Source organism: Heterocephalus glaber, unplaced genomic scaffold (genome assembly GCF_053883595.1).
Source record: "Heterocephalus glaber isolate CG9 unplaced genomic scaffold, H.glaber_assembly_v1.0 deba00001461, whole genome shotgun sequence".
NCBI classification, from domain to species: Eukaryota; Metazoa; Chordata; class Mammalia; order Rodentia; family Bathyergidae; genus Heterocephalus; species Heterocephalus glaber.
Genome location: NW_028258308.1, coordinates 8,025,660 through 8,314,017, shown reverse-complemented (window position 1 = coordinate 8,314,017; position 288,358 = coordinate 8,025,660). Strand labels below are relative to the sequence as shown.

General features: G+C 35.9%; 1 pseudogene; it reads left to right on the top strand.

Moving 5' to 3' along the window:
* Positions 1 to 3,677, top strand: part of LOC101712991 (JNK1/MAPK8-associated membrane protein-like) — a 7,671-nt pseudogene extending 3,994 nt beyond the window's left edge.
* Positions 3,678 to 288,358: the final 284,681 nt, after the last annotated feature.

Sequence of the window (288,358 nt, the reverse complement as noted above, 5' to 3'; positions counted from 1 at the left end):
AGATACATATGAATTGCCAAAGTTAAATGAAGAAGATATAGAAATTCTAAACACCCCAATTACAATGAGTGAAATTGAAAATGTAATTAAAAATTTACCAACAAAGAAAAGCCCAGGTCCTGATGGCTTCACTGTTGAATTCTGCAAGACATTTAAAAAAGAACTATTGCCATTACTCTTTAAACTCATCAAGGAAACTGAAAGGGAAGCAATACTTCCAGATTCATTCCTGGAAGCAAGTGTTACTTTGATTCCAAAACCAAGGAAAGACCCAACCAAAAGAGAGAACTATAGGCCAATCTCGCTAATGAACATAGATGCAAAAATCCTCACTGAGATGCTGGCAAACAGAATACAGAGGAGAGTCATCAAGAAGATCATACACCCTGACCAAGTCAGATTTATCCCAGGGATGCAAGGATTGTTCAACATATGTAAATCAATAAATGTAATACACTGTATTAACAGAGTCAAGGACAAAAAACACATGATCATCTCAAGAGATGCAGAAAAACCATTTGACAAAATCCAATCCCCATTCATGATAGAAACCCTATAGAAAATTGGAGTGGAAGGTCTTTATCTCAACCTAATTAAGGCTATCTATGAAAAACCAACAGCCAACATCATACTAAATGGTCAAAAACTGAAAACTTTCACACTAAAATCAGGAACAAGAAAAAGATGACCACTATCACCACTCCTGTTCAATATAGTTCTGCAAACATTAGCCACAGCAATTAGAAAAGAGAAAAAAATAAAAGGAATAAAGCTAGGAAAAGAAGAAGTTAAACTCTCATTATTTGCTGATGATATGATACTTTACATAGAAGACCCCAAAAAACTCCTCCAAAAGACATCTAGACTTAATTGACAGATTCAGTAGAGTAGCTGGATGCAAGGTCAACACTCAAAAAACAATAGCCTTTTTGTACACAAATAACAGACTCACTGAGAGAGAAATTAGGAAAACAATTCCTTTACAAGAGCATCCAAAAAAATGAAATATCTAGGGATCAACATAACAAAGGAAGCAAAAGACTTCTACACAGAAAACTACAGGACTCTGAAAAAAGAGATCAAAGAGGATATAAGAAAATGGAAAGACATCCCTTGCTCCTGGGTAGGAAGAACCAATGTAGTGAAAATGGCCATACTTCCAAAACTGCCATATAGATTTAATGCAATGCTGATTGAAATTCCAGCAATGCATTTCACCTAACTAGAGAAAGCAATCCAAAAATTCATTTGGAACAAGAAGAGACCTAGAATAGTAAAAGCAATTCTAGGCAACAGACACATGGCAGGGGGTATCATAATCCCCAATTTGAAACTATACTACAAAGCCACTGTGATAAAAACAGCATGGTACTGGTGATGAAACAGACCTGAGTATCAGTGGAATAGGTTAGAAAATGCAGAAACAATGCCAGACGTACTCAGCCACCTCTTCTTTGACAAAGGAGCCAACCACCCTCACTGGAGGAAAGATAGACTATTTAATAAATGGTGTTGGAAAAACTGGATTTCAACCTGCCAAAGATTAAAACTAGACCCACATCTATCACCATGCACTGAACTAAGATCAACGTGGATTAAAGATCTAAATATTAAAACAGAAACCCTAAACTTGCTGGAAGATAAATTAGGTAGAACTCCTGAAGACATTGGCATAAGAAAAGACTTTATGAACAAAACCCCAGTAGCACAGGAACTAGCACAAAGAATCAACAACTGGGATCTCATCTTATTAAAAAGCTTCTGTACTGCAACCACCAACAGAGCGAAGAGACAACCTACAATGTGGGAAAAAAATTTTAGCAGCTATGCCTCAGACAAAAGTCTACTATCTAGAATATATAAAGAACTGAAAAAAATCAAAGCCCCCAAATTTAAAGACCCAATCTGAAATGAACAGACATTTTTCAGACAAAGAATTAAAAGCAGCAAATAAATATATGAAAAAATATTCAACATCACTGGTCATTCAAGAGATGCAGATGAAAACAACAGTGAGATTCTACCTTATCCCAGAAAGAATGGCTGCTATCAAGAACTCCACCAATAACAAATGCTGGCCAGGGTGTGGAGAGAAAGAAACCCTTCTCCATTGTTGGTGGGAGTGCAGACTGGTGCAACCACTGTGGAAATCAGTTCTTGAGATACCTCAAAAAACTAGGACTAGAGGTCCCTTCTGACTCAGCTATTCCCTTGCTGCGTATCTTCCCAAAAGATTTAAAAGAATCATACCACAGCGATATATGTGCACCCATGTTCATAGTGGCACATTTTTTAATAGCTAAAGCTTGGAAACAGCCCAAGTGCCCATCAACTGCAAACTGGATAAAGAAGATGTGGGTTTTTTAATAAAATGGAGTACTACTCAGCCATAAAGAATGAGAAACTAGAGACATTTGTAGCTAAATGGATGCATATTGAGGCTATACTCTTAAGTGAAATAAATAGGACACACATGTGTAAATACCAAATAGTTTGTCTGGTGTGAGAAACTGACAGTGCAAATACAGATTAAAATGATTAAAATGAATAATTGATAATTTGAAATAGGAAGAAAAGGTCCAAAGTGGTAGGGGAAGTGGGAGGGGGAAGGGGAAAGGAAAGAAGGGAAAGGAAAAATGATGAGAAAGGAAAAATGGAAACAAAGTGTTTGTAAATAGGGGAAGGGTGGAGGGGGTAAAGGGAGGACAGGGAATGGGAAAAAAATAAGAAACAAGATACATCATTTACAAGTATAAGCACCCAATGATAAATGTAAACGTATACCTAAAATGTACCAATAAAAAAATTTACACAAAAAACAGAAAATAGAAAAAATAAAAATGGTTCAACTGAAATATATGGAAAATGTAGAGTTTGCCTAAAAAGGCATAGAACAAAAGTACTGTCAGCCTTGCACTGTCTCCAGAACTTTATGATCGACTCTACCTTGGATTCATGGCTACGCTGCCTCTTGTTTTACATTTTTTCCTCAAATGGTACTTGAGAAAGAGTCCCAGTGTTCTATTCCTGCACATCACTGCCTTGTTTGCATGCAGTATGTCAGCTGTCATCACCATGCTCATGAGCAACCCCATAGGTTTGTTTCTCTACATTGGTTGGCACTCTCAGACTGGCACACAATACTTTACAGCCCAAGTCCAGTTTACATCACCACGGTGCACTGTACTCATGAAACTGTGTACCTGCTCTACACCATCATGTTTATTTATGCTGCTTTCTGCTTGGTGTCGATGATGCTGTTCCGTCTCCTTCTTATGAGAAGATCGTGTGTGGGTTGGGGAAGTCTGACCAATTTAAAAATATTTATCTGTGCTTTATTTCTTCCCGATATTAACTGCTCTTCAGACAGTTGGTGGAGGCCTTTTATATTATGCCCTCCCGTATATTCTATTAGTGTTATCTTTGGTTACTCTGGCTATGTACATGTCATTTTCTGAAACAGAACTGCTATGATCTTCTCTGGTCAGGAAGAAAAGACTCATAGTTCTCCACTGGTTACTTCATGGCTATGGAATAATCTCCATTTCCAGAGTGAATAAACTTGAGCAGGATCTGCCCCTTTTGGCTTTGGTACCTACTCCTGCCCTTTTTATTTATTTACTGCAATATTTACCAAACCTTCGCAGATAGTCTCTGAAGGAGGCAATGGACATTGAACATGAAATTCCAAAAAACCTAAGAAGTAGTCTTAAAAAAAAGTAAAGAATTTTTTTAACGTATTGACTCTTCTGTCATATACAGCAACAAGATTGTCAGTATATCTTAATGTTTGTGCTCTGGTTTGTGACTTAATAGGCCTTATGGTTAGGCTTGGAAAATAGAAAATATCATGATACTCTGTTACTATAATATTTTCTATCGCACTCTAAGTCTATGAAGAAGTGTTGGCTGTTCTTAGAGTCCAGCCATGTTTCTACGTATCTAGCAATGGTATCTTGTTTCATTAAGAAAAACTTCAACATCTACAATCTGAAGTCCCTAATGGTGGTGTTGTGGTGCAATTTGGTTTTTTGAGTGTAATTAATTACAGACATACATGTGGAGTCCTATAGTGAATATGAAAATAAAGTATATTGTTTTTTATTTTCTATTTATTTTCACCAATACAGAATATTTATAATATTGCAAAAATAGAGCATAATTTATAGGATAAGTTTTCTGTTTATAGTTTGGTGGAAGACATAGTCAGATTATTTTTCCTGTAAACAAAACAATTTTTTTAAATCATAACTGCAAAAACTCAAATGCTCTGACTTTTAATTGGTTTTTATCATATTAAATATGGAAGTAATTTAAAATGTTAGATTCTAAAATTGGTCTCTTTTCTCAAATGAATAAATACATATACTCATATGTTCTCTTTCTCTTACATCTCATTTTTGGAGAAAAATATATGCTATATTTCACTAATCTCGTGTCATTTTTTCACACTGTGACATTTCTGAACTAGGATGCATCTTATGACTGATGGCTTCTTAGAGTTAATGAAACTGAATATACCGTTTTCCTGTGATAATTTTTTGATAAATATGATGTGATGTTTATGCTCCAAAGACTTCAAGAGACTCCTAATCACAGCCATAGAGCACTTACCCTATTTTGATGATGTTTATCCATTGTATTATTTAGAATGTTATTCACTTTTTTTGCTACAAGATAGGTTTGAGTGAATTGGTTAAATCTCACATGTTGAAGACTTTTACTAACAATTCAAAATATGAAAATAGTGCACTCATGTTTCCTGAGTTTTGTGTATAACTTTTGAATTCACAGTAGTTGTATCTTTGAATTATTTCCTTATTCATTATGAATGCATTTTCCTTTGTAAGAAATGGACTCTTTTTGGTGTGCTTGTTTTTCTTCTTTCCTGTAGGAATAAAAAAATTTTTAAAAAATAAAAGGAATACAATGCAGACACTGCTACCATTAAAGAAATTCTTATAAGGGCCTTTACTAATAAAATAATTTGTGAGGTTTTTTATTAATGCAGGTGTTTTCTTTGCACAGAATTGCCATGAATTAATAAGATTTCTCAATAACTAAACACACACAGAGATTTCTACAAATTGTCTACATGTGAAATTTGTTCATTTACAATGGAGTGTTGGGAAAATGCAACATAACCCTTTGTGTTGTTCAAATTGAAACCAATCTGAACCATCATGAATGTTAACTTTGACAAAAATAAACTAATCTGACAAAGCCAAAGTTAATTCTGCTCCATTTCCTTTGCTTTCATGCAATCAGAGCAAAATTCTTTATTCTTTAGCCTGTTCAATATAAATCAGAGATAACTGTAACAATTTTTAAAACTGTAATTGACAGTTTGATTTTCAATGATTTTCAATGACTCTGAATTAACATTTTTATTTTAAACCAAAGCCATTTTAGGTATTTGCACAGGGAAAAATTATGATCCTGTATTTTGGCCTAAGTAAATAAAAATATCCACGTGGCAGCTTTTTAGCTAAATGGAGACATAAAGTTGTTTCAACTCATGCATGCAAGGAGCCTTCTAACTCTTCAGTATTACCCAGTATGTTCCCATTCAGGTATGTGGTCCTTGTCAATTATTTTCCAACAAATGACTCATGCAGAAAATACTAATATATGTATGGCACACTGAGATGAAGATCAGGCTACCTCAATGAAGGCTACCAGTCCAAGCGTGACATTGGTGGCAGAGATTTTTATGTTTTACCTCATCCATTTTGAAGCCCTGATATAGATCCTTGTAAATTAGAACATGTACAATATCCATAGGGATGACAGATGTTCAATGGCTTCACCAGATCAAGTACTTCCGCCCAGAACTTCTCTCTGTAAATCTAGACATCAGTTTCATTCCCAGCTCTGCTACTCACTTATAAGTCAGCTGAACTCTCAACAGTCATCCAACATTTATTATATGTTAACTGTGTGTCAGGCATCATGTTACATTCGTAAGACCTATGGAAATAAAATATATTCTTATAAAAGTACAAAATTCTGTTATTCAGAGGAGGATTTTATGAGTAGTGAAGAAGATACAAATAAAATCAAACTGACAATACAATATGAAAACTGTCATAGTAAGTGCCTGTGTAATAAGCTTTGATAATGCATAAAGAACCAGGGTATGCTTAGGCAAAGCAAGACGCAGGTGAGTTTTGAGCTGTCAAAAGTAATTTACTCGGCTGATAAAAAACATCTGAGGAGTGGGAGCAAGAGGAGTTTTTAAGAATCATGAAAAAAGAAAGCTATCATGGAAAGTGGGTGCCGTAGTTTGGACTGTGAGTGTCCCCAAAAAGCCTATATGTCAAAGGCTTGGTCCTGAGCCTATGGCTCTGTAGGGAGCTGGTGGAAACATTAGGAAGTGAGACCCAAGGGAAAGAAGTTAGGTCACTAGAAGCATGCCCTGGATGGGAAAGAGGAAGCTTTTGCTTGCACCTGCCCTGAAGTGAGCAGCTTTCTCAACTATGTGTTCCCTGTGTGATATTCTGCCTTGCCACAGGGGCAGAAACCACAAATCAAAATAAACAGCCTCCTTGCAAGTTGATTATCTCAGGTATTTTGTCACAGGAATAGAAAGCTGAATGACATGGCCATATTGTTAAATTTCTAATTTATTTTATATGATTTCTATATTAACATAGGAAGTAAGAAAATGGGAATGAAAAGGAGAAAAAAAGTTATGCTGTATCAAGCTGTAAAGCATTCCATCAAAAGTGCATGACCTAAATTCTTTTGGTTTCATTTATTGGGTGTATGTTTGTGATATATAATAACATTCATCTTGGAGAATTGGTACATATACATATCACATGTGTATGACCTGAATTCTTAAATCTCTTCCATGGCTTCTCAAATGTCTGCAGGAAATAAAGACAGATTCTTTACCCAGAATCTCTCTGTCTGCTGCCTGCCTACAAGTCTGATTTCATATCATGTCTCTCTCCTCTGCTGGGCTTGACTCCAGGGGCACTGACTGCTCATTGTCCCTCAAACTGGACACAGTGGCTCCTGCTGTAAGATCTTTACAAGGGCAGCTCCTCCTGTCTCAGGTCCCTCCCTCTAAACCTCAGGTGACTGTTCCCTAATTGGCATTCTGGTTCAGTTTAAAATTCACTTCCTCAAGACACCTTAATTAGCCATCACAATCTAGTGGAAACCCTGTTTCTAGACCACCCTGCAATTCCTGCAAAACACCTTCTGCTCTCTAACAAAATCATTCTTAAAAACAGTGTGAACCAGACACCTTCCAGATTCCAATATGCATGCCTGCCATCTCCAATAATTCTGGTGAAAGAGAGATAGTAATCATATTACTCTGAGCCTCAGACTCTGATAAGAGAAAGACTCCAAACTTCATGGTAGGTTTTCCGACAGAAATAAGAATCAGTTCCTTGTCCTGTAAATGCCACACTGTGAGGATCTCTGCCGTATCTGTAAGAACACTGAGACAAGAACTTGGAGGAAGCAACTGGATTAATGAACAGTTTGAGCATGGAATCAAGCTCCAGTTCTTGGAGTAAGATCACAAAAGAATTACCTCCAAATTAATGAGACAAATATAGATCCGCAGTTCCACAGAATGAGTGTACACAATCTTGAGTTTAAATGGATATTACAAAAATAGGGACATTGACTCAGGCTAAAATGTTACTAACTTCCAAACTCAGCCACTTACCAACTTTCTCAGGAGTATAGGGCATTTCTTGACTAAGTTATGTCAAGGCACCCAATTATATTCTGTTTGGACACATTTCACATTTGATTGGCACAGACAAATAGCTTAGTACACCCATGTATGTGTGACCACCACCATCTTTCCAAAGGTTTACTACAGTCTAACTATACTTTTAACTGCAATTTGCCACCAAACCTACTTTCTTTGTGAGTAATGTGGGGCCAGAGTTCAGAATGTCCTTTATGATTACCTTGAATGTGTTTTGCTATAAGCAATCCTTAGGATATTCTCATAAATGTCTAAGTTTTGGAAGAAGTCTCCTTTCTTGCAATTGACCATGGGAAAAATTTAACTGGAAGGGAAGAGTGTACCAAAATTTAATTTAGTAAAACTTTCTTTAGTATCTTTTTTGTTCAAAGATATAAATTCCCATTTTTTCCTGAGTTCAAAGAAGTGAGAAAGTAAACTTCATAAATGCCTTCCTTATTTAAAAAAAATGTACTCATAAGGCACCAAATCCCACACTTTAGTGTGTATAAAAAATAGCTGGAAAGATAGTATTAAATGCAGAATTCACAAACCCATGTCTAGAGATTGTGATATTGTAAAATTTTTCTAGGGTCTAGAAATGTTAATTATTAGTAATTATCACAAATCCCCCAATATAGGTCTTGGACACATTAGAGTCTAGTGACCAGACTGTCATATTCCTCTTTGTCATCCTGCCATGACTGTTGGGCAACTGGACAAAGCAGCCATATGGAAATTGTTACATAGTTTGTTCCAGAAGAAAAATGAATGATTCATTTTCCCTCTGCCCTACAGAAAACTATCTTCTCAATATGTACTATGATCTCTTCACTGAAAATAAAATGGGTGACTTTTATATAATGTTCACATTATATTTTAAGTGAAACGCCATAAAGTGGAAATGACCTAAAAGCTTCAGGAGCGTGATTGTGAAGAAGCAAATTACAAATCATCTCCACTGGCATTTTAACACTTCTGCTTCTGGTTTCCCACCATATCTCAGAGGTGAACTTTGGTGACTAGATCCCCTGAACTTCAAAGGAAGTCCCAGTTAAAGATTCAGCCTTCTTAGGGTCATCACTAATGACTGCTGTTATCATTGCTGACATGAACTTATGAACTACTAAATAAGCTTGACATTATTAATATTAATCAAGATGTCAGATAGGAGCACTTGCCCTATCTCCTAACTGGCTTATAGGCCTTGATTTTCTTTGCTTATAAAAGATGCCATGGTGTCAGTTAAAAATTGGACTGTGACTTAAAGTCAAGTGGTTAAATCCATTAAAGCTATTTTTAGATGTTTACAATACAATGATCAGCTTATCACCTAAAAACTAGTGTGAAATAGGAGAAAGGATATCACTATGGGGGAAGGGAACATTAGAGACAAACAGAAGGGGGCAGAAAAAAGAGTGAAAGATAAGGGGAAGATAATATAAGGTAGTAGAAGAACAGTAGTCACAGCTAAAATTACTGACAGGAAGATATTGCTTGGCTTTTATTTTTTCACCACCGGGGCTTGAAACCAAGGCCTTTGTACTGAACTGCATCCCCAGCCCTTTTAAATATTATTTTAAATTTTGAGACTGGGTCTCTCTAAGTCCCTAAATTGACTAGGCTGAGCTTGAACTTAAAATCATCCCGCCTCTGCCCCCCAGACTGCACAACAGATTACAGATGTGCACCACTGGCCAGTCTGCCTTTTAATAGTTATTCAATATTATTTTGTGGGATTTACACATTCAAGGAACTTTCCTGAAATTTTCTTAAGTGGACATTCTTAAGAAAATGGGTGGTTGACTTTATCAATAGAAATTTTTAAAAGACTGTGAACTGAAAAAAGATCTAGTAGACCTAAATGTAGACCTGTATAAATTAGCTATCCCCAAAGAAATTTAACATATGTTATTCTCTATTTTCTTTACTGTACTTTGGTTTCCAATAAGCCTACATATTTGTAACTGATAGAGGCTGTATTTCTCATAGCCTGATAAAATGGGGTGATTGAACAGTAAGCAAGAGAGTGGCACTGAAACAAGGGTGAATTTTAGATACAGCAAAAACATTTTTGATTAGTCTTATTTCTAAAAACATTTTTAAGTGCTGGCACAGCAGAAGCCAATTTATCATGAGTCTAATGAAGCTTAAGTTTCAGGACCCCCTAATTATATAGTTTCTATCTCTTGTTCTTAGGGACCTCAAAGTTGTATAAGCTCTAAGTTACACAAATTTTTATGTGTACCTATAATGTATAACTAATGATGGAAACAGAAAAATTGAATAAACTAGACTTGAACAGTCATAGTACAAGTGAGGCAATTGCTAATGTTTCTGAAATACAGTGAAAATAAGTTTGTAACTACTAAAGGAAAACTCCCTGCTGTGAAGCTTTTAACCTATGTTAATTATGTTCCTGACTTCATAAGTTTATTTTGAAAAGACTGTTTTAAGTTCTTTCAAATGCCTTTTCTGTGCTTTTCAAACGTTTTTAGAGAGTGGTGCAAATGCAAATGCATTAATACTTATCAAAGAAAAATAACTTCAAATTATCTTTCTGTTTTGTTTCTGAGATAATGATAAAAATAATTGAATAACCATCATTTAGATCTTACTATGTGCCAATCACTACGCTATTTCACATTCATGACCTTACTAAATCTAATCTAAGGAGAGTTACACTTGATCTTAAGAAGGCAAATGCTGTAATATTGTCCAAAAAATAGCTGCCTATTTTCACTAATTTCCATTTCATTACTCAGCTTTCCTTCACTAAAGCCCAATACTTTTAAAGAGTTTATTAGTTTTAAAGAGTTAAAGAATTAAAGGTTTATTTTGGCTTATGGTTTTAGAGGTTCCAGCCCATGATTGGGTGGATGCCTTGCTTTTAGGCCTCTGGTTGGAGGGGAGGCACATCATCGCACGTGGTAGAAGAAAATCACTCATTTCATTGCCAGGAAGCAAAAGGGAGTGCAAAAGCGAGCAGGCTCTCCCATTCCCCTCCAAAAGCATGATTCCAATGACTTAAAAACCTCCTCGCAAGCACAACCTCTTAAGCTGCACAAGCTCTCAATAGAATCACCCTGGGGTCAATTCTTCAATACATGGCCATTTGAGGGGTAGGCGTCTCTTGAGATCCAGACTATAGCATCAGCCAATACATTAGCAGAACATGAACAATTTGAAGGCAGTGCAACATCTTGTTTATTTTTGTAGTATTTTGGTAGCAGTAAGAAATAAGAATGTAAATAATTGAATCACTGAATTAATTAATGTAATTTGACTACATATCTTTCGGCCAGAGCAAAAGTGGATATTAAATACAAAGGATTATAAAATTTGCTCTAATATCAATTAGATTGTGTGTATGTAAAAGATCTGACAAAAATAAATAGCACAATAACAATAAAAAGCAGTGCAGTGCAAAACAAAACTACTTCATTTTAATTTTCTAAAATCAATATTTTGTTCAAAATGTATAATATTGGCAGGAAAAAGACTGTGTTAAACCGACTACATATTTTATGATTTTTGGTTCTTCTCTTTTCCCATCATGTGACTGCTACTAAATCTTTCACTTTATAAAAAAATTCCTTTGAATTATGAGACTCTCTGAAATTTTCCTGTAGTGACATATTCCTCTTTGCTGTGTTTCCAAGTTGAGTTTGCTTTGGTTTCTCCACTGTGATCATTAACCTCAATAGTTACTATTACTTTCAGGTCTCCTTAAGGTGTGCTTTGACTTTTTCCCCACTTTAGACCAGATTGAGTTATCTAATCTTAACTGTTATTTTTTTCAACCACAAATATCTTCCTTCTTTTCATTCCCATTTCAGTGGTAAAAAACATCAGCATGACCTGCCCAATGATCTAAATAGTCTTCTCACTCCAATCTATTAATAATATGCTGGCATATTAAATCTCCTAACAAGGGCTGCTTTCATTAAAAAGAAAACCTCTAAACTCTTACTCTTTATTCAGTGATCATTTTTATTTTTGAATATTCTCTAATCTGATAACAATATAACTTTTAACACAACCAAACTATTAGGCAAAAATGAATGAAATAATTACTGAAGATAAAATTTTGTTGGAAATAACATGAACAAGGTATTCATTGGAATATATTAGCACAAATCAAATAATTGGAATTACATGTACAGCTGTGATTAATTACAAAATGGTCTATGGAGAGGAATACTTTGAACTGCATTAACTTCATATTACAAGTCTAACATATTTTTCTTAATATTGTCGAGGTTTAACATAACAGTGGAAAAAAGGAAGAAAACATAGTATGATCAAAAATGCTCAAAATAGTTAAAAATGTGGCCAAAAGGGTAAAAAAAATCTTAGACACTGGGGTTAAATAGTACCAGCACCCTATCTCAACACAAAAGCCATTCAAAGTCTCACAAGTTTCAGTCTCTTCACCAAACCTACTTTTAATTATTTCCTTTATATTAGCAAATAACAAACCCAAAGTAACTCATTAGAAATAGAGACCCTCCACGATTCTCTTAAATCCTTCTTGCAAATCACTCTATCAAGTCACGTTGTGTACTTCTCCCCCAGATCCTTTCATATATTAATCATAGTTATTTTACAGCCCTTACCTGCTAAGTTTTCAGAGTAGAGGTCTTTTATTTCTTTCATTGGATTGATTCTTAGGTATTTTTTTTTTTTGGATGCTATTGTGAAAGGAGTTGTTTCTCCAGATCCCCTCTCGGTGAGTCTGTTGTTTGTGTACAGGAAGGCTGTTTATTGACTTTTGCATGTTGACCTTATAACCAGCTACTCTACTAAATTGGGTTATTAAGTATAAGAGGCTTTTGGTGGAGTTCTTGGGGTCTTCCATTTAGAGTATCATGTAATCTGCAAATAATTACAATTTAACTTCTTCATTTCCCATCTTTATTCCTTGTATTTCTTTCTCTTGTCTAATTGCTGTGGCTAATGTTTCCAAAACTATATTGAACAGGAGTAATGATAGCAGACATCCATCTCTTGTTCCTGATTTTAGCATGAAGGATTTCAGTTTTTGACCATTTAGTATGATGTTTCCTATTGATTTTTTATACATGGCTTTTATCAGGTTGAGATAAAGACCATCTATTCCAATTTTCTGTAGGGTTTTTATCATGAATAGGTGTTGAATTTTGTCAAACACTTTTTCTGTGTCTATTGAGATGATCATATGGTGTTTGTCTTTGGCTCTGTTAATATACTGTACTACATTTATCAATTTGCTTATGTTGAATCGTGCCTGCATCCCTGGGATGAATCCCACTTGGCCAGGGTGTATGCTTTTCTTGATGATCTGCATTCTATTTCCCAGTATCATATTGAGGATTTTTGCATCTATGTTCATTAGGGAGATTGGCCTATAGTTCTCTTTATTGGTTAGGTCTTTTTCTGCTTTTCAGATCAAGGTGATGCTTGCTTCCAGGAATGAATTTGGGAGTATTGCTTCCCTTTCAATTTCACTGAAGAGATTAAACAGTAGTGGCAGCAGTTCCTCTCTAAATGTCTTATACAATTCAGCAGTGAAGCCATCAGGACCTGGGCTTTTCTTTATTGGTAAGTTTTTAAATATGTTTTCCATTTCATTGATTGATATTGGTTTGTTTAGAATATTTAGGTCTTTTTTGTTCATCTTTGGTAATTCATATATATCTTGAAATCTGTCCATTTCTTCTGTGTTTTCCATCTTATTGGCGTATAGATTCTCAAAGTAGGTATTGATGACCCTCTGGATTTCTGCTGGATCTGTTGTAATACCACCCTTTTCATTTCTAATTGCATGGATTTGGATCTTTTCTTTCCTTTTTTTCTGATAAGGTTGGCTAAGGGTTTGTCAATTTTCTTTATTCTTTCAAAGAACCAACTCTTTGCTTCATTGATTTTTTTGTACCATTCCTTTAGTCTCCATTGCATTGATTTCTGCTCTGATCTTTATAATTTCCTCCCTTGTAAGAGCTTTGGATTTGTCCTGCTCTTCTCTTTCTGGAAGCATGAAGTTCAGCATTAGGTTGTTTATTTGAGCTCACTCTGTTTTCCTAATATGATTATTCACTGCTATGAATTTCCCTCATAGGATGGTTTTCATTGTGTCCCATAAATTCTGATATTTTGTAATAGGATTGTTATTTAATTTTATAAACTGTCTGGTTTCTTCTTTAATTTCCTCTGTGACCCATTGGTTGTTCTGTTGTTCTATTTCCATGTGTTTATTATATATTTGTGGTGTCTTTTGCTATTGATCTCTAATTTCATTGCACTATGATCTAATAATATACACGGGATAATTTCAATTCCTTTGCATGTATTTAAACATGTCCTATGAGCAATTATGTGGTCTATTTTTGACAACAACCCATGTGCAGCTGAAAAGAATGTGTATTCTGATTTTATGGGTTGGAACAGTCTGTAAACATCTGTTAAGTCCTTTCATTCAAGAGTGTGATTGAGTTCTAGTATTTCATTGTTTGTTTTTGTCTAGTTGATCTGTTTGTGTCAGTGGGGTGTTGAGGTCCCCCACTACTATTCTATCAGTGCTTATTTGATTTTTCATGTCTGTCAATATTTGTTTTATATAGTTGGGTGTACTAGTATTTGGTGCACAAATATTTGTCATCTCTTCCTCTTGGTTTGTTCCCTTCACAAGGATGTAGTGGCCTGCTTTGCCTCTCTTAATTAGAGCTGGTTTTAAATCCATTTTATCTGCAAATAGGATAGCTACCACTGCTTTTTTTGGGTTCCTCTCACATGGAGTATTGTTTTCCACCCTTTAACTTTCAGTCTATGAGTTTCTTTTTGAATTAAGTGTGTTTCTTGTAGCAGCATATTGTTGGATCTTGCTTTTTGACCCATTCTACCAAACTATTTCTTTTCATTGGTGAATTGAGATCACTGACATTGATGGTTATAATTAATATGCATTGACTTATCCTCATAATGACCTTTTCCTGCTTTTGGATTCTCCCCCTTTGAATTTAATTTCTTGTCCTGCCTGATGGATTCATTCTACTGGGCTTCCTGGGGTGTTGTGATCTTCATTGTCTTTTACTAGGATATTGTCTAAAATTTTCTGGATTGCTGATTTGGTATTCATGAAGTTCCTCAGGTGTTCTTTGTCATGAAAGTGTCTTATTTCTCCATCAATTTTGAAAGATATTTTTGCAGGGTACATCATTCTTGTTTGGACGTTGTTTTCTTTTAGGGCTTGAAATACTCCACTTCAGACTCTTCTTGACTTGAGGGTTTGTGTTGAGAAATCTGCTGTGATTCTGATGGGCTTTACTTTGTATATGATTTGTTTCTTTTCTTTAACTGCTTGTGGGATTTTGTTCTTCTGTTGGTTTCTGAAATCTTGACTATTATATGCTTAGGTGTAGATTTTTTTTTTTTTTTTTAATCAAGGCTAGTCAAAGTCCTATATGCCTCACTTATCTCTATGTCAAGTTCTTTTCCCCTTCTTGGGAAGTTTTCTGCCATTACTTCTGTGAGCAGTTTTGGGTTTTTTTTTTTATGTCATCTGCACTCTCTCCTGTTTCTTCATTGACTCCAATCAGTCTTATGTTATTCTTCTTTGCATCATCTAGCAGCTGCTGAATTGATTTCTCATGGTCCCTTACTATTTTTAAGATATCTTTCTTTTCCTCATCACTAACTGCAATCCTGTCTTCTATATCTGATATTATGTCCTCACATTGGCTCATTCTGCCTCATAAACTTTCAATGGAGTTTTAATCTCCTGGATATCTGTCTGCATTTGTTTTATGGATTCCATTTGTTTCTGATACTGGGATTTCATCATGTTCCTCAGCTCCTCTATTTTTTTTATCTGTGTCTGCTCTAGAATTATTAAGCATGTCTTTCACTATGTACACAATCTCTGTTGTTATCTGCAAAAGTATTTCTAATATTATGTTTTCCAGATCCTCTTTTGTTGCCAGTTCAGGAAATCAAGTTCATTGAGTATCAGATATTTCCATTTTGTTGCCCCTTGGGGTTTCCTTTGGTGATCTGGAAGTCTGGTTTTGAGTCTTGTTTAAAAGTCTTCTCATTTCAACCAATGCAGTCTGCTGCACATTTATTGAGATGACTCTTTGCTCTCCTAGTGGGGCTTTAATTCTCAAGAAGCCTCAGAGAGGCCTTCTCTTTGCTCCTCACCACTAGGTTAATTCCTGGGTTCATATTCTAAATATTTCCTCTAACCCTCTCCTTTCATCTACATCCTCTTGGACTCCTTCCATTTGCAAGAGATCTATCAACTTGTCTCTTTTTATCAAATATTTGTTGCATTTTTTCTACCTTGCCTTACTCAAATCAGAGATGCTATATGGTATTTAAGATTGTGTGTCTGATTTATTTCACTCAACATCCATTTTCCTACAAATGTCTCAAATTTTTCTTCTTTATAGCCAAATGGTATTCCGTTATGTGTAGATATCATATTTCCTATATCCAATCATCTGTTGATGGATAAAAACGCTGCTTCTAGGATTTAGTTATAATGAATTGTGCTGCTATAAACATTAATATGCATGTGTCACTATAATATGCCTTTAGATCTTCAGAGAAGGTACTAAGAAGGGGGATAGTTGGATCATATAGAATTTTTAGTTTTGGGGGGGTTTTTTGGTACTGGGGATTAAACTCGGGTCCTTAGCTTGCAAGGCAGGTGGTGGAACCACTGAGCTAAATCCCCGGACCCCATATGAAATTTTTAAATTTTAGTTCTTTGAGGAATTTCCATAATGGTTGTACTAGCTTATATTCCCACCAACAGTGTAGGAGGGTTCCTTTTGCACCATAGCCATGCCAAAATGCATTATTTTTTTATTTCTTGATGATTGACATTCTTTCTGGTGTAAGAAAAAATCTTAGCATTGTTTTAATTTGCATTTCTGTAATAGCCAAGAATGTTGAAACTTTTTTCTTACATTTGTTGGCCATTTGTATTTTTTCCTCTGAGAAGTGTCTATTCAGTTCATTTTCATATTTCCTCATTGGGTCCTTTTGTGGGGATGGTCTAATTTCTTGGAGCTTTTTACATATATACACTGGATAATAGGCCTCTGTCTGAGAAATAGCTGGCAAAAATTTTTACCACTTTATAGGTTTTCTCTTCATTCTGACAATTGATTCCTTTGTTGTGCAGGAGCTTTTTAATTTGATTTATTCCCACTTGTTAATTCTTGCTGTTATTTCTTGTGCAACTGGAGTTTTATTTAGGAAATCCTTTTTTACACCTATTATTTCAAGTCTTTCATCTATTTTATGTTCCAGCAGGTTCAATGTCACAGTTTTAATGTTTAGTTTCTGATTTATTTTGATTGTAGTTTAGTACATGGAGAGAGATATGGGTCATTTCAGTCTTCTGTAAACAGATATCCAGTTTTCCCAACATCACTTGCTGAATAGGCTATCTTTTTTTCCAAAAGTATACTCGTCCCTTTGTCAAAGATCAAATAGCTGAGTGTGTCTGGGAATGTTTCTGTATCCTATAGTGTATTCCATTGATCCACATATCTGTTTTTCTTCCAGTACCATGTCATTTTTTATTACTGTTGCTTTGTAGTATAACTTAAAGTCAGGTAATGTTATGCCTCCTGCTTTGGTCTTGTTGTCCAAAATTGCTTTTGCTATTCTGGGTCTCTTCAGGTTTCAGGAATTTTAGGACTATTTACTATAGGTCTATAAAATATGCTATTGGTATTTTGATTGGGACTGGCTTGAATCTAGATACCAGTTTTGTGATTATGACTATTTTGGCGATATTGGTTTTGCCTATCGAGGAGCAGAGGACATCTTTCCATTTTCTGAGGTCCTCTTCAATCTCCTTCTTCACAGTACTGTAGTTTTGCTTGTAGAAGTCTTTCACTTCCTTGATTAGGTAAATTCATAGTTATTTTATTCTTCTTAATGCTACCATGAATGTTATTGTTTTCATAATTTTCTGCTCATTGAGTTCATTACTGGTGCACACATGTACTATTGATTTTCATGCACTGATCTGTATCCTACTACATTGCTTAAGTCATTTATTAATTCTGAGTTTGTTGTGGAATTTTTTGAGTCTTCTATATAGAGTATCATGTCCTCTGCAAATAATGATAATTAGAGTTTTTCTTTGCCTATATGTATTCCTTATATTTCTTTGTCTTGCCTGATTGTTCTGGCTAATGTTTCAAGTACTATGTTGAATCAAAGTGGCAATCATGAACATCTTTGTCTTGTTCCTGATTTTGGAGGAAATTCTTTTAGTTTTTCCTCATTTAATAGATATTGGTCACTGGTTTGTCATAAATAGCTTTTGTCAAATTTAGCTAAGGTCCCATACCAATTTTTTGCAGAGTACACCTGAAGGGGGGTTGGATTTTGTGAAAAGTCTTTTCTGCATCTATTGATATGATCAAGTGGATTTTGACCATGCTTCTGTTTATGTGATGTATTATACTTATTGACTTACATATACTGAATCATCCTTGCATCTCTGGAATGAAACATACTTGGTCTTGATGTTTGATCTTTTTGATTATGTGTTGCATTTTACTCACTAATATTGTTATGGATGAGTGAGTTAGAACAATGGAGATATACCACACAATGTGCCAGATTGGAGCCCATTTATTAAAGCCAGTGCTTGAGAGGGGCTACTGTCCAGAAAGTTATCTCGGCAATGGGAATTGGTTTGATTTCACCTTTTAAATCATGCTTTCAGTTGGGGAGGGCTCAGGGGACAGCAAGCAAAATCTTACAGAAGCAAAACATGCCAGGTTAGTGGGAGACACAAGGAAGTTTCACACACTAAGTGAGCTACAAAACATCCTGCAACTGCACCAAGTTTACTTCCAAGCAGGATGTGGGGGTTTGGGGTGCTTGGTCCAACCACAAGCACTTTGTCCAGGCACAGGTACAAAATGGCATTGAGGCACAAGATGGAGTCAGGTCAGCTATCACATTCCCAACTCCTCTAAGCATGATGTCAAAGTACTGATTCAATAACAGCCTCTTGATTGGGCAGGAGGTTATACAAGAGATTGTAGTAGGATCTCACTTACATCAGTTTTACAGAGGCTACCCACTGTTTTACAAAGTTGATTGTCCAATTAAGAAGATACAAGGGCCAGGCCCTCCGTTCCACAGGTGAGTGCATGCAGGTCCCAGGGAGCAGCTGTGTGGCAAGACCTACATGGGTGCAGGCAGATCCCAGCTGGGGGTCCTCCCAAACACCAGAGGCTCTGGAATACACCCCCCCGTGCCAGGATCCTTCCCAGAGAAGAGCTACATGGGCATTTGGGCTTCCACCAGAGGTCTGCCATTCCATCCCTAAGTACAGGCAGATCCCAGGGAGCCCCTGTGTGGCCTGGACCAGCATGGCTGTGGGGAGATCCCAATCAGGCCTCCAACATGACCCCAGAGGCTTGGGCACACCCAACCAAGCCAAAAGCCCACCCAGAAAGGGGCTACACAGACACACAGGATTCAAACCAGAGGCTTGCCATACCATCAGCCACAGCCAGAGACACACCTGGAGAAAAGCAATACCCAGAGGCTTGCCCCAATACCATTGATACATGTGAGGAGATCCTAGACAAAACCTGTGCAGACAACAGAAACTGGGGTGCACAGCCCCCAACCAAAAGCCCTCCCAGACAATAGCTACATAGGGGCCCCAGTGAGACGCACACCTAGATACAATCCCAAGTGTGCACAGGCCCCAGCCAGAAGCCTACCCAGATAACAGGACAGCTCAGGGATCTAGAAGACCACCACTCTGAACCCAGGAACTGGTATACTAGAGAGCAGCAGAGTGAAAGGCTCCTTGGTGGCTTGCTGAGAATTCAAGACCACTGGGTGAGCAAAAAGTCACCTCAACAAAGACAATGCAGGCTGCATCTGGTGAAATGAAAAGACACATAAATGAGTCCCAAAACCAAACTTCCAGATCACCTAAGGGAAGCCCAAAGGGAAATGAGATGGGACAATCTGATAATCAATCACCTAGTCTCCCTGAACTGGCAACAAAAGAGGATCTGGAAAAAATGAAATCAGAAATAATTTCTCACATAACAGCAGAGATTATACCCATAGTACAAGACATGATTAATAAATCTAGAGTGGACACAGATAAAAAATAGATGAGCTGAGGAATATGATGAAATCCCAACATAGGAAACAAATGGAATCCATTAAACAGATGCAAACAGATTTCCAGATTAAAAACTCCATTGAAAGTTTATGCAACAGAATGAGCCAATGTGAGGATAGAATTTAAGATACAGAAGTTAGGATTGCAATTTGTGACCAGGAAAAGAAAAATTGTTTTAAAATTGTAATGGACCATGACAAAGCAATCCAGCAGCTGCTAAATTATGCAAAGAAGAATAACATAAGACTGATTGGAGTTAATGAAGAAACAGGAGAGAGTGCAGATGACATAAAAAAAACTGTTCACAGAAGTGATGGGAGAAAACTTACTAAATAGGGGGAAAGAACTTGATATAGAGATAAGTGATGCACATAGGACTCCAACTAGCCTTGATGAAAAAAAATCTGCACACACATATATAATAGTTAAAATTCCAGAAACCCAACAGAAGAACAAAATTCTACAAGCAGTTAGAGAAAAGAAACAAATCACATACAAAGGAAAGCCCATCAGAATCACAGGAGACTTCTCAACACAAACTCACAAGGTCAGAAGAGCATGGAGCAATGCATTTCAAACCCTAAAGGAAAACAACCTGCAACCCAGACTAATGTACCCTACAAAACTATTTTTCAAAATTGATGGAGAAATAAGATACTTTCATGACAAAGAGCACCTTAGGAACTTCATGAATACCAAACAAGCACTCCAAAAAATTTTAAACAAAATCCTAGGGAAAAGAAAATGGGGATCACAACCTCAGGAAGCCCAGCAGAATGAATCCATCAGGAACTACAAAAAATTAAACAACAAGGGAGAGAATCCAACAAAAAGAAAAAGTCATTGCAAGAATAAGTCAATACATATCAGTTATAACCAACCATGTTAATGGTCTCAATTCACCAATCAAAAGAAATAGACTGGCAGAATGGGTCAAGTAGCAAGATCCAACAATATGGTGCATACAAGAAACACACTAATTTCATAGACTGAAAGTTAAAGGGTGGAAAACAATACTCCATGTGACAGGAACCAAAAAAAAAAAAAAAAGCAGGAGTAGATATCCTCTTTGCAGATAAAGTGGATTTCAAACTAACACTGACTAAGAGAGACAAAGAAGGGCACTACATCCTTGTAAAGGGAACAATGCAAGAGGAAGAGATGAGAATCATTAATATATATGCACCAAACACTAGTGTCCCCAACTATATAAAACAAATATGAATGGACATGAAAAATCATATAAGCACTAATACAATTGTAGTGGGGGACCTTAATACCTGACTACCAGAAATAGATAGAACAACTAGACAAAAATAAGCAGCAAAATACTAGAAGTCAATCAAACTCATGAACAAATGAACTTAACAGATGTTTACAGTGTGCTCCACTCCATGAAGTCAGAATACACATTCTTTTCAGCTGCACATGGGTCATTCTCTAAAATAGATCACATACCTACTCATAGAACATGTTTAAGTAAGTGCAAAGGAATTGAAGTTATCCCCTGTTTATTGTCAGGACATAGTGCAATAAAATTGGAGGTCAATACCAAAGAAACCACAAGAGTTTCATAAACACATGGAAATAGAACAACACATTTCTGAATAACCAATGGGTCACAGAGGAAATTAAAGAAGTAGTCACCCCAAATTCAAAAACCCAATTCAAACATGTGAATCTGAAATGAACAGACATTTCTCAAACAATGAAGTAGAAATGGCAAATAAACATATGAAAAAAATGTTCAACATCAGTGGTCACTTGAGAGATCCAGATGATAACAACACTGAGATTTCCCCTCACCCCAGAAAGAATGGCTGCTATCAAGAAATCAACTAATAACAAATGCTAGCAGGGCTGTGGGGAGAAAGGAACTCTTCTCCATTTGTGGGAGGGCAGACTGGTGCAACCACTGTGGAAATCAGTATGGAGATACCTCAAAGAACTAGGACTACAGGTCCCATTTGACTCAGATATTCCCCTGCTGAGTATCCTCCCAAAAGAATTAAAAATATCATACCACAGTGATATATGTGCACTCATGTTTATAGCAGCACAGTTTGTAATAGCTAAAGCTTGGAAACAGCCCAAGTGCCCATCAACTGCAAACTGGATAAAGAAGATGTGGGTTTTTTTATAAAATGGAGTACTACTCAGCCATAAAGAATGAGAAACTAAAGACATTTATAGCTAAATGGATGCATATTGAGGCCATACACTTAAGTGAAATAAATAGGGCACACATGTGTAAATAATGAATAGTTTCTCTAGTGTGAGAAGCTGCAAGTGTATATAAGGATTAAAATGAATAATTGATAATTTTAAATAGGAAGAAAAGGTCCAAAGGGGTAGGGGAAGTGGAAGGGGAAGGGGAAAGGAAAGAAGGGAAAGGAAAAATTATGAAAAAAGGAAAAAATGGAAACAAAGACTTTATAAATATGGAAGGGTGGAGGGGGTGAAGGGACCACAGGGAATGGGGCAAAAATAAGAAACAAGATACATCATGAACAGGTACAGGCATGCAATGATAAATGTAAATATATCGTATACCTAAAATGTCCCAAAAAATGAATTTAAGCAAAAGAAGAAAAAAAAAAGAAAGAAATCAGACAGTTCCTACAACTAAATGTCAACATAAAACAACATATCAGAATCTATGGGACACACTGAAAGTGGTCTTATGAGGGAAATTCATAGCAGTGAATACTCACATTAGGAAAACAGAGCAAGCTCAATTACACAACCTGATGCTGAACCTCAAGCTTCTAGAAAAAGAAGAACAGGACAAACACAAAGCCCATAGAATGGAGGAAATTATAAAGATCAGGGCAGAAATCAATGCACTGGAGAATAAGAGAATGATACAAAAAAATCAATGAAGCAAAGAATTGGTTCTTTGAAAGAATAAAGAAAATTGACAAACCCTTAGCCAACCTTATCAGAAAAAGGAAAGAAAAGGCCCAAGTTCATGCAATTAGGAATGAAAAGAATGAAATTACAACACACCCAGAAGAAATTGAGGGGATCATAAATACCTATGTCAAGAATTTATATGCCAATAAGATGGACAACACAGAAGAAATGGACAGATTCCTAGATATATGTGAATTACCAAAGTTGAATGAAGATGACCTAAAAATTCTAAACTACCCAATATCAATCAATGAAATTGAAAACATAATTAAAATCTTACCAACTAAGAAAAGCTCAGGTCCTGATGGCTTCACTGGTGAATTTTACCAGACATTTAGAGAGGAACTACTGCCACCACAGTTTAAAATGTTCAATGAAATTGAAAGGGAAGTAATACTCCTGAATTCATTCCTGGAAACAAGCATCACCTTGATCGCCAAACAGAGAAAGACCCACCTGAAAAGGAAAACTACAGGCCAATCTCACTAATGAACATAGATGCAAAAATTCTTAATAAAATACTGGCAAATAGAATGCAGAAGATCATCAAGAAGATAATACACCCTGACCAAGTGGGATTCATCCCAGGAATGCAGGGATGGTTCAACATAAGCAAATCAATAAATGTAATACACTGTATTAATAGAACCAAGGACAAAATATATATCATCATTTCAATAGATGCAAAAAAAGTATTTGACAAAATCCAACCCGCATTTATGATAAAAACTCTAAAAAAATTTGGAATAGACGGTCTCTACCTCAATCTGATAAAAGCCATGTATGAAAAACCAACAGCCAATATCATATTAAATGTTCAAAAACTGAAATCCTTCACACTAAAATCAGGAACAAGACAAGGATGTCCACTATCATGACTTCTGTTTAGCATAGTTTTGGAAACATTATGCACAGCAATTAGACAAGAGAAAGAAATAAAAAGAATAAAGATAGGAAAGGAAGAAGTCAAATTGTCATTATTTGTAGATGGCATGATATTCTATATAGAAGACCCTAAGAACTCCACCAAAAGTCTTCTAGACTTAATAACCAAATTCAGTAAAGTAGTTGGATACAAGGCCAACACACAAAAATCAATACCTTTCCTCTACATGAACACCAGAGCCACTGAATGAGAAATGGGCAATGAATTCCTTTCACATTAATGGCCATACTTCCAAAACTGCTATATAGATTCAATGCAGTCCCAATTGAAATCCCAGCAGCATACTTCACAGATTGGGAGAAAACAATTGAAAAATTCATTTGGAACAAGAAGAGACCTAGAATAGCAAAAGCAATACTAGACAATAAAAGACAAGGTAGGGGGTATCACACATCGCAATTTGAAACTATACTATAAAGCTACTGTGATAAAAAAAAAAAAACAGCATGGTACTGGCAAAGAAACAGACCTGAGGACCAGTGGAACAGATTAGAAGATGCAGAAACAATTCCAGAGACACTCAGCCACCTCATCTTTGACAAAGGGGCCAAACACTCTCACTGGAGGAAAGGTAGCCTCTTTAATAAATGGTACTGGAAAAATTGGGTTTCAACTTGCCAAAGATTAAAACTAGATCTATATCTCTCATCATGCACTAAACTAAAATCAAAATGGAGTAAAGATCTAATTATTAAAACAGAAACACTAAACTGGCTGGAAAATAGGTTAGGTAGAACTCTTGAAGACATTGGTGTAGGAAAAGATTTTATGAACAAAACCTCAGTTGTCCATGAACTAGCACAAATAATCAACAAGTGGGATCTCTTCTTACTAAAAAGCTTCTGCATAGCAAGAGAAACCACCAGCAGTGTGAAGAGACAACCCACAATGTGGGAAAACATTTTCACCAGCTGTCCCTCAGACAAAGATCTACTATTTAGAATATGTAAAGAACTTTATTTTATATATATATATTAATTGGTACATTTTAGGTATACAATACATTTACATTTATCATTGGGTGTTTGTACCTGAACATGATGTGTCTTAGTTCTTATTTTTTCTCCCATTACTTGTGCACTCTTCACCCCCTCCACCCTTCCTTATTTACACAGATTTTGATTCCATTTTATTTTCTTTCTCATACTTTTTCCTTTCCCTTCTTCCCTTTGCCCTTCCCCTCCCATCACCCCCAAACCCTTGGAACTTGTCCTGTTTCACATTATCAAGTATTCATTTTAATCATTTTCATCCTTATTTACACTTTCAGTTTCTCACACTAGAGAAACTATTTGGTATTTACACGTGTGTCCTATTTATTTCACTTAAGAGTATGGCCTCAATATGCATCCATTTGGCTATAAATGTCTTTAGTTTCTCATTCTTTATGACTGAGTAGTACTCCATTTTATAAAAAAACCACATCACCTTTATCCAGTTTGCAGTTGATGGGCACTTGGGCTGTTTCCAAGCTTTAGCTATTACAAATTGTGCTGCTATAAACATGGGTGCACATATAGCACTGTGATATGATTCTTTTAATTCTTTGAGGAAGATTCCCAGTAGGGGAATAGCTGGGTCAAAGAGGACTTCCAGTCCTAGTTCTTTGAGGTATCTCCATGCTGATTTCCACAGTGGTTGCACCAGTTTACATTCCCACGAACAATGGAGAAGGGTTCCTTTCTCTCCACACCCCCACCAGCATTTGTAATTGGTTGATTTCTTGATAGCAGCCATTCTTTTTGGGGTGAGGTGGAATCTCAGTGTTGTTTTCATCTGCATCCCTCAGATGACCAGTGATGTTGAACATTTTTTCATATGATTATTTGCTGCTTTTACTTCTTTGTCTGAGAAATGTCTGTTCATTTCAGATGCCCATTTTTGAATTGGGCCTTTGAATTTAGGAGGTCTGATTTTTTTAAAGTTCTTTACATATTCTTTATAAACAGATATCACAATCCCCAACCTGCAACTGTACTACAAAGCTACTGTGACAAAAACAGCTTCGTACTGGCAAAGAAACAGACCTGAGGACCAGTGGAACACATTAGAAGATCCAGAAACCACTCCAGACACACTCAGCCATCTTATCCTTGATAAAGGAGCCAAACACCCTTACTGGAGGAAAGATAGCCTCTTTAATAAATGGTGCTAGAAAAATTGTGTTTCAACTTGCCAAAGATTTAAACTAGACCTATATCTCTCATCAGGCACTAAAATAAAATCAAAATGGATTAAAGATCTAAATATTGAAATAGAAACACTGAACCAATTGCAACAGCGTTTAGGTAGAACTCTTGAAGACATCAGTGTAGGAAAAGATTTTATGAACAAAACCTCAGTTGCCCGTGAACTAGCACAAACAATCAACAAGTGGGACCTCTTCTTATTAAAAAGCTTCTGCACAGCAAGAGAAACCACCAGCAGTGTGAAGAGACAACCCACAATGTGGGAAAAAATCTTCACCTGCTCTTCCTCAGACAAAGGCCTGCTATCTCAAATCTATAAAGAACTTAAAAAGATCAGACCTTCCAAATTTAAAGACCCAATCCAAAAATGGGCATCTGAAATGAACAGACATTTCTCAGACAAAGAAGTAGAAATAGCAAATGAATACATGAAAAAATGTTCAACATCACTGGTCACTTGAGAGATGCAAATGAAAACAATGCTGAGATTCCACCTCACTCCAGAAAGAATGGCTGCTATCATGAAATTAACCAATAACAAATGCTGGTGGGGCTGTGGGGAGAGAGGAACCTTGCTCCACTGCTGGTGGGAGTGTCGAGTGGTGCAACCACTGTGGAAATCAGTATGGAGATACCTCAAAGAACTAGGACTGGAAGTCCCATTTGACCCTGCTATTCCACTGCTGGGGATCCTCCCCAAAGAATTAAAAGAATCATACCACAGTGATATATGTGCACCCATGTTCATAGCAGCACAGTTTGTGATAGCTAAAACTTGGAAACAGCCCAAATGCCCATCAACTGGATACTGGATCAAGAAAATGTGTTTTTTTATAAAGTGGAGTACTACTCAGCCATAAAAAATGAGAAATTAGAGACATTTATAGCTAAATGGATGAACATTGAGGTGATTCTCTTAAGTGAAATAAATAGGACACACATGTATAAATACCAAATAGTTTCTCTGGTGTGAGAAACTGAAAGTTTAATTAAGGACTAAAATGTATAATAGGTAATGTGAAATAGGAAGAAAAGTGGCAAAGGGGAAGGAAATGGGAGGGCTAGGGGAAAGGATAGAAGGGAATGGGATTAATATGAGAAAGTGGAAAAATAGGAACAAAATCCTTGTAAATAGGGAAGAATGGAGAGGTTGAAGGGAGGGCTGGGTTAGGGTGAAAAATAAGAACCAAGAGAGATTATGTAAAGGTGCAAATTTCCAATGATGAATGTCATTATATTGTATACCTAAAATGTACCAATGATTAGAATGAATAATCGATAATGCAAAATAGGAAGAAAATGTCTAAAGGGGTAGGGTGAGTGGGAGGGGCAGGGGAAAGGAAAGAAAGGAAAGGAAAAATGATGAGAAATGGAAATAAAGTGTTTGTAAATAGGGAAGGGTGGAGGGGGTGAATGGAGGGCAAGGAATGGGGAAAAAATAAGAACCAAGATGCATCATGTAAAGGTACAAGGTCTCGATGAGAAATGTAATTGTGTTGTATCCCTAAAATGTACCAATAAAAGAATTTAAGAAAAAAAAAAGAATGAGAACCTAGAGACATTTACAGCTAAATGGATGCACATTGAGGTGATATTCTTAAGTGAAATAAATAGGACACACATGTGTAAATACCCAATAGTTTCTCTAGTGTGAGAAACTGATAGTGTAAATAAAGACCGAAAGGTATAATAGATAATGTGAAATAGGAGGAAAAGGTTCAAAGAGGAAGTGGAAATGGGAGAGGTAGGGGAAAGAAGGAAGGTAATGGAATTAATATAAGAAAAAGAAAAAATAGAAACAAAGTCTTTGTAGTTAGGTAGGGGTGGAGGGGTTGAAGGGAGGGCAGGGGAATGGGGTAAAAATAAGAACCAAGATGGATTATGTGAAGGTGTAAATTTCCAATAATAAATGTCATTATATTGTATACCTCAAATATACCAATATAATTAATAAAATAATTTTTAAAATTAAAAAACGAATACAAGGGCTATGGTCAGGGATTTAGCTCAGTGGTTCTGCCACCTGCCCCTCAAGCACAAGGTCCTGTGTTCAATTCCCTTTACCAAAAAAAAAAAAAAAATACAAGGGTCAATCAAGAGCCCAAGAAAAAGCAGTATGAGTGGACCAGCCAGCCCAGTGATGAGGGTAGTTACCCCAGGACTCCAATTGAACAGGTTATGATACCAAGAGTTTTTACTTTCCTTCTCCTTCTGATGTCTGTCTAGATTTTTCTTTGACTTTTTGAGGGGTATTATGGATTACACCTGACTTGTTGGCATAGAAACAACATGCCTCCCCTAGAGCAGCACATAATCTTGCTTGTGACAAGAGCACTAGATCAAGCCCCCTTCAATTCTGGAGGACTGTCTCAGCTAGTTACTCTACTTGGGAGTGAAGAATCTCAAGGGCATATTGCAGACTTCATAGTTCACTGTCTACCTGTTCTGCTAAAGCTGAGAGTCCAAGTCCTCCTCTAGCCAATATGGCAGTTCCAAGTGCTGCTGAGCCAGCTACCCCTAATCTCAACAAAATTGGAATGACTATAGGGGTTTCTTGCTTCTGTCTGTATGGTAGTCCTGGGGGTGCTATGAAATCCCTTCCCTGTGGTCCTCCATACACATGATCTTGAGGGAGAACTCAGACCAGGATGCATAAGACTTCAGGTCTAGTATCTTCCTCAGGAGTTTTGACAACCTAGTGAGCCCTGAGGTACAAGCTAGCCAAGTGCTGATAGGGGCAAAATAAGCCTTCAAGGTCTCCAGCATCACGGTTTGGCTACACACAGCATGGAAAGGGGAGTTACTCATATCATAAGAAGAAATTGCCAGACAGGTTGCATTTCCATAAACCTCACCAATTGTCAAGGGGGACTTTGTTAAAAGTTCACTCTAAGGCAATACTTAAGGCTTTGATTGGGCCCAAGGCTCCTATACCCACATAATAAGGAGACTTTTCTTTTAGACAGAGCCAACAGTCCTGAGCCAGGTCTGGTTGAGTCAGGTTTAACATAGTGTGGATGATTCCCAGCATGTAGTATAGGGAGGGAGGCAGTAAGGGGATGGGGGGGGGGGTCTGCTCTATTAGTAGCTAGGAGCAGACGCTTTGAGGGAGAGATAACAGGGTAAGGCTCAAATAAGAGGTTCTTTACCTTCATTAAAGGTCCTATTGGCTCTCGCGGTGCTCAGCTAACAACTTTTGGGAAGTCTGTTGAATAAACCCCCAGGCCTTATTTCCTCTGGGTTTTCTTCCCCACAAGGGGAGATACTCCTAAGACAGGGTGGTGGTCAAACACAGTTGGTATGAAGGGAGTGATATCTGAGCCTCAGTCGAAGGAAAGGAAATGGTGGCCTTTAGCTTATGAAGGAGGTCTCACCCCAGCAAGGGGAATGGGAAGTCTGGTATTACCAAAAAGAGCGAGTAACTTGTTTTGATCTCAGGCTCACCAGTCACTCACTCATGAGTGGGCAATTTTGGACTGCTACTGTGGCCCCCTGGATGGGAATGGTTTGTGATGCAAGGTTTCCCAGAGGAGATTTTAACACTGATCTCTCAGTGCCAGTGCCCACAGGAAATGAACCTGTTGGCCCCCTACTTCAACATTTACCATGGGCTCTCAGGGACCAAGAAAGAAGGAGCCCTGGCCCTCTCAGTCTGAATCTTCCTTTCCCCTTGGTGTGGGCAGGGATAGTACCTTGGCAGAGGGCCTATGGAGGCATTCATTTTTCCAGTGCCCTTTTTCCTTGCAATAGGCACAGTGATTTCTGCCCAATGATGGGCATCCTCCTGGCTCTCTAGGCACCTGCCCTTTGGGCTTCCTGAAATTGGGTCCCATGGGATCGCCTCTGATGGCAGCTGCCAAGACCATTGCTTGTTTCTTTGCTGACTGCTCAGCTGTGGCTGTGGCCAATTTTTGTTTTTCTGAATCTCTATTCTCAAACACCTTTTGAGCTACTTCAAACAGCTGAGACATGTTCATTCCTGGGAATCCCTTTGGTTTTTGTAATTTTCTCCTAATATCAGGTCCAGACTGAGTAACATAAGGCAAATTTATAGCTCTATTGTTCTCTGGAGCAGAGGGGTTGAATGGGGTATAAACCAGGAAGGCCTCTCTGAGTCTCTCCAGGAATGCATCAGGGGACTCTTCTGGTCCCTGCGTTACTTCAGTGGTTTTTGACAGATTTATGGGTTTCCAAGCTGCTGCTCAAATCCTGTTCAACAAGTCCTGGTGAACAGTGATCAAAGCCTGCCTCCCCCACTGAAGAATTTGGATCCCACTCAGTCTTCTCTGAGGGGAACCCTTGCTTCAGCAATTCATGGGCCTCCTCCTCTGAATGCCCCCCAATAAAATCTTTCTGGCCTCAAACCTAATCCCATCCTGCTCCTCAGTAGTGAATAAGGTCAATAGCAACTGCTGACAGTCATCCCAAGTCAAGTTCTAAAGATCGACTCTATCAGGGAAATCAGAACCTGAGGCTTCTCAGAGAATGGTGGATTCTGGGTTTTCCAGTTGTAGAGGTCAGAAGTGGAAAAAGGAACATATATCAGGAACAGATGGGTTCCTGGTCCTGCCCCATTGGGAGGAGGGGCCTCCCTCAAAGGCAAGAGATTATCTGGACTGTGTCACCCCAAGGTGGTGACCTCCCGACAGGATCGGAGATGCTCTTCTATGGGGTAAGACGTAGCAGAGGAAGTAGAGGAAGCAGACAGGTCAGGATGGACAGGAGAGGGGTGAACTAGGGTTATATAGAGGTGGACAGGGAGGACTTCCTCAGCATCTAACTGCTCCAGAATTAGTTTCTGTCTCTCCAGAGTTCACCTACAAAGGGGAGAACAGCTTTTGGAAATAAACAGCTTTGAATAGGTCTTTACACCACAGGACTTTAGCCATAGAGGAGGGTGTTGCACTAGAGTAAACCAGGAGTTGATATAAGGAAACTGATTAGGGTGTCCTGGTGACCCAGTAACAGTCTTCCAAACTGCTTGAACCAAGGCAGGGTCTAGGGAAGCCTCAGAGGGCCAGCACACACCAAAAGATGGCCACTTGAGCTTGTAAAAAGTGTGGAGGTTGTCCTTTGACATTTTCACTCCATAATCTTAAGAAAACCCTGAGGAAAAATTTCTATGCATGCAGACCAGGGGTGTAATAGGTTGTGAAGATGATGACCCCCCCCCATGGTAGAGAAACTTAGGGCAGGCAGGAGATACCCAAGAATAGAAGCTGCAAGAACAAATAAAAGAGAAGATGCCTACCCTTGAACAATGTCATGATGGACAAAGGAAGGGGGCATTCCTCTGTGGGAGTAACCACTCAGTTGGTTGACTGGCTGTGGGCCTCTCGGCCACTTTAAGGACTGTCTGGGCTTTAAGGTGTATTTATCTCCTTGCAAGAGCACCCACTTGGCCTTTCTTAGACTCATCCACAGAACCACAGTACAACCTCATTCAGACCCTGTAACTCCGAAGGGGGAATGCCCTTCTTTGTCATGGGACATGGATGAAACAGTCTATTGTTTACACTGCCCATTACCAGTCATTCATTCATTCATTCATTCATATAATAATCATTCAGAGGTTAAAGACATTCCAAACCTATCCCCAGGATTTTCCAGATTGGCTGACTTGCAGCTAGACCACACCAGACCAGACCAGAGGACCACCTCAGTCAGCATCCTGACCTTAGGAGGGGTTTGGGGAATGCCTTCATCAAGGACTATTGTTCCACACCAGAACCAGAAGGCTCCTTACTTGCTGACCAGACTCCAGAAAATTTGAAGGTTGTCTCAGGCATCTCTGAGTCCCCTCAGTGTCAGCAGTGAGAATATGAGGCCCTAGAACATCTCAGGGGGTACCTCCCTTATAATTTGATGCTGCAGATAGGAGGGATCACAGCAAGGCCAGTCCACCCACTGTGGACATCTTGCTGGGACTTCCAGTCATTGTGGATAAGCAAGTTAGAACAATAGAGATGCATCACACTGTGTGCCAGATTTGAGCACATTTATTAATGCCAGTAGCCAAGGGGGACTACTGCCCAGAAAGATCTCTCAGCAGCAGGAAACAGTTTGATTTTTCCTTTTAAAATCATGCTTTCAGTTGGGTAGGGCTCAAGGGAGAGTAAATGGAATCTTACAGAAGCAGAACTATGCCAGGGTAGTGGGGGGCACAAGGAAGTTTCACACATTAGGTGAGCTGCAAAACATCCTGCAACTGCAACAAGTTTACTGGTAAACAGGATGCAGGGTTTTCGGATGCTTTGCCCAAGCGCAAGGACTTTGTCCAAGCACAATCACAAAATGGCGTTGAAACACAAGATGAAGCTAGGTTGGCTATCACACTATCTTGCTGATGATTTTTGCCTCTCTGTTCATTAAGAAGATTGGCCTGTAGTTTTCTTTTCTAGCTGAGTATTTCTCTGGTTTTAGAATCAGAGTGATGCTGGCTTCCATAAAAGATTCTGGGAACACTTTTATAATTACCTAAGTAGCCTTTGTGGACTAATATGTGATCTGTTTTGGAAAAAGTACCATGTACTACTGAAAAGAATGTATAGTCTGCTGTAGTGGAGTGGGATACTCTGTATATATCTATTAAGTCCATATGTTCAAAGGTGTGGTTCAGCGCCAATATTTCTTTATTGATTTTTTGTTTAGTTGAAAGTAGAGTGTTAAGATACGCTATGATTATCTATGTATTTGATCTTTTATGTTCAGCAGTATTTGTTTTATGAAGATAGATATTCCAGTATTTGGCATGTAGATATTTATAAGTATTATCTCTTCTTGTTGGATTGCTCTTTTAAAGAGTATGTAGTGACTTTCTTTGTATCCTCTAGTTAGTTTTAGCTTGAAGTTTATCATGTCTGAAATTTAAATAGATACCTCTGATTATTTTCAGGGTCCTAGTGCATGAAATATTAGTCTAGATTTGTTATGGCTGTGTCTAGCTGTCCCCAAAGACTCATGTGGTCATAGGTGGGGCTTTTCAGAAGTGCTTGATCTAGAGTATGTGATGCTGGGATTAAGTGTATGATGCTGGGATCAAGGGTATGTGATTACTAAATTAGTCCACTGACTAGATAGGTATAGTTCAAGGTATGGATAATAAGAAGATCCATCCTTGGTGTGAGTGCTACTGCCCTAAGGGTGGATAGAATATAAGGCGCAGAAAGAGAGCTGCTGTGGTGGCTGCTGCTTCCTTGCTACTTCATTGCTTTTCTGCCTTCCTGCCTTCTGCCATCATGAGCTGTTTCTGCTCTGTGAGGCCTCTCTGTTGTGCCACCCTGCCTTGGAGCCAACTGTGAACTGAAGCCTTTACAAACTGTGAGCCAAAATAAACCTGTCCTCCTTTAACCTTGAGTGTCAGGCATTTTGTCTCAGCAACAAGAAAAGTAACTAAGACAACATTCTTTCATTTTTACTCTATGAATATCTGTTTGGATTAGATGAGTTTCTTGAATGCAACAGACTATTAGAAGCCATTAACACTGAGAGACATACTACTGAGATGTGTTATTTACTATCATTTCATCTTTTCTCTGTGAGTGACTCCTTTGTTTTTCTTTTCCTGCCATTTTTTGTTGCTGTTTATCCATTGACCTTTCTTGGTGTTTTCATTTCATTTAGGTTTTCAGCTTTATTGGTTTCATCTGGGATATTATTTAGTATTTTATGAAGTGCTGGCTTCATAGTCATATATCTATTGAACCATCTTTTTTATGATGTCCTTATTTCTCTTCTATTTTGAAGGAAAGCTTTCTTGAGTATGTAATCTGGGTTGGAATTTATTATCTCCTAGGGCTTGAAATACTTCACTCCAAGCTCTTTTGGCTTTTAAGGTTTCTGCTGAGAAGTCTTCTGTAATTCTAATGTGTTTAACTTTATATATGATTTTTTTGTTTTTCTCTTACTGTTTTAAAATTCTGCTTTTTATTAAATATCTGGCAATTTAATAAGTATGTCTTGGCAAGCTTCTTTCTTCTTCATAGTTGTTTAGTGTTCTGAAAGTCATGCTTACATGTATGTTAAACTCTTTTTTTTTCTCATATGTGGGAAATTTTCTGCTATGATTTCTGTAAACATATTAATAATTAAATTTATATTATCTTCTAGCTTTTCCTATGATTCCAGTCAGCCTTAGGTTGGTCTTTTTTATTGTCATTTAGTAGCTGCTGGAGTCACCTAGTAGTTGTTCCTTGCTCTCTCATTTTTTTGTGGCTTTTCTGAGTACTTCTTCATAATTTGTCATTTTGTACTCAATTTCAGACATTCTCTGTTGACATTATTTCTGCAATTAATGAATTCTGTACAATTTTTTAAATTTCAGGAATTTCTGTCTGATTTTTTTTTGAGAATTCTATATCTTTAGTGAATTTGCCATTCATGTTTTGAACCAATTTGGGCAATTACTTACTGTCCCCATATCCACTTTGGACATTTAGAGTATCATTTCCATGAACTCTTGGTTCATTTCCTCTTTGAACTCATCTAGTTTCTTCACCTCTTCTATAACTTTTTCATAGCATTCCACTATCTGGTAGTACTTGCTTTCCTCTCCATTTCTTTCCTCTTGATCTGCCTTAGGAGAGTTGGGAGACCTTGGTGGTCTTCTATTACCTTACCTTCCCATGTTCCTGTGTGTATGTATATCTGATTTTTATTATTTATTGCCCCCAGGAAATCCAGTTATTGGCATAGAGAGAAAAACCAAACTACTATGTTATCATGACTACAGTAGTAAATTCAGTGGCATCAGTGACATCAAGTGTAGCTGGATCTTGACAAACCCTTGGAATTTCTCATGAACATCCCTTAGTCAATACAAAAAGGACTATGATTTTAATAAAGACAATTAGGCCACCCATATATTAGCCTATAGTGCTCAGACCATTGATTTCTGCTGGATGTAGGCAGCAGTGCCAGAGCTCAAAGATACCACTGCACTAACTGCCTACCCCCTCAAAACTGGCCCCTCTGATGACTCCATCCTCTGAATCTGGCCTCCCACAATGGAATACAGGCCCTGTGAATTTCTTGGTCTGATCCTGAGCCTCCCAGGAGATCCCTATTTAGCTCTCCCCCTCTCCAACCCTCTCCTAAAACTGTATCTCACCTGGTTGCTATAGTAGAGTAGCACTTCGGTCTTGAAATAACGCTCTCTTCCTGGCTGTTGGTCTCTTCATCTATCAGGTTGATCTATTGATTGTCACCTCTGTTGCCCTATGCTGTCAGTCCTAGAGTCCTTTCTGGCTTAGCATATGAGGCTGGAGAAGGCAGCAGTAATGGCTGGAGGCAGGGCAGGGCTTGGGCTTATTTATTGTCATAGAAGATAGCCAGTCCTATTTCCTGTTAATCAAGATTTCTGTTGTATCTATTTTACTATAAAAAACAAAACTGTTGTTCTTTGCTTACTGTACTCTTGCACAGCACTTCTGGTATCCAGATGTATGGAGAGGCTTTTCATAGAGATTCAACTCAGTTGTTCAGCAGTCACCAACACGGTGTCCTAAAATTCAGACACTACTTCCTTGGACTTAATGTCCAATCCCATGGATTAATGTTCAGTCCTACAATATAGTTGCTATTTCACATGTGAACTGCCAATCGAGGGTCTCTCCTGTGTTTATCACTGACCAGCTGTAAGTCAGAGGTTCCCAGTTTTCTCTTTGGATTTGATCACTTGCTTGAATGGCTCAGAGAACTCAGAAAAATAATTCATTTATCGGTTTGTTACAAAAGGAGCACCCTGATGGAGGAAAATCATGGGACAGGACATGTAGGAAGGGCATGGGCTTGCATGCCCTCCTTATGTACCCCTCCCAGAAAGCTGGAAAAATCTCCAAATCTCATCCTTTGGGATTTTATGGAGTCCTCATTAAGTAGATATGACTGATTAAATCTTTGGCCAGTAATGATTAACTCAACCACAAACCCTTCTCCCTTCCCCAGTGGGCAAAGGGTAAGACTAAAAATTCCAACCCTCTGATCACATGGTTTGATCCCTGGCAATCAGCCCTCTTCCTGTGGTTATACAGATGCTTTCAAAAATCACTTCATTTACATACCTTCACTTCCTGGCTTACTGGTTGCTGGTTACTGCCATTATAGGTGCAGTTAAAAGAGGCTTGTTATAGCCCAGCATGGTGGTACAAGCCAGTAATCTCAGAAGTTAGGAGGCTGAGGCAAGGATTGCCATGACTTTGAGACCAGCCTGGGCCACATGGTGAGTTCAAGGCCAGCCTAAACTACATAGTGCATAACCCAACCTGGGGGGGGGGGGGCAAACAGACAGAGACTATATAAATAACAAAAGATAATCCTTTCACCTTTGCTGCTCTGGACCTTTTGTGCAAGTAAGTACAGACTAAATATTAACAAAATATGCTTTCATCACACATACCACTTAGGAAATTATAACAGTTTTAAGAGCTTTGTGCTAGGAATGGAAATTAAGACCAAATATATATCCCTTATTATAAATCACAATATCACACAAGTCTTTGTATTAACACAGAAGAATGACTATGTCCAGAAAGTTGGTTCTGTCTCTGGAGGGGAGGCTTCAGCACGTATGAGTTCTCTGGGCATGATCAGCTTAATGTATCTTGATAGCAAGTATGTATATGGGGGAGAAAGAGAATTACTCTCCTTACCCTCTGGAGATTCAATAATTTGAATCTATGGAACAAACTGACAATAGATTAATAGGAGGAAAAGCATACAAATTGATTACATGCATGCAGACAGGAGCCACATAAAATATGAGACTAATAGAAGATCCAGGTGGTTTAAGCTTAAATAGCATTTTGGAGAAAAAGAAATGGGGTCTTCTGGTGGCAAGAAAAGAGAGGATAAAGGGAGTAGGTGGACAAAGGTCATCTTAGTATGTAAATAAAGTCCCTCAAGTAGCAGTTTGCAGAATAGGCAATACGGACCTTTATTCACCTTTTGTAGGACTTACTCTTCTATTTGATGAGATTTTAGGGGTGAAAGTCATGAGAATTGCATTTCTTCTAGAAAACCTTTGTCAGTCTATAAAGGAACTTCAGAGACAACACTTCCCTGTGCTTCAGGAGAGGAGGAAGAGACAGGGGGGCTAGAGAAGGTCAGAGATCTTGATTCTCCTTTACTTCACAGCACTCAGCATGCCAAAGTGCCATATTTTGAGGCATCATTATCTGAGCCCCAACAGGCACACACATTACAATAACACAAGGAACTTCACAATCCATTTGCAAGGTACACATTTTCAGTTCTTGTAGCTGTCAGTTATAAATTTGTTGAAAGTATCACATTTACTTCAGGTTGATCGGGTAGAATGGAGACTAAATTAATATGATAATACTTCAGATCTTTTAGAAACAACTTAAAGGACACAAAGATAGGTCTAAAATAATCAAGATGACAACTGAAATAGGTGAGTGCATAAAATCTTCATATAGCTATCACATCAGTGAAAAAAAGGAATCCATAATAGAGGTATCGATTCCTTCAAACATTCTTAGGAAAGATCCATTTTTTAAAATCATACAATCTGTAAAAAGTAAATTCAGAAATATGCAGCTAATGTTTGATGTTTAGGCCTATGCAAGGGTTGAGAAAACAAGTGGCTTTCATTATTTGCAACAGATTCTATGCAAACAAAAATTATTCTAATTTATTTAGGTTCACCTACAAACATAAATGGTTATTCATCCCATATGTGCTGTTCAGTTTTCTAGTTTTGCATTTAATGGTGGGAACTTGCATAGAGTTCCTTACAGATTTGTACCAATTTTTTTCTGAAAGAATTTTAGGTATGTTCAAAAATTCTTACTATTTCACCAAAAAAGCCAGCCACGTAGTCATTAAAATTCTCTGTAGCATTTAAACTTAATATGACTAAGACTCAGTTATAAAATAAAATAACACTCCATACCGGGAAACCTTTTAAAAAGCTGAATGAACCTTTTTATTCTACATACATCAGACTCTTAATGGCTTTTCAACAGTTTAGGTCATTTTGTGAAATTACAACAGCTGCTTCACATTAGCAGAGAGGTTTTGTTATAAAGGATAGAGTACAAGCTGCTAAGTCAAACTCCATAGCCCCAAAGTTGATTTTGTTATTTATTCCTTGTGGGTCTTATGGTTTGTTTTGTTTTCCACTTAATGAAGACTTTCCAGGAATTTTCTAAAGCAAAAACAAAAAGAAATCTATATTATGCTCTCCTTGATGAAAGTACCCAAACAATTCAAATCAATTATTTATTGAGTGTCTAATCATAGCTGGCATTAGGCCTATTAAAATATCAAAATAGATCCACAGAACCTCTGAAATCCTAGCTTTTCATTTCTCTCAAGTTGTAGAAACAAGGAAAGCAACATAACTACATTGTCATGTAAAAGGAAAAAATTAATATCAAATATATTTTTTTCTTTTCCATTTTATCCTCAGAATTAAAAAAACTTTAACAAAACTACTTTTATTATTTAGTATTCAGAATATACCTTTGAAGTGGGTATATGGTAACTATAAGCGGGACCACTTAACAAGTAGACTTAAGAAAGCCTTGCCACTTTTTTGTAGACCACATAGTATTTTATATTCAAAGCCAAGGAAAACATTTACAATGGTTTAATACAGGCTTAATAAGGCCTACAAGGTCTTGTTATTTCTTCATGTAGAAAGAAATCTCCCTACTTAGCCTAGATTATTTTGTTTTAAATTAAAATTATTTCAGTTATTGGAAAAATTAATAAATCTTTTCAGTAATGTTACTAAATCCTAACTGAAATCTGTTCTTAAATAATTAAATAAGTTTGTGGCTTTTAGATGTTAATAGAAGTCTGAGTGATTCCTGAGGAAAGTTAGAAATTTGTTAGGATCCATGTGCCATGGTCTATGTGATGCAAAATGTCAAGCTGGTCATTGTACACTAGCCAGAATGATTTCTATCACTCCTACAGCATTTAGGTCATTGACCCACAGTGATAATAGTATCTAAATTTAAAGATCTAGTCTCTTTTTAACATTGTATTTTTATTCTTATAAATAAAGGACTACAGACTAAAATATTCTGGCTATTGTTAAAGGGCCAACCATTTGAGATTACATATTTGCACATGCATCTCAAAGACTCTCACTAGGGGTCACTGATTATTCTAATGGCTGCTGGAATAAGAAAATAAGGTAAGTACTCAGGTATACTTGAGTAATGTTTGTAAGCTTAGTCCTAATTTATACATAAGAAAATGATTTTGTTCCCATCAATAGATGAAGGTCAATTTGGAAATAATTAAATAAGAGTTTGAGATTATCTAAACCTGAAATTTAAATCTAATGAAAGGCTAGATGCTGCAAGAGCTACAAAATGTGATGGAAAAGGGAAGACTGGGAGAAGACAAAGAAATCAAAGAAAAGAAAACAGAGGAAAGAAGAGAAGCAGAATGCTAGGGAAGAAGGGAGAAGAGAGGTAAAAAGAAAGGAGGGGGCAGAAAAGAAGGAAAGAAAAGAGAAGGAAAGAAACAAGGAAATTGATTCTCCAGTGCTCAGTTTATAGACTCCCCCTGGACATTTCCACAGAAAGAAAAAGAAGCTTATTGTTTTCTATATTTATATATAGAATTGGTTACAGTTCCACATATTTGACTTCTATCATTCATTAAAAATATACTCTATACAAGCTATTAGACATCATTATACACACATACATCCAACACTCCTTTTCTTTTAACATTTATATATGTAGGTCAAAAAAGGTAATATGTAACTAAAATACAAAATCCCTCAAAGTGGAACTTCAAAAGATTTTTTGTTTTTGACATCTGCTATTTTAAATTATAACAGCATGATCCTACCCAAAAAAGAAGTCCAATAAGTCAATTAGAAATTTCCTTCTTCCCTCCTATAGATTTAAGTACTCTCTGAAGTTTTGCTACTTAATTATTTTACTAGAAAATATTTTTACTACTAGAAATTCTAATATTTGACACATTTAAACAGGAACATATATATTTGAGCTCTCCAGAGAAACAGAACAATAGGATATATTTAGATACAAAGAAAGGGGGGCTGACTCATCAGATTATAGAGGATGAGAAGATCCAGGAAAGTGGATTTGTTCCAGTCCAGACCCAAGAAGCAAGAGCAGTAATGTTGATGTCAGAGTGCAGGAAAAGATGATGGCCCAGGTAAGGCAGATAGCAGAAGTGCCTTTCATCTACCTTTCTGTTCTGTTTGGGTCCTCAAGAAACTGGATGACATCCTCCCATTACTTTACTCAAAGTGCCAGTCTAAAGGCCACATTGCTTCTGCAAACACTCTTGCAGGCACACACAGAAGTAGTGTTTGCCAGCTACCTGGGAATTTGTTAGCCCAGTCAAATTGACACATTAAAATTAACCACCACTCTATATATTCTGAATCTACATATGTGATATCACAGTATGTATATTAGTCATCTTGCCCATCCCTGGGACAAAATATTTGACACCCACAGCTTAAAGGAGAAAGGTTTATTTGGCTCACAGCTTCCAATGGGTTCAATACAAAGTCCCCTGGCCCCAAGGCAGAAATGGTAAGGAAGAAGGGCCTGGTAGAGGACAGCTGCCCATACCTTAACCACTGCTAGGAAGCAGAGCGAGAAGGGAGGACCCAGGGACAAGAATACACCCTTCCAGGTCGTCCTCCCAGTGATCCGCCTCCAAGTAGCCCCACTTCCTAATAGCACATTCAGACCTGAACTCATGAATGTATTCATGCACTAATCAACACAGTGGCTCCATGATCCAATCTCCTTCTAAAAAGCCTGTGTCTGAATACAGGAGACTTTTAGGGGACATTTTAGGTCTAAATTATAATAGTATAAATAGAAAAGTTTTCTACAAAGAGATTATCATGAAATTCCATGTCAAGGATCTTATACTTTTTAAATTTACCAAAGCTAAGTAGAAATTTTATGTATGTGGGGTTTGAGTTTTCCTTTTTCCTTTTTACAGATATATAATGATATTTTAAATCAAGTAAAAAGAAAACTAGAAAGAAACTAAATGCCCCACTACTATGCTGGCTGTCAAGATGAACAGGTTCCTGCCACATTTCAGTCAAAATTAACATAGTAATACTATTACAGGTGAGTCATTGAGAATGAGAATACTTAATGATAATTAAAATCTAATCAGTCATAGAAATTTTGACTTTATAAACCATTAAAGGCTATTTTAATCCTCCACAGATTACTGTACTTGTATTTGTAGTTATTTTCAAGCCTACTGTTGTTTTTAATAAATGTAATATTTAGTAAACAGTTCTTGTGATAAACCAAAACAGTGTATTCTTTCCAGATGTTATTAAATATGTAGAACTAGCACATTTCATTATTTATGAGTTTATTTTTGCATTGATCAAATACTTTTATATTCACTTTCCATTTCTTCAAATATTGAATATTGAGGTTAGATGATCATTTTTTTATTTGTAAAGAAAATTCAGAAGTGGAAAAAGAACTCATTTATAGTATTAACAGGTTTGCTTTGTCAAATTGTCCTCCAGTGTAAAAAGAAATAAATATAAAGAGTAAAATGAGAAAAGAGTAGAATTAAGTATTCACTGTGTATCAGAGATAAATGTTCTGTTTGCAAAACAGTGGATCAAATAAAATTTGACTTTTTTATCCACTCATACTTTTATTTTTCTAAGATCTAAAAATATAGCCTTTATAAATAAATGTAGTGTTTATCTGTAAGAAGAAACATTTAAATTGTTTGAAATATTTTGTTACAATATATAAAGTATACAAATAAGTGTACAACCCAATTATTTCCATATATTAAAATGTTTACATATATGTCAGATATAAATGATTATATTTTTACCACTACTCAAATAAAATCAGGAACCATTTCCGACATCTGAGAAAGTTCCTCATGCCTCTCAAGGTCAGGTACCTGGAGGGAACTATTATATTTATTTCTATCATCACTAGTTTGGCTTAACATTGTATTTCATATAAATAAAATTATATAGTAAAGTCTTTTGGCTTTCATTTCTCTTTAAAATTTTAATATATAATCACAATTTAGTAGTTTTAATAGATTCACAAATTTGTGTAATTATAATTGCATCTAATTCCAGAACTTTTCTAGTCACCCCCAAGAGAGGTCTATCCCTCATAGCACTCATTCCCAACTCTTGCTTTCTCCCAGCCCTAGCAACCCTTAGTCTATCTTCTACCTCTTTAGACTTTCATGTACAGGATGCCCTAAAATATGTAGCCTTTCATGTCTGGCTTCTTTAATTTTGCATATTTTCAGAGTCCATCCATATTGTAGCATATATTTGTGTTCCCTTTTCTTTTATGTCTGAATAGTATTCCATTGTATGGGTGCACCACATTTTGAATCTACTCAACTGTAAATGAATATTGAAGTTGTTTATACTTTGGGCTGTAATGTGGCTATGACTATTTGTGTACATGTTTTCATGAGAACATATATTTTCAATTCTCTCTTTAGTACAATACCTAGGAGTAAAGTTGTCAGATCAGATGGTAAGTCTATGTTTGCTTTTTCAGGAACTGCCAAACCATTTTCCAAAATAGAGGCTCCATTTCATATGACCACTGGCAATGAACTAGGGTGCCAATTTCTCTCCATTCACATCAACATCTGTTATTGCCTTTTTTACTATAGCCATCTAGTGAGTAGGAAGTTGTATCTAATTGTGACTTTGATTTTTCATCTCCCTGATAACTAATGACATTTGAGCACTCTTTGGTATGCTTACTAGTTGTTTGTGTATCTTCTTTAGGGCTATATCTATTTAAACTTTTTCCCATTTTTATTTCCCTTTCCAACAGTCACCAAAAGTTACTCCTATGTTGTTCTTCTGAAAGAATACAGTTTTACCTCTTACATTTTGGTCTATGACTTCTTTGAGTAAGTTCTTGCATGTGGTGCAAGTCAGAGATCCAACTTCATTCCTTTGTGCTGTATATGTAGATACAGTTGGCCTGTAACCATTTGCAGATTACTCAATTTATTCCCCTTTTAGTTGTCCTCCCTTGATGAAAGTCATTTGGCCATAAACAAAAGTAAATTTCTTATCTCTCAACTATATTTTATTGATATATGTCTATTCTGTATTAGTAGCCTACTATTTTGCCCAATATAATTTTGTAGTCAATTTTGAAATCACTTAGCGTAAATATCTAAATTTGGTTTTCTTTTCCACATTGTTTTTTTTTTTCAATTTTAGGTCCCTTGACATATGAAGTCATGTCAACTTTTACAGAAAGAAAGGAAAGGAGAGAAGAAAAGGAAAGAGGGAAGAGAAGAGACAGGAAGAGAAGAGGAAGGAAGAGAAAGGAAGACAGGGAGACTGGCAGGGAGGGAAGGAAGGAGATTATTATTTTTTAAAATTGTATTGGTATATATTCTTGACTTAATGATGGTTCAATTTATGATTTTTTTTACTTTACAATGATTGAAAGCAATAAACATTCAATGGAACTATACTTCGAATTTTATCTTTTCCTGTACTAGCAAAATCCAGTAAAATATTCTTTCTCAATGCTTCACACACAATCATAGAATAAACAACTGACACTCTATAGAGTATTATCTTGCTATGTTCAACGGGTCTTTTAAGTGCATTTTTGATCTATGGAGTTTTCAATTCATGATGGGTTTGTGGGAATGTAACTCCATTGTAAGCCAAGAAGCACATGTATTTTGCTCTTCATTAATTTCTTTCAATTATGTTTCATGTTTTAGCACACAAGATTTTCATGTATTTTATTGAATTTATTCCTAAAGTATGTATTCCTTTTTTATGCTCATAAATTGAATTGTTCTTTAATTTTATTTTTGGATTATTTATTGCTGGTATATAGAAATACACGATTTTATATGTTGGTCTTATGTCTTATGACTTTGCTAAATTGTTTCATCAGTTCAAATAAGGTTTTTAGTCAAATCTTTGGAATCTTTTGTATAAAAGATCATGTCATCTATAAATAGAGACCATTTTATATTTTCTTTCCATCTAAATGCCTTTCTTTTTTTCTGGCCTAACTTTTTGACTAAAACATCCAGTACAATATTGAATAGAAGTGATGAAATCAGACATTCTTGTTTGGGTCCTGATTTGGGGAGAAATGATTTAATTTTTAACAACTAAATATACTATTAGATGTAGGATTTTCATAGATGGTTTTACCAATTTTTATTGCTAGTTTATTGGATGCTTCTTATCATGAAATGATAATGGATTTGGCCAAATGATTCTTCTGCATATTAAGATTATTATGTGGTTTTGGTTTTTATTCTTTTAGTATATTACATTGATTGATTTTCATATTTTGGGCCAACTTCTCACTCTTGAGACAAATCCCATGGTACATATTTCATTCTATATGTTCCTAGATTAGGTTGCTATTTTCTGTATTATTTTCCTGCTCTCTGTTTCTACTCCAATCTTTAGTTTTCCTCTGCTTATTTTGAGTTTAGCTCTTTATTCTTTTTCTACTTTCTTAAGGTAAAGTTTAGGTTATTGATTTATATTCTTTTTTCTATATAGAAATGTACAGCTTAAATTTCTCTTTGAGTACTACTTTAGCTGCATATCATAAAGTTTGGTATAATGTGGATTTTGCTTTCATTTATCTCAAAGTATTTTCTAACTTCTCTTGTTACTTTTTCTTCAATATTTACTCTTGTTGCTAATTTTTTTTATTCTTCACTATGTCTGGAGAGCCATCCATTATTTTTTAATCGATATTTTATTTTCTGACTAATGAATATATCATTATTATCCATTATTCTATTGTTGGACAATGAGAGATTTTTAAATTTTTTATTTATTTTGAATGGATATGACATATCTTTTGGTGGACATAGAAAGTCATTTGTCTTGGGTATATTGTTAGGACAGAAATTGCTGGATTAGGGTAAGTTTAGTCTTAATGAGTGCCTTGTGAGTCCTTGGTCCCTACTGAAGAACTCAAAATCTTGAATTCTAATCAGGTTAAAAAGTCATATGAGTTGCAGTAGTTTACCTGAATCTTTAATATTACTGGCTAAATATTTTGGGAACATGACATAATTAAGATTTTATATGTGTGAGTAATTGGTTTGCTCTAGTGATACAGAATACTTAGGAGTGAGTATTAATTTGAGGACTTTTATTCATTGTCAAACTTTTTAATATAATCAAGTTAACTTTATAAATATAAAAGTATTAACTTTGTGTTTTTAAGTTTGATACTAAATTCAAAGAAAACTGAAAAAGGAGTATATATTACTATGTACATGGTGATTTATTTTTAATCATTATACTTCTGACATAATAAAATATTAATAGAATTAGGAGATGAATATCTAGAGTAGTTTAAAATTATTTAAAGAAGAATGCAAGATCAGTAATATAACAACATGATATATGATATAATTGGATCTTATATTTAAATAAAAGCAACAATGATCAAAAATGCATCTTTGAGCATGCTCATAAAACATATATATGTAAAAATATGAATTTAACATTTCCTTTGTCTTGAAAAACCAAGGTGTATTTTAAATATAATGAGTTGAAAGTAGGACATACAAAATTATAATTCTCTATATTTCCTTTTTGAAAATAATATAAGTGCACATTTCTAGCTTCAGTGTATCTGAAAGTTCATTTACTTCTACTGTGACTTAAGCAGATCTCTAGAAATGAGGACTGGTGGATAAAATCATATAGTGAAGACTAACCACAAGTTATCATAATGATTGAGACTTTTAAGACTTCAAGAAATGTTTATATAATCACAAAATCCAAGTAGTTTCTTCTAATGTGCTTCTTTGTGATGAAGAGAGTGTGGGAAAAAAATCTATTGTTCCTAAGAAATAGATCATTAAGAATAGACAAAAACTCTGCTCATCCTATCTTCATAGTCTTACATTTTCTTTCTTCCTTTATGATTTCAAAGATATATGTCTCACATATTCATTAAGAAGTAACATAACTAACATTTTTCTTTGCACTGTTAATTTTAGTGTTTCCCTCCAGAGGACTTTTGAAATTCACACTAGATTGTAGTTCATTATTTCATAATTAAAGCAACTAAGTAAATCATATTCTTGTCTTTTATTTCATTTTATTGTCAACTTTAAATGTTTTTCCTGAAAAATTATAGAATAGACAAAAAAGAAGTCAATATGGAAATGGCAAAAACTTTTAAATTTACCTAAAGGCCCATCAGCAAGTGTAGCTTTCTGAAACCTGCTTCACCATTCAAGGAAAAGTTTTTGTTACAATATGATATGAAAATGTGATGCATAATAAAGAAGTCTTAACAGTAGATCTGCTCCTGAGTAAATAGATGGACTTTAAGATGCACACACACAAATTATTTTTATTGCTTATTACATAGATAACGCATTTTATTAAAAATTATTCTTAAATCCAATTACATCACCTATCAAATATAAGACCCATATCATCATTGTTGCCATATATTTTGTTATATCCTTCATTGAAATTATCAAAAACCATATGTTTTTGTCATTAGATAATGTCAGAGAATATTAAAATAATAAAAATATTCTTCTTTTATTTTTAGTAACTATATGTTTCTATATAACAAAGTTAACTTCTTACTGTCCTTTCTGTAAATCCAACATTGTGGAATTATTTTAATAGGCTTATTTTGAAAAGTATAATTTTTCCAAACTTAGATTTTTTTTCCCCACCAAAAGCCTTAATTTGAAGCATCCTAAGTATTTTCTGGATATCATTACAAAAGAAAAACATTTATACCAATTAATTAAGAATTTGCTGAAGTCATGTGTTTTGAAAATGCCCAAGACAAATTGAACTTGGAGCAGAAGAAATTTTGAGTGATAATTTTGTCAAATAATACCATCCAGAAAGTTAGTTTTTATTATTGTGTACAAATAATATTTTTTTACTTCTAAACATCTTGTTCTAAGAAAATTGCAGAAACTCATAGCTGAAAAGTGCCAGAAAATACATAGAGTTCCATTATCATTTTTTATTACATAAGCAATTATCCAATCTTGGCTTCCACACTGTCAATAATGAGCTATTGGTTATAGCTTAACTTTTTAGAAACTCAATCTAATATTTTAAAATTTATTTTTGGTTTATGCATTGATTAAGGCCAATCTCCTTGTAATTTTCACACTTTGATATTGCTTCTGACACTTGTTAATATTAACAACAACCACAGGGACAACTACTGCCCTTCATTGAGGCCCTGTTATGTACCAAGCAGGGCAACTGGGACTCTGCCTGAGAAATAGCTAGTTTTTATTATCTTCATATTTCTAGATGATAACAAAGGGCTTGATAGAATATTGCTAAATAGCAAAACTGTGTTTGAAACAGATTTGTAAACATTAAGATTTTTATCATAGTGCTATATCAAACAATATATATCAGTCTACTATATATTTAAAAATTATGCTTATAGCTAAATGTACCCTCTTCCTTCTAGCCTATCTCCTATCCTAATGTTTCTATGGTTATACTATCCTATTCACTCTGCATTGGATGTTTTGCTTGTCAGTATCTCGGTAAACTAAACTATCCAGAATGGAGCACAATATCCCAAATCTGATCTAGGTAGAACATAAATGCAGAGTAAAACAACTTCTTCTCCAGATATTAATATCTCTACTAATGCAAATTGAAATAGTATCATTTTGAAAGCCTCAGTACACTAAACAAAAATTCCAAAACACTTTATACATTTGATTGTTTAGTCATATTGCTCCACTTTGTCATTTATACAATTGGCCTTTTGGCAAAATGATATGTTTTCATTTTTATGTAGAATTCTATTAAATTTTAAATTTTTCCCAATTAATCTATTAAGTCCACTTTTTAAGCAATGAAAATAACAACTACTATATTCACTAACCCTCATAGCTTGTATTTGTTCAAAACTTTGGCAATGGGGTACGTCTTTACTACAAGACATGCTTAAAAACAAACAAGGAAACTATAAAATAAAGAGAACACATTTATATCTACATAACACATGCAAATATACATACATGTACACACTTACGTGCCACATACACAAAGTCATTTAAAGAGCATTAATAGAGTGAGTCAATATCTTAGTTAGTTTTTTTTCTATCACTCACAACTTAAAGGAGGAAAGGATTATTTTGGCTCACAGTTTTATTCCATGGTCAGCTGGGTCCAAAGCAATACTGGCAGGACATCCTGGCATGATTGAGGAAAGATGTTCAACCCATGGCAGCCAGGAAGAAGACAGGAAAAGCAGACATCCAGGTATAAGAATACACTCTTCCAGACCAAGACTCCAGTGGCCACCTCCAACCAGGCCACACCTCATACCAGCACAGTCAGCTATTGAACTCATCAGTGGCTATATCCATTGACAAATATAATGTCTGTAAGATCCAATCACCCTCCAAACTCAAGACTATGGGGGAGGACATTTTAGATTTAAACCATAACAGTCACTAATACATTTGAATAATTGACTAGATCCTAAATAATCAATTGAAGGATGGATAGATAGATGGGTTGTTGGACAGCTAATAGGATTCTGAGGGGTGATATTTTGTTAGAGGAGGTCAAGAGATGCCAAAGACGAAGTTCATTTTGGCCTAAATGTGACACCTGGAGAAAACACTACATAAGGTTCAACTTCTGTTGACAAATGCTTGTGGAGAAAGAAATTGCTGGATAAAAGATAAAAAATAATGAATAATGAAAGTCACTTTGCTATAGATTGGTCCAAATTTCTAAATGATGAAAGATGTAACACTTCATACATTAAATAAACTTTTTATTTTGAACTAGGTCCTCCCCTTCCAAAAGAATATTCGGTAGTAATTCACCATCAAAATTCCTATTAAAATATTCCTTACATGATTGTGCAAGTGAGAAAGAAAAACTATATTCTAAGGACAGAATGAGAGGAAGATCTCTAGGTATTTAGAAAGAGGTGACAAGCAAGCCAAAAATTATGAAGAAGCCAAAAAGCAAGACACAGAAAAGTTCAACGTGGTCTGCAATGACAATTACAGCTCTCTGTGTGGAAGGATATCCATTTCTACAAGTAAAAGGTAAGGGTTGGCAGCCTCAATGATAACCAAGGGAACCACAGCCATAACCAGAGGAGAAACCCACAATTATTGAAAATTCCAAATTCAGTGTGAGGATTTAGTCTGAAAGTAACTTCTGCATTGCAAGCTGCATCAAAGAAGCTCTCAAAGAAGGTTGATCATATTAATTCCATTCCCTTAATATGAGAAAATGAAAAAATGGAAACAAAGTCTTTGTAAATAGGGATGGATGGAGGAGTTGAAGAGAGGGCAGGGAAATGGGGAAAAAATAAGAATCAAGAAAGATTATGTAAAGGTGCAAATTTCCAATGATGAATGCCATATTTTATACCTAAAATGTACCAATAAAATTAATTTTTAAAAATGAAGGTTGCTCACTAAGAAAGTTCTTGCACAGAAGTAGAAAAGATATTCATTCCAACAGATGCAGAAATCTCAACATAGAAACACAAGAATTATGATAAAACAAAGCAACATAGCCCCTCCAAATGTTCGTAACTCTTCAGTAATAGAATCCAAAGATATAAAAATAGATGAAATGCTGGACAAAGAATTCAAAAGATTGATTTTTAAAATAATCAACAGTTTCAGAGAGGATATAAACACACAGCTGAATGAATTAAGACAATGGAGAATATGAAAAAACAATTCAACAAAGAAATAAATACTCCAAAAAACAACCAAACAAAAACCTTTAAAAAACTAAATAAACCAAGTCAAAAACTCAGTGGAAAGCTTCACCAATAGACTGGATCAAACAGAAGAAAAATTTCAAGGCATGAAGACAAGATTGATGAATTATCATACCCAGATGATAAAGAAAAATTTAAAATTATAATTAAAATATCTAAGAGCTTGGAAATGTGATTAAATGTTCAAAATTATGAATTTTTTGTTGTAGACAACATTAAGGTACAGACTGAAGGCAGAGAAAATCTGTTCAATGAAATAACAGAAGAAAACTGTCCAACTTTTTAGAAAAATGTGGACTTCCAGGAACAAGAGGCATTTAAAATCCCAAATTGGCATGACCAGAAAAGAACATCCACACTTTAAATTATTCTTAAAATGCCAAGAATATAGAACAAGGAAAGAATATTAAAACCAGGAAAGAAGAAATGCCAAGTCACTTATAAAAGCAATCCCACCACAATAATGGTTTTTCTCTGCAGAAACTGTAAAGGTACTGCAGGGAGGACATGGAATGATGTATTTCAAGCACTGAAAGAAAATAACTGCCAATGTAGATTAGTATATCCAACAAAGCTACAGTTCAGAATTGAAAAAGAAGATACTTTTTAAAATAAGCATAAACCAAAGAAATCCATGACAACTAAGCCAGCAAATGTAGAAGATACTATAAGACTCCTAGATACAGAACAAGAGTAGATAAGCACATAAAAATTAAGAACCAAATGTTAGAAATACAACAAAGTGATAGGAATTACTATTGTGTTTCAATAGTAACTTTGAATGTAAATGGTTTTAATTTTAGAATTAAAAGATGCAGACTGGCTGATTGATTTAAAAAACAAGACCTAACCTTTTGCTGCTTGCAGGAAATAAACCTCACCAGCAAAGCCACATACAGACTGAGAGTGAAAAGAGGAAAAATTATATTCCATAAAAATGGAAGTCAGAAGTAAGCAAGAGCAGCTATACTCATCTGACAAGGCAGATTTTAAGAAAAAATTTAAAAAGACAAAGAAAGTGCACTATAAACTGGTAAAGAGAACAACACTTGTGGAAGATATAACAGTTGTAAACAGACACACATTGAATATTGGTTTCATAAAATAAACACACTCAACATAAAAGATCAAGCAGGACTCAGTAAAATAATAGCGGATAACTTCGATATTCTACTCCCACCAATAGAGATGTCACCCAGACCCCCCAAAAAATCAATAAACATCAGAGTTAAATTACCTTAGAGATCAAATGGACTTAACAGACATCTACAGCGTATTCTATCAAACAACCACAGAGTACACACTCGTTTCTACATTCTTTCTCATAGAACTTTCTTCAAAGTAGATCATATTTTATGTCCTAAAGCAAGCCTTAACAAATACAAAAAACTGAAATAATTTATTGTATCTTATCAGGTTATAATGGAATGAAACTATAAATCAACTGCAAGAGAAACTACAGAAACTGCAAATATGTGGATATTGAGCAATTCACTTTTAAACAATCAGTAGTAATTGAAGAAATCAAAGAATAAATCAACAAATTCCTAGAATCAAATGAAAATGGAAACACAACATACTAGAATCTGTGGGATACAACAAAATTATTTTTATGAGGGAAGTTTATAGCTGAGTCCCTACATCAAGAAAAAAGATTTCAAACAAATAACTTAATCATGCATCTCAAAGTCTTAGAAGCAAAACAAAGAACAAAACAAAGCAAATCCAATTGAAGGAAATAAATAATAAAAACAAGCAGAAATAAATGAAATAGAGACTAAAAGAAAAATATGTACAAAGAAATAACAAAACAAAAAGTTGGTTCTTTGAATACATAAATAAAATTAACAAGTCTTTAACCAAACTAACCAAAAGAAAAAGACAGAAGACACAAATTACTATAAGTAGAGATAAAAATGGGGATGTTACATGAAACACCACTAAAATCCAGAAGATCATTAGGGACTATTTTGAAAATCTATATTCATAAATTGGAGAATCTGGAAAAAAACTGATAAATTTCTAGACACCTATGTATGATCTACAAATTGGGGCAAGAGGATATAAAGAGCCTAAACAGATCAATACCAAGCATTTAGTGAAACAGTTATATGCCTCAGAACAAAGAAAGACCCAGGACCGGACAGATTCATTGCTTAATTTTGCCAGACATTTAAAGAACTAACACCAGTACTCCTCAAAATACTCCATGAGATTTACAGGGAAGGAATGCTTCCAAACTCATTTTACAAGGTTAACATCACCACAATATCAAAAGTGGATAAGAAAAGAAAATTAGAGACCCAGTTCCTTGACAAGCATGAGAGCAAAAATCCTTAACAAAATATTTGCAAACTGATCTCAACAGAACATCAAAAAGAAGCCCACTGCAGACAGGCAGGTCTGCGCACACCCTACTGAGGTCATGAGTCATGCAGAACATGCTGAATCAGCCCACACCCCGGCAACAGTCCACAGCACACACACCACCTGCCCCGCTCCACTGTACAGCCACCTGGTTCCACACAACAAAGACGCAGAGGACACGGGACCACCAGACCATGGTAATGAGTCCTGCCACTCTCAGCCCAGAGGTAGGGGCTTCTGAGCCACCATCCCACTGCTCCTGGTCTAGAGGAAGGGGCTTCCTGGCCACCATCCCTCCCACTGCTCCCAGCCCAGAGGAAACGGCTTTTGGGCCACCATCCCTACCATTGCTCCCACCCCTGTCCCACCTCTCCCAGCTCAGAGGAGGTAATCCATGCAGGAGCCAACAGCCCCACCCCCAGTTGAAATGAGAAAACATGTAAATAAGTTTCTTATTTACATTTCCAAAGGGAAATGAGATGGAAAGGTCTGATACTCAAAAACCTGGACCCACTGAGCTGGCAACAAAAGGGGATCTGGAAAAAATGAAATCAGAAATAATTTCTCAGATAACAGGAGAAATTGTGCCCCTAGTGCAAGACATGATTAATAAATCTAGACAGGAGCTAAGGAATGTGATGGAATCTCCACATAGGAAACAAATGGAATCCATAAGACAGATGCAAATAGATTTCTAGGAGATGAAAAACTCCATTGAAAGTCTACACAACAGAATGAACCAATGTGAGGACAGAATTTCAGATATAGAAGATAAGATTGCAATTAATGACCAGGAAAAGAAAAATTGCTTCAAAATTATAAGGGAACATGAGAAATCAATCCAGCAGCTGCTAGACAATGCAAAGAAGAATAATATAAAACTGATTGGAGTCAATGAAGAAGCAGGAGAGAGATGACATAAAAAAATTCTTCACAGAAATAATGGCAGAAAACTTCCCAAGCAGGGGAAAAGAACTTGACACACAGATAAGTGAGGCATATAGGAATGCAAATAGCCTTGATCAAAAACAATCTACACATAGGCATATAATTGTTAAGATTCCAGAAACTCAACAGAAGAACAAAGTTCTACAAGCAGTGAAAGAAAAGAAACAAATCACATACAAAGGAAAGCCCATCAGAATCACAGCAGACTTCTCAACACAAACCATCAAGGCAAGAAGAGCTTGGAGTGACATATTCCAAGCCCTAAAAGAAAACAGCCTCCAACCCACATTGATGTACCTTGCAAAACTATCTTTCAAAATTGATGGAGAAATAAGATACTTTCATGACAAAGAGCACCTTGGGAAATTTGTGAATATCAAACCAGCACTCCAAAGAATTTTACACAATATCTTGGAACAGATATTGAGAATCACAACCCCAGGAAGCAAAGCAGAATGAACCCATCTGGCATGACAAGAAATTAAATGTTAAGGAGGAGAACCCAACAAAAAGAAAAAGTCATGACAATGACAAGTCAATAGGTTTCAGTTATAACCATCAATGTTAATGGTCTCAATTCACCAATCAAAAGAAATAGACTGGCAGAATGGGTCAAGAAGCAAAATCCAACAATATGCTGCATACAAGAAACACACTTCATTCAAGAGGAAACTCATAGACTGAAAGTCAAAGGGTGGAAAACAATACTCCATGCAATGGGAACCTGAAAAAAAGAAGGAGTAGCTATCATCTGCAGATCAACTAGATTTCAAACCAACACTGATTAAGAGAGACAAAGAAGGACACTACAACCTGGTAAAGGGAAGAATCCAAGAGGAAGAGATGACAATCATAAATATCTATGCACCAAATACTAGTGTGCCCAACTATATAAAAAAAATTAACGGACATGAAAAGTCATATAGGCACTAATACAATTGTAGTGGGGGACCTCGACACCCCACTGTCACAAATAGATAGGTCAACTAGACAAAAAATAAGTAATGGAATACCAGAACTCAATCGAACTCTTGAACAAATAAACTTAACAGATGTTTACAGAGTCTTCCACCCCACAAAATCAGAATACACATTCTTCTCAGCTGCACATGGGTCATTCTCCAAAATAGACCACATACTCACACATAGAACATGTTTAAGTATGTGCAAAGGAATTGAAGTTATCCCCTGTATATTAACAGACCATAGTGCAAAGAAATTGGAGATCCATAGCAAAAGAAACTTGAAAAATTTCATAAATATGTGGAAATTGAACAACACACTACTGAATAACCACTGGGTCACAGAGAAAATTAAAGAAGAAATCAGACAGTTCCTTCAATTAAATGACAATGACAATACAACATATCAGAATCTATGAGATACAATGAAAACAGTCTTATGAGGGAAATTCATAACAGTGAACATGCATATTAGGAAAACAGAACGAGCCCAATTAAAAAACCTGATGCTGAACCTCAAGCTTCTAGAAAAAGAAGAGCAGGACAACCCTAGAGCTCATACAAGGAAGGAAATTATAAAGATCAGAGGAAAAATCAATGCAATGGAGACTAAGAGAATGATACAAAAAAATCAATGAAGCCAGGAGTTGGTTCTTCGAAAGAATTGACAAAATTGACAAACCCTTAGCCAACTTTATCAGAAAAAGGAAAGAAAAGGCCCAAATCCATGCACTTAGGAATGAAAAGGGTGAAATTACAACAGACCCAACAGAAAGCAGAGGATCATCAATACCTACTTCCAGAACCTATACACCAATAAGATGGGAAACACAGAAGAAATGGACAGATTCCTAGATACATATGAATTACCAAAGTTGAACCAAGAAGACCTAAAAATTCTGAACAACCCAATATCAACCAATGAAATTGAAAATGTGACAAAAAACTTATCAACTAAGAAAAGCTTGGGCCCTGACGACTTCAGTGCTGAATTCTACGAGACATTTAGAGAGGAACTGCTGCCACTAATGTTTAAAGTTTTCAGTGAAATTGAAAGGGAAGCAATACTCCCAAATTCATTCCTGGAAGCAAGCAGCACCTTGATCCCAAAAGCAGAGAATGACCCAATCGAAAAGGAGAACTATAGGCCAATCTCACTAATGAACATAGATACAAAAATCCTTAATAAGATAATGGCAAACAGAATGCAGAAGATCATCAAGAAGATCATACACCCTGATCAAGTGGGATTCATCCCAGGGATGCAGGGATGGTTCAATATACTCAAATCAATCAATGTAATACACTATATTAATAGAGCCAAGGACAAAAACCACATGATTATCTCCATAGATGCAGAAAAAGCATTTGAAAAAAATCCAACATGCATTTATGATAAAAACCCTACAAAAATTGGAATAGATGGTCTCTACCTCAAACTGATAGAAGTCATCTATGAAAAACCAACAGCCAATATCATACTAAATGGTCAAAAACTGAAATCCTTCACACTAAAATCAGGAACAAGACAAGGATGTCCACTATCACCACTCTTGTTCAATAGAGTTCTGGAAACATTAGCCACAGCAATTAGACAAGAGAAAGAAATAAAAGGAATAAAGATAGGAAATGAAGAAGTCAAATTGTCATTATTTGCCCATGACATGATACTGTTTATAGAAGATCCCAAGAACTCCACCAAAAGTCTTCTAGACTTAATAACCAAATTCAGTCAAGTAGCTGGTTACAAGGTCAACACACAAAAAAACAATAGCTTTCCTCTACACCAATGACAGACTCACTGAGAGAGAAATAGGGCAAATAATTCCTTTCACAATAGCATCCAAAAAACTGAAATACCTAGGAATCAACCTAACAAAAGAAATCAAAGACCTCTTCTCTGAAAACTATGGCACTCTGAAAAGAGAGATTGAAGATGATATCAGAAAATGGACAGACATCCCCTGCTCCTGGGTAGGAAGGATTAATAGAGTGAAAATAGCCATACTTCCAAAACTGCTATATAGATTTAATGCAATTCCAATTGAGATCCCAGCAGCATAAATCATGGACCTTGAGAAAAACAATCCAAAAATTCATTTGGAACAAGAAGAGACCCAGAATACCAAAAGGAATTCTAGGTAACAGAGACATGGCAGGGGGTATCACAATCCCCAACCTGCAACTCTACTACAAAGCTACTGTGATAAAAACAGCATGGTACTGGCAAAGAAACAGACCTGAGGACCAGTGGAACAGATTAGAAGATGCAGAAACAATGCCAGACACAACCATCTCATCTTTGATAAAGGAGCCAAACACCCTCACTGGAGGAAAGATAGCCTCTTTAATAAATGGTGCTGGAAAAATTGGGCTTCAACTTGCCAAAGATTAAAATTAGACCTATATTTCTAACCATGCACTAAACTAAAATCAAAATGGATTAAAGATCTAAATATTAAAATAGAAACTCTGAACCAGTTGGAACAGAAGTTAGGTAGAACTCTTGAAGACATCAGTGTAGGAAAAGATTTTATGCACAAAACATCAGTTGCACATGAACTAGCACAAACAATCAACAAGTGGAATGTCTTCTTATTAAAAGGCTTCTGCACAGCAAGATAAACCACCAGCAGTGTGAAGAGACAACCCACAATGTGGAAAAAATCTTCACCTGCTCTTCCTCAGATGAAGGTCTACTATCTCAAATCTATAAAGAACTTAAAAAGATCAGACCTCCCAAATTTAAAGACCCAATCCAAAGATGGGCATCTGAAATGAACAGACATTTCTCAGACAAAGAAGTAGAAATAGCAAATAAATACATGAAAAAATGTTCAACATCACTGGTCATTCAAGAGATGCAAATGAAAACAAGGCTGAGATTCCACCTCACTCCAGAAAGAATGGCTGCTACCATGAAATCAACCAATAACAAATGCTGACAGGGCTGTGGGGAGAGAGGAACCTTGCTCCACTGCTGGTGGGAGTGTAGACTGGTGCAACTACTGTGGAAATCAGTATGGAAATACCTCAAAGAACTAGGACTGGAAGTCCCATTTGACCCCACTATTCTCCTACTGGGAATCTTCCCCAAAGAATTAAAAACATCATGCCACAGTGATATATGTGCACCCATGTTCATAGTAGCACAGTTTGTGATAGCTAAAACTTGGAAACAGCCCAAATGCCCATCAACTTGAGATTGGATCAAGAAAATGTGGTTTTTTTAAATAAAATGGAGTACTACTCAGCCATAAAAAATGAGAAATTGGAGACATTTATAGCTAAGTGGATGCACATTGAGGCGATACTCTTAAGTGAAATAAATAGGACACACATGAATAAATACCAAATAGTTTCTCTGGTGTGAGAAACTGAAAGTGTAAATAAGGACTAAAATGTATAATAGGTAATGTGAAATAGGAAGAAAAGGGGCAAAGAGGAAGGAAGTGCAAGGGTAGGGGAAAGAAAAGAAGGGAATGGAATTAATATGAGAAAATGGAAAAATAAGAACAAAATCTTTGTAAATAGGGAGGAATGGAGGGGTTGAAGGGAGGGCTGGGCAAGGGTGAAAAATAAGAACCAAGAGAGACTATGTAAAGGTGCAAATTTCCAATGATGAATGTCATTATATTGTATACCTAAAATGTACCAATGATTAGAATGAATAATCGATAATGCAAAATAGGAAGAAAAGGTCCAAAGGGGTAGGGGTAGTGGGAAGGGCAGGGGAAAGGAAAGAAAGGAAAGGAAAAATGATGAGAAATGGAAAAAATGGAAATAAAGTCTTTGTAAATAGGGAAGGGTGGAGGGGGTGAAGGGAGGGCTAGGAATGGGGAAAAAATAAGAACCAAGATGCATTATGTAAAGGTACAATTCCCAATGAGAAATGTAATTGTGTTGTATACCTACAACGTACCAATAAAAGAATTTAATAAAATAAATAAATAAATAAAAATTAAAAAATAATAATAAAAATAAAAAAGAAAACAAACTTTATTTAAATTATTCCTGATTTTCTAGTTAAACTAACCCAGTGAACTTTATCTATGTTAAAAACTATGAATCATTTTTTCTGCATGGTTTTGTTTTGTTTTGTTTTGTTTTTTGGTACCAGGGATCAAACTCAGGTCCTTGTGCTTGCAAGGCAGGTAGCAGAACCACTGAGCTAAATCCCCAGCAAGAATCACTTTCTAAAAACAAAAGATTTGTGACAAACTTTTACCACAAAGCTAAACCACTCCATAGAATGACAGAAAGTTGGCTATTTTCTTAGTGGATATTTATTTTCTGAAAGCAGCAGAAAAATTATAATCATAATACAGTATTCATCTTAAACTTCAGATTATTATTGGTTTTTTTAAAAAAAATTATTTCCTAAGTATCAATTTAGAATTTCTTATACTGATATATACATACCCCTAGAGTATTTACATGTGTGTGTGTGTGTGTGTGTGTGTGTGTGTGCATAAAATAAAATTAGGAGGAAAATATATAGGCCTGGTCTTTACCTTGAGCTGCAGAAAAGTCTGACTTTGAGGAAAATATTAGCACCAGGTTAATGGACTCTTGTCAGAAATCATGTATAGGCTATATTCCACATTGTGAGAGATATAATAAAAAGATGAGACAGAAAAAAATTTGTCCCATATTAAGGTCCCAAAAAGTTAAGGGACTGAATTAGAAACAGATGAGATTACCCAAGGCCTGCTCTGCTGGGACTGGTAAAGTGGCCCCTGAAACACGATAGAAGGCCAGGAGCAAAGGCTAGAGTTTGAGGTCTGCCACAGCAAGGCAAGCCAGGAGCTTGGTGAAAGGGTCTCATCTCCAGAAAGGAGCTCTGCAGTCTGACTGTCTTGAGCCTATCTTAGTAGTTAGTTTCAGAAGTTCTATCCATTACTCCACATGTCCAGTGAGATTTCATTAAAATCTTCAAGACTGTAGCGGGCTCTGTATCTCCTGCTTGTGGTGGTATATGCAGGCAAGGAACAGCAACTGTTGGAATCGCAAGAGTAGCTCATGGGAATTGCAGAGAAGACTAATCCCAACAAAACTGTACAGTGGTACCTTGATTCATGAACTTAATTCATTCCACTATTCTGGTCATGAACTGAATTGGTCATGAACCAAAACAAATTTTCTCATAATGTTCAATGTAAATAAGGTTAGTTTTGAATGTATGCATTTTAACCACAAAAGCAGGAAACAAAGTACATTATAGTACAACATGAAGAGAGAGAACACTAACCTTGCTTGAGGTGACTTCTTCCATGGAGGAAGGTGAGATGGGTGGGGAGAGGTTACTGTTTGGAGGGAGAGTCCCTCCCCATAAGAACATGGGGAAGATCTCCTTCAGGGGTTTCCTCTCTTCTTTGTCTCTTAGCTGCAGGAGCAATTTTGATGAAAAACCTATCTAATGTCACTTTTTTTCCTATGCTTGATAATCCTTCAGAAATTAGAGCCCACATTATCATTCATCAGACTCAACACTCTGTTCATTACAGTTATGTCAGGGTGGTGCTTTTCAAAGAAATCCTGGCAGTCATTCCATTTTTCCATAATGGATTTTATCACATCACTGCTAACCTCCTTCCCATCTTCCTCTTCATTGGTGGAATGCTTCTCAAGTGACTTCTGCTGCTCATTCTGGAGTTCAGCAAGTTCTTCCATCATCAGCTCCTCCTACGGTCCTCAACGTGCTCCTCTATGTCTGCACCATCGATGTCAAGACCCATACTCTTGCCCATGGACACAATCTTCTCCACTACCTGTGCATCATACCCTTCAAAATCACATTCAGTGACACATTCTGGCCAGTTTCCCCCAGGCTGAGTTTAAAGTCTGGTACGTGACATCTTCCCAGGCTTTGTCAATGAAGTTAATGCAGTGCTGGACATTGAAATGTTTCTTCCAGAGCTCTTTCAGAGTCAAGGATGTCTCTTCAGTGACATTAAAACACCTAGTGAACAGTGCCTTTGGGTACAGCTGCTTGAAGTTGCAAATCACTTGCTGCTCTACGGGCTGCAGAAGAAGTGTTGTGTTGTGTGGGGGGTTGACTTTTATGAAGTCATACTCAGCATTCATATCATCCACCAAGGCTGGAAGGAGTGCCAGGGCATTGTACATCAATAGAAGGCATCTTTCAGGCAGCTGGTTGCCAAAAAGATATTTCTTAATGGTGGGTGCCTATACCTTACCCAACCATTCCATGAAAAATTACCTTATGACCCAAGCTTTCACATTGGCCCTCCACATGACAGCAGTCTGGCCTTGTTCACATTCTGTTCCTTGAATGCAGGAGGGATCTGGGAATGGTGCACCAGTAGAGGCTTAAGCTTCAGATTGGCACTTGCATTCCCACATAGCAAAAGAGTCAATCTGTCCTTCATGGGCTTGTGCCACAGCAGTGCCTTCTTCTGTTCAGCATCTTCTCCCAGAAGAGCCCTATTTCATCGCAGTTGAATACTTGTTGAGCAACGTATCCTGCCTTCATGAATTCTATGAGTTCTTTCCTATAGGTTTCTGCAGTAGCTTTGTCAGTACTAGCAGCCTCACCATGTCTTATCACACTGAGGGTGCCACTTCTCTTGTGGAGTTTATCAAACCCCCCCCTTACTGGCTTTAAATTTATCAACTTGTTTCTCTTGTAGCGAGGTTTTCTTGCAGTAAATCACTGTATAATTCCCTGATTTTTTTCACAGCTCATAGTTTCACTAATGCTTCATCTGCCAGCTATCTCCCATTCAACCACAATAACAAAAGTTTTTCCACCTCTTCCAACACTTATGTCCTCTACTTGGTGAACACCATTACTCCTTTTGTCACATCCGCTCCTATGATGGCATCTTTATTCTTCAAAATAGTAGAGTTTGCCAGCTTCACCATCTTGTACTCGAAGGCCAGATCAGTCACATGAATATCACGCTCATGCTTTTCTACAATTTTCTTCTTCAATGCACTGGCTATTTTCTTCAAAACTTTCTTTTTACTATGCTTGCTCTGCACTTTCTTGTTACTTTCATTATTGCTCTGCACATTCTTGTCATCTTCTTTACCACTCTGCACTTTCTTTTTACTGCCATACTTGCTCTGCACTTTCTATGGAGTCATGCTGGATTGAATAATATTGAACAGTACTGTATTCATTAAAAACACACAAAAAGGCTTCACAGCAAGTGTGCTCAGGTCTGTGACCACAATCTCTACTAAAGGAAGCCACAATCATGTTTCAGAGTGAGGAAGATGGCTGAAGTTGTGTTTGTCACCTGATGTCGAGTTTGTGAATGGAAGCAAAATTTTGCCAAAAGCTTCTGTTCAGGAATTGAATTGTTCACAAACATAGGCATTTGTGAACCAAGTAATTACTATACTTGGAGTGAGGTTGTGGACCCGTGATAAAAGACCAAGTAGAAATATAACTCAAACTATTGTAATCTGTACATAAAAGAGAAATTAAACCTCAACCTAGTACCTTCAATTCCACTTACCTTACATTGTTTTCTAGTAGTTAATATAACAACCTTTGAGAAGATGTTTAAGTGTTGTTTTATAAAGAGGAAACTGAAGTTTTGGAAAGCTGAGTTCCTGACCTACATACAATGTAGTTTCTGAAGGTCTCTTCTAAGGTTTAGATTGAGTTATACCACTGAAAATTTCTGTTTTGTCTCTGAAGAATCATGGTTTCCTAAACATGAAATTTGTTCTATTGAAAAGTAATTAAGATCCCTGTTTAAAAAAAATGATTGAGCATATTGAAGATTAGTGTGCTTGAGGATGTTCTAAAGACTGTGTGTCTATATGGTGATTGAGACCATATGGTTCCAAAGTGTTGTGACTCTGTTTGGCTCTGTGTTGATCATAGGCCACACATCTAATTTTTTTTTAAGATTAAAAAGTAACTATCATGATACATTATTCTTTGATACTTTTCTATTCCCAAGCATAATAAACCCAAACAAGAAGCCCTGATAATTATTTCAGAGGAGAAGGGGAACACTCAATCTTCTGTGGCATTTTTAAACAAAAACAACGCCCCGCCTGAATGAAGCTACATGGCTTCCAACATGATCACAACAATTAGCAACAGGGTCAAATGTGATAGTTTTAATGCCCTCTGTGGAGAACTGGCATGGAGATACATGAAGTCTCAAAGGTGAGCACAGAACACTGAGGGAAAATCTCACTTTCTACCTTTCTACCATGGTAATGAAAATGTTGAAGGTTTGCCAGAATTAATTAATAACACAGTGAGGAGACCTTCTTTGTCCATAGTCACCTGGAGTTGAACCAGGACAGCTTAAGTGAATCTGGTTGCCTGCCATACTGGTCATCTCATAAGCTGCAACTACTCCATGAACAAAGTCAACAACATTTTTCTTTCAACCTATTTGTTCTAAAAGCCTCCCTTTGCTTCCTCTAAATATGTGTTTCAAATACAGAAAGTTTAGTCCTCAAATGTCCCACATTTGGACCCTAAACTGAACTCTACTCTGTCTACATTCTTTCTGTACTGACTTTATTTTAATCTATATATCTTTATGTTATTTCACTTAACACCTCTGAAGGCTTATATACAATATTTCCATAAGAATTATTCCTTAACATCCAGAGGATATGCATAAATATTCATAACTTTTAAATGAAACATTGTTCCTAAAGTCATTTACAATTGCTCCCCTCTGCTGCTTGCTCCTACTGTAAATAACCAAATATCCAAAGCCATGTAAAAATCTTCTAAAACAATCCCTCAAAAGCTAGTATTTTCATATGAAATAGGACAGCATTTTATGGAAAGGATAATTTCTGAAAACATAAAAATATTTAAAAGTTTTGGATTTTATTTTTCAGAGATTTACAAGTTAGATTCTGCACTCTATTCTTCAGATTTTTTCCAGAACTGTGTGATCTTCCCAACTTCCCAAAATTTTCACTACTGTCCTCCAACAAAGATTTTTTCAAATGAGCAGAAACTCATTTTATTGGTCGATAAGTACTGTTAGTTTCCCGCAATAGCTGGGCAAATAAATACGAAAAATGGACAACATTTCAATTGTCATCTGGCTAAAATGACTTGAAAACTATTTGAAGAGAATTTTAAAAATTGACAAATAATTTTCAACCCATGAAGAAAAAAATGAAAAAATTACTTATTTAAATTACATCTATTAGAAAAAAATTTCTAACCCTTGTGCCATGATTTTTACTTTTTTTTCAGGTTGCCTAAAAACTAGTTCTCTAAAATGAACAAGGCCAGGAGTGGGGTTAGATTGAGTAAGGCACTTGCCTTAGGCACAAAAATTCAACAAAATATCAAAAGACTCAGGAAATAAAATGAATAGTTTGATACAATAATTTTTAAAAATTAAAATAAATCCAAAACTTCTTTGATTAAAAAAAAAGCATCAAAAGTTGAAACAAAGACAGGATCAGTTAACTGGTATGGACTAAAAAGCAAAAGTCAAAAGAGAATGAAATTATCTGACAATTTGTAGTATCCAACAAAACCTTAATTAGAGAAAAAGTGGGCAATGGGTAGAAGAAATAGAAAGCATAACTGACATCAGATGACTCTGAGGGAAGAAAATTGTCCTTGGTTAAAAAAAACCATAGAGAACTTTTCTGGCTGTAGGATGAGAGTCCTCGGACTATGGACCAAAAAATAGAAAATCAGACACCTGCTCTGTACAGATAGAATAATTTTCAAGCCTCTGGCCAGCATGAAGGAGAAAAGAAAGAACAAGGAGACAAGAAAGCTGATATTACTTCCTTAGGAAGGACAGGCAATTCCTTAGAGGCTAAAGAATCTGGAGGAGCAGGGCTAACTCCGGTTCCAATGTAAATGATTGTCTCTTCAGCCCTTGAATGTAACTATCACCTTCAATGGCTTGAGGCTTCAGATAGTCTGTTATACATGCTTTCTTGAGTCAGAAAGGCAGGAAAATATCTAGGCTCTGGTATTTGAGACAGCATAGTAAGTAAGAAGTAACACTTGACAGGTAGATTGCTTGGTCTCAATCATGTTTCTCAGTTTATTAAATAGTTTATTAACTTCTTATTAAAAAGTTTATTAAAAGATGATCACTTATTAAGTTTTATAATTATTAACATTACAAAGTAAAAGAGGCAGATTAATAGAATAACTTTTATAATTATTAACATTACAAAGTAAAAGAGCCAGATTAATGGAGCGTATGTATGTGTGTGTGTGTATATATATATATATATAAAAAATATGCATTGAGTGAGATATCTTAAATTGACATATAATTAAAAGAAAATCAATTAAAATGATAATATAACAGGAAATATCAAATTAATTTAGATAATTTTAATAATGTATATTTAGAATATTTAAAAAATTTATTTTTTTAGTTCATTGCTTCTACTTCAAATAACAGAAACAAAACAAGGCAACTCTTTATGGAAGGATTATTTTTACAATATATAATGCATACATATAGAAACATACTCTATTGCAGAAAACTTCAAGTTTATCCTAATGAAAGCTCCTCAGTGATAGAAATTTTTATCTCTTTTTATTTATCAATGAATTCCTAGGTCCTAGAAGAGTAGTAGGGCCCCTATAGGAGCATAACAAGTATTTATGGAAGGAATAAACCAAATATTACATTTTTAATTTGTAACAGATTTCTTTCATACATGTAATTGCTTTTCACTAAATACTAAGTGTAGTAAGTAATATGCATTAATTGTAAAACATATAAAACAATATGAAAAAATACTATTTCTCATAATCTCATTACTCAAAGATATAAAGGAAAGGTAAATGGATAGACAGATTCTCTCTCTCCCCCCACCCCCATACATTTAGGACACTATTATACTTGAAGGCCCTGCTTGTTTATTCCAACAGTATCATGTGTATTTTTGCATGCCATTATATATTCCTGAGACCTTGAATTTCACTGATGTGACAATGTGACAAAAGGACCATAACAAAACTTTTAAATCTATTCTTAAATATTCTGCTTCCTTCTAGTTATTACTTGTACAAACAACACTATGAAGAAAAACATGTACATAAATCTTTGCATGAGAATCATTTATGATTCCTCCCACAAGGGAAAAACATAAGAAACTATGAGACTATAACACAGTACCCTACAAGGTCATAGGATTTATTTTATTATTCCTTTGACATTAAAATGAAGTGTTTCAAGATTCCATCTTAGTTTTTGCAAATTATATGGATAGGCTTTTATCCTTGTTATCAAAAGTCATAGGAAAGAAACCCTATGTGGTCATGATACTGGAAAAGGCCTTGTCCAAAGTCTGATTCACACTGGAAGACCTTGAGGAATACAATGTTAGCAGTCACAATGTAATAGCAGTCATTTTGGAAAAGGTTATCATGCAGGGAGGGTTCTCTAATACTGCCATAGGCTGAATTGCAATGCTGCTTATCCTTTCAATCTTGCAATTCCTCTATCCTTAGGTCTTTCTGTTCCTATGTCAAGGACAATGTGTGGAAATCAGAAGAGGAAGAAATGTGGAACATGTCTTCATTACTTGAAGGAAATTATAAGTGAGATAAGATAGACTCCATGCCTGAGGAGTTTCCAAATTTGTTTACCAATTGATTCATCCTAGAAGTTGAGTTATAAAACATCAGTACAAGGAAGATCTTAGTTCCCAAATCTGTTCCTCAACCAAAGCAGCCTTACACTTCCCAAACTTTATAGGCCTCCTCTACGTGACTCAAGTGATGGGAATTTCACCACCTCTCATGGGAGATTATTTTATGGCCTCTTAAATCTCACCCATTATGAAAATCTTCCTGATGAAACAATTTTTTTTCTTTCTTCAGTTCATTCATTACCCTTAGATAATCCCCTAAAGACCACCTTCACAATCCCTCTCCTTCTTTGGGGATTATATGTTCAATTATCTGCAAATGGCTATCAGGCCCACACCCCCCACACGAGCACATGCACTCCTTAGCTCTCTGGCCAACCAACACACATGTAATTCTTTTAATCTTTCCTCATACATCAAAACCTCCAGCTGCTTAATCATTTTAGCTCCTCTAATAAGCAGTGAATTTGAAGGGGGATTATGGTTTCCTTCTCAAGCTTTTCTCCTGTCAGCTGGATCCCTTCTTCTCAACCACATGCCAGATTTCTGTATGCCAATAGCCATTCATCAACAGATATGAGGTTTTCCTGGAATGCTGTATTCTAGAGATTTTTCTTTAAATCCTCTTATCCATAATTCATTTAAAAAGTGAATCAATTTTTATACAAACTATAATAATGAGAAAAATCTGAAAGAAATATGGAACTACCCTAAATTTTCAACCCACGGAGAAACTTTTTAACTCTAAGCTAAAAATTTTTTAAATAATATGTTCCCCTTAAATTAAATAATATATTCCTTTCCTGTGAACTAATAAAGGAGAGTCAATCACCTTTTGATAAAGGAAGGACTGAAGGAAATTGAAAGAGGAAACACTCTTCTGGTTCTTTACTCTCTGAATAATTGGTGGTTTCCATGGTACCTCAGAAGACTCACACACACCATAATCTTTGACTCTCATGGGAATTTCCAGGTGAGCTTCACCATCACTGTCATTCCACCTCAGACCCTCTTCTCTCCCTGATTTTTTCCCAACTTCATGGAGGGCTGACCATCCTGTTATTGCCCCGTTAGCATCACAGAAATCTTCAGATTGCAAGACCCCATCTACAATTCCTCTCCCTCAAAGAAACTTCTTCTTTACCTGTCTTCTCCTTATCTTCCCCCCAAACTTCACTCACCCATCAAGATGTAGCTTCAGTTCCACTTCTTCTAGAGAACTTGTATTTTCCTCAAAATCTCATAATATTTAAGGCTTATACCATTAAAATGAGCACTTTCATGTTACTCACTTGTTTCATATTCTGTAACACCCCTTTTGTCATCTTTCCTCAATGACTCCCAAAAGAATCAGGACATTGTTCTTCACAAAACGTGCTGAGTAATTATCTCTTCATTCCAACTGCAGTGAGAATCTCAGGAGAAAGCTTCTAAGAACTTAAAAGTTTTTAAGCATTCATACAGTATTATTTTTTAATAAAAATAGCTCCACATTTAAAGTTCAGAACCTGATCTTTTAGACCAAAGACTTTATTATTGAAGAATAATATCTCTGTTAACTTTACTGTCTTTATTAAAGTTAACAGAGATGCATATTCCATCTTCAATATCCAATTTTTTTTCATGTGTCCTGGAATTAGGTCAATATCTTTTATTCCCTGTAGAAATTTGCCTTTTTCCCTTTCTACTGTTACTTTTTACCTTTTCCAGGAGCTTCTCTGTGTTCTTCTAATCTCTCTCCCTTGATAATTAAAAATTTGAGGAAAGCTATCCAAATTGTTGTAAAAGCTAGTAATCAGAGATCAACATCATTAGTCACTGTACAACATATAAAAGGGTCATGACAAATCATTCTCATCTGCAACATCATCATTTGCGTAAAGCCCTGCATGTGTTGTCCTTCACTTTTCATCTTTAACTATTAAACAATTCACCTGTTGTTAAAGTAGCCATCTGTAAATGTCCAGCAGATTGATAAATTATTGTACAAATTCTCTAATAAAAAATAATTCTCCTTTCATGTCTATTTTTCTTTTCTTATTCACTCAATTATTAAAAGCTTATGTTTATTGCAGCAGCTCTTGACTAAGGATGGCCTTGGTCATCCTGAATTACATCTCAAACTCTAAGGATACCTCCAAGTCAAGCTGAGCTCTGAACACTCTTGAATATGCAAATAAATGACCTGGCCCCTAATGTACTCAAGTATATATCACAAGGAGCAATTCTGTGTCCCCAGACATTCTTAGGAATATCACTGGCTTCCTACTTAATTGAAAATATAAGCCTTATTTAAGAAGATAAAATATGTTTACTTCTGCAATGTTTTCAGAATCACTGTAAATAAAGGTACAATAGATAACAACTGATTTCTAAATCCATGTGGCAAGTTTATAGGCACTTAGGCTTAGGCAGTACAGGTCAGTTTTGCCTACCCTGTTCTCATTTTTATTCAATTCTCACTTCTGATGATATAGTCCTCTTCTTGGATCTATCTACCTTGATAATTTAAGTGTGGTATAGCACAAGCTAGAATTTGGAGTTAGATTATTCACTTAAACTTGTTAATCCATTTACCCTATTTGGACAAGTTATATGACTTTTGAATGCCTTTTTCCTCCCTTGTATAATGAAGATTCTACTCACCTTAATTATTCAGTGGCTAGCAGTAAAAGTTCTAGGATCATACACTCTAGATTTGTCTCTCACCATTGGCAATTTTTAGCTGAGTACCTTTGGGCAAACCATAAACTTAGTTACACTTAGTTTCTTTGTTTGTAAAATATATAATTAATAGTAAACCTCACATGAGAATTAAATAAGTACATTCAGCCACTTAGAAGTGTATCTGATACACAGAATATATACTGTGTACAATTTTGATAAACATTTCATTTCATTTCATTCTCACATACAAAGCATGGGAGGAGATTAATAGCAGAAAGTAATTAATTTTAAGATCACTGTAATTCCAAATGCATAATTTTCATGTGACATTCCATAAATGCACTGCATCATAGTGTTTTAATCATCATTATAACAAATATACATAAAAGTATTGTCTTAGGAAAATCATTATGAAAAATCACTTCATGAATAACATATTTTTCTGTTGCTAAAATACCATTAAGAATGTCCAGGAACTATCCTACACAATAGTCTATTAGTTCTTCTTAGGAAATTTTTACTTTTTTCTAGACTCCAAGGCACATTTCAAAAGGAAATATAAAGTAAGTAATTTTCTCATGGTGCTTTTGAGTAGTCAATCTAGATTATTATTTAAAAATAAATTTGAATGTAATAGCCACCAAGTACCACCTACATTACAACTATAATACCAAAGAGAATTGCTACTGAAGGCTCATAAAATCATTTCACTCTTAAAGTTACCATAAAAGCATAAATATAATGACTCCTGATTTTCTTTACTATCATAAAATTCTATATTTAAGATGAAACTTTAACCACATTTCACTTTTGCCAAATCTTCATTTTTCCCTTTTGGCCCTAAAAAAAGCAGAGACTGACAGTCACCAGAAAAGTGTATTGAAAGAGAATATGTACCACAGGAAAATGTGGTTAGATTCTTATACAGGAAGAGCAACAATTAGAACAATGATGTCAATTTGTAACTACGTTTTAAACACAGTTAAAACTCAAAACGATAGATGTGTGTTTAATTTTAAAAGTAAAAAAAAAAAGTACCCATCACTCAAAGGAGCAACAAAATACTTCCTTTCAAAAATATCTGACTTAAACCCTTCTCCATTGTTGGTAGGAGTGCAGACTGGTGCAACCACTGTGGAAATCAGTATGGAGATACCTCAAAGAACTAGGACTACAGGTTCCATTTGACCCAGCTATTCCCCTACTGGGTATCTTCCCCAAAAATTAAAAGAATCATACCACAGCGATATATGTGCACCTATGCTTATAGCGAAATAGTTTGTAATAGCTAAACCTTAGAAACAGCCCAAGTGCCCATCACCCGGAAACTGGATAAAGAAGATTTGGGGTTTTTTTATAAAATGGAGTACTACTCAGCCATAAAGAACGAGAAACTAGGAACATTTATAGCTGAATGAATGCGTATAGAGGCCATACTCTTAAGTGAAACAAATAGGACACGCATGTGTAAATACCAAATAGTTTCTCTAGTGTGAGAAACTGAAAGTGTAAATAAGGATAAAAATGATTAAAATGAATAATTGACAATCTGAAATAGGAAAAGGTCCAAAGGTTTAGGGGTGGTGGGAGGGGAAGGGGAAAAGGGAAGAAGGGAATGGAAAAATTATGAGAAAAGAAAAAAAATGGAAACAAAATCTATGTAAATAGGGAAGAGTGGAGGGGGTGAAGGGCACACAGGTAATGGGGAAAAAAACAAGAACTAAGATACATCATGTTCAGGCACAAACACCCAATGATAAATGTAAATGTATTGTGTACTTAAAATGTACCAATAAATAGATTTTTTAAAAATTGACTTAGATACTCGCCTTAACAAATCTTTATATAGCAGAATGCTTCTATTTATATGTTTATATATATGTGTGTGTGTGTGTCATCTTGAGTATCAATTCTATGTCACTGAAAAGTACACCTCCGTTTTTAACAGCATATAATAACTGTACATATGTATGAAGTATAGTGTGATATTTCAACATATATACACAATGTGTAAGAATCAGATCAGAGTAACTGGCATAGCAGTCACCTCATACCTTTATCATCTCTTTGTATTAAGTTGACAACCCTCTCTGATAGCTATTTTGAAATACACAACCTTATTTTATTAACCCTTTTTCAAGAAATTGTCTTCAATTCAAAGGTTATTGGGATACTTGGGATCCATACATTTCCACCATTACAATGCACCACACTGTTCTACAGTTTAGAACTCAACAAGCTTAACTCTACTCAGAATTTAATCCTTTTACTTCTTGGAGTCTTTGACTCACCTCCTTAGTGTAAGTTGTTATTCCACAAACTTTCAGTGAAAGTGGATTTCAAAAATAAACACAGAAGAAATACACACAATAAACATAAAGATTCTTTAAAATAAACTAGTTTTCTCATCTGACTCAATGTGAACACTCAAAAAATGTTTGACCCCAGACTTGAGCACCCTAGGACATGAGAAATTATTTAATTACAAAATATGTAAGACATTTTAAGCACACTGAATACACATTAATTTATATTTATAATGTTTTCTTTGGAAATTCTTTTTAAGCAGAGTCAGGATAAACCCTAAAGAAAAAGCAAGAAAGAAAAAAAGAAGAAAGAAGAAAGAAAGAAAGAAAGAAAGAAAGAAAGAAAGAAAGAAAGAAAGAAAGAAAGAAAGAAAGAATTTTGATGCAGAATTGTGGTTTTTTTCTTTAAAATATCTTTTGTATTTGCATACTAAGATTAAATTAAGAATAATTGTGTAATCAATATTTAAGCCTACATATAAGAATACTCATCATTAGTTTCATAACAGTAGAATAAATTATTATTTTATTTTAGCTACTCCCTAAATTAAGCTCTGTAAAAAAGTTTATTCAGCTGGCCATTTTGCTAGTCAGTCAAAATGGCAAAATCAGTAGAATGATAGCTACAGTATTACTATAGAAATTCTCTTTATAGAAAAGTTTTGTTTTACACAGTAGGTAAAGAATGAAATTATGCCAACAATAGTTAAATTTCACCCCTCCTGATAAAAGGCCAAAGCTGTGAAATAGTGCTGTCCAACAGCTACGCAGTGATAGAAATGTTCTGTGTGATCCAAGCAACAAGTTAAAATGGGTCCAGGGGAAGAAAGAAACTAAATTTTTATTTTATTACATTGCAGTGCCTTGTGAGGAAACAGAAGATAAAGCTTATAATGAGAGCAGGAAGTTCTCCATATTTAATGACACAATTGTTTTCAAAAAGACTATTTCATAGGCTAAAATTATCATTATTAATTGTAAAATACAGAGATAATTTACTTGTCATAGAGTTGCAGGATTCTTTTTAAACAGATATCCACACTGAAAGAAGTAAAAAAAAAAAGTCTTTACTCATTATTACTATAAGTCAAATCAATTTCTAGTCACCTCATATCTTTTCCTCCTTTTCCAACTTCACCACACTTCAAAGATTAAAGGTATACTAAGTTCTTCTGAGAAAAGATAAAATCTAGGCAGCTGGGAGGAACCCTGCTTGCTTGTGACTGTCTTTTGAACCAAACCTCATGGTTTATTTGACCTTAACGTAATTTCCCATTATTGACCAACACTGAATGTCTTGTTGTTGAATTAACATAATTTGTGCATTAGTAGGTTTTCCTTCTCTCCATAATTTCTATAATTTCATGCGTCATTGGAGCATCCTGGGTGACAGTAAAACAAAAAATCTGTATGAATCCTGATTAGGGCTCTTCAAATATTGTGTGTTTTCTTATTGTTGAGGCAGGTCATAAGGTGGGAACTTCATAGGTTTCATAGTTTCCACAAAATAAGAATAAAACCTTAATATGGAAATTAAACTGATGAAGTAAAACCTTCTTCAGTTTCTTCAGCCTCAAATGAAGGTGTCTATTATGTAATGGCCTTCAAAAGGGCGAAAAGTACTCATCAACAGATCGTGTCTGTGTGGAGCAGAACCAGTATTATTGTGTAAATCCGGGGCTGGGGGATGTAGCAAAGAATATTCACTTTAAGTTTCATATACTTCGCATTTCTAAAATTGGAAGAAGGCAGAAAGAATGGCTGCTATTAAGAAATCAACCAATAATAAATGCTGGGGGGGGGGTCTGGGGAGAAAGGAACCCTTCTCCATCGTTGGTGGTAGTGCAGCCTGGTGCAACCACTGTGGAAATCAATATTGAAGTACCTCAAAGAGCTAGGACTACAGGTCCCATTTGACCCAGCTATTACCCTGCTGGGTATCTTCCCAAAAGAAAAGAATCATACCACAGTGATATATGTGCACCCATGTTTATAGCAGCACAGTTTTTAATAGCTAAAGCTTGGAAACAGCCCAAGTGCCCATCAACTGGAAACTGGATAAAGAAGATGTGGCTTTTTTTTATAAAATGGAGTACTACTCAACCATAAAGAATGAGAAACTAGAGACATTTATAGCTAAATGGATGCATATAGAGGACATACTCTTAAGTGAAATAAATAGGACACACGTGTAAATACTGAATAGTTTCTCTGGTGTGAGAAACTGAAAGTGTAAACAAGTATTAAAATGTATAATTGATAATTTGAAACATGAAGAAAAGGTCCAAAGCGATGGGGAAGTGGGAGGGGAAGGGGAGAGGAAAGAAGGGAAAGGAAAAATGAAGATAAAAGGAAAAAATGGAAATAAAGTGTTTGTAAATAGGGGAAGGGTGGAGGGGGTGAAGGGAGGTCAGGGAATGGGAAAAAAATAAGAACCAAGATACATCATGTACAGGTACAAGCACCCAAAGATAAATGTAAACGTATTGTGTACCTATAATGTACCAATAAAAGAATTTCAGCAAAAAAAAAAAATTGGGAGAAGGGTTCCACAGGGGCAAAGAGTGAAATTTTAATGGTGAGCAAAAAGAGAGACAGAGAGCTTTTGTTGGGGGGGGGGGTGCCATACATACTTGTTACATGGTTTTAGAAACACTGATAATATATAGATGGTGTTAATTATAGTCCAAAAATTTACAATTGGCAAGCGGTATAATATTCTAAAGGTTTATCATTCAATAACTCTGTACAACTAATATTATTCTTCCCCACTCTGTAGCATAAAACAAATCTCAGTCAATGGAAGTAAGCACCCATCATTTTCAGGGTTAAAGTCTAGGCGACTACTTAGTTCCAAGGCCAGGAGACTGAGCGAGTTCCACAGAGTCCATTGTCCCAGCTAGTTCCTAGTCATCAGTCTATGCAGGTACTGAAGTGGACCTTACTCTGGTTCACATGCCTCTTCGGCCCTGGGGTTGCTTCACCACATCCTAGCATGCTAGTCAGATTGTACCTCAAGAATCTGCAAGGCTATGTGTAGCTCTCTGTGCCTCTACTCACTTCCCTCTGGGGTCCTGCCACCTACAATGGCTCCCTTGTACATTCAAAATCCACAAAACTGTCAGATGTTTTTCCAAATTCCTATGGATCTAATTAGATCTGGGCCGTGGGCTCCTCTGCCTAGGATCTATTGAAATGTCTTCTCTAGACACTTTCCTTCTTTCTTGCCTGCCACTCTTCAGCCTAGAGAAATGCTTTTTGGTTTGGGAAGAAAATCCCAATTCAAATCATTAAGCTTTCAGACTATTCCTCAAATCTCTAATCTTTTGTGGCTTAGGCTTTTGGAAACTAAAGTTAAAAATGATTTTTGCTCTGTAACATCCCCCAAACAATGAGAAGTAAATCACCGAGCTCTTTAAATTTGAGTTTGAAGTGCTACCAGATAGAAAAGAGAAAGATGGGGAGTATCTTCTGAAGTACCAAAAGAAAGGGAAAAAATGGTTACTAGTTTTAAAAAATTGCAGGTATTTCCATCTACAAAGGTGGAGGAGGAGGAGGAGGAGGGTGGGGAGGGTGACAACTGATAGTATTGTACTTAGATGCCTACAAAAGATGAGGCCAAATTCAGAGGATTGCAGTGGTCACAGTAGCTTTCCATTATGGATGCTTAGCATCATCTAATGTACCCATTTTCAAGATTGTGAGATGATAAAACAAGGCCTTACACTGGAACATTCCTGTACAGTGACAAATAATTTTTCATCAGATTCAGGTCAGAGATACTGGAAATCCCTAAATGAAAACTACGTCTCTTCCAAGGCAGATTGAACATAAGGGGTCTTGCTTTCCATAGCATAAAAGGACACCAGTAAAGAACCTTGGATGTTTTCAAAACAATGACCAATAGGTCATAACTGACTAAGTTCGGTTATTAAAAATAGTTTTTGTCTCACTTCCCTTAGGTAAAGCTTGGGAGGACAGGTTGCATACAAATTGCCCCCTCATTCATATGCTCCTTCTCAGCTCTCCTTGGGGCTTTTCCTTTGAAATGATTTTGGGGGAAAAAAACCTGCACATGGGCAGAGTGATTGTTTAGCATGTGTGAAGCTCTGGGTTTGATCCCCAGGATTCCCTCCAAAATAGCAACGTTCCAATTAATTTATTAATGTTGTCTTCCATGGCAGTTTAATTATTTAAAAAATATTTTAAAAGCAAAAGCTAAACTTTCCATTATAGTTATTCACTGCAATTTTACTGAGTATTTGCACTTCATGCTTGTGCATGTTACATAATATTTACTTTCAGATCTTAATCTCAAATTTTTTTCATGAACAGTGCAGGTAGTTTTACAAGAACATTAGTTGTTGTAAATGGGATACACACACAAATTGACTATACATTCATAGTATTAATTCAAATATTGAAAAATATACATAAATGTTTATTGTTTAATATTTTAATTAAGTAGGTCATAAGACTGTTCTACACACATTATGACAAAATTCCAGCCAGAAAATATACCATGCTTCATCTAGCAACTAAGCTCATTTCTGTACCATGAGAGATAAGGACAGTAGGCAAAACTTAAATGTATCCACAAACAACCAGGAACTTTAATTTATCATCCCTGCTTCAGAAATATACCTATATCCCTCAAAGATTTCCAGCAGAGTACTGACATTTTGCTCTAAATCTTCCACTGTGGCTTGAAGTTTTTCCTCAGCTGATTGCTGGGAAAATGCACATGCTGTGCTTTATTCGCTTTGGAAATTATTCCAGAGTGAAGAGTGACCTCCAAAATAAGGCCTGTTCTAGCTGCACATAATATTTTCCCCAGAAGTGCCTATAAAGTCTACTAAAATAAAATACTCATTATTTTTGATAAACAGTGAAGACTGGAAATTCATATTTCATTTTAATACCAGAAGTGTGGAGCTGAGATACAGTAGCATGCTTTTTCTGCACAGCATAATGGCCTATTATTTTACGAATTATTATTTACTTTGTGTCCCTAGCTTAACCCTGAGTAAATTCTACCTTTCTTCTTTTGCTGACTAAGTGAGAGGAAAAAAATTACCTCAAGCCCTAGCAAGTGTCAAAGCTGCCTTAAAATATTGGAATTTAAAGGAGCTATAATACCAATAAGTCTGAAGCGATTAAGAGTTCTGAATGAGGATATACAGGACTGTGTTATGTAGTTTGTGACAGAAATCTTAAATTAATACAGCAATATGAATGGTGTAACTTTCCTGCAGACTATAAGAAAAAAGTGTTGTCAAACCTTTAACTTGTGGTGATGGCACTTAGTAAGTATTGGTCTAATAAAGGGGCAAAGAGTATACGAGTTTCTCCAGTTCTGAATTTTTTTTTTTTTCTGGTAAGAACTTTGAAGTTTTTAAAGCTTTGTTCTCTTCCTCTCTGCCAGGCCAATAAAAAGAATTATTATTACTACCACATTTGTGTCTCTTGGATTTTATTTTTGGCTAATGCAAGCACTTTTACAACATGATTTTGGTTGAAGGAGCAATTAGAATTAAGGAGCCTTATCCAACAATTACAGCACTTATTGCAATTATAATAGTAACTGAGTAAGTTGATGACTTACTGAGTTACTCAAGCTACATTTTTATTTTGCTTTTAAAGTTATCAAAAGCCTGATGCTGGAGGTTCATAATGACTTTGTGGTAGCCAGATTTGAAGTTTGAAGCCTTGTCTGCCACTCTGTTAGCCATCAAAGGAGGCCTGTCCCACCAAACTCTCTATTTTCACAACAGGATATCTGGTTTCTTTTATGAGGATACAGCTATGTTAATTTGGTTTAGTGGTTTGTTGGAGGTAAGCAGGCTCTTCACAGCACAAACACCAAAATCCCCTTAAAGCAGTTCCTTGTTAATAGCTTGGGTCTGATTGGCAGATTTGCATTGTAAAGTGTTATTTGGTTGGATAAATATGTTTAGTCTAGTAAGCACTTTAGTGATTGAGTGTCTGTTAATGGATAAAGGTGGATTATGGTGAAACCTCTACAGACTGTCATTGGGCACTTAGCATTGTGAGATGTCAAGGGCAATGGAAAACAAACTGACACTACAGAACAGCTGAGGAGCTATAAAATGTTCGAAATAGTTAGTGCTAATTTTGGAATTTAAGTTTCAAATATTAATTTCAATAAAGGAGAAAGACCGGCAAATTGGATGGCAGGGCTTTTACACTCCACCAGTGACAAAATGAGGATGTCCTGAGCAGACTCTGAAAAGCTGGGCATATTTCACTGGATTCAAAAGTCAAAGAGAACAGCCATAGAGGAAGTTCAGGGAAGTTAACTGATATCCAAGAATGACTCCAACCCGCAAGCAGGGCAGGAATCAAAGATGGGGTGGGGACATTATAGAGTTATTGCTAAAGAATGATGACATGTCTGTTCATACATACACATGTATGCACTTAGTATTTTACACTTTTTTGAAAAAATATGCTGTTGAACGAATTAAGGATACTAATTTCCTCCCTCCCTCCCATCACCAAGCATCTGGAAATGAAAACTTTTCCATTTCTTCTTTTTGAAAAAGGGTACTGGGATTCTTCATGAAAGCCTGCAGAAAATGTCACTTTTTTCTTCTTCTCAGGTGAACATGCAGAGGTATTTTTATGAGGTGAAAATATCAGTTTACCTCCAGGATCTAAATGATATTTTAACATCCCATGCTCTAGGAGGAGGATGCTGGATCATCTGTGCCTAGCTCGTCACGAAACACTTAAGACTTCAGAAACGATTATATTTTTGCAGATTGATTTTCCAACTAAAGTTAAACATATTACAACCATCTCTCCTCAAGACACTTCCAGATTCTGCTTAAGGTTCACCTTTTTTTTTTACCATTTTTTTTTTTTATTAGCATCAATGTCTTAGCTTATCTGAGCACTACCACCCAAGGGCTTGGGATTCCAACTGGTCACCCATTACTCTTGAACCTCTGGTTTTTACTAAATGAGGTGGCATCAGGAGAAGTAGGAGACAGGAACAAGATTCTGTGAAACCGAGTTAAAATTAGCCAAGTATGGTGATGCACACCTGTATTCCCAGCACTTGGGAGGCTGAGGCAAGAGGTGCACCATGAGTTCAAGGCCAGCCCGAACTACGTAGCAAGATCCTGTCTCAATCATTCAATCAATTAATCAATCTGAGTTTTCTTAACAACTAGAAAAAGGGATTTCCTAAATTCTGTTGTCATTTAATACATCAAAAGTCAGTTTTTTGGTACCTTTGATCATACCATTTTTGCACAAAAGAAGGTAAAACCTGGCAGATAATGGAAGGGGAAAGTCCACACATACTCATCCCAGTAGAAAACTGAAAGACTGTATGAGCATTTATCTGAGATACCCAGGTAGAAACAGACCTACCTACAACAATGTGTTCAGTTTTTGCATCTCATTAAATATATCAGTCTATACTAAAATCTCATGTTTTCTCTTCCAGCATTTGCAAAACCAATTCCTTCTTTGGAACTCCAAATTTATTCTTCATCTACATAAAGTTATGGGTATCTTCATTTATTCACTCAACAAATATCTATGGAGCATCTATCATGCAGAGGGTCTGGGGACTACAGCAGTGAATACGTACAGAAAAGACTTTTGCCCTCATGGAACTAACTTACTTTCTAGTTGCAGAGAAACAAAATCATTAAATAAATATCATTTCTTAAGATTTATGAAAAAAACAAATAAGCTGCCACTTCCTGGTCTTTGTGCATGCTCTACTCTAGCAAGACAGTGTTCTCTGTCTTCACACACTCTCTAATTCATCTTCTCGGCCATTAGACTGGGTTCCTAACAGCTACCCAGTCCAGTCACTTCCTAAGGCCTACAGGGACTCACACTGCCTGAGGCGCCCTTGCTGTTCTCCAGCTTTCAGCTTAACCTGTTCCTGGACCTAAAGCACCCCCCCCACCACCATGTCAACCCTTCTAAAGTGCCACTTACATGCACTTCTCTGTCCACTCATGCAAGAATACACACTCCTCCTCCTTCTTTTTCCTTTTTTTTTTTTTAAATCCAACCCTTTTAAGGCCCAACCAATTTTCTATATGGCTTATTCCATTAAACCCTCAACCTACATGGATATCCTCCTACCCTGATATTTCACAGCACAATAAAAAGATAGAAAATAAATGAATCTGAGCCGTCATCTTTCTGGTATTAGAGGTAAATATTATTCCAACACAAGCTAAACAAAGATGAGGTAAAAGAGTAGAGTCTGGTGAGGCTCTAGCCAGCAATTTATTACACAGATTTGGACAGATCATAATCTCTATGGGTGCTGATGATGATTAATATGATAAAGTCAATACAAATGCACTGCTATTAATAAAACTGGACAGTTACATGCATGTATGTCCCAAGCCTAGGTTTTCAAGTGGCATAATTTTCTTTACTGTTATACTCTAAAATATTTCTGTTCTGAATACCTCTCCCACTGAATACAGAAAAATACACAGATATATAACCCTAAAATATAATTATTTTAAGGTCTCTCCCTGACAAACAATTGTGTCTAAGCCTCAGGGGCTTCCAGAACACCAGGGGGTTTATTGTGTGGGGGGAAGAAAGCACAGTGTCCAGTGCTTGTACCTCATCTGCTCATGTTGCTATCTTTTGAGACATTTCACTCTCCTTAGTTTCTAGTTCCTTATTCACACAGATCCCTCCCACAATAACAGCCAAGATCTACCTCAGGGATATCTGTGCTTCTCTTGAGCTCAGCATAAGGAAGCATGCATGTGACTCTGACTCCTTTATCTAGTACACCTTGATGATGACAGGCCTGTTTTATTGCTCTTGGGCCATACTGGCCACAGAACTTGTCTTGCTGCCACCAGCAAGGCAAACAGAGGCCCTTCTGCCCTAAGAGTCCACACTAGATTTTGCCCCATAATTCCACACAATCGAGTCTTGTTAGGGAAATTCATGACCTCAGCTTTCTTGCTTACATTTCGATTCTCTATTCTTTCTCTCTGATAGAATTTTTATTTGGTCAGAAGGAGGTATAGTTATGTCTGATGAATCATATTTTATAAAGGAACACAGAGTAATGCAATTAACTTTGGTTAATATACCAGTGTTGTTTAGTGACAAATCAATGTTGCTGCTTCTATCAGCTAGAATTTGCACATGATCTACCAAAATTTCAATTTAAGCATAAGATTTCAAGATTTGATATTAACATCATACAGTTGACACCAAGTATGAGGGTGTCCACAGGTTCTCCAGCTCTGCTCTTCCTCACTATATCAGCCTGGACTAGCCAAGTGCCAATTCCTGCTCTTATTTCTGTAGGCTTCTACCAGGAACACAAAGTTGAATAAATAAGCTTTGAATAGTATTTTGCCTACCTTTGATCTTACATTCACAGGCCAAGCAGAAGTTTAGAACAAGGATTGTGCAGAGAATGAGTGTGCAATAGAGTAAACAGAGCACACATGAAAAAGACTAATGGTTCTAGAGTTGGACAGATGCTAGTGATAATCTTAGCTTTGCAAATTAGCTGTGTTCATTTTCTATCACTGTATAACAAATTAAACAAATTTAGCAACCTAAAATACTCACTTATTATACACAGTGGTCTGTGTATGCCCAGATCAGTGGTCTGGGCATGGTATGACTGGGTTCTGTGCTGAGTCTCACAAAATTGGAATCAAGATGTCAGCCACAGGGCCAGGGATTTAGCTCAGTCGCACCACGCCTGCTTCACAAGCGCAAGGTCTTGAGTTTGATCCCCAGTACCAAAAAAAAAAGATGTCAGCCACAATTAGGTTCCCATATGGAGGCCAAGGTCTTCTTCCAGATTCACTCAAGTTGCTGGCAGTATTTGGTTCCTCGTGGCTTGTTTGAAGGCCTTGTTTCATTGTTGTTTGTTTGCTTGCTTGCTTGCTTGCTTGCTTTTTTGCTAGCTATTGGTTGGGAATGCTCTCAGCTGGAGGCCACCTTCAGATTCTTGGATTTGGATACCTCCATTGGCCCTTTCACCCTCTCTCACTTCCAACCCCTTTCTTCTGCAGGGCCTATTTCTTTCTCAGGGCTCATACAACCAGAAGAGATCATTTCTTTTGTGATTTATTTGAAATCAACTGATTAGAGATCTTAACATTCTGCAAAGTCCCTTTTACCATACAATTTACTACCACTGAGTAAATTGCTCATCAGACACACAACTCCTGCTCACAGTAAAGAGGAGAGCATTGTACGCAATGTATAAACCACAACAACCATGTGAATTTGGACATTTTTTACCTTTGCCTGTCTCCACATCTACAAAATAGGAATAATAATGGCACCTACACTAAAGATTATTGAAAGTATTCAATATATATTCCCCAGTCCGGTGTTTTGAATCAAATAAGCACTATAAACATTTGTGATTACTGTTGTTAATCATGATAAAAGTTAATTAAATCTGCAAAGAAAAACTTTCTTATGTTAATAACATAAATACTAATGGACCACAATTATAGAGTCCCTGAGATGACCTCTAGACTAAATGAAAACAACTGAATTTTCATCACTTTATTGTGGAGAAGAGGTAGAATACTTATAAGCCTGATGCCTTTATCTGACCACACGAAAAGTTTGATTTCTCTTATATACTGATAATCTGGGCCCAAACCAAATTTCCTGTCTAAAGTAGTTGGAAGTTTGGGAAATCTTTCTCTTTTTTAATCCATGGTAAACATTTTCTTTATTGTAACATTTCCATACATGCATATGATGGGCTTTGACCACATGTGGAGACTCTCTTCTAAGAGATTGTGCTCACCATGATTTTCTGAACTTTATAAACACCTGGCTTAATTACTAGGGTCCTTCTCCCCCTACCTTGACTTGAACTATTAACACATTTGAACAGAAAGATAATATAGTATAAAATCAGAAACAACCAAAGGTATTTATTTGAGATTAGATTTTATTAACTATTGTTATAAATTCTAATCACATAAGACAGCCAGACAGTTTTAAAATACTTCCATTCAGTATTACTTAACATGTGAAATTTGAAAATGTGGCTATTCTTTTAAATTTTAACATTTTAATTTATGTTACATAAATTCATATCAAAAAATAATATGTCAAAAAAACTAATGCTATCTATGCCCTGCAGGGTGACCTGGACTAGTTTACATTAAATCTCCAAGTGCCATTTTATAAATTTATAAAATGAGAACACTAAGAATTATACATGGCCTATGTCTCATTATGTGAAAACATGTACTCTGAGATCTTTGCTTACAAGGCCAGAATAAAATTCAGTTTTTACTCAAATTAGTATCAAAAAATCATTGTAACATCTATACAATATTTGACTAGTCTGAGATGTAAACACAAAAGACTTGTCCTTTAAAATCCTTAAAAATGACAAGACATTCTGAGACTATATCTTGTCTGAAAATCTAGCAAATGAAGCATAGTTGATGATGTAGCTGGAAAAAGTATACTTTGGGTACAAATTAACATTTTCACTGTTATATGTCAACATTCAATACCATTTCTCAGAAGTTATAAAAATCAATAAAGGGAATATATATAAGGAAGGAAGGAGTCAAATTATTATTATTTGCAGAAAACACGATCTTCTACAGAGAAGACCAAAAAAAATTCTACCAAGACTCCGAGAATTAGTAACCAAATTCAATGATGTAGCAGGATACAAAACCAACATATGAAAATCAATAGTGTTCTTATATACCAATGATGAACTCACTGACCAAGAAATAAGGAAGATAGTACCATTCACAATAGCAGGAAGAAAAATTAAATACTTAGGAAATAAACAAGAAAGTGAAAGACCTCTACAATGAAATCTACAGTACTCTGAAAAAAACACTCAATGTGGACATCAGAAAGTGGAAAGATATCTCCTGGTCCCGGATAAGTAGAACCAATATAATCAAAATGGCCATATATCCAAAACTGATATACAGATTTAATGCAATCCCAATCAAAATACCAACAGCTTTCCTCACAGAACTAGAGAAAACAATCTTAAAATTTATATGGAAAGAGAAGAGATCCAAAATAGCAAAAAATTGGGTAAAAAGAGCAAAGTAGGAGGCATCACAATCTTGGGTTTGAAGTTATACTACAAAGCCACAGTGTTGAAAACATCACAGTACTGACACAAAATCAGACATGTGGACCAATATAACAGAAAAAGGATGCAGAAACAACCCCAGGAATATACAGCTATTTGTTCTTTGACAAAGATACCAAAAACACACACTGGAGGAAAGATAACCTCTTTAACAAATAGTTCTGAGAAAATTACTATCCACATGCAAAAGATTGAATTTCAATCCATATCTCTCACCATGTACTAAACTAAAATCAAAATGGATCAAAGATTTAAGTGTTCAAACAGAAACACTTAATCTGCTGGAAGATGAAACAGGTAAAACTCTTAAAGACATCTGGCCATTAGAGAAATTCAAATTAAAACATCACTGAGATTCCATCTCAACTCCAGAAGAATGGCTATCACCAAAAATTAAATAATGACAAGTTCTGGCAAGACTGAAGGGAAAAAAGAAATCTTATACCTTCTTGAAGAAAATGAAAACTAGTCCAATCACTCTGGAAATCAATATGGAGATTCCTCAAAAAAAACCACTAAAACTAGAAATTGCATTCCATCCAGGTACTCCCCTTCCTGGTATCTCCCTAAAAGAGTTAAAGACATCATGTTACATTGATATATGTATACTCATGTTTATAGCTGTAGAATTCAGTTCATAATAGCTAAATCTTGGCAATGGCCTATATGTCCATCAACAGACGAATGGATAAAGAAAGTGTGGTACTTACACACAATGGAGCACTACTCTGCTGTAAATAAGGATAAACTTGAGTCACATGTAGGAAAATGGGGCACCTTGAGACCATATTAAGTGAAATAAATCAAACACACAAGCTTAAATATCATGTGGTTTCTCTTATATGAGAAACCCAAAATATAAATATAGAGCAAAATAAAAGACAGATAGTATGAAGTAGGGAGATAGAGTTTTTTTCAAATGGGAAAGGGATCAAGAGTGGAAGAAGGGGCCGGGGATGTAGCTCAGTGGTTCCATGCCTACCTAGCAAGCGCAAAGTCCTGAGCTCGATCTCTGGCACCAAAAAAAAAAAAAGAGAGAGAGATGGAGGAAGGAAAGGGGATACAAATAATTGAGATATGTTATGTGTATGTACCAACTCCCAAAGAAATATGATCATTATGTAATGGAAATATCTATTAATAAAAGATTAAAAACTGAAAAAATTGAGCAATCCTATTATGTAACAAATAATGTTTTACCGTGTAAAATTTAAAAATTAAATAAATTACATACAACTTGAGTGTTAATCAAAGATGGCCCCAAAAGGTGTTACAACACCATAGTGCATTAAAAAAGAGCAAATGAGACTTATCTAGAAACAATTTTGACATGTGCAGCTCAAATACAAATGAGAAAGCGTTAAATTACCTTAACATCATGATGAAAACTAAGGGTGATATTTTTTCCTTAATGCACTCCCAACTATCTGACTCAAATTTTTTCTTATTTTAAATTCAGTCAGTATTTCTCCATGAAACACATAGAGGTTTCCAGTAGAAACTATAATGGAAACTGTAATCATAGCTAGTTATGACTGTTCTCCTCTCTCTCTATTGTACATTTATCCCTAAATCATAAGAAAGTATTTGGAACTTGAAACATAGTGATTAATGATTCTATAAATAAAACTTCAAATATTATAGAATAGTACATATGACATGATTTTTATAAACTTCTAGGTCATACATGTATAATAGACACATTTTACATGTTTAATTTCTTAAGCCTAGAGAATTACATTTAAGAAATGTTCTTCTGACTCAACTGTAAAAATCCTATTTCGTTCCTTCAACTATTCCTTGAAAAAGAAAAACCGCGTTAATACTACTGCTGTAAACATTTTACATTCAAGAGAATTTGGCAAATGGAAAAAGATGTGGTTTTAGTCACATCTGTAGAAAAAAACACATTGGAATTTTATTTTTGTGAAGGAAACAAATAGGTTGAAGTAAGATAGGTAGGTGCTTTGTTCATGGCCCAAGTCCTGACTAAAGGGAGCTTTAAACACAAAGCCCTGCCTACGTATCTAGAGGAAGCAGCTGCAGGCGTGACACAGGGCCTATTCTTACAAACAAAGAGCAACAACAAATCTGCCCGAGCATGAATATTAGATTTGCTAAGTTCAGCTGACATCACCATGGCAGATAAACACATTAGGGGGAGCGGGCAGCTTGCTCTTGGAGTGGTTGCCAGAAGAGATAAGTGAGCAGCAAGAAGCAAGCGAACACCATGTCTATCTTGACAATCTTGTATGTGCCTGGAGGCCACAGCTTAGCGACGTGTCAGCTTGAACATTACTAGTCTAGAACAAGTGGATCAGCGTGAACTCTGAACCTTTGTTTCTTTAACAGCAAAGGACTAACGGCTGCCTGCATCTGGAAGATGTGAAAATTCTAAACAGCTGTATCATAGTAAATAAACTAAAAAAAAAAAAAAAAATCCCCATAATCTACTGTTCCCTTTACATTCTTGCCCCTTCTCTGGCCTCATTAAATTGTATCCTCACATGTAATTATATTTCATCAGTTTATTATTTCTTCAACTTGAGAGTTAAATTTAAAACACATTGAAATGAAAAATCTCTAACAGTTGTTCTGCTCTCTTGTTTCGTATTAGTAAGTACATGGTTACAGGACCGAGCTGTAAGAGGCAGACTGCTTGTATGGTGTGCAAAAGGCAGTAAATGGAGGTGGGGAGAGGAGAGACCGACCGTGAGGCTGTAGAATATGATTTACCAGCTCTGGAGCTCTGGGGTCTACATTTTCATAAATATAAGTGACAAATTATCAATAAATCACTCTTTGGTTCACCATAATGCATAATGTTTATTGAAACCTAGTTCTAATAAATATGAGACACCCTTTTCAGCCAAAGCGTAAGAAACAAAGATGACAAGAATTACAAACAGAAATGAAAAATGGGGAATAAGTCCCTGGCCAGCAAAGAACCTTTTTTTCCCAATCCAACCTGAGACCACTGAATTATGGAAGAAAGTATTATATGTGTACACTTGTTTCAAAATATCATTTAACTTTCCTTTTGCACCTGAAGAGTTTACCTAGCAAGGCAGTATGCTTGATGCTTGATCATTGAAAGTATCTACTGTTTTTTGTCCTTCTATAATATATAATCTATCAGAGAGATTCTGGTGAATTACAGTAATATGAATTAAAACTGTCACAATGTTTCTTGGTGTTGAAATGTAACAATGTCATTATTTTCCAAGAAAATAAGCTATAGTTTTCTTTTAAAGCATTCAATGTTTATACTAAATATATGCAAATTTGCTTACTAAAAATGACAGAAAGGTTTAAAATAAGATTAACATTGAACGTAATTGGCATTTTACCATTCAAAGTTCACACACACACATTTCTTGATCATCTTCCCTTTTTTTGTGCATGTTTGCAGGACATAATGTTGACATTTCTTGAGTGGAGTTGGTACTCACACATAACACATCCCAATTGCTTTTTTCATCCCATATCCCTTCTCTCTTCCCCTTCCCTCCATCTCCTGATCTCCTGCCCCTTTGAGAAAGATCTATCTCCTTACTTCCTATTATTTATCTTTTCTTTTTATTTTTACTCTGGGTTTCTTATATAAGAAAAACCGTGTGATAGTTAAACTTGTGTGTCTGATTCATTTCACTCAGCACTATGGTCTCAAGGTGAAGGAAAGAGGATGAATAAAAGGGATGCAGATTGTGCTGTGTATGGGCACCAACTCCCCATGAGGAACATAAACGTTATGTACTGCACACATGTACTAATAAAATAAATTTAAAATCAATCAATCAGTAAATAAAACAAAAAGTTTGCATACATAGTTCAGTCTTTAAACATATTTCTGCAAGGGGAGAAAGAATTATTCACTTATTATTTATTATCATTATTCTTTATTGTTTATTATTATTTTCATACAATTTGCTGCTTTTTGTAATTTATTTTCTATGTTCTAACAGCAAAATTAAGAACTGTTGCAGGCCATGTTGTTATAATGCCCTATAATTTTACAAACTCATTCAGCAGCTGGAAGCAATTGACACAGGGTACCATTTGGCTTGAACAACACTTTAAAAAGTCAACTTGAATCTTAATTGAAATACTCTATCTTTCACATTGGATATATGATCCAGTTCTAATCTTTTGTCTCCTCTTGGAAACCACAGGTAGTGTACTATTATGCTGTTTGTGGGGTTGTTTACTATTATCAAGTGGTAATATTTATCCTAACAAAGGTGTTTTTAAATTAACTCTCTGAAACATACTTCTGTGTTATCTATGCAATAAATTACTAATATATAACTGATGATTATAACTAGATATTTTTATGGAAAAACTATTAAAAACCTGACCACATGTAAAAATAATGTTTTATCTTTTGTGTAACTCTTCAGCCTTTCTCCTATAGCTACTTACTTACATAACTGCTTCAACCATTTTTTATGCTTAAGAGTTTTATGTACTTGTTTATATGTGATATTACATGTCTTATCTAAACTGTCTAAAAACTATTACATTGAAATAATTTAAAATGAGATTAAAAAGATAATTAGCATGGGTTCATTACTTATTGGAAGCACTAACACTCAATTAAAGTGTCAGGCTGCCATCCTAGCTGTTTCAACCCTCTATATGCAGTAACCATATGAGGCAATTACTGCTATTATCTACATTTATCAGATGAGGGAAATGAAATAGAGATTAAGTGACTTGATCAAGGCATCACACTAGTAAACAATAGTGTCAAACTAAGAGAAAGAGCTGTATCAATTTCTCTCTTTATGCATTCTATGCTCCTGAAGGTACATATGTTCAATCAAATATTTAATAATGAATTATACATTAAATGTAAATCATGTATATAGACAACTGACTCATTTTATGGCCATATGACCCTAAGTTTATATGTTTATAAATTTAAATTTTTAATTTTATCATGTTGAGTAATTTGGTAATTTTGTAGTGTCTAGTGACAGAAACACAACTCAAACTCCTTTAAGCAAAATAGAAAAGTATTACTAACTTCTGTAGCATCAAAGCATGACTTCAAGCATGACCAGATCTGGAAGTTCCAAAAATGCAATTTGCCAGCAGTCTCTTGCTGTTCCTTGAAACTCTGATTTCTTCTCTGCTGGCTTCATTTTCAAGCCAGCTTTTTGTCTATTAGCAAGTGCAAGTTTAAACTGCCTGCATAGTATTCATACATAACAAAAACAATTTTTTTTTCTGGGTAGCTCAAGTAAAATGCCCAAAAGATAAGCTTCATTAGCCTTGTTGGGTCATATGCCAAATCCTTTCTCATCACTCTGGCCAGAAAGAGAAAGTCCTTTGTGGTCCAGGCCTGAATGCAACTTCAGCTCTATTTAGACCAAGTCTGGGGTTGAGTTGATTCCCTAAAGGAAAATCGGGACATTGCTACCAAAAGAAGAGAGGAAAATACCTGAGCAGGAAAAAAAATTCACAGAACTCCCAGATGCAAGATCTCTTCAAATGATTTTTAGCTCATTAGAGAAATCTCCTTGGCATAAACACACATGTGGTACTGAGTCAGGTAAAGTTCAGTTGCGGGGAAGAAAATCTGCTGGAGCTGCTTTAAGCAGAAAAGGATTTATTACAGGGTTTTAAGACATACATATTTTTCAAGGCAAACAAAGAGACAGAGTTTCTTCTAAGGTCATAGGAAATATGGTAAGAGAAGGTTAATCTTTTCAGTGTAAAAGGGTTGGTTTTTGTGTAAATATTCCACACTGAGTTTGGAATTCTGCATTTCCTCTTTCTCCCCCCTTCTAGTGTGACCAACTGATCTGGGTTTTCCTGGGACTTTCAAGTGTTAAAACTTTCAGTCCTGAGCACATAAGAATGATTGGTCACCTGCCTCAGCCTGTGCCTTCTAGCAATGACATGGAACAGAAGCTATTGACTTGAACCAAAAGCTGAAGCTGAGCAAAAGCCATAGGATCCAGGAGGGGTTAGTACAGGAACAAAACGGTTGACAGAGCCTAAAGCTGTATCATGAAAATGAAAATGAGAGAAAGAGGGCCCTAAGTGATTTGTAGTGTCTTTAGAAGCTCCACCTCAGCTGAGGAGTAGGAATCCAGTGAAGCAAGCCTAAGCCTAAACACCCATGACCCATGGGATTTGTATGGGTTAGAAGATTCAGGTAGAACCAAACAATTGGATGTATTTTAATTCCAGATTTCAAATATGTGATTGCCAGACTGATAGAAGTATGTAGGGCTTTGATCACCTTCCTTTCCAGTATTAAAGGAAAAGCAATCAAAATATGTGCCTATGTTTCCACAGTTAGAATCATTTCTGATATTGACTACTAAACCTTCCCACCTCCAGAATGTAATTGAAATATGTATTAAACACTTTGTCCTCTCCCAGCCTCCAGTCCTCTCCTGTGGGCAACTTACACAGGGGAACTCTGACGCCCTCTACCTACCAATGGAATTAAGGAGATTTCATCTTGGGAGCCCAGAAGAGACCATGGGTACCCCTTGCCTACATCTAATTTTACTGAATTCTTAAAATCCTTTTGCCCTGGGAACAGGCTGATGTACTTCTTCAGAGTAATTCAGCAAGAAATAACTGAAGACACCTTTCATTCTATCTACTAGAAGCATAAGATAAATATCAAGTTTATATCCCCCAGTGTTTGGCTCCCTGCTCTCTCCTCCAATCTGCTGCCTCCGAATGCTCCCATTTATTAATGGTTAACAACCATGCTCTACTACAGCTTGCACACAGGTGACCATGGGCCATGTCTCAGCCACATCTCTCACTCTTAAATCAACTTCAGCTCCTCAGTTTATTGAACCCCGGAACCTGTACAAATTCTACTTCCAGGCTCATGTAAACTATATGTGGTCCTTTCTGTCCTCAAAAATCCCTATATAGACAGTGATGAGACAGGAAAAGAGGCACTATAGCTTCATATTTTACCAAAACGGGATCTAAAACCCAGCATGTTGAAGTTGACTTGTCCAAGGTCATAATTCTTGTCAGTGGAAGAGCCAATCCTAGATGAGGGTATTCTTCACTCTCATTTATCACTCTGCTTCTCTAGTCTGAGAGAGGTCTGGATCTTACAACACCTAAAGAATCTTTTTAAAAGAAATTCAATGTTATTATTTCCAGTTGCATATGATGGACAAAGTTACTTTTCTCAAGTATCTGCATATGAAATGGATAATGTTAATTTATAAATAAAAGCAACTTGATTGCACATAATTTATATTTTAAAGCCACACTAACTTTATCCTGTAATATCATCCACTCTATTAATTCCCTAAGTGTATACTAAAATTGGGCCACAAAGAGAATAAAAAAGTGAGTATTTCTGAGAATTGGCCAAAATTAAGGGCTGAGCTCACTCATCTCATGCCAGAATGTTCTCCTAGGCATTTAGGGTCAACCCCAAGCTGCTTCTCCATCCAGCCACATGTAGCCTTGTTTTTCTCAATCATCCTTGAATGTACCAGTGCTTGGTGTAGGATACAATCATTTTTCTTCTCTGTTTCCATTTTCTTTCCAAAGACACATAGAAATTACAGGACATTCTTAAATTAAAGAATGACACTTCCTCCACCTTCTGAATTTGGGTTAGCAAACTGGTCCACCACTAACTATATTTCAAATCAAATCTTAGTGCAATTCATATTCTGTACTAGACAATTTTAATCCCATTAGAAATGAACCAATTACTTTCTAAACAGTATCTCCTCATATAAGCATAAGCTAATACAAGCTTCTTGCGAAAAGAGCCAAATGTGAATTCTTAAATCATCTGAAGGAATATCAAAACACTTTATGTTATTTTAAAAATATTTCATTTTCCCCCTTTAGGGATTTTTTTCAACAATATTATGCCACTCTTCCTCAAAAATTAGTATTACATGTGGCAAAGATACATCTATTTTCATATCCCTACATATCTGTTAAGAAACCGTGTGGAGGAAACGCTTCTCTGCAGACATGACATAGGAATGAATTAGTTGACACTAGTCACTGCAATAGAGTACACCTGATGTGAACATGACCCAACTCCTGCACTTTCTAGATTGCTGAGGTGATTGTCACCTCTTTTAATGAAAGTTAACCACCATTTCAATCACTTTCTAATCTTTGAATACAGTTATCTCCTTTTACCTTGATTTTATAGGAACCAGCTTGAGAAAAATCTAGGGAGTTTTGTCTCTGGGCCCTTACCTCTCCTTGTCCTCTCTTTTAAAATCATTTATTTCTTTTTGTAGCCACTCATACAGGACCAAGAATTTAAATGTATATTGGCTCTGACTAATACTCTAAAGCAGAGTAGGAAAAATGAAGATTAGCAGGTCAATTCCAGTGCATGCTCATGATGCATTTGGCCTGTACGGGATTGTTTTTAAAAAATTAAATGTGTTGCCAACATTCCAAATTCAAGAAATTTCATATGAAATTCCAGGCTTCCAACATCTTCTAATGTTGGAAATACAGGTCAGCACTTCCTCCTGACCACTGTCTGAAGAAGAACAGCAGTTCTATCTTTGCATGTCTCCAGTTGACCACAAAATTCACCATGTTTACTTCTCTGTATGTTGAGATATCAACTCCTCTAGCTTTTGAATTTGCTATTCGTGAACTTAATATTTTGCCAGCACATACCAGTATGACAAAAGTAGTTGCTAAAAGTAGACAATACATCAGTGGTAATAGCCATTATCCCAGGCCATCTGGATGTCATTCTGGTTGCCCACACTGTCATCCAGGACCCTTCAAGACACCTTCAAAATCCAGCCAGTGACAAATAAATACTTAACATAGCCAGGAGTCCCCAGTACTATATAGTCCAGCTATGCCAAGCCTTGCTTATGATGATGAGGCTCAAGTCATAGCGGATATCAAACGTTTTGAATCTCACCTTGACAATCCCTGTACGAAAGTATTTCCTTACTGAATCTGAAAGAGCTAGGCTCATCTTCTCCAAAGAGCCATTTAGAATCATCACATGTTAGCCCCTAGCACTGTAGAGCCTATCTTGAAACTTTGATCAATGAAGCAGAAAGTTTTTAGAAAAGAGTTCATCCAAGGGATTCTCATCCAGTGACATCCAAGTGACATAACTTGCTGCTGTTGCATTCATTTGTATATTAAACAACCTGTATCCAAACAAAGCAAAATATTTTATCCAGGCAGTCCTCTCTGAATTTTCCAATTTTCTCACATTGGATTGTAAGCTTAGGAAAAAAGAAAAATCACTTTTCTTTTAGAACATGAGAATGTTCAAAATGCCTGTATACATGTACCCTCATTACTTTATTCATTTCAAGACAGGATTTTCATTTGATTCTCATGATTTCAGGATTTTCATTTGATGCATAGTAACTCATGGTATCAGACAGAAGAGTTACCATGCCCATTTCAGATGCAAGTAAATTAAGATTTCAGAAGATGAACCGTTTACTCAAAGTCTCATAATCATCAGTAGAACTACGACATCAAATTCTCCTGTTCCCAGTTCCAGGACAGCCTGAGGTTATTAAGCATGCATTACAATGTTTTTTCATGTAGGGCAATGATTTGGTCAGTGACAAAGCTCAGGACACTTTTTTTTTTAGGCTATATATTGTTAATAGTCATGATGAAAAGATACAGGTGTAAGTTTTCTGTCTCACAGTCTCTACACATTTGCTCTTAAACGTTTATTTCCTATTATGGAAAAGATTATACTGAACTGCATTTTTCCCCTTTGAGAGAAGCAAAGTAAACTTTTTCAATGCCTGTAACACTCACCTTTAACTCTGTGAATTTTTGTACACTTCATATGCTCATTTTCAAATAGCTTATGTTAACCTCTAGGTTACATATTTTTAAGTTATTTGCTGTTTTTTGTTTAATTTTTGGTCTAATTTTATCCTGAGTATACCATATTTAGATCAGAACATTTAACTGTTTATATTAATGGTATGTCATTATCTTGCTGACATTTTCCTACAATGGGTATTTAAAGAAGACCTCTCATAAAAAGTTGTTAGGTTATTACTAAATATATTTTCTGTTTTCCTTAAAGTCTCCTTAGCTGAAATTTTTAGCTAGCTATGTTTTGACACTAGCAGCATTTTAAAATAGTAATCAAAGCAATATAAAATTTACCAAAGTCTTAAAATCATATCACTAACTATTTCCCTAAGTAGTCTTGAAGACTTTTGACAGGTATTTGAAAAAGTTTCCAACTTTAATATCTGGTGTTGATTTAGGTTACTTAAAAATACATGAGGTTATTGGCCTGAAAGATTATACTAAACAAAATCAGAATTCAAATATGATTTTAAGTCCCACTCTTAATATTTTTATTTAATTAAAGTACTAACCTCATTAATAAATGTCAGTGAAAAACACTTGATACTAGTTTATAAAATATTCCATGTTGAACACCATATTAAAACAATCCTTAAAATAATAGTAAACATTGATTCAGTTAATGCTGGATTTCTGCCTCATTTTAAGAACATTACTATAAAAAATAATGAAATAGATGTAGAGAAAGCTGTAACTAGTAAAGTTAGTCATACCACTAGATAATAAATATCAAATGAATGATTTTATATATACAACATTACTCCTTAGTATAACAAAGCTTCCAATCTGACAGTGTGAGAATCACTAAAAATCCCCATTCCACTTATTTTGAGGGGCATTAAACAGGCCAAAGGCATGTAAGTACAGAGTAAAGCCAGTGACTATTATAGATATAAGCCCATTGCTACACATCATTTGCCATAAAGTGAGTTCCTCAATCACAAAGAATGTTGTATAGGAGACTTAATGGTAAGATAAAAAAAAACTCTAGGGATGGCAGTGTTTACATAAGAATATGGAAGGCAAAATCACCTAAAAACTAAGAGTCTGTTCTAGTGATGTAAATAACTGTCCTTTCCATGATGAGAAGGTTCAAAGTTATCAACTTCCCATGAGTAGTTGGTTAATGAAGGAAAAAGTAGCTATACTGAGGGTTTTGTCTCCTCAGATTTCCATCATCTGTCAAAAGATAACTTTAATAGGATGACCACATTGACCACATTGAAGACCTCAGATTGGCACTAATCAAATCACTCTTAGTGAAGAGAAGTCCATATTATTGAAATCACAAAACTTCCATTGCTACCATTTTGTTCATGCACCCAAAAATCAGATGAATGCCACTGAGTCATCCTGTCTTCCTGATTTTTTTTTTTTTGGTACCAGGAATTGAACTCAGGACATTGTGCTTGCAAGGCAGCACATTGCCACTGAGCCAAATCCCAGGCCCTGATTATTGAGATCTTATTCTCTAATGGAGGAACTTCACATATTTTACTATTCTAAGGAGACTATTTATAAATCTTTTCCCAGACCTAAATTCCATCCATTCTATTACTTTTCTCCTGAACATCTAGCTAAGCTATTGGACACTACTCATTAATTTCTGTAGATCCCAAGCAAAGTACCCACAGAGTACCCAATCAGATATACTGTTTACTAGTTTTCCTGTTGGAAAGACTTTCCTTCCACAATATTCTTCTGGGTCATCTTTGAGGGGATGGAAATGATCCAGCAGTCCAATTCTAGCTATTTCTAGCATGTTACATTAAACTACCTATGAACAAAACACTCAAATTGTTGCCTTATTATTCAACCTATTAAAGGGAACTTCTCATGAGATCAGGTCTGGACTGAAGGTAAAAGATTAGAGTAGCAGAAATAAAAGTCAAGATAATCAATCCCATTTGTTGATAACTTACTGTGCCTTCAGCAACTTCCTAAGCATTTTATCTTTGTACACTACCACCACTTGATTATGGATACTTCTGAGCAGAACAAATTTTATGATGTTTTGGTCAAATAGACAATTTAGGTCAAATATTCACTTGATTCATCTTAACCAGATATTCATTGCCTAACAGGAACTAGTAGCAAGTTGAGGGCAGAAGTCAATTCTCAGTAGGAAAGGAATTTGTTTCCAAAACACTGAAGATCCTCTACTAGAGACTATCGGGAGCTGCATACAGTATTCTATTAGCTATAGACATTTTAGGTATCATTAGAAACATAGAGTCCAACTAACAGGGTACACTGCATTTCAGCTTGAACCAGCTGCAGAGCCTTCTCTTTTGGATCTCATTCAAAACCAATGGCATCGTGGTAAATCAGTACATAGTCTGTATTAGTCAGCTTTCCATCATATAACAAATAACAAAGATAATCAACTTATAAGGAGAACAGGTTTATTTCTAGCTCGTAGTTTTGGAGGCTTCGATCCAGAACCAAGGACCTCATTGTTTTGGGTCAGTGGCAAAGCAGCACATCATGGTGAGAGCACATGGTAGAGCAAAAGTGCTCACTCTATGGCCAGGAAGCCCAAATATGTGAAGAGGAGGCTAAGATCCTACAATTCCATTCAAGGGCACACCCTCCGTAACCCAAAGACCTCATGCTAGGCCCTGACTCTTAAAGATTCTGTTATCTCCCTGTAGTGCCACTCCAGGGAACAAGTATATATTTAATTCTTGAGACTTTGGGGACATTTAAGATCCAAACTGCAGCATATGTCAACTCAACACAATCAAATGTGTTTATGTTGCCACCTGAAGCCTCCTTTTCAGTGAAGAAGGAATGTCACTCCAGACTTAGGAATTAATCAGCCTCACTGGTAAATATACATATATGTATATAAATGATATTTCCTAATCAAGTGACCACAAAGCAATTTCATGTGGTGCTTGATAATCTCTTCTAGCTGAGTCAATAAAATATATTTTGATACGGTTAAAGGCAAAATTCCAGGATAAGCCAAAATCTATTTTAAACTCTTACTACATCAGCAATAGGTTACTGAACATTTTGACCATTTTCATTTATCATTTCTTCTATTATTATCATTAGTTATTGTTTGAAGAATGTGCCATTACATGAAACTAGCAAATGATTAATAAGACTTAAGTTTGGGCAAATTAAAGAAATAAGTCAGTATGAAAGTTATTATTGCCTCATATGGTCTCAATCATGCATGCCTAACCTATGATATATATGCATCATTTTATCTGATTCACATTCCTCATCCCTGAAAAAAGAGATGAAAAAATAAAAGGTATTCAGAAATATTACGTGTATTATAAAATAGCCTCTATTGCTCATTTATATTAGATTGATTTATCTGTCCTTTTAAATGAAACCATTAGCTCTTTGCTAATGAAAAGGAAATAATTAGCTAGTTTTTATTTAAACCTAAAAGATCTAATAATATTACGCAACATTAAAGATGACCAAAAGTGGGAAAAGTTCCAAAGTCCCACCATCCTGCTACAACTAATAATTTTTACATATTAATACCCTAATCTCTACCCACATAAATATATATGTTCTTCAATATTGATTCAATAATTCAACAAATACTTATTGAGAGCCTGCTATTGTATATCCTGACATTACTATAAACAAAGAACATGTGCAATTTTTATTTGCTTCTTAAACTAAACATGACAATATACTTTTTTATCATATTACTACCAATCAATACCAAATTTAGTAAAATATAAATGTCATGTTAACTATACACATCATAAAATAGAGATGTCGGATTTTCAGCTTTTACCTTCATCAACAACTTCTCTTTACAAAGCAGTATAAAAGAGTGACTAAGGTTTAGGCTTAGACTTAAACTGCCTGGAGTCTAAATTCTGGCTGTTTAATCTTCCACCTTGTAGAATGGTGATAAGAGTAACACTTTCTGCGATTGTTTAGAAGGTTAAATGATATCATATGTAAATGCTTAAGAGAGTGACTAACACAAAGCAAATATCACTTGTTTTATTTATGTTTATCTCTATTATATCACCCAGCTATATTCTTACATGTTCTCTTCTTTATGAAGCAGACAGTGCCTAATACAAAGGAAATACCACTTCTTTTATTTTCATTTATCTCTATTACAACACTCAACTACATTCTCAACGTTTCTCTCCTTTGTGAAGCTTTTCCTGATTGTTCTTATTTGATATTCTTTTTCTTTCCATTGACCTCTGAAAGTACTGTGTTTTCATTGTTCTATGACATTTGACACTTTATCCTTGGTTTTCAAAATCTATGCACCTTGCCAGATTACAAACTCCTGGACAACATCTTCCCAGTCTTCATCTCTGCTGAAGTGCTCAGCACAGACTTTTACATTAAATACATGCTCCATAAATATTTTATATGCTAAAAATTTTTTTCAGTTATAAATACATTCTAGAACCGAGCATGGCGGCACACACATGTAATCCTGGCACTCAGGCCTCTGAGGCAGGAGAATTGCTATGAGTTTGAGGCCAGCCTAGACTACGTGGTGAGTTGATGGTCAGCCTGACCTGTATAGTGAGAACTTGACTCAAAAATACATACAAACATAAATACACACATACATTCTGCAGGTAGAAAAATAATGCTATAGATACTGAAAGTCTCCTCAATCAAAATTATTCAAGTTATTGATCAATTTCAATTTTCAATTAAAAATCACCTATTTCCTTTGAATATTAGTCTTATACCTGAATTAGAAACTATTTTCATACACTAAAACCCATTGAATGCTTAGATGATTTTACTTCTTTCCTTGTTTAATTCTTCTGACCATTTATAGCATTTTATTCAAGTTTCTGATTCTCTTGGAAAACTACAACATGTCACCTGGCCCAGTGAAAACTATTTTGGTTTCTCAAGTAAACAAATGCTTCCATTTGTTTGGTTCCTCCAAACAAGTACTGTAACTGTTTCCAAAAACATCTTATTTTGTTATTTTGACTTACCAGTTATCATTTATGTGTTCAACAACTTTAGGTAGGCTACGTTTCTTTCATCAGTCTTCAGAATTGTTTTGTTCTTATGGTATATTATGCTCCTCTATTCAGATTGACCACATCAATTTACATTTTTAGAACAATTTCCTACAAGTAGTGTTGTTGTATTAAAGATTAAGCATATATGCAGTTTTATTTAATAATACTAAATTCATTTCCATTGGGAGGAATAATCTTTGGCATAATTATTTTACCAAAATTTCTACAATGAAATACTGTTTTTAGACTTTGGGATCTTAGCCAATCAGGTAAATGAGAAAAGGTATCTCAGTAGTTTTGGTTTGGTTTTGGTTTTGGTTTTGGTTTTGGTTTTGGTTTTGGGGTTTTTTTGGTGGAAGGAGATTGAATCTCACTGTGTAGGAGTTCAGGTTGACTTTGAACTCACTACGTAGCCCAGGCTGGCCTTGAACTTGGGATCCTCCTACCTCAGCCTCAAGAATTGGGATTACAGGCAAGTGCCACCAAGCTAGGCTAGTAGTTTTAATTTGCATTTCTCACATTTTGATCCATGTTCAACATCTTTTTGATAACTGTCATTTTTGCTTCTTTTTCTGTGAATGATCTGTATCTTTTGCCCATTTTTTCTATAGAGTTTTTTATCTTTTCTTCTCAATTTTTGGAATTTTATGTGTTTGGGATATTAATGTTTCAAATATATCATTCTTTTCCTTAGTTTTTCTGAAAAATTTTGTGTATTTATATCTCTGATCTATTTCATTATCTTATCTACTATCTGGTATGATGAATGGATGTCATTTTATCTTTTTTCCCTATGGTTATCTAGGTGTCCCAAAGGCATTTTTTGAGAAGGCCACATTTTCCTTCTATTTTGAGATACATCTTTAACATAGTTAACTGTAGTTAACATAACTAGACTTTCCATCTATTTCCATTGGCTTTTATATCTACTCATCTGCCAATGTAGTGCACTTTTAGTTACAGAAGCTTTGTGATTTGTGTTATGAGAAACACATTATTCTTTGGGAATTTCCTCATTTTATCACTTTTTATTCTTCTATATGAACTTGAAAATCAACTTGAACAGCTCCAGAAAATGAAAAGTTCCTATTTTTATTGGGGTTGAATTAAACTAATAACTAGGAAATATTGACATCTTTATGATATTGAATTTTTTGTCCATAACTATTCTATATCTTTTTATTTGTCTATTTTGTCTTAAAGTATGTTTATAGTTTTCTTCATAAAGATTTTGCAGATTTTTATTAGTTTTATGCCTAAGAACATTATTTTGTTTCATTTTACCTTATTTTCCTTCTTGTTATATATGCAGTCTACTTCTCCACTGTATCTTCTAATCACTTGTATATACAAACAAGAAGGCTACAGATTTCCAATGAAGGTTACTAATCATGTGTCTTGCCACTTTACTAACATCTCATTTGTAATAGTTTTCCATTACTTTTGAGGAAGGGTTTCATGATATATAATTATAATATCTCTAATGCAGATATTTTTCTCTTAATTCTCAAATATTATTTCTCTAATTTCTCTTACCTAATGACATTAACTGTTAAGTAATAGTTGAGAGTTAAACAATAGTTGAGACACTTTAGTTTCTCTTCTTGGTCTGGACTTTGGTAAGAATACATCCAATCTTGTTTCTTCTTTAGTTAATATACTCACTTTCATCAGATAGCTACATATACTACATAGTAAAATATTTGCTGATACATAATTTATTATTTTAACACTAAGTGTTGAGTTTTTAAAATCTCATTTCAGTGTCTATGTCAATGATCATACAAGTTTGCTCCTGAATGCTGATACTATGATTGGTTATAATAATAGATTTCCAAATAAGGAGCCATCGTTAAAGAGAGAACATTGGGATGACTACATATTTAGCATGGTAGAAACATCTAGTTATGATCAAGAGTGGCAAGAAAGAAAATTGGAAGTTTGTCATGGTCATATTTTCAAAATGATTTCATATTATTATTATTTGTGTAAAAAATTTAGACTGTCATAAAAGTAATGAGAAACCATTCATGAAGTTTCTTACTAAGCATCTTCAATTTTAGAAATATCTTTCTAGTAGCAAAGAAAGTCAAATTATAAGCAGTAAGAGATATCATAATGAGCTGGATGAGAAATGATGGTCCCTGAATGAAATAGGGCAGAATTCACAGGAATTGAGAAAATATAATCATCATGGCTGATTAGGTTGAGGGGATAAAGACAAAGAGGATTATAAGATAACTTCCAGGTCTCTTGTTTAGGCAACTAGATAGATAATAAGGCATTAATTAAGATAAGGAATACAGAAAGATAAGTAGTGTGGGCAGGAAGGATGATAAGTTTATTTTGAGATTTAGGTGCCGATAGAACTTTCAAACATACAGATTTCTTTTCCTAGAGGTTGGTAAAGATGCAAAGGACATAGGTACACAAATTGAAATTATTGGCATAGAAATAGATGGTAATTTAATCCATAGGAATGGGTGAAATCTCAGGAAGAACACACATAGTGGAAGAAGAGGACTGAATACTCAAAGCCGCCCTGCCTACCATAGGGAGATGTAGGGAAGGTTAAATGATATAATATGCATAAAAATGCTCCATATATTGCTTACTATTTTCTTGCTAACATCTTTTTATTGTTTACATGCCTTAAATAAACATGTCCTAACAGAACACAGTTTATTACCCATATTCATCTAAGTGCATGTAAACATCAAATAAAGATTGTAAAATTTTCAATCCAACCTCAATTTGAAAATGCCATTGAAATTTTGACACTTTCTGAATTGAAGTTTCTGCCTGTAAATACAAATAATATTCTTTTTAAAATCAGAAGTATTTAAACCCCATACAGAAAAATGCCAATTATATTTGGTAAATAAATACATTATATTTTAATAAAAATTGAAATATAAAAAAATAATGTCACTTAGTTCCTCATATCCTATTCATATTACAATTATGACCTTAATGGTAGAATCATAGAACCTAATGAGTAGCAACTTCAAAAACATACAGATGTAATTTTGATCTTATTTGTCAAATATTCTTTTAGTGTCCATAAATATTTTAAAGCATATTGCCTCTACTTTCAGTGTTTTTTCACCAATTAAAATGAAAGCATATAGTCTTAAAAACATTCATTTTATTTACAGAACAAATTTACATCTTGTGACCATGATCGCACTTTGAATGCTTAACCCTTGAAATTTGTAAAATGTAAAGTATATTGGGTGCTTCACAGAGATACCTGGAGAAGCAAATGAATTAGATACTGAGAACTTTAGTAGAAGAGTTGCAAGACAACAACAGGTGGTGCTGCTGGGATAGAATACAGAATACGGATATTTGATTCAACAAATGTCATGGAAAGTCTTGCAGGACAAAATTACTATCCTTAGTAAATTAAAAGTTGATTTGAGAACAGTATTAAATTCTCATTAGGATGAGACTCAGAGAGGGAAAAAAAGGTTCAAGCAGCTTCTCATACTGAGAAGAAATGTATTCCCACCTGTGGAAGCTAATTTTTGTAAAGCAGATTTAAATTTTAAGGAGCCAAATTCCATATTAACTTTTAATATCAGACTCATCTTAAGTCTTCTATTTTCACACCTGTTAGAATAAAGCTTTAGCTGCCAGGTTTCAAAAAGATACTCATAAGAGCTCTTTCATATGACTATTGTGATTTCTCTCTTTCTCAGCCTGACATTCAAGTAGAAGAAGATATAAAATCTGAATTTTCCCTTTGCCTGAACAGATCTAATATGCTAAAAACTTAACCTTGAACAGTGTCCATCTGATGGGACACATGATGGGATCTGTTGAAGTTTTGTGAAGGGTCTATATGTCTGCCCTTTGTGATGGCTGGTTGACTTCATGTATTCCAACATATTGATGACAAATGAGATTTTAATGGAAACCAATGGATGTATATATCCAATTTTTCCGAAAGCCAATTTAACCTTGCCATCAAACAAGTAGACTTTTCTTCTTGTTTCATGTAGAAAAATAAATTGTAGTTAAAAATGCAATATCCACATCTTTCTTTGTGGTAAAATAGCAGCTGAGTTTAGGTACTAACCACAGTTGCGATGTGATACACTGTGCATTCTCAGCCCTGCAGTTGTCAGTTTCTAGAGTACAGGTGTAAATAATTGTTTAATGCTCCATCTTTGCTTGAATGTATCATTCACTTTCATAACCATAATCCTTTTCATAGTCCTGGGATGCATCAGATACTCAGTAATTATCTGTTAACTTATCGCATGGATCCTGAGTTCTTATGCATGGGTTTAATGACACACTTTTCAAAGCCCCTACTTAATTTCTGATTTTGACTAGTATTTATTTCAGAGCCAGTTGGTACAAAATGACAGTGAGTTTGTGTTCCCTATATTATTTTTAAATGGCTTAAATTTTTTCTCAGGAGATTATTAGAGACAGTAAAGTCTGAACCTATGATTTGTGCTTTTATAGAAAAAGAAACTGAAGAGAAGAGATTGAGAACCTGCCAGTTCTGGGAACTATGGGAATAATGGAAATTATCTGTCTAGGCTATGGAAATAGGCCAGTTTTAATTAGAGCACAGAGACATTCCCATTATAGGTGGATTATTTTAAATTAGTAAGTAATCAACTAGGAAATTCTAACCTGTACTTTGAAAGCTTTTTTCATATATACGTAGCATCTCATATTTGGAATAATGTAAAACATATTAGTTTTCTCTACTCACCCAAAAATATTATAATGTTTGGGCACTTCTCTCTGTGAGTTTCAGGAGAATGTCATATGTGGCATAGATATATTTTATGACCATGAAATATATTAAAGAAGTCCCTTATAAAGACAAGTTCTCTGTTCTCTCTCTCTGTCTTTCTCTCTCTCTCTGTCTCTTTTTTTAAACGAATCTGTTTATGTGGAATAATTGGGATAGATTAGTCAAAAATGCTTTCATCTTTGTTTCTTGCCTACATTGCATTTTAAAATAATTAAAACTCCAGATTGTTTCTGTTTTTCACCTAAGTTTACTGGCACCCAGCAAAGAAGCCTACACTTTGATTTTAATCATGGCCAGACAATACAAGGCCCCTGTTTCAAAAGCAGCAAGAACAGCCAGTAGAAACCCTGCTGGGTAATTTCAAAGCAATGTACTTCCTGCTGCTTGCCCTACAGTATGATTTCTGTTCTGCCAAGGGCACCAATAGAAGGCAACTTCCAATTTGCACTTCACACATAAATTCACATTATGCCAATAGGTTTCGAAGGAAACCACAAGCTACCCAGCTCAGCAGTCAAAAGTCTGTTAACAGACCTTTAACTATGATCTATTGTGCAGCAGGATCTGAAAGACGCACATGGAGTCCAACTTTACAGAGCCTGCACTTGCCTGACACTCTTTCGCCTTGAGATAATTATGTGTTTATTTTGGCTTTTAACAACTTTAATCACATTATTTAGCATGATGCTGTTTTGTCATCAAGTTAAATGAATACAGAGTTGTTCAAGGAATTTCCTAGAAACTTACAAATAGAATGGCTTCATTGATCAGAGACCCTAAAATATGAGTTAGAGGTGGTTAATTAGATCAAACTTTGTGGACGAAAAGATGTTTTTCTCAACAAACAAGTAAACAAATTATTCCATGCCACAGAGAATTCTTAAATAAATGAGGTGTGATCTTCCTAATTAAAGTAGCATGGTTGTCTTTTTGCTTTGAGATTCTGCTTTCAGTGGTTTAATGGTGAAAGGGGTTCACATTGAATCCAGCATAGTGGCGGAAAAGGAGTCCTGGATGACAAACGTTGCTGAGATTATCATATGGAATGAGGAACAGCACTCCTCTAAGTTATCTGGAATTAGGTTTAAAAATAACCTTAGCAGATCACAAAGGATTCTACAATCACTGCTAACTTTGAGCAACTGTTGAAACCTCATGCTGTGCCAAATTGCATTTGATGGCCCAGTAATAGCAGAACTATAATATACCCAAATGAATTCTAAAAATATCTCTCGCCAGTGGAAACTGGTTTTTCAGAACTAGAGAGAGAGAGAGAGAGAGAGAGAGAGAGAGTTCATCTTACTCCTAAATCAGTCCATTCAATATTCAATATGAGTCAACTACAGAGACTATATCAAAATGTTTCAATGAGCTATAGATGTAAGAAAACCTATATGCCATTTTTATATCTTGAATATTTTTATCTGAGGTCCACATTCTATTAATTATACTAAAGTATCAAAAGGAAATCTCCCTTCCTATAGTTATGTATTTCTATCATTTAAAGCAGTGATTGACTTTCATAAGAAACCAATGAATATTATGTTTTGTTTACTTTTTGCTTTTTCTGTGCAATGCTCATAAATGAACCTGTGAGGTTTTCTAATGTGATAACAAATGAAACAAGATGACAAATGAGGGAAATGGTTTTGAAATGACCACGTCATTCAAAAGGCATGATGCCTTTAAGTCATCATGTTTCTCTTGCATGAAAATTTGCAAAGCAATTTGTAGTATGACCATCAGATTCATTATTTATTTGACAAATTCAGTAACTAATTCATGAATAAAGGTCCTCATTGAGTGCACTCTCAAACTTAACTTTAATAAACTCATATCCAAAAAGTAACAGATAACTGCCAATCATATTAGTAGCACACAAATACAGAAAATAAAAATGAAAAATGAGTTAGTAGTGTAAATTAATGCTTCAAATATCCTTAGAAATGAAAAGTTTCAAGAGTTTACATACATGCTCACACATATATGATATAATATTTTAATTGTTGAAAGATCTAAGCCTAATAGATTCATAGTCAGAACAAGTAAATGCTAAAGGACCTAAACATTTTGAGGTGGCTTTGTCCTTGGAGATCTTGCAAAAAACAAGTTTCTTTATCATTTGAACAAAAAATTGGGTTTTTCCTTGTTCCTGCAAATGCTTGCCAAAAAAAGAAACCAAAACAGCTTATAGTCACAAGAAATGAATTCTGGTCTCAATTTTGCTGTTGACAAAGTAGTATATTCCTTAATCATTTATTCAGTAGTACAATGTTCTTAATCTTAACTTTAGTTTTATTTCATTAGGTTGTACTGATGGAATAAAGAGATGAAATATATTAATTTTCTCCTTTCACTGTACCTAGCAGGAACATATTACAATACAAACTAATGAGAACTAATCAATCAATGTCTTCAAAGTTATTTTGTACCTGGAATTCTATACCCAGGTAAATTATCACTCAAGTAAATAGGCAACATTAACTTTCACTCATAGAATGACTAGGAAAGTTGACATTCTGAGCTGGTTTCTTCTGAGGCTTGATAGTTTGGAAATGGTCATCTTCCTTCCGTATCTTCATATGGTTTTTCCTCTGTACATGTCTACATCTAAAATTCCTTTTCTTATAAGAACACTGGTCATATTGGACTGGAGTCCATCCTAATAAACTCACTTTAACCTGATTACATCTCTAGAGCCCCTACTTCCAAATGCAATCATATTCTGAGGTATTTGGGGATAGGACTTCAACATATAAATTTAGAAGAGACAAAATTCAATCCTTAACACTGACATTTTTCTCAAAATGACCAAATTTTCAAAGTAGTTGTCATTAAAACTTTCTATAGCGGGGATGTTGAATGTCACTCAAAGTCCATGTGTTAAAGACTTGGTCCCAGAGTGATGCTATTTGGGAAGTGCTTTGGACCTTTGAAGTGAGAATCATATGTGAGGTCCTTGGTTCCGTGGAGGTAGTTCTTGAAAGAGGATTGTAGATCCCCTATCTCTTCCTCTGGCTTTTTGCTTCCTGTTTTGTGGGGTAAATTATTTGCTCTGTCATATATTCCTGCCATGACTTGCTGCCTCACAAGAGACTCAAAGTGATTCAGACAATCTTGGACTGAAACCTCCAGAACCACGAGCCAAAATAAGCCTTTTTTCTTTATAAGTTAATTGTCTCAGATACTTTCTTATAGTGATGCAAAACTGATTCATACAAAACCCCAATAGAAATTTTCATGAAAATTGACAAGATACTATAAAATTTACAGAATAAATTTTATCATTTTATTTATTTACAAATTATGTAAGACAATTGTGAAATAGAAGAGCTCTGAGGGTCAATTTCCTGTACCAAATTTCCAGGCCTTCTATAAATATAGAAAAAGTCATCATGATGTAGAGCTCATGAAACATTCATATTACATAATATTAAAAAGAATTAAGGTAGTGGGGAACCTCAGTAACCCACTATCACAAATAGACAGATCATCTAGAGAAAAAATTAACAACCAAATTCTAGAAATGATCAAAGGTATTGAACAAATGGACTTAATAGATGTTTACAGAGTGTTCCACCACATAAAATCAGAATACACATTCTTTTCAGCTGCACACGAGTCATTCTCCATAATAGGCCACATGCTAGCTCACAGAACATGTTTAAGTAAATGTAAAAGAATTGAAGTTACCCCATGTATATTATCAGACCACAGTGCAATAAAATTGGAGATCAATAACATAAGAAACAGCAAAACCCCCACAAACACATGGAAACTGAATAACACCCTCCTAAACAGCCAATGGGTCACAGAGGAAATTAAAGAGGAAATTAAACAGTTTATACAAGTAAATGATAATGCCAGTACAACATACAGGAATCTATGGGACACAATGAAAGCAGTTCTACATGGGAAATTCATAGCAGTGAATGCCCATATTAGGAAAACAGAGAGGACTCAAATAAATAACCTAATGCAGAACCTCAAGGTCCTAGAAAAAGAAAAGCATAACAAATCCAAAACTTGTACAGAAGAGGAAATTGTAAAGATCAGAAATGAAATCAATGCAATAGAGACTAAGAGAACGATACAAAAAATCAATGAATTAAAGAGTTGGTTTTTCAAAAGAATAAATAAAATTGATAAACCATTAGCCAACCTTATCAATAAAAGGAAAGAAAAAGCTCAAATAAATGCAATTAAGAATGAAAAAGGTGAAGTCACAACAGATCCAACAGAAATTCAGAGGATCCCCACTGCTCCTGGCCCAGAGGTAGGGGCTTCTGAGCCACCATCTCACTGCTCCTGGACCAGAGGAAGGGGCTTCTGGGACACCATCCCTCCAGCCACTCCCAGCCCAGAGGAAAGGGCTTTTGGGCTGCCTTCTGTCCCACTGCTTCTGGCCCAGAGGAAGGAGCTTCCAGGCCACCATCCCTCCTGCCACTCCTGGTCCAGAGGAAGGGGCTTCTGAGCCACTGTCCCACTGCTGCTGGTCCAGAGGAAGGAGCTTCCAGGCCACAATTCCTACCACTGCTCTGGCCGGTGTCCCACCTCTCCCAGCTCAGAGGAGGTGAGCTGCTCGGGTGCCAACAGCACACACTCACTTGCCCAGAAATGAGAAAAAACGTAAATCAGTCTCAAAAACAGACTTCCAGATCACCTACAGCAACCCCAAAGGGAAATGAGATGGAACACTCTGATACTCAATCACCTGGGCCCACTGAACTGGCAACAAAAGGGGATCTGGAAAAAATGAAATCAGAAATAATTTCTCACATAACAGCAGAGATTGTGCTCATAGTGCAAGATATGTTTAATAAATCTAGAGAGGAGCTGAGGAACATGATGGAATTCCAACATAGGAAACAAATGGAATCCATAAGACAGATGCAAATAGATTTCCAGAAGATGAAAAACTCCATTGAAAGTCTACACAGAAGAATGAGCCAATGTGAGGACAGAATTTCAGATATAGAAGATAAGTTTTCAAATAATGACCAGGAAAAGAAAAATTGCTTCAAAATTATAAGGGAACATGAGAAATCAATCTAGCAGCTGCTAGATGATGCAAAGAAGAATAACATAAGACTGATTGAAGTCAAAAAAGGAACATGAGAGAGTGCAGATGACATAAAAAAAACTCTTCACAGAAGTAATGGCAGAAAATTTCCCAAGTAGGGGAAAAGAGCTTGACATACAGATAAGTGAGGCATATAGGACTCCAAATAGCCTTGATCAAAAAAAAAATCTACACATAGGCATATAATTGTTAAGATTCCAGAAACTCAACAGAAGAACAAAGTTCTACAAGCAGTCAGAGAAAGGAAACAAATCACATAAAAGGAAAGCCCATCAGAATCACAACAGACTTCTCAACACAAACCATCAAGGCAAGAACAGCTTGGAGTAACATATTCCAAGCCCTAAAAGAAAACAGCCTCCAACCCAGATTGATGTACCCTGCAAAACTATCTTTCAAAATGGATGGAGAAATAAGATGCTTTCATGACAAAGAGCACCTTAGGAACTTCGTGAATACCAAACCAGCACGCCAAAGAATTTTACACAATAGCCTAGGAATAGACACTGAGGATCACAACCCCAGAAAGCAAAGCAGAATGAATCCATATGGCATGACAAGAAATTAAATGTAAAGGGGGAAAACCCAACAAAAAGAAAAAATCATGACAATGACAAGTCAATACATTTCAGTTATAACCATCAATGTTAATGGTCTCAATTCACCAATAAAAAGAAATAGACTGACAGAATGGATCAAGAAGCAAAATCCAACAATATACTACATACAAGAAACACACTTAATTCAAAAGGAAACTCATAGACTGAAAGGAAAAGGGTGGAAAACAATACTCCATGCAATGGGAACCCGAAAAAAAGAAAGAGTGGCTATCCCCTTTGCAGATCAAGTAGATTTCAAACCAACATTGATTAAGAGAGATGAAGGAGGACACTACACCCTGGTAAAGGGAACAATCCAAGAGGAAGAGATGACAATCATAAATATCTATGCACCAAACACTAGTGCACCCAACTATATAAAACAAATACAATTGGACATGGAAACTCATATATGCACTAATATAATTATAGTGGGGGACCTCAACACCCCACTGTCACAAATAGATAGATCAACTAGACAAAAAATAAGTAATGAAATACTAGAACTCAATCAAATTCTTGAACAAATGAACTTAACAGATATTTACAGGGTCTTCCACCCCACAAAATCAGAATACACATTCTTCTCAGCTGCACATGGGTCATTCTCAAAAATAGACCACATACTCACACATAGAACATGTTTAAGTAAGTGCAAAGGAATTGAAGTTATCCCCTGTATATTATCAGACCATAGTGCAATGAAATTGGAGATCCATAGCAAAAGAAACTGGAAAAATTTCATAAACACATGGAAACTGAACAACACACTTCTGAATAACCAATGGGTCACAGAGGAAATTAAAGAAGAAATCAGACAGTTCCTTCAATTAAATGACAATGACACTGCAACATATCAGAATCTATGGGACACATTAAAAGCCATCTTACGAGGGAAACTCACAGCAGTGAATACACATATTAGGAAAACAGTACAAGCCCAATTAAACAACCTCATGCTGCACCTCAAGCTTCTAGAAAAAGAAGAGCAGGACAACCCTAAAGCTCATACAAGGGAGGAAATTATAAAGATCAGAGGAGAAATCAATGCAATGGAGACTAAGAGAATGATACAAAAAAATCAATGAGGCCAAGAGCTGGTTCTTGGAAAGAATCAACAAAATTAACAATCCCTAAGCCAACCTTATCAGAAAAAGGAAAGAAAAGGCCCAAATCCATGCAATTAGGAATGAAAAGGGTGAAATTACAACAGATGCAGCAGAAATCCAGTGGATCATCAGTACCTACTTCCAGAACCTATACGCCAATAAGATGGAAAACACAGAAGAAATGGACAGATTCCTAGATACATATGAATTACCAAAGTTGAACCAAGAAGACCTAAAAATTCAGAACAACCCAATATCAACCAATGAAATTGAAAATATAATTAAAAACTTAGCAACTAAGAAAAGCCCGGGCCCTGATGCTTCACTGCTGAATTCTACAAGACATTTAGAGAGCAACTGCTGCCACTACTGTTTAAACTCTTCAAGGAAATTGAAAGGGAAGCAATACTCCCAAATTCATTCCTGGAAGCAAGCATCACCTTGATCCCCAAAGCAGAGAAAGACCTAACGAATAAAGAGAACTATAGGCCAATCTTCCTAATGAATATAGATCGAAAAATCCTCCTACTGGCAAATAGAAGGCAGAAGATCATCAAGAAGATCATACACCCTGATCAAGTGGGATTCATCCCAGGGATGCAGGGATGGTTCAACATATGCAAATCAATCAATGTAATACACTATATCAATAGAGCCAAGGACAAAAACCATATGATTATCTCCATAGATGCAGAAAAAGCATTTGACAAAATCCAACATGCATTTATGATAAAAACCTTGCAAAAGATTGGAATAGATGGTCTCTACCTCAAACTGATAGAAGCCATCTATGAAAAACCAACAGCCAATATCATACTAAATGGTCAAAAACTGAAATCCTTCACACTAAAATCAGGAACAAGACAAGGATGTCCACTATCACCACTCTTGTTCAATACAGTTTTGGAAACATTAGCCATGGCAATTAGACAAGAGAAAGAAATAAAAGGAATAAAGATAGGAAACAAAGAAATCAAATTGTCATTATTTGCAGATGACATGATACTCTATATAGAAGACCCCAAGAACACCACCAAAAGTCTTCTAGACTTAATAACCAAATTCAGTCAAGTAGCTGGTTACAAGGTCAACACACAAAAAAACAATAGCTTTCCTCTACACAAATGAGAGACTCACTGAGAGAGAAATAGGGCAAATAATTCCTTTCACAATAGCATCCAAAAAACTGAAATACCTAGGAATCAACCTAATTAAAGAAATCAAAGACCTCTTCTCTGAAAACTATAGCACTCTGAAAAGAGAGATTGAAGATGATATCAGAAAATGGACAGACATCCATTGCTCCTGGATAGGAAAGATTAATATAGTGAAAATGGTCATACTTCCAAAACTGCTATATGTATTCAATGCAATTCCAATTGAGATCCCAGCAGCATACTTCATGGACCTTGAGAAAAACAACCCAAAAATTCATTTGGAACAAGAAGAGACCTAGAATACCAAAAGCAATTCTAGGTAACAGAGACATGGCAGGGGGTATCACAATCCCCAACCTGAAAGTATAGTACAAAGCTACTGTGATAAAAACAGCATGGCACTGGCAAAGAAACAGACCTGAGGACCAGTGAAACACATTAGAAGATGCAGAAACAACACCAGACACACTCAGCCTTCTCATCTTTGATAAAGGAGACAAACACCCTCACTGGAGGAAAGATAGCCTCTTTAATACATGGTGCTGGAAAAATTGGGTTTCAGCTTGCCAAAGATTAAAACTAGACCTATATCTTTCACCATACACTAAACTAAAATTGAAATGGATTAAAGATCTAAATATTAAAATAGAAACAATGAAGCAGTTTGAACAGGGGTTAGGTAGAACTCTTGAAGACATCTGTGTAGGAAAAGATTTTATGAACAAAATTTCAGTTTCCTGTGAACTAGCACAAACCATCAACAAGTGGGATATCTTCTTATTAAAAGGCTTCTGCACAGCAAGAGAAACCACCAGCAGTGTGAAGAGACAACCCACAATGTGGGAAAAAATCTTCACCTGCTTTTCCTCAGACAAAGGTCTACTATCTCAAATCTATAAAGAACTTAAAAGGATCAAACCTCCCAAATTTAAAGACCCAATCTGAAAATGGGCATCTGAAATGAACAGACATTTCTCAAAGAAGTACAAATAGCAAATAAATACATGAAAAAATGTTCAACATTACTGATCATTTGAGAGATGCAAATGAAACAATGCTGAGATTTCACCTCCCTCCAGAAGGAATGGCTGCTATCATGAAATCAACCAATAACAAATGCTGACAGGGCTGTGGGGAGAGAGGAACCTTGCTCCACTGCTGGTGGGAGTGTAGACTGGTACAACCACTGTGGAAATCAGTATGGAGATACCTCAAAGAACTAGGACTGAAAGTCCCATTTGACCCCACTATTCCACTGCTGGGGATCTTCCCCAAAGAATTAAAAGTATCATACCACAGTGATATATGTGCACCCATGTTCATAGCAGCACAGTTTGTGATAGCTAAAACTTGGAAACAGCCCAAATACCCATCAACTGGAGACTGGATCAAGAAAATGTGGGGTTTTTTGATAAAATGGAGTACTATTCAGCCATAAAAAATGAGAAATTAGAGACATTTATAGCTAAGTGGATGCATATTGAGGCCATACTCTTAAGTGAAATAAATAGGACACACATGTGTAAATACTGAATAGTTTCTCTGGTGTGAGAAACTGAAAGTATAAATAAGGACTAAAATGTATAATAGGTAATGTGAAATAGGAAGAAAAGGGGCAAAGGGGAAGGAAGTGGGAGGACTAGGGGAAAGGAAAGAAGGGAATGGAATTAATATGAGAAAATGGAAAAATAGGAACAAAATCTTTGTAAATAGGGAGGAATGGAGGGGTTGAAGGGAGGGCTGGGCAAGGGTGAAAAATAAGAACCAAGAGAGATTGTGTAAAGGTGCAAATTTCCAATGCTGAATGTCATTATATTGTATACCTAAAATGTACCAATGATTAGAATGAATAATGGATAATGCAAAATAGGAAGAAAATGTCCAAAGAGGTAGGGGTAGTGGGAGGGGCAGGGGAAAGGAAAGAAGGGAAAGGAAATATTATTGGAAATAGAAAACATAGAAATAAAGTCTTTGTAAATAGGGAAGGGTGGAGGGCTTGAAGGGAGAGCTAGGAATAGGAAAAAATAAGAACCAAGGTGCATCAAGGAAAGGTACAAGTTCCCAATGAGAAATGTAATTGTATTGTATATCTAAAATGTACCAATAAAAAAATTTAAGAAAGAAAGAAAGAAGGAAAGAAAGAGAAGGAAGAAAGGAAGAAAGAAATCCAGAGGATCATCAACACATACTTTGAGAAACTATACGCTAATAAAATGGAAATCACAGAAGAAATGGACAGATTCCTAGATACATACAAATTGCCAAAGTTAAATGAAGAAGATATAGAAATTCTAAACACCTCTATTACAATGAGGAAAATTGAATGTAATAAAAATTTTACCAACAAAGAAAACCCCCGGTTCTGATGGCTTCAGTGCTGAATTCTACAAAATATTTAAAGAAGAACTATCACCATTACTCTTTAAACTCATCAAGGAAATAGAAAGGGAAGCAAGACTTCCAAATTTATTCCTGGAAGTAAGTGTGACTTTCATTCCAAAATCAGGGAAATACCGAACCCAAAAAGAGAACTACAGGCCAATCTTCCTAATGAACATAGATGCAAAAAGCCTCTACAAGATACTGGCAAACAGAATACAGAGGGTCATCAAGAAGATGATACAACCTGACCAAGCCGGACTTATCCCAGGGCTGCAAGGATGATTCAACATTCATAAGTCAATAAATGTAATACACTATATTAACAGAGTCAAGGACAAAACCCACATGATCATCTCAATAGATGCAGAAAAGGCATTTGACAAAATCCAACACCCATTCATGATAAAAACCCTACAGAAAATTGGAACAGAAGGTCTTTATCTCAACCTGATTAAGGCTATCTATGAAAAACCAGCAGCCAACATCATACTAAATGGTCAAAAACTGAAAACTTTCATGCTAAAATCAGGAACAAGATATGGATGCCCACTATCACCACTCTTGTTTAATATAGTTCTGGAATTAGAAAAAAGAAAGAAAGAAAAGGAATAAAGATAGAAAAGGAAGAAGTTAAACTGCAATTATTTGCTGACAATATGATACTTTACATAGAAGACACAAAAAACTCCGCCAAAAGACTTCTAGATCTAATTGACAGATTCAGTAGACTAGCTGGAAAGAAGGTCAACATTCAAATATCAATAGCTTTCTTGTACACAAATAACAGACGCACTGAGAGAGAAATTAGGGAAACAATTCCTTTCACAATAGCATCCATAAAAATCAAATATCTGGGAATTAATCTAACAAAGGAAGCAAAAGACCTCTACACTGAAAACTACAGCACTCTGAAAAAAGAGATTGAAGAAGATATAAGAAAAAGGAATGACATCCCTTGCTCCTGGGTAGGAAGAATCAATATAGTAAAAACAGCCATACTTCCAAAACTATTATATAGATTTAATGCAATGCCAACTGAAATTCCAACAATATACTTCACAGAACTAGAGAAAACAATCCAAAAATTCATTTGGAACCAGAAGAGACCTAGAATATCAAAAGCAATTCTAGGCAACAGAAACATGGCAGGGGGTATCACAGTCCCCAACTTGAAACTATACTACAAAGCTACTGTGATAAAAACAGCAAAGTACTGGCAAAGAAACAGACCTGAGGACCAGTAGAACAAGATTAGAAGATGCCAGAACAATGCCAGACACACTCAGCTATCTCATCTTCGATAAAGGAACCAAACACCCTCACTGGAGGAAAGATAGCCTCTTTAATAAATGGTGCTTGAAAAATTGGGTTTCAACTTGCCAAAGATTAAAACTAGACCTATATCTCTCACCACTACAAAGCTACTGTGATAAAAACAGCAGGGTACTGGCAAAAGAACAGACCTGAGGATCAGTGGAATAGATTAGAAGATACAGAAACAACTCCAGACATACTCAGCCACCTCATCTTTGACAAAGGAGCCAACCATCCTCATTGGAGGAAAGATAGCCTATTTAATAAATGGTGTTGAAAATACTGGATTTCAGCCTGCCCAAGATTAAAATTAGACCCATACCTATCACCATGCACTAAATTAAGATCAAAGTGGGTTAAAGATCTAAATATTAAAACAGAAACACTAAACTTGCTGGAAGATAAGTTAGGTAGAACTCTTGAAGACATTAGCATAGAAAAAGACTTTATGAACAAAACCTCGGTAGCACAGGAACTAGCAGAAAGAATCAACAACTGGAATCTCATCTTATTAAAACGCTTCTGCCCTGCAAGAGAAACGACCAACAGAGCAAAGAGACAACCTATAATGTGGGAAAAAAATTTTAGCAGCTATATCTCAGACAAAGGGCTACTATCTAGAATATATAGAGAACTGAAAAAAATCAGACCCACTAAATTCAAAGACCCAATTCAAAAATGGGCATCTGAAATGAACAGACATTTCTCAGACAAAGAAGTAAAAGCAGCAAATAATCATATGAAAAAATGTTCAACATCACTGATCATTGGAGAGATGCAGATGAAAACAACACTGAGATTCCACCTCACCCCACAAAGAATGGCTGCTATCAAGATATCAACCAAGAACAAATGCTGGTGGGGGTGTGGGGAGAAAGGAACCCTTCTCCATTGTTGGTGGGAGTGCAGGCTGGTGCAACCACTATAGAAATCAGTATGGAGATACCTCAAAGAACTAGGACTAGAGGTCCCATTTGACCCAGCTATTCCCCTACTGGGTATCTTCCCAAAAGATTTAAAAGAATCATACCACAGTGATATATGTGCACCCATGTTTATAGTGGCACAGTTTGTAATAGCTGAAGCTTGGAAACAGCCCAAGTGCCCATCAACCGGAAACTGGATAAAGATGATGTGGTTTTTTAAAAAATGGAGTACTACTCAGCCATAAAGAATGAGAAACTAGAGTCATTTATAGCTAAATGGATCCATATCGAGGCCATACTCTTAAGTGAAATAAATAGGACACATATGTGTAAATACCAAATAGTTTCTCTAGTGTGAGAAACTAAAAGTGTAAATAAGGGTTAAAATCATTAAAATGAATAATTGATAATTTGAAATAGGAAGAAAGGTCCAAAGGGTTAGGAGTGGTGGGAGGGGAAGGGGAAAGGAAAGAAAGGAAAGGAAAAACTATGAGAAAAGAAAAAAAAAATGGAAACGAAGTCTATGTAAATAGGGAAGGGTGGAGGGTTGAAGGGTGCACAGGTAATAGGGAAAAAATAAGAACCAAGATACATCATGTACAGGTACAAGCACCCAATGATAAATGTAAAGGTATTGTATACCTAAAAGATACCAATAAAAGAACTTAAGAATTTTTTTAAAAAAAGAATTAAGTAAACATATAAAATGACATTGGAAAATATCTAACAATTATTATTAATTGGTTAAATTAAAAGATTTTAGTGTCAAAACCTTTATCCTTAAACATTTATAAATACCTAGGAAAAAATCTGAAGGTACATGTATAAGAAATAATTATCATTGGACAAAGCAGAAGGTTGAAAAACAGAGACACTTTTAGAGGAAGTTACTTTTATATATCTGTGTCATTTTTAAAGCAATTACACATTAATTTTATATTTAGAAATTTAAATATAATATATCAATAATTAGTTTATAGGACTGAGACCATAGGTTGATGGACAATTGCCACTGGGGAGATGAGTTATAAAGTGAAATAGTGACTCCCTGATTATGCAGGGTATCTGGGAAAAGAACAATTCCTCTTCCAGAAAAGACATGTGGAAAGAGAACGCTAGTTGTACTATAGAAAGGGAAGTAGAGGAACTTACTTTTCTTTAGTTTCATGTTCCCATGTAGAAAGACACCCAATCAAATAATGCTTCTTGCTTTTCTGCCCACATGCTTATTATTCCCCAGAAAAAAAAAAATCATTGACTTCACTATTAGATAGATTTGCAGCAAAAAGTAGACAGATCTAGATCAATTTTGTCTCTCTTCCTCTCTGGAATCTGATCATATGTATACTTTCTAGTCCACTCTTGGTTATACCATAAACTTAGTAGTCAAGAATCTATCTCATAGGAAGGCAGACTGTAGCTTTCCAGAACTACCTGGGCTGACTAGCACACTCTTCCCTCATATCTAAGCCATGTTCCTCAACTTAATCTCTATTAACAGTAACAAAGCTGTCATTTTGACTTTCAAGTGGTTGATTCTTGAAACTCTGGAAATTTGGAGTGTTTTTTTTTATTAGTAGTACCAAATTCCAGATGCTTCTAGAAAGATGTTGCATAATCCACATAAGAATGTATTTCATTTTATTTATTTATTTGCTCAGTCCACAAACTCTGAGGTAGGCTCTGGAAATACAAATATACAGCATAGGGAACCAACACTTAAGGAACCCAGTGTTTTGGGAGACAAACGCATTAAACAAATATACTATTGTTTCAGGCAACTGAGGGTCAAGAATAGCTACATAAAGGAGGTGATATAAGATGAGTTTTGCAGATGAAAAGAATCACACTCAGTTGGTGAAGGAGAGAGTGAGGATATGGCACATCAAGCAGAGGGCATAACATATGTAAAGGCAGGAAACTTTGGGAGACATGATGCATTTAGTGAGCTTTGTGAAGTTTGATGTGAGTGAAATATAGGGGACATAGAAGAATGATGGTAGCTGAAGCAGAAGGATGATAGTCAAAATAGCATCATGCAATACTGTGAATATTACATTTGTCCTTAATATCATGAAGAAATTTTTGAGGAATACCAATAATAAAGTAAAATGATAAATTTTGCATTTTATACAAATCACTGTGCTAGTAATGTTTCTGTATATTTTTAAAAACTTATAGTCCATGTCAATATAAATCCTTACTAAGATGTGCCAAATCCACAAGACTTGTTGAAACATAAGTATTGCTTCCTAAAAATTAAGAGTATTATTAGTATCATATGGGTATCATACTTCGTTGTGCCAGCTCTTCAAAAGAAATATTAGCCAAGATTGACTTTCTACTTTTCATTTTATTAATCTTTTCAAAAGCACCCAAAACAGATTGTAATAATCATTTTATTCATCTTATGCATGCAGAAAACTAGCCATGAAGTGAGTAAGGGTTTTTTTCCTAAGCCACAATACAAGCCAAGAGCATAATGCAAATTTGGGCATCCCTTAAGTCTGAATAAGAATATACTATGTAATGGTAGGTGGTTTTCTTCCACATTAAAAATTCTTCCCATTACATTGTTCATTCTACTGTAGCTATGGCAAGTAATTATGTCTGAAATATAAAAATCTATTTTTATCTAAGTCTGGATCCATATTCAAAGTAAAATGAAGTGATGAGTATAAAACAGGTTTTTGCACAACTAAAATAATCTTACTACACATTTTAATTCTTCTATAACATATCCCTTAGTTCCTTTGGTGTAAACAGCATATTTTCACATTCTTCAAGGAGATCATGTAGTGTTGTAATTGCTCTGAACTACTAGATAACTGGATAAATATAACAAACAGTACAAACCTTTTGATAAACTTCCTGCATTGTGTCACAACTTCTACATATTGAACGGGTCAGACTACGTCCTTCTATTTGAAAATCAAGAGATTCATGGAGAAGCAAGCTGGGGGGGAATGGTAGTCATATTATTTAACCCTTCCCAGTATTTATACTTCTTTGTATTACTGAAGTGCAGATAAGAGTTTTCAAAAAGAAACACCCATGGATCACATTCTTTGTTTTACTCTCTGACTTAATGACTGTACTGGCTGCTAGTAGCTCTCAAGCTTCCTATATGGAAATAGGTAGTGACATTATCTAGATGCTTTAGTAATTCATAAAAATCTTATTTAATAACTGCACTCAGTGAAGCAAATGATGGTGACTCTCTTCTATTACTTCTTGGAGAACGTTTTGAAGAAGTGTTTACACCCCCTCCACAAATCAGACCTATTTGTGTACTGTGTGTGGATAGTCCTGTAAATGTCATCATATCTGTAATGTCTTATTGATTTAAATTATATTATAGGTTTTACACCTGACCGCAAATTTCAGTTCAGAAATTCTACCAATTTATATTTTTATGGCGTCTGCACTAAATATCTAAATGTTTGAGTAGTAATGGTACTGAAAATAGCTGATAAAAATTAGACAAAAACAAAATGCCATAGATTTCTGCAGAGAAAATACTCATCATGGTGTTCATATAGCTATAAATGCATTACTTTTTAATCTGTGAAAGGCTAAGGAGTATTTCATTTCCCCAGACAAAGGTTAAATAGTTGTCTTTCAGTAAAATGTAAACAAAGCATGTGAATTACCCTTATACTTTTGCTTTCCCTTTTATTCACTCCTGATACCAAGGAATTATAAAGGGAGAGGCTCCTAGCCACACAACATTCATGTTCCCTGCATCTGAAGAGGGATGATGACTAGGTGGCTGAAGCTTTGATTCTGCAACTGTTGGGGCTGATGAAACCATCCGGGAATGGGGCAATCTGTCAGATAAAATCTAGTGAAGTAAAACAAAAACTGGTATGAGCTGTGTTCCCAGAATTCATAATAATCCCTTTATGAGATTCTAATGTGTTTAGGTAATTTGAGTTGTTATTCTGTTGGACATGTGGGTTTTTATTTTCCCATATTTCAGCCACTCCTCACTTAATGGTTTTGGCTGGAAGTACTGGTTCTGAAATACCATCATAAAACCAGTTTTGGAAGCCATGCCAGCAACAATCTAGGCCTGGGCATTTCAGATAAATGTAATAGAAGCATTCATTCAAAAGTTTACTAGATTATAAGTTCCTTGAATATTAGCACCATATTTTTATTATAAAACTATACATAGAATGTTAAGTGCCTCCTACAAATGCTAAAGACTTCACATTAAACAAATGACAACTAAAAATTTGAATATCACAAAATGACTAAAGGAAACATGCCTTTTTAAGAATGTAACTATCGTTTTCTTTGCAATCAACTCTTCATTTATCATCACAGTGCTACCTGAGAAGGTATATTTGCTACGAGTTGTTTTCTTTATGGAATTAATTGTTGAATTGATATATGACCATATGGCCACCAGGCATGTTTTATTCAAGTGATTTGCGTGTAAAATGAAAATATATATATATATTTTATTATTATTTATATTTCTATCCCCTGGGGGAAAGAAAAAACTTTAGGGAATTAAGAGTTTGAAACACAGAAAAACCTGCCCTGCTGGCATGTGGGTTATACCAATCTAGAGCTATGTCCCAAGATAAGGGCATGGGAACTAAGAAAACAGCTCTCAATCTTTAACCCTGCTGTGTGTTTCCTTCTCTTTGTACATTTCAGATGGCACCAATCATAAGGATAGTCTTCCTTGAAATTGCATACCAAGAAATGGAATGTGCCAGTGAAGCTTCTTTGGAAATGAAGTAAAAGATCAATAGAAACCTAAATTAATTATTTATTTATACAAGAAAAAAGAAATCACAGAGCCAGGCATGGAGTGCTCTGAAGATTTGAAAAGTATCCAAATCAGAGCAGCTTCTACCATGTTCATGGGATTCCAGAGAAAGGTACCAGGCAGGATAGAGGGTCACGTCTATTTGGGCTCAGGGCGAATAACCTAAAGTTCCTTGGAGAGAAGGATGTTCCCCAAAATGCACACAAATGTGCCAAGCACCCGCAGCCTCTACCTACAGCTGTTCTCCCTTGACATCACTAGATTGTGTGTTATTTCTCTCCGGCGTCTCAGCAACGCAGTCCCTAGCATACACCAAGTGATAAATGAATGAGTGAACAACGTAAATACACTAACCATTGACTCAAATGAGAAAAAAAAAATCAACATCAGTTTCAAATACTCAAATCTATTAAAATTAAAGCTGTAATCAGTTGATAATGGTCTCTTATTAGAATATTATTTTATAAGAAATTAAATACCTGTAAAATATCAGCATGTCTGGATCCAATTCTTTTTCCATATGACTGATAATATTTTTCCTTCTTAAAGCTAGAGAATTAGGAAAGACAAAATAATACAGTTTGGCTATGTTTAAAACACTTTTAAATGTGCTATAATTAGAACATAAAAAAGTGTTATATTTGTGATTAGGGCTGACACAGTAATATTGCTCAGCTAGGGTTGGTCAGATTTAGTTTACTATTGATTTTCCCTTTATTATATTATGAAGAAAATTAAAATTGTGAGCAAAACTCTGTTTTTTTTTTAATTCTTTGCTGACGTTATCAGCATATCTTGATGAACAAAGGCATCAAACTCCAGATGTAGTTAAATGGACCAAATGTTTATAACATGCTTTAATGACTATTCATGCATTATGTTATTTTAATGATTTTGTTTTTCCACTGAAGTAAAGCTCGGTGTATGAGAGGCGTGCCAAAAGGGCACACTGACCCCTTCTAATCTCTGATGGATCTGTTATTAGCCTAATAAGGTTCTGGTCCTGGACATTTGATGATAGCATGGTATAATTTTAGTGCTGACTATTTGAATGTTCATAGTAAAGGGGCAAAAGAAAATGGGAAATTACAACTCAATAAGCAAAAATAAAAGGCAGGAAAGACAACACCATTCAAGGATAATCAATTTTGCATTTAGTTGGGATGCTAAAGTCTTTGCACCATAGATTTTTAAGCAAATATCCATGCTTAGAATTACTCTCAGTGAAAGGAAAATATAATAAAATACACAGAAATTTGAGAGAACGCTGACTCATTTTTCTTCATGATCTTTTCAACAAAGTACAAATTCTTATTAATAAAACAAATACTTCTACATTCCTTGCCAATACAAGAGAAAAAATGTATAAGAACACAAGTTATACAATGATATACAACAATATGTAATCACAGCTAATGTACATGTTACACAAATATATTGAATGTCTACTTATAATTATTGTTATACATTTTCCCAGGTAACTAAGAATTCTATATAAGAATTATATAAAATAATTCTTAATATAAGAATTTTATTAACATTGATTATCAAAATAAGGCTTCACAATTTTATTCATAAGGATACACATCATATTTATAATAGGATACATTACTAGTAGGGGAGACAAGTAATAAATTATAATTCAGAATGATAAAGTACCATGAGGTCCTTAGAACAGACACTAATCTATTGGAGAAGACAAGGAGACAGCAAACAAAAGATCTTGAAAGTTCTGACAGAAATCAAAGCTAAGCTATGTACAGCGGTTTATGCCAGTAATCCCAGCACTTAGGGAGGCTTAGGCAAGAGAATCACAGTTTGAGCAACTTAGCAAGACCCTGTCTCAAAATAAAAAATAAGAAAAACAGGCTAGAGATACAGCTTAGCGATACAGCAAGCCTGGGTTCAACGCTAGTACTGCAGAAGGAAGAGGAGGAACAGTAGGAGAAGGGAGAGGGGGCGGAGGAGGGGGAGGAGGGGGAGGACGGGGAGGAGGGGGAGGGGAGGGGAAGGAGGGGGAGGAGCAGGAAGTGAAGAAGGAGAAGGAGGGAGGGAAGAAAAGAGGGAGAGAGGTTCCCCAAACTGGGAATGATCCAGTGAAAAGTGGGAAATGGGGAGCATGAGGACATACAAAGGGAAAGGGGTTAGGAAAGATATTCCAGAAAAATGAACAGCGTCTGAAAGGACAACACTGAGAACAGGAAGAAGTTCATCAGCGGTAAACATAAAGGTAATAACAGAACCTGAGAGAAGAGACGTGAGAGGAGTAGTCCCCTGAACATAAAGAGTCTTATAAGGCAGATTTTAAGACACTGGAATGAATCCCAACACACATCAAAGCTAGAGGAAGGTTACATACAGGGTATGACATGATCTCATTAGCTTTTTTGAAATATTACTCTGACTGCCTTGTGAACGTGGGTGTGTGGTGAGACAGACTGTAGAAGTGGAGGAGAGGAGGAGTGGGAGTTAAAAGGTGCTACACTGGTCTGCCCAGGAGACCCTAGTGACTCATTCTAGGCCAGGGGCAAAAGGAATGGGGGAAAATGGGTGGATCTGAGTGGTTTTAGGTGTTGGAATAAGAAAGATTTAGTGATTGCTTGTAGAATTGATATATGCAAGTGATGGAAAGATACTTCAGATTTTGACATAGGCAGTTGAGTGCATGGTGACGACATTCATTGGTTGAAGTTTAGACAAGGAAGGGGTGAGATGCAGGGAAGTCATGAAAGGGGGAATGGATAGAGGGGACAGGTGCTAGGATTAGTTCAGTTCTTTTGGGGAGTTTTCAATTTTAGATGCCTGAAATATATTTGTAGATACCCTGAATGCACTTGAACACAAAATTCTGATGTTCAAATAAAAGGTATGGAATTGGGATATAAATTTAAGATCACTTATTGGAGATCAATGATTACTCACTTGAAGTTCGTGATTGATTCCAGCTGGTTCCAAGATCACTTGAAATTATAAGAAATATGTTGGGAGGGGGGGTTCTTCTTTGTTTCTAGTTTCTTTTAGTTTCTTAGGGTGAAACTTTTCTATTTAAAGCTTTATTTTCTAATCTGAGAAATTAATGTATAAATTTCCACCTAAACATTAACTGTATCTTACAAATTTTGACATATTATATTTTTTGTCATTCAACTTTTCTTTGGACTTTCCTTTTATTTCCAAATATTTGAATGTTTCCTAGATATTTTTTTTGTTGTTTTTTTGGGGGGGGTACCGGGGATCGAACTCGGGTCCTTGAGCTTGCACAGCAAGCAGCGAAACCACTGAGCTAAATCCCCAGCCCCTCCCAGATATCTTTCTGTAATTGTTTTTCAGTTTAATTCTGCTTTGTATGACTATAAACCTTTGAAAGTTTATTGAGACTTGTTTTAGGATCCAGTATACATCTAACTTCATGAAAGCTTTGAAAGCATTTGAAAGAAATTAGTATTCTGTCCTTATTGGATGTAGTCATTGATAAATGTGAAACAGGTCAAGTAGGGTAGTGATATTCAAGTCCTAAATCTATAGTCATCTCTCTCCTCCTTCTAACAATTACACATATGTGTTGATATCTCTAACTATAATTGTTACATTTGTCTATTTTTCTTTTCAGTACTGTCAGTTTTTGTTTAATATACTTTAAAGGTCTGTTATTAGATATACACATATTGTTTGTTTGTTTTGCCTTTTAGATGAATTAATTATTGTATGATCATCTCTGGTAATATTCTTTGTCATGAAGGTGACTTTGTCCAATACTTGATAGGCAACACTGTAACTAGGAAGAAGAGGGAAGAACTCATGAATATACTCTCCAAACGCATGCAAACAGTGACCTACTTCTTCCAACTGGGCCCACCTCCTAACAGCCCATTCAACTGTGAACTTATCAGTGGATTCTCCTGTGGATGAGGTTAGCACCATCATGATCTAGCTACTTCTCTAGCCCTCACCTTTGCACATTGCTGCTTTTGTGGGGGGGGGGGGGTTTGTTTTTGCACTGAGGATCGAACTCGGGACCTTGTGCTTGCAAGGCAGAGGGTGGAACCACTGAGCTAAATCCCCAGCCCTGCATACTGCTGCCTTTAGGATCAAACTGTCAATACATGAGTCTTTCGGGAACACTTCATACTTAAACTATAACATCACCATAAATGACTATTGATTAATATTTGCAAATTATGTATTTTACTTTCAACCTATTATTCTATGTTCATGCTTTTCTTTTAGATCATATACATGTGGATCTTACCTTTCTCTTAATCCAGTTTACCATCTCTGCTTTCTATTACTATATGACTATGTTTGAGTCTATCATCTTTCCACCTATGTTATATTTTTTTGGCCCAATCTTTGTTCTTTGTTGTTATGTTGGTGGTGGAGTTTTGTTTTATTTGGTGCTGGGGATAGAACTCAGGGCTTGTACGTTCTAAGAACATGCTCTATCACTGAGCTACACTTCACTCTCTGATCTTTGGGGTTTTGTTTTTTGTTTTTTGTTTTTTCTCTTTTTCTTTTGGTTGAACATTTGTTAGTGTCCATTTTTTCTCCTCTATTAACTTACATGTCTCCTTTTTCCCTAATTGCTGTATTATTTACAAAATACATGGCAACTAACCAGTCTATGGATGATATTATACCATTTCAAGTATAACTTGAGGACTTGAAACAGTGTAATTCCATTTTTTCCACATATTATGCTATCATTCTCATTCATTTAAATACTATACTTGTTGCAAACTCCATAATACCTCATTCTTCATTTTTCAATTATCACTATTAAATTTTAGTAAGAAAAATGTCATTTCTATTGCCCTCCTGCCTACCACTTCCAAACCCTTCCATTTCTTTCAGTAGGTCTAAGTTTCCATCTGGTATAATTTTCCTTCCACATGAAGCACTTTTTTTTAACATCTCCAATAATGCAATCTTTTTACAAATTTTCTTAACATTCATTTATATTAATTTCATTTCATTTTTGAGAGATGTATTCACTGAATAGGTAGATTCTAGGTTGACAGTGGTTTTGTTCTGTTTTGTTTTTCCTTTTGGTATTTCAAGATGGCTTCATAAGTAATGATTTGTTTCTTGTTCCTTTTTATTTAATGTGTCTCCCTCATTATTGCCTGCTTTTAAGATTTACTCATTACCATATTTTTAGCAATTGATTAGGATGCACCTTGGCATGATGTACTCTGTTTATCTTTTCTGAGTTTATGGATGTACAGTTTTCATCAAATTTGGATGAGTTTTACTCATTATTTCACAAATACATGGATTCGTTCCAGGCCTTCTTTTCTGGCACTTCAGTTTCACTATATTAGAACACTTTATATTGGCCCATGGGTCTGGAAACTCTAATCAGTTTTAACTGCCTTCTTTTTTCTCTTTGTATTTTTAAAGTTTCTGTTATTCTGTCTTCAAGTCCACTGATCTTTTCTTCTGCATCTCTAATATACTATTAAGCTTTCCTGTGGTGTTTTTAATTCCAGGGCTCATATTTTTCAGATCTCAAAGTTCCAGTTGTTTTTTTTTATAGTTTCCATTTCTATTCTCATTATGTTCATGTATTACTTTAAATATACTTCCACACATCTCTTGAAGAGACAACTACCTTCTGCCAAATACATAAACCACCAAACTGAAAATAGAAGGGTCAACACAATTGCTATTTTGCCAATCATAACTAAAACTAAGCCAGAATTCATTGTTTCTGCAACTCTGCCTCACACAAGAGTGCCACTGACTCTCAGGAAATAATGACTAAAGAAAGGTCAAGAACACAGTGAAAGTTTTCCAATCCAAATGTGCAAATGTTAATGAAACTATCACCAAGTATAACATATTTTACTCATTAAAATGGTAACATTTGTGTCAACTGCATGGAAGTATTTGCTTCATTTTCAAATATCTATTATAAATTCTGGCATGAATCCAAATGTCAACAGCAGTGTGTTGATCATAGTGTGCCAGAAACTACATCCTCAAAATCGTTAAAATAAAGATGATAAAGTCAGAAAATGTGAAATGATCTGCTGGCAGAAAAAAGCCAAAGAAAATAAAGTTCCAAGTAAAATGAAGCCTGTAATGGCTATGAAGCAACATAAATAAAAACCACTAGCTAGTGAAGAGCCATTTTCTGGAGAAGAAACAAGCCAATCACTGTGGCCAGACAATCAAGGCACCATGGGATCAGCCAAAGCAGCATTTATTCAGCCCTAGAATAGCTCCTGCCAAAAAGATATGTGAGACTTTACCCAATTTGGGTTCTTGCAGGCTTTAGTGTACAATTACAATTTGTGATAAAGAATGCCAAATGTATAGTTCTGATGTAAATGATATGTGAAGGAAATAGGGGTACTCTGCATAAATACATACTTGAAACTACTAGAATTCAACCATATAAAGGATGACTCAAAACAAGTAATCTTTCATCAACCTCACAAATTTTAGTTTTCTCCAAGTTGGAACCATCTGAGAAATTCCAGCCAATGTGATGACAAACTGAAGTGTCATTCTGTGTTTTGTTTTAGTTTCTTGATTTGTTTGTTTCTGAGGACTGGGGTGAGGTTGCAAATCACAGCTCCCCAAGTTATATCCTTGAAATAGCCCCAACTTTGGTATTTAAGGTATTAGGGTCTTTGGTAATTACAGAAATGTTTCTTTTCAGCAGTGCCTGTACTTTTTCCTTTAGCTAAATTATTATAGAGGTTTCATTCTTTAGTCTAGACTGTGCTTTGCTTCAGACAAACTGCAACATGCACATTTGAGAGGACTTGGTAGATCCTGCTATCCTTTCCATTTAGAAGTCTCTCATCACACTTCAGACTCCCAAGCTACCTTTGAAGGGTAATTTATGTGTTTTAAGTACAATTCAGCATACTGCAATCTCAAGAGGAGATGGTAAACAATCACAAACCAGATGGGGTAATTAAAGTATTTCATTTTGACAACAGCCAAAAGAATACTCATGTGTGCCTGAAAGACTCAACACTACTAGGTGCAGTCTCTCTAACATGCAATCCACCTCAAAGGGCTCAGGCTACTAGTAAACATACTCTTCAGAAACTAAAACATTCTGAAATCATCCTAATGGTCAGTGTCAAATGTTGTTTTTTTTTTATTATTTGAGAAGTAAATTACGAAATAGAGTGATCTGGCAATACAATTTCTAAAGATAGATTCGAAAACTAATTTATAATTTTGCACAGATATTTTGCTCTTTATTTAATTAAAAATAACTTTCTTCAGATCATTTTCATCAAAAGGGATGGAAATAGTTTGGTACTAAATTGGGAAAAAGTAAAACCTACCGCCAATGTTTTTTAATTCCTCTTCCAGAGGCCCTCTGAAAGAAGTGAAGGTCTTTGGTTTATACTTCAACTTTTGGATGAATTACTTCCTTTGCAATTTTGTTGGGAAATTCCATAAAGGAATGGGTTTATATTTTTTCCGCTGTGCTTTATACAGAAAACAAAATGTAAAAATTAGGTCTTCATAGTCAAAATGAAATGAAGTATTATGGCAATTATCTGGGTCATTCAGGGGAAACCAACGTGTTAGAGGTGATTTGGGAGAAGTTGTTTTCTTTTTGCTTCAATTACATACTGAGTTGCTTTAATTACTTTACCATGGTGGCATATTATTTTCTTCTGAGTCATGGTACAATTATTCTAAGGCCAGAAATATCCTTCTTAAAAAGCATATTTGTCTTTTTACATACATATTATTTATAAGCTTTTAAAAAAAAAACCTTATCCAATTAAATACTTTAAGCACATAAACATACACAGATACATAAATTTATCTTAGATGTTTGTGCTTTTCTATAAAAATTACTATTTAGCCTCATCTTTATCCAAAATGAATTTTACAGTGTTTTTCACCTGGCTTCCTCAGATGGTTTCCATTTGCTAATTAAAGGAAAGGACCTTTACTCCATCTAAATTCCTACCTAGGAATGGCTTTTCCTACCACTATTTCTAGATTAAAGTTGAAAGTTTACAGCATGGAAGTTTCCAGGCTAGGGTATCTTCTGGAATTATAATGCTCTGTCAGATTGGAATCTGCATAGCAAAGAGGAAACAATGAATTGAATCAACATATTTATTCAGTTCTTTACTATGTAGTTAGCATACAATGCCAAAAACTCAGCTGACTGAGCTCTACTGACCATCTGTTAATTCCCTACTTCACTTTTTTCTTATGGCAGACTGGGTGACTGCAATATAATATAGTATACACAGCTGTCATTAAATAATAGGCAGGACCATTAGCACAATATCAAGTTGATATTAGAAAAGAAACATTCAGTACATGAATCACAGTTATTTTATTTATAAACTCCTAGAACTAATATCCAAATTCGGCAGTATAGCGGGATACAAAGTCAACACAAAAATTAGTAGCATTTCAGGACCTCGTAGCACAATGATAGCACATCTGACTCCACAAGTCAGTAGCATTCCTGTACACCAACAACAAACTCACTGAGAGGGAAATTAGGGAAACAATACTTTCACAATAGCAATAAGAAAAATGAAAATCTTGGGAATTAACCTACCAAGGAAGTGAAAGACCTCTACAATGAAAACTGTAGTATCCTGCAAAAAAATGACATCAGAAAAATGGAAAGATAACCTCTGTTTTGGGAGAGCAGAACCCATACAGTCAAAATGGCCATACTTCCAAAACTGTTACATAGATTTAACACAATACCAATCAAAATACCAGTAATATTCCTTACAGAACTGGAGAAAGCAATCCTAAAATCCATATGGAACCAGAAGAGACTTAAAATAGCAAAAGCAATTATGGCCAACAAGGGTGAGGCAAGGGACATCAAAATCCCAGACTTCAAGTTATACTACAAAACTACAATGATAAAAACAGCATGGTATTGAAAAAAAAAACAGACTCATGATAGGGGGTACAGAAACAACTCCAGGTACATTCAGCTATGTTATTTTTGAAAAAATGGCCAAAGCCCTTTGCTGGAGCAAAGATAACCTCTTTAACATGTGCTGCTGGGAAAACTTGCTTTCCACATCTAGAAGGCTGAACCTAGAGTCCAGTGGTGGCAAACGGCTGGCACATGTGTTCCAGCAGGTTGTTTGTTATCATTTAAAGTTCTTAAAGTTTCACCATCAATGACCTAGACCTATATCTCTCACCATATACTAAAGTCTAGATGGATCAAAGATTTGAACATTAGGATAGAAATAATCTACAGGAAGACAAAATGGGTAAAACTGGGGGTTTTTTGTTGGTTTTTTTTTTGGTACCAGGGATCAAACTTTGGTCTTTGCGCTTGCATAGCAGGCAGCGAAACCACTGAACTAAATCCCCAGCCCAGGGTAAAACTCTTGAAGACACAGATGTAGGCAAAGACTTTTTGAACAAAACCCCAGTTGCACAAGAAATAATACCAAGAATTAACAAGTGGGATCACATCAAATTAAAAAGCTTTTGCACACAAAAAGAAGCCACTTTCAGAGTGAAGAGAAAATCTACAGAATTGGAAAAAATTTGCCAACTGCTTCTCAGACAAAGGACTAATACCTAGAATATATAAAGAACTCAAAAAATAGGCCAACCAAATTTAAAGACCCAATTTAAAAAATGGGCAACTGAAATGAAAAGAGACTTCTCAGATTAAGAAATACAAATAGCCAAGAAATACATGAATGTTCAACATTGCTGGCCATTTGAGAAATGAAAATTAAAACTACACTGAGATTCCATCTCACTCCAGAAAGAATGGCTACCATCAAGAAATCAACCAATAACAAATGCTGGTGAAGCTGTGAGGAGAAAGGAATACTTCTCCATTGTTGGTGGAACTGCAAACTGAAACAACCACAATGGAAATCAGTATGTAAAATTCTCAAAAAGCTAAAAGTAGAAATTCTATTTGACCCAGCTACTCCCCTTCTAGGTAGGTATCTTCCGAAAAGAGTTACAGACATACCAGAGTGATGTATGCACTCCCATGTTTATAGCAGTGCAATTCATAATAGCTAAATCTTAGAAACAACCTATATGTCCATCAACAGATGAATGGATTTTAAAAATGTTAATTTATATATTATGGAGTACTACTCTGCTGTAAAAGAATAAACTTGAGTCACCTGTAGGAAAATGGGTGCACATCGAAACCATAATGTTAAGTGAACTAATTCAGACACACAAACTTAAATATCTCATGGTTTCTCTTATACGAAAAACTCAATAAATATATAAAGTGAAATAAAAGACAGATAAGAGGAAAAAGAAAAAGAAAAAGGTATTTAATCAGTGTAGGCAATGTATCTAAAATTGTATCTTCACTCAGTACAATTATCTTACATGTTTTGTATGTTCTTTGGCCTATTAGTCTGGTTTTCAGTCTGTATATATGAAAATTAACTTTATAAGTCTTATAAGATAAATAAATGAATCTTATGCTGGAAAGATGAAAGAGAGGTGGAGGAGGAGGAAAAGAAGAGAAATGAAACGTTTTATGTACATGTACCAATACCGTACAGTGAATGTAATCATTGTGTACTGCAAACATGTAGTAATAAAACTAGAAAAAAAAAGGTATTGTGTTCTAAATCCCAAATGTACAAAAAGAATAAATGGAGGGAATTTCATGACAATATGATAATAGAAGGTTAAAAAGTGTCCAAGAATGTTATCTTCCTCTTAAATATTTAGAAACTTAAAAATTCTAAATATAAAAGCAATATGTAAATTTTGTGGACATTTTTTTAAAGTGTAAAACATTTTTGGAGAATTTAAAATCATCTTTATTTAAAGAAAGCCATTTTAAATATCTTGGGATGTTTGTACACATGTGCTAATATACATAATTAATGTCATAACGTGATTTACTCTATAACCTATTTTTTCTCTTAAAATTTATCCAGGAACACTTATCTATGTCATGAAATATCAAAAACATGAATTCTTGATAACATGTAGAGAAATTGCATCACATAAATACACCATAATTTATTTGACCAATTCCTTACTACTGTAATCTTAACCTGTTTCTAATTTTTCATCTTCACAAATAGTGCTACAATAAATATTTTAGTATCTACCTCCGAATATTTTCTTAGAATAAATTTCTAGAAACAGAATTACACACAAAAAATAAATATTTTAAGGCCTTTAATAAATTACCAAATTTTAGTCTAGTAATGTTCTAATTTATATTCTCAGTAATTTTTATGAGAATGCACATATAATCATCTTTACAAACCATTGAATATTAAAATTGGTATTTTATTTTAGTTCATGTTTACTTGATTACCACTGAAGATCAATATATTTTATTATTCCTATTGTATTTCCTTTATGACTGGACTGTACATAGATACTTCGACACATTTCTGGGGTACAGGATATTTTTAAGTAAATTAATTCTACTAGTATTAGTAGTATATATCAATTAACAAGGTAATCACTCTTACTTCAGCATTTACATATATGGATATATCATTTCTTAGCCTGGCCCACCTTTCCCTTCCACTTTCTCTTCCCACTTTCCTCTTTCCCTCCTCCTAACCACCTCTTTCCCTTTCTCTGAAAAGCCTTCTATTTTCAGAGTGTCTTTTTTTTTTAAGTTTCCACTTATGATGGAAAACATGCAACACTTGTTTTGTGTGTGTGTGCGTCTGGATTATTTCATTAAACATATCCTCCAATTCCTTCTATTTCCCTGTAAATGACATGATTTCATTGTTTTTATGGCTAAATAAAAAATATTTTCTTACCCATTCATCAATGGATGGACACAGGCAGATTTCATATCTTGGCTATTGTGAATAATGAGACAATAAATATGGGTATGCAAGTATCTCTTTTTTGTGCTGATTTCATTTCCTTTGAGCATGTACTAAGGAATAGTACATGTCAATCAAGTGATAGTTTTCCTTTTTTTTTTTTTTTTTTGAGAAACCTTCATAGTATTTCCATAGTGGCTGTATTAATTTACATTCTCCAACAATGGTATATTAGAGTACCTTTTTCTCCACCTCCTTGCCAGCATTTGGTGTTTTCTTTTTTGCTTGTTTTTGAGAACAGCAATTCTGATTAGAGTAAAATGGACTTCCTGTATGGTTTTTATTTGCCTAATGGCCAAAGATATTGGGCATTTTCACATATACTAATTGGCCATTTGTATTTCTTCTTTTGAGAAGTGTCTCTTCAGTTCATTTCTCCACTTTTTGATAGATTGTTGGTTCTTTTGGAGTGAAGGTTTTTTAACTCTTTACATATTCCTATTATAACTCTCCGTCAGATGAATAGCTCTAAAAGATTTTCTTCCATTCTGTAGGTTGTCTTCACTCCTATAATTATTTCCTTTGCTCCACAGAAGGTTTTTAATTTGATGTAATTCCACCTGTCAATACTTCCCTGTCTTTCCTGAACTGTTAGAGTCCTATTTAGGAAATCACTGCTGTTGCCAATATCTTGGAGTATTTCTCCTATCATTTTCTTAGAAGTTTAAAAGCTCCAAGCCTTAATATGTAAGTGTTTGATCCATGTTCCACTGAGTTTTGTGCAGGATGAGAAATAGAGGTCTGGTTTCAATCTTCAACATGTGAAGATGTCTACTTTTCTTCTACTTTTCCTGACACTTTTTGTCGAAGAGGGTGTCTTTTCTTCACTGTGTGTTTTTGACCCTTTGTTGGGAATCAGTTGACTGCAGAAGCATAGGTCTGGGTCCTCCATTCAATTCCACTGGTCTGTATGTTTTTGTGCCAATAGCACACTATTTCTTTTACTATGGCTCTGCAGTATATATTTTTATTATTACATGTTCATAGCACATAATGACCACATTTATTGTGCAGAGTTGGTATGTGTACATGACACATCTTAATTCTTTGTACACCCCCTTCCCTCCCCTCCTCACCCTTCCCTCTTTCTCTTGGTCCCCTTCCCAATTGCAAGAGATCTATCTCCTTGTTTCCAATTGTTTATCTTTTATTTTTCCTTTTAATGTATTCATACTTTGGGCTTTTCATATAAGAAATTATATGAGTTTTTTAGAAATTATATGATTTTTAAGATTCTGTGTCTGATGTGTTTCACTTAACATTGTGGATTCAAGTTACAGCCATTTTCCTATAAATGATTAAAATTTATCCTTCTTTATGGCAAAGTAGAACTGCATTGTGTATAAACACTACATTTTCTTTATCCATTCTTTTGTTAATTTACACATAAGCCACTTCCAAGATTTAGCTATTATGAGCTGTGCTACTATAAACATGAGTATGCACATAACACTGTAATATGATGATTTTAATTCTTTTTTTCATAAGTTTACGGGTACATTTTAGGTATACAATACAGTTACATTCATCATTGGAAACTTGTACCTTTACATGATGCATCTTGGTTCTTATTTTTTCCCCATTCCCCTGCCCTCCCTTCAACCCTTCCACCCCTCCCTATTTACAAAGACTTTGTTTCCATTTTTTCCTTTTCTCATATTTTTTCCTTTCCCTTCTTTCCTTCCCCTACCCCTCCCACTTCCTCTTCCCCTTTAGACATTTTCTTCCTATTTCACATTATCAATTAAACATTTTGATCATTACTTACACTTTTAGTTTCTCACACTAGAGAAACTATTCAGTATTTACACATATATGTCTTTTGAGAAGATACTTAGCAGAGGAAGAGCTTGGTCAAACTGAATTTCTACTTTTAGGTTTCTGAAGAATCTCCATACTGATTTTCATAGTGGTTGTACTAGTTTATATTTCCCCGCAGCTTCCCCAGCATTTGTTATTATTTGATTTCTTGATGATAGCCACTCTTGCTGAAGTAAGATGGAATCTCAGTGTTGTTTTCATTTTCATTTCTCTAAAGGCAAAAGATGTTGAACATTTTCTTCACATATTTGTTGGCTATTTGAACTTCTTCATCTGAAAAGTGTCTGTTCATTTCAGTTGCCCATTCTTTTTATTGTTTCTTTTATTTTGGGGAAATATAATTTCTTTAAGCTCTTTACAATTAAGCCCCTGGCTTACAAATATTCACGTTGTGAACTTTCACAGATACCAACAGACCTCATATTAGGAACATTTATAGATGTGTTCAAACCACAGAAGTAGCTCACAAGTCTGCCACACATTGTCACAGGTGTGCTTCTATGTCCTTACTGTACAGTGCCATAATATACCACAGTACTGTGCTCAATCAGAGCCCAGGAGGTCTGGAAGCAGGAGGAAAGCAGTGGTGATGTGGGGGGGACTACTAGGAAGCTTGAAGCGATATACATTGTATATTTCTGTCAAAGGTGTATAAGACTCACTTTGTTGGACTTTCATAGGAATCCAACTTATGAACATTCTCCCAGAAGGGAACTCGTTTGTAAGTAGAGGACTTACTGTATATATTCTAGTCATTAATTCTCTCTCCAAGGTGTAGCTATCAATTATTTTCTTTTTCTATAGGTTGTCTCTTCACTCTGTTGGTATGCAGATGGGTGGAACTGTATTTAGATACGGCACTTGATCTTAGCCAAAACGCCGAGAAGCGATATAGAAGTGTCTTTAGAGATTGAGGGAGTCTGTAAGATTGTCAGTACTTGTTAACATGTTTGTATTTTGTATGGGTCCTTTAAACCTAATTTTCTTAAGGCTTTCTCTGACATGCCCTTGTGCATGTGTAATTTACAGCACTGGTTAATTTTTATTGCACTTATTGAGGCCTCTGTTATATCTATGCTGTTGGACAGGTGAAAAGGAAGAGGCGGGAGACATGGAGATGAGATAATGAGGAAAAGAAGGGAACAATAATAAGGAGGGAAGAGAGTCAAAAACAAAAAATAAACACTAACAGAGGGATCAGGTCAAGAGGAAATCCTTAAAACTTAAAGTATAATAACCACCTAATACCAATAAAGAAGCAGTAACCAAAAGAAAAAATAGAAAAAGGAAAAAGAAAGATGACCTTAATCTAATAAAGTAGCAAGATACAATATGTACAACTGGCAAAATAACAATAGAAATAAGAATAAAAACCTTCACTCGGTTCTTGTAGCACTGACCCAGAGCTTCCATACAGATTCCTCTACGAAAACATCACTGTCTGATTTTGAGCAGCTGATCAGTTTCCTCTGTAGCCAGTCACCGGCCTGCTCAAAGCCTTCAGAGTCATTACTCCCTCTAAATTTGTGTTCTAATTGCAAGCTGTGCTCCGCCTGTGATACCCTGCAGACCTTCATGCACCTGGTCACCTACACTGATTGAGGTGTTAAATATCTCAAATGTCTCTGTGTCTTTCCTCACTGACTTCCCTTGTGTAATATATGGCCAAGAAGCCACCCACCCAGGCACCATTCACGGTCTCTCTGTCCACAAACGTCTCTGTCTCAGCCCTGCCTGCAGAACCTCATGCCACTCCCAGGCTCAGCTGAGAGCCCCTCTTTGGCAGTGTGGGGCAGTGAGCAGGACGGCCTCCCATCTCTGGCCTCTCCAGCTCTTGGAGAAATAGTAAGAAAGCTCTCTTCTGGCTCTGCCAAGTCCCTCTCTGTCCTGGGCACCAGTGACTGCTCTCACAGACCACCTGTAGTGGGTTCTGAAATCAGGGATTGTGATGCCTCCCGCATTGCTCTTTTGGCTCAGGACTGTGTTGGCTATTCTGGGTCTTTCTTGCTTCTATATGAATTTTAGGATTGTTATCTTTAGTTCTGAGAAGAATTTTATTGGTATTTTGATGGGGATTACATTGAATCTATAGATCACTTTTGGTGATATGGCCATTTTAATAATATTAATTCTCCCAATCTCAGAACATGAGATGTCCTTCCATCTTTCAATATCTTTTTTTTTTTTAGTATTAGATATTGAACCTAGGGCTTTCACACTGAACTATATCCCCATCCCTTTGTTTTTTATTTTGAGACTATTTTCCACTAAGCTGCATAAACTGGGTTTAAATTTATAATCCTCCTGCTTCAGGCTCCCAGAGTACTGAGATTACAAGCATGTGCCAGCACACATGGGTTTTTAGTATCTTCAGTTTCTTTCTTCAGTGTTTTATAATTTTCACTGTAGAGGTCTTTTCACCTCCTTGGGTTAATTTCTGGTTACTTTTTTTAAAGGCTACCATAAAATGGGTTTGCTTTATTTCGTTTTTAGCACATTCATTATTGGTGTATAAAAAAATGACTGATTTTTGTATGTTAATTTTATATACTGCTACTTTGCTGGATTTTTCATTTGTAAGAGTCCTCTAGTGGATGTTTTAGGATTTTCTAAATAAAGGATAGTATCATTGTAAACAGGGATAATTTGACTTCTTCCTTTCCTACTTGTATACTTTTTATTATTTCTTCTGCCAGATGCTGCGCCTAAACTTTCTAGTACTACACCAAGTAACAGTTGTAAAAGTGAAAAACTTTGTGTTTTCCTGATTCTTAAAGAAATGTTTTCAGTCTTTTCCATTCAGTAAGATGTTAGTTATGGGCTTGTCATACACAGCTTTTATTATGTTGAGGTATGATCATTCCACACCTAATTTATTAGGATTTTTATCACAAAGTGATGTTGAATTTTATCCAAGGCTTTTTATATGATCTTTTTAATGTGCTTTTGAATTCATTTTGCAAGTATTTTGTTGAGGACTGTTGAATCTATGCTCTTCAACAATATTGGTCTATACATAGTTTTCTTTAATTAGGTTTTTAAAAGTAAGCCTCATAGAATGCGTTTGGAAAGGTTCCTCCCTTTCCATTTCATGGGAAACTCTGAGGAACATTGCTGTTGGTTCCTTTCAAAGTCTGGTAAAATTTAATAATGAATCCATCCAGATCCTCTTTTTCTTTGTTAGAAAACTTTTTACTACTGTTTCAATCATATTTCTTTGTTACTGATTTATTTAGGTTTTTTATAACTTCTTGGTTCAGTCTTAGTAGGCAATATGTGTTCATCAATTTATCCATTTCTTCTAGATTTTCCAATTTATTTGTTAATAGATTTTCAAAATATGCCCTAATGATACTTTGAATTTCAGTGCAATATCTCCCTTTTCAAAGCCAACTTTATTTATTTGGGTCTTTTTTCTCTTTTGGTTAGTTTAACTAAAAGCTTGTCAATTTTATTTTATTTTTTATTTATTTTTTTTTGGTACTGGGGATCAAACTGGGGTCCTTGCGCTTGCTCAGCAGGCGGCAAAACCACTGAGCCAAATCCCCGGCCCATCATTTTTATTTATTTATCTTCTGAAAGAACCAACTCTTGGGTTTTGTTGATCCTTTGGATCATTCTTTTAATCTATTCTGCTCTGATCTTTTAGCTCTTTCCTTCTATTGATTTTGGTTTGGTTTGTTCTTGTTTTTCTGATACATGAGCATCATCATTAGGTTCTTTATTTAAGATTTCATTGTTTTGGTTTGGTTTGATTTGATGTTGGCTTTCATTTTTTCTCTTATTACTGTTTTTCTGTTTCCCACAGGTTCTGATATATTTTATTTCCGTTTTGTTTCTTAATTATAGAATTTTGTATATTTCTCTACTGATTTCTTCAAAGGGCCACTGTTCATTTAATAGTGTGTTGTTTAGTATCCACATGTTTATATAATTTCTTTAGTTTCTCTTACTGTTAATTTCTAGTTTCATTTCATTGTAATCTGATAAGATGTAAGTAGTTATTTTAATTTTTTAAATTTCTTAAGAACTGCTTTATGGCCTAATATATTGATTTTGGAAAAAGTTTTGTGCTGGTGACATGAAATAGTATGTAGATATCTGTTAAATCTGCTTGATTTATAGTGTAATTCAACTCTGATATTCTTTGTTGACTTTTTGTCTGAGTGATCTATCTGAAGTGGAAAATTATCCATTATATTGTATTGGTGGATATCTTAGGTACTTTTGCTGCTGAGACAAAATACCCAACACCCGCAAGTTAAAGAAGGAAAGGTTTATTTCAGCTCACCGTTTGCAGAGGTTTCAGTTCATAGTTGGATGATTCCAAGACAGAGCAGCATGGCAGAGGGGCACCACAGAGGAGAAAGAGCTCACCGAGTGTCAGACAGAAGGCAGCAAGCAGCAGCAGAAGCAGCCAGCCTGCCTTCTTCCTGCCCCTTTATAATCCATCCAGGCTATAAGTCTATTGATTGGTGCCACCTATACCCAGGGTGAGGCTTCCATTATCCACATCCTTAAACCCAGTATCACACCCTTAAACCCAGTATCACACTCTTAATCCACATTCACACATTCAAATCCAGCCTCCTTCGAAACTCCCCACCTATGAACACATAGGGCTTTGAGGGGACAACTAGATACAATCCATACCAGTGGAGGTATATCTCTCTTTTCACTCTGGCCAGGGATTTAGCTCAGTGGCACCACACCTACCTCGCAAGAACAAGGTCCTGAGTTTGATCCCTGATACAAAAAATAGATAGATAGATAGATAGATAGATAGATAGATAGACAGATGATAGATAGATAGATAGATAGATAGATAGATAGATAGATAGAGATAGATCGATACCACAGTCTTTGTCTCTCCTAACTGATTTTGGCTTAAAGTCCATTTTGTAACATATAAGTATAGTTTCCAGGTCCCATTTTCTTACAATATCGTTGATATGATTCCTAAAATAGTCTCATTGTTTAGTGTTTCTTCTGATTTAAAATGTTACTTCCTTTCAGTGATTTGGCATTTTATGTCACCTCTTCCCTCCCAAAACTAATACTACATACATGTAACTTAGGTTGAACTAGAATTTTTTTTGAGATTACCCAGCATCTATGTCTGACACCATAGGACACATATATATGTGACTTAATGCCTGTGTATATGAAATGCAGCATGTCATATTTTTCTAGATGGATAGAATTAGTGAAGCAGCATTGTTGTAAAAAATCACAGGACTTGTCCATCTAATTCATTTTCTGTGTAAGAAAATTGAAGTGTAGAAGTGTGAGGTGATTTATTAAGGTTGCCTATACCTGATTCTACCATCTACTGGCTCTATGTTTGGCTTTCACAGATATACAGCCTTAATCTTCTTCCTCTAGAAAAAGATTGGGCATTTTTCCTCACAAAGTAAAATACCTGAAAACCCATTTCATTTTTAGCTACTTAAATGAAAACAGGATTGGCAGGAAAATGTATAAATTAAAAAAACCTTAATTTTGAATTAAGCCTTAGGGTGCAAGAGTCCCTTGATTGTTTCTTAAAATACTTGGCTAGTAAAACCACAAACTATCATTTTATTTGCCAGACTGATGATGGCAGCACTACAAGCAATAAAATAGACAGAAGAGATGCAAAGGAAAGAAGAATTAATACGAAAATCAAACAACCTGCTTCCAGATAATTGGGAGATGACCATAAACACCTGAGCTGTCACATGGCCACTTTGGCCTTTGAATAAAAATATTTCATTGGAAAATTGTTTTATTTTAGAAAAATTATATCTGCTTTCAACAACTTGAGGTTTGTTTCCCAAAGTGATTTTCAGGCTGCAGAAAGAATGTGAATAATGATAAGGCACAGCAAAGAGTACACAATCTTTGCTTGGCACAGGATTTTGTACTCGTGGCACTGAAAGCATATTTTTAAAAGTTTGTTTTAATTATTCTGCAAAGAACTTCCAATCCATCTCATGCTCCAAGAATGAAATTCCACGATATACTTCTTTTCCTTCATTAAAATAAAACTGCTGTTAAAGGACAGTCACATACTTAAATCACATCAAACACTTTCATAACATTGAACAGTGAGTATCTGATGTTCACAAAAGCAATGTTTCCAAAGTCTTCTCTGATGCTCAAATTGTGGAATATTATTTGACAGTGAAAACAAATTTAGATTTGGCTTGCAAACATGTTGTGTTGGACATTAAAGGAGGTGAAGCTTATGTAAAAATCCCGATTTCTAGGTTCTCCTGAAAATTGGAAGACATAGCACAGCAGTCCATGCTCCTGTCTGGCAGCCATCAGCTAAATCTCAGTGAGGCTCTGTTCCTAAACAGGCACAAGTCCACCCCCATTCACCCAGATTGCTCTGCTCACATACCAATTGCTTCTCTGGACCAGTTAGGCATTTGAGTTTATGAGCCCAGTATCAAAATGTAGAATTATTTATTTAAATTGTACAATATTCAGGAAGCACAAAGATGGTTCAAGTTGTTGATTCTGGCCTTTAAGTGGATTCACTTACAGCAACTGTCTGCCAGTTCATGCACCCACATTGTGGCAGTGTAACATGAACTTGAAATTCGTGTTTCAGAGAAATTACTCCAAATTATTTTATACAGGTTGTGCTCCCATTTTCAAAACTGTACATTCTAAATGTATGAATGTAAGTATTTTCCATATACTATAAAAATCAATCTTTTAAAACCTGTATTTTTCTATCTTTAAGAAAAGATAGAAAAATACAGGTTTTAAAAGATTGATTTTATACATTTATCTAAGGAAATTGGAAATGTTTATTAAGTCTTATTAAATATACCATGTTCCAAAGCAGTAGTTGTCAAAGTATTATTGTTCCCTATCACCAGCATCAACATTACCTGAACATTCCTCAGAAACGCAAATTTTCAGATACCTACTGAATCAGAAACTGTGGACAGAGAGATCTGTTTTTCAACAAGCCTTGAGGCTGATGCTTGCAGGTGAGCCTATGGCAAACCAGTGTTTTCTAAACACTGATTCATAGCTTTCCTACTAGGTGCCCTGAATGGAAATAGTAATCTCCTCACCTTCAGGTCCTGGAGTATACAGAGCTCCTGAGCCACAGCCTCTAGTGTCAAGCTGCCCCATCCTAGGTTAGTGTCTTATGCGTTCCCAACTTGTTTCCAGAAGCAGCAAGAAGAATAAGCATCATCCAGTGCTTCCTGGCATGAATTCATTGGCCATTTGTATTTCTTCATCTGAGAAATGTCTATTCATTTCAGATGCCCATTTTTTAATTGGCTCTTTAAATTTGGGGGAGGGTCTATTTTTTGAGTTTTTTGTTTGTTTGTTTGTTTTTCGTACCAGGGATTGAACTCAGAACCTTGTGCTTGTAAGTCAGGCACTGAAACCACTGAGCTAAATTCCTGGCCCTTTTTGAGTTCTTTATATATTCTAGATATTAGTCCTTTTTCTGAGAAGTAGCTGGCAAAATTTTTTTTTCCCATTCTGTAGGTTTTCTCTTCACTCAGTAGTTTCTTCTGCTGTGCAAAAGCTTTTCATTTTTTGATGTGATCCCATTTATTGATTCTTGGTATTATTTCTTGTGCAACCTGGGTTTTGTTCAGAAAGTCTTTGCCTACATCTGTGTCTTCAAGAGTTTTACCTATTGTGTCTGCCAGCAGACTAAGTGTTTCTATTCTAATGTTCAGATCCTCAGTGCTTGGAACTTAACCAAAGAGGTGTACTACCAGCTATGCATCTACTTCACAACTGGCAGCTATCTGAGCAAGAGTCACAGAGCTGCAAAGATGTTTGTTATCACATGAGTTCAAGCAGAAAGACACAGAGCTCAAGCATTTGTCAAGGGGCAGAAAATGGAGATTGAAAAGAACAGTAGGTCCTTGTGGAATCAAGAATTGGTGCTGGTCCTGACTCTGAATCTTTATATAGGTTGAATTTTACCCAGTGGTAGTTAATGGTTCACCTAGTATTGTCCAAGCTAGCTCTACGAACCAGTGTTCCAGGAATGCATGAATATCCTCAAAGTTAAAGCTTAATTACTTAGAAAATGTTCCATTTCACTTGGAATTTATGTACATTAATGTAAAAATTATTCAGTGAAAGGAAAGGAAAATTATTAGGTACTTTAAAATGTTATTTCAATGCCTATATTTTTTATTGGATGATAACAAATTTTTCCAAAATTATTTGAATTAAATTTCTCATTGAGAAATATTTAAAAATTGAAAAGTTTTTCATCTACAAATGTTTGTCAAAATTTTTCTGTAGTATTTTCAAGCATTTAGCATGATGAGTTAAAGCAAGCTCAAGTTTCTGGCTAAAATATTTTTTTTAATATTTTACTTGAAAGGGATTTACAAATTCAATACTTAATAATTTAATATTAGATGCCCTTTTATTCCTCACTTTTTATTTTGCTTATGCAAAGAAAATGAAATCAGTTTCTCACTGAGATCTATGTAGGGTCACCCAAATTCCACGCAGCATGTCCTGAATATCATGTAAATATTATTTTTGACGTTTTATTCCATGCCATGGTATTAGCATATTATTTGAAGTTTCAAGTCAAATTTAAGGTACAGAGCCAGGGATATAGCTCAGTGGGGGCACACCTGCCTGGCAAGTGCAAGGTCCTGAGTTCAATCCCTGGTACTGAGAGAAAAAAAAATTAAGGTACAGCAAGTGATTCAAACTATAACACCCTGATGGGCAAGATTAGCAAAGGACTTGTGATCCAGGCAGAGCTGAATCTTCTTTGATCCTGAATCTGTGCTACATAAATTCTAAGAACTGAATTGATGAAATTTCCAGAAAGCAAGCAGTTTATGGAGCTATTTCTTTAACTTTTGGATCATTTTGCAAAGAATTCAGAAAATACCTCCTCCAACCAATGGTTCTTAACACTGGGTCAGGAGGATTGAGAATCTGAACAAAGATGACAACTCCTTATGCAGAAAATTCACCAATATACTATAATACAGTTCCAGAGTTTCAAGGATTTAAGAGACAGCCCTTTGTCCATTTAATCACACTTTCTCCTGACAGGTCAACAGAGATGACAATGTTCATACTTTTGTCTCCCCCACCCAATGTTTTTGAACAAAAATTAAGTTTTAGTATCTTATCTATAATAAGGGAGAAGGTCTTTCACTGAAAAATCTCTTCCTTTTCTCACTAAAGCCCTAAGGCATTGCCTAAAGTATCATTAGCTCACATTATTCTACAAAAGAGGAGAGGCAAAGTCACAACTATTGCTTCCTTATTTTTTCACCACCAAAGAGCCAAATGAAGAACAGACTCTTGCCTTACCCCACAGATACTGTGAAACTTACAGTTTAATTATGCATTATTTTAAACTAGGCCATGGGTGTTTTTCACTTTTTTTTTTTTAAGAATCACTATGTAGCCCAGGTTGGATTTGACTTATGATTCTCCTACCTGAACCTCCTGAGGGCTGGGATGCACCATCACACCCAGCAAGGCCACGATCTTTCATAACTGTTTTGCATATTTTAATTAATTATCCTAATAAGCTCCTAACACATTGGATCTGATTATACTTACCTATGCTATAAGATCTTAATTGTATTTTTTTATTAATGGTAACTCAAAAATCAGATTAATAGATGCAACCTGAAAAAATAATAAAATTAATGTATTTTTTTTAATGTGTGGAAAATTCAACATCAGTCTTAGACATTGTTTTAGTCAGCTTTTCATTGCTGGATTAAAATGCCTGGGATACACAAAGATGAATAGGTTTATTATGGCTCAGAGTTTCAGAGGTTTCAGTCCATGGTTGGTTGGCTCCAAAGCAGAAACATGGTGGAAAGGCTTGGTAGGGAAAAACTGCCCACTTCCTGGCAGCCAGAAAACAGAGGAACAGGGAAAGAACCAAAGAGAGTGAGAGAGAGTGAGAGAGAGAGAGAGAGAGAGAGACCCTCCAAAGGTATGACCACAGTGACCCACTTCTCACAACCAGGCCCCACCTTTTAGCAGTACATTTAACTATGAATTCATCAATGGATGAAGTCAGTGCCCTCATTATCCAATTGCACTCCAAAAGCCCAAAATCTGTACACATGAGACTTTTGAGGGATATTTTAAATCTACATCATAGCGGAGATCAACAGCTTTTACTACTGGCATACAATCACTAACATAACCACAGTTTGAAGGGACATTTGATTGTTTCCAAGACACATAATTTATTTATGATGCTATGCCATCTTCTCCATGGTGATCTGATAGTATTATTCAGACAAATTTTAAAGTAACCTCTTTTATCATTACTTAGGGCAAAAAGTATGACTATACTAGTAATGGTTAACACAGTTTCTAAATAATTATTTTTTCTTGAAATAACTAGAAAGTCAATGTTCTTTAAAAAATTATTGCCTCTGAAGAACACATCCATATTATCTGTGTTTACTACTGATTGTAATATTATGAAAATATGTCATCAGGCTGCTCCATATAAATGCAATGATTTCTACGAGCAATTTGTCACTGACATTTTTTCAAGGAAACCCTTCTTCCTAATTTTCTCCCTTCCTGCTACCTTTAAACTCCTATACTCTGGATACTTTTCCAGGATACTCTAATATATATTTTTCATCTTTTCAAGGGATTGAAATTTAAAGGAATGTTCATATTCTAAGAGACAGTCCTATAGTATAAAAGCTATTCAACATTCAAAGAATTTATTATTGAGTACTAAACTATCAAACACTGCTAATCAGTCAAGAGGAACCTCTTATCAGAGCTCATACATGATTCCTACTAACAAAGTCAACCTTAAGTTTCAAACTGCTTGGAAAACATTCTGAAACCATGCAGCACAAATGACATAATGAAAGGAGAAACATGGGCTTTCACATGAGAAGACCTCCATTTCCTTTCTTTCTTTATAAAATTCTTTCTCATGGGATCAGTGTATTCGTAATGGTCAAAATGTGATCTTCAACTGTTTTTCTTGCCCTCATCTCCTTCGGCATCATATGGAAGAAGTGCTATACCCAAAGTGATGTTTTACATAAACCCTGCTGGGTGCTTATGTGTTCAAATCCCAGCTCTGATTTTTTGGAGATGAGAAAGGTGATCAGGAAAGGAAAGAGAAAAAAGTAGGGATAGAGGGAAAGGGGGTCAAACATGATCAAAGATGCATTTTATATATGTACCAAGTCCCCAAAAAGAATGCAAATATCATATGTTACAAACATACCAATTTTCAGAAAAGCTAAAAAAGGAATCCCAGCTCTGTCTCTTATTTGTTTTGTGACTTTGGACAAGTTTTTAACATCTCTCTGCCTTAGTTTCCAAATCTGTGATTTGCTGATGATAATAGTACTTAGCTATTAAACTTGGTACAAGGATTAAGTTAGTGCCTGTTAATGGTTTTCAGCTGATGTTATCCATGTTCATTGCTATTAATCACCTCCTGTGTCTGTTGCTACTATCTTGCCAACTGAACTTCTTAACAAACTCCCTGAAAGAAAGGCCTTGAGGTTACAATGGGTGAGATCACAACGTCTTCTTCTTGATGAACCACCATCCACAGCAGCCACTCCCAGGAAGCCTTGCCAAATTTGTCTGCCATCATTTCTAATAACATTGCCCTGAGTGATACTCTACCATGGATGCCACCAGAATTGGTTGCAACCTTGTGAGCTCTCTCACAGAGTGGCAATAACCTCTTTCTTTGCTTTGAAAAGAAAAGGAAAAAGTTTAATCTGCATGCAGTTCACGCACCTGGATTCCATTATCTCTCTCACTCCTCTCCAGCCCGAGGAGCCAAAGCACCCAGAATCTCTGAGTCACAGCCTTTAGTTTTCATGTCTTTATTGTGGCCACTAATAGAGTGCTCTCACCAGGAAGGGGGGCTGGGCAAAGCTCTGAGGTTAGAACAGAAGCCCTGTCCGAAGAAGAACAAGCAAAAGCAGACTGTAGCATGTTTGGAACTATTTCTCCAGGCATCTTCTCTATTTCCAAATCTGTGTTCACATACTAAACCCAAATTTAAGTTCAATTGTGCAAGATTTCAGCTTGGACAAAATCCTCTTGGCATCATTATCAAAGAGCATTTAAAAATCCTTGCACTGGGAGCAGAGCCGCCTGGAACCGTCAGTGCTGTAACACCCGCTTGCAGGCCTCCCAGCCAGGGGCTCACCGTGAGAAGGGGAGCCGGGGAGACGCCTGAAGCACCACCCAATCACCCTCACCCCCGGCCTCCTGATTGGGCCTGTACCTGGATCAACATCCCACAGGCACAGGGGGGCATAAAGGCCATTGTCCTGAGCTCCAGAAGATAGAGCAGAAGTGAACAACAGAAAGAGAGCCTCTCTCAAGCTCCTTGATGAAAATTGAAGCCCACTGGAAAAGTGAAGAGAATCTCTGTAATAAAGGTACACCAGACCACTATAGTTGATAAGTTGGAGGGATCACCACCTCCCATCGGAACCTGGACTACCTTCAGGGGAAGGGTAGCTGGAACCTGCAGTAGAACCTTGCAGAGTTCAACCCTGCAGGAGGTAAGGGAGCTCAACTTGGGCCTTGCAGCCAGAAATCATCCTGAATCTCAGGGGTCTGCTGCTGGTGTGCTGAGTCTAATTGACTTAGATCTGCACACTGCTGCCCATGTTATCTATTGTGACAGCAGAGACATACCCTAAAGGAGGCCCTTCATTTTTATTTTATATTTTCAAAATTATTTTATTCTCTTATTTTTAATTTTTAATTTTTAGTTGTTATTTCTTTCTATTCGTTTCAAATTTTTTTCTTTTCTGTCTCTCTTTCTCTCACACTCTTGCTCTCCCACATTGTTCTTCATCTCCCTTTTGTTCCTGTTCCTGCCCTAATTCGGATTTCTTCTTTATTTTTCTTTTCTTCTCTCTTTTTCCTTCTCTCAATTGTCATTAGTTTCAAAGGAAAGTGAATACACTTTTCTAGCTTCCCTATTGCTGTTAGGTTGTTCTGTTCTTGTCTTCGTTCTTTCATTCTGTCTTTTCCTCTTGTCTTCAACAGTTCCCTAGAGTTTTTGTGATCTTCCTGTGTCCTCTGGCCTCACTTCTAACCTTTCCCTATCCTTCTACCTATCGATCCCTCCCTCCCCAACTCCTTCTAAGTCCCCATCCTGAAGGGTAAAGTTGCTATATTGAAGAATTTATTCACTATAAACATATTTTGGGCTGGTCCTCGATTTTGATTTAATTCACATGATTAAAGGTGATAGATTAATAACAAACACAAATTGTCATTTTCTAAGAGGTACTTGATGCTATTGTGTTGCTGATTGTATCACTTGGGCTAAGGTGTTGTGCTTGATCTAATCAGTTATCCTTCTGGTATAATGAAAATAAGATTACCTCAGAGTCATTAGAGACTCAAAACTTAAAGACCAGCTATATCTGGAAGACACCTCTGAGAAGCAATCATTCCATATGGGTTCTAAAAACAAACAACAAAGATATCTACAATAAGCAATATCAAAGTATCAACCCAGGAACTAAACCAAGGACAGTACAAAAATAGAAATGACATTTAAGCAAGGCCCAAAAGACATTTAAGCAAGGCCAAATCCCAGACTTCCAGCTCACCAAAGGCAAACTCTGGGGGAAAGGGGGTGGAAAAGTCTGATAATCAACCACCTGGACACCCTGAACTGATAGCACAGAATGTAACAAAACAAATGAATGAGGCCCTAGAAAAATTCAAAACAGAAATAATTTCCCAGATAACTACAGAGACAGTGAGCAGAATGAAAGATGTGATTAAAGACTCTAGAACAGAAACAGATAAAAAATAGATGAGTTCAGGACCATGATAGAAGTGATGAATGCCCAGCATAGGAAAGAAATGGAAATGATAAACACCCAACATAGGAAAGAAATGGAATCCATGAAACAGATTCAACATATTCAGGAGATTAAAAACTCTATTGAAAGTATACACAGCAGACTGAGTCAATATGAAGACAGAATATCAGATATAGAAGAGAGGATGGTGGTCAGTGACCATGAAAAGAGAGATCTCTTAAAATTAGTAAGGAACCATGAGAAATCAATCCAACAGCTCCCAGATGACACAAAGAAGAATAAAATAAGACTGATAAGAGTCCATGAAAAAGCAGGAAAAGTACAAATGACATAAAAAAAAAAAAAACTGTTCACAGAATTAATGCCAGAAAACTTCCCAGACAGAGCAAAAGAATCTGACATACAGGTAAGTGAGACGTGTAGGACTCCAATCAGCCATGATCAAAAAAAATTGACACCTAGACATATAAGAATCAAGGTCTCAGAAACTCAACAGAAGAACAAAATCCTACAAGCAGTTAGAGAAAAGAAACAAATCAAGTGCAATGGAAAGCCCATCGGAATCACAACAGACTTTTCTTTCTTTTTCTTTTGCTTAAATTCTTTCATTGGTATATTTTAGGTATACAATACATTTACATTTATCATTGAGTGCTTATACCTATACATGATGTATCTTGGTTCTTATTTTTTCCCCATGTGCTCCCTTCACCCCCTCCACCCTTCCCTATTTACATAGACTTCATTTCCATTTTTTTTCTTTTCCCATAATTTTTCCTTGTCACTCTTTCCTTTCCCCTTCCCCTCCCACTTCTCCTACCCCTTTGGACCTTTTCTTTCTATTTCAAATTATCAATTATTTGTTTTAATCATTTTAATCCTTATTTACGCTTTCAGATTCTCACACCAGAGAAACTATTCAGTATTCACACATGTGTGTCCTATTTATTTCACTTAAGAGTATGGCCATGATATGCATCCATTTAGCTATAAATGTCGCTAGTTTCTCATTCTTTATGGCTGAATAATACTCCATTTTATAAAAAAAAAAAAAAACCATATCTTCTTTATCTAGTTTCCAGTTGATGAGCACTGGGGCTGTTTCCAAGCTTTCGCTATTACAAACTGTGCCGCTATAAACATGGGTACATATATATCACTGTGGTATGATTCTTTTAATTCTTTTGGAAAAATACCCAGCAGGGGAACAGCTGGGTCAAATGAGACCTCTAGTTCTAGTTCTTTGAGGTATCTCCATACTGATTTCCACAATGGTTGCACCAATCCACAGCAGACTTTTCAACAAAAACCCACAAATCAAGGAGAGCCTGGGTGAGGTATTTCAAGCCCTAAAGAAAACAACCTCCAATCTAGACTAATGTATTCTGCAAAACTATCTTGCAAAATTGATTGGGAAATAAGATACTTCCATGACAAAGAACACCTGAGAAACTTCATGAATACCAAACCAGCACTCCAAACAATTATAAAAAATATCCTAGGAAAAGACAATGAGGGTCACAACTCCATGAGGCCCAACAGAGCAAATCCATCAGGCAAGGCAAGAAATTAAAAGGAGTGGGAGAAAAAAATTAAAAAGAGCCAACAGGAAAATAACATGAAAATTATAAGTCAATACATATCAGTTATAACCATCAATGTTAATGACCTCAACTCACCAATTAAAAGATACAGACTGGCAGAATGGATTAAGAAGCAAAATCCAACAATATGATATATACAAAAAATACATCTAGTTCAAAAACAAACTCATAGACTGAAAGTAAAAGGATGGGAAACAGTTTTCCATGCAACAAGAAACTGGAAAAAATCAGGGGTAGCTATCCTATTTACAGACAAAGTAAATTTCAAACCAACATTAATTAAGAAAGACAAAGAAGGTCACTACATCCTTGTAAAGGCAGCAATCCAAGAGGAAGAGATGACAATCATAGATATATATGCACCAAATGTGAATGCCCCCAACTATACAAAACAAATATTAAAGGACATGAAAAACCAAATAAGCACTAAGACAATTGTAGTGGGGGACCTCAATACCCCAGTCACAAATAGACAGATCATCTAGACAAAACATCAACAATGAAATACTAGAACTGAACCAAACTTTTGAACAAATGGACTTAATAGACATCTACAGAGTGTTCCACCCCACAAAATCAGAATATACATTCTTTTCAGCTGCACATGGGTGACTCTCTAAAATAGAACACATACTAGTTCATAGACTATGTTTAAGTAAATGCAAAGGAATTGAAGTTATCCCATGTATATTATCTGACCATAGTGCAATTAAACTGGAGATCAATAGCATAAGAAACCGCAAGAATTTCACAAACAGATGGAAATTGAATAACACTCTCAACAACCAACCAATCACTCACAGAGGAAATTGAAGAAGAAATTAGACAGTTTTTGCAATTAAATGATAATGCCAGTACAATATATAGGAATCTATGGGAACACAAAGAAAGCAGTTCTACAAGGGAAATTCATAGCAGTGAATGCCCACAGTAAGAAAACAGAGTGAGCTCAAATAAACAGCCTAATGCTGAATCTTAAGCTTCTAGAAAAAGAAGAGCAAGACAAGCCCAAAGCTTGTACAAGGGAGGAAATTATAAACATCAGAACAGAAATCAATACAATGGAGACTAAGAGAATGATACAAAAAAATCAATGAATCGAAGAGTTGGTTTTTTGAAAGAATAAATAAAATTGATAAACCCTTACCCAACCTTATCAAAAAAAGGAAAAAAAGGCTCAAATCCATGCAATTAGGAATGAAAAAGGTGAAGTCACAACAAATTGAGCAGAAATCCAGAGGATCATTAATACCTACTTTGAGAACCTCTACTCTAATAAAATGGAAAACACAGAAGAAATGGACAGATTCCTAGATACATACTAATTGTCAAAGTTAAATGAAGAAGATATAGAAATTCTAGGGTTGGGGATTTAGCTCAGTGGTTCCGGCACCTGCCTCACAAGAGCAAGGTCCCAAGTTTGATCACTGGTACCAAAAATAAATAAATAAATGAATAAATAAATAAATAAAAATTCTAAATACTCCAATTACAATCGGTGAAATTGAAAACAATTAAAAATTTACCTACAAAGAAAAGTCCATGTCCTGTGGGCTTCACTGCTGAATTCTACAAGACATTTAGAGAAGAACTAATGCCACTACTCCTTAAACTCATCAAGGAAATTGAAAGGGAAGCAAGGCTTCCAAATTCTTTCCTGGAAGCAAGTGTTACTTTGATTCCAAAACCAGGGAAAGACCCAACCAAAAGAGAGAACTATAGGCCAATCTCGCTAATGAACATAGATGCAAAAATCCTCACTGAGATGCTGGCAAACAGAATACAGAGGAGAGTCATCAAGAAGATCATACACCCTGACCAAGTCAGATTTATCCCAGGGATGCAAGGATTGTTCAACATATGTAAATCAATAAATGTAATACACTGTATTAACAGAGTCAAGGACAAAAAACACATGATCATCTCAAGAGATGCAGAAAAACCATTTGACAAAATCCAATCCCCATTCATGATAGAAACCCTATAGAAAATTGGAGTGGAAGGTCTTTATCTCAACCTAATTAAGGCTATCTATGAAAAACCAACAGCCAACATCATACTAAATGGTCAAAAACTGAAAACTTTCACACTAAAATCAGGAACAAGAAAAAGATGACCACTATCACCACTCCTGTTCAATATAGTTCTGCAAACATTAGCCACAGCAATTAGAAAAGAGAAAAAAATAAAAGGAATAAAGCTAGGAAAAGAAGAAGTTAAACTCTCATTATTTGCTGATGATATGATACTTTACATAGAAGACCCCAAAAAACTCCTCCAAAAGACATCTAGACTTAATTGACAGATTCAGTAGAGTAGCTGGATGCAAGGTCAACACTCAAAAAACAATAGCCTTTTTGTACACAAATAACAGACTCACTGAGAGAGAAATTAGGAAAACAATTCCTTTACAAGAGCATCCAAAAAAATGAAATATCTAGGGATCAACATAACAAAGGAAGCAAAAGACTTCTACACAGAAAACTACAGGACTCTGAAAAAAGAGATCAAAGAGGATATAAGAAAATGGAAAGACATCCCTTGCTCCTGGGTAGGAAGAACCAATGTAGTGAAAATGGCCATACTTCCAAAACTGCCATATAGATTTAATGCAATGCTGATTGAAATTCCAGCAATGCATTTCACCTAACTAGAGAAAGCAATCCAAAAATTCATTTGGAACAAGAAGAGACCTAGAATAGTAAAAGCAATTCTAGGCAACAGACACATGGCAGGGGGTATCATAATCCCCAATTTGAAACTATACTACAAAGCTACTGTGATAAAAACAGCATGGTACTGGCAAAGAAACAGACCTGAGGATCAGTGGAATAGATTAGAAGATCCAAAAACAACTAGGATTGGAAGTCCCATTTGACCCAGCTACTCCCCTGTTGGATATCTTCCCAAAAGAATTAAAAGAATCAGGGTTGGGATTTAGCTCAGTGGTTCCACTGCCAACCTTACAGGCTCAAGGTACCAAGTTTGATCCCTGGTACAAAAAAAAAAAAAAATCATACCACTGTGTTATATGCTCACCCATGTTTATAGCAGCACAGTTTGTAATAGCTAAAAGTTGAAAACAGCCCAAATGCCCTTCAATTGGAGATTGGATAAAGAAGATGTGGTTTTTCTATAAAATGGAATACTACTCAGCCACAAAGAATGAACAACTAGACATTTATAACTAAGTGGATGCACATTGAGGCCATATTCTTAAGTGAAATAAATATGACACACGTGTAAATACCAAGTAGTTTCTCTGGTGCGAAAGACTAAAGTGTAAATAAAGATCAAAATGTATAATTGATATTGTGAAATAGAAAGGAAATGTCTAAAGGAGTAGGGGAAGTGGGAGGGGTAGGGGAAAAGAAAAAATGAGAAAAGGAAAAAATGGAAACAAAGTCTTTTTCAATAGGGAAGGGTGGAGGGGTGAAGGGAGGGCAGGGTAATTGGGAAAAAATACAAACCAAGATACATCATGTAAAGGTACAAGATCCCAATGATGAATGTAACTGTACTGTATACCTAAAATATACCAATAAACTTAATGGAAAAAAAAAATCCTTCCACTGAGCAGATCTGGATTCCAAGCCTGGCAAGGTTGCACAGGCAACAAACTCTAAATGTGCAATGGTACAGTTAAGCTTGAATTCAATTCCATAATTTGCTTAGCAGATGTACCTTTTTATTATGGTTTACCTTAGCTAACATTAAAAATAATTTTCTTGGCATGAAACATGCTGAGAAGTGATAGGAAAGCTGGCATTATAGTTTCCCTTCTTCTCCCTCAAACTTGACCTCAAACTTTCAGTCCTTCAAGCACATTTTGTCTGGCTTCTGAGCTTCTGCGAACTCTGTTTCTTCTATGGGTCTTCTCAACTTTCAACCCTTTTCCTTAGCTTGCCCCTGTCATCCTTTAGGCTTCAGATTAAATCCCACCCACTATGATCACCCCCAATCCCTTCTGTGATTCCATAAAGTAAGTCAGTCACCCCATCCGCTGTCAACCCTCATCGCAGTCTACTGTAACCCCCCGTTCCATGTCTGGAACCTCAAGCAGATGAGTATAAGATTATTCTTATACCTAGTGTCTACCATCACATGAAAACAGTAGGGTGCCAAAAATATCTTTAAATAAGTGAGTAAGAGAAAGTGCTTTTCAGTTAGCATTTGGTTCAAAACACCACAATAATAGAGTAACCGAAGGTAGATTATCTCTGCATGAACTTCATTGTACATTTATACCTTGAAATCTATAACTAGGAACTAGACAGCACTGTGTAGATATAAAAAATGTTTTCATTGTCTAACAGAATAGTTCACTAGGCTGATAGATATTGATAAATCAGGCCATAGCAATATAAATTGGTTATTTTTAAAATAGTCTTTGTCTTTAGAATTCAGTATAGAAATAAAACAAGTAGGTAAAGTTACTTCCTGAATTAGAAAGAATCACTTAAATTTACAAGTAAGACTTTGCCATGATCAGATCCTTTACAGAATGTTCCATGAGTTACAGACAACAGTGTGTGTACATGACACATTTCACTGGGAAGAAATGAAAAGGCAGGACTGAAGCTTTATCAGAACAAAACGTGTTCAAGGACCTGCCCCCAAGAATGTAGACTTTCTCCTGCACTTCCTATTGACAGTACTAAAAGGCAAACAATGTCTTTTTTCTGAATATATACTTATATATACACTGAATCTGTGAGGAACTACGAAATGGTAAGCAGAAGAACAACCCAAAATAAATTTAACAACAAGTACAGATCTGCAAGGAAAGTCCATTGTAATATTTTCCAGGGCACTACACTTTTCAATATTACATACAGGAAAATATTACATAGAGGAAACGTCACTTTATGAGCCTTTAGATGAAACCTTTTCTATTTTAATGAATGTCATATATAAGCAAATATTCTATATATCAAGGTTTTACTAAACAATATTGTGGAATAAACTTTAGTTACTTTAGATTTTCAGCTTTAAACTTGTGAGAAATATATTATTTCTAAATACCTTTGGCAAGCCATTTGAGGTTTATTTTTTTTCCCAACGTGGATTTTAACTCACAAAGCCCAGTAAACCCACATTTGTGGTATTCTTCAGGTTAGTTAAAAGTAAACAAATTGACAAAATATCAAATGAATGGTAAGGACATTTCCACTCATTTATCCTTAAACACTAAACAACAGTATGTGCATGAATTTATTCAGTTTTAGATTACCCTCAACATTTAAAAACCACCTGGATGGGTTCAAGAGTAAGTTGAGGCTGAGAAAAATAATAATTAATGAAGAACATGTTTTGTGATAGGCCTATAAACTAGCTCATTTCTACACTTCCAGTTTGTACTTGCAGGTTGAATAGTGTGTCTGTAAGCAGACACAGATTTGATTCAAGTCTTTTTATGTAAAATGTGGTTAGCTCCTGCCTGCTTTGCTATGCTAATGAATGCCATGGAAAGTGTGAGCTATGCTTAAACTGTTTGTTTATAATGCTGGACACATGCTGAGAAAGTTTCCATGGAATACCACCTACCATACATACTGAGAAGTCCAAGCTCCCACAATTAATCATGTACTAAAAAATGATTTGGTTTCACACATTCGAGATAATGAGCTTTTGTTCTTTTTAACAACTTTGGCATATGAGATATGTAATAACCCCTTAAAAATAATAGCATCTCCTTCATTACAATCAATCATTCAGTTTAATAGGTCTGGGTTGTGATAGATTGCTGATTTTCATAGAAGGTTAGACATTTCTCCTTCCTGGAAGCAGTAGGAAAAAAGCCAGAATCAAATTTCTTTGGATTTCTCACAGAGGGAATCTACGATACTTGCATGACTTCCTTTAAAACCAAAACATCTTTTCCAGTCAAGAAAGGCAGCAAATGGGGTGGGTGGGGGGGGGGGAGGTAAGCAATTGGAGTACACAACCATATCTCCACTTCTTAGAATCAGCAACCGTATTTGAAATGTAGCATTAGGAAAGAGAAGGCTAAATAGTAAATCCCAACACATTCCATCACTTACTGTCATTTTGCTTTCACATTTTCAACTCATCCTGTGTTTCTCTGGTAACCATGAAGAAGAGAGGCCAACTCTTCACACAGAGAGGCTGGAAGGAAGACTACAAATGGGAGCGCTCATGTCTAAACATTTAAGTTTTACACAAGCTAGCAAACTGTTAAATCAAATGTTAAGATGCTCTGTTCTCCTACCTTAACAAATATACCGTCTGAACTCCAAAGTTGAAAAATACATGTTGTTGAAAAATATATGGTTGTTGTATATTCCTGAAGGTTGACCAAAAAAATTTTTAAACCCTGAACTTAACTTTTATTGTGCAAATCTGAGTGTTCTGTTGATGGCTAGCAAAGTGTGGATGATAAAACACAAACAACATAATTAATTTAAAAATATGGGTTTATCTCATAGAATTTCTATAAATTGACTATGCTGCATTAATCTGAGTTATGTTCAATTGGCAGACAAATCAGATATACGTTTTGAGTTCTTAAAGCTATTAAATGACTTTTTGCTCTTTTTAAAACATTTTTATTAATTTTATTGGTACAATTAAGATATACACAATGATCACATTCATCATAGGGAATTTGTACCTGCACGTGGTATATCTTGATTCCCCCTTTTCTCCCAATCTCCTCCCCTCTCTTCAAGCCCCCCTCCCCTCATTATTTACAAAACTTTGTTTCCATTTTATCCTTTTTTTCTCATTTTTTTCTTTTCCCTTCCTTCTTTCCCCCCTCCCTCCTTCCCAGTTCCCCTTTCATTTTTAACAATTTCTTTCTATGTCACATTATCTATTGTACATTTCAGTCCTTATTTACACTCAGTTTCTCACACCAGAAAAACAATTCTTTTGGGGAAACTGCTTTCTTGAGGGAGTAGCAATTGTCAATTACATTTTTAAATTGACAATAATATTTTAAAGCAATATTTTCATTTCAAAATAAAATGCAAAATTAGCAAACTTCATTCAAATATTTTAATAGGGATATTACTGATTATTACCAAAAATAGTATGAAACAGTTTAATCACAAGATATAAGTTTCTATTGCTTTTAGAGATCTTCAAAGTATTTTATAGCATTATCTATAGCTCTCCAGCATCTTCTAGGTTCTTTTTTTTATTGTTTAAATATTGGCTATTATAAATCAAAATTAGAACTAAAATTTTCAATTTCTCTTCAGTTGAGACCATAACTTGATTCTAATAGCTACGTAACAGTCTACAGTAATCAGTTTGGGAAATATCTGTAAATGAACCTTTCTGCATAATCAAGGAAATGTTTTAGTTTCTTATAATTTTCTTCTAATTTAATGAAATGTCACATTTGTTATATATTTCAAATGCAGTTTATTGCAACTTAGAAAAATTTCTAAAGCTTATTGCTAAAATTATTTAATTTTTTTAAAAAATGAAGTAGCCAAACATCTCTTTTCGGGGAGTAGTCATTATATTTTTCTAAGATGATCAGCAGCAAGCAAGACAGATAATACACATTCAAAATTAATGTCATAATTCATTTTCTATTAAAAACTATAATTTTATTTTTATTAGCTTCTTAAATGACTTAAAATATAGTTCAACTGAATAATATTTCCTTTTTAAATGTGTTTTCTTCACCCACTTTCTTATCCAACAAATTAATTATTTGAATCTCCATCCAAGAGAGGTCATATTTTTAATTATTTTTAAATCATATTATATGTCCAGTGATGCTATTAAAAAATTTAGAAGTCACTTATTCTAAACTTAAAAATGCCCATATTTTCTATAAATATTATTGAAATAATAATCTTTATTGTGCTTTGCTAAAAATGGGACACAAAGTATGTTCTTTTACTATTCTCTTATGAATATTATAATAATGTTTTGCATTTTGTTTTATATTTACTTCTTTGTTGAAAAGTATCAATTATTTATCAGTCTTTGTTTCAATTCTAGTAATTGCTAATTTCTTGTGCATATGACATTTCATGTTCTTTTAATCAAGAATGTGTTTCCTTTAATACCTTCATTTGCCAGAATCAGCCATAAACACTGGTTGAGAAATATATAACAATGGTAACAAGATACTTTGTCTTTGAACTTATAATAGCTTCTTTCACAATTTGAAAGAATTTGGATTTAAAATGAAATATAAACTTCTGCCATATTTTTTGAAATGGAAAATTGTAATAATTGATTTGAATCAGATTGTGCTTTGGTAGAAATAATCTCACTCGTTTCAGGATATGACAGTCATTTTCCAGAATCATCATCCAATAAACAGAGGTTTTGACTTTCTTGCCCAATTTTCAGATTTTATGAATGTAGTTTGATTCAAGTTGTAATGAGCAGACCAAAGTTCCATTTGCTGTCTTTGAATTGTAAATTTGATAAGAACAATTTTCTTTCTAATTCTCATTTTAATCAGTGGTTACAGTTTCAGTTAATGAAAAATATGACATTGCAGACTTTTATTGACCAGTTTCAGTTGTGAATTTGATAAGGATAATTTTGTTGCTCATTTTTATTAAACTTAAAAATTTATAATGTACCACATGCAAGTTTTATATGGGTTGTGCTCTACAAAAATCTGCTCATTTTTTCAGTTTCCAGGTATTTCAAATTGAACATTTTTATTGCATTTTAGTTTTTATTTCTTTTGAAGTTTTACTTCTGTATTTTATATTGTTGTCATATTTAAAACTGAACACATTCTTGGTAAACTAAAGCAGAAGTTCAGCAATTTTTATCTGGCAAAGAATCAGTAATTATTTTTAGCTTTGAAGGTGTCTATGGCAATTACAGTTCTGGTATTTTGACATGAAAATAGAAATAAATCATTTTGAAAAATATAGACAAACTAGTATCCTCCTAAGAGTATTTGTAAAAACAAATGACAGACCAGATTTTGCCTCATGGGTAACAGTTTCCTGACCCCTGATATAAAGAATTTAAAAATAAAACATTGTTTTTCAAGGGTAAAAAATTTTCTAAATTTAAATACAAGTTGAATATCTCAATCTGGAAACCTGAAATCCAAACTACTCCAAAATCTGAAAGTTTTTGAGTACCAATGCGATGCTATTAGGGGAAAACTCCACACCTAACCTTTTGTAGTAGATCACACTGGTAACACAGACACATCAAAAATATTATGTAAGATAATCTTCAGGCTATGTATATGAGGTGTATATGAAAGAAATGAATTTTCTGTTTGGAGTTGGATCTCATTCTCACAATAGCTCATTATGCATATGCAAATATTCCAAAATCCAAAACACTTCTGATCCCAAGAATCTCAGATAAGGCATTATGCAACTTGCAATTTCAAATCATTTTTCATGTTTGTTATTTTTTACTATAAAATATTCAAAAATTATATTAAAAATTAAAAACCAAATAAAGGGCTGGGGATTTAGCTCAGTGGTTCCAGCACCTGCCTCACAAGCGCAAGGTCCCGAGTTTGATCCTGGATACCAAAAAATAAATTAATTAATTAATAAATTAATAAATACCAAATAAAATTATAATGAGTATTAAAATTTAAATCAAAATGTGGAAATACACTGGAATCTTAATTTTGGAAAATATAATTACATCTTATTGAACATTTTAATAAAAATAAAACCCTTCACAAAGTGTTAAATTTCCATTTATCTGCCACCATAATCCATGTCATGTTTTGCATGTTTCCACTGGAACTACATATATATACATTTTAAAGTAAAGTGAATAATTTAGCATTGCAAAATCCTGTTCACACACCAGGTACTGTTAGGCATATCTCACTAATTTATGACAGTCAATAAATCCAGAAATAAGAGCACAAGTGTATCACTCAGCTCAGGCTACAATAATAAAATACCATATAGGTCATGTAGCTTAAACAACAGAAATGCATGTCTCACAGTTCTGAAGGCTAGAAATTTTAGATCAAGATCAACCAACTCTGGTGTTTGGCAAGGGTTCTCTCCCTGTATTGCAGACAGCTACCTTCTTGATCTGTCCTCACATGATTTTTTCTCTGAGGAGGGATGGGGGAAAAGGGGAGAGTGACAAATGAGCGTGTGTCATTGTTGTCCGTCTCTTTTTTGAAGACACTAATTCTATGGGATTAGGGCCCCATCCTATGACTTCACTTAACATTGATTATTTCCATATAGGCCTTGTCTCCGAATGGTCACAATGAGAGTTACAGCCTCAACATATGAAATCGGGGGCAGGGGAGGGGCGACAATTCATTTCATAACAATGAGAAAAGTTGGGCACATAACACCTATTACTACTGGGAAATAGTATTCCATTATCTAAAAAACTATTATAGTCAAGCTATCAGAGAGAAAGAATTTTGTAAGTTAACTTATATTTTCTTTCAACCATTTTTCTCCATCATCTCCAAAGTAGTGCCTGTCTTGGACACTGGAAATAGCACAATCTATAAGCTTTTATGGCATTGGCATACTGGGGCCTTTGTTTCATGGACACAGGGCAAGAATTACGGGGAACCATTATCTTAGAACTAAAGGTTATCTGTGATATACAACATTCTCTAAAGAGTGGCCCCTCTGGCTTTGTCCAAGTCAACTATTTCTATAATAATTGCACAGATGAATCCAAAAGGATAAACAACTTGTTTAGTCTTGAAAAAAGTTTGAATCAAGATGAAAGCTAGTTATATTTTAAAAACCATTTGACACTCACACATAAAACCAGTTCCCTGTATAAATCAATATTAAATTCATTTGAGCAAGGATGGAGGTTTGAATTTCATTGTGTGACAACACGGGTTGGACAGATTAAGAGATCAATGGTGACATGTTTGAAACAATGGGTTCATGTGTTTATTCTTAAATTTATTTATTCATAACATGAAAAATTATAAAGTAGTAGCCATTTATATTTGAACAAACCAAGAAAAAACGCTCAATTAGGGCCCAGAGTAGCACTTCCTATTTATTAATTATATAAACTACATAACCACAGTTTTAATACAGTAGTCCTTGGTTATTTGGTTTTACGTATCAAAGTAATTAATCCAAGAAGTATTAGTCTTGACATGGGGGATCAAGCTCCTAGGAAAGACTTGATCCTAACAGTTTTCCCAAAAAGGCCTTAAAAACTCTGGTCATTTTATTCTCAATACAGCTGAAGAGCTGTGGCTCACTGATGATTCTGTGCGCCCAGTGCCTTTCAGCATGGTGCTGCCACAGAGGTAGCCAAAGTGCACATAACAAGGCAGGAGGAGACCACGATGCCATGGGAGGCATCTTGAACTATAAGCACCAAAAGCCATTGGAAGGCTGTGCATTGAGCATGTGTTTATTAATTACATGAGTCTATCATCACTAACAAGAGAACAATTGATGATGCATCAATCATGCAATTGTCCTTAAATCTCTGCTGAACTCCTCATTTCATTCTAGGGACCAAGAAAACTAGAATGTCACTTAAGGATAAATTCTCCTACTCATTAATAAATAGTGAAAAAGTTAAGAAATTCAAGTAAGACAGCTAAAAAATTTAAATGCTTTTAAAAGAAATAGAAGGAAATCACTGTAAAAAGAGTTGCTTTGTGTACTAGCATAGACAGTAATTTAATGGGAAATTATAGCCCTTTGAAAGCTGAGTCATAAAAAAAAAAGAAAAAACAGATGAGACTTCCAAATCACAGATGAAATTTATTATTTATAAAGAGAAAATGAAAGATGTTTCCAATAATGAACTGTTATGACTTTTGATTTTTCTGTAGGAATTTACTCTGAGATAAGTAATCACAGAAAAAAAAAAAAGACTTGAATTGTGATTGAGATAACTTTAAAGTTAACTATATTTCCTATGTAATAGTTTGTTCTTTTAGGTCCAGAAACTTTAGGGCAAACTCAAATGGATCCTCTACTTCTGATAGAATTTCACTGCCAATTGTAGAGTTTGTTTTACTATATCTGTGTTGTCATGGAAAACACATGAGTACAACACACACTGAGGCAGGATAGGAAAATGTTTGTCTCATTGATTTGATAATAACTTTGCACCAACTCCCCATGAGGAATGTAATTATTATATACTGCAAATATGAACTAATAAAAAATAGAAAAAAGGATAAATAAATCTAGATGAACTTATCATATGTGTTAATATTATTTTGACTTGCAGTTTTTTGGGATGATATTATTATTGTTGCAATTAATTTATTTATTTTCTTACATAGATTTAGATTCAGAGCAAAATGAGAGACCAATAGAGATTCCCAAAATGTTTTTTGCCCTGACACACCCACAGCCTCCTCCATCTGATACAATCCCACCAGGGTGGTGCACTTGTTGCAATGGATGAACCTACCATGACACATCAAAATCACCCAAAGCCCATCGTTTACATGAGTATTCACTTTGGTGTTGTACATTCTATGAGCTTGAACAAATTTATAATGATATGTATTCGCCTTTACGGTACCACAGAGTACTTTTGCTACACTAAAAATTATCTGTGTTCCACCTATTCATCCATATTTCCCTCCATCACCTTGCAGCTGCTGACATTTTTACTCTATAGTTTTGCCTTTTCCAGAATGCTGTATAGTTGGAATCACTCAGCAAGCATGTAGCCTTTTCAGATTAGCTTCTTTCTTTTTTTTTTTGGTACCAGGAATTGACCTTGGGACCTTTCACTTGTGAGACAGGCGCTGGAATCAGTGAGCTAAATCCCCGGCACCCAGATTAGCTTCTTTCACTTAGTAATATGCATTTATGCTTCTTCCATATCTTTTTATAGGTTATTTCTGTTTAGCACAGAATAGTATTCCACTGTCTGGATGTACCACAGTTATTCATTCACTTGCTAAAGAACATCTTTGTTGCTTTAAGCTCTGGCAGTTGTGAATAAAACTGTCATAAATATCCATGTTCAGGTTTCTACATGATCAGACATTTTTTTTTAATAATTTGGGTAAACACCAAAGAGCACATCTCCTGAATTGTATGGTTAAAATATGTACATCTAGTTTTGTAAGAAACCCCAAATAAATCTTCCAATGTAGCTGTGCATTTTGCATTCACCAGCAAGGAGTGAGAGTTCCCACTGCTCCACATCCTCACATTTGGTATGATCACTATCTGTGTATTGACTGTTCTGATTGGCAAATAGTGTTATCTCACTGTTAAATTTGACATGTTTTTTGATGTATTTGAATTCCAAAAGTATTATGTATGGCATTTAAATTATAATGCACTTGGGAGAAATCATTAAACAGTGTTTATTCCTAAGGAACAGTTGTATTGGATGATATCCATTTCTATATTACTTTTTAAGTATGCAAATGCACTATAGAAACTTTTTTATTAAGTTGGTAAACTTCTCTATTTTAGAAGCAAAATCTACTACCAACAACATTATGTACAAATACCACTGCTTACACTACTAGCACTAGACATTAACCACTAGAACCACCACACACATACACACACACACATGACCCTCCTCATAGATGCATCAAGAGGTTGCTGTCCTCTGAATCAGAGTATGTGTGGGTTCATACAATTGGTGTCTAGACTATAAAGAAAGATGAGAAATCAAGTTTCTCCCTTGCTTTCTTTGAGAGGCAAGAATAACATAAAAATCTCACTCCAGATATAGAAAATATGTTCAAAAGATGTTAAACAACAGCATTTCTTCATTTCTTCTTGTATTCAAGAAATTTTTGTTAGTGCCCACAATATGCCTCATCTAGAAGCAGAGATTAATAAATGTATAAAATAGACCATGTCATTTATGTATGTTGTGCCCAGATCGCGAGGTCCCCAAAGACCACCAAGGAGCCGATTCCGATGCAAACACACGAGGGTCGTTTATTCAAGCTTGAGCGGGGACTCTCATCCGACACCGATGCAGCGGGTCAGGATTGAGAGGCCCGACTCTAAAACACCAGGGGTTTTTTAAGGCGCGGGGTTTCAAAAAGGCGCGGGATTTCAAATCACACGCAAATCACACAATTGGCTAGCATTTAGCAAGTTTTGAAAGTTTAAACCTAACTGGTTGGGCCTTGGCGCTGAACTGCAAACGGCTGCTCAAGTCATCGAAAAGAACATCTGGGATACTGGGGTATTGGGGTAACTACTGATTAGCTGTCGCAGGCCATCGAGAAGAGCATCTGGGACATTGAAGCAGCTACTGATTAGCTGTTGCTAGGCTAGTTGCTAGGGGACTGCTGAACATTATCACAGGCAGGTGGCCAAAGTGCATCTTGTGGTTTTTCTTGGAACTGGAATTTATGTCCAGGCCACCTTACTCTAAGATGGGGCCAAATTTTAAAATGGAGTCACTCAGGTCTCACAATGTACTTTACATTCTAAAGAATCAACTTTATACCAAGAATATCTTTATGTTCTTGATATCTTTATATTCTTCATATCTTTAATATCTTTATATTCTTCAACTTTAGATCAAGAATATCTTTATGTTCTTGATATCTTTATATTCTTCATATCTTTAATATCTTTATATTCTTCAACTTTATATCAAGAATCATCTTTATATTCTAAAGAAAAAAAATAAATAAATGGAGGTTCAACATGTCAGATATTGAGTTGTTTAAAGTAAAATAAAGCAGAATAAAGAGACAAAAAATGGCCAGGGATGTAGCTCAGTGATGCTGAGCCTGCCTGGCAAGTGCAAGGTCTTGAGTTTGATCCCTAGTACCAAAAAAAAAAAAAGAGAAAAAGAGAGACAATGATGACGTAAGGGAGTCATTCAGACAAGGTATTCGGGGAGCTGAAAAGTAGTGAAAAAACAAGGCAGGTCAGGAAAGAGCTTTGTAGGCAGAAACCAGCATATACAAAAACCACGAGACAGGGCAAATACGTTCCACACTGAACATACACTCACAGGCACTTTAAATGAAGGTGTAAAGTGCAGAGTCAAGACATATGATATCAATATGATGTTCCCAAAAGCTTCAGTATTGTTATGGTTTAGATCTGGGGTGTCCTCCAAAAGCCTCACGTGTTTAGAAGGTGACTGGATTATGGGAGTGCTATAGCTGACTTGCTATAGGAGGTGGGGCCTGGCTGGAAGTGGGTCACTGGGGGAAGACCTGGAAGGGTGTATCTCCCTCCCTGGGGCCTCCCTCTGCTCTTTACTTCCTGGCTTTTATGACATAGACAACTTTCCTCCACAGCAGGCACTTCCACCGTGCCAAGTTCCAGCCTGCCAATTATGGATTGAAACTTCTGAAACTGTGAGCCAAAATAAACTTATCTTCCTATAAGTTGTGGGTGTCAAGTATTTTGTCCCAGTAGCAAGAAAGTGACTAAGACAAATGCTTTCCCAAAATATGTGTTCCCACGTTCTGGTTAAACACTCCCCCAACGCTGACACCAACTCACTTTGAAGAGTTAACAAGATTAGCATTTGCACAAAGCAGCAAATGACCTAATATGGAATAAACTAGTATAAATCCTGCCTGAAGCTTAATGTTATTCAAATATACATAACACTTTTATTCCCATACAAGTATTATGTGCTAAAAGTACTAAGTAGCGGTCAGGAATTTGTAAAATTCACTTGGAACTGGATGAAGTCAGAAGAGGAAAAGCATATTGATTAAGAATAATATGAACTGTCAAATGCAACAAAAAAGGGGGAAAAGCAGAAAAGGGACTCCAATCTCTGAGGGTTCACACTCTTTCCTGTTCATCTCTTCTCTCTGTACCAGGTTAGTTTTTTTGTTTTGTTTTGTTTTGCTTTGTTTTTTCTTTTTCCTCCCTATACAATGGCTCCTGATTCTCTGGTGAGAAAAGGCAGCTGACAGATGTAAGGGTTATATCTCATTGTGCAAGAGTCTGAAGAAACTGAATTCTCTTACTCAAATCCAGTACCAGAATTTCTAAAGATGGACTCTGGTTTAAGGAAGAATTTGCCTAGTCTTTGTCCCCAGTTTTTAACACAAAGCTTCAAAAACCCTCAGGATTTTCTTGATGATAAGAATGCCTTTGTTATGCTAATAAAATGGCTCCTGGGTGTTCCCTAGCTACCTTCAGGGTGGAAGCTGGGCACCAGAAAGACCAAACACTTAAGTAGGCCATTGGAGTTTCCAACAACTGACTCTCCAGGGAGGGGAAGGGAGATGAAGATTGAGCAGAGTCACATGGTCATTTAGTTAATCTCAGCTATGTAATAAAATCACAATAAAAACACTAAAGCTCAGAAAACTTTCCTCCTTAATAGGAACATTGATGTGCTAGAAAAATGATACATCCTGGTTTTTTAGTGGGAGATTGGAAACTTCAATCTAGAGCCCTCCCAGACCTTGCCCAATTACAATAAAATTTAATATACAAATATTCTACAACACTTTCCTAAGTTCTATGAATTGTTTTAGCACACTGTAGAATTTGAGAGAGTTGTAGAAGCCCCAGCTATATAATCAGCCAGAAGTGTGGGTAGTCTGAATATCCTATTTGCCACTGGGGCATGAAGGGACAGCAGTGCTGTGGAGGACTGAGCCCTTCAATTTGTGGAATTGATGTTAAATCCAAGCAGTTATTGCCAGAATGCAGTCCACCCAGTTGAGATGGAAACAGCATAGACTCACTACTGAAGCCTAATCAGTGAGGACAAATGGTGGGATAAAAAAAATTAACCCAGTTTGGATCTTTCCACCCTGAATGAATCAACTCTCACACTTATAATGTAGTGGCAGCTATGGTAACCATGTGAATTTAGAAGGAAGGGAAATTCCTAGCAGAGACAAGCTGCGCAGACAGCGTCCTGGTGCTCTCTTCCCACTGCTCAAAGCTTCAATGACTGACAAAGTATATTATGCATGTTATTCTTAAATCTAGCTAGACCAACAGATGCATCTGCTGATGCTATGAATTCATGTAACCATTCTGTGTGGCTGGAAAATACATGTAATGCTGAACTTCTAAATGTTAAAACATTTCAAAATGACAAAACACTTTTCAGTGGCTAAAATATATTAAAATTGAGAGTTTATAAATAGTAACTTCATCTTGTAAGCAACTGGCAATGGGATTCCATGTATCCAGAAAATTATTCGGTGCTTTTCTCTAGTATGTATTTTCTTTGGCACAATAGGTAAGTGTGCTCCTAAACACAGCCCTGACTGTACATGTAAGGTCTATTCTGACACTACATGTACAAAAGTGATCACATGTGGTATAGCAGTAAGTTATAATATGACTACAAAGAACTACAGCCTTTTAGAGCTAAAAGAGTAAAATGAACACTGTCTATTTGCACTAGCAAGGTATACACAAGAAAGAAAGCTCTCAGTCTGCTCTGTTACTTATTGCCTGCTGAAATTCTCCTCGAACACTGAATGTGTTCTGTATTTCATAGCACATCAAAGTGGTACTTCATGTATTAGCTCTCAGTGTCCTTATTGCCAAGGAATTTACCTGTCCCCTACAAGAATTGAGAACATAAACTGTTTTCTATCCTTTTAGTCCTCTAGAGCAACATAATGACTAGAACCTCACATATGCAAAAGAAATATCTGTTATATTTGCATTCTTTGATGGTCTCTTGGAAGTGATCTAAACTCTTAGTGTTGGTTTGCTCATGAGTAAAGTGAAAGTTATTATGATCCTGACTTCACTGGGTTGTTATGAGAATTAAATGCCCCATAAATGCTGCTGTTGATAACTGAGGCCCAGTCAGCAATCATAATTCACTGATTAGAAGCCATCAGACCCTAAGCAAGTTATTTATAGGTGGAGAAATCACAGGAGAATATTTCACAAGAGGCACAGGTCACTGTTCTCAAAATAAGCAGCAAGCGAAGTCTCCCTAGTCAAACAGCCATCCTCTTTCTGGTCTCCTCCATAGTCATTGCCCCATCAACATCACTAGTTTTTGAATACTTATTAAGTCATACATGCTCATATTTGCTACTTGATATTCTTTTGTTTTTAACATGTCATCAGACTAATTTTTTAGGAATGAAATAACGTAACTTTTGTGTTATAGTATACATGTTTAGAGACTTTGTTACACTTTGCAATTCTGCAATAGAAAAAAATCTTGATGCTTTTCTATTTATTTCATTAAATCAATTTTATCCACAATACTCAATATTTATCATTTACCTATCCAACATGTCAATATCCAGTATCCAATATGACATATTGGTTATGCATTACTACTGCATTTTCTCTATATGGAGATGTTAGTCAATAAAACAAACATCATGGAAGCAAATTATAGTATAAGTTGTAGAATTAAGAAATTATTCTCTTTTTTAGAAGTAAAATTTAGTTTTTCTTCTTTATTTTTTATTAAACTTATTTTCTAACTGGTACATAAAAACATATATATAATCTTAATAGGTTATTATGAGCTGTTTTGATACATATATATGTATAAAATTTTTAAATCAGAAAGAAATCTTGTTTGTTTCAACACTGGAGATTGAATCCAGGGCCTTCACACTGAGCTACATCTCCAGCCTTTTTTTGTATTTTTAATTTTTTTAATTATGAGGCAGAGACTCACTAAGTTATTTGCCCAGGCTGATCTTGAACTTGCAATCCTCCTGCTTCAGCCTTCCACTGCTGGGCATGCGCCATCATGCTCAACTCAGAAAGAAGTCATTTTGATGATAAAATCAAGAACCATGTTATACTATTTGTAGTTTAACTTTTAAGAAATCAATCTCAATATAATTTAAATATAGTTTAAAACACACACACACAAACACACAGTATGGAAATAGCAAATATACATAAAGTTCACCAGGCAAATAAATACTAAAAAACTTTTAAGTCATACTCATCTAAAATATATATATTTTAGTAAGTAAAAGTAATACCATTCTTTGGGAAATTTTTTGATGGAAGAAAGAGAAGGAAGCTCATCAACTAGAATTCCAATAAAGGTTAAATAAAGTTTTCAAAATAAAGGTTTTTGATACTTACCAACTATCAAATTAATTTGACATAAAATTGAAGTTATTTGGACTATTAAACCCGTAATTAGAACTTATATTGGTTAGGAGCCATTTTTAGAAGTTTATTAATTCAAGGTGACATTTTTAAAAACCTTCCATCAAAAATACTATTTCCAATTGCCCAGAGTATATTTAAATGTGAGCTAAATTCTCTGCTACCAGGAAGGCACTGAAGTAGTCTTGCTGGGAACCTTCCAGTAAGCATCTTACCTTTTCACATAAACAAAGGTGATTTTGTTACCTAAATCATATATTCCATCTTAACTGAGATTATAATCCTAAATTTTCGCTCCCAACAAGTTCTAGAAATATATAAATAAGAGTCTCCTTATTTTTGACACAAAGCAAAATATCATAATTTACTGCTGGGGATCACAATTCCAGTATTTCGATAGTGGTATGCTGAGCATGTTCCTTCTTGAATTATTGCCAGCTAACCTTCATTTTGTGATATATGAATATCGCCAGGGAAATTCAGAACCCTTCAGCCACTTATGTATCACGTTAATATTCCCAAGTGGTTTTATTAAAGGCGCCAGCATTGCTCCTCATTAAGAGTTGTCATGCAGTGTTTTATTTTGATATTTTACTTCACTGATTTTCATCATAGTTTCCTACCTACGTTCCAGACACCATGACTGCATTCATAAACTTGCATATAATATGCATGTGAAATCATATTTCCTTCTTGGACGCATTAACAACATTCCATCTGTCTGTTCCTTTTTAAACTGTTAAGTTTTCCACATTGAACACAGAATTGGGTTACAATTACCTACTATGGCTGTTCATCAAAATAATATTTTAAGTTGTATATAATATTGTTCCATATTATCCTTCGCCAAAGGAGTTTAACTTTACACGTCCAGATATTTCTATCATAAACCTAAAGGCATATTAGAGCGTCTTAATGTTGAAAGGAATATTTAGGGTGTTTTTAGTCTAATCCCCTCATTTTTCAGGGAAGAAAGGGTTGTTCAAAAAGATTGGAAATGAGGAGGGAATGGAGGGTGAGAGTGTACACTTTTGGGCCAGTGCTGAGGTACAAAGCTGCCTGCACCACATCCAGGTTGTGAGACTTCCACAAATTGTGACCTTTCTCTGTGCCTCTGTTTCCACATCTGTAAACCTGTATACAATGTACTCCATTGTGCTACTGCAGGAGTTAAGGGGCTAATACACCCATGAAGAACAGTTCCCCACTCTGTGGTTTCTGTTAGGAAGGAATTGCCTTAAATACCCTTGACTGATGACTTTGAAAGAGGAGGCAGGCTCATGTAGCTCAGCACCTTTCTCTGTCTTTCCCCTAGGACCGTCTGCTCACAGAATGTGTTCTCCTCATCCCTTTTCTGCTCCACTGAGTTTCTTTCATTTGCAAAATCCCCCGGTTGACCAGCATGGCCCGAGACTACATGCAGAAACATATATAGGCCATCTCTCTCAGTGATAAAGGCATGGTGCCCAGGCACCTGTGGTTGGAGATTAGGGATATCGGTTTAGTGCCTTCATTGTGCCCTGTGCCTCTGATAAATAGGTCCTTTCTACATCAGTCAACAAGATAGAATTTAGGAAGGACTGCATTAAGACATGCACATCTTCACACCTTACCCAGACAGATACCTAACAGAATATTAAAGCTATTCTCTTCCACACCAAAGACTATGGCTGTTGTAATTTGTGAAATGTATTTCCCAAAGCTCACAAGTTGGGAACAATCACCTGTCCAAGTGTTGAGAGGTGGGACCTTTAAGAGCTGATTAAGAGGCAGAACCTCGCAAATTGATTAATAATGTTATGCAAGAGTGGACTGGTTATCAGTCTCTAGAACTGTGAGCCAAATAAACTTCTATTCTTTATTTTTAAGAATCTATCTAATCCCAGGGTTCACTGTTTGGAAGCCTGAAATTGCTAAATTATCTTATATTAGCTTTATTCATCACTGAAATAATATTTATTCCTCGATCTAATTTTATTTTCTCTATCATTTGTTTTAGAACTTGCAGAGGACTGTAATATTGATTATGCCCAAAGCAAGCCATAAGGAATTTACCCCACAATTGGCTTGTTTATAAAAGTGAGTCTGGCTGAAGCCTATGTGCTGAGGTCAGAGTAACTCAAACCCAAATTCCATTCCCACAACTAAAACCTTCAGACTAGAAGGACAGTGTTCCAATTACAATCATATATTTTGTCTATTCTATTCCTAATTTGAGAATGCTTTGTCTTGTCCTTTATGAGCCTTGTTTACATTAATTCCCATAGAAACCACACATCACCTTTACCCCAATTGATTGCCAATAAAAGTCAGTGCCTTTGTTGGTTGCACCAGCATTGGTCATCCTGGCACCCCACTTTCTCTCTCGTACTTCTGTCTCCTAATGTATTTTTTTTCCTCAGGCCTGCATCATATACTGGGTAGGTGAGTACTGGAACCTGACTACAGGGGTCTCTGGCAGAACTCCAACAAGGACAAATGGAATCAACCTGGCTAATAATAGATGAATGGATTCTTTAAAACCTGGTATATATACCCAGTGGAATACTATTCAACATTAAAAAAAGAAGGAAAACATTTTGTTATTTGTGATAACATAGATGAATTTAGAGGATGTTAAGTTGAAATCAGCCAGGCATAGAAAGACAAATTCTACATCTTCTCACTTCCACATTGGACCAAAATCAGTTGAACTCATAGAAGCAAAGAGTAGAATGGTGGTTATCAGACACCTGCATTCAAATATTAAATGATTTAAGATATTATGACTTCATTATAATTCAAGTCAATAAAGTTTTTTTTAGTGAATGAATAGTACCCTAATGGCATAAAAAATACTGTAAATTCCTCAGTTTCAAAAAGCTATAGTGTAGTGAAAAAGATTCAGGATAGAGTATAATTTGAGGGGCCAGGGATGTAGCTCAGCAGCACCACACCTGCATGGAAAAAGCAAGGTCCTGAGTTCAATCCCCAATACCAGAAAAAAAAAGAGTATTATTTGAAATCAACCATATCTCATATGCTATACTGTTGCGTTGAACTTTTAACACTGTTTGACACTATTTACACAGAACCAACATGATATTGGCAGAGCACAGTGTTTCTTCAAAGAAAGTGAGTCCAAGCCTGAGCAGAGAAACTGCTGCAATGAAATGATATGACCCTTAATGGGTTGTAAATCAAACCCATAGAAGAAACAGATTTGAAATGCATATGTCTTGTAAAACTGAAATACAAAATTAGTTTCTTATTGAATTTGAAGAATAAATTAATAAATACTTCCCCCCCCCAAAAAAGAGAGTAAAGAGAATAGGCACCTCCCAAACAAATCCCAGGGAAAATTCTATTGAATATAGGAGCAGGAGAAGTGAGCAATATGGGTAGAAAGTGTGAGATCTACAGAATAAATCTGATGCACAAGAGCATACACTCAGAGATTCCTTAAAAACAACAAAAGAGCAAAGAAATTTGATCTAACAGCTACTAGATGGCATAAAGATGACTAATTTAAGACTAAATAGCCTTAGGGAAAAGTCAAAGGACAGCACACCTGGAATAAAAAGGATGGAAAACAATATTCCATGCAACAGGAACCTGGAAAAAAGCAGGAGTAACAACTTTAATTTCAAACAAAGTGGATTTCAATTCAAAAATGGTTAGACTAGGCAAAATAGATAGCTACATACTGGTTAAGTGAACAATTCAACAGGAAGAGATAAAACTTATAAATATATATGCAACAAACACCAGCACAGTCAACTTCATAAAACAAGCAGTACTAGCCATAGAAAATCAGATAAATAGGATTATAATGGAGGACATCAAAACAAGTAGGGCACCTTGTCACAAATAGATCAACTTAAAAAACAACAACAAAGAAATGTCAGAGTAGAATCAAAATCTCTAACAAATGGAATAGCTATCTATAGGGTGTTCCACCCAACAACAAAGGAATACACATTCTTCTTAGCAGCATAGAGTGCTTTCTCCAAAATAGACTACATGCAATCCCATAAGGATGCCTAAGTAAAGTCAAAGCTTGAAATTATTTCATGCATGTTATCAGATAATAGTGGAATGAAACAAAAAATAAATGGCAAAAGAAAGCACAGAAATTATGCTAACATATGGAAATTAAACAAAGCCTCTTTGAATAATCAATGTGTGACAGAAGAAATCAAGGAAGAAATTCGATAATTCCTAGAATCAATTGATAATGCCAGTACAACATATAAGAACCCATGGGAGGGCCGGGGATTTAGCTCAGTGGTTCTGCCGCCTGCCTCACAAGTGCAAAGACCTAAGTTCATTCCCCGGTACCAAAAAAAAAAAAAAGAACATATGGGACACAATTAAAGCAGTCCTAAGAGAAAAGAGTAGAGCTGTGAATGCCCACAATAGAAAAATGGGATGAGCTCATATAAATAACATAATGATGCATCTCAAGGTAATAGAAAAACAAGAACAATATAAATTCAAAGCTAGTACAAGGAAAGAAATTATAAAGATCAGAGCAGAAATTAATGAAATTGAAACTAAAAAAATTCAAAGAAACAATAAATTGATGAGCTGATTCTTTGAAAGAATAAAAAAAACAAATCTTACCCCAAAAAGGAAAGAAAATATCCAAATCCATGCAATTAGAAATGGAAAAGGTGAAATCACAAGGGACTCTCTCAAAATCCAGAAGATTATTACTATTTTGAGAACCTCCACTCTAATAAAATGGATAATTTAGAAGAAATGAATATTCTTTTAGATAAATATGAGCTACCAAAACTGCACCAAGAAGACATAAAAAACCCTCAATAATCCAATATCAGGCAATAAAAATGAGGAAGTAATAAAAAAATAAAACTATCAACTAAAAGAAGCCCAGGTCCTGATGGATCCACTGATGAATTCTATAAGAAGTTTAGGGAAGATGTAATGCCGATATTCCTCAAGCTCTTTTTAAAAATTGAAAGCAAAAACCACTGTGGAAATCAGAATGGAGATACCTCAAAGAGCTAGAACTAGAGGTCCCATTTGACCCAGCTATTCCCCTGCTGGGGATCTTCCCAAAAGAATTAAAAGAATCATACCACAGCAATATATGTTTACCCGTGTTCATAACAGCACAGTCTGTAATAGCTAAAGCTTGGAAACAGCCCAAATGCCCATCAACTGGAAACTGGATAAAGAAGATGTGTTTTTTTTATAAAATGGAGTACTACTCAGCCATAAAGAATGAGAAACTAGAATCACTTATAGTTAAATGGATGCATATTGAGGCCATCCTCTTACATGAAATAAATAGGACACACATGTATAAATACTAAATAGTTTCTCTAGTGTGAGAAACTGAAAGTGTATATAAGGGTTAAAATGATTAAAATGAATAATTGATAATTTGAAACAGGAAGAAAAGGTCCAAAGTGGTAGGGGTGGTAGGAGGGGAAGGGGAAAGGGAAGAAGGGAAAGGAAAAATTATGAGAAAAGAAAAAAAATGGATGGGAGGGGCAGGGGAAAGGAAAGAAGGGAATGGAAATGGAAATAAAGTCTTTGTAAATAGGGAAGGGTGGAGGGGTTGAAGGGAGGGCTAGGAATGGGGGAAAAAATAAGAACAAAGATGCATTATGTAAAGGTACAATTCCCAATGAGAAATGTAATTGTGTTGTATACCTACAATGTACCAAAAAAAGAATTTAATAAAGTGCAAAAAAAAAAAAAAAAATGGAAATGAAGTCTATGTAAATAGGGAAGGGTGAAGGGGGATGAAGGGTGCACAGGGAATGAGGAAAAAATAAAAACCAAGATACATCATGTACAGATACAAGCACCCAATGATAAATGTAAACATATTGTATACCTAAAATGTACCCATAAAAGAATTTAAGGGAAAAAAAAAATGAAAGCAAAGAAGTACTCTCAAAGTCATTCCTGGAAGTTGTTATTACCTTGATTCCAAAACCTGAAAAGGATCCAATCAAAAAAGAGCTACACGGCCAGGGATTTAGCTCAGTGGTTCCGTCGCCTGCCTCACAATCAAAAGGTCGAGTTCAATCCCTGGTACCAAAAAAACCCCCCAAAAAACAAAAAGAACTACAGACCAATCTCTTTAATGAACACAAATCCAAAAATAGCCTCAACAAGATACTGGTAACAAACTACCAAAAATATCATACATCATGACAAAGTAGTATTTATCTCAGGAATGCAAGGATCATTCAACACATGCAAATCAACAAATGTAATACAGCACACAAACACAAGCAAGAACAAAAGTCACATGACCAACTGGATGCAGAAAAAGCCTTTGATAAAATATAACATCCATTCGTGATAAAAAAAAAACCCTAAAGAAAATATGTATAGAAAGAACTTATCTCAATCTGATAAAAGCTATTTATAATAAACCAACAGCAAACATCATATTAAATGGGGATAAGCTGAAAACTTTTCCTCTAAAGTCAGAAACAAGACAAAGATGTCCTCTGTCATCACTCCTGTTTAATATAGTTCTTAAAATATTAGCCAGAGGAATCAGGCAAGAAAATAAATAAAAGAAATGTGTATAGGAAAAGAAGAAATCAGATTATTGTTTTGCAGATGGCGTGATCCTCCACATATAAGACTCAAAAAATTTCTGCAAAAGAATCTAGAGTTAAGAGTAAGACTTGATAGCATTGCAAGATAAAAGTCAACACATAAAAATCAATACTGTTCCTGTACACTGATAATAAACTCATGGAGAGAGAAATTAAGGAAACAATACCTTTTCACTATAGCAGAAAAAAAATGAAATACCTAAGAATCAAGCTAACTAGAGGTGAAAGACCTCTATAATGAAAACTACAGTACTCTGATAAAAAGTAGATTAAAAGGACAGGCAGAAACAATATAATAAAAAAGGCCATACTTCAAAAACTGATATACAGATTTGACACAATTCCAATAAAAATACAAATAGCATTCCTCAAAGAATTAGAAAAAGCAAACCTAGAATTAAATGGAACCAGAAGAGTCTTACAATAGCAAAAGCAATCCTGAGCAACAAGAGCAAGACAAGCATTATAATCCTGACATCAAGGTATACTACAAAGCTACAGTGATAAAATCAGTGTGGTATTGGGAAAGAAAAAAAACATGTAGATCAGTAGACAGAACAGCGGCTGCAGAAACAATTCCAAGCATATTCACCTACTTGATCTTTGGTAAGGGAGCCAAAAAAACAAAAGAAGAAGAAGATCCAAAATATTCTACTGAAAGACTTGTGGTGTTTATAATCAAATCCAGCAATCTAGCAGAATTTAAAACCAACACACAAAAATCAATAGCATTTCTATACACCAATAATGAGAAAAAAAATCAGGAAATCAATGCCATTCATGATAATTTCAAGAAAAATTAAATACTTAAAAATTAATCTAACCTTTGTAGTGTAGTTTCAAGTGGAGTGTTGTGATACCCCTTCCATGTCTCTGTTATCTAGAATTGCTTTTGCTATTCTGGATCTCTTCTTGTTCCAAATGAATTTTTGGATTGTTTTCTCAAGGTCTGTGAAGTGTGCTGCTGGGATTTCAATTGGGATTGCAATGAATCTATATAGCAGCTTTGGAAGTATGGCCATTTTCACTATACTGATCATTCCTATGCAGGGGCAGGGGATGTCTTTCCATCTTCTGATATCATCTTCAATCTCTCTTTTCAGAGTGCTATACTTTTCAGAGAAGAGGTTTTTGATTTCTTTCATTAGGTTGATTCCTAGGTATTTCAGTTTTTTGGATGCTATTGTGAAAGGAATTGTTTGCCATATTTCTCTCTCAGTGAGTCTATTGTTCATGTAGAGGAAAGCTATTGATTTTTGTGTTGACCTTGTATCCAGCTACTCTACTGAATTTGGTTATTAAGTCTAGAACACTTTTGGTAGAGTTCTTGGGGTCTTCCATATAGAGTATCATGTCATCTGCAAATAATGACAATTTGACTTCTTCATTACCTATCTTTATTCCTTTTATTTCTTTCTTTTGTCTAATTGCCGTGGCTAATGTTTCCAAAACTATATTGAACAGGAGTGGTGATAATTGACATCCTTGTCTTGTTCCTGATTTTAGTGTGAAGGATTTCAGTTTTTGACCATTTAGTATGATATTGGCTGTTGGTTTTTCATAGATGGCATTTATCAGATTGAGGTAGAGACCATCTATTCCAATTTTTTGTAGGGTTTTTATCATAAATGCATGTTGGATTTTGTCAAATGCTTTTTCTGTATCTATGGACATAATCATATGGTTTTTGTCCTTGGCTCTATTGATATAGTGCATTACATTGATTGATTTTGTGTATGGTAAACCACATTTCAAAGAAGTAGAAATAGCAAACATACGAAAAAATGTTCAACATCACTGGTCATTCGAGAGATGCAAATGAAAACAATCCTGATTCCACCTCACCCCAGAAAGAATGGCTGCTATCATGAAATCAACCAATAATAAATGCTGGTGGGGCTGTGGGGAAATAGGAACCCTGCTCCACTACTGGTGGGAATGTAGACTGGTGCAACCACTGTGGAAATCTGTATGGGGATACCTCAAAGAACTAGGACTGGAAGTCCCATTTGACCCAGCTATTCCCCTGCTGGGGATCTTCCCCCCAAAATTAAAAAATCATACCACAGTGATATATGTGCACTCATGGTCATAGCTGCACAATTTGTAATAACTAAAACTTGGAAGCAGCCCATCAACTGGAGACTGGGTAAAGAAAATGTGTTTTTTTTTAATGGAGTACTACTCAGCCATAAAAAATGAGAAAATTTAGAGACATTTATAGCTAAATGGATGCACATTGAGGCGATACTCTCAGATGAAATAAACAGGACACACATGTGTAAATACCGAATAGTTTCTCTAGTGTGAGAAACTGAAAGTATAAATAAGGACTAAAAGGTATAATAGATAATGTGAGATAGGAAGAAAAGGGGCAAAGGGGAAGGGGAAGTGGGAGGGGTAGGGGAAAGGAAAGAAGGGAAAGGAATTAATATGAGAAAATGAAAAAATGGAAACAAAGTCTTTGTAAACAGGGAAGGATGGAGGGGTTGAAGGGAGGGCAGGGGAAGGGGGAAAAATAAGAACCAAGAGAGATTATGTAAAGGTGCAAATTTCCAATGATGAATGTCATTATGTTGTATACCTAAAATGTACCAATAAAATAAAATTTTTTTAAAAATTAACCTAGCCAACAAAGTAAAAAAAAAACAACTCTACAACAAAAATTACAGTAGTCTGAAAAAGGAGACTGAAAAGTACATCAGAAAATGAAAAGATATCCTCTATTCCTGGGTAGGTAGAACCAATATTGTCAAAATGACCATATCCCCAAATCTGATATACAGATACAACGCAATTCCAATCAAAATACAAATAATTTAAAGATCAAAATAAAAGATAGACAACAGGAAACAAGGAGACAGATCTGTTTGAAAATGGGAAGCAAAAACGGAATCTAGAGGTGGAGGGAGAGAGAGGGGAATAAAAAGAATTGAGGAATGTTATGTACAAGTACCTATTTCTCATGATGAATGCAATCATTATGTACTACAAATGTGATAGATAGATAGATAGATAGATAGATAGATAGATAGATAGATAGCTTTCTAAAAAAAAAAAAGAGCAGGTACCTTAAGAGCAACAGTTCCAAACCTGAACTTGAACTTCCTTTCAAATGTGTTTCACCTCAGTCTTTGCTCTCTTCATTTACATCAGCTCTTTCCTTCCAGTTGCTGCAAGCCAAAATACTTGTATTAGTCCTTGATTTCTCTCTTCCTGTCTTTCTTTTACAAGCTACATTGAGCTGTCAGGAAATCCTGTTGGCTCTGCTTTCAAAATCTATTCAAATCTTAATACTTGTTTGTGTATCTGTTGCTGGTCATCAAACTGAGGGCCTCACACATGTTAGGCAAGTGCTCTACCACAGAGTCACCTCCCCAGTTCCAGTTGCTAATACTTCCAACCACCTCCTCTTCTGCTATTTTTGTCCAAACCACCATCACTATAACTCAGTTAAATGACTGGGGTGGCCTAACTATGGTGCTTCCACCTTACTCAATATTTGTGCTCACTATAATGATCACAGGAGACATTTTACAACTATAAGATCATGTAAATTCCTGTGTTCAAAATATTGTATGAGTTATAATTTTTTGAGAGTAAGCTCTTGTAACAGAGAAGAGAGGGACAGGCCTGATATTCTCCTCAAGTGGCTTCTAGTCCTTCTCCAATATTCTGAAGAGAGGAAACACATTTAAACAGCAATTCAAATAAAGCATATTTTTCCAAATACACTTCATTTTTCATTGGACAATGTGAGGGTTACTAGAGATTGAAACCAGGGCCTTCACAATGAGCTATATACCCAGCCCTGTTATATTTTTTTCTTTTGAGACAGGATCTCATAAAATCGCTAAGTAGCCAAGGCTGGGCTCAAACTTGGGATCTTCCTGCCCACAGTGTTGGGATGACAGGTGCGCACCACCACATGTGGCTGGATGAATTTACAAGCAAAACTCCATGAAAGAAAAAAATTCTTGATTTCTCACGGTGTCACATTTTCTGAGGACAATAGCAGGCCTAGACAGTTTCTACATTGAAAACTCCCACTGAAAACTGCTGTGATGTTTTAAATGGATTTGGCCTCCAGCACTTCTGCCACTTCTCAGCAATAGGTGCTGGCAGGGCAGTTGGCCTCTGAGGCTCAATTTCTCATCTGAAATGGGAATCAGTCAGGCCTGTTCTGCCTGCCTCACAGGGCCACTGCAAGAACTGACTGAGATGCTCATGTCTGGGGAAATTTTTATACCTCAAGAACTCATACATATGTATGTCCTTATTATTAGCAAAACTATTTAGCAGCCACACCGCTGGACAAATGGCCTCTCAGCACCTCATCACGGCTCCTGCAGCCAGTGAATTCCCTATAAAATTACAAACAGTTGTAGACCTGCAGGTGACCGTGGGCTTAGGTGCTCATGGCTTACTGGGTGATCAAGTAATGAAGAACAAGTTATGGCTCATAAATTTTCAGAGCTGTCTTTTTCCTGAAGACTCTGACACCAAAGTGAAAAGGAAAATTGGAGCTATTTGGTAAATACAGCCGTTTCTGCTTCTGACACAAGAATCCCACTGCTCAAATGTCAGCTAACATGACCAACACATTTCAGTTTCCCCTTCTTCATTTCTACAACCCCAACCTTTCTCAGGAAAAACAAAAATGACAGGGCCATCCTAAAAAGGAGCAGAACAATCAACCCAGGGTAACATGGGCTTGTAACGATGCACATAAGTGCCCGGGTAACTGACAGTGTACTGCTCAGCTGCTCAGTACTTTGGCCCATTGCTCTCCCATGACACTGCTGTCACAGGTATGATTATAAGTATTGTGGCAGACAGAAAAAAACACAGTCACCAGGAAAGACATCTGAATCACCAACGAGGAGAAACTTTAGAAGGGCTATTGGGATATTACCTTGGCACCAATATGTTTATTCTGATAGATTGCATCACATCATAGATGAATTAAAAACAGAATGAATCTTTTTCACAAGGCTTATATCATATATCCCTTCCACTGAGCCTGGACCATAGTAGGTGCTTTCCTTTCATTGTCTATATGGGACATTTTCTCTGTGCCTCCCCTAGATCCACCCTCCATCTTTTAAACCCTGACCCCTACACTAGGAGACTGACCTGCACCATCCTTTAGTTGCCAGTTGGATCCAGCCAACAGGAGTCCCAGGAAGAGAGAAGAGTGAGGGTGATAGGATGGTGTACTCCATGGCTCTCACATGGGGGGATCACTTCAGGCTACTACCTCCCTCAGCCAAGATTGCTGACCCTCTCAAGAAAACACTGTGTTTCTCCCTACTTTCTCCTTCCAAATTAACTGCCTCCACTTTTGTTTCTTTTTTTTTGGGTACCGGGGATCAAACTTGGGACCTTGCACTTGTGAGGCAGGCGGCGGAACCACTGAGCTAAATCCCTGGCCCCTCCACTTTTGTTTCTTTGGGCTAGAGATTGTGACAATTCTGCAGTTTCTGTCCCTGGGAGTGTGGCACTGTTCTTTGTGGGTTCCCCACATCTGGTCACTCCTTTATAAATAAACAGTTCCTTACTAAACCCTCCTAAGCTCTGTATTCTACAGGTGACATCTGCTTTCTGCCATGCTCCTGACCAATATACTCTTGTTGAATGAAATGAACATGTCCTAAATATTTATTTTATTTACCAGACGTATGACTATAAAACAATAACTAAGTAGAAAAATTCTAATTTTATCATATTCTATGCTCAAAGTACACCTTTATATTTTATTAACTATATTCTTTCAGTCTCAGTTTAAATGTCTCATCTTCAGACCTATGTTCCACAGCCCCTGATCTATGCCATAGTGTTTTGCTTTTCTTTCCTATGACTTACCACAGTTTGTTTTTACATACATTTATTTGTTTATGTTTAATGACTACTGCCTCTAGACCTTAAACTGTATGAAGACTGCAATGTTCATTGTCTTTGGCACCATCTCAAAATAACTTATTAGAAATAATCTTGAATTCATACCTCATTTGACTATGCACTCTTGATAGTATAATCAAATGTCCTTCAGATCTTGAAATTTATGCCAGGTCATTCTGCTGAAACACAAATTCTGTTCATCTACAAATTTTTGAATATTGTAATATAGCAAAAACATGAAAGTCTTTAACAAGGTTTAAAATCAACTCCAGTGTTCTGGAATGTTTGCTATAGGTGCATCTGCCACATGTCAGTTTACTGCCATGGTGACCATTTCTCCATCTTAATGCTTTGTCATTTCTCTTCCCTGTCTTCCAGTCAAGAAGTTGAAGGAGCAATTTTTGGACAAATTCAGTCTCTAATAATCAAAGAGGAAAAATAGCATAAAATTCTGACAGCATTGTATCCTTACCAAAAACTTTTGGTTCAGTACAGTTTTAATTATATGTTGAATTATTTAATTTTATATTTATTTTTATATATATATATATATATATATATTGAGCCCTTCCTGGATGTCACATCCTTCCAACATCACAAAAAAAATTATAGACAATTCATAATACTGTAAACTAATTTTGAAGTTGATGATAATGTATGAAAGAAGGTACCTGTTTAACTTTGAAAATATCCTTCTAAAATAGAAGCTTAAAACTTTGAGAAAAAAATTGTTTACTGCATTCCTTTGTAGTCTATCTTAATTCTGTTTGTCAATAATATGCACCTTTGGAGAAACTGATTCTGTTTAGTCTATCCTCAATATGATCTAGCTCCTTTGAGAAGCTTCCAGATACAAATGACAAGAATTAAGCACAACTTTGGGTTCATCTGGCCTGATATGCTGCATCCACAAAAAGTACTTAACTCCTTGAATGTTTTCAAAAGCTAGATGTTGTTTAAATACTCTTAGGAATAAATTACTTCTAACCCAAAATCAGACAATACTAGGCAAATGGGGGCCAGGGATTTGGCTTAGTGGTTCCAGTGCCTGCCTTGCAAGCGCAAGGTCCTAAGTTCAATCCTCGGTACAAAAAAAACTAAGCAAATGGTCAAAAACCAAAAGGTACAATTTTTCTAGCCTAAGAAAAAGTGAGTTATATGTCTTTTTTGCTTTCTAAAAAGAAACTGTGCACAACCTTTATAAACATGGTGACCGAGAATACAGTGAGAGGGCTGTCCCACAATGAGACTATTTGACTTTGACATGGTTGAACTCTCAACACACTTGGTAAACTTCCAGAAAGCCCTACCAGTCATAATTAACCACTAATGAAATTTTACTGAGAAAAAAATATTAGAAGGTATATCTGAAATCTCTTTAAGTCTGGGGGAGCAAATTCCATGAGAATGATTGCCTTCCTATATAAGAAACTGCCAAGGAAAGGCTCAGAAACAAATCTGTCCCCAACAGCTAATAATTTTCCTATTATCAAACCCTTCAGAATCATAATACCTCAGTCCCAACTGTGAGACTGCAAATATATGACAAAACAATTGATGGATTGCAGTGGCCAGTCAAATTAGTAATGTGCCTTGGGATTTGGGAACTCCACCCACCCTATGTGTGAGAAGAATTTATGAAGATAACATGACATGCTAATATATTTTTACAGCTTAAACAAGATATTTCATGCCATTTTTGAGTACCACACATAGTTTATCAATATAACTCCTAAGACCTTTATCCCCTTTTTTTCTTTTCTGTTACACATAATATAATTATCAAAAGGGTTAAGACTAACTGATGAGTGGAAGCACTTGAACCCTAGACAGAAGCCTTTTTCCCTTTCATTCTCTATTTTTTTGTTCTAATCACTGGTTGATTTTTATGTTTGTTGTTTTTGTTGTGCTGTCTTACTACAGCCTTCAACCATAGAAAAGAATTTTAAAAAGGGTGAAGGGAGGGCAGGGGAATGGGGAAAAATAAGAAACAAGATACATCAGGTAAAGAAACAAGATCCCAATGGTGAATGTAACTGTATTGTATACCTAAAGTGTACCAATGAACTTAACAGGGGGAAAAAAAAGGAGTGAAAAGAACTTTAATGATTTAGATAAAACTTGTGAAAACCTATTCTTCTTTTTTTAAGACGGGTCAGGTAGCTCAAGTCCTGCAGCAGCATTGACCAGACTTCAGGTATCTTGTAGAGAAAAATCAGGGTCACCATCTTTCCAGGCTAAAGCTTTTCCTAGTTAGAAAAAGCTACTTCCTAGCTAGAAAATAAAACAGTGCTGTTCTCTCCCCTACATATTGAGAAGTCAGATCTACTTCTGAAAGCTGCTCTCATTCTTGAATACAGTTTGTACCATTCATTATGGAAAAGTACTTCAGGCTTCTCTGCTGCGTCATACTTAACACATGAAAAATATATTCTGCTATACTGAGTACTCAAGAAAATTCCTGCAAATTTAGAGTTTATACCAGGCCTGTCACTGCTGATGATTAAGAAAAAAAAAAAGAACAAGCTGTTGACATTTGGTGAGTCCTTAGTATCTGCCTCACACAGTGTGCCTTTCCTGAATTAGCTCACGTAGTCCTTATACAACCCTGAGATAGAGACTATTATGATGCTCATTTTCTAGATGAGAAAACAGACTTCTGGAGTTTAAATAATTTTCTAAGGTCAAAAAGCTAGTAAATGAAAGAGCTGGAGCTTCAACTTGAATCCATCTCCTCCAAAACTCATGCTTTTGAGAATGAGGCTTAAGTTTCTGCAAAATTCATATGAATTGTTCACGTGCATTTGAAATTTCTCAAATATCAACCATGCAGTGGAATAAGATTTAACCATATCAAAATCCTTTAAAATTAGGCTAATATGGATAGGATACTTCACTAATTATGAACAGTATGATTGATCTTAGTACATTTACTTGAAAGCTCTAAGCTTCAGTTTTCTCATTTGTATAAGGCTCACAAGATTATTAAAGGCTAGAATAAGATCAAATATGTCAAGTGCACAGTAAGAACCCAACAAATGGGAGCACTTTTTGCCCTTAATCCCATTAGATTTTCATTATTTAACATAATCAAGTTAAAAAAGAAAAAAAAACCTGCCTTACATATTTCCCTCTTACCATTCATATATAATAGACAATTTCATAAACATCTATTGAAGAAAACAATGTTTTTTGGAAATCGTAATGGAAAATATTATCTAAATGAAAACTAAGTAGTAACATCCCCCTTTCACACTGTGTCCATCAGGAATTTGCTCCTAGAATGACGCCAAACCAGATAAAGTTCTTGTTCTTGGTGAGAGCATATCACATTGTGAAACATAAACTTAAAATAGCCAACATTTAACAGGTGACCTCAGTCATTGGCACAACTGAAATAAAGATTTGCAAATATTTTGCTGATAGATGAAAGTGTCCCTCCAATCCTTAACACTAGGTCTAGAATTATACCACACAGTACAGTAGCCCCTTGCTGTGTTGATTACCGGGCATTTGAAATGAGGCAGCTCTCAAAATAAACACTGGGTTTTGTAGACTTATTATGAAAATAAGGAATATAATATTTCTCATGAATAATTTTATATTGAAATTGACATTGAATATATATAACATGCTGACTTACATTTATATATTACGAATATTAACTTCATCTCTTTTTTTTAATTTTTTTTATTTTTTTGGTACCGGGGATCGAACTCAGGTCCTTGCACTTGCACAGCAGGCGGCGAGACCACTGAGATAAATCCCCAGCCCTCTTTTTATTTTTAATGTAACTACTAGAAATATTATTTTCATATTGAGAACTTTTATGTTTGAATTTTTCAGTGTTGGTCTAGAACAATGATGGTAAACCCTTTAGAGCTTTCAATGATACAAACAGCCCATTGCAGCACACATGCCATAGGTTTGCCACCGGTCTAGAATGTTTAGCAAATCTATTCAAGGTAATTAAAAATTAAAATAGTGAAGAAAATGTCAAGAACATGTTGAATGTGGAGTCTAGAAAAAGATTAAAAATCATTTAGTATGTATCCAGTAACTACACTGAGAGGTTAATCTTGACTTTTAGTGACCAGTGTTATTAACGGAAAAGGAGGTAGTCTTTCAGCAGAATCATTATCCTCATATCCATTTGCTAGGGCTGCCGTAACAAAGACTTGGCAAGGCTCTTACCCAAGAGCATATCACAGTCTAAGTGGCTTAAACAACAGAACTTCATTTTCTCACAGTTCTGGAGGCTGTGGCAGTCCAAAACCAAGGTGTCAGCAGGGTGTTTTCTTCTGCAGCCTCTCTCCTTGGCTTGCAGACGGCCAGCCTTCTTGAGTCTTCACAGGTCTTTCCTGTGTGAGAGCGCATGGCTGTGCCCTACTCTGCTCTTCTGATAAGGACACCAGTCATATTGGGTTAGGTCCCCACTCAAATGATGTCATCTTACCTGAATTGTTTTTTAAAGGTTGTATCTCCAAGGACATTCACATTCTGAAGTACTAGAGATTAAAACTCCAATCTATGAATTTTATAAGGACACAATTCAGCCCATAAAAATAATTTTGCTACATTAGTTTAAAGGAAAGTCCATCAAAATTTTCTTGGTTCTGAATACAGAATCTTCTTATTTATTAATGGATCTCTAAAATAATTCTATATAGCTAATGGGAATATCTTCTAAAAATGACTAATACTTGTAACCCCTATACATAGACCTCTTAAAGTTCCATTATATAAATCAATCTCCTCCAAGTCTTTTTCACATGAATTTTTCCCAGAGTTTAACCCAGTGGAGAGGTAATACTTCTCATTCAAGACACAATACAGTCTTTTGGGACATCATTGTACACTAATGTGCAAGGTAAAATTACCTACCCAATATTCATATGATGGAATTGGACAAGCAAACCCTGATAGACAAATGAAAACACAGGTGACAGAAAGTATCTTTGTGGAAGGTCGGGAACCTCACTGAAATGAAGTACCAAACTGACTCAAACTCCCAGATTTATTGAGTAACCACAAAGGCATAGCTTTCTGCTGAGTACAGAGGTTTGTTTCAGGTTAGCAAGGAATGGTGACAATTTGGCCAAGTTATTAACTTTTCTGATTGTCCCCTGGGTAGCTTCCTTGTTCTCTGTTGGAGTTGGCAAAATATCCTGTCTTCAGGATGTTCTAGCTCTTCAGAGTTAGAAGTCTTCTTTCTGCCCGAGCAGACATTTACCTCACTGGGTGTCGCAAAGAACTCCACATTCATATAACCTTTGAGATTTGAATTGCTCCCATATAAAGTTCTTTTTGTGATTTTGTTTCTCAATAGCTGGTTGGGTTAACAAAGTATGATACTGAAGAGTACATACAGGTCTCAAAATGCCACACACCTGAATTCAAACCTCTGTTCCAAGGGTTAGAGACATAATTCAGTGGTAAAGGACAAGGCCCTGGGTTTGATCCTCAGCAACATAAAAAAATTTTTTTAAAAAGTTTTAAATCCTTGCTCTGCTTGCTCCTAACTATATAATCCAGGGAAAATTGGTTAACTCCTCTATAGCTCACTTTCCTCTACTGTGGTATAAGGAAAATAAGGGTACCCTTAATCACAGGGGCTGTGGTGAAAATTAAGCAACCCTGACCTCCTTTCCTTTCTCCTCCACACATTAAAAAACTAGTCTCTGTCATCTTTCTCTAGCTCATCTCTCATCTTAAGGCACTCAGAGATGATAATCCTCATTGATTCACCAGCTTTTACTTTAGGGACTCTGCCACCAGACACTATATTTGATATGTGGCTCAGTAGCCTACATCTATTTAGAAAAGCTGAATTACAATCAAAAGAAAAGTAGAAAAAAAAGATTATTTGGGGGAATAAGGTCTTTGAAATTGGCACAGTCATACATTATAATAGAAGAGACGAAGAGACGACAAGAAAAACACTGGTTAATAAATGTGTTAGATACAGGTAAAAGAGAAGAGTTAAAGACGAGGTGGATTGTTAGGAACTTCTGGTTATCAAAATCTAAAGTCAACTTACAGCTTGATTTTGATTCAAATAAAAATCCAGGAGCAGATAAGGGCAAACTCACCTAAAATTATTCATTCAGAATTCACTCAAAAGAAACCGGAGCTCTGTGATGAGTTCAGCTTTCCTGACACATAGGAAATGTATGCAAAACACATCTGAAAAAGAAAATCATCTAACTTAATGTGGAAAGTAACAAGCTTCATGCTCTCCAACCCCCTTTCATGTTCCTTTCAAGCCAAGAGAAAATTAGAAAAGTTTTGTTAAACAACAAAAAAAATCAGGAATGAATATAATCCTCTCTATATAAAGTCCTCTTTATAGAAATAGTTTAAAATTATTCCTGAATCATGAATGAAAAATTTCTGACTGGTCTTTCAAAAGGATTAGAGAAACATTTGGTTAAAACTGCATACTTATTTTAATCTTTCTTGAGAAGTCTTTAACTCTGGAAAAGGAAAGATTCAATTGCTTTAGAAATCAAAATCATAACTTGGCACTTAATTATTTTACTTTACGATGTTTTGTAAAAATATACTCTATATTGTTAATGTTGATTCTTAAATCAACAATGAAAACAGTTAATTATAGTGTTCTGAGTTTATATTTCTTTTCCATAAGAATATTCCTTCTTTGTACTACTTACAAGTTTAATTTAAGCTGCATTTGGTGAAATTTTTTTAAAAAATGAAAAGTGATATTCTGACCCAGATTTCAAAGAAATAATTTGCCTTGGTTTGTCACACAAAACATTATCTCATCACAAAGCTGGAGTCAAAAATCTTGTAATTACCACAGAATAGTAATACATTGGCCCTCTGACCTCACTAGGGTTTTGAAACCCCTGTTCAAAATAAATAGTTAAGCTTCCTAGGTTGTGTCTAGTTGTTATGGCCATTGAATATAGGCATACTTGTACTTGGGTTCATGATTTAATCTGTTCATGATTACATCCTCATTGTCCCTTAATGTGTGAAGTGGGATTTTATGACTATTTATGAGTGATATATAGGGACCAGATACTTTAAACTTCTTTGGATGATGGGTGGATGGAGAGAAAGAGAGAGACAGAGAGAGAGTGAGTTCCCAATAGACACTAAAAATAAAGGAGGACACTTTAGTCCAACACAAGAAGGGTAGGTAGTATTGAAAATAGAACAGAAAACCTTGCAGATTATGGCTCAGGTTCCAGCTAAATAATCTAAAGTTTCGGCATTTATTTATGCACCTGAAAAGAGCAGTCATTCCAGCCTCCATACAGAAGTGTTCATGTAACTAAAATGACTTCACATTTTTTAAAAATGGAAATGTTTTCTATCTCAGATAAGTCAAATATCTCCCTCACACTTGTTGATTTACCCCAGCCACACTTGAGCTATTTAATTATCCAATGATTTTTTTACTGAGAGTCTGTTAAGATTAAAGAAAACAATGATTAAAAAAAATAAGATAGGGATTCAAACTCCCACTTTTGTTAGGCAGAAATGGCCTTTGAATCAACAAGACTATTGTTTACAGAAAAATTCTAGGTAAAGAGAGACACTACAATGCCTTCATATAATATGCTAAGTTTTACAGCTGCAAAATAATGAAGAACAAGTTGCTAAAATGTCATTTCAGGTAATCTCTTTAGTTTTAAAGTAAAATTGAAATTTGTTCTCAGTACTGGAGATTGAACCTAGGGGCTCTCCACCTCTGAACTACATCCTCAGGCCTTTCCCTTTTTTTGATACACAATCTTAGTAAATTGTCTAGGCTGGCCTCGAACTTGTGAACCTTCTGCCTCAGTCTCTGAGTATCTAGGTGTACAAGTACATGCCACAGCAGCAAATTTAAGGTTTTTAGATTGGCAGCAGCAGATTTGTAATAATAGACCTTCATTCCATCTCCATTACCCCACATGGAGCCAAAGATTTCTAATTTTAGGAGTACTGTTCTCTGTAAAATCAGTAGCTTCAAGAGAAAACATTATCATTATACAGTATGTGCTTCTTAGTGTGTGCATAACACAGTTAGTATACATACAGTTCCCTATAGAGAAAGCAGTGAATTTCCTAGTTACATATTGTGTTCTCCTTCACAAAAAAAAATATACAAAATGTTTTTGGCTGTTCTAAATTTCTCATTTCAACAGAAAGTACCCCACTGCTTAAATATAAAATATCATCTCCCCAGTCACAACTTTCTTCTATGCATTCCACATTCTCTTATTTCCATTATTACCTATAGTCAACTTCAAAGAAATCTGTCTTTTCTTCCTCTCTTTTTCTCCCCTATCTGGCCTAAATTTCATAGTCTATCCCTTCAAATAGTCTCTCATCAATGGTTATTTGTCCTTTACTATCTCTACATCTCTTCCATTGCATAAGGAATGAAGCCATTGGATCTAACTCTTCACCTGCTCCACTTTTACATCTGAGCTCTATGAAGAAAGTCACAGAGCCAAGAAATATGGCACCAAGAAGAAATTTAGTTTTCAACTTTGATTGAGCCTATGGAGCCAATCTGCAATCTTTTTCTGGATCCCCAACCTACTCCTTTCCTTTTGACTCAAGTTTTGCCACTTAGTATTTACATTTATCATTTTTAAATTCATGTTTCAAACCCCAAGTTTCTTAGTCACAAAAGATTATTTTACCCTTTTCTTAACATAGAAAGCATGTCACTTAGGAGGAGCTTTCTTTTTTTTCATTTTGTTTTGGTTTGGGGTGGGGTTTTTGGTGTTTTTGTTTTTGTTTTGTTGTTGTTGGGTTTTTGTTTTTTGCTGTTGTTATTGTTGTTTGGTACTGGGCATTTACTTTGAGACAATCTCATTAAATTTCTAAATTATGCAAACCGGACTTGAACTTACAATCCTCCTGCCTCAGCTTCCCAGAGGGCTAGGATTACAGGCTCATATCACCATGCCAGGCAGAAGGACATTTCTTAAAGCCCTATTTTCTTATTTCAGTATTTTCAGTGTACATACCTGTACACCTTTGGTCACAATGAATAAGATGTCTGGCAACCCACATCTCTGACCTGCTCAAGGTTTCTGTTTCACTAATCTGCTCTGCTTTCTCCACTTTCAATCTCTTCCTCTGTGTTGGATTTTACCCTCATTTAATACATGCAAACATCTCCCATGAATAAAAGTAAGCCCCCTCTCAACTCTGTGATTTTTTTTAGCAACTCAGCTTCCCCTGCACCACTCTGAAAAAAAAAAAAAAAAAAGTGTACATGATGAGACCAAATTGCTGTTCATACTGTTCCCAAATTGCTACACTCAACAGGTGATTATCTGCCTTTATCTTTCTTGATTGTATTACATTCAACAGTGTGTGCAATTTTTTTCAAATTATTTTTTTCTTCTGGCTTTTATAACATCATATCTTTTTTTTTCTTTTACCTAAATAAATACTTTCAGGGAATGAGGTCTCCTATATCTGGCCTTCCTTAAATACTTGAGTGATATAAAAGCTCTATCATGAGGCTTCAACAGTTCTACTAACCCTGTGTTATCTCTTTGTGGTTTCAACTTTCTCCATATAATAACTTCTTCTGAATCAGTGTCTCTCATCCTGATTTCACTCTAGATTCAAGATAACAAATGCTCCTGAATCTATGACAATTGCATATGCATGTTCCATAAGTACCTTGAATTCAGCATGTTAAAAAGCTAAGCTTAGACCTGTAGGATACTATTTAGAGATTCAACAGGTAGTTATAGATCCAGATCCATTCTTGACATTCTTTAATCTTTTGTCTTAATTTTAAAAGGAGTTTTAAAAAATCAATATACTTTATTGTGGAGAATTATTCATCTAAAGTTAAAGAAATCTTGAAATTTATCTTTCTATCTATATATTTTTCTATATAAAAAGACTGGAATTAAGTATACCACAAGTTAATAATAAATATTTCTTTTTCTTTTTTGGTACCGGGGATCAAAGTCAGGACTTTGTGCATGCATGGCAGGCAACAGAACCACTGAGCTAAATCCCCAGCATTAATAATAAATATTTCTGAGTTCTAAGATTTGGGATAGCATTTAACTCTCATTAATTGTTTTTCTTCTGTTGACCTAGTTTTTGCAATGGGTTTGTACAATTTTTCAATACAAGTCTTAAATAATCTTATCTTCTCTATCTATACTGGCTACTTGTAAAATTGCACTGAGTGGCATATTTTTCTAACTGGTTCCTCAAATAAGAATTTTGAATGCCATTCAACATATCATTGTACCACACACACACACACACACACACACACAGAATATATCCTAAACCATTCACTTCCTTTTTATTTCCCACTGCCATTTCTTACATCAAGACTTTATTTCTCCCACCTTAACTTTGCAATGACTTTGTCTCTCCAGTTTTACCTGCTTTCATCATATTCCCCATACTAGCATTAGAAGTTTCTCTAAAATGCAAATCCTGGCATGTAGTTTGTTGTCGAAAATCAGTGACTTTCCATATCCTTCAGAATAAAATCTAAACTATTTGACATGCAGCAAATAAAAAAAAACTAACATCATTAATCATCAGGGAAATGCATGATGCTTTTGATAACTGGCTGTGGGTTTTCTAAAAGTCATCCAAATCATTCTATCTTTGTTATTTGCACTCAATCACAAGGCAAGTTTTCTGTTTGTAAGTAAAGTTCACCACTTGCCCCTTCAGTCATTTATTTATGAAGGTCATTGTCACACTGCTCATCTCAATTTGAAAAAAAAAATACAGTCCTAATTCTGGGCCACACCAGATAAATCTAAAAATATTTGCTTAGATACCCATTAATATAACAATATATCCTCTTATTCTGCAAACTTTAGTGTTAATTTTCTTGGATTCCCACAGTCTAACTATAAAGGATAGTTTCTAAAGTCAGTCAAGACTAGAAAATCTATTTGTATTTTCACCTGGATACCTTAAGTGGAAAACAACCAACAAATGCCAAAATGCTTCAAAATATAGACCAGTTACAACTCTAGGCAGTCATTAAGCTGAAATAATGTTCCACATAATAAAGATTGTTCTAAATAATATTAGAAGTAGCTCATATTACATATTCCCCCCATATGAGTTCAACATTAGTTCACAATGACATTACTTCATGACAATAACCCACCAATGATTTAGTCACATCAGTGATAGGTATCATATGTGTATGAATACAAATTATAGAATTATTAAAATGAAATAATAAAAAATTGATTCTTTCTCTTTGTATCTTGAAATTTTGGATCAGCTTCCCCTACTCTGTCAAATCACATTGAAAATCAACGTCAGGCAAAAACAAGATTGGGGTAATGGTGATCTTTCAGATGTACAACCTTTTAGTCTAGTGGAGTGGTGGGAAATCTACTTGTGTAATTTGAGATCATTATATCATTGAAAAATAGACAGTTACACATAACAACAAATGAGATTCTAAATGGACACAGTAGTGACTGTGAATAAAAGTATTGTATTTGTTGTGACCATCTCTGTCACTGTGGTAGATTAACTAATGGTCAACTTGTAATGCCCAGCTGAACTGAATCAGAGTGGTTCTGGGCATGAAAGGCCCACCTGAGGATTGTTGCCAATGATATAAGAAAGAGACCTGGAGGGGAAGATCTCTGCTGTTGATTGTTGGAGAAGCTTGCCATGGCTAGTTTTCCTGAGGAGAACTTGGCTCTTCTCATCCTCAGAGAAGCTGGGGCCTCGCTGTTGCAAGGAATGGCTGCTGTTCTCATCAGGGGAGCTCTGATCTTCACCTTGAGCCTCACTTTTTGGCTCCAGTGTAGATCCCTCAGCCTGGTGGCACAAATTCTTCACCTCGCTGGCCTAGGCTTTCTAGCTTCCACCACTGGCCTTTGGCCCTTCCTGGTGCAGATCCTTGATATGGACTTACATAAGACTTTTCCATGGGCTCTAGACCTCTGGCTGGTCTCATGGAAGACACTGCCTTGGACTCCAGGATTTCAGGTGGACTTGTGCAGGATGTTGCTATGGGATCCAGGCCCTCGGCTGGATCCTTTGGATCTCTGGTGTGTGGACAGATCTCGCACTTCTCTGCATTTGACTTGTTGGGTGAATATGATAAAATAATTCTGTGAGTTATGTGTCCTGTATTAAATCTATTCCCTTGCAAACCCTCAATGAAACAGTTACATAATAAAATCCACTGCTGGCAACTTTGCATTAGCAAACATAGGAATAATTTTCTCAGGAAAATAGACTTAAAATAACAGTGAACCATATAACAATAGTACTTGTAATTTTATACAGACATTTTCTTTCAGATGATTCAGATTCATTTACAAGTATTTAGCTTAGATTGGTTAATCAAAATAACAGAAATGATTTAGGTGTTCAGGGTAAAGAAAGTGACCAAAAAAATGACATTTACTCCTGTGAAATGTACTCAAAGTAATAAACTGCTGAAGTTATCATCTTTAAGAGCTATATGAACCAGCTCCTAACATCTCAACAAGCATTTGGCAAGTAGTATTTTTATTCCTTTCAGCTTAATGTAACAATTGTGTCTAGTAATAAATCACCTATTCAGGTTTATAGAATTATAGAGGAACAAAGCCCAGAAACTATACATTTAGTATATGTTATACCTTCTTGACCACATGTTACCTTATAAATTATTCCTTTTTGATGAACGAATGAAGAGTCCATTTTGATCAATTAAAAAGAATCGTTCTATTAACAGTAAAGTTGATTTATTTATATTGGATTTAGAAATAATGAATAATAGACAACAGAGACAGATTCTGTACCAGAGCTGAGAGCTCACAAAGAATGCAAGAAGTGATGAAGTGTGAGGTGGAGTGACCAGAGCAAGCTAAACGGCGATGATGTATGATGAATTGCAGCTGAGAATCCCTGGGAATTATGAGGTGAGAGGGGCAGTGACCATGTGGTGGTGGACATCAATCCATAATGTAAAATCTTCATCAGAAGCATTATTCAAATGACTAGAAGAAATTTTTTAATTGTCTGAATTTTGACACATAAAAGATATCCTGTGTTCATATAATTATAGTAATGTGTTGTCAGCAGGCAGTTCACGTTCCATTGTTTAACTTCCAGGTATGGTTTGTTTTGAAATTCAATGATGCCATAATTCAGTTTTAACAAGTTCTAGATTGCTCTGATTATTAATATATCCCTAAATCTCTATTTCTTTCTCTTAAAAGCTGGGTGTGATGGTACATGCCTGTAATCCCAGCTCCTTGACACACTGAGGCAGGCAGATTACAAGTTCGAAGCCAGCCCTGAGTAACATCAAAAATTTTTGGATGAGTGAGTAGATATATAAACAAATAAACAAACAAACAAACAAATTCAGTATAAATCTGTGAACCAGGAGCCAAACTAAGAATACACTATAGGTTTTTTACATTACCATGGAAGGCAGACTCCACAAAAAATAAAGCATATGATAGATTTTCTGGTACAACTGTGATGCTACTCACACAATCACTAGATTATGCTCTGCTTACCCCAGAAACTGCACCTTGTAATTGTGGTTCCTTTAGCTCCCAGCACAACATCTACATATAAAATGAGCTAAGAAAATCCATTGATCTATCTAAATACATATATATGATAATGTTGAATGAAATGATTTAATTTAATTCATACCTCTTCATCAGCATGGAACTATTAACTGTGCTTTCTTTCTTGAATTATCTTGATTAACTATTCAACAAAACTCAATGTAGGTTTAAAATCAAGTTCTAAAACCATATGAATGCATCTATTTCATTTTGAAGCAGATAAATATGGGCTGTAAGAGTGTAATTTCAGACCCATCTGAGGCCTACCTCATCCTCACCTTAGCTTTGCACACCATTCTCCATGCCAAACTACCTGAGGTATTTGCACCCCAAGTAAACATTGATTTACAAACATTCATCAGAAGTGGAAATTAGTTAATCATAATTACCTGCTCAAATATGCATTCCTTAACATCTAACAATTCAATCTGAAGTCATAGAAGGCTCTTCTGTGAAAAATACAAAATTTTGTTAATGTATTAAATTGCTTCTTTGTCAACACGCCTAGTGTAAGGAATATAGCCCTTTGTCTGCTCAGCTCTGAATTCACCAGTCTCAGACGCTTTACCACCACCAGCCCCTGCTTCACTGCTACAAGAATGCTAGTGTCTGTCCTTTGCTTTTACCCACTTGTATCTCTTTCCTCCAGAAAATTTCACCCTCAAAAACTTCTGGTTTTCTCTATTCCATCTCCAAGTGTACTGCAAGTAGTGAATAAGAGGTTTTATTTTTCAAAAACAGAAGTCCCGAGAAGAATGTTAGAAAACTATGGCCATGCGTCCTACTAATGAAAGGAAGGGTTAGGAAATGAGTGTTACCAAGAAAAACTTTTAACTGCTATCTAAAAGTGCAGTAAGAAATAAAAATTCTTGAGCGCTCCAGGATGACTAAGCCCAGCTCTGTCCAGCAGGCCACTTCCACTTGCAACCAGGAGCCAGTGAGGACCCTCCCACCCCCAGCACGCCCACTACCCGCTGCAGAGCCGTGCGGGCGCCTGCAACAACAGAGCCCCCCCACCCACCCGCCTCTGGCCTCTTGGCTATAGAGCTACCTGGTTCCACACTACAGAGGGACAGGGGGACATAAAGGCCATTGTCCTGAGCTGCAGAAGTGAACAACAGAGGGCCTCTCACAGGCTCCCTGATGAAAACTGAAGCCCACTGGAAAAGTGAAGAGAATCTCTTCAATAAAGGCACACCAGACAACCATACTTGGTAAGTTAGAGGTATCATCACCTCCCATTGGAACTTGAACTATCTTCAGGGGGAAGGCAGCCTGAACCTGCAATAGAAACTTACACAGTTCAACCCTGAAGGAGGACAGGGAACTCAACTTGGGACTTGCAGCCAGAAATCTGCCTGAATTTCATGGGTCTGTGACTGGCTTACTGAGATTCATTGACTTATACCTGCACACTGCTACCCATGTTGTCTATTGTGATAACAGAGACATACCCTAAAGGAGTCCCCTCACTTTTATCTTTTATTTGTTATTTTCAAAATTACCACTATTTTTTTATCTTATTTTTTTATTTTTTTCTTCTTTTCCTACTCTTTTAAAATTTTTCTTTTTCTCTTTTTTTTTCTCTTTTCTTTCTCTCTCTCTCCCTCCCCACCCCCCCTGCCCCCGCCTCTCTACCTCTCTCCCTTGCTCCCTTGCTGTCCCACATTGTTCTTCATCACCCTTTGTGTTCCTGTTCTGGCCCTAATTCATATTTCTTCTTTATTTTTCTTTTCTTCTCTTTCCTTCTCTCACCTGTGTCCTCAGGCCTCACTGCTAACCTTCCCCTATCCTTCTATCTACCCCTTCCTGCCCAACTACTTCTAACTCCCCATTCTGAAGGGTAAAGTTGCTATATTGAAGAGTTTATTCATTATAAACGTATGTTGGGTTGGTTTTTGATTTTGATCTAATTCACACAATTAAAGGTGATAATTTAATAACTACCACAAATTGTCATTTTCTAAGAGGTACTTGATGCTATTGTGTTGCTGATTTTATCACTTGGGCTAAGGTGTTGTGATTGATCTACTCAGTTGTCCTTCCTGGTATAATGAAAATGAGACAGCCTCAGAGCCATTAGAGATTCAAAACCTAAAAACCTGTTATGTCTGGAAGACACCTCTGAGAAGCAATCATTCCATAAGGGTTCTAAATACATCAACAAAGACAGTTACAATAAGCAACTTCAAAGTATCAACCCAGGAACTAAACCAAGGACAGTACCAAAAACAAAAATGAGAAGACATTTAAGTAAGGCACAAACTCAGACTTCCAACCCACAAAAGGCAAATTCTGGGGGAAACAAGGTGGAAAACTCCAATAATCAACCACCTGGACACCCTGAATTGATAGCACAGGAAGTAACAAAGCAGATGAATGAGGCTCAGGAAAATTCAAAACAGAAAGAATCTCCCAGATAACTACAGAGATGGTGAGCAGAGTGAAAGACATGATTAGAGGCTCTAGAATAGAAACAGATAAAAAAATAGATGAGCTCCAAAATGTGCTGGAAGCCATGAATGCCCAGCATAAGAAAGAAATGGAAACCATGATCTCCCAACATAGGAAAGAAATGGAATCCATGAAACAGATTCAAACAGATATTCAGGAGATTAAAAACTCCATTGAAAGCATGCAGACCAGATTAAGGGAATCTGAAGATAGAATATCAGATATAGAAGACAGCATTGTGGTTAAGAACCATGAAAACAGAGATTTCTTAAAAATAGTAAGGGTGCACGAGAAATCAATCCAGCAGCTGCTAGAAGATGCAGAGAAGAATAACATAAGACTGATAGGAGTCCACAAAAAAACAGGAGAAAGTACAATTGACTTAAAAAAAAACTGTAGAAAAATTCCCAGACATAGGGGGAGAATTGGACAAACAGATAAGTGAGGCATATAGAACTCCAGCTGGCCATGATCAAAAAAAATCTACACCTAGACATATAATAGTCAAGATCCCAGAAATCCAACAGAAGAACAAAATCCTACAGGTAGTTAGAGAAAAGAAACAAATCAACTACAAAGGAAAACCCATCAGAATCACGGCAGACTTCTCAACACAAACCCTCAAATCAAGGAGAGCCTGGAGTGAAATATTTCAAGCCCTAAAAGAAAATAACTTCCAACTTAGACTGTTGTATCCTGCAAAATTACCTTTCAAGAGTTTCCTGGTACAGTGCTGAGAGCCACCCCAGCTGGCTAGGCCATCTTGCCTTAGAATTTCTACTGGCTGCAGGCTGTGGGAAGCACCTGGGGAGACCCTCCACTGACAATGGTTTATAATTGTATATAAGACTGGTCAAAAACTTTTGTAGTTGGAGCCACTCCCAGCACCTGGAAGGAGGCTCCCCCATCACCATTCCATGCTCCTAGGGCAGAGAAGGTGAGCTGCATAGGTGCCAGAAGCACACCCACCCCATGGAAATGAGAAGACATGTAAACAAGCCACAAAAACAGACTTCCGGATCACCTAGAGCAACCCCAAATGGAAACAAGATGGAACAATCTGATACTCAACCACCTGGACTCTCTGAACTGACAACAAAAGAGGATCTGGGAAAAATGAAATCAGAAATAATTACTCAGATAACAGCAAAGATTTTGCTCATGGTGCAAGACATGATTAATAAATCTAGAGAGGACACATATAAAAAATAGAGGATCTGAGGAACATGATGAAATCCCAACATAGGAAACAAATGGAATCCATAAAACACATGCAAACAGATTTCCAGGCTTAAAAACTCCATTGAAAGTCTATGCAGCAGAATGAACCAATGTGAGGATAGAATTTCACATATAGAAGATAAGATTGCAATTAGTGACCATGAAAAGAAAAAATAGCTTTAAAATTGGAAGGGAACACAAGAAATCAATCCAGCAGCTACTAGACGATGCAAAGAATAACATAAGACTGATGGGAGTCAATGAAGAAAGAGGAGAGAGTGCAGATGACATAAAAAAAAAACTGTTCACAGAAGTGATGGCAGAAAACTTCCCAAGCAGGGGAAAAGAACTTGACATACAGATAAGTGAGGCATATAGGACTCCAGCTAGCCTTGATCAAAAAAAATCTACACATAGGCATATAATAGTTAGGATTCCAGAAATCCAGCAGAAGAACAAAATTCTACAAGCAGTGAGAGAAAAGAAACAAATCACATACAAAGGAAAGGCCATCAGAATCACAACACACTTCTCAATACAAACCCTCAAGGCAAAAGAGCTTGGAGTGATGTATTTCGAGCCCTAAAGGAAAACAGCCTCCAACTCAGATTGATGTACCCTGCAAAACTATCTTTCAAAATTGATGGAGAAATAAGATACTTTCATGACAAAGAGCACCTCAGGAACTTCAGGAATACCAAACTAGCACTCCAAAAGAGTTTAGACAATATCCTAGGAAAAGACAATGAGGATCACAACCCCAGGAAGCCCAGCAGAATGAATCCATTGGGCATGAAAATTAAGTGCAAAGGGGGAGAATCCAACAAAAAGAAAAAGTCATGACAAGGCTTTTAAAACTTTTAATTTCATCTCCCTAATGAGTGTATAATTCAATCTTGTTATTGTACTGATTAGTATTTTTCTGATTCTAGAGTTGCACACCTTTCCTTGTGCTGTAATGGCTATTTATTATCTTCTTATGTCTACTTTTTAATTGGGTTGTCTGTTAATGAGCTGTAAGAGTTCCTTATATATTCTGGTCATAGGTTACATGCATTGTAAATATGGTCTGTTTAAGGACTACTTTTCATTTTAATGATGTTATTTAAACTTCTAAATTTTGATGGAATCTCATTTATCAATTTCTTTCTTTTATACATCCTGTTTTTTGTATCCTAGGTAGTTCTTGCCTACCCTAAATTCATAAACATTTTCCCTTATAATTTCTTCTTAAAGTTTTATACTTTTTGCTTTCCTATTTAGGTTCATAGATCCCTTCAAGTTATTTTTATGTATGGAAATAAAGAGTTGAGGTTAATTTTTTATATACGGATACCAGGTGTTCCAGTGCCATTTGCTGAAGACACTATCTCTTCCTCGGCTCTTGAATTGAGTTTATATTCTATAAAATGCTAATGTTAAATAATCTTTCAAAACTTAGTGGACCATATATGTGTGGTTCTATTTCTAGATTCTGTTTTATTCCAATGATCTATATGTCTTTCCTTAGATTAACACTGCCTTGATTACTGTAGCTTTAGAGGAAGTCTTCAAATTAGGTACTAAACGTCTTCCAACACTTTTTTTGTTGTTGTTTTGTTTTGTTTTACTTTTCTAGGTCCTTTGTACTCCTACATAACTTTTAAAATTCAATATCCAATTCTTCATTTGTAGCAAGTATACATAGATCTGAATTTTTATATATACCTTGTGTTTTCTAATCCTGCTAAATTCAAATACAAGTTCTAGGGGCTCCTAGAGATTTCCTAGTGTTTTCTCTGTAGATGATCATTTCATCTACATATAAAGATTTTACTTCTACTTTGCAAATCCTATCCTAATTGTGTCATTTTATTGCCAGACTATTTTGGTTTGTGCCAAGGTTTCAAAGTTTAATGGACAGATAAAGAGTAAGCATATCTGCCCTTGTTCCCCACATTAAGAAGAAAACATTGTATCTTCTCCATTCATATAAGGCATTCTCACTGGAAGTATGATGAGTACATGTCTTTAATCTGTTGAGAAGGTTCTGTTCTACTTCTAGTCTCCTGATAGCTTTTATCAAGAACAGCTGTGGAATTTAGTCCAATACTTTTTCTCCAACTAGGGATAGGATCATATGGCTTTTTCCTTTCCTCTGTTCAAATGATGACTTCTGGGGGTGGATCTTCCAATGCTGAACCAACACTGCCATCCCTATAAGAAAACCACTTTCTACATACTGCCAGATCTGACTTCTAATAGTTTGTTTTGTTAAACAAATTTCTATCTATGTTCATACTTTTTTCTTCTATTATCTTTATCCAGTTTTAGGATTAGCACATGTTGATTTCCTAAAATGAAGGGAGAAGTGTTCCTTTTTTTTTCTGCTTTAAAAGTTTGATATAACTTATCAGTTAAAATGTATATGAGCCTGTTGTTTTCATATAGGTAGGTTTTCAAGCTAGGAATATACTTTTTTTAATAGCTGCTATTCATATTTTATATTTCCTCCAGAGTTAGTTTCATTAATTTGTCTTCCAAGGTACTTCTTAGAAGTTGTCAAATTTATTTCAAAACAGATTTTTGAAATTTCCTTTCTGTAAAATCTGTGGTAATGTCTCCTAGGTCTTAATATTTTAATTTTAAAAATGTATAATTGATATTGTGTAATAGGAAGTAAAGGTCAAAAAAATATATCTTTCAAAATCAATGGGGAAATTAGATACTTCCATGACAAAGAACACCTGAGAAATTTCATCAACACCAAACCAGCACTCCAAACAATTCTAAGAAATATCCTAGAAAAAGACAATGAAGGTCACAACTCCATGAGGCCCAACAGAGGGAAGCCACCAAGCAATGTAAAACACTAAAGGAAAAGGGGGAAAAAATGAGAAATAAAAGAGCCAACAATAGTAAAACATCATGACAAGGATGAGTCAATATCTATCAATTATAACTATCAATGTTAATGGCCTCAATTCACCAATCAAAAGAAATAGACTGAACTAGCAGAAAGAATCAACAATTGGAATGTCATCTTATTAAAAAAGTTTCTGCACTGCAAAAGAAACCACCAACAGAGCTAACAGACAACCTACAATGTAGGAAAAAATTGTTAGCAGCTGTACCTCAGACAAAGGACTACTATCTAGAATATATAAAGAATTGAAAAAAATCAGAATGCCCAAATTCAAAGACCCAATTCAAAAATGGGCATCTGAAATGAACAGACATTTCTCAGACAAGGAAGTAAAAGCAGCAAGCAAATATATGAAAAAATGTTCAACATCACTCATCATTCGAGAGATGCAGATGAAAACAACACTGAGATTCCACCTCACCCCAGAAAGAATGGCTGCTATCAAGAAATCAACAAATAACAAATGCTGGTGGGGTTGTGGGGAGAAGAAACCCTTCTCCATTGCTGGTGGGAGTGCAGACTGGTACATCCACTGTGGAAGTCAGTATGGAGATACCTCAAAGAACTAGGACTAGAGGTCCCATATGACCCAGCTATTCCCCTGCTGGGGATCTTCCCAAAAGAATTAAAAGAATCATACCACAGTGATATATGTGCGCCCATGTTCATAGCAGCACAGTTTGTAATAGCTAAAGCTTGGAAACAGCCCAAGTGCCCATCAACTGGAGACTGGATAAAGAAAATGTGGTTTTTTTATAAAGTGGAGTACTACTCAGCCATAAAGAATGAAAAACTAGAGTTATTTATAGCTAAATGGATGCATATCAAGGCCATACTCTTAAGTGAAATAAATAGGACACACAAGTGTAAATACTGAATAGTTTCACTAGTGTGAGAAACTGATAGTGTAAACAAGGGTTAAAATGATTAAAATGAATAACTGATAATTTGAAACAGGAAAAAGGTCCAATGACAAAGGAGTGAAGGGAGGGGAAGGGGAAAGGAAAAGAGGGAATGGAAAAACTATGAAAAAAGAAAAAAATGGAAACAAAGTCTATATAAGTAGAGAAGGGTGAAGGGAATGAAGGGCACACAGGTAATGGGGAAAAAATAAGAACCAAGATACATCATGTTGAAGTACAAGCACCTAATGATAAATATAAATGTGTTGTTTACCTAAAATGTACCAATAAAATAATTTAAGGAAAAAAATAAAAATGAAAAATGAAAAAAAGAAATAAAAATTTTAAAAATATGTTTGGAACAGTTTTGGCACCATAAAATACAGGTAATTTGGAAGAAGAGAACAGATGGCCACCATGCAGGGCCTTAAGAAAATCTCTAGTGGACTAGATGCAGAATAAAATCCATGAAAGCTTTAGTTTTCAAAAGGGCCCATAGTTTTTTAATTCCTCCAAATTCTATCGTTCACAGTAGAAAAGAGTCAGAGAAAGCAGAACATCCCCTTGATCTGTTTTCCTGTGCTGTGTGCTATTCCATGAAGGCTCATTGACCAGTGTGACCCGGATGAAGATGTTGTGCCACTTTTTCATACGTTCCTTAGTTGGCAATCATGCCAATTGCCAATAGTTATGAAACTTTCCTTATAACTGACGGCAAAAGAGAAAAAGAGTACTCAGAAGATGGGTGGCAGGCTCTAAGTACAAAAGGAGAAAACTAAGATTTAAAATGTGCAATACATGCAGGAAGCCTTTGTTACTTCCAAAAGACTGGGTTTCCATTTAAGAATACAGTATCTTAGCTGTCTGTCATCGCAGCTCCCTGGGAGACTAAGCCAGAAAGATTGCTTGATCCTTCCTCAAAAAAAAAAAAAGATCTTTCAAAAATCAGGCAAATGAGTGATTGTTTGGTTTGGGAAGTGATCATGGGAAGCATCATAGAGAAGTAAGGAAATGAAACAGAAAAGGCCAATAAAGAGTGTGTTTGGGGGCCTGTTACAGCTGTGGACAACTGGAGCTCCAACACCTCTGAGCAACTTGGGGAGGCAACATAAAATACACTTCATAGATACCCTAATCAAGGGACATTCACCTTCCAATTCTATCAACCACCACTTCCAAGGGACCTCAGTGCTGCAGCACCCCCAGTCAGTGGGCAGAAAAAACCAGAAGGGACAGGCGTGGAAACTGAGTGCCAAGGAGATATAGGCAGGATAGGAAAGGTATTCACTATGCCCAATTCTTAGAAGGTTAGTTTCCAAATTCCAATATATTTATGATCTGACTGAAACATTAGAGAATGCCACAAGTTAAGGAAGAATATAGTAATGTTACTTTTTTGAAAAAACTTTTTGACCTTAAATTTCTTGGCCTTTTTAAAAATTAATATATCTGGTTGAAGGGAGGGCAGGAGAATGGGGAAAAAAATAAGAACCAAGATATATCATGTAAAGGTACAAATTCCCAATGATGAAAGTCATCATACTGTATACCTAAAATGTACCAATAAACTTAATGAATTAAAAAATATATGTATCAGTTTAGAGCATGGTTTGGAAAGCTAGGGTTTGGTTTTGCTCAGCTCTCAAGCTAAGAATAGTGTTCACATTTTTAAGTGGTTGGGGGGGTCTATTTCATAACACATAAAATTTATACGATATTCAAATTTCACTCCCTATGAATATTTGCTAGCATATGTCCACATACACTTGTTGACACGACATCAATGACTGTGCTATCCGTGGCAGAATTGTTTAGTTGTGACAGTGACCATCTGGGCTTCGGGGCCTAAGAGTTGTAATATCTGGCCCTTTCCATAAAGGTTTCCAACTTGTAATTTAGAACCAGCTTCATTCTCAGAGAGTCCTCATAATACAAGTGCTCCTCTGAGGCGTGGGGAGGATGGGATCTGATCATCTCATCCCTACTTTAAGGAAAGTCCAGCCCACTGACTAGGTTGCACCACACAGTTTCTGGGCTTCTTGAATAAGAACAACTCTGCTATTCTTCCCTCCTTTAAATCCATCTGAGCAAATAAATATTGACAACCCTCAACTGTGGTTTCTTGTTGGCAAAGCATGTACTAAGGAATAAGATTATTGTCAGTGGTGATGAAAATAGAATAAACTTTCAGATTTACAATCCCTGTTTTCTCCAACACAAACCATAACATTTTGCAAACACTTGCTTTATTTTGAGTTTTTCCAGACATAAATTCACACTGGGAACTAAGCTTTAAGCTCTTGAAAAGAAGCTTATTTTAAGAAAGAAGATCAAAAGTTACCACACCAGGAGATAACCTGGAAGAAAAGAAAAGTGACTGGGAACAGGTGAGCAAGAGCTTAACTAATAATACCTAATCATCAGGTGTTGAGCTAAGTAACTGGAAGAATAAAGATTTATGTAAATCACTGGACATGGAGTTTGAGAATTAAAACTGATAAATTTAATCAGATCCCAAGGGAAGCCAGTGTGCCAAGTTTAAGTGATTCCTTACTGCATAATTTCTTGTCTAGTCATGGAAGAAGGGACTAAATATGTAAACTAGATCTTTTCCATGGAGCACTACAGTGATCTATGGGTGTGCTTATACATCAACATTTCATTCCACAGAATGCCAAAATCCATTCCCAAGCCCTTGTTTACAGAAGAACATCAGTATTCTCTGGGCACACACATCAGTGCAAAGGGAACTTTAAATAGCACAAGCAAAAAGTTCTTGGTAGTAACACAGCCTATGATAAACTTTGAAGTACAAATGAGAAGTGGAAGTGAATGTTAAGCGTATGCCTTGTCCTAAAACTTCATGAAAAATGAAATGTACAAGAAAAGTTGGATCCCTGCCATGACACCCATTACAGTGTAGACTAAGGCTCTGACCTTTCATGTTATACTTACTGTGTTTTTGACACATTTAGTCAATTAAAACGGGTGAAGTGTAATTTGTTTTTCTTAAGTTTAATACAGCATGTCAATAGAAGTTAACCAAAATTTATAGTTGGAACACTAAAGCTGCCACATGCACTTAAACAAATGAACACAATTTATCATAGTTGAAATAAAGAGAACATCATGGGCATTTGACTTTACACTTCACATAAGCACGTTGCCAAATATAGGAAAGCAAGCTCCTTCTCACACTTCCAATGGAAAAGACATTTTGGTTCACATTAAATATTGGTGTGAAAAATCTGGCAGGTATCCAGTCCTAAGGAGTGTTAACGTTGGCACTTCCACTGTGTACTTTTACTATAAATTGTTGTAGCATTTATTTGACATGGAATACCCAAAGGATTAATGAGCAAAGAAAGGGAGATTTTTTTTATTGTGCCATATTACCTTTTTCAGACATCTATCCTAAGCTTTTACATCTTCAAAGTCTAAACAAGTAGCCACCTGTATTCAATCGGTACAAGATATTTTTCATGAAACTGTACTTTGCCTTTTTATAAACCTATAAATGCACACATTTTCCATTTTATTAGTCAGCAAGGCAGTGATGGATTTAATAATAAAATCTACAACATGCAGTTTCTTTATAGACAGTTTAAATTTCTTTGCTTGTTTAAAATGCCACAAGGGCAGCCAAATTTAAATAATATTTTTTGTCTCTATCACACAAAAATAAGTGGTTTCCTGAAGATTTAAGAAAAACATGATGCTATTAGGGAATAACCTATTACAATCATAAGTGTATCTGAATTCAACATCCATATTATCTATGTCAACCACATAGAGCTGTGGTAATCATGCATTTTGAATTTCTGAGAACAATTTAACAGAATTTTTATCCCTATTTTATGTTAAACAAATATCTTTCCATGTGTGACTACAAAATATGTAATGCCTATATAAAAGTAGAAGAGGTATATTGGAATAGATTTTAAAAGTTGGGGCTGGCAAAAATGATCAAGCAGTATTATTTTGGAACTAACATGACAACATAAAAAGATACAATGTTGTAAGATTTCAAATTTTAAATAGAATAAATATGTACATTAATAATGCTATTTGAAAAATATCTGCTCTAACCCTACTAAGAACCCAATCTAAGGGCTGGGGATTTAGCTCAGTGGTTCCACCGCTTGCCTAGCAAGCACAAGGACCAGAGTTTGATCCCTGGTACCAAAAAAAAAAAAAGACTAGAGAGCAAACAAGTTTAGGCCTGAGGATTTAGCTCAATGGCTCCATTGTGCAAGCGCAAGGTCCAGAGTTCGATCCCTGGTATCAAAAAAAAAGGAACCAATCCAAGACTTCTGCACTAGAAAAGATTGGTTTTAATTCTAGACAAAGATAGTATGTCAATATATTAAATGGTTTCAGGTGTTTAACCTAATTAAAGGTGATATCTTTATGCTGAGACTGTCATTAGTCTAAATTATGACAAAATTATTTCTCTTTGTCATTCATTCATTCCAACAGAGACAAGAACCACAGACAGCATCCTGTAATGGGAAGTGACATTTACCCTGCATACACCCATTTAGAGCTGGAAGAGTTTCCAGTTAACCTTTTCTAACTCAACTACCAAATCATTTAAGATTAAAAATAACCCAGATATTGTTAAACATTGCAAAAAAATAGACATATGTTTACTTTTGAAGTAGTGAGGTGCATGATAAGCTCTTGCCTGGCAGTAGGAGCTTATCACCTTATTTAGTGGTCATCTGCTAGGATTAAATGATAATAAAGCCACCAGTTAATTCAGCTACTTAAATTTTGGAATTGCTTCTGAAAACAAACAGGGACGTTACCTGGTTATTTCACACCATAGGAGAATTATACATTGTGTTAGTCAGCTTTCCACAACTGTAACAAAAATACTAGAGATAATCCATTTAAAAATAGAAAACATATGTTTTGATTAATTTTTTTGAGGTTTCAGTCTGTGGTTGCTTGGCATCACTGTTTTAGACTCCAAGCAAGGGAGTAGTTCATAGCAGAAGCACTTGACAGAGGAAGCTGTTCACTTCATGACAGCTGAGAAGCAAACAGAAAGAGAGGACTGGAGATGTAGTTCAGTGATGAAACACTTGCCTGCCATACGCAAGCACATGGTTCAATACCCACTACCATTTCTTTTAAATTTTAATGAGAATGAAAGCAGAAGAAACTGAGACCTCACAATTCCTTGTATGGGCGCACACACAGCCCCCACCCATGACATAAGAGCTTTCCCTAGGCCAAACTCTTAGAATTCTGCCACCTCCCAATAGCATCATGTAACAGAACAAGCCTTCAATACATCAGACTGGAGACATTCCATGTACAAACTATAGCATACAGAGAATTTTGTTCTTTAAATTGCTGATATGGCCCTCTGCAGACAAATATATACTGTACTATATACCAGTGATGTATTAAAAATCCCATGTGAGAACCACCCCAAGTGCTGAGGAGGTGAGCCTTCCAGGCCACCATACCACCCCGGCACCAAGGACCAGAGCTGCCCCAGCACTGAGGAGAACCCTCCCAGGCCACCCTACCACTGCTCCCAGTGCCGAGGGGTAGAGCTGCCCCCAGCAATGAGGAGCTGAGCCACGTGGGAACCAGCAGCACACTCCCCTCACTGTTGATATGAGAAGACAAATATATAAGTCTCAAAACCAGATTTCCAGATCACCTAAAGCAACCCCAAATGGAAAAGAGATGGAACAATCTGATACTCGACCACCTGGACTCCCTGAACTGGCAACAAAAGAGGATCTGGAAAAAATGAAATCAGAAATAATTTCTCAGATAACAGCAGAGAGTATGCCCATAGTGCAAGACATGATTAGTAAATCTAGAGAGGACACAGATAAAAAAATTGAGCTGAGGAACATGATGGAATCTCAACATAGGAAACAAATGGAATCCATAAAACAGATGCAAACAGGTTTCCAGGAGATTAAAAACTCCATTAAAAGTTTACATAGCAGAATGAGCCATTGTGAAAACAGAATTTCAGATATAGAAGTTAAGATTCCATTTAGTGACCAGGAAAAAAATTTTCTTTAAAATAGTAAGGGACCATGAGAAATCAATCCAGTACCTACTAGATGATGCAAAGAAGAATAACATAAGACTGATTGGAGTCAATGAAGAAACAGGAGAGAGTTCAGACAACATAAAAAATCTGTTCACAGAAGTGATGCCAGAAAACTTCCCAAGGAGGGGAAAAGAACTTGACATACAGATAAATGAGACACATAGGACTTCAACTAGCCTTGATCAAAAAAAAAAAAACTACACCTAGGCATATAATAGTTAGGACTCCAGAAACCCAGTAGAAGAACAAAATTCTACAAGCAGTGAAAGAAAAGAAATAAATCACATACAAAGGAAAGCCCATCAGAATCACAGCAGAACTCTCACCGCAAAACTTTAAGGCAAGAAGACCTTGGAGTGACATATTTCAAGCCCTAAAGGAAAACAGCCTTCAACCCAGATTGATGTACCCTGCAAAACTATCTTTCAAAATTGATAGAGAAATAAGATATTTTCATGACAAAGAGCACCTTGGGGACTTCATGCATACCAAACCAGCATTCCAAAAAATTTTGGCAATACCCTAGGAAAAGACAATGAGGATCACAACCACAAGAAGCACAGCAGAATGAATCCATCAGGCATGAGAAGAAATTAAATGCTAAGGGGGAGAATCCAGCAAAAAAAAAGTCATGACAATAATAAGTCAATACATACAAGTTATAACCATCAATGTTAATGGTCTCAATTCACCAGTCAAAAGAAATAGACAGGCAGAGTGGGTCAAAAAGCAAGATCTAAAAATATGCTGCATACAAGAAACACACTTAACTCAAAAAGAAATTCATAGACTGAAAGTGAAAGGGTGGAAAACAATATTCCATGGGACAGGAACACAAAAAAGTTCAGAAGTAGCTAACCTCTTTGCAGATCAAGTGGATTTCAAACCAACACTGATTAAGAGAGACAAAGAAGGACACTACATTCTTCTAAAGGAAACAATCCAAGAGGAAGAGATGACAATCACAAAATATCTATGCACCAAACACTAGTGTCCCCAACTATATAAAACAAATACTAATGGACATGAAAAATCAAATAAGAACTAATACAATAATAGTGAGGAACCTCAATACCTCACTGTCACAAATAGATAGATCAACTAGACAAAAAATAAGCAACAAAATACTAGAACTCAATCAAACTCTTGAACAAAGGAACTTAACAGATGTTTACAGAGTGTTCAACCCAAAAAATCAGAATATGCATTCTTTTCAGCTGCACACAGGTCGTTCTTCAAAACAGAACACATACTCTCTCATAGAACATGTTTAAGTAAGGGCAAAGGAATTGAAGTTATCCCTTGTATATTATCAGAACATAGTGCAATGAAATTGGAGATAGATAGCAAAAGAAACCACAAGAGTTTCATAAACACATGGAAATAGAACAACACATTTCTGAATAACCAATGGGTCACAGAGGAAATTAAAGAAAAAATCAGACAGTTCCTACAATTAAATGACAATGACAAAACAATATATCAGAATCTATGGGGGCCGAGGATTTAGCTCAGTGGTGCTGCTGCCTGCCTCACAAGTGCAAGTACCCAAGTTCGATCCCAGGTAACAAAAAAAAAAAAAAAAGATTGGCAAGTTAGTACACATTTATATGTTTTAAATTAAAAAACCAAAATGTCCAAATCCTTATACCTTTTATTTAGGCTGGGGATTTAGCTCAGTGGTTTCATGGCCTGCTGCCCAAGTGCAAGGACCCGAGTTTGATCTAGAATACCAAAAAACCCACCAGAATCTATGGGACGTAATGAAAACAGTCTTATGAGGGAAATTCATGGTAGTGAATTCTTATATGAGGAAAAAACAGAGTAAGCCCAATTAAACAACCCCATGCTGTACCCCAAGCTTCTAGAAAAAGAAGAACAGGACAACCCCAGAGCTCGTACAAGGGAAGAAATTATAAAGATCAGAGGAGAAATCAATGCAATGGAGATTAAGAGAACGATACAAAAAATCAATAAAGCCAAGAGTTGGTTCTTCAAAAGAATCAACAAAATTGACAAACCCTTAGCCAACCTTGTCAGAAAATGGATAGAAAAGGCCCAAATCCATGCAATTAGGAATGAAAGGATGAAATTACAACAGACCCACCAGAAATCCAGAGGATCATCAATACCTACTTCGAGAACCTACACTCCAATAAGATGGAAAACACAGAAGAAATAGGCAGATTCCTACATACGTATGAATTACCAAAGTTGAATGAAGGAGACCTAAAAGTTCTAAACAACCCAATATCAATCAATGAAATTGAAAACATAATTAAAAGTTTACCAACTAAAAGATGCCCAGGTCCTGATAGCTTTGCCACTGAATTCTACAAGACATTTAGAGAGGAACTACTGCCACTACTGTTTAAACTCTTCAATGAAATTGACAGGGAAGCAATATTTCTGAATTCATTCCTAGAAGCAAGCATTACCTTGATCCCCAAATCAGAGAAAGAGACAACTGAAAAAGACAATTATAGGCCAATCTCACTAATGAACATAGATGTAAAAATCGTTAATAAGATACTGGCAAATAGAATGCAGAAGATCACCAAGATGATCATACAGGAGACACTGAATCAGCCCACTGCAGACAGGCAGGTCTGCGCACACCCTACCAAGGTCCTGAGTCACTTGGAAGATGCCAAATCAGCCCATGCCCCGGCAACAATCTACTGGACACCCCACCCCCCACTCCTCTGTACAGCCACCTGGTTCCACACCACAAAGACACAGAGGACACCAGACCACCAGACCACGGTACTGAGTCCCGCTGCTCCTGGCCCAGAAGTAGGGACTCTGAGCCGCCATCCCACTGCTCCTGGTCCAGAGGAAGGGGCTTCCCGCCACCATCCATCCTGCTGCTCCCAGTCCAGAGGAAAGGGCTTTTGGGCCACCCTCTGTCGCACCGCTCCTGGCCCAGAGGAAGGGGATTCCAGGCCACCATCCCTCCGACCGCTCCTGGCCCAGAGGTAGGGGCTTCTGAGCTGCCATCCCACTGCTCCTGGACCAGAGGAAGGGGCTTCCGGGCCACCATCCCTCCTGCTGCTCCCAGCCCACAGGAAAGAGCTTTTGGGCCACAATCCCTACCGCTGCTCCTGGCCCCTGTCCTACCGCTCCCAGTTCAGAGGAACTAATCCTTGCATTTGCCAACAGCCCCCCTCCCCAGTCGAAATGAGAAAACATGTAAATAAGTCTCAAAACCAGACTTCCAGATCACCTACAGCAACCCCAAAGGGAATGAGGCGGAACACTCTGATACTCAACCACCTGAACCCACTGAACTGACAACAAAAGGGGATCTGGAAAAAATGAAATCAGAAATAATTTCTCACATAACAGGAGAAATTGTGCCCCTAGTGTAAGACATGATTAATAAATCTAGAGAGGAGCTCAGGAACATGATGGAATCCCAACATAGGAAATAAATAGAATCCATAAAACAGATGCAAATGGATTTCCAGGACATGAAAAACTCCACTGAAAGTCTACACAGCAGAATGAGCCAATATGAGGACAGAATTTCAGATATAGAAGATAAGATTGCAATTAGTGACCAGGAAAAGAAAAATTGCTTCAAAATTATAAGGTAGCATGAGAAATCAATTCAGCAGCTGCTAGATGATGCAGAGAAGAATAACATAAGACTGATGGGAGTCAATGAAGAAACAGGAGAGAGTGCAGATGACATAAAAAATTTCTTCACAGAAATAATGGCAGAAAACTTCCCAAGCAGGGGAAAAGAGCTTGACATACAGATAAGTGAGGCACGTAGGACTCCAAATAGCCTTGATCACAAAAAAATTTACACATAGGCATATAATTGTTAAGATTCCAGAAACACAACAGAAGAACAAAGTTCTACAAGCAGTCAGAGAAAAGAAACAAATCACATACAAAGGAAAGCCCATCAGAATCACAGCAGACTTCTCAACACAAACCATCAAGGCAAGAAGAGCTTGGAGTGACATATTCCAAGCCCTAAAAGAAAACAGCCTCCAACCCAGATTGATGTACCCTCCAAAACTATCTTTCAAAATGGATGGAGAAATAAGATACTTTTATGACAAAGAGCAACTTAGGAATTTCATGAATACCAAACCAGCACTCCAAAGAATTTTACACAATATCCTAGGAACAGACATTGAGGATCACAACCCCAGGAAGCAAAGCAGAATGAACTCATGTGGCATGACAAGAAATTAAATGGAAAGGGGGAGAACCAAAAAAAAAAGAAAAACTCATGGCAATGACAAGTCAATATGTTTCAGCTATAACCATCAATGTTAATGGTCTCAATTCGCCAATCAAAAGAAAGAGACTGGCAGAATGGGTCAAGAAGCAAAGTCAAACAATAGGCTGCATACAGGAAACACACTTAATTCAAAAGGAAACTCATACACTGAAAGTTAAAGGGTGGAAAACAATACTCCATGTGACAGGAAGCCCAAAAAAAGCAGGAGTAGCTATCCTCTTGGCAGATCAAGTAGATTTCAAACCAACATTGATGAAGAGAGACAAAGAAGGACACTATACCCTGGTAAAGGGAACAATCCAAAAGGAAGAGATGACAATCATAAATATCTATGCACCAAACACTAGTGCACCCAACTATATAAAGCAAATACCAACAGACATGAAAAGTCATATATACACTAATACAATTGCAGTGGGGGACCTCAACACCCCACTGTCACAAATAGATAGATCAACTAGGCAAAAAATAAGTAATGAAATGCTAGAACTCAATTGAACTCATGAACAAATGAACTTAACAGATGTTTACAGAGTCTTCCACCCCACAAAATCAGAATACACATTCTTCTCAGCTGCACATGGGTCATTCTCAAAAATAGACCACATACTCACACATAGAACATGTTTAAGTAAGTGCAAAGGAATTGAAGTTATCCCCTGTATATTATCAGACCATAGTGGGATGAAATTGGAGATCCATAGCAAAAGAAACTGGAAAAATTTCATAAACACATGGAAATTGAACAACACACTTCTGAATAACCAATGGGTCACAGAGGAAATTAAAGAAGAAATCAGTTCCTTCAATTAAATGACAATGACAATACAACATATCGGAATCTATGGGGCACAATGAAAGCTGTCTTACGAGGGACATTCATAGCAGTGAATATGCATATTAGGAAAACAGAATGAGTCCAATTAAACAACCTGATGCTGCACCTCAAGCTTCTAGAAAAAGAAGAGCAGGACAACCCCAGAGCTCATACAAGGGAGGAAATTATAAAGATCAGAGGAGAAATCAATGCAATGGAGATTAAGAGAATGATACAAAAAATCAATGAAGCCAAGAGTTGGTTCTTCAAAAGAATCAACAAAATTGACAAACCCTTAGCCAACCTTGTCAGCAAAAGGAAAGGAAAGGCCCAAATCCAAGCAATTAGGAAGGAAAACGGTGAAATTAAAACAGACCCAGCAGAAATCCAGGGGATCAGTAATACCTACTTCCAGAACCTATACGCCAATAAGATGGACAACACAGAAGAAATGGACAGATTCCTAGATACATATGAATTACCAAAGTTGAACCAAGAAGACCTAAAAATTCGGAACAACCCAATATCAACCAATGTAATTGAAAACATAATTAAAAACTTATCAACTAATAAAATCCCGGGCCCTGATGGCTTCACTGCTGAATTCTACAAGACATTTAGAGAGGAACTGCTGCCACTACTGTTTAAACTCTTCAAGAAAATTGAAAGGGAAGCAATACTCTCGAATTCATTCCTGGAAGCAAGCATCACCTTGATCCCCAAAGCAGAGAAAGACCCAACTGAAAAAGAGAACTATAGGCCAATCTCACTAATGAACATAGATGCAAAAATCCTTAATAAGATATTGGCAAACAGAATGCAGAAGATCATCAAGAAGGTCATACACCCTGATCAAGTGGGATTCATCCCAGGGATGCAGGGATGGTTCAATATATGCAAATCAATCAATGTAATACACTATATCAATAGAGCCAAGGACAAAAACCATATGATTATCTCCATAGATGCAGAAAAAGCATTTGACAAAATCCAACATGCATTTATGATAAAAACCCTACAAAAAATTGGAATAGATGGTCTCTACCTCAAACTGATAGAAGCCATCTATGAAAAACCAACAGCGAATATCATACTAAATGGTCAAAAACTGAAATCCTTCACACTAAAATCAGGAACAAGACAAGGATGTCCACTATCACCACTCTTGTTCAATAGAGTTCTGGAAACATTAGCCACAGCAATTAGACAAGAGAAAGAAATAAAAGGAATAAAGATAGGAAATGAAGAAGTCAAATTGTCATTATTTGCAGATGACATGATACTCTATATAGAAGACCTCAAGAACTCCACTAAAAGTCTTCTAGACTTAATAACCAAATTCATTCAAGTAGCTGCTTACAAGGTCAACACACAAAAATCAATAGCTTTCCTCTACACCAATGACAGACTCACTGAGAGAGAAATAGGGCAAATAATTCCTTTCACAATAACATCCAAAAAACTGAAATACCTAGGAATCAACCTAATGAAAGAAATCAAAGACCTCTTCTCTGAAAACTATGGCACTCTGAAAAGAGAGATTGAAGATGATATCAGAAAATGGACAGACATCCCCTGCTCCTGGGTAGGAAAGATTAATATAGTGAAAATGGCCATACTTCCAAAACTGCTATATAGATTTAATGCAATTCCAATTGAGATCCCAGCAGCATACTTCATGGACCTTGAGAAAACAATCCAAAAATTCATTTGGAACAAGAAGTGACCCAGAATAGCAAAAGCAATTCTAGGTACCAGAGACATGGCAGGGGGTATCACAATCCCCAACCTGTAACTACACTACAAAGCTACTGTGATAAAAACAGAATGGTACTGGCAAAGAAACAGATTTGAGGACCAGTGGAACAGATTAGAAGATGCAAAAACAATGCCAGACACACTCAGCCATCTCAACTTCAATAAAGGAGCCAAACACCCTCACTGGAGGAAAGATAGCCTCTTTAATAAAAGGTGCTGGAAAAATTGGCTTGCAACTTGCCAAAGATAAAAACTACACCTATATCTCTCACCATGCACTAAACTAAAATCAAAATGGATTAAAGATCTAAATATTAAAATAGAAACTCTGAACCAGTTGGAACAGGGGTTAGGTAGAACCCTTGAAGATACCGGTGTACCAAAAGATTTTATGAACAAAACATCAGTTGCCCGTGAACTAGCACAAACAATCAACAAGTGGGATCTCTTCTTATTAAAAGGCTTCTGCACAGCAAGAGAAACCACCAGCAGTGTGAAGAGACAACCTACAATGTGGGAAAAAATCTTCACCTGCTCTTCCTCAGACAGAGGTCTACTATCTTGAATCTATAAAGAACTTAAAAAGATCAGACCTCCCAAATTTAAAGACCCAATCCAAAAATGGGCATCTGAAATGAACAAACATTTCTCACACAAAGAAGTAGAAATAGCAAATAAATACATGAAAAAATGTTCAACATCACTGGTCATTCGAGAGATGCAAATGAAAACAACACTGAGATTCCACTTCACTCCAGAAAGAACGGCTGCTATCATGAAATCAACCAATAACAAATGGTGGCAGGGCTGTGAGGAAAGAGGAAGCCTGCTCCACTGCTGGTGGGAGTGTAGACTGGTGCAACCACTGTGGAATTCGGTATGGAGATACCTCAGAGAACTAGGACTGGAAGTCCCATTTGACCCCACTATTCCACTGCTGGGAATCTTCCCCAAAGAATTAAAAGAATCAGACCACAGTGATAATATGTGCACCCATGTTCATAGCAGCACAGTTTGTAATATTTAAAACTTGGAACCAGCCCAAATGCCCATCAATTGGAGACTGAATAAAGAAAATGTGGGTTTTTTTATAAAATGGAGTACTACTCAGCCATAAAAAATGAGAAATTAGAGACATTTATAGCTAAGTGGATGCACATTAAGGTGATACTCTTAAGTGAAATAAATAGGACACACATGTGTAAATACCAAATAGTTTCTCTGGTGTGAGAAACTGAAAGTGTAAATAAAGACTAAATGTATAATAGGTAATGTGAAATAGGAAGAAAAGGGGCAAAGGGGAAGGAAGTGGGAGGGCTAGGGGAAAGGATAGAAGGGAATGGGATTAATATGAGAAAATGGAAAAATAGGAACAAAATCTTTGTAAATAGGGAGGAATGGAGGGGTTGAAGGGAGGGCTGGACAAGGGTGAAAAATAAGAACCAAGAGAGATTATGTAAAGGTGCAAATTTCCAATGCTGAATGTCATTATATTGTATACCTAAAATGTACCCATGATTAGAATGAATAATCGATAATGTAAAATAGGAAGAAAATGTCCAAAGGGGTAGGGATAGTGGGAGGGGCAGGGGAAAGGAAAGAAGGGAAAGGAAAAATGATGAGAAATGGAAAAAATGGAAATAAAGTCTTTGTAAATAGGGAAGGGTGGAGGGGATGAAGGGAGGGCTAGGAATGGGGAAAAAATAAGAACCAAGATGTATTATGTAAAGGTACAAATCCCAATGAGAAATGTAATTGTGTTGTATACATACAATGTACCAATAAAAGAATTTAATTTTAAAAAAAAAAAAGAAGATCATACACCCTGACCAAGTGGGATGCATCCCCCGGCTGCAGGAATACTTCAACATAAGCAGATCAATAAATGCAATACACTATATCAATAGAGCCTAGGAAAAAAAACAATATGATCATCTCAATAGATGCAGAAAAAGCATTTGACAAAATCCAACACGCATTTTTTTTTTTGGTAATGGGGATCGAACTCAGATCCTTCCACTTGCAAGGCAGGTGGCAGAACCACTGAGCTAAATCCCCAGCCCCAACCCAAATGCATTTATGATAAAAGCCCTACAAAAAATTGGAATAGATGGTCTCTACCTCAATCAGATAAAAGCCATCTTTGAAAAACCAACATCCAGTATCATACTAAATGGTCAAAAACTGAAATCCTTCACACTAAAATCAGGAACAAAACAAGGATGTCCACTATCGCCACTTCTGTTCAATATAGTTTTGGAAACATTAGCCACAGCAATTAGATAAGAGAAAGAAATAAAAGGAATAAAAATAGGAAACAAAGAAGTCAAATTGTCATTGTTTGCAGATGACATGATACTCTATATAGAAGACTCCAAGAGCTCAACCAAAAGTCTTCTAGCCGGGGATTTAGCTCAGTGGTTTCGCCACCTGCTGCACAAGGGCAAGGACCCAAGTTCGATCCCCGGTACTAAAAAAGTCTTCTAGACTTAATAACCAAATTCAGTCAAGTAGCTGGATACAAGGTCAACACACAAAAATCAATAGCTTTCCTCTACACTAATGACAGACTCACTGAGAGAGAAATAGGGCAAAGAGTTCCTTTCACAATAGCATCCAAAAAACTGAAATACCTAGTAATCAACCTAACGAAATCAAAGATCTCTATTCTAAAAACTATAGTACTCAGAAGAGAGAGATTGAAGATGATAGCAGAAAATGGAAAGACATCCTTTGCTCCTGGGTAGGAAGAATCAACATAATGAAAATGGCCATACTTCCAAAACTGCTATACAGATTCAATGCAATCCAAATTGAAATTCCTGCACCATACCTCATGGACCTTGAAAAAACAATCCAAAAATTCATTCAGAACAAGAAGAGACCCAGAATAGCAAAAGCAATTCTAGGCAATAAAGACAAGGTAGGGGGAATCACAATTCCCAACTTGAAACTATACTACAAAGCTACTGTGATAAAAACATCATGGTACTGGCAAAGAAACAGACCTGAGGACCAGTGGAACAGATTAGAAGATGCAAAAACAATGCCAGACATGCTTAGCCACCTCATCTTTGACAAAGGAGCCAAAAACCCACACTGGAGGAAAGATAGACCCCTTAATACATGGTGCTGGACAAAATGGATTTCAACTTGCAAAGATTAAAACTAGACTCCACCATGCACTAAACTATAATCAAAATGGATTAAAGATCTAAATATTAAAACAGAAATGTTAAAGCGGCTGAAAGAGAGGTTAGGAAGAAATCTTCAAGATATTGGTGTAGGAAAAGATTCTATGAACAAAACCTTAGTTGCCTGTGAACTACCACAAACAATTGACAAGTGGGATCTCTTCTTGCTAAAAAGCTTCTGCACATCAAGAGAAACCACCTACAGTGTGAAGAGACAACCCAAAATGTGGGAAAAAATTTTCAACAGCTGTCCCTCAGACAAAGGTCTGCTACCTAGAATCTACAAAACACTTTTAAAAATTAGACCTCTCAAATTTAATGACCCATTTCAAAAATGAGCATCTGAAATGAACAGACATTTCTCAGACAAAGAAGTAGAAATAGCAAATAAACACATGAAAATATGTTCAACATCACTGGTCATTCGAGAGATGCAAATGAAAACAATGCTGAGATTCCACCTCACCTCAGAAAGCATGGTTGCCTTCACGAAATCAACCAATAACAAACACTTTTGGGGCTTTGTGGAAGGAGAAACCCTACTCCACTGCTAGTGGGAGCATAGAGTGGTGCAACCACTGTGGAAATCAGTATGGAGATACCTCAAAGAACTAGGACTGGAAGCCCCATTTGACCCAGCTATTTCCCTGCTGGGTATCTTCCCAAAAGAATTAAAAGAATCATACCACAGTCATATATGTGCACCCATGTTCATAGCAGCACAATTTGTAATAGCTAAAACTTGGAAACAGCCCAATTGCCCATCAACTGGAGGCTGGATAAAGAAGATGTGGGGTTTTTTTACAAAATGGAGTACCACTCAGCCATGAAGAATGAGAAACTAGAGACATTTTTAGCTAAATGCATGGACATTGAGGTCATATTCTTAAGTGAATTAAGTAGGACACATTTGTGTAAATACTGAATAGTTTCTCTAGTGTGAGAAACTGAAGGCATAAATAAGGAATAAAAGGCATAATAGATAATGTGAAATAAGAACAAACGGGGCAAAGAGGAAGGGGAAATGGGAGGGGAAGGGGAAAGGAAAGAAGGGAATGGAATTAATATGAGAAAATGAAAAAATGGAAACAAAGATTTTGCAAATAGGGAGGGATGGAGGGGTTGAAGGGAGGGCAGGGGAATGGGGACAAAATAAGAAACAAGAGAGATTATGTAAAGGTGCAAACTTCCAATGATACATGTCATTATATTGTATACATAAAATGTACCAATAAAATTAATTGTTTTAAAATGCCATGCATGTTAATGCTTTTTAAATTCCTTGAAATACTGAATATATACATAAATCTGCAACACAATTTCAGCAATTTTTAAAATGAAAAAGTAAAGTAGCAGTGAGATATTATGACACATATGATACTATTAAAAATTTAAAAGGAAATAACACTTATTCATGAAGATACAGGAAAGTATATACTTACGTATTTATTTTTTTCCCATTAAGTTTATTGGTACATTTTAGGCATAAAATACAGTCACATTCATCATTGGGATCTTGTACCATTTTATGTGTATCTTGGTTCTTATTTTTCCCCTTCCCCTGCCCTCCCTTCACCCTCTCCATCCTTCCCTATTTGCAAAGACTTTGTTTCCATTTTTTTCCTTTTCTCATATTTTTTTCTTTTCCCTTCTTTCCTTTCCCCTACTCCTCCCACTTCCCCTGCTCCTTTAGAACTTTTCTTCCTATTACACAATATCAATTATACATTTTTTAAATTACAATATCAAGATCTAGGAAATATTACAACAGATTTTACAGAATTTAAAAGGATATAGAAAGCATATTACATAAATCTTTTTTCAAATAAATTTGACAACTTCTAAGAAGTATCTTGGAAGACAAATTAATGAAACTAACTCTGGAGGAAATATAAAATTTGAATAGCACCTATTAAAAAACTATATTCCTAGCTTGAAAACGTACCTATATGACAACAACAGGCTCATATACATTTTAACTGATAAATTATATCAAATATTTAAAGCAGAAAAAAGAAGGAACACTTCTCTCCTCATTTTAAGAAATCAACATGTGCTAATCCTAAAACTGGATAAAGATACTAGAAGAAAAAAGTCTGAACATAGATAGAAATTTGTTTAACAAAACAATTAGAAGTCAGATCTGGCAGTATGTAGAAAGTAGTTTTATTATAGGGATGGCAGTGTTGGTTCAGCATTGGAATATCCACACCCATAAGTCATCATTTTAACAAAGGAAAGAAAAAAGCCATATGATTTTGTCACTAGTTGGAGAAAAAGTACTGGACTAAATTCCACAGCTGTTCATGGTAAAAGCTATCAAGAGACTAGAAGTAGAACAGAACCTTCTCAAAAGATCAAAGACATGTACTCCATACTTCCAGCAAAAATGTCTTATATGAATGGGGAAGATATAATGCTTTCTCCCTAAGGTGGGGAACAAGGGAAGATAAGCCTATTCTTCATCTGTCCATTAAACTTTGAAACATAGGCCCAAACCAAAATAGTCTGGCAATAAAATGACACAATTAGGATAGGATTGACAAAGTAGAAGCAAAATATTTATATGTAGATGAAATGATCATCTACAGAGAAAATACTAAGAAATCTCTAGGAGCCCCCTAGAACTTGTATTTGAATTTAGCAGGATTAGAAAACACAAGGTATATATAAATATTCAGGTCTCTGTATACTTACTATAAATGAAGAATTGGATATTGAAATTTAAAAGTTGTGTAGGAGAACAAAGGACCTAGAAAAGTAAAAAGAAAAAATAATAACAGTGTTGGAAGACATTTATTACCTAATTTTAAGACTTCCTCTAAAGCTACAATAATCAAGGCAATTGTGGCATAAGGAAAGACATATAGATCAATGGAATAAAACAGAGAATCTAGAATTAAAATATATATGGTCCACTGATTTTTGAAAGATTATTTAACATTAACATTTTATAGAACAAAAGCTCAACTTAAGAGCAGAGGAAAAGATAAGGTTTTCAACAAATGGTACTAGAACACCTGGTATCCGTATGTAAACAATTATCCTCAACCATTTATTTCCATACATAAAAATAACTTGAAAGTATCTATGAACCTAAATATGAAAGACTAAAACTATAAAACTTTAAGAAGAAATTATAAGGGAAAATGTTTATAAATTTAGGATAGGCAAGAACTTCCTAGGGTACAAAAAACATGATGTATATAAGAAAAAAATTGATAAATGAGATCCCATCAAAATTTAGAAGTTTAAATGACATCATTAAAATGAAAAGTAGTCCTTAAACAGACCATATTTACAATGCATATAGCCTATGACCAGAATATATAAAGAACTCTTACAGCTCATTAATAGACAACCCAATTAAAAAGAAGACACAAGAAGATGATAAATAGCCAGTACAGCCCAAAGAAAGGTGTGCAACACTAGAATCAGAAAAATACTAATCAGTACAATAACAAGATTGAATTATACACTCATTAGGGAGATGAAGTTAAAAGTTTTAAAAGCCTTGTCATGACTTTTTCTTTTTGTTGGATTCTTCCCCTTTGCATTTAATTTGTCACACCCCAACGAATTCATTCTGCTGGGCTTCCTGGGGTTGTGATCCTCAATGTCTGTTCCTGGGATATTGTCTAAAATTTTTTGGAGTGCTGGTTTGGTATTCATGAAGTTCTTGAGGAGCTCTTTGTCATGAAAGTATCTTATTTCTCCACCAATTTTGAAAGATAGTTTTGCAGGCTACATCAATCTGGGTTGGAGGCTGTTTTCCTTTAGGGCTTGAAATACATCACTCCAAGCTCTTTTGCCTTGAGGGTTTGTATTGAGAAGTTTGCTGTGATTCTGATGGCCTTTCCTTTGTATGTGATTTGTTTCTTTTCTCTCACTGCTTGCAGAATTTTTTCTTCTGTTGGGTTTCTGGAGTCCTAACTATTATATGCCTAGGTGTAGATTTTTTTTGATCAAGGCTAGCTGGAGTCCTATATGCCTCCCTTATCTGTATGTCAAGTTCTTTTCCCCTCCTTGGGAGGTTATCTGCCATCACTTCTGTGAACAGCTTTTTTATGTCATCTGCACTCTCTCCTCTTTCTTCATTGACTCCAGTCAGTCTTACGTTATTCTTCTTCACATCGTCTAGCAGCTGCTAGATTGATTTCTCGTGTTCCCTTAAAATTTTAAAGCATTTTTTTCCTCCTCACTAATTGCAATCTTATCTTCTATATCTGAATTTCTGTCCTCACATTGGTTCATTCTGCTGTGTAGACTTTCAGTGGAGTTTTTAAGCCTGGAAATCTGTTTGCATCTGTTTTATGGATTCCTCTTGTTTCCTATGTTGGGATTCCATCATGTTCCTCAGCTCTTCTATTTTTTTATCTGTGTCTTCTCTAGATTTATTAATCATGTCTTGCACTATGAGCACAATCTCTGCTGTTATCTGAGAAATTATTTCTGATTTCATTTTTTCCAGATCCTCTTTTGTTGCCAGTTCAGGGATTCCAGGTCGTTGAGTATCAGATTGTTCCATCTCTTTTCCCTTTGGGGCTGCTGTAGGTGATCTGGAAGTCTGTTTTCGAGGCTTGTTTATGTGTCTTCTCATTTCCATGGTGGGGAGGGGCTGCTGCTGGCCTCCACTTGGCTCGCCTCCTCTGCCCTGGGAGCAATGGAATGGTGGCCGGGAGCCTCCTCCTGGGTGCTGGGATTGGCTCACCTCCTCTGCTCTAGGAGCAGTGGAATGGCAGCCCAGGAGCCTCCTCCTGGGTGCTGGGATTGCCTCACCTTCTCTACCCTGGGAGTCATGGAATGGAAGCCAGGAAGCCTCCTCCTGGGCACTGGGATTGGCTCACCGACTCTGCCCTAGGTGCGGTGGAATGCCGGCCCAGGAGCCTCCTCCTGGGAGCTGGGATTGGTTCACCTCCTCTCTATACTTATGTATTGGTGGAGAAAGTAAGAACTGTTGCTTTAGGAAAGCAATCTCATAATATCTATTAAAATTTAAAACATGTATACTCTTCACAGTAGCATCCTTGTTACTTGGAATTGATAGCATGGAAATAAAATATTTGTATGTAAGCACAGTTAATGTGGTTTGGGGAGGCTAAGCCAAAATATAGGGAGAAAATGCCCATTAATGAATAAAAATTTGTATTTTCCATTTAGATTGCAGTAAATCTATACCATGAAGTAACATGCAGCAATTACAAGAATAATTTAGCCTATAGATGATTAAAAGAATTTACAAATGCCATTAAGTCAAAAGGGTAAAAGGTATATGAATATAAATAATATAATACCACATCAGCGAAACAAACAATACCAAAACATTTATATATATATATATATATATATATATATATACAATTTTAAATGTGTGTGAATAGGTGTATGAGTTTAAATATATATGTGAATATAATTATATGACCATGAGTTAAAGTAAGCCAAGATACACACTAAATTGATAACATTGACACCTTAAGGATATTTAATTGGCAAAAAAGACAAAGAGCAAAAGAGAAAAAATACTGCATATTTTACAAGTTTGAAGAATGAAAACACCATTCTTGTATGATCAACTTTAGAGATACACTTTGGAAAAAGAATTTACAGTTTGTTTTTAAAAGTTATATCAATAACAGTCATCAAAATTTTAATGATTTTTTTCTTAATGTGCACAAATTTGGGATATTTCCTCTTTTTCTTTTCCTCCTTTTTTGGTAAGGTTTCATTATATAGTCCACATTGGTCTTGAACTTAATATGCTCAATATTTACCCCAAGCTGACCACGAACCTTCTGGCTCAATCTCCTGAGTGCCAGGATTACAAGCATGTACCACGAGCATGTCCAGTATTTCTTTGTCTTTTATTGGTTAATCTTTTAAAACAATGACCATTATTATAAATAAAATATACAATGAGAAGGCTACCTTCTTTGAGAAGTGAAAAAATTATAGAAAGTATTATACTAGCTTAAGTTTCGCTCAATATAAATTCTTACTGTAGTAAAGATTTTGAAGAAATTAAGTCCAAAGACACATCAATTTGTTGTTGTTGTTGTTGTTGTTGTTGTTTAGTGCTAAGGATGAGAGATGGAACCCAGGGCCTCATGTATGCTAGGCAAACACTAGTTCTAAGCTACATCCCCAATCCAATCTAATTTTTAATTGAAAAAATGGAAAGAATCATGAGCAAAGGGATGTAGCAAGTACCTCACTGTACTCCTCTTCCATTAGGAGATTGTCTCTGAGGTTGTTTGTTTGTTTGTTTGTTGAAAAATAAGCACAGTGAACAAACACTATCTTTTCAAGTCTCCTTTACAGGTAGAAGCACAGGGAAATAAGTGAGCCTCAGTTCTTCCATGCTGGATGTAAAGAGAGGTGATAGGTGCAACTTTCAGGCCTGGAGCATGATAGAGACATGTCTCTAAGCACAGAAAAAAGAAGACTTTTCCAAAAGTTTTATCACCAAGAAATACAGCATTGACACAAAAACTTTAAAAAATGTCACAGTCAGGAACAACACAGCCCAATCTCACTTCAGGATATTGAGGCAAAAAAAAAGTAAATAAAGTAAGGAAAGAAAATCCAACAGTACATTTAAAAAATTAATATATCATGACCAAGCAGGATGTAGTACATGAATGCAAGAGTGGTTCAATATTAGACAATCCATAGATTAGATATCCTCTTAAAAGATCTAAAGAAAAACTTGACATTTCCCTAAACACAAACACACTTTAAAATTCAGAGCCCATTTCTAATAAAATACTTTGTAAAATAGAAAACAAAAGATTTTTCGTTAAATCAATAAAATATGTTTAGGGCATCTCTAAGGCCAGCATATATTACTTAGTGGTAAACACCAGAGGTATTTCCACTGTTAATATTTTGATTGAAAATATCCTCCAAAATTTTTAGGTGTGATTTTTTGAAGGTGACAGAATGACAGGGGCAATGTACTCATGAGTGGATTAATTCACTGATAACTCCATAACTGAGTGTGCTGTTAGGAGGTGGGGTCTAGTTGGAAAAGGTGGCTCACTGAAGATGCTTGTCACTGGCACCTCCCCTCTGGCTCAATCTGCTTCCTGGCCCCACTGTGCTCTTCCATTTCTGCCCTGAAGCCAGCCAATCAGAGACTCAATTCTCTGAAAAACATAAGCAAACAACAACTTCTCCTCCTTTCAGTTGTATGTGTCAGATATTTTGTCCCAGCATTGGTGAGTAACTAATATATCCACTAAAACCCAGAACAAGGCAGGGATGCCTGCTGTCCTCTTTTTACTTTTTAACACATAATTAGTATCTATCAATGCAGTGAAATTTTAAAAAATTGAAAAAAATTGAAAAGGCTAGGAATGTGGCTCAGCAGTAGAGTACGTGGCCAGCATGTTCAAGCCTCTAGGTTTGCTCCCCAGCATCATAAAAAAAAAGGAAGGAAGGAAGGAAGGAAGAGAGAGAGAGAGAGGGAGAAAAGAAAAGATTGGAAAAAACTATTTGCATATGGTATGATACTTGGTATATCTGAATCAATGATAAAAAAATTATAATAACTATAATAACACAGCAAGTAAGCAAGATACAAAAGTATATGAAAGTCCAGAGTCATTAGAAAAAATTTACAATATCAATAAAAATAAAAATAAATTCAAACTAAACTTAGTAATGCACAAAAACTTTAGGAGAAACATTCTAAACAGTCGTGAAGACAAAAAGATGTTGAGCAAAAGGAATGACAGTCCTTAACCTTCACTAACATGATTCAATAAAGAGATATCAGACATTCTTTAGTTAATAAATTATAATTTCATTCTCTAAAAATATACATAATTTTTTTTTTTGATACCAGGGATCCAACTTGGGACCTTGTGCTTGTGTGGCAGGTGCCAGAACCACTGAGCTAAATCCCCAGATAAAAATACACATAAATTTTTGAAGGGAGCTATACTCTTGATTCTAAAATCTGGACTGAAAAATCTATTAATTGATAAGCCACTTGTAAAGAAGAGCTAAGGGGAAGTGATTAGGTGCTCTAAGCATCAAAACATGGCTCATGAATAAACAACCTTGGAATAGACACTTTAAAGACAAATCCACTGCAAATGGAAATTTAGAATATAATTCAGACAGCATCTCACACCTGTGAAGGCAAAATGGATTTTTTAATAAATGGTATTGTGACAAGTCAATAATCATTTTTACGAAGATAAATATGGACCCCATACCTCACACTATGCACAAGAGTAAGCTCTAAGTGGATGAGAAATCTAGAAAATAAAAAGAGAATAGAAAAAGTAAAATCCTACAGTGTTGTAGAATAAAATATCAGTGAATCCTTTTATAAGCGTCAGAAAGCCTTCTAACTAAAACTCAAATCAGGCCCCCAAAAAAGGGAAAAATTAAACTTTTACAGGTTAAAAAAAAGGAAAGAAAACAATTATAAGGTAAAAGGTAAGTGATGATGTAAGAGAAAACACTTATAACATATATCCAGGATAAACAGTTAATCTTCCAAATATACAAAGAATTCTCAAGACAAAAAGGAGCATTTTCTTATGCTGCAAATGTTCACTGAGCACCTACTTAAGGTAAAGCTTTCCACCTGAATTTGTAACATGGGCTAATGCTAAGCAAGCACATCTCTATTCAAAGGAAGAAAATTCACGGCTTTTCCACCTCAGTAGCAGCCCCTTTGGTGGTGAAGGGCAACTGCTGTACTAATTTTCTGCACATGTTTTTCATTTTGCTCTTTGCTTTCTTGAAGATCCCAGAATACAAAATAACCCATGCAAAGGACTATAAAAATCCTTTCATATCCTAAGATAAGAAAAATATCCATATTCATCATAATATTTATTTGAGATCTCTTAAAATGTAGTTTCTTAAAATATTTTTATTAGACTCTAAGGTCCTAATTTTAAAAGTAAATATCATTGTTATCTTTTTTTTGCAGCCATTCATCAATTGTGTGTTTATTTAACCCTGATTTTAATTTGAAATAGCTAATATGACAGTAATTGCATTGTTCTTATTCAATTTTCTGGCTCTACATTTCACTTCAGTCATAGCTCTAACTACAACCATCTAAGAATACTGAGCTTGCTGTCTTCCATCATTTCTTAGTCAAACATACAGAGTTCAAGTTTGTTTAATATTTTGTTTAATAATTTTTGTTTAAACAGGACTATTTATTTGCACTGGTAGCAAAGTTCTTGTGTTTTCCCTGCTAATATGTTATTCTTATTGTCATAAAAGACATCCAAGAGAGAACAAGGGCAATGTATGTTTCCCATCTGACAAGAGAACTATACCCACTTTTGTATTATTTACACAATAATGATCAAGGCCCAAGGCATTTCCTGGGGATTAATGGCTGACTGGGAGATTGACTGAAGGCCATTAACCCCAAGCAGTCATTAATTTTCTTAGAAAACCTGGTTGAAGTCATTATTTCTATTATAAGATCAATAGCTTACATTCCTCACCACTATCAACAAAACACATTTTTTAACATTGCAAATAACTATTTTCTGGTCTTTTTCTTCAGTACATTCAATCTGTACATTATATTTTAAGAGCAGTGTCAGCAAAATGCTGAACAATTTAGTAACATGACTTGCCCTCTCACATAGACATCAATGCCATGAACATTTGTGATAATTTCCTCTCTGCCCGGACTTAGAAGTCAAGCTAAAAATAAAGTCAACTTCCCTTCCCCTTCTTCTTCCTCTCTCTCTCTTCCCAGCCCCCTCTCTCCCTCTCCCCCTCTTTTCCTCTCCCTCCTCCCCTCCTCCCTCCTCTCTCTCTCTCTCTCTCTCTCTCTTCCCTAAAGAGTTCAGCATTCAAGTTCTCACTAAAAATGTAAATCTGGGGCTGGGGATTTAGCTTAGTGGTTCCACCACCTGCCTCACAAGTGCAAGGTCCCGAGTTCAATCCCCGGTACCAAAAAAAAAAAAAAGATGTAAATCTGAAAAAGTAGCATGTGGCATGTCCGCCATATACAAATTATTAGAGAGCAGATAAGAGCTCTGAATCTATGGTTTTTTCACTAGTGGCACTTTCTCAGAAGCAAATGTTTGAAAGAATTTTTCCTTCTGAGCAACTTAACTGAAATGTACCTAATGAAACTAGAATTCTCATGGTTAAATAGGAAGTCACATGTCAGTTACATGATACTTTGATACTCCCAGCATGGAGACTGGCCAAGAGGAGGCGGCTGACCAAACAGTCACCCAGGAAGAAATGAGTCTTAAAAACAGCAGAGTATTTAAAGTCTTGAAAGTAAAGATCATATAAAATAAGAATTAAAGAGCCACAGCAAGTGTATTTCAGTTTGTGAAACTGAATGGTTAGGACAGCACTGTTTTAAACAAATGAGAGAGTTCCCTTGATGGATTCTCCAGTTTAGAAGTATTTATCCATCTAATTTTCCTCATCTGTAAAATGGGGATAATGTAACTCAGATTGTAATCTACTATTCAAAGGCAAGGTTCATATGACATAATAAGAATAGCTGGTCATCTAGGATGCACCAGAAACAGCATAGGAGGAATGATATGTAATCGGATTTCCTACGCACCTTCTTTTCTTTGTCTTCACTTCCATCCCGGTCACTCCTAACTCTTAAAATAAGGAGCGGTGATACTGACATATTCTCATTCATCAATGTGCTTATATTACTTATAGATCCATCAGTTGTAGTCTATCACTTAGGGACTACTGACATAGTCTTACTTCCTTCTCCCCTCCCATCTAGTTCACTCTCTTACCTCTACAAGATCATAATCATGACCCCTATATTCAAAGCATAGGTAAAAAGAAACAGTGAGTCATGAAGAGCTAAAAGGACACCTGGGCTTCATAGACATTTAGCTGTAAGAGCAAGCAAAATAAATGACCACACTGATGAAGAATACAAAAAAAAATTGGATTAATCTATATTCTTAAGAAATTTGCAGGCTATTAGGGGAAATAAAACAATAATTCAAATTATTATATCATAAGAACCACAAACCAGTGATATATACCAATATATGGATTCATATATTTCAGTGTTTATTTTTGCTTGGTAGAATCAAGGAAAACTTCATGAAGGAGACAAAGTTTTTGATCAGAAATTGGAAGAAACACAAGCAGGTACAATGGCTTAAGGTGCTAAAAACAAAACTATATGAGGATGTTTAATTAGCACCTCACTATATATAGTGTATAAGAAATACTGTGATTCACAATTGAAATGTAGACTGAGGCCAAAGTAAAGGTCTTAATGACTTTGTAAGAAAAACAGAGAAAGAATGAAAGATATTGAGCAAGAAAATGATGTCAAGAAAGCTGTACTCATATGTCTTCAATCCATTAGTGATGTTCAGACTAAATTGGAGAAAAAAACACTGGATATAAGCTAATTATGAGTCAATTTAAATAGTTCAAAGACAGTAGGATATTCAGACTTTGACTAGCATACTAGCAATGAGAATTAACAGCAGGATCAATAAACTTTCAAATAATTAAAAGTTATTTTTAAGGTCCTAACTCTCATGTTGGGTGGTCCACTTTTATTTTATTTTATTTACTGTGATAAGAACACTTAACATGATTCTTACCATCTTAAAAACAATGTTTTACTATAGATCTCTAGAGCTTATTTATCTCATCTGAATATGGAGTTCCTTGAGACAACCAACATGTCAACGTCTGCTCAGGTTGACTTGGGGGGTGGGGGGAGAGTGCAGAAGACTGCTAACTCCAAGGAGCCAGAGCAATTGTGAAGACAGAATGTTTTGCCAACTCAAGCAGATATGGACCTTAAGGGGAAAACAAGGAAGCTCCCTAGGGGACAATCAGATAAAAGTTACTTATTCAGCCAACTCTCACCATGCCTTCCTATCTGCCTTGCTAACCTAAAACAAACATCTGTGCTCAGCAGAACTCTACCTTTGTTGTTCCTCAATAAACCTGGGAATTGGAGTCAGTTCAGGGCTCCATTTTTGTGGGGTCCCCTCACCCTCCTCAAGAAATTCTCTGTTTCTCACATTGTCATTCACCTCTCTATCAGGATTTGCTGGCCAGAACCCCACACCTGACTGAAACTTTGTGCCTATTGATTAATCTTCCAGCTCCTCAAAACCACTATTCTACTCTTTGATTCTATGAACTTGACTATTTTTGATGCCTCACATAGGTGGAATCATGTAGTATTTGCCTCTCTGCAACTGGCTTATTTCACTTAGCATAGTTTTCTCAGAATTCACCCATGTTGTCACATGTTGCTAAATGTCTTTCTTTTTTAGGGCTGTATGTATTCTATTGCATGTATGTAGCACATTTTCTTTTCCATTTATCTGTTGGTGATCATCTAAGTTGTTTCTCCATTATGGATACCATGAATCATGCTTCAATGAACATAGGGATGCTATGGGACATATATGTTAGGAATAGTACAGGAACATACAATTCTGATTTCAATTATTTTGGAAAAATGCCCAGAAGTGGTATTGCTAGTTCATGTGTTACTTTTGTTTTTAATTTTAGGGAAAATGTCCATGTCATTTTCCTTAGTGGCTGCACCATTTTGCATTCCAGTAGTATGCAAGGGTTCCAATTTCTTCACATCTTTACCAACACTATTTTTAATTACAGTGATCTTGACAGCAGTGGGATGATATTGCATTGTGGTTTTAATTGCATTTCCTTGATGATTAATGATATTGAGCATTTTTTCACATACATTTAGGTTTTACGTCTTTCTGTGCCTTTGGAAAAAATGTTCCTGGTCCATTTTTAATTGTATTTATACTTTATTGTTATATTTTACCCTTAAATTGTTTGAGTTTCTTGTACGTTTTTGAGATTAACAACTCACTGGAATATGATTTGCAAATGCTTTCTTCCTTTCACAGGTTATATATTTATTTTATTGTTTATCTTACTGTACAGAAGATTTTTAATGTAATATAATCTCCTTTGTTTACTTTGTTTTTGTTGTCTGTGCTTTTGGTATCATATCCATGAAAACACTGCCAAGACGAATGTCATGTACCTTTTCCCCTCTTTTTCCTAGGAATTTTACAGAATAAGATGTTATGTTTAGGTTTTTTTCTTTTTAATCCACTTTGAGTTTATTTCTGTGTGTGGCATAGGACATTCTTTTGCATGTGAATATACAGGTTTCACCTTTTGTTGAAAAATAACATCCTTTCTTCATTGTTTATGCTTGGTACAATTGTAGACGATTAATTGGTCGTATATGTGTTTAAATCGGCCATTTATTTCTTGTTGTCCATTCTGGTCCATTGGATTATAAATCCATATTACAAAGTTTTTGGCAGATACTAGATGCTTGATGAAAAATAGTTATGATGAGTGATTAATTAAAAGGCTAGATGGGGAAAGACTGCTCCAACATTTTGACCTGGATTGATGGCTAAGAAAATAATCACGCTATTAATGGGAAATAGTAAAACCAAGGAGTATGAGCAGATTTGGGAAATTATTTTTTTCATTTTAACAGTTTCCATTTTCTGTTACTGGTCTATAAATTTGAAACCATCACTAAAGCCAATTTATAAAATAGAGACTTTCTCAGTGATATGCATAAATAAATTTCAAGCTACATTTTGCCTGTGATAACTTCACTTCCTCATTGCGCTGTTAATTTTCATTTGTTTTTGCTGTTCATTTCATAATAATATGTATGAAGAAAATAAAATATAGTAAATTAGCCCTAACTGGCTCTTGAAGAGTCAGGATAAGGATGTCTCAGACACTTAACATTATTCTCAACTCTAAACAAAAAAGTAGAATTGCTTTTGGCCTATACGTATGTTACAGCATACAAGAATTTCTTAAATATGGCCATCTTCAAAGCTTGTATATATCTCACCTTGTATATATCAAAGCTTATATATATCTCATTGCACAATTAACAATTTAAACAGCTCACTGCACTGAATATTTTTAGAAATCCATTAAGAAAATGTATTGTCTTGCTGAATCATGCTGGCTATTTACTTAGATTTATTTTTAGCATAAAGTTATATTTATTTTATTATTTGGAAAGAAAGTATATGAAACAATAATTTTCAAAATACTCATCCTGCAAGGCCGGGGATTTAGCTCAGTGGCTTCACCACCTGCTGCGCAAGAGCAAGGACCTGAGTTGGATTCCCGGCACCCCCCCCAAAAAAAATTCATCCTGCAAAAGATAATGAGCTCTGAGAAATGTGAATAATAAACTATACAATTCCTACTATTTCCTACCTATTACTTAGGAAGAATTTTCAGGGCATGGCGCATAAAGGAGCATAGGTGGAATCCAGTGGTCACCCTGGGTTGAAGAGAAGTAGCTAGGAGTTGGAGGAAAACACAGCAGCAAGGCTTTGTGGAACAGAAAAACAGAGGAGAGAACTTTAGAGATCTGTAGTGTCCCTCTCTGCTAGCCAGCTCATGCATGTGAACATAATAGAAACCAGGAAAAGAACCACCCACAGAATAAGAGGAAAGCAATGTCTACAGCTCACATAGAAGAAAGAATGGTTTCTATACTCATCAGTAAATTCTAAAAGCTCATAATTTCAAAACCATTGGATGAAGTAGAAGGGTTTGATATTAGTACTGGAGAATATGTAACTCTAGACTCAATCCTACTTTGATATCACATTTTTTAAATGCTTAGCAATACCCATCAAATCAAATTGTTTCCAAGTAATTTAATTTCTTCAAATAACAAAATTCAAGATGTATAGTAGTACAATAATATCCAGACCACAACAAGGTAAAATTTACATCTGTCATTCAATTAAAAATTATTAGGAATGCAAATAAGGAAAATACAATCCACGATGAGGAGAAATATGAATCAAAACTGACACAGAAATGACACAGATTAAAGAATTAGTGAAAACAGACATGGATAGTTAGTGCAACCATATTATATATATATTTAAGAAACAAAAGTTTCAATAGCATATCTTAAGAAGAAATATGGAAAAAGATGACATAAACTTAAAAATGAAAAATTACAATTTTTAAGGAGAATATACTATATGTGAGTAACAGTAGGAAAGATATTACAGAAGAAAACATAAGCTAGTTAGAATACATAACAATAGAAACTATCTTAAGTAAAACATAGGAACTAAAATAATTGAATAGTTATCAGTAAGCTGAGAAACAAATACAAGTTTGTCTAAGGTGCATGGAATTTGAATACCTAAAAAAGAAGGGATAAGGAGATACATGAAAGCATAATAGCCACACTATATCTGGAATTTAATGAAATAGACACACACACATATCCAAAAAGGTCAATGAACCCTAGGCACAAAAATACATAGCTAAAACTACACAAAATTTCATTACAGTTACACTGCCTGAAACCTTTTTGATAAAAAATTTTAAAGAACCAGATTAAGAAGACATTATATGCAAAAACAAAGGGTATTATCAGATTTCTCCTCAGAAACAAGGCCACAAGAAGCCAGTGGCATGTCATTAAAGTACTGAAAGAAAAAAAAGCCAACAAAAAAATCCTTTACCCCCAAAATACATTTTTAAAAAGCAAAACTAAAATAAAGACTTTTATGAGCATAAGAAAGCTGAAAGGAATCATCAGTAGCAGAGCTGAAATGAAAGAAATGATACAGAATGTCCTTTAGCAAGAAGCAAAATGGTATCAGTGAAGCTGGCCATGGTGGTATATGCCTGTAATGTGCCACCACTCTTTAAGGCTGAGCCAAGAGGGTCATGAGTTTCAGCCAAGCCTGAGCAATTTAGCAACTCAGTGAGACCCTGTCTCAAGATAAAAAAGAAAAAGAAAAAAGAAAAAAGAAAGGCTAGCAATTGTAGCTCAGTTCAAAGGCCTTGGATGCAATCTTCAGTGTCAAAAATAAATTGCAGTCCATAAAGAAATAATGGGCACCAAAAATGGTAACTACATGCTTTTAAAATGTTTTTCTTTCTTAAAAGTTAGATATCCTTAAAAAACAGTTACCTAGAGAGGAAGATTCAATATGGCAGATTAGAGGAGGTGGCACAATTGAGATACTCAGAGAAGAGTTACTGAAAATACAGGTACTCTGAAATGGCCGGCAATGACATCCAGATATAGAATATCAATCTGAAAGATGATCCACTTAGAGCAAATCAATTGTCTGGGTCTCTGGAAAAGGAGAAGCAGCACTGCTGGTCTACATCCCTGGCAAATTCTGCTCCCCACCTTCCAAGAAGCACAGAATATTGGGAACAGCTCTAGCAGTGTGAAGAAAGGAGGTAGCACTGCAGAGGCCAGATTCCTGGGATAGGCTCTTCCCATACCCTTCCTCCCCTCCCATCTGGAAGGGAATAAACTAAACTGCTGTGGAGACCCAAGGAAAGCCCCCAACAAAGGAAAAAAGGAAAAATGGTCCTTCTCCCATGGTCCTCCCAAACACCAGGGAATACTGCATCTCAGAGACATCCTTTCCACCACTCACCAAGGGCAAGGGAGCCCCCCAAATACACACACACACACACACACACACACACACACACACACACTTTAGGCACACAAGGGGTAAACACCACAAACAGTGTGGCAGCGCAGAGCCCACTGGTAGGGACCCACAGATCACCTTCCTGGAGACACTGGGGAGGAATATGACTGAACAGTCCATTCAGAGTGGGTGCTTCCCTTTCATTTCCATAAAGGCTGAAAGGATCTGAATTAGCAGGAAATCCTAAACAGTGATGACCATCATGCCAGGGGACAAAGAGTCCCTAAACCAAGCCTGGGGACAGCCTCAGGTTCCACAAACTAGCAGGGGGAGCTCTTGAGACAGACACAGTTTTGGATCTGAGTTCATTGAGATGTTCAGATCTTGGGACAGAGACAAAAGACTGCAATTAACTACATCCAAAGGGCACTTCGCAGCAAAGAAGAAACTGACACCCCTCACCACTCCCAGCCCAGGCTGATAAATACCTACAGGCAGGTGGGAAATTGGTGTGGCTGCCTGCAACCAGACTATAACTAAAGCCAGAAGGGAACTGTGAACCCTCAGGCTTTATGCCATAAAAGCCATGTGCAGATGGTTTGTATGTTGGTTTGTTAGAGTGCCTGTTCTGGGTTCACTCAGGTTATATTTTTTTCTCTTTTCCCCATTCCTTTTCTTCAATTCTTACTTTCAATATCAATACTACTTTTTACTTATCTTTTCTACTGTTTAAATTTTTCAAGGTTTTTCTTTGTATAGTCTGCTCTTCCTCAGTTCTTCTACGATTTTTTCTCATTTTAACCTTCTGACTTTATTATTCTAACCACTATGCTCTTCCTTATTTTACCTGTTCTCCTGGCTTCCCTTGTTCTTCTCCACCTTTCATAGGACATGCATAGAACAGGTGCCTGTATTTGTAAAACAGAATAAGAGTACACCAGTGTTTTAATGTGAATGGTACCATGCAAGGTCATGTTAGGTTAGCCCTAACACAATTGTGCTTAGAGGATTTGAACAAAATTAACTGCAAAAATAGCAACACTTTCCCACAACCTCATAGCTTTCCTCAATCCCTTATTATACCACCCTCTCCCTGTATCCCACTACCTGCACTGAAAAATATTCTCCAAAAACCTCTCAACACTAACCCTTAACTCCAATTATAAAGCACCTTCAACAGTCTGACCCCCTATCTATTTTTTTACCTATTAATATTTCTCTTATCTACTGCTCCTTCTACTGACTTACCTCTTTTCTCCTTTTCTACCTCTTTCCCTTCTCTTCTCCTTCTACATCACAGACTAATTGCTAAAAACAGTATAGACTGTAGTGGGCACTGATAAAAGGTGAAAGTATAAAACAAGGTTTAATACATATGATTGTTATATGGTCAGATCTGTTGGTGCTGTTATAACCACTAGATATTCTCTCCTTAAAACACAATGGCAGGATCCAACCTATTTGAATTGAATGGCTTGAAAAGGTGAATAATATACGTATGTGGACAATTAAGATCACTGGAAAAGAAAACCCAACTAAATAGATCCTCAAATCTACAACAAACTTTCCTCCCTTAACCCTCAGCATCAAATATATATACATACATATATATATATATATATAAACATGATTGCTATCAAACACTCACAGCTCTCTCAAAGATGATCCAAAAGGCAGAGTACAAAAGAATGCAAACATCAATGATGTTGAAATGAGGAACTAAAAGATGTTAAAGAGAAACTTTAAAAACTTGGGAAATTCAAAAAGGACATGATCCAAAAGATAGTGGAACTAACATACAAACTGACCAATGTAGGCATGGAAGAAACAAATTTTTGAAAAATTAAAAGAGATGACCAAAACAGTTCAAAACATGAATGACAAATCTATCGATGATATAGATTCCAGAGAGATAAAAATATTTTATAGAATTTAGGAACAGGAGAAATAATCAATGTGAAGTCAGGATTTCAGAAATTGAGGGAAAAATGGAAATTCATGATGAATTACTCAAAGAAGGCTTGAAAATGATAAGAGAACAAGAAAAATTTATCCAGCAACTACCAGCTGACACTAAGAAGACTAACCTAATACTACCTGGAGTTAGAAATTAGAAGACAGCCTACATGGAATAAAAAATTCATGTAAAAATTTATGTAAATTTACATAAATCATAATAGAAAACTTTTCAAATATGAGGAAAGATCTCAAAATACAGGTAAATGAGGCTTACAGAACCCCAACTAACTACACTGAAAAAAGATGCTCCCAGGCCAAGGATTTAGCTCAGTGGAGCCGCTGCCTACCTTGCAAATGAAAGGTCCCAAGTTCAATCCCCGGTACCAAAAAAAGAAAAAAGATGCTCCCCACCATATATCATAGTCAAAATCCCATATCCAACAAAAGGACAGAATCTTAAAAGCTGACAGAGAACAGGAAAAACTCATGTGTAAAGGTAAACCCATTAAGATTACAATAAATTTTTCAACACAAATTTTAAAGGTTAAGAGAGCTTGGAGTGAAGTGTTCCAAGACTTAAAAATAAACAACTCCTAACTCAGAGTAATATATCCTGCAAAACTACCTTTCAAAATTGAAAGAGAAATAAGGACATCCCATGACAAAGAACATCTTAAAAGATACATGAACCCCAAGCCAGTACTCCAAAAAATACTCAAGAATATCCTAGGTAGAGACAATGAAGCCAATAAAGCCAAAAAAACCAGAGGGAATGAACACAAAAATCCACAATAAGATATTGGCAAATAGAACACAGCAAATCAACAAAAGGATAATACATGACCAAGAAGGTTTCATCCCAGGAATGAAAGACAGTTTAACATACACAAGTCAATAAATGTAATACACCACATTAACAGAAACAAGGACAAAAATCACATGATCATAACAATAGGTACAGAAAAAGCTTTTGACAAAATGCAACAACTATTCATGATATTTTTAAAAACCTGAAGAAAATGGGTATAGAAAGACCTTACCTCAATATGACAAAAGTCATTCATGATAAACCAATAGGCAACATCAAACTAAATGAGAAGCTGAACGCTTTTCCTCTAAAATTGGGAAAAAGACAAAGATGTATACTATCCTATTCAATGTAGTACTTGAAATATTAACCAAAGCAATTAGGCAAGAGAAAGAAATAAAAGTTATATGTTCCGCAAAAGAAGGAATCAGATTATCATTATTTGCAGGTGACATGATCCTTAAATAGAAAAGGGAAAAATCTCCACCAAAAGAATTCTAGAATTAATAACCCAATGCAGCAGTAGCAGGATACAAAATCAACACACAAAAATGTATAGAATCCTTGTACACCAATAATTAATGCACCAAGAAATAAATTAGGAAAACTAAACCATTCCCAATAGCATCAAAAAAAAACACCCAAATACTTGGGAATTAATGTAATTGAAGAAACAAAAGACCACTACAACAAAACTGTAGAAATCTGAAAAAAGAGATCAAAGGGGGTAGTACAAAATGTAAAAATATACCCTATTCCTGAGTAGGCAGAACTAATATTACCAAAATGACCATACCCCAAAGCTAGCATACAGATTTGATGCAATCCCAATCAAAATACCAACAGTATTCCTCAAGGAACTAGGAAAAACATCCTTAAATTCGTATAAAACCAAAAGAGACCCAGAATAGCAAAAGCAATCTTGGTAACATGAACAAAGCAGGAGGCATCACAATATCAGACTTCTAGTTATATTACAAAGCTGGAGCAGTTAAAACAGCATCACTGGTTATTTGAGAGATGCAGATGAAACCAACACTGAGATTCCACCTCACCCCAGAAAGAATGGCTGCTATTAAGAAATCATCTAATAACAAATGCTGGCAGGGGTATGGGGAGAAAGGAGCCCTTCTCCATTGTTGGTGGGAGTGCAGACTGGTGCAACCACTGTGGAAATCAGTATGGAGATACCTAAGAACTAGGCTTAGAGGTCCCTTTTGACCCAGCTATCCCCCTGCTGGGGATCTTCCCAAAAGAATTAAAAGAATCATACCACAGTGATATATGTGCACTCATGTTTACAGTGGCACAGTTCATAATAGCTAAAGCTTGGAAACAGCCCAAGTGCCCAACAACTGGAAACTGGATAAAGAAGATGTGGGGGGGTTTTATAAAATGGAGTACTACTCAGCCATAAAGAAAGAGAAACTAGAGACATTTATAGCTAAATGAATGCATATTGAGGCCATACTCTTAAGTGAAATAGATAGGACACACATGTGTAAATACCAAATAGTTTCTCTAGTGTGAGAAACTGAGAGTGTAAGTAAGGATACACATGGATGAAATGGCTAATAACATATTTCTTGGATTGTGTTTCCATTGCGTGTTATATGACTGTATCAAAATTTAAATTAGGGAGAAGTTTGGCTTATGTGGAGTATGCTAGCTAACTGGAGTTTTTTTTCCAGACCACTATTTATTCAATGTTGGTTTTGGAGATCTTTCTGAAACAAATCACATCTTCTGGTGTCTTGTTGGTGCTTGAGAAGCTTTTTTAAGATACAGAAAAATGTTTAAGTGCTTTTCAGCTTTGTTTTGGTTGAATTCTACTGTATTTGAATATTATTGTAGTTTTTTCCCCTTGCATTGTTCTTCTTTGAATGGTTTTAATTTTTGTATGTGTGTGTTTGATAATAAAGTTATTTTTTTAAAAAAACAGCATGGTACTGGCACGAAGACAGGCATGTGAATCATTCTAACAGAATAGAGGACACAAAGACAACGTGAACACCTTCAGTCACCTGATCTTTGACAAAGTGGCCAAGGGGTGGAGGATGTAGCTCAATGGTGCTGGGCCTGCCTCGTAAGTCCAAGCACAAGGTACTGAATTTGATCCCCAGTACAAAAAAAAAACAGGACCAAAAACTTATGCTGGGGGAAAGATGGCCTCTTTAGCAAAAGGTTCGGGAAAAAGTAGCTGTACACATGCAGAACATTGCTGCTAAACCCATATCTCTTACATATATTAAATGAAAATCAAATGGATCAAATATTTAAATATTAAAACAAAAACCTTACCCTAATGAAAGATGAAATAGATAAAACTCTCGAATTCATAGGTGTAGGCAAGGTCTTTCAGAACAGAACTCCAGTTACACAAGATCAAGAACATCAAGAATCAACAAATAGAATTATAACAAATTCAACAAAGGAAGCAACCAACAAAGTGAAGAAACAACTCACAGAATGGGAAAAATTTTGCTAGCTATACTTTGATACATCTAAAATATATAAAGTACTTAAAGAAATTATACCACCCAAAATAAAAGACCCAATCAAAAAATGAGCAACTGAAATGAATAAACAATTCTCAGAAGAAGTATAAATGGCCCATAAATACAGAGAAAAGAATGTTCAACATTGCTGGCCATTAGAGAAATGCAAATTAAAGCAACACTGAATTTTATTTTACTCCAGAAAGAATGGCCATTATCAAGAAATCAAATAACAAATGCTGGTGCAGCTATAATGAAAAAGGAACACTTCTACATTGTTGGTGGGAATGTAAACTAGTACAACCACTATGCAAATCAATATGGAGATTCCTCAAAAAACCTTGAGACAACAAGGTTAAGTAAAATAAATCAGACACACAAGCTTAAATGCCACATGGTTTCTCTCATATGAGAAATTCAAAGTATTAATAAAGAGCAAAATAAAAGATAGATAAAAAGAAACAAGGAGATAGATCTACTGAGTTAGGAAAGTAGATCAAGAAATGGAGGGGGGGCAAATTTTAAAACCCAATCCAAAAATGGGCAACTGAAATAAATAGACACCTCTCAGATGAAGAAGTAGAAGCAGCAAATAAATTTATGAAAAAATGTTCATTACCACTGGTCATTCATGAGATGCAAATGAACACAATGCTGGGATTCATTCCATCTCACTCCAGAAATAATGGCTGCTACCAAGAAATCAACTAATAACAAATGCTGGCAGGGATGTGGGGAGAAAGGAACCCTTCTCCACTGCTGGTGGGAGTGTAGACTGGTGCAACCACTGTGGACATCAGTATGGAGATACCTCAAAAACCTAGGATTAGAGGTCCCGTTTGACCCAGCTATTCCCCTGCTGGGGATCTTCCAAAAAGAATTCAAAGCATCATATCACAGCGATACATGATACCTATGTTTGTAGCAGCACAGTTTGAAATAGCTAAAACTTGGAAACAGCCTAAATGCCTATTAATTGATGAATGGATAAAGAAGATGTGGTTCTTTTATAAAATGGAGTACTACTCAGGCATAAAGATAAACTTGAGACGTTTATAGCTAAATGGATGCACCTTGAGATCACACTCTTAATTGAAATAAGTAGAACATACATGTCTAAACACCACACAGTTTCTCTGGTGTGAGAAACTAAAAATGTAAATGAAGACCAAAATGTATAATAGATATTGTGAAGTAGAAAATATTCAAAGAGGAAGGGAAACTGGGGAAGAGGGTGGGGAAAGGAAAGAAAGGAAAAAAAAATAAAAGAAGGAAAAACGGAAACAAAGCTTTTGTAAATAGGGAGGGGTGCAGGGGTTGAAGAGAGGGAAGGGGAATGGGAAAGAAAATTAAAAACAAGATACACCGTGTTCAGGTACAAATTCCCTATGATGAATGTGATCATTATGTATACCTAAAATGTACCAATAAACTTAATAATAAAAAAGAGAAAAATAGGCCAGGGATTTAGCTCAGTGGTTCCACCGCCTACCTCGCAAGCTCAAGGTCCCGAGTTCAATCCCCAGTACCAAAAAAAAAAAAGATAGAGAGAGAAAAATAATCAGTAATTTTTTTAAAAGAAATGGAGGGGAGGGAAAGAGAGGAAGGAAAAGGGATGAAAGGAGAAACTAAGATGTCACATGTATATTGTACCAAATACACACAATGAAAGTAGTTGTTATGTATTGCAAATATGTTCTAATAATTTTTTAAACAATTGCGTAAAAAATACCATCCCATGGTAAAATGGCTAAACTGTTGTACATTCACACAGTGAAATACTCTACACTAATAAAGCAAAAAATTACTGCCACTTGCAATACATGGATGAATCTCACAAATATGCTTATTGATTTTATTTATACGAAGCTTACCAATGGTAAAACTAATCTATAATGATGGGAATCACAATAGTGGCTATAGACCTGTTGGATGTAAGGTTGACTCAGGAGAGGCTTCATAACAACTTCTATAGCTGGATCTGGATTCCGATCACACAGATATATTTAAGAAATTATTCTCTGAACACCTATATGTAGATTTTTGCATATCTCTGGTTATTTCTGCAGGACTTACTATTAGAAACTAAATTAGTAGAAATATAAATTTTAAATGAGCAATAATCAAGAAATTTTAAAATGTTTTGATTTTTTATTATCTTTTTCCTTCTAGATATCATTCCAATCATTAGCAATTGTTCATTCTACATTAAATCAAAAACACTATGTTAACTAATAAATTGAGGAAAAATAACTGTATAAAGTAAAATAATAACAAATGTATTATGGGGCTTATAAGGAATAGCAATAAAATGTATAACACTGGCAAAAAGGCTTGGAGGAATGAATGGAAGCATACTGTGGTAAATTTTTTACACAATATGTGAAGCAGTATAATATCAATAAAAAGTACATTGTAGGGCTGGGGAATTATCTCAGTGGTTCCGGTGCCTGCCTCGCAAGCACAAGGTCCTGAGTTCAATCCTCGGTACCAAAAAAGAAAAAAAAAGTACATTGTAACAAATTTTAAATTTTTACTGTAAGCACAAAACAACCACTAAAACAACTCAACAAAGCATTCTAACTAATAAGCCAACAACAGAATAAAAATGGAATCATGATTCCAATAACAATGAAGCATTCAACTAATCAAAAAGAGACAGAAAAAGATGAAAAGTAGGGCAAGGAACATATGGAAGAAATAAGAAAAATATAAGATGGTAAATTTAAACTCTACTGTATTAATTATGAGATTAAATGTAAATGGTCTAAACATTTCCATTGGTGGCAGAGATTAAGCAAATAAAAAAAGCACCATCCACCATCCTCCTCTATATGCCACCTACAAAAACAAACCTTTAAATATAGAACATAAATTGACTAAAAGAAGGGCAACAGATATACCATATAGTATACTAACACTAATGAAAAGTAAAATGGAATGACTATGTTCACACAGGACAGAGTACATTTGAGAGCATAAAGTATTTCCAGAATAAGAGAAGTTCATCTCAAAATGACAAAGAAAGCAATTAATAAAAAAGGCATAATAGCAAAGTATCAAAATATATGAAATGAAAAGTCATAGAACTGCAATAAAAAGAGACCAATTCAGAATTCCAGTCAGAGATTTCAACAATCTTTTCTCTGTGGCTGATGGAATTAGTGAGTAGAAAATCAGTAAGGATATGAAAGATGAACAGCACTAGACCTCACTGTTATTTCTAGACAATCCTTCCTAACAGCACTAGAGTACAATCCACACTCTTCCCAAGGGTATATTGAATTTTTCCAAGACATACCATATTTTGAGCCACAAAACAGGTCTCCATAAATGTAAAATGTTGCAAACCAAACAAAATGTAAACTTTTGAGTACAATGAAATTAGAAACCAATAAAACATATCTGGAAAACACTTAAGTATATTGAAAATATGCAAAATATTTTTTAAATCTATGGGTGAAAAGAAAAAAGAAATCAGTAATTAGGCTGAAAAAATGAAACAGAATGTGCGTTTTAACTTCTTTAAGATGCAGCTAAAGCAGTATATGGAGGTAAATCCATGACACTAAACTACCTATATAGAAATTGAAGAAAGCAATCAAATCAACTAACTCACTTTGTCTTAAGAAACTAGAAATTGGGCCGGGGATTTAGCTCAGTGGTTCTGCCACCTGCCAGGCAAGCACAAGGTCCCAAGTTTGATCCCCAGTACCAAAAAATAAAATAAAATAAAATAAATTTTTAAAATAAAATAAAATAAAAAGAAACTAGAAACAAAAGAACCTACTGAAACCAAGGTAGAAGAAAGGCAATAATAGAAGTCAGAGTAAATATCAATAAAAAAGAATATAGAATATTAACAGAGGAATTTTTTAAAACCAAAGTTTCATCTTTAACATCAATGAAATTGATAAACTTTTAACCATACTAATTAAGGGGGACAAAAGAAAGAAGACTTAAATTACCAAAAGCAGGAATAATAGAAGTTACATCACTATCCTATAGTATTAAAGGAAAATAAGAAATATTGTAAGAAAAATTATGGCAATAAATTTGACAATTTAGCTGAAATGGACAAATTTCTGGAAAGACACAAACTATCTAATTCACTCAAGAATAAATAGATAACTAAATAGCCTAGTAAATAAATTGAATTTTTAATTAAAAACTTGCTGCAAAAAAAAAAAAAAGACAGAAAAAATCTCCAACTGGCTTCACTGGAGACATCCAACAAATATTTATGAAAAAAATGCCAATTCTGCACAAACTCTTCTAGAAATTTGAAGAGGAATTCCAATTCATGCCATGAGGCCAGAAGTTCTCAAATATGAAAAACAGATATTTAAGGGGAAAAAAACTATCCCTCCAGCCCATTGATGTAAAATTTTAGCAAATCAAAACTAGCAATATACAAAAAGGATAATACAGCATAACTAAATAGAGTTTATCCAAGGAAAGCAAAGATGGTTCAGCATTCTAAAATTAATCAATATAAATCACCACATTAAACTAAACCATATATCTTTTTGAGATGATTATCTCAACAAATCCAGAAAGGGCATTTGACAAAGTTCAAGTAGTATTTCTTCTAAGATTTCTCAGTGAATCGGGAACAGAAGAGAACTTCCTCAACTTGAGAGAGGGCATCTACAAAATTGCAGCTAACAATTTAGTGGAGAAAGACTGCTTTCCCCTAAGACCAGAAAAAAGTAATGGTGTCTCCACTCAATATAGCTATTCAAGTTGGACCTGAAATTCTAGCCAGTTCACCAAGGCAGACAGAGGAAAGGGGGGGGGGGGGGGGCAAGCACTGGGTGTTTGTGTCTCCCCTCCTAAAAATTCAAATGTTGAAGCCCTAACTCACACTGTGATGGTATTCAGAGATGGTACCTTTGAGAGAACTAGAGTTTAGCCTTCAGTAGATTTCTCATGACAGATGAGTGACTAATAAGGAAACTCTCTGAGATTATGCACAAGGACAGGCCAGATTAGAACATAATATAAAGGCAGCTGTAAACAGAGAAGACAGACTTCACTGGAAACCAAATCACCTGGCACCTAGATCTGTTGGTATTTTATTATGGCAGCCCAAGTAGACTGATAAATCCACACAATAGAATGTTATTCATCTATAAAATGGAATGAATTACTGATACATGCAACAGGATGGATCAGAAGGAAAAATTAGATTGAGTGAAAGAAATTGGGAAGAAAAAATACACGTGTAGCATTTCATTTATCTAAAATTTTAGTGCAAACTAATCTCATCATAACAGAAGACAGAACAACTATGGCTTGGGAATTGGGGAGACATGGAGGAGCAGGTAGGAGAGAGCAAGGAATCACACTGAAACTTTTGGGGGGGTCACTGATATGTTCATTATCTTGACTGTTTGTATGCCTATGCCAGAAACTTAAAAAATGGTACATTTAAATCTATAGTTCATTATGTGTCAATTACCTTGATATAGATTTTAAAAATTAAAAAGTCAGAAAAATTCTGACAAAGAAGAATGATGAACAGCTACATCTTGCCTATATTACACCAGACTAATAATATTTTTTAAACTGCAAACCAGGCATGGTACCTCAAGCAAAGCATGGTGCCACATGCCTGTAATCCCAGCACTTCGGAGGCTAAGGTAGGAAGATTGCCAGTTCCAGGCCAGCCTGGGCTACATAGTGAGATCCTATCTCAAAAAACAAAACAAAACAAAACAACAACAAAAACTACAACAAAACATCACATGTATTGATAGATTTAAGGAATAGAACAAGATATTTATAAGTAACTGGACCCCCACCCCTGCTCCTCTGTACAGCCACCTGGTTCCACACTACAAAGATGCAGAGGACACCAGACCACCAGAGCACAGTACTGAGTCCCGCTGCTCCTGGCCCAGAGGTAGGGGCATCTGAGCTGCCGTCCCACTGCTCCTGGTCCAGATGAAGGGGCTTTCTGGTCACCATCCCTCCTGCTGCTCCCAGCCCAGAGGATAGGGCTTTTGGGCCACCTTCTCTCCCACTGCTCCTGGCCCAGAGGAAGGGGCTTCTGGGCCACCATCCCTTACACCTCTCCCAGCCCAGAGGTAGGGGCTGCTGAGCTGCCATCCCACTGCTCCTGGACCAGAGGAAGGGGCTTCCCGGTCACCATCCCTCCTGCTGCTCCCAGCCCACAGGAAAGGGCTTTTGGGCCACCATCCCTACCGCTGCTCCCAGCCCCTGTCCCAAGTCTCCAAGCTCAGAGGAGGTAATCGGTGCAGGCACTGACAGCCCCCACCCCATCTGAAATGAGAGAACACATAAATAAGTCTCAAAACCAGACTTTCAGATCACCTACAGCAACCCCAAAGGGAAATGAGATGGAGCACTCTGATACTCAACCACCTGAACCCATTGAACTGGCAACAAAAGGGGATCTAGAAAAAATGAAATCAGAAATAATTTCTCAGATAACAGGAGAAATTGTGTCCCTAGTGCAAGACATGATTAATAAATGTAGAGAGGAGCTCAGGAACATGATGGAATCCCAACATAGGAAACAAATGGAATCCATGAAACAGATGCAAATAGATTTCCAGGACATGAAAAACTCCACTGAAAGTCTACACAGCAGAATGAGCCAATGTGAGGACAGAATTTCAGATATAGAAGATAAGATTGCAATTAGTGACCAGGAAAAGAAAAATTGCTTCAAAATTATAAGGGAACATGAGAAATCAATCCAGCAGCTGCTAGACAATGCAAAGAAGAATAACATAAGACTGATGGGAGTCAATGAAGAAACAGGAGAGAGTGCAGATGACATAAAAAATTTCTTCACAGAAATAATGGCAGAAAACTTCCCAAGCAGGGGAAAAGAGCTTGACATACAGATAAGTGAGGCATGTAGGACTCCAAATAGCCTTGATCACAAAAAAATTTACACATAGGCATATAATTGTTAAGATTCCAGAAACACAACAGAAGAACAAAGTTCTACAAGCAGTCAGAGAAAAGAAACAAATCACATACAAAGGAAAGACCATCAGAATCACAGAAGACTTCTCAACACAAACCATCAAGGCAAGAAGAGCTTGGAGTGACATATTCCAAGCCCTAAAAGAAAACAGCCTCCAACCCAGATTGATGTACCCTCCAAAACTATCTTTCAAAATGGATGGAGAAATAAGATACTTTCATGACAAAGAGCACCTTAGGAAATTCGTGAATACCAAACCAGCACTCCAAAAAATTTTAGACAAAATCCTAGGAAAAGACAACAAGGATCACAATCCCAGGAAGCAAAGCAGAATGAACCCATCTGGCATGACAAGAAATTAAATATAAAGGGGGAGAACCCAACAAAAAGAAAAAGTCATGGTAATGACAAGTCACTACGTTTCAGTTATAACTATCAATGTTAATAGTCTCAATTCACCAATCAAAAGAAAGAGACTGGCAGAATGGGTCAAGAAGCAAAATCCAACAATATGCTGCATACAGGAAACACACTGAATTCAAAAGGAAACTCATACACTGAAAGTTAAAGGGTAGAAAACAGTACTCCATGTGACAGGAACCCGAAAAGAAGCAGGAGTAGCTATCCTCTTGGCAGATCAAGTAGAATTCAAACCAACACTGATTAAGAGAGATAAAGAAGGACACTACATCCTTGTAAAGGGAACAATCCAAGAGGAAGAGATGACAATCATAAATATCTATGCACCAAACACTAGTGTGCCTAACTATATAAAACAAATACTAACAGACATGAAAAGTCATATATGCACTAATACAATTGTAGTGGGGGACGTCAACACCCCACTGTCACAAATAGATAGATCAACTAGACAAAAAGTAAGTAATGAAATACTAGAACTCAATCAAACTCTTCAACAAATGAACTTAACAGATGTTTACAGAGTCTTCCACCCCATAAAATCAGAATACACATTCTTCTCAGCTGCACATGAGTCATTCTCCAAAATAGACCACATGCTCACATATAGAACATGTTTAAGTAAGTGCAAAGGAATTGAAGTTATCCCCTGTATATTATCAGACCATAGTGTGATGAAATTGAAGATCCATAACAAAAGAAACTCAAAAAATTTCATAAACACGTGGAAATTGAACAACACACTTCTGAATAACCAATAGGTCACAGAGGAAATTAAAGAAGAAATCAGACAGTTCCTTCAATTAAATGACAATGACAATACAACATATCGGAATCTATGGGACACAATAAAAGCAGTCTTATGAGGGAAACTCATAGCCTTGAATATGCATATTAGGAAAACAGAACGACCTCAATTAAACAACCTGATGCTGAACCTCAAGCTTCTAGAAAAAGAAGAACAGGACAACCCCAGAGCTCATACAAGGGAGGAAATTATAAAGATCAGAGGAAAAAATCAATGTAATGGAGACTAAGAGAATGATACAAAAAAATCAACGAAACCAAGAGTTGATTCTTCAAAAGAATCAACAAAATTGGCAAATCTTTAGCCAACCTTGTCAGAAAACGGAAAGAAAAGGCCCAAATCCAAGCAATTAGGAATGAAAAGGGTGAACTAAAAATGTACCCAGGAGAAATGCAGAGGATCATCAATACCTACTTCCAGAACCTATACACCAATAAGATGGACAACACAGAAGAAATGGATAGATTCCTAGATACATATGAATTACCAAAGTTGAACGAAGAAGACCTAAAAATTCGGAACAACCCAATATCAACCAATGAAATTGAAAATGTAATTAAAAACTTATCAACTAAGAAAAGTCCGAGCCCTGACGGCTTCAGTGCTGAATTCTACAAGACATTTAGAGAGGAACTGCTGCCACTACTGTTTAAACTCTTCAATGAAATTGAAAGGGAAGCAATACTCCCAAATTCATTCCTGGAAGCAAGCATCACCTTAATCCTCAAAGCAGAGAAAGACCCAACTGAAAAAGAGAACTAGAGGCCAATCTCACTAATGAACATAGATGCAAAAGTCCTTAATAAGATACTGGCAAACAGAATGCAGAAGATCATCAAGAAGATCATATACCCTGATCAAGTGACATTCATCCCAGGGATCCAGGGATGGTCCAATATACAAAAATCAATTAATGTAATACACTATATCAATAGAGCCAAGGACAAAAACCATATGATTATCTCCATAGATGCAGAAAAAGCATTTGACAAAATCCAACATGCATTTATGATAAAAACCCTACAAAAAATTGGAACAGGTGGTCTCTACCTCAAACTGATAGAAGCCATCTATGAAAATCCAACAGCCAATATCATACTAAATGGTCAAAAACTGAAATCCTTCATACTAAAATCAGGAACAAGACAAGGATGTCCACTATCACCACTCTTGTTCAATAGAGTTCTGGAAACATTAGCCACAGCAATTAGACAAGAGAAAGAAATAAAAGGAATAAAGATAGGTAATGAAGAAGTCAAATTGTCATTCTTTGCAGATGACATGATACTCTATATAGAAGACCCCAAGAACTCCACCAAAAGTCTTCTAGACTTAATAACCAAATTCAGTCAAGTAGCTGGCTACAAGGTCAACACACAAAAATCAATAGCTTTCCTCTACACCAATGACAGACTCACTGAGAGAGAAATAGGGCAAATAATTCCTTTCACAATAGCATCCAAAACACTGGAATACCTAGGAATCATCCTAATGAAAGAAATCAAAGACCTCTTCTCTGAAAACTGTGGCACTCTGAAAAGAGAGATTGAAGATGATATCAGAAAATGGACAGACATCCCCTGCTCCTGGGTAGGAAGGAGTAATATAGTGAAAATGGCCATACTTCCAAAACTGCTACATAGATTCAATGCAATTCCAATTGAGATCCCAGCAACATACTTCATAGACCTTGAGAAAACAATACAAAAATTCATTTAGAACAAGAAGAGACCCAGAGTAGCAAAAGCAATTCAGACAGAGCAATTCAACAGAGGCATAGCAGGGGGTATCACAATCCCCAAGCTGCAACTCTACTACAAAGCTACTGTGATAAAAACAGCATGGTACTGGCAAAGAAACAGACCTGAGGACCAGTGGAACAGATTAGAAGATGCAGAAGCAATGCCAGACACACTCAGTCATCTCATCTTCAATAAAGGAGCCAAACACCCTCACTGGAGGAAAGATAGCCTCTTTATTAAATAGTGCCGAAAAATTGGGCTTCAACTTGCCAAAGATTAAAACTAGACCTGTATCTCTCACCATGCACTAAACTAAAATCAAAATGGATTAAAGATCTAAATATTAAAATAGAAACTCTGAACCAGTTGGAACAGAGGTTAGGTAGAACCCTTGAAGACGTCGGTGTAGGAAAAGATTTTATGAACAAAACCTCAGTTGACTGGGAACTAGCACAAACAATCAACAAATGGGACCTCTTCTTATTAAAAGGCTTCTGCACAGCAAGAGAAACCACCAGCAGTGTGAAGAGACAACCCACAATGTGGAAAAAATCTTCACCTGCTCTTCCTCAGACAAAGGTCTACTATCCCGAATCTATAAAGAACTTAAAAAGATAAGACCTCCCAAATTTAAAGACCCTATCCAAAAATGGGCATCTGAAACTAACAGACATTTCTCAGACAAGGAAGTAGAAATAGCAAATAAATACATGAAAAAATGTTCAACATCACTGGTCATTTGAGAGATTCAAATGAAAACAATGCTGAGATTTCATCTCACTCCAGAAAGAATGGCTGCTATCATGAAATCAACCAATAACAAATGCTGGTGGGGCTGTGGAGAAAGAGGAAACCTGCTCCACTGCTGGTGGGAGTGTAGACTGGTGCAACCACTGTGGAAATCGGTATGGAGATACCTCAGAGAATTAGGACTGGAAGTCCCATTTAACCCCCCTGCTATTCCACTGCTGGGGATCTTCCCCAAAGAATTAAAAGAACCATACCACAGTGATATATGTGTGCCCATGTTCATAGCAGTGCAGTTTGTAATAGCTAGAACTTAGAAACAGCCCAAATGCCCATCAATTGGAGACTGGATAAAGAAAATGTTGTTTTTTTATAAAATGGAGTACTACTCACCCATAAAAAATGAGAAATTAGAGACATTTATAGCTAAGTGGGTGCACATTGAGGCGATACTCTTTAAGTGAAGTAAATAGGACACACATGTGTAAATACCGAATAGTTTCTCTGGTGTGAGAAACTGAAGTGTAAATAAGGACTAAATGTATAATAGGTAATGTGAAATAGGAAGAAAAGGGGCAAAAGGGAAGGAAGTGGGAAGGGTAGGGGAAAGGATAGAAGGGAATGGGATTAATATGAGAAAATGGAAAAATAGAAACAAAATCTTTGTAAATAGAGAGGAATGGAGGGGTTGAAGGGCGGGCTCGGCAAGGGTGAAAAATGAGAACCAAGAGAGACTATGTAAAGGTGCAAATTTCCAATGATGAATGTCATTATATTGTATACCTAAAATGTACCCATGATTAGAATGAATAATCGATAATGCAAAATAGGAAGAAAAGGTCCAAAGGGGTAGGGGTAGTGGGAGGAGCAGGGGAAAGGAAAGAAGGGAAAGGAAAAATGATGAGAAATGGAAAAAATGGAAATAAAGTGTTTGTAAATAGGAAAGGGTGGAAGGGGTGAAGGGAGGGCTAGGAATGGGGAAAAAATAAGAATCAAGATGCATTATGTAAAGGTACAATTCCCAATGAGAAATGTAATTGTGTTGTATACCTACAATGTACCAATAAAAGAATTTAATTTAAAAAAAGATGTTTATAATTACAAGATTTAATGTACAGTAGCAGTAAAGATGAATTTTATATTAAGGGGAAGAATTTGCGCTAAAAATGTATTAGGATGAACTATAAAGGTAGAGGTATTTTTTAAAAAGGGTAGACTAATCTCAAATTTTATACTTCACTTTTAAATAAATACAAATGGATAAAAGATGGAAATGGTAATATAAAACTATAAAATTATTAAAAGAAAATTAGAATTTTCAAAATAGTCTTACAGTTCAAAAGCTCTAATTATAACAAAACCTGAAGCTATCAAATTAAAAATAATATATTTGGCTACATACAAAATTTAATATGCAAAAATACTGTAAAGAAAGTCAAAAACCAACAGATAAAATATCTTCAACTCCTATCACAAAGGGATAATTTCCTAATGTACTAACAGATCTCTACTGAGAGGTAGATGAAACAGGACAGGAAAACAATAGGATTCAGAATTTTTCCATATGAGAAATGGTTAAAGGAATTGGGAATGTTTGGCCAAAAAAGTAAATAAAATTAAACTTCTTGGGGTGGGGATTTAGCTTGGTGGTTCCAGCACCTGCCTTGCAAGTGCAAGGTCCTGAGTTCGATCCCCGGTACCAAAAAAAAAAAAAAATTAAACTTCTTTACTTTTCTCAAGAGCCATTACAGAGAAAAAAGGAATAGCATTTCTTTCTTCAAGGAACTAGTACCAGTAGGTGGATGCATAAGGAAAAAGCAAAGCACCTCAATTAAAAAAAAAATCCTTTTCATTGACCAGAGCTGAAGGCATGGGCTGCCACTGAAAGCCAAGAGGTCCAAAGTTCACAGAAAGCTGCTAACTCAGGTACTTAGGAAAATATATAATCTACGATATCTTGACAAACAGCTATCCAGTGCCTCACAAGCTCATTCTAAAGGTGGTTTAGAGTTCTGTTTCCCCTGATGCAGCCTAAGGATAGGGCAGGCTACACATCTTCTCTAAAACAATTTTATAGCCACCCAATGTGGTACATGCCTATAATCCAAGTACTTTAGGAGGATGAAGCAAGATCTGAACTTCAGGCCCAGCCTGGGCAACTTAGTTACTTAGCAGGTCCTTGTCTCAAAGTTTAAAAATAAAAAATTAAAAAATTAAAAGCCTGGGTCTGTAGCTTAATGCAAAGGTCCAGTTTCAACCCCTAGTATTAAAAAAAAAATCATTCATAAATTTTATAACCATTCCATTCCCTAACTCTCAGGGATCAGGGATTCTATGACACTGGATCCTTATGAATTAACCCTCCTGTTAGAGGTAGGATACATTTACTGAGGAGCAACACCCATGAGTTTACATTTCAGATTGAAAGGAACAGTAAGATAATAGCAACAGAAGCACAAGTAAATATCTAGAACCACTCTTGGATAGAACTGTTGGAGTTCCTTTTGGCTAGAGGTATTGGATAATAAAATGAAAATCTCCCTCAAAACAAAACAAAACACTTGGCAGAAACACCATGAGATTCCTAAAATTGTGCCCTAGAATGGATTGTATTACCTGAAGATAATTTTCTCTACATTTATAATAAAATCTCTCATTTTATACTTTATGGTTCAAAAAAATACTTCTGCATACATTATTCCACATCAGTTTCATAGTAAACTTATGAGACAGGGAGGGCAAGGGTCTTATAAGAATCCAATAGCTATCCCAGGCTCCTAGGGCAGAGAAGCTCAGCTGGTCCCAGAACCCAGAAGGAAGCTCCCCCGCTGCCATCCCAGGCTCCTAGGGCAGAGAAGGTGAGCCAGTCCCAGCACCCAGAAGGAAGCTCCCCACCTCCATTCCAGGCTCCTAGGGCAGAGAAGGTGAGCTGTGTGGGCGCCAGAAGCACCCCACCACCACCATGGAAATGAGAAAACACATAAACATGCCTCAAAAACAGACTTCCAGATCACCTACAGCAACCCCAAAGGGAAACAAAATGGAACAATCTGATACTCAACCACCTGGACTCTCTGAACTGGCAACAAAAGAGGATCTGGGAAACATGAAATCAGAAATACTCAGATAACAGCAAAGAATGTGCTCATGGTGCAAGACATGATTATTAAATCTAGAGAGGACACATTAAAAAAAATAGAGGCTCTGAGGAACATGATGGAATCCCAACATAGGAAACAAATGGAATCCATAAAACAGATACAAACAGATTTCAAAGAGATTAAAAACTTCATCGAAAGTCTGTGCAGCAGAATGAACCAATGTGAGGATAGAATTTCACATGTAGAAGATAAGATTGTAATTAGTGAGGAGGAAAAAAAAATTGCTTTAAAATTGTAAGAGAACATGAGAAATCAATCCAGCAGCTGCTAGACTATGCAAAGAAGAATAACATAAGACTGATTGGAGTCAATGAAGAAACAGGAGAGAGTGCAGATGACATAAAAAAAACTCTTCACAGAAGTGATGACAGAAAACTTCTCAAGGAGGGGGAAAGAACTTGACATACAGATAAGTGAGGCATATAGGACTCCAGCTAGCCTTGATCAAAAAAATCTACACCTAGGTATATAATAGTTAGGATTCCAGAAATCCAACAGAAGAACAAAATTCTACAAACAGTGAGAGAAAAGAAACAAATCACATACAAAGGAAAGGCTATGAGAATCACAGCAGACTTCTCAATGCAAACGCTCAAGGCAAGAAGAGCTTGGAGTGATGTATTTCAAGCCCTAAAGGAAAACAGCCTCCAACTCAGATTGATGTACCCTGCAAAACTATCTTTCAAAATTGATGGAGATATAAGATACTTTCATGATAAAGAGCACCTCAGGAACTTCATGAATACCAAACCGGCACTTCAAAAAATGTTAGACAAAATCCTAGGAAAAGACAACAAGGATCACAATCCCAGGAAGCCCAGCAGAATGAATCCACTAGGCAGGACAAGAAATTAAAAGCAAAGGGGGAGATTCAAACAAAAAGAAAAAGTCATGACAAGGCTTTTAAAACTTTTAACTTCATCTCCCTAATGAGTGTATAATTCAATCTTATTATTGTACTGATTAGTATGTTTCTGATTCTAGAGTTGCACACCATTCCTTGTGCTATATTGGCTGTTTATCATCTTATGTCTACATTTTAATTGGGTTGTCTATTAATGAGCTCTAAAAATTCTTCATATATTCTGGCCATAGGTTATATGCATTGTAAATATGGTCTGTTTAAGGACTACTTTTCATTTTAATGATGTCACTTAAAGTTCTAAATTTTGATGGAATCTCATTTATCAATTTTTTTCTTTTATACAGCATGCTTTTTGTATCCTAGGTAGTTCTTGCCTACCCTAAATTCATAAACATTTTCCCTTATAATTTCTTCTTAAAGTTTTATACTTTTAGGCTTTCTTATTTAGGTTCATAGATCCATTCAAGTTATTTTCATGTATGGAAAAAAGGGTTGAGGTTAATTTTTTATATACAGATACCAGGTGTTCTAGTGCCATTTGCTGAAAACACTATCTCTTTCTCGGTTCTTGAATTGAGTTTATATTCTATAAAATGCTAATGTTAAATAATCTTTCAAAACTTAGTGGACCATATATGTGTGGTTCTATTTCTAGATTCTCTGTTTTATTCAAATGATCTATATGTCTTTCCTTACACCAACACTGCCTTGATTACTGTAGCTTTAGAAGAAGTCTTCAAATTAGGTACTAAACGTCTTCCAACACTGTTTTTGTTATTAACTTTTCTAGGTCCTTTGTACTCCTAAATAACTTTTAAATTTCAATATCCAATTCTTCATTTATAGCAAGTATACACAGACCTGAATTTTTATATATACCTTGTGTTTTCTAATCCTGCTAAATTCAAGTACAAGTTCTAGGGGCTCCTAGAGATTTCTTAGTATTTTCTCTGTAGATGATCATTTCATCTACATATAAAGATTTTGCTTCTGCCATGCCAATCCTATCCTAGTTGTGTCATGTTATTGCCAGACTATTTTGGTGGGGACTAGGTTTCAAAGTTTAATGGACAGATAAAGGGTAAGTATATCTGCCCTTGTTCCTCACCTTAAGGAGAAAGCATTGTATCTTCTCCATTCATACAAGGCGTTCTCCCTGGAAGTATGGAGTACATGTCTTTACTCTGTTGAGAAGGTTCTGTTCTACTTCTAGTCTCCTGATAGCTTTTACCATGAACAGCTACAGAATTTAGTCCAATACTTTTTCTCCAACTAGTGACAGGATCATATGGCTTTTTCCTTTCCTCTGTTAAAATGATGACTTTTGGGGGTGGATCTTCCAATACTGAACCAACACTGCCATCCCTATAACAAAACCACTTTCTACATACTGCCAGATCTGACTTCTAATAGTTTGTTTTGTTAAACAAATTTCTATCTATGTTCATACTTTTTTCTTCTATTATCTTTATCCAGTTTTAGGATTAGCACAATGTTGAGTTCCTACAATGAGGGGAGAAGTGTTCCTTCTTTCTTCTGCTTTAATTGTTTGATATAATTTATCAGTTAAAATGTTTATGAGCCTGCTGTTGTCATATAGGTAGGTTTTCAAGCTAGGAATATACTTTCTTTAATAGGTGCTATTCAAATTTTATATTTCCTCCAGAGTTAGTTTCATTAATTTGTCTTCCAAGTTACTTCTTAGAAGTTGTCACATTTATTTCAAAACAGATTTTTGTAATATGCTTTCTATATCCTTTTAAATTCTGTAAAATCTGTTTTAATGTCTCCTAGATTGTAATATTGTAATTTTTTAAAAATGTATAACTGGTATTGTGCAACAGGAAGAAAAGGTCTAAAAGAGCAGGGTAATTGGGAGGGGTAGGGGAAGGGAAAAAAGGGAAAGGAAAAAATATGAGAAGAGGAAAAAAATGGAAAGAAGGTCTTTGCAAATAGGGAAGGGTGGAGGGGGTGAAGGGAGAGCAAGGGAAAGGGAAAAAAAATAAGAACCAAGAGACTCATGTAATGGTACAAGATCCCAATGATGAATGTAACTGTATTTTATACCTAAAATGTACCAATAAAGCTAATGGGGAAAAAAAAAAAAGAATCCCATAGCTAACATGGAGTGGCAATGACCTTAACCCATGCCTCCTGATTCCAAAACCAATCAGGAATTCTTAATGTTCTGCTAGATGTCAATCCATTGTCATCAAAACAAGAAATAAAGATAATGAAGTTATCCTTATTTTTGTTTTTACTGAAGTTATCTATCTGCACAAGTTAAATTGCCTCATTTAAAGCACTGTCCTTCATTCATAGACTAATTTTAGTGTTAAAATGTACTTTCATTTATGAAATGATAAATTTTATGTATTCATGTCCATAATTGACAAAATTGAAAGTTGACTATCAATAAGAGCTCTCTAAATTTTTTTTTTCTGAAGACTTTTCTGGTCTAATCCAACATTTGGGAAATCATCTGAAGGAAAGAGAAGTTAAAGTCGAGTCTATTGACTAAAACAATTAGGGAAAGTATTAGTATTCAGTAAATAACACAATAGATAGTTGTTCTAGCCATGGAGAGATCCAGACAAAATTCTAGAATTTCATCAGAAAAAATTATAGATATAACCACAAATACAATTCCCCACCCCACCCAGTCTTTCAGGAGAGATGATTTTCTGAAGCAATAAGTTATTTGAAATCTGCATCAAATGAAACTTCCTTGGTGATCTCCCATTGGCCTGAAATCACTATGGTTTAGGGCTAATCTAAAAGTCAAAAAGCATAGATAATGTGAAATAAGAATAAAAGGTCCAAAAGGGAAGAAAAAGTAGGGAAGAAAGTTAGGGGAAAGGAAAGAAGGGAAAGAAAAAATATGAGAAAAGAAGGAAAAAATGGAAACAAAGTTTTTTGTAAATAGGGAGGGGTGTGGGGTGGAAGGAAGGGAAGGGGAATGGGGAATAAAGAATCAAGATATATCATGTACAGGTACAAATTCCCAATGATGAATGTGATCATAATGTACACCTAAAATGTTCCAATAAGCAATAAAAAATAAAATAAATGTCAAAAAGCAAAATAATCACATCAGAACAAACCACATGTCAGACATTACCATCAAAAGTTAATTGCTGGGAGCTGGGAATTTAGCGCCACCTGCCTCACAAGCAGAAGGACCCGAGTTTGATCCCCGATACCAAAAAAAAAAAAAAGTTAATTGCTTTTATATACAAAACATAGTTTCTATCTGAATATTTGTGTACCCTAAATATATTTAAATCACTTAGAAAGTAATTAAGACAGTGAGGGGCTGAGGATTTAGCTCAGTGGTTCCAGCGCCTGCCTTGCAAGAGCAAGGTCCCGAGTTTGATCCAGGGTACCAAAAAAAGACAGTGAGCCATCATGTGCTATCCTAGCCATGTGTAGTTTCACTTATAATTCAGTTTTACCCAGTTTTAATTTTCCTGAGGTATAATCTGGCAGTGTGTGAAACCAATTGATTCCTCTCTTTTATTTCTAATTTCAAACCACAACTCTCTGGAGACACACTACATTTATTTCCCCTCACTTTACCTCCAGAATGAATGGACCAGAGCACAGCTAATTTTAACAGTATGGATTAGGGAGTGGTAAAGTCAGTCATTACAGCTAGTGGTGATCAGTGGGAATCGTGAAGTGCTCGCTTCGGCAGCACATATACTTAAAAAAGTGGGGATAGTGAAGACTGCTGAAATAAACGCACTGGGCTCACCCTGCACATACGGGAACAGTGCGACTTTCACTGCAGGTGTAGTTACACTGTGAGAGCTGACCAGAGGGAAACCAGAGCCCTGCCTCTGCCCTCCATTCACAAAACTAAACTGATGCTAATTAATTCATGATTAGCTCATTTCAACTAATATATGAACCTAAGCTTTTGCTGAGTGATGTAATATTTCAAAGTGAGACTGTGCAATGGGATTTATTGGACTTCCTGAAATCAATGTAATTGTTTTTGCTGTTCACATATTAGGCACAGTCTCAGGGGGAAAAGCTGATTCTTCTCGTGTAATACTCTTTCCCCTAAAGTTTGAAAGTCTGTCATCTCTCTCAATATACTCACTTCGTTAAATAGTTTATGGCTTGCTAGAGGGTCACAAAATCTGAGTAGCAAAAAGACTGTCCTGACAGATTTAGACAATAAAACCACCAGATTGTTATATAAATGTTTTTCTCAGAGGCTGTTTCTGAAACACATACTAAATGCAAATATTGGAACACCTGCATGCCAAGAACAACTCTTTTAACAGATGTTAATCCTGTGCATTTAAGCAATGGATTTAGATCACATAAATGCAACTTACCCCCTTTAGACTATCTTGGAAAAGTACCAATTACCTTATTTCAGTTTGACAAAGAAATTCTTACTCCCTATATTACCGTTTTAGTTTTATGCTTGATAATAAGAATATCTAAAAAGCAAGTAAAAAAAATATGGAAACCTAACCTGAAACTCAGGCGAACTCTTTATACTAAATCAGAAGTAATTTATGTAAGTTGTCTACTTGTAGCATGGAAAATTTACAAAGATTAATACAGTTATATTTTTTTTCTTTTTCTATGTGGCTATGAAAATTGAAAGCTTTGACTTTATCCATTACTAATTAGGAAAAGTAGTTGCCCTTTTCTCCCCTTTTTTTTTTTGATGGGTGTCCTGCTGCATGGTTAAAGCCTACCCAAAACATTTGGATTATTTCCTGGGTGAGATGCCTCCGAGGGATCTTTTTAATCCTCCTTCAACCACCTCCTGACTTTTCATTAGGAGTCAACCTTATGGGTCAATTATCTAATAACAACAGAACTTATTTTGATACAGGCCCTGTATTGGGTGCTCAACATACATAATCTCATTTTTTTTCAAATATCCTTACAAGTGGTTTTTGTTTTGTTTTGTTTTTTAGGTACCGGGGATTGAACTCAGGACCTTGCACTTGTGAGGCAGGCACCGGAACCACTGAGCTAAATCCCTGGCCTGAGAAGTGGGTTTTACTTTCCACATTTGCTGGTAAGACAACTCAGCAAGCCCATGTAACTTAACCTGACTCACATAGTCAATAAGATTTTAATCCAATTCCAAATCTTATCCTTTTCTCTAGGCTACAGTGCATCCCACACATCTATAAACTACTCCTCTGTACAGAAGCCTTCCATTGCTATTTTAAAACTAATTGTGTTCTTCCTTTCTTCTGAAGAGATAGAGAAAAAAGAAAACTATTTACTTATGTTTCAAAACTATTTCAAATACACGCACTCATCTCATGCTTTGCCTCTGTACCATGAACCAAACTTACATGACTAGCACACAGCATTTACCTCACTAGTTTTCAATAAACATGGACTTGTTGCGTGATTAATTCATATTTCGAATTCTGCCTTCCACCTTGCTGTTACCTGTCTTCTGCACATTGCAAGGCACCATTTGTCCAAGAAGCTTCTGGATAAAATCAGAGCCAGCCTTGTCTCATAAGAGTCCCTTCCGTTCCTATATTTAATCAGAGATAAATCAGCACATGTCACTAACACACCAAGATTAAACTTCAGTACAGTCAAGTCATGAGTTGGCTGTGGAATTCTGGCATGCTGCAGCTATGAAGTCATAAAAACTTTCAGATTCTTGGTCTAGGAGTCCTTTTTCTTTGGTCACTACAGCATAACAAGTTGGAAATTATGGCCAATTATTTTTCATTTTGTTGCCATACACATACTTTCCAATTTTGGCCTTTTCTCATATTCTCATTTATATTCTTCACATAGTACTGACTACAAGGTGGATACAAAATAAGTTCTAACAGTAGTTTCTTTCCTCAAAGATCTTAAGGCTAGGCATGGTGGTGCACACCTGTAATCCCAGCACTCAGGAGGCAGAGGCAGGAGGATCACTGTGAGTTCAAAGCCAGCCTGCACTACATAGTGAGTTCTAGGCCAGCCTGAACTACATACTGAGACCCTGTCTCAAAAAAAAAATCTTAGATCCTCCTTGAAAATACTAACTCATGAAACCGTTACAAACAGGGAGGTATATATTAAAAGATAAACACAAAAATCCTGGTAGAGACTATAATCACAATGAAAGATCAAAGAGAGAAAAGATTTCTCTAAAATGTAGGCACCAAGGAGGCTGAAAAGTGAAAGTTCTTAGCATTTTGATTTTCGTGGACAGTTGATATTCAAGTGGATATAAAGGAGTGAGGGTACTGCTGAAAGACAGTTCACCAGAGTCTCATTTCTGCACTTCTTGCAAGGACAGGTGCTGTCATTGTCCAAAGTATCTTCTTGAAGAGTTTGTATAGCTGACCACCTTGGAAGATAGAGATTACATCTCCTCCTCTCCCTCATGAGACAAAGGAATAGACATGCCTATTGTCCAATACAATTTTGACTTAAGTTCCTTAAGCTCGGGGTTTCTCTCTTATAATGCAATCCATTGCATGTACAGGTGTCACCTATTTCTGTTTATGTCACCCAGTTACAAAAGGAGCTTGGGGTATTGACACAAATGCTGATACTCTGGCTACTGCTGTTTATTCATGAACTCTGGCAGGCTAACTTGCTAGCTGACAGGCGAGATAATACATCAGACTCTTGAGTTTCTAAAATGCATATGTGACATCGAGCTCCACAGTGAATAAAGCCCTCTAAACAAGAAAACGCAGGGGCAGATACAGAGAAAGAAAGACATGATCTCCCAATGTATTTCTAGATGGCATCACCAGTTGATCCTTATAACTCTGCCAAGAATACAGCCAGCCAGCTTCTGCCAAAGGAGTCAATTATAGTCCAAATTTAAATTGACTACATAGTGAAAGGAATTTTTTCCACATGCTATTTAAGGTAGTGAAGTGATACATTTAGTTATGTTATCTCAGGCAGGAAAAAATAAATCACTTCCCTGAAGTGACTAACACATCAAAGTGAATCTTAACAAAAGTTCCAACCCACTGTCTGAGTCAGTCTCGGCTGTTATAACGCCGTACTATGAACTGGATGTCTTATAAACATTGTGTCTCACAGTTCTAGAGACTAGTAGTCCATGATCAGGGTGCCGGTACAATTCGTTTCTGGTGAGAATCCTCTTTTGGGTGGCAAGCTGCTGAATTCTCCTTGTATCTTCATAGGCAGAAAGAAGGTAAGCAACCTCTCTGGAGTCTCTGGGAAAGACACTCATCTCAACTCAGGACACAACTACCTCCAAAGACCCCAACTCACAATACCAAAATGCCGTCATCACCTTGGGGGCTAAGATTTCAGTATTTGGATTTGGAAGGGACACAAATATTAAGTCCATAACACCGACTGTGGTTTTTATTGCTCAATATAATAGGGAATAAAAGCACTAAAATATTTGCATATTTTCTTTTTAATTAATTAAATTTAGACTTCACCAATCATGTTTCCCTTTCCACCTTAGTCAGAAAGTTCTGAACCAAATTGAATTTAGCACTCTTCAGTTTGAATCATTCTGTCTAACTTGTCCCAGTTTTTACCTTCATATTACATTTCCTCTGGTCTTCACTTTCTGTTTACTCATACTTGCAATCTTGCTCCACATATGAATGTGAATCACCTCAAGCATTTTCTGGACTAAGTAGACTAAGTATATCATTGACCATTTATATAATTAAATAAGTTTTGATGGATCTATTAACTGTTTGCCCCAAAAGCTCACCTTGTTTTCTCACTATCATTCTAAAGGCAGAAGTGGAAAATCCAGTTACATGCACATTGAGCGAGCAATGTGACTATGATTTTCATCCTCTGGATACCACATAATTTTCTGCTTCTTCAGGAAACAATACAGGAGCTGAGATAAGGAGAAATAAAGTCAGAGATAAACAATCTAAGTTCTTCCCAAAAAGTCTCAAAGCTTCACATGACGATGGAGAGGAAGCGTGCCATCCAGATTAGTTCTCATACCATACTACTGGTACTCCATAAAAGCCTAGGAAGCTCGTGCTTGTAGATCACTACGCATGGACTCCGAGGTCACCTCAGCAGATGCAGGCTGACAGCATCATATCAGTAACTTGTACTTCTGCTAAATTGCACTTTTCACCTTCAAGTTTCTTTACAAGTATTCTCAAAAATGTGTTGACACAAAGTACCACATGGTTTAACTATATTGAAAGAATTCAGGGCAAGGAATGGTGTCTGGACAACTGGACAATCGGAAGATGCTTTCCAAATGTTGTTCTTCCAATGGAAGTATGTGGAATCAGTAAAATAACAATAATTATTTCAGCACCATAAGTCAAGCTAAAATATTTGTTTCCAGAAATGTCCAGTAAAATGAACACCTTCCAGAACTAAGTCATCTCAACAAAATACAGCTGTCTGGAACAACAGTGGAATTTCTGCTTTTTTCTTTTTTCAAAATAAGAGAGTACATTTTTTAATCGTGGATAATAGGTAAGATTTACAACATCTTATAGAAGAATCAAGGAAAAAGATAAATAAGAGGAGAATGACTCCCATGCCCTTAAAAAATTGTTTTTATTTTTACTTACAGGGATCTTCTGTACAAGGCAATTAAGTGTGCAAATATAAGGACTCAAAGCTGAAGAGTGCAGGACATAAAAGAAGGCTGTTTTTAACAACTGTGCAAGACATGAAAACAGATGAGAGTAGAGGATTCATTTAACTACCTGCTCCCATTGTGATAAATGAAAAGTACACCTCTCTGGAGAAGCAGCATCCTTCAGGGCAAAGACCTGGACTTCAAGACTAAGCAGAATGGCTGCATTGGGCAAGGCCAGGCTCTGTCCCCTCCTCTCTTTGTTTTTGTTAAATTTACTCAGCTTCATCATCAGCAAACCAGGGATGGAAAGCAAGTTTGTGGTGCAGAGCAAATGAGATGATAATGCCCAGAAAGAACATAGAATAACACCTGGCACAAGTAACATTCTATAAGTGGTAGTTTGTATTATTATTGCATTTGATATCCACAATAGAATCTATTGCAACCAGGCCATGCCAGATGTATTCTGTATTTCTGGTTTAATGACTTCATAGTTAGGCCTGTTTTACAGAGAGAAGTCTACTTTGTTTGCTAAAATGACTAAGTGAATCTGATTATAATATGCTTACAAATACACCTATTTCTTCAGACCATACAGTTGCATTTAATACTAAAAATGTCATATATCCCTCTAATTCTCAATAAATATCAGAAAGTTTGGCACTATCTGTATTATGCTGAGATGACAGGTATTCTAAGTACATCCTTCCTAGAGATTCCAAACAGAAGATAACACATTCTGAAAGCTTCTCATGCATCAAATGCAGTATTTAATTTTAATTACTTATCATACTTCTCAAATGGCATTTCAATATAGTCTATCTTATGACCAAATATATGACAGAATATTAAATCCATAGTTGCTGTCTGTATTTTAAGAAAATCCAAAAACTAACTTTTGTCTATAAAAGCTGATTGGTAATCAAATGAACCATAACACTAATATTACTTATTTTTTCCATTGTGAAACAGTTATACTTAAAGAAATGAGATGTTATTAAAACTAATCACTGTAACAAGGCCCATTTATGACAAATGTCAATCAAAGTACACACATATAAAAACAGGATGATAATAGCTTAGGTTGTAAAATGTAATGTTGCTTATGAAATAATAGTTGATCTAAAAAGGTATAAAAGAACCATAAATTAGATTTATAAATCATTGTTACTTGAAAACCAATCTTTAAAAAACCCTAAACATTCTGAATTTCAGTATGTCAATGAAGATAAGTGATTTATTTAGAAAATGTATATTCTAAATAATCTAACAGGTCTGAGGAATTGTACAAATTGAGAAAATATATTACTTATTAATTAAAGTCTGAGTAGCATTCTGCAAACTATCAAACACCTTTGTTTTATCCCTTTGCCTGGTCTACTCAATTTGAACTGGTTACAACCTAATGTTAGGGATCTACAAATTTTTTCAGTACAGGGTCAGATATAAATACTTTAAGCTTTGAAAAACCACACTGTATCTATTGCTACTCCACTTTGTCATTGTAGGTCTGAAAGCAGGCATAGACAATACCAACAGACAGTATTTAACCAAATAAAATTTTTGTAAATTTGATTTACAAAAACAAGTAATAGGATAGATAGGTTGACAGCTTTTCCATTCTTCTTCCTGCATAAAAAGCTCTTTTTTTACTCCCTTATAGTAAGTCAGAGAGGAGAAAGGATATACAGGCAGTTAGTGACCATCTGACTTGATGTTGTATCAAATATCTGAAGATAAAGATGAAGAACCGAGTTAGAATGTGATCACACACCCTAACTGCAAAAGCAGCCCTAATCTAATGATACATAGTACTACTCAAAGAGTTCTTTTCTCTTTGAATATTCAGATCACATAAGAAATATATTTAAAATCTATTTCTGAATGTTTCCTCTAACAGAATATTTCTGGAAAGCTTGAATATTTTTTCATTTACTAATGAAAGTAATTCTTGCAAATATGAAAAAAGCAAAAAAAAAAAGACAAAACTTGCACTCAACCTGTTCCTCTCTCCAGCTAGAAAAAGGTGAAATTTAAACTGAATAATATAGTACATAACAAAAAAATACCATATGCAAATGTATTGTTACTTCTATTGCTTTCTCTCAAGTGAAAACTAAGTTTTATACTAACTAAATTTTGGAGTAGAACTAGACTATTTTATAAAAATATATACATAGGTAGGAGTGCCCTGCCTTCTTATAGATTTATTCATTTATTCTTCTTTCTTTCTTTCTTATTTTTAGGGGGACTGGAAACACCAAAGTGTGAAAATAAACTAAAATTTGCATACCTTATATTTTGTAATGGAAGAGAGGGAATCAACAAAGTAAAAATTTTAAACATGTAATATATTAGATGTCAATGAGTAACACAGAGAAAAATAAAGTTGCAAAAGGGAATAAAAATGTAATGGGCTGGAAGTTACAATATCAATTGAAGCAGGCAGAAAAATCCTCATTCAGACAGTGACTTTGAAAGAAACTGCCAGGAATGGGGTGAAGAGTGGTCCAGGCAGAAGGAATCACAAATCCAAATATCCTGAGGTAAATGTATGGCTGATGAGTGGAGAATCAAGAACTGAAGCAGAAAACCCAGTTAGAAGAACATTGCAGGAATCACATAAGCTATTGTGTGGTTTGGAGCAAGGTGGTAGCAGTAGAGATTTTCCTATTTCAATTTAATCACTACAATCAACACATCTTAGAAAATAAACACCGAGATGGTTTTAATACAATCTTGGTTCAATTCAGCAGCCTTTCCTGAGTGAAAGAACCCAGAGAGGCTGAGCAAAAAGACTGGGGTCTGAGAGCCATGTGCCAATACTCAGAGAGTTTTTCTGTGGAATAACAAAAACTCTAAATTAGTAACATTAAGTCTGAGTAAGGGGAGAAGAGGGAAAGCCCATTAATTCACTGTTAGTTCCTGGAGTAAAATGTAGACACCAGTGTTTCTTGTTAAGTCAGCCTGTGTTTATTTCTATTTTACTGATTCAGAGCTATTCGGGACTTAGTAAGGAGCTGATGAACTTTCACATGAATTTCTCACCCAGGAGAGTCACCCAGGAGAGTCAGATTGTAGGAAAGCTGGAGTCACACGTTGGAGAAGTGGAGAAGGATGAGATATTCCCTGTTATCTGATTCTTGTGGGCAGAACCTTTAGAGTTATGGCACCTGAACAACTACAGAGGGCAGAAGCGGTGTCTCATGGAGAAAGTCTGATCCATAAAGAATCACAATAATTGCTTGTGAAATCAAATTTCATTGAGTTACACAGCATGTTCTATTTATGTACAGATAATAGGTTTATTTTGTTCTTACAATTTCAGTAGTTTTTAAAAATTATTTTATTGGTATATTTTAAGTGCACAATATAATGATATTCATCATTGGAAATTTGCACCTTTACAAATTTCCAATGATGAATGTCATTATATTGTATACCTAAAATGTACCAATGATTAGAATGAATAATCAAAAATGTAAAATAGGAAGAAAAGGTCCAAAGGGGTAGGGGTAGTGGGAGGGGCAGGGGAAAGGAAAGAAGGGAAAGGAAAAATGATGAGAAATGGAAAAAATGGAAACAAAGTCTTTGTAAATAGGGAAGGGTGGAGGGGGTGAAGGGAGGGCTAGGAATGGGGAAAAAATAAGAACCAAGATGCATTATGTAAAGGTACAATTCCCAATGAGAAATGTAATTATGTTGTATACCTACAATGTACCAATAAAAGAATTTAATTAAAAAAATTTGCACCTTTACATAATCTATCTTGGTTCTTATTTTTTCCCCATTCCCCTGCCCTCCCTTCAACTCCTCCACCACTCCCTATTTGTAGAGACTTTGTTTCCATTTTTTTCATTTTCTCATATTTATTCCATTCCCAATTTCGATGTTTTTCAATTTACGGTTACCGATTCTGAAATTGAACATTTTTTAAACTGTGATATATTTACTTGATATGATTCTTGTGCTATAGTTGTACTCTACTGAAACAGATGAAGCAGCAAAGTACCACAAGAACTATACCTTGTATATGGCCCTCAAATCTTCGGTTTGTAAACACATAGGATATAGTTATAAAATTTAAGGAAAACATACACAAAACACTATACAAGTATGGCTGAATTATTTTCCAATAGATTCATAACATGTCATGGTCATATAGTATCTTTTTCCCATGGGTACTCATCTAAATGATTAATGGGTTCTCAGAGACTCCTGAATTTAAAGCTTCCTGAATAGCTCACTCCACTCACAGGAACATGGAACTCTGTAATTCTGAAACTGTGTAATCCAACTGCAGTAATAAAAGACAAATCTTATCTGCCTGAGAAGAAATACTCACTCACCAGGATCTCTGCAGAAAAAGTAGAAAATTGAGTCCAGGCAACCTGAGGAGTTCTTTGTTTTATAGACAAGGAAATTATGATGCAGAAGCATTTCAGAGAAATAACATGGAAGCATGGGAGGAGAGGTGGACTGAGGCCAAGTATAAATGATCCTTTGTGCCACATAAGACAGGTACAGAGTGATTTGGAACAGGTGGGTGAAAAGTCAGGTTTCAGAGCCATCCCCTTGGTGTCGAAGGTGCCAGTCCTCCACTATTAGCAGAACCCTGTAGGCTGGAGCTCTCCGGTCCCCTCGCCTCTGTAAATTCCTTTCCCTCCAACAGAATAGCTTCCCCTTCCTTGGCCACCACACTCATCCTTCAAGTGCCACTCAGAATAAGCATGGCCTCTCCTCTTCCCCGAGAGCTCCCTGTAGTCAATTAGTGTTTCTTTTGTATTCTCTCACTAGACACTGGAGCACAGTACAAAGATTGTTGGTGTATCTTATCCTCCATTCAACTGGAAGTTCTTTAAAAGCCAGGGATGATCCTTGTTATACTTTAAATTGCAAATGCCTAGCATAGAGTCTGATGTACTAAGTACTCAAAAACCGCTTGTCAGTACATATGAGCAAAGCTGTACAGTAGGAAGTCTGGCCTACTCACTAACCTTGTCTGTGTCTCACACACCTGACTATCACCTTGTCACTCTCTCCTCAGTTCCCTTTAGGATACCCACAGCTCCTTGTTTTACTAGACAGTAAAAACTTTCTATATTTGTGGTGTATAACATGATGTTTTGAAATATGTATACTTTGTACAATGGCTAAATCAAACTACTTATAAAATATTATCTCATATTTAATTCTTTGTGATGATAACACTCCACATCTACTCTCTTGGCAATTTTCAAGTATATATTATTAACTGTAATTGCTATATTGTACAATAGACCTCTTGAGCTTACTCTTTCTACCTAACTAAAATTTTGTACAGTTTGACCAACATCTCCATAACAATTCCCACACCCAGCCTCTGACAACAATCCTACTCTCCGCTTCCAGAAGTTCAACATTTTTAGATTCCACATATAAGTAGGATCATGCTGTATTTGTCTTCTGTGATCAGTTTATTTAACTTAATGTGTTTCGGATTCATCCATATTGTTTCAAATGACAGAATTTCATTATTGTTTATGGCTGAATAGTATTCCATTGTGTTTCCATACCATGTTTTCTTTCTTAATTCATTCATGGAGGAACATTTAGATCAGCTCCAATCGTGGCTAGTGCAAGTCTTCATTTCGATGTCACACTGAAGCCTGTCTTCCAAATATCCCCAGCTGCAGAATCGTTCCTTTCCTCTGCCCGCAAAACCTGCTCTTTGCTTTCCAAGTACTAAAGCTCATCACTGGTTCACTTCATTCATGTTGGGTGGTCAATGATGCTGTTTTTCTCTTGGACATAGTTCCTAAAATCCCCAGGAAAACAAAAGCTAATAGCTAAATCTCAAACGCAGTGGCTGACCAGCTGGGCCAAAAAAGGAAGCAAGCAGCTACCTACACTATTTGTGGACATGTAAGAATGGACAAAAAAAAATTTCAATTAACAGAAGCATGATTTCTTCAGTACTCTTCCTCCATATATATTTTTTTAATTCATTAGGGTTATTGGTACATTTTAGGTATACAATATGATGACATTCATCATTGGGAATTTGCACCTTTACATGATATATTTTGGTTCTCCCCCCCCCGCCATTCCCCTGCCCTCCCTTCAACTCCTCCACCCCTCCCTATTTACAAAAGATTTTGTTTCTGTTTTTCCCTTTTCTCATATTTTTCCTTTCCCTTCTTTCCTTTCCCCTACCCCTCGCATTTCCCCTTTCCCTCCCCCTTTGGACCTTTTCTTCCTATTTCACATTATCTACTATACATTTTGATCCTCATTTACACTTTCACACCAGAGAAACTATTCAATATTTACACATGTGTGTCCAATTTATTTCACTTAAGAATATGGCATCATATTTTTAAATGTACATATGAGATTTTCTTTTTGAAAATAGCTATAACTTCATTCATTTTCTGTACATAAATAAAATTTTCCACTTACAAAGAAAAATCAGATACACTTTGATATGAACAAGTAAACTATAACAAGCAAAATCCTGTATGATTTCATTTATTTAAAGTTCAAAAACCAATCAAAATAAAACAATATATGGCTTAGGAACACGTTACTAGATGGCTAAACTGTAAGAGAAAGCAAAGAAATAATTAGCACAAAATTCAGGCAAATAGTTACCTTCTTGAAAAGAACAGAAGGTTTGCTTTCTAAAATAAAGCAGTATATTTTTTAGCTAGGCAGTAGATACTCATTATATCATTGATCACTAAACTGCACATCTCCTTTCAAATGTATGGCACCGTTCACAGTAACAAAAGAAAATCTAGCACCATAAAAAAAATACAAAGAAAATAATTACTGAAAATTCACCGCTGAGAGTTAACTATTACCAGCCTTCAAGACATCTGTCTTTTCATACATATGCACATGAATACATAAAGCTTTGTGTATACATAGGATCATATACTATAAATACTGTTTCCATCCTGCTTTTTACACAACAATACACCAAAAGCAACCTTGTAGAATGAACTCCATGACACATAATTAAGAAAAAGTATTGCAAGCTTGCTAAGAAGTCCCACAAAAAGGAATCCTCTTACCCAATATGATTAAATGTATTTCCCTCAGATCATATAGAATTCATACAATAAGAATTTTATATGTTCCAATCAAATTTCCAGGGAATACCACACAAAACTGACCTTTCCTAAGAAAGTAAACTTAGCCCACAACATCTCTTCAACCAATGGTCACAGCCAAACTTTTTCACTTATAAGCTAAATGTTCCTTTACAATGGAACAAATGTGCCAAAAATGATATTCATCATTTTCAACATAGAAAAAAACAACTGTATTACATCATAGCCCATAAAAATATTGAAAATGAGGGAGTGGTTTTCTCACTTCATACATTCATCTCATGTAAGACACGGACGTATACAGCATTTCAATTCTGCTCTCTTCATAACACACTTATTTCCACCTAAAATCCTGAGTTATCTCTCAGTCATGGGAATATTTATGAGTCCTAATTGTCTGTTACTACTATGCTAGTAAACTGTTGTTTTAAACTGATATGCCTTCTGGATCAAATTGTTCCCCTAAACAAACTGCTTGCCAGCCAGGGCCTCTGAATATTTCCTATGAACTTGAATTTTTCAATACAGCAAAGCCACAATTGGTAATCATACACTTCACACTCATGGCTTTCTATAAATGTTTTAGTTTAAAATAATAAATGCCTTTAAAAATACCTCCACTTTGATAGGAAAACCCTATTCACCTCACAGCTCATTCCCACTTTTTAGTAATTTTTCTCTCATCAAGTTGACTCAAATTGAAAACATATCACCAAGAACTGAGCCACATAACAGGCTGACATAGGTTCCAGAATTGGGGGCAGGAGGCCAATAAATGGGACCTGAGAACTTGTGGAGAAAGGGATTTTTCTTATCAAAACATGATTGTGAGTTTGGGAATGTGCTCACAAAAATCATTTTGACTGAAGAAATTCCATGCCGTTCTAACCATCCCCCAAACCATGTTTTTATCAGTCTGTAAGATTGTAAGACTCCACACCTACAATTCAAGTCTCTCATTTCCTCCTAAATAAATTAAATTAAATTTCTGTAGCTATAGTTGTTTAAAAAGATTTCCCGGGGGCCGGGGATTTAGCTCAGTGGTTCTGCTGCCTGCCTCCCAAGCACAAGAACCCGAGTTCTATCCCTGGTACCAAATAAATAAATAAATGAATAAATAAATAAATAAATAAATAAATTTCCCTTTTTAAGTAAATGCAATATACAAGGATATTCCCAATTCATTAAACGTCTTGCTGCTTCACAGGAGACTTTCAGAACAGCAGTAACACACCAGGCTTTATGAGATTTGAGGCAAATACTGTGCTCAAACTGAATAAAAAAATCTCACTGCAACCAAGATAACTCTGCTGAGCAGTTAGAAATGGAATAAATTCATGTCTGAACATACATGAGTACTGTACCATTTAGATAACTTTCTTGGCTGTGTGGTATGGTGTTGTTAGCATGACTCTCAATGAACTAATTTGTCACGTGGTATCTCATCTAGGAAAATATAAGACAGTTTATACAATTCGTGTAAAATAATTGTCCTGAGTACATATGAAAGATACATGTGGGTGGACCCAAAGTTGCAGAAATATTGAGCAAAATAGAAAGCAGATAAAATTCATTTTATTTCATCAGATAGCCCTCCCTTAATGTCAACTTCTACCCTTGTTCACATGTGTGGTAAACACCAGTCATATTGAAATTTTATATATCTTGCACATGACAATTACACACTAACAACAAGCTTACAAATCTGCAGTCTTAAATACATCTCTTTTAGTTTGTGATTTCACAGGATCCATTCCCCAATGAGATATACATTAATAATGGAATGGATCTTCAGATCGAAGGAAAAGGTTGCACATTGCCTGGAATCTATATTCAAATAGATAAATTTGAGTTAGGAAGGCCTTGAAGACTTTGACCTCATGTAGTCAATGTAATCATAAAAATCACCAATTTGAGCTACCATGATCAAAATGGCATGGTTCTGGCAAAAAATAGACCCAAGGTTCAGTGAAACAGAATAGAGGATCCAGAAACAACTCTAACACACTCAGCTACCTTATCTTTGACAAAGAGGCCAAACACTTTCACTAGAAGAAAGCTTCTTTAATAAGTGGTTCTGGGAAAACTGACTTTCCACATGCTGAAAATTAAAACTAGGCCCAGGCCAGGGATTTAGCTCAGTGATGCCACCATTTCCCTTGAAAGCACAAGGTCCCTGGTACAAAAAAAAAAAAAAAGCTAGATCAAAATATTAAAATAGAAACAATTAATATGTTGAAAGATGGAATAAGTAAAACTCTCGAAGATATAGGCAAAGATTTTATGAACAAAACCCCAATCCCACAGGAAATACTGTATTACAAAGAGTCAATGACTGGGATCACGTCATATTAAAAAGATTTTGCACAGCAAAGGAAGCCACCGACAGAATAAAGAGGCAACCCACTGTATGGGGAAAAAATTTTACCAGCTATTCCTCAGACAAAGGACTAAAATCTAGGATATATAAGAATTCAAAAAATTAGACACCACCAATTTAAAGACCCAATCCATTACCTATTATACATTTAGTCCTTATTTACACTTTCAGTTTCTCACACCAGAGAAACTATTCGGAATTTATTCATGTGTGTCCTATTTATTTCACTTAAGAGTATCACCTCAATGTGCATCCACTTAGCTATAAATGTCTCTAACTTCTCATTTTTTATGGCTGAGTAGTACTCCATTTTATAAAGAAAAAACACCACATTTTCTTTATCCAGTCTCCAGTTGATGGGCATTTGGGCTGTTTCCAAGTTTTAGCTATTACAAACTGTGCTGCTAGGAACATGGGTGCACATATATCACTGTGCCTGATTCTTTTAATTCTTTGGGGAAGATCCCCAGCAGTGGAATAGCAGGGTCAAATGGGACTTCCAGTCCTTGTTCTTTGAGGTATCTCCATACTGATTCCCACAGTGGTTGCACCAGTCTACACTCCCACCAGCAGTGGAGAAGGGTTCTTCTTTCCCCACAGCCCCGCCAGCATTTGTTATTGATTGATTTCATGATAGCAACCATTCTTTCTGGAGTGAAGTGGAATCTCAGCGTTGTTTTCATTTGCATCTCTCGAATGACCAGTGATGTTGAACATTTTTTCATGTATTTATTTGCTATTTCTACTTCTTTGTCTGAGAAATGTCTCTTCATTTCAGATGCCCATTTTTGGATTGGGTCTTTAAATTTGGGAGGTCTGATCTTTTTAAGTTCTTTATAGATTCGAGATAGTAGACCTTTGTCTGAGGAAGAGCAGGTGAAGAATTTTTCCCACATTGTGGGTTGTCTCTTCACACTGCTGGTGGTTTCTCCTGCTGTGCAGAAGCCTTTTAATAAGAAGAGATCCCACTTGTTGATTGTTTGTGCTAGTTCATGGGCAACTGACGCTTTGTTCATAAAATCATAATAGGTAATGTGAAATAGAAAGAAAAGGGGCAAAGGGGAAGGAAGTGGGAGGGCTAGGGGAAAGGATAGAAGGGAATGGGATTAATATGAGAAAATGGAAAAATAGGAACAAAATCTTTGTAAATAGGGAGGAATGGAGGGGTTGAAGGGAGGGCTGGGCAAGGGTGAAAAATAAGAACCAAGAGAGACTATGTAAAGGTGCAAATTTCCAATGATGAATGTCATTATATTGTATACCTAAAATGTACCAATGATTAGAATGAATAATCGATAATGTAAAATAGGAAGAAAAGGTCCAAAGGGGTAGGAGTAGTGGGAGGGGCAGGGGAAAGGAAAGAAGGCAAAGGAAAAATGCTGAGAAATGGAAAAAATGGAAATAAAGTCTTTGTAAATAGGGAAGGGTGGAGGGCGTGAAGGGAGGGCTAGGAATGGGGAAAAAATAAGAACCAAAGTGCATTATGTAAAGGTACAATTCCCAATGAGAAATGTAATTGTGTTGTATACCTACAATGTACCAATAAAAGAATTTAATAAAAAAAGAAATTTACTACAATAAAAGGCATGCCATTAATCCTCCTCAGAATACTCCTTCTAGCTTTGGACATACTTTAACCCATTATTCCTGCCATTTTCTGAAGTAGTTCTGGAAGTTCTCTTTCTTGAATCTTTAGTTGTGCTAAATGGCTGCCTTGATATCCTAAATCGATTCAAAACCTTTGCCTTTCATGCTTATTTTGAATTTAGGGAAGAGCCAGAAGTTGCAGGGCTTCTAGAACTGCTACAGAAAGTGGCAGAATGATGGGATCCATGTGTTCTAAACAAGGGCTATGGGCAATGTGTCCTTTACTGTACTGTACTGTAATAAAGTTTTTACTCTAAAAAAAAAAAGTCCCAATCCAAAAATGGGTATTTGAAATGAATAGACACTTTCCAGGTAAAGAAGTACAAACAGCAAATAAATATATGAAAAAAAAGTTCATTATCACTGGTCATTTGAGAAATACAAATTAAAACAACACTAATATTTCATTTCATTCCAGAAAGAACGGCTGTCATTCAGAAATCAACCAATAACAAATGCTGGCAAGGCTGTGAGGAAAAGGAACCCTTCTCCACAGTTGCTGGGAGTGTAAGTTGGTGCAACTACTATGGAAATCAGTATGAAGGTTCCCCAAAATCTAAAACTAGAGGTTCCATTTGACCCAGCTGTTCCCCTCTAGGTATCTTCCTAAAAGAATTAAAAGCATAATACCACAGCAATATATGCACATTAATGTTTACAGCAGCACAATTTGTAATAGTCAAATCTTGGAAACAGCCCATATGCCCATCAATGGATGAATGGATAAAGAAAATATGGTTTTTATATACAATGTAGTACTACTCTTCTATAAAAAAGGATACAGTTGGGCCAGGGATTTAGTTCAGTGCTGCCACCACCTGCCTCACAAGTGCAAGGTCCTGAGTTCAATCCCTGGTACAAAAAAAAAAAAAAGAAGGATAAAGTTGACATATTTTTAGGTAAATGGATGTACCTTGAGAATATAATTTTAAGTGAAATAAATCAAACACATGTATTTAAATATTGCATTGGTTTTTTTGTGTGAGAAACCCAAAGTGTAAATAAGGAGAAAAGTAGAGGACAGATATTGGGGAGTAGGAAGAAAATGTTCAAATGGGAAGGGAAATAAAGGAGGGAGGAGGTGGAAGAGAAGGAAGTGAAGAGTGATAAAAAAAATTTTAAAGAACGTAAAGAGAACAATAGAAGCAAGGCTACATAAATGGAGAGGGGAAGAAGGACTGAAGGGAAGGAAAGGTAATAAAAGAATTAAGATATATTATGTACAGGTTCAATTTCCCTATGATGGGTGTGATTCTCATGTATGTCAAAAGCCTACCAATAAAATTAATTTTAAAGAAAGAATCACCAGTTTGAGGAGAATGCCTAGAAATCATGGAAGATTGTTCTGCTTTCTTGTCCTGGGAAAACATTTATGTTGGCATGGCCATGTCATTTGTTCTACCCTAGAGTCATTTGACCCACTAGATTTTTTTCCTTTTCATTTTCGTATGTGTCGACTCCACCTTCTTCCCACAAAATAATTACTTTTTATCAGAAATATCATTCAAGCACATGTTTAAGAATACATTGTTTCTAACTGGTTTCTTTCTCACTTTCCATTTTATCCTAAGGCTACTGTTCAACAACTACTCTTAAAATTTTCCCTTTGTTCCTTTACTCCCATGCTCAGGATCTTCAGGGTTTTCCCACTGCTTAGAGAAGAAAGTCAGTGTTTCTAATCTGCTATTTAAATCTTCCATAATATGGCCCAGCCTCTCTCTTTTACTCCTCTCCTACACAAATCCCTTGACAAGAATAAATTTGATCTTATTTTTATTGCCCTTGAAATATGTAGCTTTCTGTGCCCACACAGGTGCTCAAGTTGTGATCCTGTATCGGTCAGTTATGCTGCAGTAACAAACAATGCCCAAAATTTCAATAGATCAACAGAAAATATTTATTCCTCATACACATTATGTATAGGCTTTTAGTGGACTGGAGCCCTGCTCCAGGTTCCGACTCTATGTGTTCTCTCATTCTGGAACCCATACCCAAGATGTCATTTGCTAGGACAAACCATACTCATGGCAAGTAAAACACTCAGGCCCATTTAAAGATTCTGCTAGTGACATATGTAAGGATACACTTATATCACATTGGCCAGAGCAAGTCACATAGGCAAGCCAGATAGTAATAGGCCAAGAAAATATACATCTCCTGCAAGAAGGAATTACAAATCACACTGCAGCTGGAAAGGGTATATAATCCTGTTACATGGAAAATCATAAGATAATGACTGCAAAAATAAAATCTCTCCCAATTCCTGAATCATCTTTCCACTCCAGTACTGCCAGCAGAAGGTGCACCCCCCCCCTCCTTGGTTCAAATCCCATTGCTTATCCGTTTGTCTGCCTTAAATACCACTTGCTCTTCCTGGAATACTGCTGTTCAGTGTCACCCAGTGGGCACTTACCTTATCCCACCATCTATAACAAGTCACCCTACAATCCACCTGTTGTGTATTTACTCCTGAGTGAGCCACAACCTTCCTGAAGGTGAGATTAAATCTTATACTCCTAGGTCACCTCCCTGATTATTTAAACAGTGCTGCTGAATGATTATTTTTTCTTCCCAAAGGAAATGAGAGTGATCACGTATTTGTTATGTGAAACAATTCTCCTCAAAGAAGAATAAACTTAATCCAAAGGAACATTGTTGCCAAATTTCAATGTATTTTCTCCATTATTTTTAATTATTACCAAAACAAATACTGGAGACACAGCATGTGTACACATACCTGGGGTCTAACCACTTGCTAAATAAACATGTGGAATAAAACAGGGCTGTGGCTGTGGTGAAATAAGGAAAGCTCCCAGGTGCCTCACATACTGTGCCTTGGCCCTGGTATAAAAGCAACAACCTGGACAAGCAAAAGTGGAAAGATTTATTTTAATAAAAATTAGCTGTTCTAAAAATGAGAATTTCCCCCCAAAATTTGTATTTCAAAATAGTTCTTTCAATTCTTATAACATTTACAGTTCTATGCCCAGATTCATACATCACATAATTCAGCAGGCTTTTCCTCCCAAAAAAGAATTCCCTGCAATAAACCAGGAGGAGGTGCTAGTCAGGGTGCTCTTTATGTCCATTCGATTTTTAATGTTTTATCACTTTTTTCCCAGCTAATCAAAGCATGGTAACTCAACTCAGATGTGACAAATCCATTTCACTGTTTCATAGTGATGTCTTCCATGTTTCTTTGTCAGCTATATTACAAGTCTAATGTCAGGAGGTGGCTTCTGTCACATAAGATACAGTTTCTCCAATCAACAGCTGATCAGAATCTCCCAGCACCTTTTCAGACACACCTTCCTCAGGATCACATCTATTTGCACATTCCTGTACAGCTCTCTTCCCTTATTTGAAGTTATGCTCAGGACTCTAAGCAATGCAGTCAATTCCTCTCCCACCCACAAATAGAATCCATTAAGAGAAAATTCATTCCAAACTCATCTTAGGGTAGTGAGGAAGACTGGGTAAACCCCTAAAGGTCTAGAGGTTGAATTTCATTTGGAAAAGTACCCAGAAGTTCAACTGCTTATCCAGTCCTTATCCAAACTATGAGAGTGGGCTAGGGATGTGCTGACAGGGAGGAATTAAGGCTCCACCAGGCACCAGTGAAAGCCAGTTGGGTAGCCCATGGCTGCACACTGCTTCTGAGAAGGAGGGCAGAGAGTGAGAGAAGATGTTGAGGGGGTAGTAGGTCAAGAAACCTCACACCTAGATTTTCAGGAGCCTCCAAGAAGAATAAGTCATGCTGTGTTTAAACTGAGAATTTCTGATATACTTATTAAAATTGCTCCTAACAAATATAGAACTCATTTATAAATAATATTGAGGTTCCTTTCTAAAAATAGTTTATTTTCTGATTTAAGGGGAAAAAAATTGAAAGATGGCGAAGCACCATTTTTTAATTAAAAGATGATGTTTAGAAGTAAATAAAATAATATTTGGAAAAAGAAATAAGCAAAGAGGGCTTTATAGCAGAGTCTCAAGGATGCTAACCAGGTACTTAAGCTGTGAGGGTAGGAGGCTGAAATAATCAGTTTAACCACTCAGTATGAAAAAAAGATTTTCTTGATTTTTAAAAAAAAATCAGTGTAATTAGCATTTTGATCTGAGCTTTTGTAAAAATAAAAATTGCTCAGATCACTGTTTAATTAAACCAGGTCAACAGAAGGAATTGAAGAATTCAACGTTAAACTAGAGCACAGAAATAAAAACTTCCCTTAAGAGATCTGTCAATCCACTTTCTCTTCCCCTGAGCTTCATTTAAATCATTTAAGAGAAAAGATAGCTGTTTTGTTTTTAAGTAGAGCCATAGGGAAAGCAAAATTATAGCATATTTCATTGTTAACAGCATTCAGCAGTGCTAGCAAGTTGTTTCTTACATGTGACCCAAAGAAACAAGTCAAAGAGTGTTCTATCCCATCCTTCTCAATGACTGACATCCTGTATCTGAGACCTAATCCCACTCACTGGCCTTCTGTGGAATCCAGAACGGGTGCATGAGGCACTCAAGATAAGCTAAAGTCTTCCATATGCGTCCTGTTCTTCCTGAAAACCATTATCTCTTAGAAGGGGAAAAAAAAGTCTATTTCAACAGTGGCGTATCTTCTCAAATCTCCCAAAATCTGGATAATAATATTTTCATAAGACCAACGCCGGCGGGCACTTTGTTCATAAACAACACTAAGAAAAAACAAGAGAGGAGTTTTGACTTTCAGAAAAAGGACTTTACATCTTTAATGTGTACTTCTCTAGGATTTAAGTATACTGAACACATCAATGAATACAGACCCAGATCCTTCAGAGAAAAAGAGAAAACATTACAAAAGAGGAAAAGTTCTGAACTTTGTTTAAATATAAACTATCAAGTAATATAATGATTGCTTATGTTATATAATTGTCTGAGGGAAGTTGCTAGCTACAAAATGTTACTGCTTCTGCAAGGTTTTATTGTGGCATGGAGAGAAGATGGGGTCCCAACAGGCCAAGATAAAATTTCCATAGCATTAGATCTCACTTGAAGAGAAAAACAGGTAGCTAAGGAGACACCACTTCTGAAGCTTTCAGGAAACCACTTGGTATAAGCAATAGGAAATTAGTTTTCTTCTGAAACTCAGATCATAATTCTTACCTTTTCTCCCCCAAAATTACAGAACCACAAAACTTTGGGAAGCCACCTAGAAGGAAAGAAGAGAAGAAATGGGAGGAATAGAATATATGATGTTCAACTTGGAAGGAAGGTAAAATAACTATACAGATCCAGAAACAGGACAGCTTCAGTGAAAGAAGTGCCATGGTAACCATTCCCCTGCAAGGACCCGATCCCCTCCCATCAGCAATGGCAGCAGCTAAGCAATTGCCCCAGACAGTGGGTTACTTCTGTCTCTTCAGTGGTTCAAGACCACAAGCTTTGGAGTCACAGGGCCTGTGTTCACATTCCAATTCCATCGTATATTACCTTCATGACCATCACCAAATTTCTTGACTTCTCTGTCTCAGTATTCCCATCCGTAAAATGGGAATAAAAAACCAATAATCTTACAAATTTAGAGGGAAATTACATTACATAAAGAAAGTGAATATGTCATAATTCATGGAAGATAGAAAGCACCCAATAACTGTAAGCTAGTATTGCATCTGTCCATCTCTACAATAGCCCTATAATGTAATTATCATAATTTTTATTTATAAGGGAGAATAATGAGTTAAGGAGGTGATATAACCTGCCCTATCTCACACCACATTAGCATTCCAGACAGTATTTGTGTGTCAGAAATACCTGGCTCCAAACTAATGCCCTTTCCCCTGTATCACTCTGTTTCTCCACTCTCCTAACACTCCCAACCTGAAAACTGCCAACTTAACTCAATGCAAATAGTCAATCAACAATATTTGACTGAATAGTTAGCATTCTAGAGGCCTGAAAGAATGGATAATCTTTGCAGAGCACACAACTTAATAGAAAAAGGCCACAATCTTGGACTATCTACAGTTAGTTTCGAGCACTCAATGACTCCTTTAAAGACATTTGTCTTTAAAGTGCACATAAGATCCCCCTAAAGTATAGTAGTTCTTGACTTTTCATTGAATCTTGAACCCCCTTGGAGAATCAGATCAAAGAAAAGAATACACATTGCCTCTGAAAAGAACACATGTATAATTCACACAAAATACGTGTACAATTTTGGTAGATCCACAGACTTAGGAAGTCCATGAAATTCAGGTGAGGAATCCCCATTCAAAAGTGAATGGATCTATCCCTGGTACCGCAAAAAAAAAAAAAAAAAAAAAAAAAAAATGGAGATTTGGAATGCTATTTGATTTACAAGAATGCTTTTTACCGATCTAACTATTTTCTCCCTACTTTGTTTTGCTTTGTTTCTTTTGCTTCTTTTTCTTCTTTTCTTGCTCTTTTTCCTATCTTTACCTTTCTTATGTTTCCTTCCTCCATTCTTTATCCCCTCCTACCTTGGCGATCTTACAAAGCCACTATCAAAGTCCCCTCTCCCTTCTGTTCCCTCCCCTCTGTATCCTTCCTGACCAGCTGATTCCGGAGAGGAATCCGATAACTTATCAATAAACATAGATTGCTCCATCAGAATATTGGCCAGCCTGGGAAACAGCCTTTCTTTGAAGAGTAGCAGATCAGAACTTTTGACTCCACCCGGGAGTATTTTCTCTTAGTTCTCCAGTAAATGCTGCCACTTTACATCAAATATACACAGATTCACTGTATCCTGTTTTCCAGGAAACAGATTCACTAACAAGTTAACAATGCTAGTATGGATATCTATCTACTTTTATATCTGTGACTTTTTAAAATCATACCCATCGACTTATTAAACACTCAGAAAAAAATATATTTGAAACAGAAAAGGGCCTCATTCAAGCAACTTTTGCATTGAAATGTGTCTGTCTCTATTAGTTTTCTTATTTTCCTTCAATATGCAAATGAATTCCACTTACACTAGGTTTTTTTTGTTTTTAAATTAATCCTTTAAAATTCATAGTGTAATTCTTTATAATTCTTGGCTAACTTTTATAATTACATATTTAGAATATATATATATATATATATTCTGTCTAAAATGAAAGTCTAGCTAAGTAATTATAAAACTGGGAAAGTGAAATAAACTGTAAAATTGTAGACTAAAATATCTAAAAGAAATCTTGTTCAAAGGATTTGTCTTCTAGTTTGCCTTTTGATGCATTTTATACCTTTATAATATTCCATCATCAAAAAAGTCTATAAAGCCAATGTTACTATTCCTAAGCAAATAAAAATGTTTCATTTATACCCAAAAATTTTCTTTCAGGATCCATTTCAAAAGAATAGTCCTTTGTATTTTCCATATGGAAGTTTCTGCAGAAACCAAATAAGATATGATGACCATATTTTAATAAGTTGAATTTACCATCATAACTCAGATTATAAACTGGATATTTTGTGTACTGTGAGGCATACAAAATTCAAGAAGAAGGATAAATGCTTTATATGAGAACATCGCACATTTAGATCAGAGTTTTCTGAATATTTCATACCAAGTTCATTGGCATTCCTACTTACTATAATGATCATTTAAGGTTCCATTGCTATGAAGTCATTCCCTGGATGGCAACATTTTTTTTATTTGGAAAGAAAAAAAAGCTGTACAAAATGAATAGCATTGGCAAATGTTTCTAATCATTTCTTTAAAATACCAAACCACCAAACAATCTTTTTTATTTACTATGTTTTGCTTAGGTACATAAATCAAAGGACAATAACAAGCCTAATGTCAAAGAAACTTTTTGACACTTCATACATTTGAGCAAGCTTAGCCGATAAACAGTTTAGATGAAGTTATGGTATGAAATATGTTTCCCAAGAGGACTGTGTTTCATAAATTACTATCCAGCTACCTCTGTCATTATTGATTGGCGAAGTGCTCTGAGTACCGCAGCTATTACCAAGTCTAGCCTTACCTGCCCTGCTGTGTCAGAGAATGATATCCACTTATACAGAGACAACTGTCCATTCTATTAAAAAAAAGTAGTTGCTTATCATAACATAGGTAAAATACTACATTCTGTTTGAAATTTTGACCAACAATTAAAAAGATGAGGTAACAATCCTTTCTCAAGGATTAAAGAGTTTTCCAACCATTACATAATCCTAAATGATATCAAATCACTTGGGTAAAAACTGTTTGGAAATGCCCAAAAGAAAGAATTTTTAAAAATACATCAAACAATAGAAATCTGCACTCAGAATTTTGTGATTATATGATTATGTTCTATCTGTTTAAATTTTCTTCGCAGGTAAGTGTCTTTGAAAAGCTTTTTAAAAACAAACCCATAGGCAAATCAAATATAAGTTGTATAATATGCGTGTATATTCCTTTCCTTGCCTGCAAAAACCAACTTGCTAGTGCTGCTCTGTAAGAGCTGAGTATGGAACAGTTTATGCTCCAACCCAGCACCATGCCCTCTGCCTTGTGGATTTGGGAAATGTCAGGAAAGATCAGAGCAAGGATCCTGCTACTTTTTATTCAGATCCTCTGGTCTTAACCTTCAGGGAAACACTTAAAGGTTAGTTATGACTTGATCATTCTGCATTAGGTTTGTCATCAGCGACCCGGCTTTGCAAAAGCACAGAACCAAACCATCTTAGAAATGGGCTTGATGAGTGTCATCAACTGTCAGAGATGTGATAAATTTATGAATTTTATCAGCCTTGCTTTTAAAAGTTCTGGTAAATTAAACAGTCCGAGGTGGAGGTTTTCTGTGAGCTCTCTTAATCATCTCAGTGGCTGCCAGACTGCACATTTGAGGAGAGCTACACAAATAAAAACTTAACCACATCACTTTCACACAAAGAAACTTGCCAAACATAAAGGAAATTGTTGGCTTTCTTAAAAAAGCAAAAAAAGGAGGAGGGACTACTTCCCTGGAACTTACTGATTTGAAGCACTTCTGGTAATTCTTTCAAGGAAACCCCAGTTGAGCTACTGTCTACTGTCTCCTACCCTGTCAGTAAGCTTTCCTAACATTTCTACAGTAAACCACTGCTAATTTTACAAGACCCTCTAAGCTAACTGAGTAAGAAAATAGATTTTGCTTAAACAAACTTAAATTTACCTCATCTATGAACTTTGGCTGGAATCCTGAGGAATCAGAATGTTCGAGAAGAGCCAAGATCATGTTTGTCACTCATAATTTACAGAGCTACATGGCACTGGACTTGTAAACACAGTGCAGAGCAATTAAAAGTCTCCAGATCCTATCGCCTACTTCTGTCACTTATCCTGTGTACCCTAAAATAAAAAGAGAGCCACGTCTTTCAAATAATTTTAAATATGAAACACCAAGCCTCTTCTGAGTTTGATATTATTTCTAATTTAAATAAAATCCTCTAGTTGCAGAATATCTTTGGGGGTAAGTTATAACTCACAGAAATCTTTTGTAAAAACCTTGGGAAATTTCCACAGAATTGGTTTACTATTCTAAAAACTATCTAAAACTGCACAGGGCATTTTACTCTGATAAACCACTCCTGACATGCAACTATTAACCTCTGAACAAAGGGTCTCCATCTACTTTTTTTCTCTTGACCTCCTATCCCACAATCCTTTGCTGCAGTTCTGGCATCACTTCAAAGATCTGCAGGCCAGGAGGGGCTGCACTTACTCTATTTCCTTCTTCCTCTCCCACTTCTTCCCTTGTGCTTTTTTTTTTAACTTTCCTCTTATAACTTTCTTGCCCTTGGTAGAAAAATATCTAATCTCTCTATCTTCCCACAACTTTACAGTTTGCCTGACCATGTGCCTAACTCTTTTATTTCCTTTTTTCAAGAAAAAAAATCCCGTAATTATTTAAAATGTCAAACTTAGTCTTAATTTTAGAACTATCTCTACTTTATAATTTGGAGTCATATTTTAGGCAAAATAAAGAAAACAGCCTCAAATTACTAAACAACTTGGGTCATTATTCACAAAATATGGCTTCTTTGAATCAAAGAATGTAAGAGCTGGAAAGAACTTTGAAGGCCTGACCTACCTCCTCTTTTGAAGATAACAGGCCCACAGAAGCTACATGTTTTGTCCAAAACTGCAGAGCTGTGGGTAAGAGGCAGACCCTCCCTCTTCAGTCCAGAACTTTCTGCTTAGACATTAGGATTTTCATGTGGCATGAAGAGGCTTACTCTCTGTCTTGGGTAATGGTTGCTAGAGAAACAATGTCTCTTGCCTGTCATTTTTGGACTGGAAGGATAAGAAGAAGAGACTTCTGCATTCCCAAATCCACTCATCAGAGGCCAGGCACTTTGGATTACACTGTCAGCACTGACAGCACATTTCTTTCTGTTCTTCTCCGTGCTAAGAGAAGAGAAGCATAATCAAACAACTACACAAAAGATTAATCTTGCCAAATGATTATACTTAGGGCTATAGAATTTTGTAGCTGATGGAAGCATGAATTCTTGCCAATGTTTTTCACTTTACATTTGAGGAAATTGGCTTCAGGTTGGTTACTTGGTTAGTAAAGAAGCTGAGACAGAAGGTCAGGTTTATGAATTGAATTTCTATGCACTTATAGCGGATAATCCGTGTATTACTCTACATTACTAGTAATGCATTTAGTTTACTTTGTTCATGTGAATCTCACCTAATTATTTTTGAATTTCGAGGATCTATGATACGTAATAATGAGAATGTCTCATAAATTCATTTTTAATCATTTACTCCTAAAATAGTTTATAATTACAACTTTTCATGCAATCCCTACAGCAGTTTCACATATCAAATATCAAATTTATCACTCTTCTGGGAATGGTATAAGCATATAAAAATTCTTTTGTGCTGTACTTTAAGGAAAATATCCACTTTCGCTTTTTAACTCGTTTTTTTCCTGTGCTAACTGTAAGGCAATATTAGTTTAGTTTTATTTTAAGAAATGTTCTGATAAATGGTTTTGACTGAAGGTTTAAAAAATTTTAAGGAAAACAACTTGTCTCCTACTCATATTTGTTTTCACCTCTGAGAACAAAGTCCCATGAGTCAAAGTTTATAGTCAATCAAAAAGGGGCACATTACTTTCCCATTTTAATGGTAGAACTGGGAACTTTAATTTTCCTGGAGGTTTTGCTTGGGGCTTTATACAGAGCAGAACTTCCTTAGCATTGGTAATCAGACCCACAGGACATGTGTTAATTGTTCCTGACATGTAAAACTATCTACAGTATCTCAGCAAATAATGAATGCCATTGCAGACATTGCACTTTTGAAAAGCACAGCATTGAAGCCAATTAGGTGTCTGTGCACTTACCTTGCCCCACTTCCCCAAGACACCATAATGACTCATTCCAGTAATGTCAGAATTCTAATTCCCAAGTAGCAGCACAAATGCTGAAACCAAGCAACCAAATGTACACTACCAGTGGCTGATTAGAGATGACTATTAAAACAAAATACATGAAGGGCCGGGGATTTAGGTCGGTGGTTTCGCTGCCTGCTACGCAAGCGAAAGGACCCGAGTTCGATCCCCGGTACAAAAAAAAAAAACACGCAAAATACATGGGAGCAAATTTTATTTGTGAAACTATAGAAGCATGTAACTGATATGATTTCACAATGGGTAAAAGCTTGCAATAAAACATTTAAAATTCAAGCACCCTAAAATTGATTATCATTGGTTATACTGATAATTGTGTGCCATTTATTTATATCCATATCTTGACACTTGTTTCATCTATGGAAGCTCCTGTTTATAAGAAATAGAAACCTACATTGATTATCATAAAAGAAAGGGGAGGCTACTGAATGGAAACATGGAGACTGGCAGAATTGGGAGATTGGAAGACCAGTCCGGGAAACTGATGGAGAGCCAGGGGTGCAGAAGGGCTATTCCAATCCCACTGCAGCTGCCACTGATTTGCCTGTATCCTCTGCACACCCCTGGCCTCCTGACTACTTGTTCAGTATTCAGAGTCCCAGAAGATAGTGGCTGATTGTCAAAATCTAAATCACATGGCTATTTCAGGGAAGGGGAAGGGAAAAGGGAACTCTGATCTCTTTAACCAGTTGTGTGCTCACTGGCTCCTTGAGAGCCCACATGTCAAGGCGTCACTAAAAGGGTATCAGAGAGTAATGTAAAGAAAGTTGGATGTTGGGATCACACACACACACACACACACACACACACACACACAAAGTTCACCAAAAAAGTGGTTTCCTTTAAAAGTCTTTAAATTTGGGAAATGATTTTTAGTTGTGATAAAGTCCACCTTGAGCTTCAGAGATTCAAGATCATGGATGGGAAGAAACATAAAAGCGCCTCAGACCAATGTCTTTACTACTGCAAGTGAGGCCCTCAAATGCTTTCTACCTTTTGCCTAACTTCAGTCTCATGGAGAGGAGGGGCTGCAGCAGACAGTGAAGTGATCTATCCTGAGGTTTTGACCCTTCAGCCAGAAGACAAGATTCCACCATTTCACAGTTAAATAGAATACTTTCTCAATTGATCCCAAAATGAATTTAAATCAGAACTTTTTCATTTTCACTCAAGTGATTCCTGTCATCTTATGGTTTAATTTTATTTGAACAAGATATAGAATGTAAAAGCATCATTAGCACATAAACTTTTCACAAAATGATGGCAAAAAAGCAATTCAATCTAAAATTTTAATCTTCATAATATTTTTACTATTTGAATAAAATAAAAATCAGCTTTTTAAAAAGTCAAAATAATATGGGGAAAAAATAAGAACCAAGATACATCATGCAAAAGTACAAGATCCCAAGGATGAGTGTAATTGTATCGTATACCTAAAATGTACCAATGAACTTCATGGAAAAAAAATAATACTTTATTGCATATTTGCTTACTAAAATCCAGATACTGCCCTATGACTGAAAAATAAAGTGTTTATATTAAGAATTTTGCCAGATCTGAGCAAGATTTTCATAAGATTCTAATTTCAAAAGCTGACCTTCACTGTGAAGTAAAGAAGTAGTAAGAACTTGTAATCAGATTGACTTTTTTAAACATTATTTCCCAGAACTGGTGGCACATGCCTATAATCCCAGCACCCTTGCAGGCGAAGACAGGACACTTGCAAATTCAAGTCCAGCCTGAGCACTTTTTTTTTTTAGCAAGACACTGCTCCAAAATAATTTTTTTTTTTAATGTAAAGGGCTGGGTATGTAGAGCAGCACAAAGGACCTGGGTTTGAGCATCAGTTCTGTCAAAAAAAAATTGTTTCCCATAGAAAATAATAATATAGAAAGATGATGAATATTAGCAGATACTAAATAATAAAAAGTTTAAGAAATATTTGCTAATTAAATGAATACTTACATTTATGTTATGCTAACCAAAACAAGCACTATCTTTGCCACTTCACATAAATTATCTCATTTCATCCTTGCAGTGAACTAGGTACTAGTCTGATACCCATTTTATTGATGGAAAAGCTGAGAGGTAGAACAATTAAGTAACTTGTTAAAGGGTATCATAGCTAATGCAAGAAGTCTCACTGAAGATCTATGCTCATCATAGTAAGTTATAATTCCTTTCTGGCTATGATTTTTCAAGAAAAATACCAGAGCCTGATGTGGTGGCACACACTTACAATCCCAGAACTCAGGAGTCTGAGGCAGGAGGATCGCTGTGAGTTCAAGGACAGCCTGGGCTACATAGTGAGTTCAAAGCCAGCCTGAATTACAGAGTGAGGTCCTGTCTCAAAAAAAAATTTTAGAAAGAAAGAAAAGAAAGAAAGAAAGAAAGAAGGAAGGAAGGAAGGAAGGAAGGAAGGCAGGAAGGAAGGAAGGAAGGAAGAGACGGAGAGAGGGAGAGAGAGAAAGAAAAGAAAGATACTGGAGGCTTTCCCATTAGTGTAATATTTTAAATAAATTATCTGATCATTGGGATCACTTATTTGATCCTCCACCTACACCAAAATTTGGATCAATTTCATGTTCACAGAGGATAGAGGATGCTTCTATTTATTTCTAACAGTAGATATATTTAAATGTAAAGTAATTATACATTCTCATCCTTAACCAAATGTCTCCTTGCTGAGACAAAATATCTGACACTCAAAGTTAAAGGAAGAAAAGTTTATTTAAATTCATAGTTTGTAGGGGTTTCAGTTCATAGTTGGCTGGTTCCAAGACAAGGCAGCATGGCAGAGGGGCATCAGAGAGGAGAAACAGTCCATGGCAAAACAGGCAGGAGACAGTGAAGTGGCAGCCTGCCTTCTCTCTCTGTTTATATTCCATCCAGGCTATAACCCTATTAATTGGTGCCACCCACACCCAGGGTGGGGCTTCCACTATCCACACTCAGATCTATGCTAAATCAATTTAGTGGATTAATCCAATACCACACACCCTTAATCCCAGTATCACACACTCTAAACCCAGCCAGCTCTACAAAGCCCCGCCTATGAGTACATGAAGCTTTGAGGGGACATTTAGACCCAGGCCATAATACTGAGTATGTGAGTTTCCTCTACTATTGTTTGCCAAGACATGACCTGTGAGAGTTTTGCTTGGAGTGCACAGGTTGCTCCATATAACACAATTGCAGCTACAGTTGCCCTTTCATATCTCCAGGGCACTGGCTCCAGGACCCCATGAGGAAATAAAAGTCTACAGGGCCTCAACCTCTTTATATAACATGGTGTAGTACTTCCATATAATCTGTGAACATGCTCCCGTATACTTTAAATCATGTCCAGATTACTCATAATAAATGTAAGTGCTGCATAAATAATTGTTGTACTGTATTATTTAGAAGGTAATGACAAGAAATAAGAGTCAATACAGA